At 34.9% G+C, this 288,358-nt stretch overlaps 10 protein-coding genes and 1 long non-coding RNA gene across 26 annotated transcripts; 4 read left to right on the top strand and 7 right to left on the bottom strand.

Moving 5' to 3' along the window:
* Positions 1 to 30,904: 30,904 nt before the first annotated feature.
* On the bottom strand, positions 30,905 to 71,647 carry LOC106059178 (alpha-2Da adrenergic receptor-like). 4 transcript variants are annotated; one of them, XM_056023003.1, is made up of 5 exons: positions 71,503 to 71,647; positions 70,468 to 70,693; positions 69,718 to 70,079; positions 41,745 to 43,309; positions 30,905 to 34,739 (listed from the first exon to the last, which is right to left on the bottom strand). In XM_056023003.1, the coding sequence occupies exon 4, from the start codon at positions 43,207 to 43,209 to the stop codon at positions 41,752 to 41,754; it is 1,458 nt and encodes a 485-aa protein (XP_055878978.1). In that variant the 5' UTR covers positions 43,210 to 43,309; positions 69,718 to 70,079; positions 70,468 to 70,693; positions 71,503 to 71,647; the 3' UTR covers positions 30,905 to 34,739; positions 41,745 to 41,751. The 4 variants fall into 4 exon arrangements, with proteins under 4 accessions (XP_055878978.1, XP_055878980.1, XP_013072193.2 ...); XM_056023005.1 differs by having other exon boundaries at positions 30,905 to 34,735; XM_013216739.2 differs by lacking the exons at positions 69,718 to 70,079; positions 70,468 to 70,693; positions 71,503 to 71,647 and adding an exon at positions 44,291 to 44,390.
* Positions 50,667 to 56,021, bottom strand: LOC129925026 (uncharacterized). The gene is made up of 2 exons (XM_056023001.1): positions 52,573 to 56,021; positions 50,667 to 52,524 (listed from the first exon to the last, which is right to left on the bottom strand). Exons 1-2 carry the CDS (start codon positions 55,048 to 55,050, stop codon positions 51,967 to 51,969), a joined length of 3,036 nt encoding a protein of 1,011 aa, XP_055878976.1. The 5' UTR covers positions 55,051 to 56,021; the 3' UTR covers positions 50,667 to 51,966.
* A 12,623-nt stretch (positions 71,648 to 84,270) lies between the features above and the next one.
* Positions 84,271 to 117,276, top strand: LOC106059194 (eIF-2-alpha kinase GCN2-like). 5 transcript variants are annotated; one of them, XM_056022988.1, is made up of 42 exons: positions 84,271 to 84,409; positions 86,505 to 86,775; positions 87,532 to 87,650; positions 88,225 to 88,327; positions 88,750 to 88,902; positions 90,526 to 90,612; positions 91,343 to 91,524; positions 92,179 to 92,315; positions 93,687 to 93,850; positions 93,955 to 94,065; positions 94,372 to 94,524; positions 95,187 to 95,251; positions 95,674 to 95,785; positions 96,847 to 96,947; positions 97,056 to 97,180; positions 97,830 to 97,990; positions 98,187 to 98,320; positions 98,629 to 98,888; positions 100,210 to 100,282; positions 101,626 to 101,698; positions 101,813 to 101,896; positions 102,044 to 102,166; positions 102,306 to 102,410; positions 103,518 to 103,679; positions 103,849 to 104,001; positions 104,143 to 104,379; positions 105,126 to 105,323; positions 106,428 to 106,588; positions 107,739 to 107,811; positions 108,148 to 108,264; positions 108,511 to 108,678; positions 109,086 to 109,166; positions 109,304 to 109,438; positions 109,569 to 109,673; positions 110,179 to 110,313; positions 111,015 to 111,107; positions 111,947 to 112,044; positions 113,009 to 113,198; positions 113,532 to 113,642; positions 113,759 to 113,808; positions 114,383 to 114,451; positions 114,710 to 117,276. In XM_056022988.1, exons 2-42 carry the CDS (start codon positions 86,629 to 86,631, stop codon positions 114,789 to 114,791), a joined length of 5,190 nt encoding a protein of 1,729 aa, XP_055878963.1. In that variant the 5' UTR covers positions 84,271 to 84,409; positions 86,505 to 86,628; the 3' UTR covers positions 114,792 to 117,276. The 5 variants fall into 5 exon arrangements, with proteins under 5 accessions (XP_055878963.1, XP_055878964.1, XP_055878962.1 ...); XM_056022989.1 differs by having other exon boundaries at positions 84,271 to 84,520; XM_056022987.1 differs by having other exon boundaries at positions 84,271 to 84,545.
* Positions 117,277 to 117,486: 210 nt separating this feature from the next.
* LOC106059200 (eIF-2-alpha kinase GCN2-like) lies at positions 117,487 to 136,486 on the bottom strand. 3 transcript variants are annotated; one of them, XM_056022991.1, is made up of 33 exons: positions 136,343 to 136,486; positions 135,527 to 135,707; positions 135,075 to 135,156; positions 133,902 to 134,047; positions 133,657 to 133,781; positions 132,716 to 132,826; positions 132,120 to 132,278; positions 131,463 to 131,527; positions 131,248 to 131,314; positions 131,044 to 131,144; positions 129,827 to 129,954; positions 129,562 to 129,704; positions 129,275 to 129,408; positions 128,050 to 128,291; positions 127,531 to 127,606; positions 127,396 to 127,429; positions 127,228 to 127,284; positions 126,344 to 126,466; positions 125,877 to 125,981; positions 125,501 to 125,656; positions 125,182 to 125,334; positions 124,358 to 124,594; positions 123,270 to 123,467; positions 122,554 to 122,702; positions 121,872 to 121,938; positions 121,639 to 121,752; positions 120,861 to 121,016; positions 120,582 to 120,662; positions 120,115 to 120,243; positions 119,446 to 119,559; positions 119,215 to 119,349; positions 118,568 to 118,654; positions 117,490 to 118,154 (listed from the first exon to the last, which is right to left on the bottom strand). In XM_056022991.1, exons 3-33 carry the CDS (start codon positions 135,125 to 135,127, stop codon positions 117,993 to 117,995), a joined length of 3,807 nt encoding a protein of 1,268 aa, XP_055878966.1. In that variant the 5' UTR covers positions 135,128 to 135,156; positions 135,527 to 135,707; positions 136,343 to 136,486; the 3' UTR covers positions 117,490 to 117,992. The 3 variants fall into 3 exon arrangements, with proteins under 3 accessions (XP_055878968.1, XP_055878966.1, XP_055878967.1); XM_056022992.1 differs by lacking the exons at positions 135,075 to 135,156; positions 135,527 to 135,707; positions 136,343 to 136,486 and having other exon boundaries at positions 133,906 to 134,043; XM_056022993.1 differs by lacking the exons at positions 131,248 to 131,314; positions 132,120 to 132,278; positions 132,716 to 132,826; ... (3 more) ...; positions 135,527 to 135,707; positions 136,343 to 136,486 and having other exon boundaries at positions 117,487 to 118,154; positions 131,463 to 131,530.
* An 8,420-nt stretch (positions 136,487 to 144,906) lies between these two features.
* LOC129925025 (uncharacterized) lies at positions 144,907 to 149,486 on the top strand. Its single transcript, XR_008776883.1, has 6 exons — positions 144,907 to 145,174; positions 145,845 to 145,927; positions 146,053 to 146,137; positions 146,277 to 146,466; positions 148,300 to 148,419; positions 149,253 to 149,486. It is a non-coding gene; the product is annotated as an uncharacterized LOC129925025 (long non-coding RNA).
* A 4,541-nt stretch (positions 149,487 to 154,027) lies between these two features.
* On the bottom strand, positions 154,028 to 190,601 carry LOC106059195 (circularly permutated Ras protein 1-like). 3 transcript variants are annotated; one of them, XM_056022994.1, is made up of 16 exons: positions 190,489 to 190,601; positions 177,795 to 177,958; positions 176,980 to 177,162; positions 175,862 to 176,044; positions 174,587 to 174,884; positions 173,275 to 173,515; positions 171,841 to 172,070; positions 169,555 to 169,639; positions 164,975 to 165,181; positions 164,258 to 164,444; positions 162,909 to 163,154; positions 162,688 to 162,804; positions 161,226 to 161,321; positions 160,458 to 160,549; positions 157,991 to 158,123; positions 154,028 to 156,359 (listed from the first exon to the last, which is right to left on the bottom strand). In XM_056022994.1, exons 2-16 carry the CDS (start codon positions 177,921 to 177,923, stop codon positions 156,198 to 156,200), a joined length of 2,589 nt encoding a protein of 862 aa, XP_055878969.1. In that variant the 5' UTR covers positions 177,924 to 177,958; positions 190,489 to 190,601; the 3' UTR covers positions 154,028 to 156,197. The 3 variants fall into 3 exon arrangements, with proteins under 3 accessions (XP_055878969.1, XP_013072214.2, XP_055878971.1); XM_013216760.2 differs by lacking the exon at positions 190,489 to 190,601 and adding an exon at positions 181,928 to 182,087; XM_056022996.1 differs by lacking the exon at positions 190,489 to 190,601 and adding an exon at positions 179,585 to 179,602.
* Positions 188,846 to 211,606, top strand: LOC106059179 (glutamate receptor ionotropic, kainate glr-3-like). 4 transcript variants are annotated; one of them, XM_056022998.1, is made up of 12 exons: positions 188,846 to 189,114; positions 193,625 to 193,888; positions 195,283 to 195,524; positions 196,635 to 196,817; positions 198,859 to 199,038; positions 200,590 to 200,681; positions 203,496 to 203,583; positions 204,547 to 204,708; positions 204,988 to 205,144; positions 205,985 to 206,202; positions 206,623 to 206,888; positions 207,583 to 211,606. In XM_056022998.1, the coding sequence occupies exons 1-12, from the start codon at positions 188,994 to 188,996 to the stop codon at positions 207,839 to 207,841; spliced, it is 2,232 nt and encodes a 743-aa protein (XP_055878973.1). In that variant the 5' UTR covers positions 188,846 to 188,993; the 3' UTR covers positions 207,842 to 211,606. The 4 variants fall into 4 exon arrangements, with proteins under 4 accessions (XP_055878973.1, XP_055878972.1, XP_055878975.1 ...); XM_056022997.1 differs by lacking the exon at positions 188,846 to 189,114 and adding an exon at positions 189,156 to 189,315; XM_056023000.1 differs by lacking the exons at positions 188,846 to 189,114; positions 196,635 to 196,817 and adding an exon at positions 189,156 to 189,315.
* Positions 209,100 to 222,674, bottom strand: LOC106059198 (DNA-directed RNA polymerase II subunit RPB7). The gene is made up of 8 exons (XM_013216762.2): positions 222,519 to 222,674; positions 214,491 to 214,600; positions 214,174 to 214,333; positions 212,390 to 212,440; positions 212,000 to 212,065; positions 211,407 to 211,478; positions 209,605 to 209,638; positions 209,100 to 209,253 (listed from the first exon to the last, which is right to left on the bottom strand). The coding sequence occupies exons 1-8, from the start codon at positions 222,528 to 222,530 to the stop codon at positions 209,243 to 209,245; spliced, it is 516 nt and encodes a 171-aa protein (XP_013072216.1). The 5' UTR covers positions 222,531 to 222,674; the 3' UTR covers positions 209,100 to 209,242.
* Positions 222,675 to 224,089: 1,415 nt separating this feature from the next.
* Positions 224,090 to 232,543, top strand: LOC106059203 (uncharacterized). Its single transcript, XM_013216767.2, has 13 exons — positions 224,090 to 224,242; positions 224,619 to 224,767; positions 225,084 to 225,168; positions 226,197 to 226,335; positions 226,471 to 226,508; positions 226,739 to 226,976; positions 227,460 to 227,521; positions 228,707 to 228,778; positions 229,076 to 229,397; positions 229,846 to 229,933; positions 230,598 to 230,744; positions 232,022 to 232,111; positions 232,348 to 232,543. Exons 1-13 carry the CDS (start codon positions 224,162 to 224,164, stop codon positions 232,409 to 232,411), a joined length of 1,575 nt encoding a protein of 524 aa, XP_013072221.2. The 5' UTR covers positions 224,090 to 224,161; the 3' UTR covers positions 232,412 to 232,543.
* Positions 232,544 to 236,874: 4,331 nt separating this feature from the next.
* LOC106059180 (zinc finger protein 830-like) lies at positions 236,875 to 246,013 on the bottom strand. Its single transcript, XM_056024058.1, has 9 exons — positions 245,877 to 246,013; positions 243,413 to 243,512; positions 242,321 to 242,429; positions 240,767 to 240,785; positions 240,014 to 240,204; positions 239,468 to 239,568; positions 238,903 to 238,980; positions 238,396 to 238,472; positions 236,875 to 238,025 (listed from the first exon to the last, which is right to left on the bottom strand). The coding sequence occupies exons 1-9, from the start codon at positions 245,987 to 245,989 to the stop codon at positions 237,869 to 237,871; spliced, it is 945 nt and encodes a 314-aa protein (XP_055880033.1). The 5' UTR covers positions 245,990 to 246,013; the 3' UTR covers positions 236,875 to 237,868.
* A 12,085-nt stretch (positions 246,014 to 258,098) lies between these two features.
* Positions 258,099 to 279,869, bottom strand: LOC106080112 (probable G-protein coupled receptor 75). 2 transcript variants are annotated; one of them, XM_056023556.1, is made up of 2 exons: positions 279,710 to 279,869; positions 258,099 to 262,544 (listed from the first exon to the last, which is right to left on the bottom strand). In XM_056023556.1, exon 2 carries the CDS (start codon positions 260,138 to 260,140, stop codon positions 258,623 to 258,625), a length of 1,518 nt encoding a protein of 505 aa, XP_055879531.1. In that variant the 5' UTR covers positions 260,141 to 262,544; positions 279,710 to 279,869; the 3' UTR covers positions 258,099 to 258,622. The 2 variants fall into 2 exon arrangements, with proteins under 2 accessions (XP_055879531.1, XP_013096881.2); XM_013241427.2 differs by lacking the exon at positions 279,710 to 279,869 and adding an exon at positions 264,267 to 264,367.
* Between the last annotated feature and the right edge of the window lie 8,489 nt (positions 279,870 to 288,358).

The following is a 288,358-nucleotide window of genomic DNA, read 5'->3' as shown; positions in this document are numbered from 1 at the left end:
ACTTTATTGTTTATAGCTCCCCGTGTAATTATCAAGATCCTATCTGTAAAGTACATTTGTCTGGATAATTATACGTGTACTTACAGAGGTGAAACAAAAAAAGGAATCCTGTTTTTAACGGAACACAATTTTCATTACTTTACTCAGAGTGGGGAGGGGTGGTCGCTTAGCAAGGTTAGCTGTCTTCTGAGCATTTTGAACATCTTTAGTACTCTGGTTGCCTGATTGTGTGGCATGCGCTTCGGACTGAAGTCACGAGCGTCGCGAGTTCAAACCCTGTTGTTGCCTTCCCCCTGCGGTCGTTTTGGAGGTTGCAAATTTTTGAAGAAAGGTGCGAATTTAAAAAAAACAACAGATAACTGGTGTTTATTTAGCAAATAAAAGCTGTGGGTCTTTGTGCTGACCACACGAGCCCATTGTCCAGCGACGGTCACAGCAAATAGTTACCCTTACATCACCGTGGACTGGATGGACTAGTGACGCAAGTAGAGGACACAGTTCATGACTCAATCAGCTACGCTTAGTAAAACATAAGACTCAAGACAAAAAAAAACATTTCTTGTTCTCTAAACTGGGTTAAAAACAAACAAGAGCCAATGTTTTCGACGAGCAATGAGAGCATGACAGGGCTCGTTCCATACAATAGTTTTCGTCAATGCAACGGAGCAAAAATAAATTGGCTGAAAAGTTTTCTAGTGATAGTATTGTATGTTCTTATATACAATCATTTTGTTTTTAGTTTTTATTGCATGTAGCATATCAATGTTTTTGTCATTGAATGAGGAATGGTGTACTGCAAAGATTAATAAGATAATTACAAAAATGATAAAGTTATTAAACTATAAGTACAACAATGTGGAAAAAAAATATTAAAAAATAAAATTTAATAAGCTCAACTTACGGTTATGGAAATCCATAAATATTAATCCCAAGAAGCTGATTTGTACACATTTTTTACCAAAATATGTTTGTAAGGCAATAGGAAAGTTTCATTGAAATAGAACAAGAAAAAAAAAAGTTATGAATTATCTTTTTGTCCACACACCTGGATTTTGTTTACACATTTTCTAAGGACAACTGAACGTTTCACACTATAGTAGTATACGGAATGAAAGAGAAAACGTTTAACAGCCAACTAAGTTATTGCCCTTCATAAAAGGATTTGAAGCCTCCTTTAGGAAGTCTAATATAACGACTTCTGTTTCATGCTTTTACATGGATTCTGATCTAAATCTAAAGCAGGTTCCTTCCTTTTTTGCTAGACTTAGACTGAGAGACACAGTCTCGAAGACTGTCAAGTTCTAGATCTAGATCTAAAATATCACTATTTTACTATCACTAAGACACTAGATCTATCACCATCCGATTCAGAATAAATAGAATCATCTGACTGGCTTCTTCAGCAGTTATAAATCTGTATATAATATCCTTACATCTAGAGCTAGCACTGAAAGAAGCCATTGAATCAGCTGTTTTTTTTGTTGTCACAAATTTGTGTGTCAAAAACTGTAACACAACGTGTTATGTGTCTATAACAAACTCAAAAACTGTGCTATAAATAAACCAAAACAACATAAAGGAAGTTGAACCTCTTCTGAATAGAAGTAATGAAAAATATTTAAAATAAAAGTACTTTAAAAAGTAGAAATACTCATTAAAAGAAACAATATACGCTTGGCGCAGCCTGCGGCAATACGTAGTCTTGCGAAATCGCCTTGGCGCACTGTGCGGCTATACGTATCGAATGAGATTAAAAGTCAACTTTTAAATCTATTTTGGTATAAATTGAAGACAGAGAAAGTGATGGTAAGACAACATAAAAGAATGGATGGGCCTGTCATTGAAAGAGATTCTATCCAAGGCAAAAGACAGAGAGGAACGGAGAAAGACGCTCGGCAGATTATGCATGGAGCCCGAATTGTTCAAGAGTTGGTTATTGTGGAAAAATTGTACAGAAATGCAGCTTTGTATAAGCCTACGTTATGAGAATCAATGTGTCACTTGGTTTGGTCTTTTCAGCAACTCCAGATTCTGCAAAGGGAGAACGAAAGTATTCTTGTAAAAATTGTTTTACATGTTTCGAATGTTACTTCAGAGTTGAAGATAATTTACTTTCTAATCCAAACCTCTCGCAGGACGACGGGGGACGGGAGTGAACAGGGTTTGAACCTGGGACCATCGATAAGTCCGAAAAACAGTCCAGCGCGCAAACCGCACGACCAGGCAGCCAGCCAATCTGAACCTGACCAATCGATACTAACAAATTTTACAAATCATTTTGGTTATTTAGATCTATGTAACACTAACGATACCACAGTAATATTTGTTTCTCTCTCTCTCTTTAAAGGTATGTAGAAATTTGGGTCTAATTTTTTATACATGTCTGTGTTGACCACAAAGTGTTTAAAAAGTTTTGATATTTAATCTAGAAGTTAGCTCTTTTAATGCAAAAGTGCACAGTGCCACAACAATATAAAATTGTTTGCAGTTACTATTAACATAAATGTCTAAGTAACTGAATCATTCGTTAGATCTAGTAAGCAGCACTACATTTTACCAAATAATGATGGAAGAGAGATTGAGTTCATTTCAATACCAGATAATTAAGTCTGCAGGACCGTGCCCTAGATTCACTGACATGGGACGTTTTGAATTGTGTTGAAAGTTCTAGAAGGGGAGGTAAGTAACACTGTTACTTCTGCTTGGCGCCAATAGGTCTACGCCAAAAGTTGGACATTGTGTTGTTCAAAAAAAGCTTCCGGGTCAAAGAGCTGTTGACACTATGTGGCGCGCAACCCAGATCTGGTGTTCTTAACTCTTTCTCTCCGTAATTATTATTCTACGCTTTGGAAGGAATTCTTCATTTTACTATTTCACTAGCTTGTTATTATTGGGCTTCAATAGCTTTGTTGTTTGTTATCAGAAAATGTTGTATTTGGTATAGTTTAAAGTCAAGTTTTAAAAACTAAACATTAATTTAATTTAATGAAGTTAAAATCAACGATGGTATCGTCGATTAGGAGAGAAAGAGTTAAATATTTACCGCGAGAATTGTGGGAAGTTAATGGTTGATGACGTACTAACAAAAAGTCTACGTAAACATAAATTCTCTTAGGACTCTTGCACACTTGACGGTTTTCGCAGTACGGCTAAAAACAAAAAAACTATCGGCATGGGAGCTTTAACATTACGTCCGTAAAATGACGCTTAGGGCGCTTTATCTGACTTGTTTTCTGCTACTTCTTATTCGATTCTTTTGCATTATGATTCCAATTAACACATTTCTACACTGTTCAAGATAATAATTATAATTAATGATGCAATTCGTACCGGCTACTTGAGATCTTGCGACAGCTCCACCAAACCAATTACAATTCGTGTGTCACTGGACATGTCATCTATAGAGCTTAGAACGTTGCTGGTCTATTTATAGATTCATTTGAATATATTCCCACTAACGTCGATCTCTATAAGAAATAATGGCCTTAACTTTCTTGTTTATAGTTTAATGTGTATAAGGCATTGACGTCTACTAGAAGCACTATATACGGATGTAGGGTATTTACGTCAATGCTTATGATTAGTATTAGACTTTAAAGTGGTAAAGTTGTTGTTTTCTAATCACGACGCTCAAAGTGTTGCATTTAAAGAGAATATTATAAAATCTTAAAACATTTCGATGGCATTCATGCGGCCCTTTCGGTGATCCAACAGGCCGGATTGGGTACAAGCACACCGGGCATTGCCCGAACGCCCATATAGCCATTCCCTACCTGGCCTCTAATGAAAAAGAAAATTATAAAATAAACAGAGGAAAACTAAATTACGAAATATATTGAAAACCTGATGTGCTTTTTACCAATAACATTGGACTCATGAATTCTTCTCCAAAAAGTTGTTCAAAGTCCTGTGTGAGGCCTCCAATTGGAGGCCCTAGGCTGCTGCCCTCGTGTAATAAGTTAATCTTGTAGTTGTAAATTGGCTGTCTGGCCTAGACAAGTTATTCAGAAAATATATGAGTTTTTTGTGTGGGTGTATCCGATGCGTTGAAGAACTATTAACTCTTTCTCTCCTAATTGACGATACCATCGTTGACTTGACCTCATTAAAGTAAATTAATGATTGATTCTATAAACTGTACTTTGTGTTATATAAAAAGAGCATGCATTCCCCTTTAATTCTATACCAAAAAAAAAACCCAACATTTTCTGATAACAAATGAAAATGTTATTTAAGTTTAATCATAACAAGGTAAAAAAAAACAACTACTGAGCAAAATGAAGAATTCCGTCGGAACGTGGAAAATAATTATAAAGAGTTAAGAACAGAGTTTACTGCAATAACATGAAAAGAACTAAATCCAGGCCGTTGAATAACTTGATTAAAGTTGAATACGAAAAGGCCACAGTCGAGTCTGTAATACAATGCTGTCCCCTTGAAGTCCTAACACCAACTGATCAATATTAACATCAACAAACTAAACCCCACTATCTGTGACGTGGCAACTAGCTCTCGGTCTAAACTGCCCACAGGTTGTGACGTTTCATGTCTGCGTTCAGGCCTTCTATAACGATTAGTCTCGCTCTATATCAGGGGTTCTCAACCTGTGGGTCGCTACCCCCTTGGGGGGTCGATTGACCATTTGCCAGGGGTCGCCTAAGACCATCGAAAATATGGATTGTTATTGTCTACCCTTCAATTCTGTATTTGTGTATGGGGGGGGGGGGGGTCGCGGCAGAGTGGGGGTTTTGTAAAAAAGGGTCGCCGAGCTTAAAAGGCTGAGAACCGCTGCTCTATATACTAAATGTCTAACATTAGTTTCCAGGTCCCGCTCGGTTTGGTTTGAACATTACTGGATTGAATGATCGGTCTTGAGAAGTGCAACGGGGAATTATTCATATATAATATATAACACCAAGAAATAGCTAATAGTGGATTAGTAATGGGGTAGGGTGTAATTCACTAATCTTTAACATAATTCTAGATATAACGTCTTAACCTTAACAAGAACAATAACTCTGAACTGCGTCGATTCTAATATGTCCTTGTAGCACTTGTTACTTCCCTTCTTAATTTTAAAAACAAGGGGGAGAGAAGCAACGATGTTTGAGACTTATTATGCGAATTGCGATCTTATCACGTGATCTCCAAAATATTACGTCAGGCGAAAGCGTTATTATTACAAAAGGCAACCTTGACCTTAACCTCCAATGTAAAAAGATATGTTTTATTTTTAAAGAAATGGAATGTCATAACTATCTGGGCAGTATTTAGCAATGACCTTTAAACCTCAAGAGAAATAAAAGGGAGGGGGAGGGGGAGGAAGATGGAGAAAAAGAATGAAACATAACAGGAATGTCACGGAACTGGGCCAAACAGCAAAAATATTGCACAGACAATATCTCTCTCTCTGTCTCTCTCTCTCTCTCCTTCTCTGTCTTTCTCTGTCTTTCTGTCTCTCTGTTTCTCTCTCTTTCTCTGTCTTTCTCTCTCTCTGCTTCTCTCTCTCTCTCTGTCTCTCTCTCTTTCTCTGTCTCTCTGTGTCTCTCCCTCTCTCGCTCCCTTTCTCTCTCTCTCTCTCTCTGTCTTTCTCTCACCGTCTCTCTCTCTTTTTCTGTCTCTCTGTCTCTGTCTGTTTCTCTTTATGTCTCTCACTCTATCTGTCTGTCTGTCTCTCTATCTCTGTCTGTCACTCTATATATCTTTCTATCTCTCTCTATCTCTCTGTCACTGTCTCTCTCTATCTCTCTGTCTCTTTATGTCTGTCTCACTTTGTCTCTCTCTCTCTCTCTCTCTCTCTCCCCCCTTCTATAATCTGACTGGATAGACATATTAATAGTTGTAGACTTTTTAATGCAAATCACACAAAAGCTGAATATGTATGAACGAAAAGGAAGAAAGAAAACAGGCCAATACAGAGGTGAAGGACGCTGAGAATCAAGGTCAGAAAGAGGAAACAGGTCAATGTTAAAGATAGGGGAAAAAAAACAGGTCAACTTCAAAGAAAACACAAAAAAGATGAAGGCCATTTGTTTATATACAGGAGGGGGGAAAAAAAAAAGAAAGATCACTCAAGTTTTGTTGCATATCAGAATTCAATTGCGACCTCCCAGACAATAAAATCCCCATTCAATATGGACGCCACTCTATCATCAAGGCGGAAAACGAAGAACATCAGACGAGACCATTGGCATGCGCGCGCCGATTGCGCAGTAGTGTTCGTTACTCTCGAACCCAAAACGTTTTCCAAAAACATCCCGTGACGCCACAGGGCTATTTATTTTCTGTTCGGTGTGAATCTATCTAAATAGACTCTTGGCTTCCTGTCTAGTTCCCTGGCACCTCATTGATCTGTGGTTTTGTGTTGCCTGCCTGTTTGTTTCTGTCTGTCATTTCATCCAACATCACTCAAACAGATATACAACAAGTAAAGCACCTTACGTCAGAGGCAGCTTAGCAACAAGATACAAAGGGAAGCAATCGGTTCCAAAAACATTAGTTAGAAAAAAAGGGAGTGTATCATTAAAAAGACAAATCGTCTTCTGAATTTAGACATAGTAAAACAGAGTAAAACCATAATTTGTTGCACTTTAAGAATATTTTTGATTTACATTGTTGCAATAACTCCTCGCATATTTAGCTCACATAAGACAAGCATGACCTAATTATTATTGGAAAGACGCAATATGAGAATTTCATTTTAGAAATTCATAAAAAGAGACCAATCTATAAATAACTAAATTTTTACAAAGCCGAGCTGTAGAGCGCTTGGTTTCCATACCAGGAGTTCGGGGTTCGAATCCTGGTAAAGACTGGATTTTTGATTTAGGGATCTTTAGACCCTCTGAGTCCATCCAGCTCCAATGGGTACCTGACATTAGTTGGGGAAAAGTAAAGGCGGTTGGTCGTTGTGCTTGCCACATGACACACCCCGTAAACCGTAGGCCAAAGAAACAGATGACCATAAGGTCTAAAAGGGGAACTATATATACCTCACTCTGTCTTTCTGTCTTTCTAGAAGTGTGTCCACGTTATTTCTCAAGCACCCAATCTCGGTTCACGCTGATATTAGGCACAATTTATTTTCTTTTTACCTGACAACATAAGAATCAATTTAAAAAAAAAATTAGCTAATTAGTAAATTAATTATTGGTAATTAATTATTTTGTTTGGTAACTGAAACGAGTAAACAATTAGTACTTGACTGAAGTGGTGGTATAAGCTGAATTAGTCCCCCTTATATTGGGCTGCCGTCTGAGGCTTAGTGAACCCAAACATGAAATAGAAACAATAGAGAACTTTACAATCTTCCATGTTCATGGTCTCTTCCCTAGTAAAGTGGTTACCAAGATGGCTTGAGAAGACTTCGAATTCAAGCCCTCCTCCCTTTTCTTTGCGTTCATTTTTTATAAATGCTGTTTATTGTTAGTCTAGATCAGGGGTCGGCAACCTGCGGCTCGCGAGCCACATGCGGCTCTTTGGATGTTAAGCTGCGGCTCTTTAGCTCCATACTCAAATTTTATTTATTTTATCGAAAAAAAAATTGAATCGATTAACTAAAATTAGGCACCGAATCAATCTCTCAGCCACTTATACTTGCTTTTCACCCCACCCCCTTCCTATGACTTTAAATGTAACATACTTGCAGGTGATATAGATATAGATACGTCTTGCGATATAAAAGACACAGCACAAGTTGGCTTTCTGTCAGGTATATGTCTTCCCAAGGATTGCTAGCGCTCTCGTGACAAACTAGGGAGTAGATTTAGCGAATGTCGTGCAAAAATGCCTTGAAGACAATAAGATCGATTTAAATAAACTCGTTTCAATAGCAACTGATGGAGTCAGAAGTATGACAAGAACAAATAAAGGAGAATCTGCGAGTCTCCACTCATTTCTTACGTATCAATGCAAGAAGTGCTGGTCGAAAGCACTCTACTATCGTCAGTTTAAAGAATTTGTAAACAAAATGGAGACAGTATTCCAACCTCCTTCTTCCCAATAAAGTGCGATGGCTTTCTACAGGTATGGTGTTGAAACTTCCAGATTTGTGCTTGAATGAAATAAATAAATGAATAAATAAATAAATGCTTCTAATAAATTAGAGCATGACAAATAGTTGCTAAAATGTTACTTTATGATTGATGTATCAGGAAAAGTAAATAAGATGAATCTAAATCTACAAGAAAATGAAAACCCAGCCGATGTTTTGGTAGAAGATAAGAGCGATGGCTGAGCAGTAAAGAGCTTGGCTTCCGAACCGGTGTCCCGAGTTAGAATCTTGTTGAAGACTGGGATTTTTAATCTCTGGATATTTTTAGCGCTTCTAAACCCACCCAGCTTTAATAATTACCTGACATTAGTAGGGGAAAGTAAATGTGGTAGGTCGTTGTGCTGACACCCTCGTTAACCGTGGTTCACAGAAAGAGATGACCTCTACATCATCTGCCCTAAAGATCGCAATGTCTGAAAGGGGAACTTACTTTACTTAATCAGAGCGATAAATGACTTCATTGTCAATTTCTTAAGCAATATCGCGATAAAACCAGTGCAACTGTTGACAGGAATTACTTTATCACAGTTATTTAAAAAAATTAAAGGTGAATTTGCTGAGAGATTTGAGCATTTCAAAACCATCAAAACCATTCTAGAATTCATAGTAAAAATCCTTAACAGAAATAGTAACGAAATCCATATTGAGCCATTTGGAATTGATACTTGACTTTAAAAAGTAAAGCTTTCTGGAGTGGATAATTTACAGATTTGAAAAGCAAGTTGGAAGAGTTGGAGGTCCAGAAGTGTAGGTACGTAAAGCAACAAAAGTGGACAGCTTTCAAAGAAATGCCGCGAGATGAGGCACTAATATTCGACGCATGGAATTGTCTTCCAGATTGCTAAAGTGAAGTGAAAAAGTTGGCAATTGGAGTACTAACCATATTCGGATCGACATGCACATGCCAGCAAGCGTTCTCTTGCATGAATAGCCAACTAACAATTGAAAATTTAGAGTCGTGTTTGAAACTAAAAACAACAAGTTATAAGCAAAAATGTATCCAAACTTTCTAAGACCAAAGCCATCGCCCCTATTGAATTTGTTGGTTCATTGTTTTGTTATTGAAGTACAAGTTAGTGTTGTATGTAAACGTTTAATTCTTTTAATTTATTTACATTCATAATGAGTAATTATCTAATAATCTCATATATATATATATATATATATTATATATATCTAATTTGTTAATTTGTTGTGAAAAATACTAGTCATATATAAATAAGTAGATTTTTTTCTTATGAATAAATAAATTCGTTTTTATTCATCAAAGAACTTTATTTATCCGAATACTATTTATAGTTGACAAGAAAAAACTTTGTGGCTCTTTAAAAACTTTGAAATTTAGTAAATTGTAATTTTTTGGCTCTTCCGACTCAAAAGGTTGCCGACCCCTGGTCTAGATCTATTACAAATTTAATTACAAGACTGATCCAAACTAATTGATACAAGTACGCTTAATATAAGTTTGTTTTTTTTTAAAGTATTTTTTAATATTATCCTTTTTTTTTTTGGAAGGGGGGGGGGTAGCTGCCGTCAATTCCTTTATGCGTAATTCTTCCCTCTTCCTCTATCAACCAGAATTGGTGAACTCTGTTGCACCAGGGTAGACAACTCTGCTGTTTTTTTAATCATGTATTACTTATTGAACGGTTCGCGGAGAAAAAAAAGGTATACACTAAAAAAAAAAAAAAACCAATTTATAATGAGTGAATTCTTATCCGTTATTTTGAATAATAATAGCTGTAATTTAAAAAGTAAATTACTTTCCTGCAATCTTGCACGTTGACATGAGTCCTATTCGCGCTTGGGCCTGGGGGAGAGAACCTTTCAATCGTTGCAATATCTCCTAATATTGCAAAACTTGTCTCCCCTTAGCTTAGTATATTTTCCATATAAAGCAAAATTAATTAACGACTATTTGATTAACTAATCGGCTAATTGTTTTAATTGATTCATGTCTTGTCATCCACAATGAAGAATTGCGCAAAGTGTGAACTTGATCCGAGAATTGGAAGCGGGAGAGATGAAGTGAACATGATTCGACTCAAAGTGAGTTGATAGAAGCGATGTTAAAGGGGAAGTAAGTATGTGCAACCAAAATGCAACGTAATTATCCTTTTTTTCTTCAGCTAGACAATCTAATTTTAGGATCCGTTGAGATTATTCAAAACATAATTGTTGAAAGGAAAGGTTTCATTAAAGGGACATAAGTTGTGCTTGTATAAAGATTTTTCTAGTATCTGTGTAGAAAACAAGTGTAGTCGCTCCTTTTTTTTTTTCAAGGCATCGAAGCCGATCTACGACTGGAAAATGAGCATACATTTACACACACATACACAGAATAGACACACACACAGTAAATCTAGTCGTTCAATTTCCTTCGACGATATTCACGCTAAGTTTTCATTGGTGGTCTTAAGTTTGTTCAAACAAGCCACTCCAATGCTCAGATAACTTTTGGCCTCGATTATCTCTCTTGACGTCTGTCTTGGTCTGTGAAATGGTCGAATTAAAAGCAGGTATCTATAGATTTTATCATTTTCAGGTAAATAATGTCGGAAAAATGGCGTCATATTCTGACGCTGGGAACTCAGACTGTTGAAGTGAATTGAGTTCTTTCAAAACCAGGATGTGAACAATTTTCGTTTCATCTGCGGCTGTTGTAACTCCGTGTCGCAATGCAATATTGTCTTTGTTGTTCTTTTTTTGTTGTTGTTGTTGATGGTGGTGTATTTTTGTCAATGGGGTAAGGCAGTGTTTCCCAAAGTGGGGGTGCGTGTAACCCCCATGGGTACGGGAAGACTTTGGAGTGGGTACGCGTTGCACCTCAGTAACTATGCTGGTTTTTTTTTTAAATACCCATTTATTATGTTCTGTAAATAAATTAATGAGGGGGGAGGGGAGCGAGGGGTACTCAGCATTACAAAAATTATAAAAGGGGAACACATAGGTCAAAGGTTTGAGAAACACTGTCTAAGGGTGTGGTATTCTCAGAATTGCAGATTGGTTCACAGAAGTAGACAGAATATAGAACAATCATACAATCTTAACATTTAACGTTATGCGCATTCTGGATCTTTATAAATTATTCGATGACACTATTAAAAATAGAAGTCTGACAAAGTGATTCTTATAATTTTATTTCGTATCAGATTTTGATAATTAAGTTATACGGTAATATGCTTTTATATTTCCATTTGGATTTTTTTGAATACTGGTTACATTCTTTAAGTCATGAAATATAATAAAGGTAAAAAAGAGAAAGCAATACAGAGAAATGTGGAGTTGTATAATAACACCTAAAAACCATTAGAAAAAAAGAAGAAAAGAGGGTGGGTATTGGAAGAGATTTTGAAATACATAGATAAACAAAACAATGTCATTGACGCTACAGTGAAAAGAAAAAGGCTGCCAACAAAATAGTATAGAAAATACGACAAACATGCATATATGTAACCCTGCCGGACCAAGTAAAACAAAAGACGTTTGGGCCACGAGGCCTTCATCGGCTACAAATCAAATAAAAAATAACAAACAATGAACACAAAATAGTCTTAAGTTGACTTATCTGTCCGATGTTGTTCTCTGTGGAGGCAGAAAAGAAATTACAGACGTTTACCCCTGCAGCAGTAAATCTTTGTGTTTTTTGTTGTTGTTGTTTCTTTTTTTTTGGAGTCTTTCAACAAAATAGTAATATATTTACGGAAAGGTTTAGATATTTGATGGTGAAAAAGGTTATAAACATAATTTTTCAAAAAAAAAAAAAAAGAATCTGAGCCCCAAAATTCAACTGTCTATGTTTTGTTCTAACATTGCTGGGACAAGGGCATACAAGTACTGTTAGAGTCACGTGATGGTGGAATGGCTAGCTCTGATAAACAAGCCAAGAAAATCAATTCTCAATTGTAAATTTGTTGAAATCTGCACGTGAAAACGAATGTTGAAGAGTGTTCACACTTTTCTGGGATGACGCAAAGTGTAGTGACTATTATATAAATCATTGAGTTCCTTACTGTACAATTTTAAAGTATGATACATTAACTTGGTAGCCTGGTCGTGTGTGATATGCGCTCGTCTTCGTGGTCTGGAGTTCGAAACCTGCCATTCCCAGCAGTCCATTGGAAGTTTTAGGCTAGGCTCTAATCCTCTTCCATTCAGAAGGAACATCGGAAATATGTAAAACAAAAACAAAGCAATACATTTGAAGAATCGACTGACAGTAGAAAAGTTTTAAGTGAGCTTATAATAACTCACTCCGTCTGTCTGTCTGGGTAATTCTTTTACACTTTTTTTTTTCTCCCACTTCCCATTGTCGAATCTAGTCGAAATTTTGCCACAATGATGTATAGTTCATGACAATAGATGAATCAATTTAAAAAAAAAATAAACAAGTTAGTTAACCAATTAGTGGTATATTATTTTATTTATATATAAAAGTGAATACTGGATATATTGCATTTAGCAATTTGGCAGCTATTAAACGATGTTCTCACATCACATATAAGCTTTGGGATTTTTTAATTTATATATTTTTTTTTAATTTTGTTTATTTTTAACTTGTATATCTACATAAATCTTTATCGAAGTTAAAAGCTGTGTATATTTCTAAATAAAAATAATATTTAAGTTTATTTAAAAAGAGACCTACTACTCAGGTATATTTTAAGTTCTCTACATAACTAATAGAACACGCCTACAGTGGTTTAGCAGATAGGAACTACAAACCAACAACAGAGTAACAACATTTGGGGAGGGGGCGCGATGGTGATAGGGTTAAAAGATGACGTTAGGATAATGACGTGGTACTGATAATTAACAATTAACGCTCCTGTATTTCAACAGAACGTGACGTATGACATCATGAGACATAGACCTGAAACTAAGCGACTGTTTGGAACTAACCTATATATTCCAACAAGAAGTGTTTGGGCTATATTTTGTCCTTGATCTATAAAAACATTTGCCCTAATCACACACACACACACACACGCACCAATACACACACACACACCACTTGTGAATGGAAAATTTCTCTCCTCAATAAGCTGCGATCACGAGCTATTTATTTATCGCCCTTACCTTGTCTCTTTGAGACGTTTCAAAGGGACACAATGCAGTTCTTTGCACCAGCTTAGACTCACGTGTTTACTCCCCTTTTTGCAATTTTTTTTTTTACTTTTCTCTTCCCACCCTCCCCCCTCCTAAAAAAAAGTCTGCTTATGTCTCAGATGTTTCCTCTCTGGCCTCATCTTCCATCATCCTCTTCCTAATCCTCATCGAGAGCTCACTCTGTTATCTCCTCTCCCCCCCCCCCCCTTTCCAACTCCCCCCCCCCCCCATGTTTGTTATTATTCTTGGTATGTATGTATTGTGTGCAGTATCATTGCCGACCTCATCCGTTATGTATGCGCGTGTGTGAGTGCGTGTGTGTCAGACTCCTAAACGTGACTCACCAAGCGTGCGTTCATCTTATGCAGCTCTCACCTTATAGCCATTAGGTCGGAAGAAAAGAGAGAGAGAGAGAGAGAACGAGAGAGAGAGAGAGAGAGAGAGAGGGGGGGGGAGAGGGAGAGGGAGAGAGAGAGAGAGAGAGAGAGAGAGGGAGAGAGAGAGAGAGAGAGAGAGAGTGAGTGTGTGTGTGTGTGTGTGTGTGTTTTTACAGGGAGTTGGGAGAGGAATGGTTTCTTAGACCCCCCTTTCCCTCTTGAGATCACATTTGAAATGACACTTATCTACAGCTATTGTCTCTTTGAATGGAAAGGGATCAAAACTTATTTGTGTGTGCTTTAAATTGAAACCTCTTCGTATCTATGTAAAAAGTTATCTATCCACCAGTGGAAAAATTTTTTACAAAGCTCACATTCTCTCTGTCAGTCTGTGTGTCTGTCTGTCTGGCCGAAAGCTTATATTAACTCTGACAAAAAGTTTGTACACGTTATTTCTCCGACACCCAATCTCGGATCAAGCTGAAATTTTGCACAATTATTTCTTTTACCTGACAACACAAGAAAAAAAGATTAACCAGTTTGATATCTCTAACAAGGGAAAGAAATAGTACTTGAATATGAAGTAATGGTATACGCTGGATTAGTCCCCTCTCCAAGGGAAAGAAATAGTACTTGACTGCAGGGGTGGTATAAGCTGAATTAGTCCCCATTATAGATTGAGGCTTATTACGAATTTAATTACATGATTAATCCAAATTAATTGATACACTTAATATGAGTTGTTGTTTTTTTTTTTTTGGGGGGGGAATGTAATTCTTTTTTTGTGTGTATTTTTATTTGATGTTCTAATGTCTGAGGACAATGAAAAAAAGGAAGAAAAAAAAGGGGGGGGGGGGGAGGCAGTGAACTTTGGCTTTTAAAAATGTATTATAATTTTTTAAGAAAGTAAAATAGTTAGTGATCTTTATTATTATTTTTTGTTATGGAAAGGGAACTAAGTCTGGCTACATTGACTATTTTCTGAAAGCTGAATTTGGAGTTGTCCCCTCGTCAGAGTGCACGCATTCCGGGACTACAAGGGTACATTTCCAGATCGCGATGACATTTCCGACCTTGACCTTGTTCTGGCTTCCATGTTGTGAATAAAATGCATGTACGAATGACAGACGTGGATGTACTTTCTAGTTTGTGTTTGTTTTTTACCAAGATAGCGGGACATGCAATGGTGGGAACAGATAAACTCCTGGGTTCAGCCTTGACCTTACCTAGTCAAGGTTTCAACTTCCACAACGACTTTCAGTTACCATGTGTCTTTTTTTTTTTATTTTTATTTTGAGCAATAATTTATAGTATTACGTCTGAAGACTCCACAGTATTTTCGAGCATATATCCCGCGGGTTATACAAATTCCCCATGCGGGTGGCAGCTCATCGGGGTATACAAAGGTGCGGGGTTTACAAAATGTGTTTTACTCATAAGCATAGTATAACGGAAACTACGGACATATCCGTGTGACTTTGGACCTCCGTCTAGATGGCGGTGTGGTTGTGAAATATACATTGGATAGCTTTCTGAACATCTTACTTAAACGTCAAGAAAACAAATACTACCAAGTCCGGCCCTACTATTTAGTGACGGGTGATTACTACTAGTTCTCCCCCCCCCCCTTTTTTTTTTCGTGGGGTAACTCTAGTCCGCAGAAATAAACGAGTGATCTTTCCTTTACTTCTTGTCTAAACTCTTGAGCCATGAAGAGAATTAGATATATGGATAGATGATAGTACTTTGTGTACCGGTAATATACTGCAGGTTAAGCTTTACACATGCGGGGCAAACTAGGGTGCGGATTTCGTTTTCTTTGCACGTACGCTTAAGATTGGTTGTTGTTACATACGGTATGGAATTGTTCCTTTCTTCAACGATAGGTACTTCTCTTGTTATAATTATTAAATATTGATTAAAAAGAACTTTCTAATATATACCTATTTAATGTATAGTTAGTTTAAGTAATTAATACTCACATAATAAAGAACAGATTTAACTTTTGATTTATTGTGAAAGCATCTACTCCAGAGTCTTGAATATGTTTGCCAACTAGGACAAATTGTCAATTATCTAGTTTTAATCTTTAGATATATGTGAGAAGCTGTGTAAGAAACTCACCACCCTGATGAAGAGCTGTTCGAGGGGAGATAATACATAAAATCAATGCACTCGTGTTGGGTTATCGTTACTTCACCTTTAAATGTGGTACACATGTTTCACATCAAGATGTTTGTCGAAGACACATTGCCCATCTCTAGATGGTACCAATGTTTCTAATTTGAATGGCCACATAGACGGTTAGTGGTTAAGCCAGAACTACAATGATACCGATCACAAATTCCCCAGTCGACCTCTGCAGTGCTGCAAGAAGTTCTAGCTAGGAACTCTTCAATTCAAAGAGAAGCGCTGAGGCTGTAAAAAAAACAGGGGAAGATAATTCCGAAAGTTCTCAGATGTTCACAGATTCATATTGTAAATGTCTGTCTGTCTCTGTGTGTTCAGTCATCGAGGCCCAATTTTATGGGGGCAGGTGTTGTAAAACTCACCTGTTAACGAGGGTGTCGTGTGCCCAGCACAACTATGATTCCCCAACGACACAGTAGAGTTGGGGGAACTCTGGGGCATTCTAAAATCCCAAAGTTCAAGCCTCCACTGAGACCCCTTTATTTGGAAGCCAAGCACTTTATCGCTCATCCACTTCGTCCTCATTTTTGGTGATTTATTGCCTTTTTTTATTTGCGTTTTGGTGTTAGCTGTAGACCTGTATGTTTATATTGTATGTATTTTTACAAAGCTTATATCAACTCTGTCTGTCTGTCTGTCTGGTAAAAAGGTGTGTACACGTTATTTCTCCGACTCCCGTTCTCAGATCAAGCTGAAACTTTGCCACAATTATTCATTGACATAGACAAGACACGAATACCAACAAGGGACATTAATCCTTCAGTATTCAGTATACACATATATGACTAAAGATGTCCCGGTATGTCCCCCAATACGTTCATGCCAGTGTGACATCAACAGTACATGTGAAGTTCTGGTCAGATACTGGGATTGTATTTAATGATTTGATTGCCATGGGAACAAAGGACTGCTTTTTCGAAATAATAGTTGGGGCTGCGTAGCCGCGGGAAATACTGCGTTCCACATTAATCTTCGGACTCGAAGACCAAGCCTTATTTGTATTAATATAAATTAAATTAGGGTCATTTTTATTGTTTCTAAAATTTGTAAAGATTTTTTTTCTCAAATTTAGTAACACTAAATCACATAGGAGTTGTCATCTAGTCACCGTGTACATTCAGACTGACAAGATATAACGGAATCGTTTCTGAAAACATTTGTAAAATTGTTCTATGTAAAAAATAAAATGTGGTCTCAGAGAAAAACTGTGGTCTAAGGGAAATAACAATTGTTATTTTTTTGTAAGTCTACAATGTGTTAATTATCTGCCCTTGGGAAATTGTTTTTGCTTGCACACATCTCTAATGGAGAACAGAACTGGTATGGGATTAATTAAGATGATTACTGATTGACGATCTAATATTCTAATTCATAAGGATTTTTTTTTAATTTGTAATCCCATTCATTCACATTCGATTAAAGTATTCTGTGGCATTTTACGTCTCGAGAGATAATATTTTCCCTTTGCAACTTCTTGTGTGACTAAAGAGGCCAATCCTTGATACACAGCTGCGATCACAGGTTGGGCATATGTAATCACCAGGCGCCGTTGCATTTTCACCCTTCTTTTTGCTTCTGTTGTGTATGACATCTGCAATCTGTGACCCTTCCTTTATGCTCTCTCTCCATGTGGATCTGTTCAGTGCCACCTCTTCCCAGTTGCCAGTGTCGATTTTGAAGAGCTTCATGTCGCGTTTGCATACATACGTATAACGTAAAAGTGGGCGACCAGCGGCTCTCCTGCCTTCTATTAGAACGCCATACAGGATGTCCTGTGGAAGTCGACCTACTGGCATTCTACGAACGTGGCCAAGTCAGCCAAGGCGTCTGCTGCTGATAACAGAGCGGATGTCCTGGCATCCTGCTCTATGTAGCACTTCCTCATTGGTTATCTTATATTGTCACCTTATTTTAAAGATCCGCCTTAGGCATCGGAGGTGGAAGACATTCAGCTTTTTTTTCCTGCCATGAGTAGGTTGACCATGTTTCACTTCCGTACAGCAAGGTGCTCAACACACAGGTCCGGTAGACTAGGGCTTTAGTACTGCTAGTCAGCAATATGTTGTCCCAGACTCTTTTCTGCAACCGTGACATGGTGGCCATTGCCTTGGCTATCCTGTTATTTATGTCTTTATCCAGTAGAGTGTTGTTGATTAGAGTAATGTCATTAGTAAAGTGACTAGGTTTAGATAAGCTGACCACAAGCTCAAAAAGATACAAAGATAAAGGCAAATGTCTTATTCCATAGACTAGGATGAATACATAGGAGTGCTTCGATTTCACTAGTGAATGTAGTGCATGGAACGAATTGTCTGAATCAATCAGGAAAACCAACGACTTAGCAGAGTTTTAGTCTCTAATTAACATGCATGACTAGATTTACATGTGGATATGCTTTGGACGTAATTATCTTCTCTCATGAAGGAACGTCTGTAGTTTATAAGATAATGAAATATATTTAATAATACTGATCACTCCTTATATCCCTAAGAGAACCCTGCGCTAAATAGACTCTATAGTGCTGGCACATGTTTTCTTACAAAAGTTACGGTTAGCGAGATTTTTCAGTGCATGGGTCAAAGGTTAGGAACTCGCTCTCCAATGAGCTCAGACAACATACTTCCCTACATTCCAGGCCAAAACTTATTTGGATCAGTTTGTCATTTTAACTCATGTGTCTCTGTCTGTTATGTTCTCATAACACCTTGAGCCTACATTATGTTTGTTAGCGCTATATAAATTAAATTGGTTCCGCAAGGTTGTTATTGTTGGAAGTGGTAATGAATATAAGCACCCCATCCATATCCATCCATCCATCCATCCATCCATTCACCCATCCATCCATCCATCCATCCATCCATTCATCCATCCATCCATCCATCCACCCATCCATCAATCCATCCATCCATCCATCCATCCATCCATCCATTCACCCATCTATCCATCCATCCATTCATCCATCCATCCACCCATCCATCCATCCATCCATCCATCCATCCATCCATCCACCCATCCATCCACCCACCCATCCATCCACCCATCCATCCACCCATCCATCCATCCATCCACCCATCCATCCACCCATTCATCCATCCATCCACCCACCCACCCATCCATCCATCCACCCACCCATCCATCCATCCATCCACCCATCCATCCATCCATCCACCCATCCATCCATCCACCCATCCACCCATTCATCCATCCATCCATCCATCCACCCATCCATACATCCATCCATCCATCCACCCATCCATCCATCCACCCATCCATCCATCCACCCATTCATCCATCCATCCATCCACCCATCCATCCATCCATCCATCCATCCCAGTGACGTAACAGTCCATGGAGGGCTCAGGCCTGCTTCAGTACATCCTTCAATTCAGATCTGTCTTGAGCTTGAAGTGGGGGCCCAATGGAATTTTCACATTTGGACCCCCCTCATCTCCCACACCGTAGCTACGCCACTGCCGTATCCAGGGGCGGACTGGCTATATGGGCATTTGGGCAAATGCCCGGTGGGCCGGTACCCAAATGGGCCGGTAGATCAACCGAAATGGCCGCATCGATGTCACTATGGCACGTAAGAAATTGTTAAAGGTTTTATACTATTCTCTTATAAAAAGGCCCTCTGAGCGTTGTGTTTAAAAGCAAATCTTTCACAGACTCTACAGTGTAATACCATTTTAATCTAACACATTTTCCGAAATAATGTAATAGCCTTCATACGTAGACAGTGCTACTAGTAGGCTTCATACTTTTAGGGCCTACACACTTAGCGATTAAAAAGTAGCATAATGCCTATATTTCTAATAAAGATGTAGAGCTCACTGTATACATGCATATTAATATATTATCAAACTTGACACAATGACTTTGAGGACAGGTAGACCTAGAAATGGATGCCCATCATATGATATAGAATTTGTGGGCCGAATTGCATAGAAATGCCCGGGCCGATTTTGACAGTCAGTCCACCCCTGGCCGTATTAAATATGAATCTTCTTTAGTCTTTTGTACGAAACTTTTAATATTATGCAAACGTTTGAATATAGTGTGCCAACGTAGTGAAACCTTGGTAACAATAACATAGCAATGTTTTAACTATTTTAAACAGGTTGAGGCGTGGTGGCTGAGCGGTAAAGCGCTTGGCTTCCGAACCGTTTATCGGAGTTCGAATCCTGATGAAGACTGGGATTTTTAATATCGGAATCTTCGGGTGCCTCTGAGTCCACCCAGCTCTAATGGGTACCTGACATTAGTTAGGGAAAAGTAAAGGCGGTTGGTCGTTGTGCTGGCCACATGGCACCCTTGTTAACCGTAGGCCACAAAAACAGATGACCTTTACATCATCTGCCCTATAGACCTCAAGGTCTGAAAGGGGAACTTTAACTCGCTATGAGAATATGAGTGTTTTTAGTGTAGCACCCATTCGTTCAAACATAAACTTGTGTAATGACCGGCAGGTCAGTATCAAGTCTCACGACAGTCCCGGTATCTTTCAATACAGAGGAAGTACTCCAGTGACTTATAGGCATCTAAAGATCGATTAAATTACATAGAATGATGATAGATCTGATTGGACTTCGTCAATGAAAAAAAATAGAAAGGGAAAAAAACTCAAGTTTGTTTCTCTTTTTTATTCAAAACATTTTCCAGAGTTATTTCCTTTCAAAGAGAACCCTATTATCCATTGAATAACATAGATCCGTGTGATTGTCAAAAGAGTTGAGCCGAAGGCTCTTCGAACTCTAGGAGTGTAAACCTGATTGAACCAACCATTCTGTCTGGAAGAAGTCAAAGCCCATGTGACATTGATATTTCCGACGTATCCGGCACTTCGGGCGCACCGGGAACCCCCGCCATTTTCCTATGTTGTACCAAGCTAACCGTGCAGGACACGCAATTAGTGTAACGGTCCCTTGAGGAACGGCGCATGGATTATCGACAGGGACGTGGAAGCTCTCTTTCAACTCCGCACCATGCAATGGGAAAGCTCTCGCATTCCTTTAGAGTCACTTTAGACACTCCCACGGGAGTTTTGTTTTGCTATTCATTTAGCCTAATCATTTCCTCAAGTAATCGTTTCCAGCCGAGAGCCACGTTGAGGCTGAATAGCGTACCCGGGAACACATAGATCTGATTATACTCTTGGACTCTTGAAAGGGAAAAAACTCAAGCTTCTCTTTTTATTCTAAACATTTTCCAGAATTATTTCCTTTCAAATAGAACTCTATTATTGTTTTTGTTAACCTACGATCAGCGTTTTGTAAAAATGTGTGGGGGTGTGCCTGGGTGAATAAGCCTCTTGGTTACTTATCAAGGAGGCTCAAGTTCGAATCCAGAGTTGGGCTTGCAGCCCTGAGACCTTCTCCCAAATACCCTCCACACACACACATACGTACACACATCTAGAAAAGAGATTGGACCATAAGTGCTTTGAGCAAGCTATAGCAAGAAAGATGCACTATGCAAGAGATTAGATTATTTCATTGTAAAATTAAAAGAGAATCAGTCTGTCACACACACTATAGATCTATATATAGACATCTACAATATATTTAGGAAATTTGCATATAGCAGAATTATATTTTTTTTTACGTTAATTAATAACATGGTGAACGTATTGACATGTATAGAAATATGCACTTCAATGTTAACTGCCTGTATTCTTGAAAATTTTAAGTTGATAGCCTAACTTATGTAGAACAAAATGTAATATGACATAGGTTTCACAAGAGACAAAAGTTTTTGAAAACACTAGTTCAGATCGTTGTTTGTCTTAAACGCTAGAAAGTTTATCTCGTGTTCAATAAAATTCTCTCTTTTGCTGAGCGGTAAAGCGCTTGGCTGAGCTGGGTCCCGGGTTCGAATCTTGGTGAAGACTTGGATTTTTAAGTACGGGATCTTTGGGCGCCTCTGACTCCACCCAGCTCTAATGGGTACCTGACATTAGTTAGGGAAAAGTAATAAAGGTTGGTCGTTGCGCTGGCCACATGACATCCTCTTTAACCGTGGGTCACAGAAACAAATGGTATCGTCTGCCCCATAGATCGCAAGGTCTGAAAGGAGAACTTTTTTTTTTATTATCTATTTTTGCTTCTTAGGATAATGTGCCTTTTGCAAGATTATCTAAAGAAAACCTTTTAATCATAAACAGGGGATAGTATCGAGCATTGGAATAAAAATTTACTGTATACTTGTAACTGTAATTACTGAATCTTAATTAGTGATTAAATAAATAGATATTCTTTGCAAAGTAAATAGAAATTAAATTTTAAACAAGATTACAAAGAGAGTTTGTGTTACACAAACTCAGAGGCGGCCCCCGTCGAAGTCGGATCCCTGTCGGATCTGCATATTCGCAAATAATATTCAAGAGGTGATTTAATTTTGATGTAAAATGTTTTACACGTTTCGGATGTTCCTTCAGAGTTGAAGATAATTACTTCCTAGTCCAAACCTCCCGCAGGACAACGGGGGATGGGAGCGGGCAGGGTTTGAACCCTGGGCCATCCATAAATCTGAACGACAGTCCAGCGCGCAAACCGCACGACCAGGCAGCCATCCGATGGTCAAAAGTAATAATGTTTCAAAGATTCATTTGCCGTAAATTTAAATTTACATTTAATAAAAAAAATAGTAGATTAGTTTTAGTATATTAAAACATTAAATATTGATCAAAACGTTTGGAAATGAAAATCTACACTTTTTTTTTACACTTTAAGTTTAGAAATTGAAATTCTACATCTTAATCTAGTCTATTTTAGTCTAAACTAGATCTAGAAATTCTAGATCTAGACTCTAAAATAATTTTAATTAGAATATAAATCCAGATCTAGATATACTGTAATAAAAATCTAGATCTAGTTTAAAAAATCTAGATTAGATCTAAATCAAGATATCATTCCTTTTTTAAACGCGAGTCACATAACGAGGCTTAATAAACATTACTATACCGAGTTCTTTTTTCATTTCATTTGAAGAATTAATTCCATATAACGTCAGAGGGAAAAAAAAACACTACGTCACACGGCCTAGCTAGACTAAAAATCGCCTTCATCTATAAGAGCCATTTATCGAGTGTTCATAGACTTTGGTGCACCGAGTGCGTTCTTTAAGCATTTCATTTAAAGAATTCATTCCATATGACGTCAAAGGAAAAAAAACACTACGTCACACGGCCTAGCTAGAATAAAAATCGCCTTCATCATTACGAGCCTTTTATCGAGTGTTCATAGACATTGGTGCACCGAGTGCGTTCTTTTAGCATTTCATTTAAAGAATTCATTCCATATGACGTCAAAGGAAAAAAAAACACTACGTCACAAGGCCTAGCTAGACTAAAAATCACCTTTATCAACACGAGCCATTTCTCGAGTGTTCATAGACATTGGTGCACCGAGTGCGTTCTTTTAGCATTTCATTTAAAGAATTCATTCCATGTGACGTCAAAGGAAAAAAAAAACACTACGTCACACGGCTTAGTTAGACTAAAATATGTTTTCATTAATACAAGCAATTTTTTCGAGGGTTAATAGACATTGGTGCACCGAGTGCGTTCTTTTAACATTACATTTAAAGAGTCCATTCATATGACGTCAAAGAAAAAAAATTCCATTACCTCACAATAGGCTAGTACCGGTACCATAAAAAAAAAATGTCTTTATTTACACGAGATATTTAACGAGGGTTCATAGACATTGGTGCACTGAGTTCTAATAGATATTATTTAAAAAGGATCAAAGCCACATTGTTTTTGCGTTTTGTCTGTCAGTCGGTCTGTCCGTTATCTTGATATAAAAAAAACAACTAAAAGTTATTAAAAATTGATTAACCTTTATTTTACGTTTCAAAACATCGCAATAATTTTTAGGTATGAACACAATTGAAAAGTTTATATAATAGATTGTTCCGGATGTTTGTATAAATAGTAAAAGAAAAAGAGAATTTCAGATAAATGTAATACCGTTAATTAAATTTTTTGGATGGTCTCGTATAAAAATTAGATGTACTACAGCCACGTGGAGAGATTTTCATACCTTACTTTTGGTGTTTGGATTCTGTTTTCCTTAAAAATCGGAACATAATATTAACGATAATTAGATTTTTTAATGTTTTAGGTAGAAAGTTAAATGTACTGTAAGAGAGTAGTGAGTTAAAATATTTTTCATAAAAACCCGTAAAAACATTATTTCGTAAATGAGAAGATTATTTGTTTATTAATTAGAAGAGGGAGTTCAAACAATTATTTGGCGTTAGTAGATTTTTAAATAAATTCGGAAATTTCTGGCGACTATTTGTAAGAAACAAAATCCGGAACTTTCTTTATCGATTACAAAACTTCTATGTTATGTTTTACAAGAAAATTAAATGTCTAAAAAGTAATTTTCAGTAATCAATTCTAGTAAATTACTTTTTTTAAAAGCCTTATGCGATTTCAAACAATCATTAGGCATAATTCATGTTTTATAAAACAATATCCGGAACATTTTTACACTTAATGAAATATAAGTCAGTATAGAGATTTTGATTTAGCATTAATATGCTATTTACATAAAAAACGGAACAACATATTATTTATAATGTGTTTTTGCAACGTTTAAGCATGGAAATTGAATTTAATATAAGTTAGAAGAGCAAACAAACATTTGTTGGCGTTGATTAGTTTTGCACACAAAAAATCCGGAACAATCAATTTTAGATACTTAAAACTATTGAGATGTTATGGGAGGAACATTAAAGGGTAAATCAGATTTTCAATAGCTTTTAGAGTTCTAGTTTTTTAAATCTAATCGTGACGGACAGACCGACCAACAGACAAAACGCACAAAAATAAGCTTCTTTTATTCGGATGGGGGCACTAAACAAAAAATAAATAAAATCTGATTTTTAAAAAAAGTTTAAGGAATTGGTTTAGCACCTGATCATGTTGCGACGTTACGCTACTGCACGAAAATCGCTGCATAAAAAGTCCATTTAAAAAAATGTGCGTGATATTTACATACAAAGTGCATTATTAGCCTTTATAAACAAACAGAAATGTTTTCTTTTAATTTTAGCAGCTAGTTGACCAGAAAAAACGTCTTTAACTATTATTTGTATTTGTTGTAAACATTTCCTGTACATTTTAAAAATATATTTGACTTAGTGATACTGAAAATACACAAAAATTGTCCAACTTTGTTAGCATATTGTAACATTGCCTCCCTTACATTTACGTAATTGTTTTAGAATTGGTGTATTTTTATGAAAAAATCGCTTGCATAATTAATTTTATAAATTAAACGGTTTGCTTTTAGAAAACCAAAAGTAGCCTTTGCACCTAAACTTTTCAATCCGGATTTAATGATGAAATAATATTTTTCATATCTCTTCTAGTTTTCGAGATCTGAGTGTGACAGACGGACAGACGGACAGACGGACATTTTGCACAAACCTAATAGCGGCTTTTTCCCCTTACGGGGGCCGCTAAAAATAATGTAGGCATACTGACAATTGCAAGAGTTACTTTTCTTAATTAGGTTTTTTACTATAATAATGAGTTTTATCTTATCTTATCTTTTATAATAAATAATATAAAGGCTAATAATATATAATATGTTATATAATAATATATAATATATGTATAAATTAACCAGAAATATAATGTAAAAAAAAATACTATGGTTTTAAGTAAAATTATGTAAAAATTTGAAACCTTTACATTCTTCACACATTTTCAAATCTTCAAACACGTCAACACATTTGTTCCCATATGGTCGTCTCCGGGAGCAATCTATCTCTTCAAGGCAAGTTCTAGCCATGTTGAAGTGTTTTATAACATTGATACTAATGTCTTTTTACTTGATATAGTTTCAAACATGAATTTATAACTACCGGTACGATTAAATACTTTTTTTTTCTTTTAATTGAAAAACAGCTTCTTGTTCCTCTTGTGGAGGGGGGTGGGAGCTTAGCTTTCTCAAAGTATGTCAGTTACCCAATAGAGGTGAGTCTTCACTGGTCCTCGGTTGCGAAGGGCTGTAACACTAAACCACGGAACTTAAACATTGAGCATTTAAATCAGTGATGGAAGAACTACGGCCCGCGGACCAATTCCGGCACTCGTTTTTGTAAAAATATTTATATAAACAATTTCATTCGCAATTATTATTTTTAAAAATTCAAGTCTTGAATAAGAGTTGAAACATGTAGTAATAGTTTGACCAACAAATGTGTATCATCTTATCTTATATGATACAGACGTTACTTCAAAAAAGAAGATACAAATGACCTACGCGTCATGCATTTAGTCATGCATATTAACCAATGATCTAAATTCTGCCAAGTCACTAGTTTTCCTGGCTAGCTCAGGCAACCCATTCCATGCTCTAATAGCACTAGGGAAGAAGGAGTATTTGTACAAATTTGTCCTAGCATATGGAACGAGGAATGTGCCTTTATCTTTGTATCTTTCAGAGTATTTTGTTAAATTTTGTTTTTGTATTTGAAGATTTTGGTTCAGTGTTTTATTTATAATTGCTACTTGACTTTTGAGTCTTCTGTCCTGAAGGCTTTCTAAATTTAGTGAATTTACTAAAGGTGTTACTCTAGTCAAATGTGAATATTCGTTTGTTATTAATCTCACTGCTCTATTTTGTGTCTGTTCCAGTTTCTTAATGTTTTCTTGAGTTGAGGGGCCCCAAACGGAGGATGCATATTCTATTATTGGCCTAACCAAGGTTAAATAACATTTTAGTTGTATGTTCTTATTTGATTTATAGAAATTTCTTTTAATAAACCCTAATGCTTTGTTTGATTTTTTTTTTATAGTTTCATCAATATGTGGATTTCATGACAGTTTTTCATTTATTATAACACCTAGGTATTTTGCGTTTTTAGTTTGTGTTACTGGTTTGCCATGAATAAGATAAGTGGAGTTAATTTGTTTTAGTTTTTTTGTTACTCTTAACAACTGACATTTTTTTAGGTGAGTTTGTACTTCCCAATTTGATTCCCATTTCTGTAATTCATTTAATTCTCTTTGTAACGGAACCATGGTCGTTCATAAGCACTAGAACAGGGGTTCTCAACCTGTAAGTCGCGACCCCCTTGGGGGTCGATTGACGATTTGCCAGGAGTCGCCTAAGACCATCGAAAATATGGATTGTTATTGTCTATTCTTAAAGTGCTGTGTGGGTGGGGGTCGCGACAGAGCGGGAGATTATAATAAGGGGTCGCCGAGCAAAAAAGGCTGAGAACCGCTGCACTAGAATATATTCCAACACTTCACTTTGAAACAAAATGTCAAGAGTTTCAATTCACTGACTGTTGTGAATAAAGACAGTCTGGTGTAGTATGAAGATTCCTGAACAACTTCAAGTGAAATTAGAAGATTTGAAGACTAATTCTTTCACAATATTACATTATTAGAGTTATATATGGCGATTGTTGAATTCCAGTTTTTCAAATTTAATATTTCAAGCTCAGAGACTTTGCACAACGTTTGAATCTTCATATATTTACGACGGATGAACGCCTTGTTCTAATCCAAGGAAAAAATACTTCATGATTTGAACCAAATTAGATTTCATATACTTGTGTTTGTGCATGGCCTCCAAAATCTCTCCTTTAAATGTATTTCTTTGGCCCGCTCCTAAAAAAAAAAGTTTGCCCTTTCACTGAACTAGATCTATTATTATTACTTCCATTTTAACAACTTTAAAAAAAGACAGTGTGATGTAGTATTTTTTTAAATAAAGGGGCAAAAGCCAGGAATGCATCAGCATCTTATTAAAAAAACTCGATAGTGTCCCTTTGAATGTCATTTGAGCAACTATAATTGTATGTCTTTTAATTCTATCAGCAAGCCCAGAATTTAGGCTGGCTGTTTGGTAGCAGGGCCGGACTTAGGCATAGGCAAAATAGGCAATCACTTAGGGCCTCCGTTTGGGGGGGGGGGGGGGAATCCCTCGCATAGTGAAAATACTCAATGATTACCCACTTCTGGTTAGTTTGACCTGAATAGTTTTTTTTCCTTTTGTATAAATGGGCGCAGTAGTAGTTGAGTAGTTGTTTTTTAAGAAAACAGTAAAGTATTTTAATAGTGACGGGGAGGGGTGAAATCCTGACTTTGCATTTATTTTTTATTTTTAAAGGGGTCAAACTAAACAAACCCCCTCCCCCACCCACGAATTTAATTATTGTTGTTTTCTTCTAATGCTGTTGTTTCAATTCTTCTGATACTTTATCAACAGATTCCAAAAAATCAGACATGGCTACAGTTCTTCTTGCATGGAAATGATGGATTAGCTGGACAAGACTTAAGTTAACTAAGTCTAGATCCTGGCCAGAATTTTTTATGAACCGTAAAACGGCTCTTGTGGGTTATGGTTTAGTATTCTTGTTAGATGATATGACACAAATGACAGCATTTGAATGCTACAGGTGTAAAAAACCGGTACATTAAGGAACTATTTTCTCAAACTTTTAGCTACTTAGAAAATGTATTCCAAGAATACAACTTCTGTGTCAACTACAGTTGTAAAGTACCCCTTTTAGACCTTGCGATGTATCGGAGAGATGATGTAAAGGTCATGTGTTTGTATGGCCGACCGTGAACGAGGGTGTCATGTGGCCAGCACAACGACCAATCGTCTTTACTTTCCTTAAAGAATGTCAGGTACCCATTAGAGTTTGGGTGGGTCTCAGGGGCGCCCTAAAAATCACGAAATTAAAAATCCCAGTCTTCCCCTAGATTCGAACCCAAAAGTTCAGTGTTCGGAAATTAGCACTTTACCACTCCGTGATCACACATACAGATCATCAACTATTTATTGGTAATGGAGCTCATGCATAGTAATTTATTAAATTAATTTTTAAAAATTAGAAAAGTAGCGAAAAGAATGTACTTAGTTGAGAGATGAAACACAAGTACCCACTTAGATCTCAGAAATATCTCCATTCAGCCTCTGCTAGAATTGTAAAACCTTTGAACTTGTGTGAACCTTGCCCGTTCACATTTAAATGTCACTTTCATTCATAAGTACAAGACAAGTGAATCGCTGTCATGTTTATGAATAGTTGGCATTTAGCCTAGCGAGCGGAGCTGAGTGCCCGCCCACTTGGTAAGAAGGACAACTCTATGCCGTTACGTGCCGTCAGTGCACGAGACTCAACCCGGGTCGTAACTATTTCCTCTAGTGTATTGTTACAAGGTCTGAACAGATCGTTAATTATCCTTCATCTCACTAACGGCTGTCGGGACATTGACAGGTCATTCCTTTTGATCAGCTGGCGGTGGACGGAAGCTTTCGTTCTTTCACAAGTTAGAAAGAAGAAACGGTACACAGGTCAACAAGTACAATTTTGATCTATATTTAGACACAATCGTTGACCTTTTCATATTCAAGGGTTAAGAAGAGAAAAAAAAATGGGGGGGGGGGGGGGAGAGGTTCACGTGGTTTCGGAATACCCGGTACATATAGGCTATTTGTTGATTGGCTAAAAAAAAAATCTTTTTAGCTTGACTGACCCAGTCAAGTGTTAGAAATAGTAGCCTAGATCTCTTGACTCTTGTGATATTTTATAACATCACTGAATTACCCAGAAGGCCTGCTTGTTTTGCTTAATCCTGTGCACTCCCAGGGGAGCATAGGGCCGCAACCACACCTCTCCACCGAACTCGGTTCTGAGCAGCTTTCTTCGTCTGCTCCCATGTCATTCCAGCACCCTCAGCTTCACTGATGACTGACCTCTTCCAGTAGGCCTACTAAGCTAATTCAGTCTCGTCAGTTTTTCAAATCCCACATTTTGACGACAATGTGAACTAGTTTAGTTGTATGTTGTTGTTTTTTTTACAAAGCTTATACTTTAAAAGGGTCATCAGAATCGGTGGAGAAAAGCTGGCAAGTGTCAGTAGTTTTACATACCTTGGAGCTAATGTCTCAGATGAAGGAACCAAACCTAAACTACTGGCCAGAGTTGCACAGTCTACAGCAGCACTTACAAAACTCAAAACAAACTGGAAAGACAGGCATAGCCCTCGACACTAGAATCATGATGCGCTCCCTTGTCACGGTCACATTCTTATATGCTTGCGAATCTTGAGCGCTGACTTAAGATCTCGCGAGAGCAGGATCCTCTAGCAACGCGATTGAGCTGCTACAGAAAGATCTTAATTTCTCACAAATACCATATGACAAATGAAGAGATTTGAAACAGGAACAGGACCCCACGATAGCCTGCTAATCACTTTGAAAAAGTGAAAACTAAAACTCTATGACCATATTACATGGTCTTCAGGGCTCACAAAGACATTCCTTCAGGGCACAGTACCAGGAAAAAGAAGCAGACAGAAAGCCATGGGAAGAAACATAAAATAATGGACAGGCCTATCATTGAATAAAATTCTATCCAAGGCAAAATGCGAGGAATGGAAAAAGACGGTCAACAGATCTTGTGTGGTGCACCAAAGGTTCAACAGACTAAGGGATAGATGAAGGTGATATTAACTCACTCCATCTGTCTGTCTGTTACAAGTTTTGTACACGCTTTTTCTCCCTTTCTCGGATCAAATTTTGTACAATCAATTAAAATCATTACCATTAGAAAAGGGAGTTAAGAATTACAGTATTAATATGTATGGCAGTTATTTTTGCGTTTGTTTCCCTTAGATACGCTTTGCTTTTAAACTAAGAAAATGAGTCCAGTATAATCAGGTCGCCAGCTGTGCAACAGCCCGGAAGGATATATATATATACCGGTATACAGTGTTGTTGTTGTTGTTTTTTTTTCTACGCTGTACCGGTGCGTACCGTCACAAAAAAAGCACTGCATATATATATATTGCTTATTCATTCTATTATTGTTTTGTGTATGTGTGTGTATTTAGACAAAATTAAAACATACACAATGAATACACACCATTGTGGGTTAAGTGCCATGGTAATAATCACAAAACCAACTTCATGACGTCAAACCTGAGATGGGGCAACGAGCTATTGGTCTCCACTGCCCACAGTTTGCGATGTCACGGGTAAGTGGAGGCCTGTAACTATTGGTCTCCGATGAGCTCAGCACACCCATTGTGAGACTTAACAAATCTCCCTGTGGGCCTACACACACACTTTAAATTTCCCATTTAGACCCTATCCCCTCTCCAGCTGAGGACAACAGTACAGACACCGAATAAGTTTGTTCAATCATTGTTTAATATGAAACTGGCGGAACAAATCTGTAATACAAAATATGTTAGTATCATTTTAAGTACAGGTTATGTCCAACATAACAAAACATTGACAGCCATCTTGTGTTTAACAGCAGACATGTTTATGTGAAAGAATGGAGAAGACTGGTTCAGTCTAAGACAGAACAGAGCAGTATATAAATAGATTATGAATAGATTCTTTGACAGAGACATGAGAATTTGTTCATTCTAGAACTGAGAAATATAAAATTTAAGAATTCTAAGTAAAAAAAAAAAAAAAAAAAGGCAAAGGATTTCATTTGCAGACAGGCTGAAAGAAATAAAAGAACAGAAGGATAGAAAATGTAAAGAACTCTCTAACAAACAGACAGCAAGGCAGTAAAGGACTTCATTTTAAAACAGCTTGACTGAAATTTCAAAGCAAAAAAAAAATGAAGAAAGAGTCTGCAGATCCAGCATATGTGTATTCAAGAGCAAAGAACTTGAGGTACTTTGCCCTAAAGAAATCATGGGACACATGCACAATTTTAACTTACTGGACCAGCTATGTGACTCTCTCTTCATGGACACTACCTGCTGGCACCAAGTATAAAAATACAGACAGACAAAACAGTATATAAATAATTTTTCTTAGAAAAGGCAAGCCCAACATATTTTCTGTTACAAACAGGCTGACAGTGGACTGAAGCAGCCCACATCAGTTTACATTCTTTATCAAGGCACTCGTGTCATTAGTTCAAAAGTCAAGTCAGCGGGGAATATAGCACATAATGAGATACAAAGCAAATCATTTGTTTATAACAGAACAGTGTATTTCAAATATAAGTTAATTATATACATCTATAATATATAGATAGACTCTTTGATTGTACAGCTTTTATCTCAATGGTCATTACTATCCAGTTCTGTCCACTTAGCCTATACAGGTTTTTAAGTGAACCTTACCTCAGGCTGGATGAAATGGTCTTTCAAATTTAGCCCAACCAGTTCAGCCAAGTAAAGCTTTTATAAAAAACAGACCACCTCAGGCTCGACATTGTTTCTAGAGTACTAGCATAAGAAAACAATGTGTTTGCATAATGATGAAGCTTTGATGCAACAGCAATGGATTTAATATACATTGTATCTCCCTATTCATCCATAAATCCAAATATGGTCCTTAGACTATGGTCCCTTGGTTAAGTACAAATAGTTTAACAGAAACATTTTGTCTTGTTCCAGGAGGAGAAACAAAATCCTACATTTTTAGATACAATGAAATATCTGCGCTCCATTCAATTTGGTTTTGTTGAAGATGCCCAATGAAGGGAGACAAACAAATGATACTGACAATAAAACTAATATTCCAATAAATTAAACTGCTGAAAAGAAATATACCAGCATCCATGTTCTAGATAGTGATAGCTCGAAAACATGAAAGTAAACACATTCTGACATGCCTCCTACAAATAAAAAAATAAAAGATATGTACATATATAAATACATGGCATATTGAACAATGGATTCAGTCACCAAGACCCACAATTCTTTTCCATACATTTACAAGCCTTCATGCAGACTACTAACATATTGCAATGGATATTTCTAGTGTGGGTACACTGAGAGCTTTGAAATCAATGGAAGAACACTTGTCAACAAGGACTCCACAAGTCTGGAAGCAAACTTATATGGTCATATCTGACAGTTATGTTAAAAGAGCATTGAGATATTACTTAAAATGATAGATTCCTAAGTTCAGTATTGAACCAATAAAATATAGATTTTAGTTAACACAAGAATTACTTAGTGTTACTATAACTTTCTTTTTTTCATTACTGACCAATATATCTTAAGGTCATAATGACTAATGCATCTTAAAATGTTGTTTTTTTTTTACTATTCCTCTATTCAGATTGAACATTTAATTTATGGGTGGAATTAGGAAGTAGGCACAATTCTTAAAAATGGCTCTAATGATTTTCCTAGAAATTGAAGTTGATGTATATCTTTGGGAAAAGAAATGCTAGCTAATTGGCCACACGCAGGGAAAACTCTAGCTAGACAATTATAATTTTTGAAAATAATATCTAGTAAAATTACATTTCATCTTGAAAATCTTGATCGTGAATAGACATGTCAGCCGGTTTTCCGCATTTAGACTCTGTTCATTATTTAAAAATTTAATGAATATTTAGACATTCAAGAAGTTCCATAACATTTTGTGCACCATCTTTTAGGTCTTGATCTATAGACTTATCATAAAAAAAATAGACTTATACATTCACTTAACCAGATTTTTTTCAGGGATAAAAAAGGTTGGGATTAAAAATGCTCAATTTTTCAAACTACCATTAATTAGTTATGAAGAGATAAACAGCTCTAACAAAGGTTGGCCAGCTGGAATTGTCCTTTTCAAAAAAGTATTTTTTTATTTTTGAAATGTTAATATATTTGAGTTTGAGATGAGAACTATATATATTACAGACTGGCAACACAAAGTACACAAAAAAACTGTCAGAATGTACCATAAGCAAAGCATTGAAGCACTACTTTATAAGTAGCAATGTCATGATAGATATGTTTATATTCTAGATCTATGATCCATCTTTTATAATTTGATTGTCAACAAAGAATGCTAACAAAATTAATTTTATTACATCTTATCTTAAAAAACAAAAAAGACAATTACATCCTATGAGTATCCATTGTCAATCTAGTCATACAAGTTTGTTTTGTTTTTACATGTTTCGGATGTTCCTTCAGAGTTGAAGATAGTTTACTTCCTAGTCCAAACCTCCCGCAGGACGACGGGGGATGGGAGCGGGCAGGGTTTGAACCCTCGACCGTCGATAAATCCGAACGACAGTCCAGCGCGCAAACCGCACGACCAGGCAGCCATTAGAAACTTAAAATCTGAAATGTCATTGTTTTGCCTGGCCAATTCAGGCGATATGCTCCATGCTCTGATGGTACGGGGGAAGAAGAAGCACTTATACAAATTAGTCCTAGCATATGGAACAAGAAATGAACCTCAATAACTGGCCAGCTTTATTGCTGCTGAGCTGTAAGCTCTTTTGAAGACTCTGCCAAGGAAAAATAGTGTGCAGTAACTGATGTACAATGGGACAGCCTAGACTAGTTGACAAACTTATGTAGTATAATAGAGAGTCCCTTAACTGAATGGCTGCTTTTAAAACAAAACAACCTTAATATTGAAGATTTAACAAAGACAGCATCATATATATACATATGCACAATGAATTAAAAAAAAATGGCCTTAAACCAGTGATTAGAAATGTACAAATAGTAGTTAATTTTCTCAAATGCTGTGACAATAGAGACTAAACAATTTGTTTTTTTAGCAAGAACTTTTAAAGTTATTTTACAAATGCTTAAAACTCAGGAACAATAACCTATCAGTGCTTTAGCTGCTTAAAGTTATACATACACAGAAAGTATGAGTAACAATACTATGACGTCTTAATAACATAATCTACGTTGGAAATAATTCAACTGAACAATAGGTATGAGGGGAAATGGTCAAATATTAACAATGTTAATAATGCTTATTTCAGTATTACATTTCAACACTCCTAACTCATTCATCATGCCTTATGTCTAAGAGGTAGTTGACTCATCTAATAACTTGAAGGCTAGTGTCTAATCACAACCAGGCAGTGGATAAATGCTGACCAAACAGTATGATCCCTTGAGCTGAATCCCTGCCATCTTTGTCCAGGCTCTCCAGTTAGGAATTTGGTGCTAAGATGTTTGTGCTTTTCGCAAAATTCATTTCATCACATGATATGATGATGGTCAGGGAGGAAGACACTTCTATCTGGGTGAAAAACATAAATAAATAAATGTAGACATTTTGCCAAACAAAACAAGTCACAAAACTTATTTACAATAAGGCTGTGGAGTTCTTCCTCTTTAAAGTTGTATCTTGATATTAACAGCACAAAAAATGTTATGATCAAAACTTTTTGACATGTTGGTGGCTGAGCGGCGAAGCGATTGGCTTCCGAACCGGGGACCGGGGTTCGAATCCTGGTGAAGACTGGGATTTTTATTTTTGGAATCTTCAGGCACCTCTGAGTCCACCCAGCACTAATGGGTACCTAACATTAGTTAGGGAAAAGTAAAGGCGGTTGGTTGTTGTGCTGGCCACATGACACCCATGTTAACCGTGGGCCACAGAAACAGATGACCTTTACATCATCTGCCCTATAGGCCACAAGGTCTGAAAGGGGAACTTTACTTTACTTTCATTAGATTTAGTATTCTTAATGCAGAAATAGATACAAATAAAAAGTAGTTTCATGTGCTTTGTATTGAAAAATATAAAATATGGAATGGTGCCCCATCGGTCCAACAGACTAAGGGATAAGTGAAGGGGCCCTTTGGTGAAAACAATATTTTTTGGATAGCACATGCTCTGCTTTAGTGAGGATTCAAACTTGAGCCCCCTTGTTAGCTGGCCAAGCAGTTGTCAAGTGGTTTTGGCTTCTCAGTCAAACATCTCACAGTTATTTAACTAGTCTACTTCTAGCCAGTGTTTTACTACTGAGCAAATGTGCAGTATTGAAAAAACTAAAATCAAAATAATCTCATTTAGATTTTCAGCTAATTTTGAATGGCTTGACAAAAAAATATGCTAAACAGCCAGAAAAACTGGACATGAAAAATGAAACCCCGCCCCTAATTACTCCACTATGATGGAGTCAAAACTACAGTATGTTCAGCTCTCATAATATAATTCTGGATGGCATGCTAATGCCAAGAATAAAACTCAAAAGAGATTCAAAATCAAAGAGCAGGTGTAGTCCAATGAAGTTAAAAGCACTATTCAATATCAAAATGCTGGATGAAAAATGCCTCCAGTACTAAAAACGGAGAATGATTTTACACAAGTGGGATTCACATTATAAATTACTAGCTTATTCCAATCTCAAGTTTGCAGTGCTAACAAATGTAGAACAGGTATCATTACATCCTGATTGGATGCTGCAGAAAGAAAAAGTAAAATATTTATTAGCGCTGGAAGCAACAGTTCTTGGGATAGCTCTGACACACACAAATGATTTATTGGTCAAGATTATCCTTAAGGTAGCTTGGTTGGAACGTGCAGAATGAGAATACAGAATAAAAAGCTGATTGGACAAAGTCCAGCATACTCTGGATACATTCACGTTTGTCTGAGACATTCGCTGCATATATCTTCACAGCATCCTGAACATGCAAGTTTTGGATTTAATTGATGAACCGAAGTGAAGCGTGCCCGAATATGGAATTAAAATCTTTGGTTGCTTTGAGCCTAATCCACTGCACATATAACATTTAAAAATTGAAAGCAATTAAGTGAATATAACTGACAGAATCACTAACTTGACAAACAAAACTGATCTTGTGTCATTTTTTTAAGCCTTCTAAAATTATATCCTTTTGAAAGTATATCAGATAAATTTGATAATCAGACCATTATAACCATTTTAAATTTAAAGAGTTCACATTGTCATATCTAATGTCAAGCCTGTTTCTTTTTTGAATAGACTTGTCAGTGAGTGTCAAAACAATCTCTTTAGATTGACTGACATCTAAACAGTATCTAAATGGGAATTAATGATATATCATTTCTACATAAAATATCAAGAGTTACGCGCTCTTGGCAAGATGGCTGCTCCCTGTTTACTGTAATCAGAGATGAGTTAAATTTTTCGTTTTGTTGTATTAAATCAAACCAAATTCATTAAAAAAGCTATTTAACTAATAAACTAATATCTTTAAATTATATATTTAACTTAATTCAGCATTTTTTCCACTAATTAATTCAAATTAACAATTCTTAGCTTAGGACTATTTTGTCTCACTAATCCTTATAATTTATTAGATCTAGTCTATGTCTATATTTATTATTATATCCTTAGATTTTAGATCTAGTCTGTCTAGTGTTAGACTTAGACTTTAATTAAGGCTTTAGATCTACTAATCATCTACTAATACTACTAATAATAACTAATAGTAATATTCTATGTAGTTAGTTATACACGTAAATATATTGATCTAGAATTAGATCTAGATCTAGTCTAGGTCCACATTTTGAATTTAATAAACCATTTGATTTGATTTAATTGTCATTGTAAACTAGCTTTCACTTTAGATTTAGACTTAACTTAGGCATTGTAAACCTTAAACTAGATTTAGACTAGACTCCTTTAAAAACTAAAATCAAGAACAGTCATCATGAAATTGCTCTGGCTATTTATCCTAATAATCACCAAATGCACACTAGCTGAACACAGAACTAGATCTACCTTTGTCAACACTAAACTTAAAAAGGAAACAACAGTCATAATCAATCATCACACTTTAGAACAATGCAACTTCAAAAAAAACGTAACATACACATCTATAACATTAAAGAAGATTACCCATCACAAATGGAAGTTCTCAATCAGACACAGCAGAAATAAATACCTATCACTGTTAATATTAATGGCAGGAGATGTAGAGTCAAATCCAGGGCCTAGATCTAAAGATAGATGCAACATCTGCAAAAAAATATGCACCCTGAAACAGAAAGCCATTCAATGTGACACCTGCGATGAATGGTACCATGCATCATGTCTCCATATGAATACACCTGTGTATTATGCCTAAGGCAACAAAGACGCATCATGGCACTGTGTACCGTGTGGGTTACCTCAGTTTACATCAGGACTGTTTGATTCCTTTGATGCAGACACTTCTAACCCATACAACATCCTAAACACCATCCCGAACCAAACTCACCAACCACTAGCCAGATCCACCCCTGTTAAACCTAAATCTACTAAAATTAATACAACAGCCTCACTAAACAAACCTACTAAAGAAGTAATACCAAAATACCTTAAAACCTTAGTTATAAATTTTCAAAGCATTAGGAACAAAACAGCAGACTTAGAAATTTTATTAGAATGTGAGAAACCAGACATAATTGCAGGAACAGAAACTTGGCTGCATCCTGAAATTTATAATGCAGAAATTTTCAATAGTGATTATGAAATTTTTAGAAAAGATAGGGCTGATAATCATGGAGGAGTTCTTTTAGCAATAAAAAACACTCTTATAGCAGAAGAAATTACCTTACCTAACTCAAAAAATGTAGAATCAACATTTTGTAAAATTAATACCACCTCAACATCCCTAATAATAGGCAGCATTTACAGACCACCAAATTCTAGTTTAGAATACATGCAGGAACTATGTAATCAGATTACTACACTTAAAGAGACAAATAAAAATGCAGTTTTTTGGATTATGGGTGATTTCAACCTACCTGATATAAATTGGAAAACACTAACCATAGATAAACACCAAAACCTTAAGGACATAAATGAGCTTTTCATAGAAACTTTACACAACCTAAGTTTAGATCAAATCATTAAAAAGCCAACTAGATTAAACAACACATTAGATCTCTTCTTAACCAACAGACCTGGATTAGTAGTTGATTATGAAATTATCCCTGGTCTATCAGACCATGAGATCATAAAAATACACAGTCAGATAAAAGCAGTAGCCAATACAAAACCCAAAAGAAAAATCTTACTCTGGAATAAATGTAACCTAACACAACTACACCAAGCTGCACTAAACTTTCAACAAACATTCTTATTAGAAAAAGACATTAACCAACCAGTCGATGACCTCTGGAATTTCATTAAAAACCATCTTAAAAGCATAATAGAAAATCATATACCAACTAAATACACATCAAACAAAATAAATAAATGCTGGTTTAATAATAGACTAAAGAAGCTTTGTAAACAGAAGGAAAACCTCTATAGAAAATTTAAAGAAACTAATGCAGAAAGAGTTTACAAAAAGTATATAAAAATTAAACACTTAACCCAAAAAGTAAGCAGACAGTTGCAGAGTGAATACATAAACAATGTAATATCTAAAGATAAAAACAAAAACCTATGGTCATACATTAAGTCTAAGAAAATGGAAACAACAGGCGTAGCGCCATTAAAAGATGAACATAACATAATACATAATGATAATGAAACTAAAGCAAACATTCTAAACAAATACTTTGCATCAGCATTCTCAACCCCAGGAGACAAAGACATATTACTGAATTTGAACCAAGTAGACAACATAGAAGATATAGTAGTACAAGAAAATGGAATTCAAAAACTATTAGCCAACACCAAACCAAATAAAGCTTCTGGACCTGATGGTATTCCAGCTAGATTACTCAAAGAACTAAGTAATGAGCTAGCCCCAGTGTTCAAAATACTCTTTCAGGCTTCACTTAACCAGGGCAGAGTACCAAAGGACTGGAAAGAAGCTAATGTCACCCCCCTATTTAAAAAAGGAGAAAAATCTGACCCAGGGAACTACAGACCAGTATCACTTACCAGCATCACATGTAAAATCCTAGAACACATAATATGTAGCAACATCATAAACCACTTAGACAAACATAATGTCCTCACACCATACCAACATGGCTTTAGGAAATATAGATCATGTGAAACACAACTAATAGGACTAATTGATGATTTTTCAAAAGGTTTAGATAATAGTGAACAAATAGATGCTATCTTACTAGATTTTTCTAAGGCTTTTGACAAAGTTCACCACCATAGTTTGCTTAAAAAATTAAAATATTTCGGCATTAATGGTCCACTGCATCAGTGGATTAAAGACTTTCTGATAGGGAGAGAACAAACTGTAATAATAAATGGCTCTAAATCAACACCGATAACAGTAAACTCAGGTGTACCTCAAGGTACAGTCTTGGGTCCACTACTATTTTTAATTTACATAAATGATTTACCAAATTGCATTAGTTCAGGAACAAAAGTCAGATTATTTGCAGACGATTGCATAATATATAGAACAATAAAAACAACACAAGACACAGATATTTTACAAAGAGAATTAGATGAATTACAGAAATGGGAATCAAATTGGAGCATGTCTTTCCACCCAGAAAAATGTCAGTTGTTAAGAGTAACAAAAAAACTAAAACAAATTAATTCCACTTATCTTATTCATGGCAAACCAGTATCACAGACTAAAAACGCAAAATACCTAGGTGTTATAATAAATGAAAAACTATCATGGAATCCACATATTGATGAAACTACAAAAAAATCAAACAAAGCATTAGGATTTATTAAAAGAAATTTCTATAAATCAAATAAGAACATAAAACTAAAATGTTACTTAACCTTGGTTAGGCCAATAATAGAATATGCATCCTCCGTTTGGGACCCCTCAACTCAAGAAAACATTAAGAAACTGGAACAGACACAAAATAGAGCAGTGAGATTCATAACAAACGAATATTCACATTTGACTAGAGTAACACCTTTAGTAAAATCACTAAATTTAGAAAGCCTTCAGGACAGAAGGCTCAAAAGTAAAGTAGCAATCATACATAAAACACTGAACCATAATCTTCAAATACAAAAACAAAATTTAATAAAATACTCTGAAAGACACAAAGATAAAGGCACATTCCTCGTCCCATATGCTAGGACAAATTTGTACAAATACTCCTTCTTCCCTAGTGCTATTAGAGCATGGAATGGGTTGCCTGAGCTAGCCAGGAAAACCAGTGACTTGGCAGAATTTAAGTCATTGGTTAATATGCATGACTAAATGCATGACGCGTAGGACGTAATCATCTTCTTTTTTGAAGTAACGTCTGTATTATATAAGATAAGAAGATAAGATAAAATGTGTGTTCACTATCAGTTCTTCAAAAACAAATATTTTTAAGGCAGTAAAATCTATTTAAATGTTCATCCTATGGCATCCATACTAAATTTTAATCCAATCTGCTACCGTATAAGAGACAGAAGTAGGTTAAATAAGAATAAAATATGTTTGTGAAATATGAAACCGTAGTTTTGCCATTTTACAAATGTTGCAACATTTCATAAAGAAAGCTTTAGTTTTGAGTGCCTGTTACACATTTGAACAGTGGAGCAGCATTCATTCTGAAGGAAAACAAAAGTCTCTTGTCCTATCAGTTCACTGATAGCATCCATCCTGTCTATTGATACAGACTCCTGCCTATCTGTTCTATGATAACAAGCTGACTGTCCATTGTCTTTTGATGTCTGCCTTTAAATTCTCATTTGAAAAAAAAAATGCTAGCTAGTGTGGAGTAATAAGTAGAAACTTGTATTTATTAGGCACTTAAGTTCCCCTTTCAGACCCTTGCGATCTATGGGGCAGATGATGTAAAGGTCATCTGTTTCTGTGGCCCATGGTTAATGAGGGTGTCATAAGGCCAGCACGATGACCAACCGCCTATACTTTTCCCCTACTAATGTCAGGTACCCATTAGAGCTGGGTGGACTCAGAGGCACCTAAAGATTTGGAAATTAAAAATCCCAGTCTTCTCCAGGATTTGAACCAGGGACCCTATGGTTCGGAGGCCAAGGGGTTTACTACTCTGCCTCCAATGGGGCACTTTTTTACTTTAAATTTTAGAACAATGTCAAGTGATCAATAACTGATTTCTTTAAAAAGAACTAACTAGTTAAACCATTGTCATCCACGCAATCATACTATCTTATCAAGATTGTGTTATTTAAAAACATCAAAAGTTAGAGTGAAACACTCTACTGTTTGTTTTAACAACATTGGTTTGCATTGACTTAATCTTGTTCTCTGGTAAAATCAAATTAACAGTGTAATTCCTGATAATGCAGCAAATAAGATGATACATTAGAATAGCCTTTTTAAAATTGATTTTTTTCTTAGTTTCAATGAGATTATAAAAATAATTACAAAATTGCCTAATCCTAAACTTAGAATGCTATAGACCAACCTGTATTTCAAGAAGAACTTCTTGGTGGTCTGTAAATGGGAGTCCTTGATGCAGACCTGCTAGTGCCATCAATAAATGACCTCCTTTGTGCATGAGAGCCTGAACTTCCTGTAGCTCCGGTACAGAGTGCCCAAATTTTGATAAACAAGTGTTTGACTTCCTTTCTGAAGTTCACATTAAATATAAAGTAAATCACTGGTTTGACAATGTAGTTTAACAGATATGAACGTACACACATGTTAAAGACTATTTCTGTGGCGTTGGATGAGAACTGGTTGAATACGGTTGTGGTGGCACACAGAACCATAACTACAATGAAGGGCAACATAAACACTACAAATATGATGGAAATCACCATAAATATATAGGTCTGTCTCGTGTTCTTTACATGGAGCGGCACAATAGCAAGGCTGGGTGGAGCACTGGATGCCTGAAGACTATTTGTCTTAACTATGCCACTGCTGTTATGTTTTAAAGGGACACGGGTAGAGTCTGTATAAGAGCCGTGTGAATGAGATAGAGTTCCCTGACTATGGAGTCGTGATACCTCTTCGCTGTAATTTGTGACAGAAGATGAGCTCACATCTTCTCTTACAAATCTGTGTTTTTTGGGGAATTTTTGTTTCGCTGGGCTGGGTTTTTCTCCCCTTTCCTCTGCTTGTCTCTGAAGGCAGCAGGCCACACCAATCAAACAATAGAGAGCAGAAATAGCACAAAGACACACAAGAAAAGTGCCCAGAACACACACATTGTATATGATCCTCAACCACTGCGGCTGAGTTTGATCCACAGAGCATGTCATTCCTTTAATATTGGGGTACGTTGTCTTTACTTCCTGGACACCAAACACCACAGCTGCTGGAATAGAGACCACGACTGCGACAAGAACAGAAACTATACAACAAATTCTAGCTTTCTTCACGCCAAAGTCATCCCCTGGCTTGCAAAACTTCCTGTAGCAGTCATAGGCGACGCAGATGAGGGTCAAGGAGAGGCTGCAAACAGACAAGCTCTCGATATAGCCTCGTATCTTGCATACAGCCACGACATCATAGGTGTAGGGCAGAGCCAGCACTGTCACTTCTAAAGGAATCCCGATGAAACAGCCGAACATGTCAAAGATGGCAAAGAAGATGACGAAAAAATTGGAGGTGGCCCTGCGGGAGCGGCACCTGTAGATGTAGCAGACGAGGAAGTTGGTGAGCACGCCCATCACGACAATGCACCCTATGATGACGTAGATAGGGACAAAGGACATCGCTTTCTGGTTGTTTAGCTCATAGATGGTCGGCACAGTCGGTACCCTCGGCCGGGTGGACATGAGGCTCAGCATGGTCATAGTGACCTTTTTGGCGTCGATGGGAAGTGGCTGCTGACGCTCACCAGTGTCAGTGTAGTAGACCACTTCGGATTTGTTGTTGGTTACTTCCACATCGACAACGTCAACAGTTCCTGGGTCATTCATGGAGTAGTTGTGGCTGTTCACACAAGGAATGTAAAACAATGTGTATCAGACTTGATTCATCTCATTTCTGTTAACAGGAAGACACTCAACTCTTGGTTCACTGTGGGAGGGGGAAAAAAAAGAGTATAACAATTAATACACTTGGTTAATTTAAGTTATAGTTACAATACTGTTGTAACCTTGCCTTGCACCAGTGCTTGAGATGAGCACTAGCGCACTGTTGAACGTAAACAGGAAGACACTAGAATGGAGAGAAGAACACTGCATCAGGGATTGTGAAGAGTCCGAATGTTTGGAAACTAAGAGGCCAACTTTTGTGCTGCCTGAAGGTTGTAGTAGGGACCTGGAGCGAAGAGGGGAAGGCTGTCGTTGGTCCACATTCGGGTTAAGTAGCAAAGGCCTGGTATACTTAGTAGTAAGACTCTGAGGAAGCTGAAGGATGTTTCGTGTTTGCCCTAGTGAATAAACACAACTATTTATTTCGTGTTAAACTGTGTTGAGTTGCCTGCCTTTTCGTTAAGTGCCTACCCTAGAGTTGCAACAACACTATAAAATAGGAAATAAGTATATTATCTGTTTTTGCTTTTAAGTACATTTTAAACATTTTATTTGTAAATATTTTATTATATACATAAAAGTCAAGCTGTTGATAGCTATTCGCTGCCAAACCAAAACATTAAAAATGGTGTGAAGTGGTCAGCACAATGACCAACCCACCTCAACTTACCCCACTTATCTCTGGTATATATATATTTATTTATTTATTAATATATAGATCACATGCTTACCAGAAATAAGTACTTACATATAAACATTCATCAACAATCTGGATTTTTGTGTAGTAGAGTATATGCAACTAGGTAACGGTATACATAAATTTAGCGCCTATTTAAATACTTTATAGACGTTTTAAATAGTGATACATCATAGAGAAGACCTTGAAATGCTAGATTACTATTTTTTTAAATATGTATAAGAAAACTATCAACGGATAACGAACTTTTGAAGAAAAAAAGATGCTCAAGATCTAATGGATTAATAGCTTAAAAAGCGGTAACAGTATTAACTTCTAGATACCAACCAAAGACAAATCAGAACTAATCAAAGAGACACAGTCGTTACACTACACCGTAAACACACCGAAGCAAACAGGGCCAGTAAATAAAAAAATGAAACGCCCTTTACGCCTGTGCTAGGGAATAAAATGGTCACATGATCCAGACTGATCATTCAAGATTATCGATTGGCAAAATGGCAACAGAAGATCTAAAAATAGCGCCCAGTCATTCATTGACAGACTCGACGATCTTCTACTCGTGTTATTATTGGCCCAAAGCGGGGAAGAGATCTTTGAGAGTGCAATGGAGCGGAAGACTTTGACAAAAACCAATCCATTCATATGCGCGGCCTAGACCAGCGTTTCTTGACCCACACTTTGCAGAAACTTGTCTGTGTGTGGTGACTCCGTATAAATAAATGTCAATCTGTAAGTTGTTGTGTCATTTCCAATGTAGGCCTAAATCTAAAAGTATCTCGCCTGATTTCGTGATCTTAGCTTCCTAAAGGAGAAAAGCCGCTATTATTTGTGTGTGGTCTGTCTGTTCGCCCGTCCGTTTAAATCACAGAAACTAGAAAAGATATTGAAAATTACGATATCATGATATTTTAGAACTTGCAAAGTTCGGCCTTTTTTTTTTATTCTGAAAGCGAACAGTTTAATTTTTAAAATTAAATATGCAAGCAATTTTCGTTTCGTAAAAATACTCCACTTTTTAAATACTTCTATTTCTTATTTTTATTCTTATTACTTTTTTATTCTCACGTACCACCGACTGTTGACTGTGTCGTATTTTTCACCCCTAAAAGAAATAGATTGGTTGGATGACGATAGTGTTAGTAGATCTAGTAAATATCGAGAAAGTGGAAATCGGGAAAAAAACGCCCAATGAATAATATCACGATTTAAGGCTGGTTAGGTTAGAGCAGTGATGCCCAAAATACGGCCCGCGGGCCAGATCCGGCCCGCGAAGTTGTTCCATCCGGCCCGCCGAAATGTCGGCGCAAAGTGTAGAAAATCCCCATCCTCCTTTTTTTTTTTAAATGTATCTAAATTAGGGCCCTCATTTTTTTATCGAATATAGGTACCATGATCCATAACATTTCTGAATGGAGACTCTACCAAGATAAGTGAACGGATCTTAACTTGTGGGACATGATGCTACCCAACATGTTGGTTTATAAGGGTAGCGTGGCTGTTTAGAAAAAACAAAAACAAGAACGTATAAACTGGCACTGCGAAACAAATATGGCGGCATTCTTGATTTGAGCCGGGAATCAAAAATTGTTTAACTACGGGTGCTAGATCCACGGGGCTCGAATCAAATAGTTTCATTTCTGTATCCTTTTGTTGATGTGGCCCGCGACACGAGTGTTGGAAATGAAAACGGCCAGAAGGATGAGTAAGGTTGGGCATCACTGGGTTAGAGAGTTTCTTGTGTGCTTGCGAATCTTGGACGCTAACTGCAGAATCAGATGGAGGATACTAGCAATGGAATCGAGATGCTTTAGAAGGATCCTAGGTATCACCTACAAACATTCGAAACGAGATCACAGGCGATTCATGGTCCCACGACGACCTGATGACCACAGTTAGAAAACGCTAACTTGGGCTGTATGAGAGGTCCTCAGGACTCGCAAAGACCTTCCTGCAGGGAGCAGTACCAGGGAAAAGAAGAGGCGGACATAGAAAGCGATGGTAAGACCAAATCAAAGAATAGGCGAGCTTATCATTAAAAGGGATTCTAATAAAGGCGAAAAGCATTGAGGAATGGAGAAAGACGGTCGAGACAGATCATTGGTGGTGCCTTAACTGTCCAAAAGACACCTTCACCACCACTTTTGTTTCCCTCACTCCCTTCCTCGTCCAGATCTGCTCTGCAAATTCTAACTTCATTTTCATGACCCACTCACGTTTGATTCTGGAGAACGATACTCCACATTCTATGAAATTCTAATGAACCATGACCAGCTTTTAATAGAGGATATAACAAAACACAAAAGGCTTCTTACGAGTTTAAAGTTACTATAACAATATAGACAAGAACAGTTTGTACATATAAACAAACAAAAAAATACATTAAAAATACTTTAAAAAAAAAAACAATACCGCCTTCATACAACTTACAACTTGTAGATAGAGCGATTATTTTTCTCTTTATAACGAATGAATGTTAAGATTTTAACTCTTTCTCTCCTAACTGACGATACCAACGTTGATTCCATCAGAATGTGGTAAATGATTACGGAAAGAAAGAGTAAAAAATAAAAAGCGAAATATTTTCTAGTTCTCTAAACAAATTTAAATGTAGCCTAATTATTTTTTTAAAAAAAAAGGTCAAACTTCAGTTGTCTCAATGTGGCCAAGGAGCTAGTAATTCTTCTCCCAACGATATTTATAAACTGTCCAATTTCTAAGAACCGTGTCCAGGTTCCATGAAAGTATGAGTTGAATAGAGCTATTTAAAAAAAAAAAAAAAAAAGGCGACGGGTTAAAATCCGCAGCACGTCATCTGAACTCCTACACACATCTTTGATTAGTGCCGTAACCAACTTTAGGAACTCAATGTTTCCACGAAATTTTCTTCGTCGTCTCTTGGAAGGAACTATCACTAGATTATGATTGAAACAATGATTGTGAGTTTATATATTCAATAACCTATACACCACATTTTGTACTCATACTCTTGACTTACTTCCAGCATAGTGTTTAGCAACGAAAACGACATGGCAGAAGAGAAAGATAAATCAGTTTTTCTACCTTTAATAAAAAATTAACGGTTGGTATTTTATACTTTAGAATCAGCATTGACTATATTGAGCGTGCTCCTCCCCCCCTTTTTTTTTCCCAATCCTTACGTTCAATCCCTAATCTTACGAGAGTTTCAGCGGTCAAGGCTCTTTACACTTACTTTTGGCCCAGTTCTACATCCGGTATTTGCGGGATCTGCTAGCTAGGCAATTCAAAACAAGAAAGACATTTCCGGTACGACGAGTTATTGACATTTCTTTCTACTGATGTGGGGGTTGGGCCAAAAAAAAAAAATTGAAGTTCATTTTTCCGAACGAGAAGTCTAGAATAGGGAGTGTTGCCTTCACACATGACGTCCTAGACTATGTGGGTTGTCTTTTGGTTTAATTGATAGATTAGTCATTGAAGATCCGTAGTCTAGCCATGGTCTATCCAAATTCTATTTAGTACTCTGGGTGTGTCTTTTAAAATACAGTTTGTCTGAATATTACTTCAAGGGATTTCAATTCGATATAGTCAAACATCTTTATATGAAACTTCCGGTTAGCCCGTTCGGAAGTTTATTTCTTAAGTCAAGTGTGTGAGTCGAACCTCGTTGCACGGTGGAGTGAGTCGAACCTCGTTGCAAACTACTGTGTGAGTGAGACTCGTCGAGGGCTGGTGTGAGGGTGAAACACGTCGAAGGCTGGTGTGAGGGTGAGACACGTCGCAGGCCGGATGTGTGGTTGAAACACGTCGCAGGCCGGATGTGTGGGTGAAACACGTCGCAGGCCGGGTGTGTGGTTGAAACACGTCGCAGGCCGTATGTGTGGGTGAAACACGTCGAAGGCCGTATGTGTGGGTGAAACACGTCGAAGGCTGGTGTGAGGGTGAAACACGTCGAAGGCCGGGTGTGAGGGTGAAACACGTCGCAGGCCGGATGTGTGGGTGAAACACGTCGCAGGCAGGATGTGTGGGTGAAACACGTCGCAGGCCGGATGTGTGGGTGAAACACGTCGCAGGCCGGATGTGTGGGTGAAACACGTCGCAGGCCGGATGTGTGGGTGAAACACGTCGCAGGCCGGATGTGTGGGTGAAACACGTCGCAGGCCGGATGTGTGGGTGAAACACGTCGCAGGCCGGATGTGTGGGTGAAACACGTCGCAGGCCGGATGTGTGGTTGAAACACGTCGCAGGCCGTATGTGTGGGTGAAACACGTCGCAGGCCGGATGTGTGGTTGAAACACGTCGCAGGCCGGATGTGTGGTTGAAACACGTCGCAGGCCGGATGTGTGGTTGAAACACGTCGCAGGCCGGATGTGTGGTTGAAACACTTCGCAGGCCGGATGTGTGGTTGAAACACGTCGCAGGCCGGATGTGTGGGTGAAACACGTCGCAGGCCGGATGTGTGGGTGAAACACGTCGCAGGCCGGATGTGTGGGTGAAACCGAGACCATTCGTTATAGAAGGCCAGAACGTCACAACCTGTGGGCAGTTTCGACCAATAGCTCGTCGCCACGTCGTACTTTGCAGGTCAGTGTTCAGGCCTTCGATAACAATTGTTCTTGGTGAAACTCGTTATGTGGAACTTCCGTACTACACTTCCGGTTATTTCCCAAGAGATTCTTCAATCTTCCTTCACTTCCAAAATGAAAAATCATTACGTTATTACATGTCAGAGCTGTGGAGAAAAGATTGATATAACATGGTAACAAATATAAGCTTGAAAGTTTGTCGCTTTGTCCCCATAAGCCCTCCGCCCACCCCCACCGAAAAAAAAACGCGCGCTTTTTTTATCGGCCCTGTTACAAACCAGGTGTTGTGTTTATGGTGTGCGTCAAGTTCAGTTTACACAAAAATTAAATGCACTATTCGAAGTCAGATGGAACAACTTGGCCTTTTGTGGGTTTTTTTTTAAATTAAATATATGATATTTTATGTAGAAATATTTTTAAAAAACATGTTTCAAACAAGTTTTATATGAATAAAAAGTACCGACAGCTCGTGTTTGATACGGTCCCATCTTGAAAACATGAACAAATGAACATTCAAACTATTCAATAATCGTCCTCATCATGTTCAAAATATGTTCATGTGTCCTATGGTATATGAGATCTCCAGAAGAAAAAAAAAAAGCTTTAAAATATGTTCATAGGTCATATAGGTAAATGTAATATTCTGGAAGCAGCTTCAAGATATGTTCATAGGTCCTATAGGTAAATGTAATATTCTGGAAGCAGCTTCAAGATATGTTCATAGGTCCTATAGGTAAATGTAATATTCTGGAAGCAGCTTCAAGATATGTTCATAGGTCCTATAGGTAAATGTAATATTCTGAAAGCAGCTTCAGGATATGTTCATAGGTCCTATAGGTAAATGTAATATTCTGAAAGAAGCTTCAGAATATGTTCATAGGTCCTATAGGTAAATGTAATATTCTGAAAGCAGCTTCAGGATACGTTCATAGGTCCTATAGGTAAATGTAATATTCTGAAAGCAGCTTCAGGATATGTTCATAGGTCCTATAGCTAAATGTAATATTCTGAAAGCAGCTTCAGGATATGTTCATAGGTCCTATAGGTAAATGTAATATTCTGAAAGCATCTTCAGGATACGTTCATAGGTCCTATAGGTAAATGTAATATTCTGAAAGCAGCTTCAGGATATGTTCATAGGTCCTATAGGTAAATGTAATATTCTGAAAGAAGCTTCAGGATATGTTCATAGGTCCTATAGGTAAATGTAATATTCTGAAAGCAGCTTCAGGATATGTTCATAGGTCCTATAGGTAAATGTAATATTCTGAAAAAAGCTTCAGGATATGTTCATAGGTCCTATAGGTAAATGTAATATTCTGAAAGCAGCTTCAGGATATGTTAATAGGTCCTATGACTGGATGTGATCTTGTTTAATTAACACTAAATCTCTTGTATTAGTTAAGATGGCAACAGGGAACTAACCAAAGAATAATTTTGGTTCACTTTAGTTTATCAGTGACTGACTAGTTCTCATAAAAATCGAAACTTGTTACTTTCGCTCTCAAGTTAAATTTGTTCCTTATGCAATTTGTATCTTCTGTATCACGAACTGTAAACAAAATGTTTTAAATTCTTTTTGTTTTCTTCAAAAAGACAGTTAATCTAATTAACTACGGAGAATTCCAACACATATTTTTAGCAACACTGTTTCCGGTGCTAAATCACCCTGAAGACCTACATCACCTGTTGTATTTGCGAGGTGAGATTTTTTTTAAAAAAAAGGGTGCGAGGGAGGGTGGAATAGAAATATAGCTAATTTTGGGTTACAGAAAAAATCGAAATATTAATTTCTTGGACTTTCATGGTTGGTTGAAATGTAATGAGAAGTTAGATTTAAAAAAAAAATAATTTCCGAAATTCCGGTACAGAGAGTATTTTCGCTCAAACAGTAAGTAATGACGTCATCGACCCATCGTTGAACAAATTGAACAAGTTAACATAGTCTCAGACATAGACCTAAATATATTATATCTAGACTGGAAACCGGAAACAAATTCTTATCCGCGATTGATTGATTCGCAGACCTATATATATATATATATATATATATATATATATATATATATATATATATATATATATATATATATATATATATGTCACAACATTCGGATGGTATGATGTCACGATGTGTTGTGATGCCGGGGATTTTACTTGAATTCAATAGTTAATAAAAAATGAAGATCTAGAATCACAATTGACAATTCTTTGATAAAACAAAACTCTGGAACTTTATTTAAATATAACGTAAGTACAGTTTATGTACAAATTACAAATCAATGAGCATGAAACATATTACAAAGGCTTTTCAAACAGAGCTCTTAGAAACGTGTCTATCTACAAGAACCTTATTTTTATCGACTCGCTTTTCTTTCTTACTACCGCCAATTCTCTGGCGCTAACTCTTTTAAAAAATGTCTTTGTTTAAATTCAAATCTACCAATATATTTCAAACATACTAATTACGTCCCTTGGGTAAATCCTGACTTGAATGACAAGTGTCTAAATTTGAGGATTAAATCCCGAGACTCATGTCGAGGGCTTATATTACTTTCAAAAATGAAATGTACAAACAATTCTATAATGTAATCTGTGACATATTACCCCTCCCCTCCATTTAGCATTTGTATGGTAATAGAAATGCTCATATGTATTAAAATTATTTAAATATACACAAAATACCATACATGAAATTATAGAAAAATTGTTGAGGTAACATATGACAAAATAAAGTCAACTTGGAGATAACAACAATAATAAAAAAATGTAAATGCAGAGAATAAAATTATTGATGACTTTGAATACCTGTCTCACTATTCAAGTGGTTATGAAAATGAGACAATGCTTGTCATGAACAATATCAAAAGTTGTACAAAGCATAATTCTTGGATAAATTGAATCTTGAATTGAATAAGTTATTTCTCTTCATGGTGCTTCATGATAATATTAAAATATGACATTATAACTCATTTGGTTAGTACTAATGTGAAAATGTGTACATGGAGAAATATATTGCATATGAAAAATTGACATAGAAAAAAAATGATGTATACATGACAATCTTCTGAAAAAATAATACTCAATGTGAAATAAATCTCAATATGTGTGAAGCAATGAAAAATTCCAATTATATGTCATGTATCTGTACTATTATAATAGGATATATGCAATAATATACGACCTGAAATAAAATACCTGAAATAAAATGCACATGATTTAAAAATTAAGATGTCTGATGCATGTCATATGCAAAGATGCTGAAACATAATAAACAAAGTATCTTGAATGAGTGACTTTCCTCAGTGGGTTGCTTGGTGCTGAAATAAATACAACATCTGATATAGAACTCCTGTGGAAAAAATGAGTAGACAAATTAATTGATTAAGTACAACTGAATACTGTTCTTCCTTGACGAGTATGAATGATAATGGATCAAGTGACACTAAATATGCTATAGTACATATGTAGAGTAGAAATGTAAAGTTCGGAACCCTTCTGAATTGCCGACATGGATGTGCATGTGCGTTTTCTAAACTTGAAGAAAAGGTCTTTCAGTTTATGAAGCTGTTGTCTCCATGTCATAATGATCTCACAGATAATGTCTGATTGAACCACGTTTGAGTTTGGTGAAAATAAGAACTGTCCGAAACCAAAACTCAATTTTCTGGTTGATGAACTTTGACGCTGTAGAACAATGGTATCAGAATGCCCTGCATTAGAATGTTCAATAGAGCAATGACTGAACATGTCTGAGTTCAATCGGTCGATACAGCAATGTTGAAGAAGTTCATTTGTTCCTTTCTGAAGAAAAGTTGCCCCTTGAGTGGACGGAGGATGAAACTTGGTGTTGTCAATGTTATTGCTTTCTGAGTTTCTTTCAAAATGCAGTACTGGAAATGTCTCAGAAACACTGGTAAAGAAATCTGCATGGTCTGTAAACACTTTAGTGTCCTTCACTTGCTGTAGTGCTATGTCATCCAGAGTGATGACCTTGGGAATGTCAAATTGATTTGATGACATATCATCCAAAGTGATGACCTTTGGAATGTCAATTTGATTTGATGCTGGTAATGAAACATCTATCTCAGGAATGGGTGTTGATGATGTTTCTTCTTCCTCAGGAATAGTTGCTAAGCTTGTAAAATGTTCAACTTCTGCTTTGATGTCTTCATTATCTGTTTCATGGTAATGTTCAAACATATGAACATGAAATACTTTGGTTGACTTGTTGACATTGATTTCATAAAGCAGGTTGGAAATCTTTCTGGTGATGGTAAATGGACCTTGCCATTTGTAAAACAGTTTGTTACTGAAATCTGGTAACAGTAAATTGACTTGATCTCCTTGAGCAAAATATCTTGATTTCATGTGTTCATGTAATATTCTTTGACTTCCAATGTTCTTGGTTGTAATGGCTTCTTTAGTTGACTCACATTCTTTCAAATGAGGAATACTTGTATGAGTGATAGAGTCAGATTGCATAGTTTTTCTTTTGTCTGGTATAGCCAAAGTTGATTGAATAAAAATTTCTTTGTTATCTGCTTCTGGTTCATGAGACTTGTCTTGATGGACTTCAGTTTGACCAGTTAGAGTTCTTGTATCATTGCTAGAGACTCTGGGCATGTCGTCTTGTTCTTCAAAGTTCAACAATGGACATTCGGGAATTGGAGGTGGACTTATGACCGGTAGGGATGGGTTTGATGTAACTGGGAGTGTCCATGTTGAGTGTTCTTGATTGTTGCTGGCTACTGGACTAGTAACTGGTTCTGTTGCATTCTGCATAACTTGAGTAACTGAGGTAGCCATGTGATTATTTTGGCTAACTTGTTCAGGTGCCAAATGTTCTTGTTGTCTGGACATGGATCTTGTCATTACTGCCAAACATTTTTGACCTTGCTCTATGGCATTTGTACATTCAGCAAGTTCTTGAGGAGTGCATTCTTTAACTCCTTCTATGTTTCCAATGATTAGGTCCACTGGTAGATTGGGTGTTACTAATGCTTTTGTTTGACCACTGAAGAATGGTGTAGTAACATAAATGATGGCCTCAGGTAACTTGCTGACAGTTCCGTTGAAGGCAGTGGCTTGGACGTGGTTGCCTGTGAAACGGTTTGCGTGTACGAAGCGTTCATGTACTAATGTGGACGTGCTTCCGGTGTCACGAAGAACTTCCACCTTCTTGTCTCCTACAAAGCCTGGATAAAATTTGAGACCATTGGACTTTGCAATGACTGTCATAGTTGAGTGCTCATTGTAATAGCTTCTGTTATATGAGCTTCTGTTTGGCATATATTGTGGTCTGGAGTCCTGTGAATGACTTCTGTAGCGAGGTTTGTTGTTATCTGGTTTATTGTTTCCAGGTGCTTTGTTGAGATTGTATTGCTCTCTATTGCTGTATCTTTCAGTTGGTGATGTGGGTCTATCAAAATTTTGATTTTTGGAGACTGCCTGTTTTTTCCAACATTCATGAGTTTGGTGACCCTTTTTATGGCAATATGAACATTCTGTGGTTCTGCTGCGGCATTGAGATGTGAAATGCCCTAGTTTATGACATTTGTTGCATTTGACTTTGTCATCTGACTTATATCTTGCATTTTTGTCTTGAGCAAAGCAGACAAAATTTTCTTCAACAGATGGTTTGACTGACTTGTTTGGATAGGCTGCTCTATATTGTCTGATGATCTTGGTTAATGTCTGGATATCAGTAGGATTTCTCTCTATAATGTAGGATTGAATATCTTCCGAGTGAGCATGGGTGATGTTGTCGATAATAATATGTTGACGAAGAGCTTGGTAACTTTCTTCTATTTTTGCCATGGATACCCATCTATCAAACCACATTGACATATTAGCTACAAAAATTTGAGGATCATCATTTTGCTGTGGCCTTTCATTATAGAATTTCTTTCTATAGTTGGCTGAAGTTGCTCCGTATTGGCGCAGTAGAGCTTCCTTGATATCAGAGTAAGTGCTGCGTTCATTTATGGACAGTTGTGAGCAAATGTTGACAGCTTTGCCAGTCAAGAGGGTAAGGAGTGAGCTCGACCAATGTGCTTCAGGTAGACCGGATGTTGTAGCTATTTCTTCAAATCTTATGAGATACGAGTCCATATTGTCAATGTTTTCGTTGAAAGCCGATATTTTGTTCATTAATCTGTATTTGTCAAACATACTTGAGTGACCTTGAATTGAAATGCTTTCTTTATTTTCTTTATTTTGTCTTTCGAATTCCATTTTTTCTTTTTCATGTTGCCTTTGTTTCTCGGCTTCTTGCCTTTGTTTCTCGGCGTCTTGCAATTTTTTTTCTTCTAATTGCATGCGTTTTTCAGAATCTTGCCTTTGTTTTTCAGCTTCTTGCCTTTGTTTTTCAGATTCTTGCCTTTGTTTTTCAGATTCTTGCTCTTGATATTCTTTTTCTTCTTGTTTCTCTGCCCACTGGTCTGGCTTTGAAATTTGCTTTTCTTTGGCAAATTCTATTAATTCGAAGAATCGTTTTGTTCTAGCACTGGAAGCCATATTTAATTTTTTGTTAGTTTCTTGTATTGGAGCAAAAAGTTCAATATCTGGATTTTGGCTTTATCTCAGATATAATAATAATATAGATCTAGTGACAAAGTTCTTGAAGCCTCAATTTGCTAATAAATTCTTGACAGTAGACTTGTAGTTACTGGAGTCGTATGATTGAATATATAGATCTATTGAGCCGATGTACTTTTTACTGGTTTAACAGTTGGTTAAATCTGGTCTTCTGTTTACTTTGTGCTGCTCAAATGATTATTTACTGGTCTTCTTTGTAATGCCAGTTATTTGCTTTACTGGTCTTTTTTTATAATGCCAGTTATTTGATTTACTGGTCTTTTATATTGCCAGTTATTTGCTTTACTGGTCTTTTTTATAATGCCAGTTATTTACTTTACTGGTCTTTTTTATAATGCCAGTTATTTACTTTACTGGTCTTTTTTATAATGCCAGTTATTATGTATATTGGTCTTATTCCTTTTGCCAATTACATATAATAATAGATTTCGTGAGTTAGACGTAACTCTAACGAAAATCTTTATAAAAGAATTATCGATAACCAACTGACCTGTTAAACACAGAAATTCTGTCCTCCGTTAAATAAGAATGAAGTTCCTTTGAAGAGTTTAGAAATTGGTCCTAGATCTTGAATAAATTTCGTTAAAAGTTGTCCATGAACTTTTGTTAGTCGGAGAGTGCCAAATGTAACAACACTAGTGCCAAATGTAACAACATGCACGATGTTACGATGTGTTGTGATGCCGGGGATTTTACTTGAATTCAATAGTTAATAAAAAATGAAGATCTAGAATCACAATTGACAATTCTTTGATAAAACAAAACTCTGGAACTTTATTTAAATATAACGTAAGTACAGTTTATGTACAAATTACAAATCAATGAGCATGAAACATATTACAAAGGCTTTTCAAACAGAGCTCTTAGAAACGTGTCTATCTACAAGAACCTTATTTTTATCGACTCGCTTTTCTTTCTTACTACCGCCAATTCTCTGGCGCTAACTCTTTTCAAAAATGTCTTTGTTTAAATTCAAATCAACCAATATATTTCAAACATACTAATTACGTCCCTTGGGTAAATCCTGACTTGAATGACAAGTGTCTAAATTTGAGGATTAAATCCCGAGACTCATGTCGAGGGCTTATATTACTTTCAAAAATGAAATGTACAAACAATTCTATAATGTAATCTGTGACAATATATATATATATATATATATATATATATATATATATATATATATATATATATATATATATATATATATATATATATATATATATATATATATATATCTATTTAGATTTTTATGTACGTAACTCTTTTTCAAGTTCTAAGGGAAGTCGCCCCAATCAATCTTTTCTTTATTAGATAAGGACATAGACATAAATAAATATATATGTCTATGGATAAGGAATGATCTTTAGTTTTCAAAGTTTAGAAATAATGCAAAATAATTTATCGTATTTTCTTTAGATTAATCACAGAACTATAAATTGACGCCAAAGGATACATCAGCTGCGTGGAGAGGGGGGAACTGATGTGTGGGCGACATCGTTCCGACCACAGCTAATGCCCAGGCATTCATCTCACCAAGATGATCCATAGTCGCTTCGCGACTGAAGGAGGCCATAGAGAGAGATAAATTGACGCAAATATATGAAACAAAGCCATTTCCTGTTAGTTTCCATTGAGATAATATTTCGAAAATCCTAGATTGAAATAATTCATGTCTGTTGATTTTAATCATCTTATGTACATTTAAATAGATTGATTTCCTATATCTTTCTACATTATGTAGGTCCTATCCAAAAATTGAAAAATAATAGATTCTAATTATGAGACGAGAGTACTCTTCTCTATTTTTGATGTTCAATTACTAGATCTAGATCTAAAAATTTAATTATATGTTACATAGGTTAGGGTTGAAAAAAAAGACTCTACTTCGTATAGCTACTTTACAAAACAACGCCCTGTTTCTATTTTTTTTTAAATTCATGATATTTGTTGTAATGTTAAAAGATCTCCATGTCCAGACTAGATATAATATATATATAAGTCTATATCCGCAGAGTAACCTGAAGTTCAGTTACTTCCCTTGTTTAGACATAAAACCTCATTATGTCTTATGAAGAATATGATTTGTAAAGTCCATAATCCAGTTTTCAACCAATCGAAACTTGCATTATATGAATCATAATATAAATGGATGTCATTGGCCTCCTCCTTCAGTCGTAGAACGACTGTGGTTCATCTCGAACACTTTTTCATATGGCTGTGAAGCCCTATTTTAGAGAGAGACACTCCCGTCCACATATATTGCAGGTCATTAAGCTTAAATAAATAAATATATAATCTTTAGCAGCTAAATAAAGAAAGCTGTGAGTCAAAAGTGTGGAAAGATATAAGAAACTACCACTAGCAGAGACTAAATCGCTCGTGTAAATATCCTTTTGTGTGAAATCTTAAGAAAAAAAATCATTGAATACGCATACCAGAAACATGGCTGCTTTCTACGGCAAAGTCTGCATATCATCGTTACATCAAGACAACGAACCAGCCCAGCTGTTCACGCTTCAATACATTCAAGGCCATCTACTATATAATGCGGGGGTTGAGATTTTTTTCCCCCCGTCACTCCATGTTCGTGCATTTGTTACCCAGTGTCCTAGTGCTAGCCTATATTTATTTATTGACGTGCTATTGCAATTCGCGCCACAGCTGGCGTGCGTGTCATAGATTGTCCATACCTGATCTAAGCGGCAGTATATTTAGTATACGCTGAGCATTGTAAAATGTATGCAAGTGATGTGTTGACTCTCTCTCTCCGTAACAATTTTCCTCCTTTTGATAGTATTGTTTATTTTGCTCATTTGTATGTCACCATCCACTTGTGATTAAACTTCAATCACTTTTTGGCTTGTTATCAGAAAATGTTATATTTGGTATTGAATTATAGGAGAATGCATGCTCTTTATTCACAGAACAAATTTAAGTTTATAAATCCAAAATCAATTCAGCTTAACTCTTTCTCTCCGTAATTATTTACCACATTCTGGTGGAATCAACGTTGGTATCGTCAGTTAGGAGAGAAAGAGTTAATGGGGATCAAATCAACGTTGGCATCGTCAATTCGGAGAGAAAGAGTTAACACTAAAGTCCTAAGGCTTGAACATTGTAGATTTGAAAACAGAGAATAGCGAAATAATAAGAATAAACTAAAAAACATATATTTAAAACAAAAAAAAAAAGACAGCTTGCATTTTCACACAGACTCATAGGCGGCTCCTATGGGTCGGCTTTTGGTAAAACAATTTAGGTCAAAGTGGAAGAATTCGATATTTTTTATCGAAACGAAGAGGGAGATAGATTGCACAGATTGCAGTACCTCTTCTGACCTGCTGTTGTAGTTTAGAACTAAATGTAATTTTGTGTTCGCCAAAAGTCCCAGGAGACCTTCATGTGTGGATCTCGGCAACCTTGAACAACAAAACTATCCTCCAATCTTCCCCCATACAAAATATATATCTCAAGCTTAACTGCCGGCGATAATCCCCATCCAATGTACAAGGTCCTTCATGTCGCCTGCCTGAATACGGCCCTAATGATTTTCTACACGTACACAGAACGGTTGGCGACGTTAAGCGGCCACTGCGCCTTAATACTTTTAAATAAATCAAAACAATATCTCATAACCCTCCTTTTATAAAAATGTACACAGCTTTTCAAAATAAAAATAACCATTAGTACCTAATAGTACATAATACATCCGGGAAAAAACAATGCATTATCTGTTAACAAATTCCGGCTTGATTTTGCTGACAAAGATTTACAGTTCCAACTGAACAGAAGCACTCTTTTGAAACCCACCCCCTTCAATTGCAGACGAGAAATGACTGACGAGCAGGCTTCTTTGACTACATGGGCCGTCAAAATCAAGACAGTAAGAGACTGAGCAAAGTCTGTAGATTGCAGTTTCCACTTAACATATGTCACTGTCAGACATTTTCATTATTATACAGACGTTAAGATATTGTAAAAATAGAATATGTATAAATAGTGCATACGGTACGTGCAAAGAGAAACTAGATGTGTCTGATTAGAGACAAAGAACTAACCGACTGTGTTGTTTACATTTTATTTAAAGAGAAACTAGATGTGTCTGATTAGAGACAAAGAACTAACCGACTGTGTTGTTTACATTTTATTTAAAGAGAAACTAGATGTGTCTGATTAGAGACAAAGAACTAACCGACTGTGTTGTTTACATTTTATTTAAAGAGAAACTAGATGTGTCTGATTAGAGACAAAGAACTAACCGACTGTGTTGTTTACATTTTATTTAAAGAAAAACTAGATGTGTCTGATTGGAGACAAAGAACTAACCGACTGTGTTGTTTACATTTTATTTTAGTGTTGATGTTAAAAGGATTACAATTTATTATAGGACCAGCGGTAAACTAAATTTTAGTTTGATAAATTCAAGAGTTATTTTTTAAAATGCAATCAGAAACCTTTAAAGAGATTAAGAAAATAGTGTGAGTAATGTAACATAGATTCCGAGGTGTCAAAGATGGATAGAAAGATGGATAACTCTTCCTACGTCTTCTGTTGTTAATTCCTTTAAACAAGTTCAAATACATTGTAATTCATTCAAACACTTAAGCTACATCACGCCAATTAAAATGGCTCTATCAGCTTCAGACGTCATCAGGTGGCTTCAAAGAGAGAAAAAAAACAACAAAAAAAAAACCTATTACCTAAAGGTAAAGACTTCAAACAAAACTGACTTAGGAGGCACAAGTCACTTGCACACACACACAAAAAAAAACATTTATAGTTTTATAGTTAACCACTTTCCCTTCGCACACCCCCCCCCCTCTTTATTCCCCACTATATTTGGGCGTGTCACCAGACCGAGGATAGAGCCCTTTCACTCTTTTAAGCATCCTGACTCCGTTTCTGTGGTTATAAACTCTTCTGCCCATCCCCATAAAGTAAACCAGCGCTTTGTGGTTAGAAAGTGTGTGTGTGGGGGGGGGGAGTCCTAAACCAGAAACCACAAAGGCGTGGTGACAGAGACGTTTAACGGAGCTGTACGGAGTGATGCAAGAGGAGGTTACCAGAACACGAGGGACAGAATGAACCACGGAGGAACAAATGAGGACCAAAGTTTACTTCACAGTTACTGGGTAGTAGGTGTTCCTAGTGGAGAAAACTTAGAGACACAATCAACATCTTGAAGTGTCTGTCATCCTGTTTGCAAACACTTTTTTTTTTTTTTTTACATAAGTTTAGGTTAAACAATTCAAAGTCAACCGTGGTGTATTCTCTCTGTGGCTAAGCAACCGTGGTGTTAATCTCTCGATGGCTGTGCGGTGACATGCATCCCTCATAAAAAGACATCGCAACACTTATCGAAACATCCACTGGGGTTACTGCATGTTCTAACTGGAATCTGTATCAGCGTAAGCTGTAGCCTGCGGGGCATATTTATAAGGAATGTTGATACAATCTGCAGGACAATGGAGAATTAATCCCCCCAAAACACTTTAGACACGCCCATGACTTGTCGCCACCCACACACAAATGTCTTCATGTGTTTATGCTCCGTATGTAAAATGCAATGCCAATGTGCATTGAAATATTAACCTAAGCTGTTTTATTTCTGTTTTTTTTTTAGAGTTGATGGAGAATGCCAGTTGAGGCAAAGATCTTGCATGCTTCTCAAGCTGCTTCTGTCAACCTAGTCAAGAAACTGGACTGCTGGTGTAGTTTACACCCGGACAAACTGCTTATTTTACTAAAAGGTGAAGGGGTGACAGCGGATACGTGGCGCCCTAAAAAAACAGATGAAACAAAAGTTGATCTATTGCATTTCTTTCAAAAAAGTTAACTATTTCAAAATGTGATTTTGTCTTACACCTTTTAGAGTTAGAGAATCGATAGTGTGGAACTCTTCACTGCGCCCAGTGAGCAACACCTGTACAAACCGGTGACGTGAGCGAGTTGTTTTCTAGACCCCAATGCCTTTTAAATGTCTCTTTACTCTTTGATCTGTAACGAAGACACATAATCACCAACTACAGGGTGATGTTTCACTATTGAGTTCACAGTAGAGAAGTAAGTAGCCAGTGGGTAGGTATTTATTTACTACAGTTAGTTCACTCGCCACAAAATTTGGTACTAGTGCGTCTGGGGTAACCGGACTAGTCTAAAAATGTGCACTGCAATCCTATCAAAATTTTCTATTTAAAAAAATCAAATAAAGCTTTTTTTTTTTTGTAACGATAAAGAAACCAATGTAAAATTGATACTATTTCAAATCGTACTAAACATCGAAGTTAAAACCTAGACAAATTTAAACTGGCATGATATAAGATTCTGAGCCGTTCTTCTTTTGATAAATTACAGGAGTTCCTTCAAAAGAGAAAATAACTGCGTCCAACACGTATATGTGTATTAATCTAGTCAGGCATGTTGATTAGAGACTCAACATGTGATAAGACATTGATTTTCCTGGCAGATTCTGACAAACCGTTTTTTTTTTGTTTGTTCTAATGGTCCTATAGAAAAAAGAAGCAATTGTACGAATCATCATATCATATAGAATAGGAAATGAGCTTTTAACTGTGTCTTTCAGAGTATTTTATTACAGGATGTGATGGTGGGTTTTTTTTTAATTTGTAAATTATGGTTCAATCTTTATGTATTATTGCTACTTTATTTTTAGTCTTTTAAAAAACTATTTGGTTAGTAGTTCTTGGAGATTTCTGAATCGATAGTACAGCAAGAAGTGTTACGTAATTCTATTATAACAGAAGGTCTTCAACAAGACAGTGCACTGAACTGAACCTCAAAGTAGAGTGCTATCCTTAGTTTTGTATATGCTCCTATAAACTAAATCACGCGCCAAACCTAAATTATGGAGCAATGCAAAACTAATTAGCAACTAATGGGTTAAGTTTTTATCTGATTATATATATATGTATGTATGTATGTATGTATGTATGTATGTATGTATGTATGTATGTATGTATGTATGTATGTATGTATGTATGTATGTATGTATGTATGTATGTATGTATGTATGTATGTATGTATGTATGTATGTATGTATGTGTGTATGTATATATATATATATATATATATATATATATATATATATATATATATATATATATATATATATATATATATATATATATATATATATATATATATATATATATATATATGTATGTATGTATGTATGTGTGTATGTGTGTGTGTGTGTGTGTGTGTGCGTGTGTGTGTGTGTGTGTGTGTGTGTGTATAGTGTTATCAATACGATGATCACCATTCATCAATAATACTAAAAAAAAAAAAAAAGCTCGATGCTATGCATACAACTCTATAGAGTATAGAGTAAGTCGAATTGTTGTTCTTTAGCTGTAAAAACCCAAACTTGTCATGTCATAAGCCCAATCATGTCATTTCACAAACCCAATCATGTCATGTCACAATCTCAATCACGTCATTTTACAAGCCCAACCATGTCATGTCATAATCCCAACCATGTCACAAGCCCAACCATGTCTCAAACCCACCTATGTCACAAGCCCAACCATGTCTCAAGCCCAACCATGTTACAAGCCCACCCATGTTACAACCCCAACCATGTCTCAAGCCCACCCATGTCTCAAGCCCAACCATGTCACAAGCCCAACCATGTCACAAGCCCAACCATGTCATTTTGTATTTCATTACCTAATTTGTGTTTATTTTTGAATGATCAACATTTTTCCTTTAGCATTAAAATAAAAACGACACTGCGGGGAGAGGGAGAGAGAGAGAGAGAGTTTGAAAGGTTACGCTGTTCTTGTTTTCCATATATACAAACAGGATGTGTGTGGCAGATACACGCGCAATTTTGTGTCGCGCTAGGTGCAGATTACGCAGCACGTGCAAGTAAATAAGCAGATACATCCAGGAGAATCTAAACAAATCCAAATACCGGCCTCACTTTGGATTAAGTATACAATGCTCGGTCCGGCCCGCCCTCGCACAATAAACACGCGTAGAGATGATGTTTTTTCAACAATAATGGCTTCAATACATAAGAACTAAACAAAATGTGGCCTGTGGCACTAGAATGACTAGATAGTCTAGAGAGATCTAGCCTTCTTCAGATATAAGAAAAAAGGTCGGGGCTAACTTAGGGACCTAACCAAATCAAGTGGGTTTCTCAAGCTATAGAACACGTTTTTTTTTTAACCAAAATTGTTTTTATTGGGGATTTTTTAGATTCTATTCTAAACAATGCCAGGAGGTGAATAGTAAAGCGCCTGGTGTCCAAACCGAGAGGTCCCAGGTTTCAATCCTGGCAAAGACTGTGATTTTTACTTTCGGCACCTTTAGGGCGCCTCTGAGTCTACCCAGCTCTTTTGGGTACCTGACATTAATGAGGTAAGGTTAAGACGGTTGGTAGTTATGCTAGCCACATATGAAAGCCTTTTTACCCGTGGGCCACAGAAACAGATGACATTTACTTCATCTGCCCCATAGGTGACAAGGTCTGAAAGGGAAATTTAAAAAACTACAAACAATACCAGGGGTGCTAAATTGAACTTCAAATGATGTCAACTAAAAATCAATGAGCCAGAAAATGAATCGCTTAGAAACACTGATTCTGCAGTGCTTTAGAATTAAAAAAAAAAAATAGCTTGTTGACAATTCCTTCATACCGTACACCGGATACACCAAACTAAGTTTATTTTTACCGCCAGAAATTAAAACCTCTAATATGCATATAGGGGAAACCATATTACCGGTAGATATAGTAGACTATACAAAGTTGAGAAAAGCAAGCGTGAATAGGATGTAACCGCATGATGGCCAGGATGAAACCCCATGGTAACTCAACAATAAAAAAACAAATTCCAATCCCCTATCACTAAGCATCTCCGCCGATAAATCAGGCATTAGTAAAGAGAGAGTAGAAATGAATACAGTACCGGTACCACGAAGATAACCAATAAAGCAAACCTCATTCAAACACTTTCGTGGTTACCAGGTTTAAAAAAAAATAGCAATATGATAGAACTACCATTTCAGGACATCTTACGCCAAAAACCCATATTTTTCACCAGTTAGATACTTATAATGATGGACATATTTTCACCACTTAAATACTTATAATGATGGAAATGTTTCTATAGTGGAAAGTACATAATTGCAAATGAAAGACTTTGTGTTAAATTGCAGGTGTAGGGTGTTAAAAAAAAGAAAGAAGGCATGAAACCCTTCTGGTGTTGACTGGTGAAATCATTGCAAGATAATATTTACTCTACAAGAAAATCTAATATTTTGATAGTATTCGTTTTGCGTGTGTTTTAAGTGTTCGTTGTGTGCAAGTGTTACAAGAAGAATCTGAACAGACTAATTGAGAACGGGCATCCTCAAAGCAAGTGTCTTTTCTAAGGCTTGTCCTTTTTTCTTCATTATAAAAGAAAAAATGATGCGGATATTTTTTTTAAATTTTTTTCCATCTCAAGCCTTTGATGGTTTACAAGGGTGTCCTCCAGCATGGAATTCTCTCCTCTGACTCATAGTTCATACCCAAAAACCTAAAGTCCTAAGAGTATGTCAGAATGCATCGCTAAAAGCCTGGGTTGAGGAAGGAACTAGGATTTTTTTTAATATTCGGCAGTTTCGAACATGTCATGGGCTACACAATTACTTGAAAACTCGAAATAAAGTTAGAATAATAATAATAAAAAGGTTGGGAATCTTCTGCCTAATTGAGGATGGTTGTGAATAATAAATTGCAACAACATCCGGGGTTAAAGCACCTCTTAGTCAAAGTTCAGAGCTGCTAGTGTCAAGATCCAGGATAGGGGAGGGAAGGGGGTGTCAGTCATCTCAAGAAGTAGCAGTGCCGGTGATCATTGGTACAAACTGTGAAATCAAAGGAAAGTCCAGTGGACGGGTCCAAAAATAAATATAAATAGTTGCCACATGGAATGATTCTAAAAAAAAAACGTAATGCGTTCTTAAACAACTGCCATCCATCCCTTTCCCGCCCCAAATCCAAATACGGTAACAATAATATTAAGCCCTTCAGTATTGACAGTAGCCAGGGTTTAGCGCATCTTCATACTACAGCATTCTCACTGCGCTCTGGTCCTATCTCTTTTGTGGACCTGTTTGGGGGGGGGGGCGGTAGCTTGGAGAATGTTTCCGTTCTACCTTCAGGCGTTCGCAAAACAATTCAGATTCGGGATTCGAACCCGAGCCTTCTTGATAAGCAGCCAGTTGCTTATGAGGCACATCCCACACAGTGTTGTAGTTTCGCTCCTCGGAGCTTCAAGCTTATAAACAACGTACAAGTTAGTGAAAAATATTACACCCTGATGATGATACAAAATTATTATGTCCGCCACTTGTAAGACTTATTACCACTATCAGGCTTTTCAACAATAACTACCCTAGCCACACAAATAAAAATGTCGATTTGAAGTGGGCTAGTTCTAAACATTCAATTAGTGATAATTAGTAATCTGTATTCGTTTCAATCCTCATTGAAGCAGGGGACATTTTGAGAGACTCGCCCAGAACCGAGACGCCTGGAAGAAGCTGGTTGGTGGCCTATGCCCCAGAAGGGACCACAGGCAGAGATGAGATGATGAAACGATATATGAATATCATCATTAAAGCATACAGCCCCTTTAGTCAAAAATTCAATTCTAATAATTTAGGGTTAAACTATTTAGCATAAAATATAAATTTTAAAAAATGTAAAACTGAGCCGTTACACTACAACTTGAATAACGTCGAAAAAAGAGAAGTACCTCTTAAAGACCTTGCGATCTATATGGCGGACGACGTTAGGGTTAACGGGGGTGTCAGTGTGGTCAGCACAACGATTCATCGATTTCACTTTTCCCCAACTACTTCCAGGTAACCATTTGACTTGGTGGACTCAGGGGGAAGTCCTAAAAATCCCGAAATTCAAAATCTTAAGAACTGTCAATGGTGCAGATGATGAAACAGCCCACAGTTAACGAGGGTGTCAGATGGCCAGCACAACGACCAACCGCCTTTATTTTTCCCCAAAATAATGTAAGGTTACATTAGAGTTGGGTGGACTCAGGGGCTTCCTAAAAATCTCGAAATTCAATATCCCAGTCTTCACCGAGATTCGAACCCGAAAACTCTCGGTTCGAAAACCAAGTGCTTGACCACTTAGCCACCACGGCCCCAAATGAACAGATGACTCAATAAAGCATGGGGCGGGGGGTGAAGTGCCTCGGGACAAAACTGACATGAGGAACAAGAAAGAAAAGCCGCGATAAACCCAAGTTCAAACCCTGCACGCCGTCATTCTCTGCCGTCTTGGGAAAGGCTTCTATAATATATTCTTCATTGCTGAAGATACGTCTGAAACGTCTAAGTCAACCTATGAAACTATTGCACATGTCCATCATCTAACTAATAATAGATTTAAAGGGGCAGGATACTGTCAGCTTAATAAGTAAACACACGCACATATATACACCGGAACATAGGCAAACAAAGGGAGTTAAGCCACTACAATAACTGTTGTATTAAATAGTGGCTGAATGAGATATAAGTACTGTTATTCTCTACCCCAAACCGCAAGAATAAATAATACTACACACACACTCTGATTATCTTTTGATGTCACAGTGTAACACAGCACAGTCTGACAGTGACACTAGCACAGTCTGACAGTGACACTGGCACAGCAAGTTACACCGTTGGCCTACCGGGTAATGCGTGGGAGTTCGTGTTATCGCAAACACACACGAGACTTGAGGCATTCCATTGAATCGATCTAAGCAGTTGAGCCACACTGGTTGTGTGATACTTTTATGCAAACAAGTAAAACCAAGCACACTTACACACTACAACAATATGAATTGTTTTAGTAGAAAAAACGCCTGAATAGACCTCCAAATGGCAACTTGATAAGCAGCAAGACCCAATAACCATTTCAGCATTCAATCAAAGAGTACTCACGCTACATGCGTGAGATGTAGGACTGATGTTGTAAGATACATAGAAAACAGTAGAAACCATTCGAAAAGATACATTTGCAAAGGAAGGAGTGTGGAGACCAGTAGTGTGTGTCCAAAAAAAGGAAGATTATAATTTAAAAATCACACGACTCCCTCTTCATTTAAAATAGTAACAAGCAAATAAAAAAAATACTTTAAAAAAAAAAGTTTATATTAAGTGTATCAATTAGTTTGGATTAGTCATGTAATTAAATTTTTAATAGATCTAGACTAACAATAATAAATCTTTGCGATTAGAAGTAATATTTTTACCAGTTGTTTTATTTTTGTTTAGCGCAATTTCATGCTTTTAGCTTTCTCAATACTCTATGATCCTATCAATGGTTCAGTGGTGTAGCTAGGGATCTGCCATCATTTGGGAGCCTGGGGGATCTTAACCTTTTTAGGGGCCTCTGCACTTTGATATTCGACATCATGACATGAGTTAATGATGTAATATTAAATATTTAATGTAAAAAAAAAAAAAATTCTAAAACTCATATGGGGCCCGTTTTTTTTTTCTTCGACCCCCCCCCCCCCAGCTACGCCACTGCACTTGTCTGGACCAGTTGGAAAGGGGTGGTGGAGAAAAAAACGGCTCATCTGGGTGATCGTTTTTTAAATGTATTTTTTTTTTTAAAGTGACCGACCTGAATTCAAACTTGTGGGCTAAAGCCTTCTCAGGCTTCTCAAGCCAACACGGTAACCACACTCTGCTAGCGAAGAGCATATGAACATAGAAGATTGTATAGTTATCTATTGTATCTATTTCATGTTTGTGTTCACTAAGCCTCAGACGACGACCTATAAAAGGGAATAACTCAGCTTATGCCTCCACTTCAGTCAAGTGCAATCTTTCCCTTGCTTGACATACCAAACAAATAATTTATTACCAATAGTTAATTAACTGATCGGTTAATTTTTTTTTTATTATTGATGTTTGTGTTATCTGGTAAAAGAAATAATTTGGCAAAATTTCAGCTTGATCTGAGATTGGGTGTAGGAGAAATAGTGCGTACAAACTTTTTACCAGACTGTAACCAGACGGACAGGCAGACAGAGTTTTGTAATAAAATATTAAATGTTAATGTTCAAACAGTGGCGTAGCTAGGGTGAGGGGGGAGGAGGATGAGAATTTGCAAATTCCCCCCGGACCCCAAATGAGTGGTTTTTTTACATTAAAAATTAAACATTACGCAAAATGCAGGGGCCCCAAAAAAAGGTGAAGCCCCCTGGGCCCCAAAACGATGAAAAATTCCTAGCTACACCCCTGTGTTCAAATCTATAGTGGTACCAGTCATTTCAACAAGTAAATGTCCACTGGAAAAGTTATGCCATGCACATCTGATTCTGTAGCTATTGGCTAACAAGAGGTCAACACTAATCAACCAGCCTTACTCTCCTAAAAAAAAATGTCTATACCTAGAGAACTGGTTGGCTTAGGTTGGTGTGCTTCCCGCATGACCAACTGACCAAAAAACAATCTCTGCTAGGTGCCCCAGTCAGCCCAGTGTCCAAACATCATATTTAGGGAAGATTGCAGGACACTAACAAAGATTCAAACTAGTAACTTTAGATTTGTAAACTTTATAGATCAAGATAAATTATAATAGATCTAGAATCAAGTGTTTACAAGTAAAAGTGATATATATGTCTTAGACAAGAATCCACATTCTTCTCTAAGTTCTTAGTCCATACTGCTCCATACTATACTTTTTACAGGGCCGGTCTTAGGCCACCGCAACCTATGTGGCCACTGTAGGCCCTGCATTTCCTTCTAAGGCCCTGTGCGAATTCCAGGTGTCAATTATTAAACTAAACCATTTTAACTTATTAAAGGGTTCCTGAAATTCTGAAATTGCAAAATAGGAAAAAGTCATGAAAATCTCCTGAAATTATTAAAATCTAAAAACTCATGCAAATCTTGATAAAAAAAAAACTGCATTGTTAGCGTTCATTTAATAAAAAAGTAATAATAAGCCGAATTTTAACCAAAACAAGAAGTTCAAATACTTGATTTACTTTAATAGTCACTGTTATATAAATACAAATATAAATCTATTTTGACCTCTTAAAAAACAATTTAAGCGATATTTTGCTAGTCAATAGTAAATCTAAAAGACATCTGAATGTTTATTGGCCTTTTGTTCGAAAAACTACCATCTACTGTAGATGGCTTGTAAAGTTAATTTGACAGTGATTTAGTACTTAGTAAAGTATGAATAAAATGCAAAGACAATTTTATTTTCTAATACAAAATCTTAATTTTCACTTATATTAAATTTTCCTTATCCCTACCCAGACTGGACCCCGTGCAATCCGTTTCGCATAGGGCCCTGCAATCTGTAGGACCGGCCCTGCTGTATACTTATAAAAGTTATAAAAGTACTAGACTCAAAATCTAGAATTTAGAGCACTACAGTTGCAGATAGACCAAGAGATCTAGATTAGATCTTAAGTTTAACACTCATACTCTTAGGCTCTATATGAACAAATTCCAATTACTTTATTTTATTAATTTTAATTTAAAAAAGATTATTATATAATTATAGTTACAGATTTAGCAGAATAATAAACTTACCTTTGCCATGAGCATGTAGACTTTAGAATGTAATAGTTAATAGTTTAATAATCCAAAATCTGATTAGACTGTAGATCTATAATATCTAATATATAGATCTATATAGATATAGTATTAGAGGCTAGATCTACTATCATCTAGAATTAGAATCCAGATTCTCACAATCCAGATCCAACAATTGAATGATTAATTTCAGAAATATCCTCTTCCATTTGCAGCATGTAAGACATGTGAAAAAAATCTTCTGTCACAACAAAGTAGCCTACTATACCACTATTGAAAGGGGTGTTGTAGGTTACTAGATCTAATCTATCTGTTGTACAATTACAGCACTGAATCATTTGTCGAATGTGTAGCTATATCTAATCATAGTGAAGGAAAAGAGAAAGGCTAAATTATATTTAGCTCTACACTACTATATTTAACTATATAATTACTAATAAATTAGTAATATAAACTACTTATTTATTAGATCTAGATCTAGCTGGCTAGTAAATAGTCTAGAAGTCTAGATCTAGACTAGATCAAGATACAATAACAATCTATCTTAGATTAATCATTTATAGTTTATTGACTAGAATCTCTAAAACTAAAACCTCTCTAAGTCCAAGACTCAAAGACTAGTGACTAGAGTCAGATTGGTATATCTAAATCTTCCTAGATATAATCTAGATCTAGAGTCTAGTCTATAATATATTTATAATTAAAAAAAAAAAAACAACGAAAAATCTTGACATGTCGAACTCTCACAAATCATCAAATGTAGTCAGTTTAATTCCTCAAGAAACTCTAATGATTAAATGAAGATCTGCTCGTGTTTCCTGTAAATAACAGGGCCGTGTTGGATGATCCCACGGTCCAAGGCAGAACGTACACACACAAAGGCCTAACTCCTCGTTTGTGGTTTTTGGGCTTGCCATCTGCTCCATTCAGCAACACAGGCCACCTGACGTCTGGCCTCATTCGGGTAGCTAGGCTTGGAAAAAAAAAATAGTAGGCTAGTCATGTTTGCTTACCTCAGCTGCGGAGGAGGGAGGATGTTGGTAGAGGGGGGGGGGAGTTGATGGTACCACAGATCAGAGGATGTACTGTTAAAATTAGCGAATTAATAATCTAGGTCAGTCTGATATTACAGGCAGACAATCATATGCAACAAAAGTTTCTTAGAGCTAGTCTAGTATTATTGGATTTAAAATAGGCCTACTTATACTACTTGTACAGTAGCAAATAGTAGTAGATTTATAATAATAGTAGTAGATTTATAATCTAGATCGAATCGAATGTATTTTAATATAATAATATATTAATATTATTGACCATTAATTACAATAACACATTAAAACGTAAGAACTAAGACTAAATATGCAAAAATGTCAGACTATGGCTAATCGAAATAATTGTACTGTACGTAGGCCTAGACCTAGATTATATAATATAATAGTAATGGAGACCAATGATTCTAAAGCTAATTTAATTTTAAGCTAAAACGGCTAATCGGGCCATCCATCGTGTAAGACACCGATAGCAAAGACAGACACAAAAACTCTTTTGTTCCCCTGGCATCATATATATAATATTATTAAATAGAAACTATCTGATAAAAACTTTTCGCATGTAAATTATGAGTATGAGTCTGGTGTGAATGTAGCCTATGTTTTGGTTTTCTATTATTATAATGTTTTGTTTGATGCAGTGCACAAGTTGTAAGATGAATTTCCTTATGGGAAATAAAGATTATTATTATTAAGCATCGCAATATCTATATAATTACATAATACAGGTTACCTCAAAAGAGAAGTCAATTAGATCAATGTCCTATGTGTATCCGTGTGTTAAACCTGGTCATTGCATGCTAAATAGAGATTTTAACTATACTATAATTAGTATAATTATAAGTCGTTGGTTTTCCTGGATGGTTCAGGCAACACATTACGCGCTTTAATGGCACTGGGATAGAGCACTTGTACAAAACAGTACTATGGAATAAGAAATGTGCCTTTCTGGGTACTTTATTAAGTTGTGTTTTTTTGTATTTGTAAGATAGGATTGTGTTTTATGGATTATTGCTACTTTATTATTTTTTTAGTCTTTTGTCCTGAAGTGTCTCCAAATAAGTGATAATCGTGTTACTCTAGTCCAGGGATGCTCAAAATACGGTTCGAGGGTCACATGGTAGTGGTGCTATCCTGTCTGCCGAAACATCGGAACAAAATGGTGAAAGTTGTCTTAAATTAGATCTTAAGGCTCTTGAACTCTTCTTTCATGGATTTCTTTTATATTGTATTCTTATATTCATATTAATTTTTTTTAATGATGATTTTGGCGACATGAATTGAGTTATTTTTAATTACTGGAAATTTCCGCTGCTGTCTTGAGCTATTCGTGTCCTTGACATCTTGCGTATGCAACATACAGCCTTACACTGGACGTTGCTTCTGCATCATTTTAGGGTCGTCTTCTTTTTGGTATCAACACGAATGGTACCGTACCATTAATTTTTTGTGCTTTAAAAAAAAGTGGGAGATATGAAGAAACGAAAAGTAGCGACTGCCTGTAGGCCTATAAACTACCAGGGAAAGTGGACAGATTTTTAGTGGAACACGATAATAAGCCAAAATGTTTGATTTGTAAAGCCGTTTGTGGCTGTTTTTAAAGAACATATAACGTTAAACAGTAGGCCTATTATGAAATCAGATTTGGTTTGAACCGCGAAGAAAAAGTCGCCTAGTTACGTCTAGACATTGGAGGATTGACGAGAATATTTACCAAGAAGGGACAAGAATTAAATTAGTCGGTGACAAGGGCAACTAAAATCCCAGAGTTGCTCACAAATAGTCAAGTGAGGCCATTTTTTCGGCGTTGAACATGTAAAAAAGTGGCGGAAGAGATTTGTCATGAAAATAAGAATGCAATTAAAGTCTTCACCCTTTCTCGCATGACAATTAGAAGGTGAAGAAAGATATGGGTAACAGTCTTCATTTCAAATTAAGACATGAGACAGAAGATTTCGAAAAGTTTTCTATTGCCTCATCCGATATATCTTATATAATCTGTATCATATACCTCTCAACTCTTGGTATCTTTTTTTTTATTATTGCATAGCAATATAGGAGTGTGGATGGGACCACTGCTGGCGAAAACCTGTTCAAAGAAGTTTCAACCATTTTGGAGGATCTTTCTCTTCTTTGAAACATATTAGGATGCGGACCAACTTACCAACGTGTACAGTAAATAGTTTGTTCACGTGGTCGTTTTTTATTTCATGACACAAGTATTTACAGTGAACTTAATATCGCATAGGTATGGGTGGCGAAAGGCCACCAGTTCTTTTTTTTTTTTTTTTTTTTTTAAATATTCTTTTGTAATAAAAAAAAAAAGTTTAAGCTACGAGTTTGAGCCTTATAGGATGGCAACTTGTTAAATCAGGACCTTGTAATGATCTTTCAGCATATCCAACTGCAAGCATTAAACCACACAACTTTCAAAGGTTTACTTACAGAATAAAGTCCGAAGTTAAACATTCAAATGTAAGAGAATGTTGACTCATTCAAATACCAAGAAATGGAGGATCGCTCGAAGAGATGAAAACCCGTTTGAACTAGTCATTCTTCGGCATGATAGATTGTGGAAAATCTGGAAGAGTTACATCAGCTTCCAAGTGAAATTAAAACAGTATTCTTCGTTAACGGTTTTTAGACTTGATTATGTAATTGAAAGAAGGGAGCTGACGTGGAGGCTGAAATAGGAATTCATCGCTTTGGCAGCAAATGCTACAGAAAACTGTTGTGTGTAACAATAAGATTTCAAGGAAAGAAAACAAATGCGTTTGTACATGAACACATTATGGCAAAAAGGAGGATCTCCACAATACTGTGAAGCGACAGAAGCTGAGATGGTTCGGTGATATTGTAAGTCATCATTGAAGGCTCTGTAGAATATTTGCATTACACAAATAACAAACTAGTGTTTAAGAGGGAAGACATATTAGGAACTCCATTTATTACGTAAACACAAGCGGTGTTGCACTGACGCGCTAGTGTGCAAATGTACATATAATACTATTATGTTACATCTCTCTTCTTTAATTCAGAAAATCTATTTATCAGAATAACTAACAAACTAGTCAACTAAAAAGTCAATTCACAAATCAAGTCTCTTGGGTTTGTTAACTATTCTGCCTGAGCGTGTTACGTAAGGTTCATGTGGTCTAGCGTTAGAAGAAGCAGTGTGTAGTGGCGGTTCACAATCTAGTGTAGTTTGTAATCTTGGACTCTCTAGATCTAGTGGTTCTGGTTGTTCTGAGATGTCATCTGGAAAGTCATAATTGTTGTCAAATCTGTTTGCTTTCTCAGAAGACTTTCTGATGTGTTTTCTGTTTCTTCTGTAGACCTTATTTCGACTTTTGACATTATATGATCTAGGCTTAGAATGCTTCGAAACTACTGTTCCTGGTTTCCACTTAGAATTAAGTTGCATTCTGACTGCCGTTCCGTCTTGTAGTGGATTATGACTCTTAACTCCTTTCCTCTTATCATAATAATGTTTCTGAGACTGTTTCTCGGAGTCAAAGTGTTTCTTCACCACCTTGAGATCTGGTGTCTTAGGTGTGAGTATTTCCTCGCTAGAAGGTAACAAATTTCTGGGTCGGCGTCCCATGAGTAATTGTGCTGGCGACAAATTAATATTACTCAGTGGAGTAGTTCTGTAGTCTAATAGCGACAGAAATTTGTCTTCGCTTTTCTTCCACAGTTTCTTCACAGTCTGAATAGCTCTTTCAGCCTCACCATTAGAACTCTGAAAATGAGGACTCGACATTTCATGCTCTATTCCGTATGATTTACAGAAGTTCAGGAATTCCCTTGAAGCCAACTGTGGCCCGCTATCTGACCTTAACCTTCTAGGTATTCCATGGCATGCGAATATACTCTTCATTGCTTCGATGATATCTGATGTGGTTTCCTGTGACAGTTCTTTGACATCAATAAACTTTGAGAAGTAGTCAACTAGAAGAACATACTTTTTACCCTCAAAGTTAAACAGATCACACCCAACCATGCTGTATGGAAGGTTTGGTGTCTTGGTAGGCATTAGCGGCTCTGACACATTTTGATTCTGATGTTCAGCACACCTGCTACAATCCCTAACTGTCACTTCAATGTCTGCATTCATGCCTGGCCAATACATGACTTCTCTGGCTCTCTGCTTACACTTGACTATTCCTAAGTGAGACTTGTGAATCAGATTTAGCATCTATTTACGTAAGCTTGGTGGCATGACTATTCTCAGACCTTTGTATATAATACCATCCGAAGTTGATAACTGGTCTCTTGAATCCCAATACGGCCTGACTTCAATTGGAGTCTCGCTTCTTGTGTCTGGCCAACCAGTCATAATTACTTCCAGAAGCATTGAAAGTTCCTTGCTTGTACAGTCTTTAATTTCACTGTATTTCGAATCACTTACAGAGATCATATGCACTGAATCATCTGTAAATTCACATGTCTGTGTATCAGTATTTGGTAGATGTGCACGAGAAAGTGTATCGGAGATAAACATTTCCTTGCCTTTTCTGTAACAGACTTTCAGATCATACCACTGCAGTCTTATTAGCATCTTCTGTATTCTCATTGGTGCTGACAATAGAGGTTTCTTGAAGATTTGCTCCAGAGGTTTGTGATCATTATAAACTGTTACTTCTTTACCAAATATGTAGCAGTGAAATTTGCTTGTACTATACACAATTGAGAGCATTTCCTTCTCAATCTGAGCATATCTTGTTTCTGTATCTGTGAGAGCTCTTGATGCGTATGCAATTATACGACGTTCCTGGAGTAATACTGCTCCCAGTCCATCTTTACTTGCATCACATTCTATCTCTACGTTCTTGTTGACATCATAATATGCTAAAACTGGAGGGTTTGTACAAAGATGTTTCAATTCTTTGAAACTCTTGTTTTGTTCATGATTCCATTGAAATTCTATATCATCTTTTAGAAGCTTTCGTATTGGAGCATCTGCTTGACTTAGATTAGGAATAAATTTTGCTAGGTACTGAATTAAACCTAGAAATCTTCTGATTCCATCTTTGTCTTGAGGAGCTGGCATGTCAATAATTGCCTTTATCTTTGCTGGATCTGGTTCTAAACCTTTCTCTGACAAGATGTGACCCATATAAGGTACTCTGTTTTGCCTTATCTTGCACTTGTCATAGTTCAGCTTTAGATTGTACTTCGTTGCTCTTTGCATGACTTGTTTCAAAATGTGATCATGATGCTCAACATCTCTACCAGCTACTAGAATGTCGTCTATGATGACATATGCTCCTTCAATACCTTGAAGCATTTCATCCATAATTCTTTGGTAAATTTCTGGCGCTGATTTGATACCAAAAGGTAATCGTAACCATCTATATCTTCCCAGAGGTGTGTTGAAAGTTGTGAGAAATGAAGATTCTCTTTCAAGCTTTATTTGCATAAACCCTGACTTGGCATCGAGAACTGAGAATATATTCGAATCTGGAATATTAGTGATCACATCTTCAATAGTTTTCATCGGGTGATGTTCCCTTCTGAGTGCTTTATTGAGATCTTTTGGATCAATACATATTCTAACTTTGTCATTCCTGAACGAAACAACCATGGAGCTAACCCATTCAGTAGGTTCATGTACTGCAGTAATAAATCCATCAGCTTGCATTTCTTTAAGTTTTTCTTCAACTTTATTGCGTAGAGATGCTGCTAAGCGACGTGGTGGATGAATAACTCCTTTAGCATTTTCCTGTAACTGAATCTTGTATTCTCCTGGCAGTGTTCCAGTTGTTTTCAGCATTTCAGGAAATTCTCTTTGTAACTCGTCTTCTGTCTTGGATTCTATGCTGTCTATCCGTTGTAGTAGTCCCAAACATTCTGCTGTGTCACCACTCAAAATGTTCTCTTGGCTTATGTCTACTACCTCAAACCTTGCTTTCACCTCTTGGATATTATTTTTCAAAGGTAGCACTACTGCTCCTAAAGTCTTAATAACATGATTAGAGTAAGACTTGAGCGACTTTGCTGAATAAGCAAGTTTTACTTTGTCTTTGAGCTTTTCAAACTCTGACTTGACAAGAATGTTACATCTTGCACCAGTGTCGATACGAAAAATTAATGTCTTGCCATGCACGACTAGTTTTACAGTCCACTTGTCTTCAACGACATTGATATTCTCAATATTACCCTTTTTATACTGGTTACTTGCAGTGCTAACAGGTATAATATTTTCATCACTGTGACTGTCATCTTCTACTAGATTGACGTTGCGTCTTTTTCTGCACATTTGAAACCAGTGGTTTTTCTTTTTGCAGAAATTGCATGTGGTTCCTATTGCTGGACATTTTCCCTTTTCGTGGTTCTTGCCGCATTTACTACATAATTTATCTGAGTTGTCTTTAGACTTCTGCTTTAGTACATTGTGTGACTGTCTCTTGATTGCTAGAACTTCTTGGCCCCTAAACATTTTCACTTGGCTTTGTGACAATTCATATTGTTGTCCAATTTCAATAGCCTTGCTAAGGGTCAACTTCTGTCCCTGATCAAGTAGTCTTAATTGTACCTTTTCGTGTATGACTCCACTAATAATCAAATCAATAAGCATATCGTCTGGGTTGTCATACTCACAGTCCATAATGAGAAGCTTTAGGTCTTTAACAAAGTTATCAAAACTTTCTCCTTCTACCTGCTTTCTCTGATGTGCTCTAAATCTAGACACTCTCTTATTTTGTCTTGGCCTTATGTAGTCTTCTATTTTCTTTAATAGCAATTGCGGATCTCCCTCTTCACTATCAGTAATATTTAGAGTTTTGTAAACCTCACGGCCTTGCTGGCCTATCCACATTCCCAGCCATCCGGCTTTTTGTTTACTATCGGCACCAGCTAACGGTCCTTTGAAACAAAAGCTCACCTGCTGTTGAAACCTTAAAAACTCTTGATACAGATCTTTAGCATTCCAATTCAAGATTGGTTGCTCAAAATAAAAAGAAGCCATTATTAGATTAATAAAAACCTTTGTCTGGACAGCTTTTTAAATCCCACTTCTGACACCATGTAGAATATTTGCATTACACAAATAACAAACTAGTGTTTAAGAGGGAAGACATATTAGGAACTCCATTTATTACGTAAACACAAGCGGTGTTGCACTGACGCGCTAGTGTGCAAATGTACATATAATACTATTATGTTACAGGCTCATTGGTGAGAGCCCGAGAAAATGTCCACAGAAAAGATGGACAACGTGAAAGAATATGGAACGGCCTCTTTCGCTCTGTCTCTCAGCTCTGTCTCTCAGCCACTTTAGCGGGAAGAGTGGGTGGATTTGATTATCCAAACCGTCAGAGCACCCCTTCCGTGCAAGTCAAGGTACTGATGTTAATGAGGAATCGAGGGAAAAAAATATATTTAAATATATATATATGAAGCTCTTTGTAAGCCATCCACCATGGACTGTTTAAACTAGATGAAGCTGGTACTTCTATTTGGACGATGGCCGGTGAGGCCGCACAAGAGAAACGTATTTTATGTAGACTCTAATCCTGTGCTTTATTGTTTAATCAGCGTGAAAAATTGTAAGTGAAAGCCCCTGTGAAAAATCGTTAGTAAAAGTATAACAATATTATTATAAAACCATCATATTAAGCTATTTTTTGTGTTTGTTTTGTAATCTGAGGAATGTCTTTTGTACACTAGAATAGGTTCTTTCTGGAGCTAGCGGAATGACAATATACCTTATATTGTTAGTTAGAGTTTCTGGGAAAACGATGTCAGCTTTCCCAACTGCGTCCGCCGACGCCCAGCGTTTATCCTGTATTCTGAGCTTCAGAAATGCATTTTCTGAGATGTCTACAGCGCCTTTTGAATTTTGGGACATTAGTTTTCTTTAGTTTTTGTTTTTGCTAATAAATCTTCGCAGATCTACTTTATTAATGGAGCTGGTAGATAAGCAAGTCAATATGTGAAGTATTTAAATTGCGGGGTAGGGTTTAAATCCCAGCACCACTACCTGGCTACGCCCATGCCTCCTACATACACGTTTTCTTATTTGAGGATATGCCTATAATCGTTTGGAAAAATATATATTATGTAACTGTACTTGTGTCTAGACAATGAGCGGAAGACCAATTCAGCAAATATTTTAAAAACAAAATGCATGCCAGGTGTCTCGGATCAACCAATGGAAGTATTTACATTGATTTCACATCTATCTGTATTTAAATTATTTATCTATTTCGTAATATCTATAATCGTAAATTTACATAAGCGACTCAGTGTCGTTTTGTTCTAAATTTATTAAAAATCTAGTTTAAATAAATGAAACCACTGACCAATTCATGAGCTGATAATTTTAAGTATGTGCGGATTTTTAGACATTTAATGGTGTACCAAAACCAGCATCAGTCTTTTAAAAGGAATGATCGGATGGAGTTCATTAGTCATGTAAGACTTTCTATTTTCGGAAGAAAACCCCAAGGAAAAATTGGTCTTGGAGAGGAGATGGGTGCCACCAAGACCTAGAGGAAATAATTGAAAACCATGCAACACAGATTCTCTTTTTATCACGAACTGCCAGGTTCCTTATGTTCATGTAGTGCAGTTTTCTTCGACTCAACACTATCTTTCGACCCACTCATAAGTTAGCTCTGCAAGGGTCTTTATCTGCAGCTGCGCAGATTAGGCCAGATCCGACCATATTTAGCAACGGAGTCAACAAAAACGTTAGCTGTGGCATTCATACTCTCCCGCCTTGACTACTGCAACGCCCTGCTAGCAGGTATACCCGATGACAAAATAACCTAGCTGCAACGTATTCAGAACAACGCCGCACGAATAGTCCTTAGAAAAACAAGACGAGATTCTGCTACTACGCTCTTGCGCACGCTCCATTGGCTTCCCGTGAAAACAAGAATCGACTACAAGGTGGCCACACTTTGTTATCAGTGTATATATAACAATGAGATGCCCTTGTACCTTAGCGAACTGATGACTCCATATGTCCCCCAGAGAGCCCTGCGCTCAATGGACTCAACGCTTTTAGTGGTGCCACGTTTCTCCCTCAGAAGCTACGGTCTGCGGGCTTTTTCTGTGCACGGACCAAAGATTTGGAACTCACTCCCCATTGATCTCAGACAGACAACATGCTACACCGCTTTTAAGAAGAACATTAAGACCTATCTGTTCAAAACTTTTTTAGATTAGTTTGTCATTTTAGCTGTCGTGTTTGTGTTTGTAATTTTATTACAGCCCCTTGAGCCTACATTTTTTTTTTGTTATCAGCGCTTTATAAATAAAATTATTATTATTATTAACTACCGCGCGCTTCTTTCTGATGTGTCGTAGGGTTTTGAAAGCTAAAAGTATACCACTGAGAAACAGCTTAAAACACGTTCTGGAAAAAAAGACGTATGAGATTGCACTTTTACACGTCAAAACTCTAGCTGGCATAAAGGAGGAACTCTTCAATACTGTAAAGAGAAGAAAGCTGAGCTGGTTTGGTCATATTGACTCCTTGTCAAAAGTCATCCTTCAAGGCACAGTAGAAGGAGCATGAAAAAAGATTCGTCAAAAAAAAAATGGCTGGACAACATAAAAGAATGCACAGATGATGATGATGATGAATGGAGTAGAGCCTCATTTAAATCCTTATATCCTAGTGTAGGATGTCCTATACACATAGAAACAGACGTAGAAACGATCTGAAGGTTTTAGTGACTGTCTGAGATAATTTGTTGTAATAACGGAAAACGAAAATTTAATAATCTATTCAAACAATGATTTGGAATGACTAGTAAGATCTGTCCAGTTTAATAATATGATAAAACACTCACATGTTTTGTCATTTTCCGTCAAAGTAAAAAATGAAAAGCAGCATATTATAATCTCTGATGTAAGCTTTATGAAGTATGAGGTTTAAACGTTACATGACGCCATGAGCATCTTTCGTGACGTTGATCCTCTAGTTTTATAACATCGGACAGAAAGTCATTCCAAATCATTGTTTTATTCAATTACAGCATTTACGTCCACCGATGGTCCACCAGAATTTCAAACCTTCAAGCACGTCTCGGGCGCACGATGAGGGCGAATTTCTTAATCATGATTTTCATTTGTTAAACTAGTAACTGAAAAAGAACACTATGATTATGTAAAATAGTCAGTAGAATAATTTCGAGACCTCATTTGTATTGTTAGATGCCGTAGCAAAGCAAAGAAATAAATCAGTGACTCTCAACATTTTTCCATATTAGTCTCCTACACACGCGTCACTAGTCGAATCTACGCAAACAAAAGAGAAAACGTCGAGTCCGATGGAGCTGATCCTCTGTCGCTTTCAATACGCACTATTGACAGACGTTTCGCGTGGCCTGATTTCACCTCGTCACTGGTTGGATATGACCCACGGTCCGTAGATGTTACGGTCATGATCATTTGTTCTATAGTTCAGTGACCTGTACAAACCGGCAAATAGTAAAGACAATCTGGCCATTTCGGCACGTAAACACTGTACAGGGCTCTATAAGTTTGGGTTTCCCCACCAAATCTAGGTTATTCCAATATCTCCTGACAAAACTTCTCAAGTCCCTTTGAAAAAACAAGTGATTGACTAAATTATTTTCTTCCCTTGCTTATTTTTTTTTGCCCTTGTCAGGGCCGGACTTAGCCACTGCAATATATGCGGTCGAGTTGACACCGCACTAATTCTAGGTGTAAATTATTAAATTAAAACAGAATAACTTAAATATAATAACAGGTTTACCGCGGCTTCCCGATCCCGGAAATCTCCTGTTATTGCAAAATATAATAAAATTTCCCGGAAATCTCCTGAAAAATTGACAAAATTGTCATTTTTGTCGGCTTTCCTTTAATAAAAATGTATTGCAGAGACGAATGTATTTTCTAATACAAAATCTAAATTTTGACATTATTCTTATCCCTACCCAGACTGGACCCCACGCAATCCGTTTCGCGCAGTGCTCCTTTCCTTTGCTTTGGCATCTAACGATACAAATGAGGAGCCCTTCTATATCAGTTGCTTGAAAAGCTTGTATGAAATTCTGACAATCAGCCGCTTGTCAGATCTTAGTCTCTTTTGAGACAAGCACAGCATACCAGAAAATAATATCCCATTATAACATTCTCAGATATCGACTGCTTTTTTGAAGCATAGCCATTGACTGGCCTAGGTGCGGAGAGAGATGGTGACAAAGAAAGCTACAAACAGTGAAAAAGCAATAATGGCCTCAGCTCTGGAAGAAAAACGAACCTAACGAAAAAATGCAAATGCCATCTTTTCCTACCTTTTATAAAGTGGACAGAAATGTCTCTCCAAAAGAGAATCAACGGTCACATGAAAATGTTTTACGGGATGAAGTTCAGATGAACCGTAGTCGTTCTACGACTGCAGGAGGCCAACAGATAGGCCTATATAGTTCCATTCAGGAAACCATTAGTAATAAGAAGTTGCCATTCTCTTTCAGATGCCAGTCTTCTATACAGCTATATATCTAGCTCGATCCTGCTGCTGGCATTATTAGTTGTTTTTCAAAATCAAACGTTACATCTTTATTACTTCATTAACAATGTCTCGGCCCTCTGTCATACTGTAAATAATATATCATGATCCACTCCTTAATACTATCCACTTATCGTCTTTTTTTGTCGTGGGGGCCTACTTGATTTATTCCACCTGTTCGCCTAAGTTGTGCTGGGTAGAGCTGTTTGCGAAAAGTCGCCTGATCATTGCTATCTAAATATAAGCTTTTTAAAATTTGTGTTCAAATTGCTAGACACACTGAAAGGACAAACGGTCACATGGCACTCTATCGGATATTTCATACATGGCGGAAAAGCTAGCTTTTTTGGTGTATCCGTTATGCAAAATAAAGGTGTAGATAAGCTATGTTTTTTAAAAGGTAGTCCAACACAGTGGCGTCACAAGGGTCGGTGTCACCCGGTGCGGTAAGCTCAGTGTGTCCCCCCCCCCCAAAGGAAAACGAAATCTCCCCCTAAAAAACAAATAACCTTTTTTTTTGTTTCTTTATGTTGAACAATAAAACTGTAAGCTAACTAATTGATTGGTTACACCCATAAATGGTTTTCGATTCTATTTTAAAATGTGTATTGTTTTGGACATTTTATCAAAGGTGATTACATTTTGATTTAAGAAACATTGAGTTGAACATTTTCATTATAGATTATTTAAGAGCTCCTTACGAAAAGATTCTAAATTATACTAGTGTTTTTCAGCTGCTTAGGAAAAATACAAATCAAGCACTGAACAGGTTTACGTCCTGGGAAACATTGTTGAGCAAAGCCTAGAATAACAACAAAGGATGTTGATCAGTTTTAGAGTCCATCGGAATCACTCAAGAAAGTAGCAAGAGAAAAAGGCATCTAGTAACAATTTGTCAAAATTCAGCAAATCAAGCTGTTGTGTCACAACAGCGATGGAATTCTTTTAACACCAAGACGGAATTTCTCTTTCTTGTAGCCATCGACGATGTCATAGAAGTTCTAAGGAATACATTAAACAGGCTGCATTCGGGTTCTCATGGCGTAAACCAAACCAAGTTGGATTTTGAAGATAACATAGCATTACTTTGAAATATAATTAAATGTATACGCGATATGACGGATAAAGACGCCCGCATATTGGGTGCATGTTACCCAGTAGACCTACCCCCATCAAGATTGGTCATCCAGATCTTGAACAAATAGAAATGTTAACCTATTTAGGAAGTGTTATCACAAGCAATGGAGTTGCATATCACGGTGTTCCAATGTCGGATTGGAAAGCAGGAGCCATCTTTCAAAAAGTACTTCCTTTCTGAACAAACAAATCATTTAGCTTGGAATCCACCTACACAATACCAACGGCCACCTACGCTTCGAGACGTGAAAAGTTAAACAAAGATTGAGCTGAGAAGGATCCTTCGAGTAACAAACCGAGATAGTGCTACCAACACAGAAATCTTTTCCTTCACAGGCATTCGCCGTCTACGGGAAGAGGCGACTGAATGTCGATAAACATTTGTGAGACATATCATTAGACAAGACGTTTTTCTACATTTCTAAGCTTCATAAACTCTTTCTCCTGGCGTCTACAACGTATTATTTTTCTCATAATAGGAAGATAACAAGTCAAATCGAATTAAATTAAGAAAGTTTAGGACATGCTGATACTAAACTATGAGAGACATTCGAGGTAGTAATTTGTATTTTTAAAAGTTGTTTTTTTTCTGGAAAGTGCATTTTTCCGACTTGGGTGTCACCCGGTGCGCCCTAGTGACGCCACTGGTCCTACATGTGATAATTTTTGTGCACTTTTTACCAAAAACTTATTAATTAGGCCTATGTTCAATTTAACGTCGTTGACATTGCTTAGAATTTCGTGAAAATCTCTAAACCGAGCAACACATTGCTATTACACTTCTCTTAGTTACATATAGGTTAGTGTTTAAATTCTGGAGATTTTCAAAGTATATTTTCTTGGGATTTATAATCTATAAAACAAAACAAACTTTTTCTGCAGTTCTCGAATAATAATCTAACAATGTAGACTAGATTAATAGATCTGTTTGTCTTCTTTTAAAAAGCTGAAATTACCAAAACTAAATCTCTTTAAAATAGCATAATCATGATGAAAAAGAGAAGGACTAAAAGTAATTTAGAAGTCATGCTGTAACTAAGTTCTACACTAGTAGATCTACTAGAATCTCTGAATCTGTATTACTCAATAACTGGACTGTCACTCAACTTCTCAAGTCACTCAAGTCACTGTCTCAATACTCAATAATAGTAGTACTAGTAGTCTGTATTATTATTATTATAATTATATAATAAGATAAGAATCAATTCATAAGAAGATCTAAATCTATAAATTATAAATAATAATATAAAATCATTTGTATAATATAATAATTATGAGTATAATTTTATTACTTATTAAAAGTTATTAGTCTTAGACTTAGTTATTTTTATTCAAATTTATTGCAGTCTACTACTCAACTACTGTGACTGTCACTACAGTAGGTAGACACTAACTAAGACGACTAAGTCACTAACGTAACAATTCACTAGATATCTAGATTTAGATCTAGATCTAGCTAGTTAAGCTAGATTATAGTTATAGATTCTAGATCAACTAGATGAGTAGTAGATCTAATCGTCTATGTAGCCACTCTACTAGTTTAGTAGTAGTTGTAGTACTAGTGACTACTACTACTCTATATTACTCTATCATATTTATCTAGTCTAGATAAAATAATTTATTAATTATAATACTACAAACGAATATTCACATTAGGGTTGAAGAGTTAAAAGTAAATAAGTTAATAAGCATTTAATTTATACATAAAACTGAATAGAGGGATGTCTTGAAGCAGGCCAAAGCCCTTCATATCCATGGCCATGGGCTGTAGCGCCACTGGCCTGGGATGGATGGATGGACATAAAACTATTATAATACTGAACCATTATTGTCAAAAATACAAAAGCAAAATCTAATTAAATACTCAGAAAGACACACAGATAAAGGCACATTTCTCGTTGCATATGCTTGGTTTTCAATTTGTGGTCCATAGACCACCATAGTCCGTGAGACGATCATGAGGATTCAGAAGAAAGATGAAAATTGTATGAAAATTAAAATAATTACTTCTCTAATAAAAAGCCATTTTATTCGATATAGTAATTTTAATATTAATCAACTCTCTTCCCTCACAAATTATTATATGATCCTCTAAATCAAAGACCCTTTTGCATGGCCACATGACACCCTGGTTATTAACCGTTGCCCAAAGAAACAGATGACCTTAATATCATCTGCCCTAAAGATAGCAAGGTCTGAAAAGGGAACTTTACGTTTTTGTGCTAGTCACATGACACCCTCATTAACACAGAATCAGATGACCTTTACATCATCTGCCTCATAGATGGCAAAGTCTAAACTCTTTTAGTGCAAATTATTTTGATCAATGGAGTTTTCCAAGGTTGAACAAAAATTTTCAAGGGGGGTAGAGTTACTAAAACTAACATAATTTTTTATTTTATTAAATAATCTAACATATGATTTTTTTTAAAGGAAAATGAATAGGCTACAAAAGTATTTAATAAATAAAATAAAATAAATTCAAGAAATTGATGTTTTTTTTGTATAATTTTTAAACTGAGCACAGAAAAAGGAAATATTTTAAAAAATCATTAAAAATTGATATCTAAAAGATTTAATCTTTTAATTAAACATTTAATCCATAAATATTTTAAAATGACAAAACTAAACACATTTTATCACTTCAAATTTCATAAAAGAAAAAGAAATTGTATTGTCCCGGGAAATAAATTAAAAAAGTGGAACCACTAACGCAATGTTGTCTTTTTTTTTTTTAAACCTGTTGGTACTGCATCCAATTTTCTACAATTACTCTCATATCTGGAAAATAAAAAAAAAGAGAGAAATAAAAAGTTTAACATAAAAAAAGATAGTGAAATAAATATTATATACCAAGTTACTCGCTGAGAGTAACACCGCACTGAAAGAGTTAAAGGGAAAGTTTATTTTACTTTACAAAAAGGTTAACAGAAAAAAAAAATTGTCAATAGCTTTTTGTAAAATATTAAAAGGAATAGTACAGGAATAATTTAACTAAAAGCGATAATAGAATTCATGAACCAAAATATAAATATTCACTTTTCACTGTGCATACTATAAAAATATTTATATATATATATATATATACATTTTTATTTTTAAAACAGACTTTTAAGGCTGCTAGTCTAGTACTAGATGATAAATCTAGATAAAACTGAGTTACTGAGAGTTGTACATTTTGTAGAGGAGAGCTATTAGCACTTCGTCTGTATAATCAGAAGTTTAAGACAAATGTTCAGCTCAACATCAGCTGCACAAGCCTCTCAGCCTCCTCTGTCAGATGCCTCGTACCTGGAAAGACAGACTGAAGAGTATCAAGTCTTAGAATCAATTTATGGTAAAGACTTGGAAGATCTACGAAAGAAAAATGCTTGGAAGGTAGCATTAGATAATAATCTAATTATTACTTAATGAAAAGAATAGTTCTATAACTTTTGATTAAGACTTACTTAATACTAATGACAGTTAGTGGAGCAAAGGTTCATAACAGTAGTTCACCTTTGTACTCTGTTCTGGGCAATTCCTATCAGTTGAGTCCATAAAATGTCCACCCTGCCATTGTTGTTTCTTGTTCTATTAATCTCCTCTCTAAAACTTCAATCTATTGGAAATTATTTATAATTTAAAGAAAATCATTGTTTTATCCTTAGTCGATTGAAAAATAGCCAGCACAATTAACACAACAATCTATTAAGGAAATAACTTTCACAGTGTAATTGTAATTTTTTTTTTAACCTAAGATAAAATAGGCCAGAATAATTAATCTAAAGTTAATTTATTTTGAATTCAAATGTATTAAAGACATTGTTGGCCTTATCTTTTTTATTATTTAGGTTTCAAAAAGAATTTACTTATCTATGGGGTTTATATGATTCATAATTAAAATTAAAAACCTTGTTGACATTTTTAGGAATATAGTAATAATTAGTTGCTTAATGAGTTAGATTTTCTAAATTGAATTACTGAGTGGTGAATATATTACAGCAAAGAAACACAATGAAAACAGTCTGTTACAATATTTGCTTGGCTTGCTCCTGACTTTAAAGTAAATAAATATATATTTTGATGCTATTGAAACTTTAAGAAGCTAGCATACAAATATTAATTTAAAATGTTTTGTTTTTTTCATTATAGATTGCTCCTTGTTTAGAAGTTAAGCTGACATTAAAACCTCAACAAAGTATGGGTGGTGAAAGTTGTAACTATGTTCAGCTAGATATGGTCATCAAATGCCCTCCAAGATATCCAGATTTGTAAGTAAAATAAAAAAGTAAACATATTTTGTGAACATTTATTGAGTTTAATATTTTTGGAAGCCAACCATTTACCACTCAGCCACCACTCCTCCATCCTCCGTGTACTGAATGTACAGCTTTAATTTCATGTGCATTACCAGGAATAAAGTTTAAAAGATAAAAAATTTGATATTTGCAAGGGAGAGCATTATTTAGTTGAGTGGAAACTGAAAGACTAGAGTTTGAATCCATTTTTTTTGTGTGTGTATTTTTTTTAATCTTAAATTTTCGTTGAAACCACCAATAAACAGTTGTGAAAATAGAGACAGTTGGTAATTGTTTGACTGATGACTGTAGAAACAGATGGATATCACCATTAACATGTCCTTCTTGGTCTTAATAAAACTTAACATTTGATTTTTTTATTGCCTATATACAAATTATATTTTAGTAGAGAAATGTACATTAAACTAAAAAAATGAGACTGTATTTGAAGGTAGTTAGTACAAAAATTCTATTTAAATTTTGTAATGTAATGGTAAATATTTGATTATAACTTTTTGTTAACATTTTTCAAATATGTTCTTTATAGAGCTCCAGAGATATCTCTAATAAACCCCAAAGGATTATCTCATCAACTAGTTGCTGAACTAAAATCTCAGTTAGATAAAGCAGCAGCAGAACTAATAGGAGAGGTATTATCTTTACTTATAACCAATAATATTTCATCCATTTGTATTCCATCTATATAAAATTGACAATCTTTAAACATTGTTATTGTGAGTTACTCTCAACTTTCATCTGCACAAAAACACCAATAAATTAGTGCCGTTTCAACTGAAATGAGGCTATGCCCTAAGCCTATTTAAAATGGGTTTTTTGTTGTTTTTTTTCTTAAGTTTTTTTTTACTTTCTCCCCTTTGCTTTCGAATGTAACCTCAAACTTATTTTGGTTTATGTATCTTTTTTTTATAAAACTCTCAGCTTAAAGTCCTTAATAGGTTAAAAGTTCTTTTGTGATTTATCACACTCATGGTTTTAAATTATGTTTGATGATTTTTTTATTTTTTTTTCGAAATACAATCATTAAGAGATTTTATGATTCCAATGGGGACAGGTGATGATCTGGCAGTTGGCCAATGACGTTGAAGTGTTTCTCCACAAACACAATAAGCCACCCCCACAATCTTTCTATGATCAAATGATAAGTAACAAAAGGCAACAGCAAGAAGAGAAAAAAGAAATGGAACGACTCAAAGAAGAGCTCAAAGTAAGACATGAATCATTGTAATTTCATAAAATCAAAGGTTTTGGACAATAATGTCAGCCTTTGTGGTGTTACAAAGTTTATTTTAACTTGGACGTTGCAGAGTGGTTGTAAAAGTAGGATACAAATGTCACATCATAGGAGTCAAAAAGATTTAGCCACCATTTCTCAACATATGGTATAGGTATCACTAGGTCTTACTTGTGGGTTAGTGAAAGAATGAAAATTTGGTTATGGTGATTAAACCTCCAAAAAAAAAAGAAAAATAGATTAGAGTTTTTTGATAAAATATAATTTTTATTATTTTGGAAAATAGTAGTACATAGATAAGCGTATATCAGAGCTGCCTACCGTTCCGAAAAATGACCATCAGTACGCAAATACGCATTTAACCCGTTGCGTTACGCATTTCGTATCCTTTTTTTTCCCTCTCTTGACTAGCTTACGAGCGGTCACGGAGGTCACGCTAAGCCATCCTGTTGGGGGAGGGGGGAACAGAAAAGGTGGGGGAACACATTGTGTCCAGATCTATACGTTGATTGGTTCTTAAAAGCAATTAGATTTAGTCTAGAAATGAAGAACGTGAGAGTGAGGGAGTGGCGGGTTGGTACCGTCAGTTAGCTGATACGCCAACGTGACTTTTTTTTTGTAAGTTCATTAGTAGAAATTAATTATGTTGAATCCCTGATTCCCGTATTCATTTGTATAGAAAAAAATATCAAAGTGCTATCGATTCAAAACACATTGAGTGACATTGTAGATATCTAGTCTAGATCTAGATCTAGAATCTAGATAACTTGTTATACAGGAATAGATCTAGCTAGTCATTACGTTATGTCATGATTCTCTACATTACTCTACAATCTAGATCCAATTAATAGTAGTATGATTTAGTCAATTTAGATTGACTAGATCTAGATCGATAACATCTACTACCATCTAGTCCAGATCTAGACTAGACATTCTTAGTCTTAGTATAGAATAGATCAAGGATGAAGGTAGGACTACGAAAGTTTGGAGTAGACCTACGTTTGTAGCGGATCCACGGCATCGGTAACACTCTTGAGCCCAGATCTAGAGTAGATTATATTCATTTAATTCATTATATAGACATCACATAGATCCAGATCTAGTCTAGATAACATCTCTATTGTCGTATTGATCTAGATTTAGATTTTAGATCACATAAGTGTTACTCATTCTGGTGCCAAAATACGCATTTTGACCATCAGCGTTACGCATTCGGACTTTTTTAGGTAGGCAGTTCTGGTATATGTAGTGAAGTGCCTTTAACTCAATAACATAAAAAGACCAGGTTAACAGGAATCTTACATTTTAAAAAAGTAACGATCCCTTTCAGACCTTTTGATCTATAGGGCTGATTATGTTAACGTCATCTGTTTCAATATTTATTTGTTTGTTATTACGTTTATAAACTCATTTATTTCCTGTATTTAAGTGACTATCGATCGATTAGAATAGTCAATGTGAAGTAGTCATTGCAGATTACAAAATTTATAAATATTTTTCACCTCTTTTACATATGATTATAAAGACTTGGAAAATAAAAACAGATGTAAAAATTAATTTTACTTTTTTTTTCTTTTCTTTTTGTTGGTTTTCTAGCGCCAGGAAATGGAGCAGGAAGTCTTAAAACGTCAAGAGTTTCTCAAAAGTGAGGAGAACAGGATGCGAAAAGGAAATCACAGAAGTGTAAGACATTTATTTGTGAATTTTACAGCGAACTATAACATTATAAGCTGTTGTAAATTAGATTGTCAGGTTCTCTTTTTTTCTTTATTTCTCTTGTTTACTGGCTAACTTTATTTTTAATGAATTGTTTTCTTTATGAGTGGTCATGTTTCGTCTTATTATAACTTAAAAATTACAGACATTCCTTCAGAAGAGAAGACAATTACATCCTATGCATTTCCATGTGTTAATCTAGTCATGCATGTTAATTAGAAATTTAAACTCTGCTAAGTCATTGGTTTTCCTTGCTGATTCAGTCAACACATGCCATGCTCTAATGGCACTAGGGAATAAGGAGTATCTTGTATGACTTTCTGAGTATTTTATTTGTTTTTCTTTCTGTATTTGTAAATTATGGTTCAGAGCTTTATTATTATCGCTACTTTATTTTTGATTCTTCTGTCCTGTTATTTTACTAATAGTGTTACTCTACTCAAATGTGAATGTTTGTTATGAACATCAAATTTCTTATTAATAGGGAATGATAAACACAGCAATAGTTGTACAGTAACAAAATAATAAATAAAGTGCTTTTAATGTAGTAGCACCTAAACTTTTCATTAAATTGTTGTCTTTATACTTAACAGCTGATAATTTTATAGTATAGTTCTGTCATAAGTGCAAGAATGTAATTATTTCAAAGAGTAAACTTAATTTGACATAACTGATTAGGTTCTTTGATACTCCACAGTTAGAGACTCCTCAGGGCATCTCTTTCCAAAACAATTCATCACTGCCTTCAACTGTACCTATTGCCATAGCTAAACAACAGCAGCATGCTACCCACCAATCATTCTCTCCTGAAACTCCTAAAATCATTTCCAGTTCACCAAACAACTCTGCTTTGACAGTTCCTCAGACTCAGAGACGCCGGTAAGATTAATTCAATACCATGATAAAACAGATGATTTAGACTTAAGGGCAGTATATCTACTAGGCTGTATTTGTTTTTGTGGAATAGTTATTCTGTTAGAAAAACTAAACACTGCACTTCATAGCTAGTAATGTTCTCCTGAAAATCTTGAGTAGGTGAAGTACAAATCTATTGTTAGTATTTTACTTTCCGAAATGTGTTGATTAATGATAAAAGAGATTAACCACCCCCTTCCTCCACCTCCCCCCAGTAATGTCAGGCTGTATGAAATCACCCCCCATTCCCCCCACATCGCCCCTAGTAATGTCAGGCTGTGTGTATTAAAAACAACAGCTTTTCAAGATTCAAACAGGTGACACTTGGTTTGGCAGTTAAGCAGTTAACTACTTAGCCACCTCACTGTTCATTGTGCTAGCCACTCACAGCCCTTGCGTTTTGTGTGACTCTAGCTTTAACAAAAAATTTACAAATATTTCTGATGAGAATTTTAATACAACAACAACAATTAATTACATTACACTTAAGTTCAGTCTTCATTGACTGGACAGACTGAAGTACTAATGTACTTAATGTCCATGTATTATGTACTTTTTTTGTTATTTTATTAGCATTATTTATTTTTATTCTGTTAAATTATCACTGCATGTTTTTAGAAAAACCAGCACACCAAAAAGAAATGAGGATGAGGATTCAGGGAAGACAGCTTTAAACAAACACCTAGATGTTGTGACCATGTTGACCTTCCCACTCAATAACACTGAGGTTAAAGTTCAAAGAGGAAAATGTTTAGGTGAGAATTTAAACATCTTTGAATGGGATCAAACCAAATATCAATGACTAATTAAACTAACGTTTTACTACCTTTTCTAAATCAAACATATATTAACTGCTGTTTCTGTACCTTTCTTACACCAAATATATGTAAAAGACCAGTTAGACCTGCAGTTTCACTGATTTATAAATAATGATAGTTAGTTTGTGTGAAACCCTTCAATTGTTTTTTTTTTTTACTTTTCCGATGGAATGGCTCTCATTTGATCTGGTGCTGGTACAGATGTAGATCGTGTCTTCATTTACTGTAACTGTACCAATGTCGTCTAAATCTAGATGATCATCGAGTCAATCTCCATTTCAGATCTAGTTCGTTTCTTAGAATCACGGCTTCATGCAAAGTTTATTTTTTTGGATTAGCCAATGATTACCTGATTCAATAGAGTGTCTTTTCATTTTGTAAATTAATTTACCATAAAAAAATTTTTACAAAACTCATGGGCGCGCTATTTTTGTCATTTACCATAAGTTGAAAAGTCCTACATAATATTTTTTTTTCTTTGCATTTTTAATTACGGACATTAGGTTTAAGGTAAGGTGCTCGAGAGCGATAAATTAGGCTGTCGGGTTTAAAAGGTTAAGGATGAAATACCAGTGCTGTGCTCCTCCTATGGACGTCTGATAAGTACACACCATTCCCCAGTTCAGCTCTTTTCTCTTTTACTCTTTTCTTAGGCACTTCATTTGTTAATGGCAATTTTTTAAAAATCTTTAAATCCTCTTAGAGCTACCACACATAAACACTCTCACAAACTCTCATTCAAGCAGCTAATCTGTGCGAATCTGTTTTTGAAAAAGAAAAAACTACGGTATATCAATATGCTTTTAAAAAGTGCTATTGTTCATTTCAACTTTGTAATAAAAAAAAAAAAAGAAAAGGAAATAAAAACAAAATGACGTGATTAAAAAATGTTAAACATTAAAATTTGGAATGAAAGAACAAAAAAAAAATCTTATTGGTTAAGTGGTTAAGTGTAAATTGTAAAATGCCATACTCTGCTCAAAAGTGAGCATTTTGATTTCTGAAATCAATAGAGAGCAGGTGGTTATTATTTCTGGAAGTGATCACATTAAACATATAACATTTTAGCACTGTATAAACGTCAAACTATATTATTTTATCATAATGGAATCAAAAGTTTAACAAAAAGTGGTTAAGTATTGGGCTGCTGATCTAAATATCTTATCTTTGTGAAAGCAATTAAATTTTTGAGCTCCTAGCAGCTGGGGGAATCAAAATTGGTTGTTAGTTGTCATGTTCTTCCACTTGAATAGGAGCTCACTTGAACATGCCAACCTTAATTATCTAAATCTCCTGCTTCTGCTGCAGGTCAGAATAGTAGTGGTAGCACAATGTTTGTTGGAATGGACATGGTTGGCGGAGATCTTGTGGCCATTGCAGAATGGATTTTGGAGTGGAGGAAATTTAGTAAAAAGGCAGCAAATTTTATTGACAAAGAAGATGATCCAGAGGCCGAAGGTTTTCTCAATCAGGTTAGTGTTTATACGAGAATTGATTAAAATTTATGTACTTAAGAAATAGTATTTGTTATGTTTTACTGTTCACAATTCTTATTTTGTTTTCTTCAAATTTTCAGGTTTTGAGCATTGAACAAGAACTGAGGGCATTAGTCAAACTCAATCATCCAAACCTTATTCATTATAGAAATTGGAAATACGATTGTTTACCTGGGAAAATTATTTTTCATGTGAGTATAACTTCATTTCATCATCGTTTAAAGTGTGTTATCATAGAAACTCTTGATGTTTGTATTAAAACATTGGCTTGTAAAAAAAATATAGTTATCACAGTGTTAGAGTATTTTTATTTTGTGCGTAGATATATTTTTCTAATGTAATGATTGACTCAAACCACAGCTACTTGGAGCATTATTGTGTTCTTATTACTTTATACCAACATTTTTGTTGAAAAAGCATGTTTTGATGATGCACATATATGGACATTTAGTGCAGCAATACTGATTATTTGTAACTTTTTCTAAATCCTTTTCTAGATTCTGATGGAATACTCAGGAGGCATCAATCTATCATTTTATACCCATCAAAACAATTCCCTTCCATTAGAAATGCTTCGACTGTACACACAGGAGATTTTATTGGCTTTACAGTACTTACATCGCAATTCTGTTGTTCACAAAAATCTCAGGGTAAGTGGTTTCTTATAATTCTATTGGTAGTTTCCCTTTCAGACCTTGCTATGTATAGGGCAGATGATGTAACGGTTAACTATTTCTTTGGCCCACTATTAGCGAGGGTGAAATGTGACCAGCACAACGACCAACCGCCTTTTCCCCCAACTAATCTCACATACCCATTAGCGATGGGTAGACTCTGAGGTTCCCTAAAGATCTCACAATTAAAAATCCTCAAACACGGGACCCGTTGGTTTGAAAGCCAAGGACTTTATCACTCGGCTACCGCACCTCCTATTCAATAAGTATCTGAAATTAATTCAAAGAAGCTCACTAATTCTTGTTCAAAAGTATTAAATTTAAAATGCTACTTAACCAGGTCATATTTTCAAATACCCTGTTCATTCATTATTCAGTTTGGAGCCAGGCTTTAGTTTCAAATACTACTTTAATGTAAACTCTAGTGAGAGATGGGTTACCTATTTCATAATATATACAACTATAATGTCCAAATAAAGCTGGCTATAAGATTGCTTTTTCTTTTCTACTACTATAGTGGATTTCAGAAGTTTATTACTTACACTTTTTTTCTGCCGAAGTAAAAACATTTTTCTTAGGTAAGAGTTGATAGAAGTTTAAAATTTATTTTTAATAAAAATATGCTTCTTTTTTTTCAGGCATCAAGTATTTTTATTGACAGAAGTGGTAAAGTAAGATTAGGGGACTACAGTATTGATAAGAGGTAGCTATATGATTTTTGTTATATTTGTAATATAATAAACAATGATTTGATTTAAGCTAGTCCTAAAAGGTACACAGATCTTGGGTAAAAGACCCATCAAAGAAAGTACTGTAAATGTGTAGTTTCACATGCCTTGTATCAGGTCTTTTCTTTTTATAGCCTGTATTGGGTTTGATCTCAGTTCTTCATATTTTTGGTGCAGAATTTTTTTTTTCTATCAGATACATTTAGATTCACACCTCAATAATGACAGTTTAATTTAAAAAGAGAACTGAAAAATACAAAAGATATATAAGGAAAAAAGCACTGCTGGCCCAATTTAGTTTGGAACAAAGAATCGGACCGCTTCTAACAATATCGACTATTGTTTCATCAGTTTCATAACCTCCCTACTCATTCACTATTATCTTTTCCTTTGCTAGACTTGGTGATCTTTATGATGCTGTTGATAAAACTCGACCAGGTGTGAAGTTCTCAGATACCAGACCTGTGGTCTTAGGACGAGGCGGACAGAAGGGGGACATCTACCAACTAGTAAATACTGCTGGCCATATTAATTTGTAATGTCAAGCTTAATTTTTTTTTTAAATTAAGAATAAAGGAGCTTCTTAGAAATGTGTTTTTTGCTTTATTTTACTTTATTAAATGCCATTGAGTAAAGTTTCCCTTTTCAACTAATCCTCCCTCCATAATTTAGTGATATAGACACACAAATCTTGAAGAGCTTTTCCAAGAAAGATGCCTTTCCAAATCACTCACGATTCTTAAAGACAACCTGCACCCGTTAAACCACTGTTACATCAGATCTGAACGAAGTGGTCATCTCCTTTCCATTAGGACTAAAACTGAAAAAAAATTTTAAAACTCCTTTATCCCACTGTCGGTCAGAGTGTTACAAGATCAGCTGGTCGTGAATGTGTATGTGTTTCGTGTGTGAATGTTGTTCGAAATTTTTAATCAATATTGTTTTTGTACAGAAGTTTTGCTGAGCTTGTCAATTGTAGTCAAGCTGAATTTCCATTAGATTGGATCAATAAAAGTTATCTTATCTTATCTTATCTTAAAAAATAATTGTTCATTCTTAAGGAGCAATGTCTGACCAGTACCTAATGTTTAACAAGTAGAAATATGTAGCTATTGATAAGTGTTATAGTAACGTTAAAAAATTAAAGTATCCCTTTTTAGACCTTGTGATCTTTGGGGCTAATGATGTTAATGTCATCTGTTTCTATGGCTAATAAGCGAGGTGTTATGTGACCAGCACATCGACCAACTACTTTTACTTTCACCAACTAATGTCAGGTACCCAGGGGCATCTTAAAAATCCCAAATTAAAAACGAAGATTTGAACCTGAGACCCCTCTGTTCAAAAGCCAAGTGCTTTACCACTCAGCCACCATGCCCCCAATAAATCCCTAAACTTGTGTTTAAATGCATCCACCACATTTACATCTAATATTGGTTTATTGAATTGCTCATCAGAGAAATAAAGTTTGTCTTTCAGGCTCTCTTTAAACTAGCATGAGTTAGACCAACTTAAAGATTTCATCTTCCCACTTCATTTATCATGACTCTGTGTGTCTCTATCTCCCTAGGGTTTGTTGTTGTTATCACTTATCATAGGCCAGCCATTGATGAAATCTTTGCCAGACATACCAAACTCCTTACCATCTGTTGTTCAAGACTTTTTAAATAAGTATGTTGGATGTACTTGTTTCTTGTGTTATTAATTCATGTAGTTTTATCTAAGTTAGACTTCCTAGAAGGCTTTAACTAACTTTGAATTTAAATAACCTGCTAACAGATGCTTATTAAGAGACGAAAGACTTCGATGGACAGCTGTACAATTATTAGAACATCATTTTATCAAGGAGAAGTTGCCTCTAACTCCCACTGCTAAGGGAATTCCTAGCTGCAACACATCTCCAGGTACAAAGTTGTTCCTCATCTAATTAATAGAAAAATGAAGAATGCTTCTAGTCATAATGCTGTCTTGTATAATTGGGAGTGTTTTTTTTTTTATCTTCACAGATAATCTCATAAACTATAAAACAGGGTTATAAAATTTAAAGATATCCAAACCAACTGTTACTATATAAATATCTATTTTTATGTGTTTAATATGTATAACCGTAATATAATGGTATATGATATGCTCTACAAAAAAAGATTATTTTCTTAGTAAATTTGGATATATCATTTTGAAAAGTAAGTTCTTTGTGCCTGGACTCCTTTTAGAAACAATATGTTCATGATGTTAAACAGAGATTAGCAATTAATACCAGACTTTCCTTTTTTCAAGTAATTGGAGCATTTCTTAAGAATTTCAAGAAATTACATTAACTGACAATTATTCAAAGATTTTAACTTTCACATACTTAATAATTACAAATGTAATTAAGAAAATTATCTTTTTAAAGCAATATTACTTATCTTACAATGACATAAATAGTTATAAATCCCGTTTAATTAAACAAAAATATCTTTAAAAAAATAATTTAAATATAGTTTTAAACATTTTCCTATCATGTACATTTTATTTTGATATTTCTTAAAATGTATTTGCTTTTATTCTAAGTCAAAGATGCTGATGAAACAGGTGAAGAGAATTCAGATATTAAAGAAGATGAAGGCTTTGAATACTTAAACAGTTTAGTAGCTAGTGGTCAGTCACGTTTGGCATCAGAATTCGAACTTTTGAGAATTTTAGGCAAAGGAGGTTTTGGAGATGTGATAAAGGTGATTGTTTAAATGTCATGAACTGTATATTATTGTCTAAGAATTGGTAATATACTTTTAGAACATAGATCTGTATGCTGTTGTCTTAGAATCGGTAATGTACTTATAGAATATAGTCAATATGTGCATACACTAAATGTGAAGCTACTTCTGTTTCTTACAAATCTCTTTATTTGTTGCATTTCTTAAAATTCAGGTGAAGAACAAATTAGATGGAAGGTTTTACGCCATCAAAAGAATTCCTTTGAACCCTCGTAGTAAATTATTCAATAAAAAAATGAAGAGAGAAGTGAAACTTTTGTCTCGATTAAACCATGAAAATGTTGTCAGGTTTGTACAGTTGACTTAGCAGAGTCAAGCTTTAGAACACAACTTATAGAAGTTATGGCTATACTACACAATTTAATATGTTTAACTTGACAGCACAAAGAAAAATTAAGCTAGCAATACAATTTAGGTTAACAAAATAAGTTTGACATAGATATGCAACAGAATTTAAAACCTCACAATGTAAAGGTTTGGTCAAACCAAACTTAGAATGTTTAGCCTTACCACACACCACTTAGAATGTTTAATCTTACCTCTTAAAAAGTTAATTTCACCAATGTACTTAGTCTGTGTCATTGTTCTGCTGTCAGATATTACTGTTCCTGGATAGAGATCAGCAATGATCCAGCCTTGTCAGAGTCTTCTTCCAGCTTCACTTCCTCATCATCTCAAGCTCTCAAGACTTCTGTCTCCCATAAGAAAGCTCCTCACATAGTGAAGGTCATACCTCTTACCAAAACACCCAACCTGAGGTCAGCTAGCTCCAGCTATGATCCAGTCAATGATATTGAAAATCTGGTTCCCAGAGCAGGAGATGAATCTGTGGAATGGACAACATCTTTTGATCCATGTAAGTATTTTACTTTCTCCCCACCTCCACCTCCTGTTTTTAAAACTTTAACTTTTAAAGTAATTGTTATGTCGTATTTGTATTAGCTATATTCTTTAGTTCTCATTAAACTTGTTCAATTTGCTCTGTTTGTATAAAATAGTTACTCAGTTTTCTGAATAATGGCTACACATTCTATAATATATTAAAATGAAAATTCAAAAAAATATTAGTTGAAATATGGATCATAAAATAGCTGCATGCTATCTTTTGTAAATATAATCTTCTTTTTAAATGCAAAAAAGAAGTTTATTTTATACAAGGTAATTAAATTGAGATAACTAGCTCCTTTTTTATGTGTGCTGTTTAATTTTAAACTCACTTGACATTGCACATGCACTTTTGCAGTGATGTTAATTTATCTAGAGGAATTCTAGCTTAGTGGACTCAACAATTTGCATGTGGTCTTATGAGAGGCAATAAGTGGAGTTCTCAGATTGTAGTTCATTCTTGACATTATTGAGATGTACACCCTAGTTTTTTTTGGTTGACTTATTGAAACTAAAAAAAAAACTGATAGATCAATGTAAAAAAAATATTTAATAATAATAATAATAATGTTAAAACTCTCAATGTCAATTTGAAGAAAAATAAATTGAAAATGAAGATTCTGGTCGAAAATTTTGACATACTACTTATTACAATTTAAGCAATTAAACCAATCTATGAAACTGACCAAAAAATTAAACTATCCTTAAAATATTGAACAAATATATTTGTGCCATAAGAATTTTTAGGAAAACTGGGATGTCGATACCACAGTGTAGTTAAGTTATTTGTATGAGTGTATAAAAAAAAGGTTTTACTATTGGTTAGAATTATTTACATAAAAGTAAAATATTGTAAAAATGAAAAATATATATACATTATAGTTATAAAGGTATTGCTAATTACTTTATTTGCATTTGCCAATGTGCATTAAAAGTCCTTATAGGCATTTAGTGATGGTTAGTTACCTGAACATAAAAAAAATAAGTCTCCTAATTCAAAAAAGTTTTAATTTTCACTATCAAATGTTTCTTTTAATTCGGCATTCTAGCCATTGATGCAGGAAATCTTCATCACCTGTTTTTATAAGTATGTCTTGGAGAAATAATGGATAACCTCCTTAACCCACACCTGGCAAGAATTCCAACTCAAACCCCTCAGTTTGGTAGTCAAGTGATTAACAACCCTGTCACAACTTTTTACCTGGCCACAGTTTACAAGAACATTGTTAGGATTGATCTATTTTATTGGTATTTAGAATCTATTACAAAATTATTATTATGTTTTTCTGTAGGTGCTATGACCACCATAGACTCGTCTTCTTCATCTTCTGAGGATGAGGCGGATGTTTTTGGCACATCATTTATGTACGTTCTCTACAAATGTATTTGTTATTAGTTTATAAGCAACACAATTTTGATTCTAAATTACTGGTTTGTTTGTAAAATGTTCTACATGTTTCGGATGTTCCTTCAGAGTTGAAGACAGTTTACTTCCTAGTCCAAACCTCCCGCAGGACGACGGGGGATGGGAGTGGGCAGGATTTGAACCCTCGACCATCGATAAATCCGAACGACAGTCCAGCGCGCAAACCTCATGACCAGGCAGCCATCCTGGTTTCATGGTTTCAGCACTGTCAACATAAATTGTAAAGTTTTCATTTTACAGCATCATTTAGTCAGCAATTCTCCATAGAGACTATGTTAACACTGAAATAAAATAGACTCAATACAAATATACAGCGATCCTAAAGTATTGAGATTGCTCTAATCAGTGATTGCGGTCTATGGTGTCAATTGTTTCGGTTACTGCTACCAAATAATAATTTCAGTCAAATAACACTGCTTAATGCTCATTGAGAATGTAGCAGACATAAAACTAAAAGGCAAGTGAATGTAAAAAAGGGTTGAACAGATAGGTCTTAAAAATGATTGAAACAGATAGGTCTTAAAAATGATTGAACAGATAGGTCTTAAAAATGATTGAAACAGATAGGTCTTAAAAATGATTGAACAGATAGGTCTTAAAAATGATTGAACAGATAGGTCTTAAAAATGATTGAACAGAAAGGTCTTAAAATGATTGAACAGATAGGTCTTAAAAATGATTGAACAGATAGGTCTTAAAAATGATTGAACAGATAGGTCTTAAAAATGATTGAACAGATAGGTCTTAAAAATGATTGAACAAATAGGTCTTAAAAATGATTGAACAGATAGGTCTTAAAAATGATTGAACAGATAGGTCTTAAAAATGATTGAACAGATAGGTCTTAAAAATGATTGAACAGATAGGTCTTAAAAATGATTGAACAGATAGGTCTTAAAAATGATTGAACAGATAGGTCTTAAAAATGATTGAACAGATAGGTCTTAAAAAATGATTGAACAGATAGGTCTTACTATGTTTCTTGATGGTAGTCATGCTTTTTATGTGTTTTCTCAGTACACATGGGAACATGTTCCAAACTTTGAATCTATGTATTAAAAAGACCTTTAGTTCATAGGTTTTGAGCAGAAAACACAGCACACCTAGAAGATATGTACCCATAGAGCAGAACATAAGGAGTTATCAGTTCAACGGCTTTTATGATAGATGACAAAGCATGGTCACTTTGCAATTAATTTTTCCAGCCAGTGGATTGTGTTTACTAAAGTTACTAAATCAAAAACAATGATAAAAGCAAATAATGTTGTTTTTTCATCTTCAGGCCAAAAATGGACAGATCAGAAGATAGCATTATATTTGATGATGTAGATGGGAAGAAAAAATCACAATCTGAGGTATTTACATAACATGAACAGTAAGATTACATACAGCAGTCATGACCCATAGTGTAAGATGTGTGCTTGTGTGTACATTATATATACACATTTTTGTGTTTCCCAATATTTTAGAGTGAGGAAGAGGCTTTAACTGAAGTGAATACACCTAACAAGAAAACAGAAGAAAACATGCTGTTAAAAATACTCTACATTCAGGTTTGTGAACTGAATAAAGCAAACAGAATTAGGAGAGTTTTAATTAGTTTGGTTTGACAATGGTCTCTAATGTATCTTCTTATTAGATGGAGAGTTATAACTATTTTGGTTTGACAGTGTTCTCTAATGTATTATCTGATTGTGTAGATGGAGTACTGTGAGAAAAGTACATTGAGGAACTGTATTGATGCTGGTCTGTGTAATGACATGGACAGGGTCTGGAGACTGTTTAGAGAAATTATTGAAGGATTAGTTCACATACATGGCAAGGTAAGTGTAATGTAATCATTACTTTCACATCCTTTATTCCCACAACCAAAACATTTACATTACTCAACCGATTTTTTTTTTTTTTAACCAATTCTTCGCCTGCTTATTGATTCTTCATTTTGTTTATTTTTTTTACCAGGGTATGATTCACAGAGATTTAAAACCAGTCAACATTTTCTTAGATTCTCATGACCATGTCAAAATCGGTGACTTTGGGCTTGCAACAACTGACATAATAGCTAGGGTAAGATACTTTTTGAGTGTTTTATGTTATTTGTCTGTCCCAAACATCACTTTGGCATCCCTCAAGCACTTCTCCAAATGTTGGAAATAAGGGTGGAATAATGTATTACTTACTAACTTAGACATGTGTCCTTCCATCTTTGCCCATAGGGCGGAAAGCTTCATCCACAGAGATGTAGGCAACTTCCACAGCTGGTGCCCATGTATTTTAGTTTTTTGTAACCCTTTATTTTAAGGCTAATACAAATACAAATATTTAAAAAAATGACCTAAATGTCTCTTTAAGGCTTTGTTATCATTTTTATCAAAATACTATTGCTCTCTAGTATCTGTTGCTAAGGAACTAATTGAATTAGTAGAGCTGTCATTTTTTCTACTTTGGATTTGAATTCCTATGTTCAGTCAGTACTAGATGTTGAGAACTGTGGATATGTTTGATCATTGTAATGTCCACAAAACATAATTAACCACAAGATCTGATGAACTGTATTTTCCCAGCTACATGTAACTGAAATTTTTGAAGAATCAGTCTTACTTTTAAATACCTTAAAGGAATCTTACATTTCTACAAAGCTAATATCAACTCACTCTGTCTGTCTGTCTGGTAAAAAGTTTGACAATATTTTTCTCCCATTTTTCACTCTCTGATGAAGTTAAAATTTGGCACATTTATTCATTCAACCTGGGAAGACATGAATTAATCAGACAAATTAACCAATTAATTAATTAATTGTTGGTTATTAATTATTTTGTTTGATATCGAAATAAGGGGAATAAATGCTACCTTATGAGATATGTGGATGTATATATGGATTTAGTCCCCTTATTACATTTTGACACATTTTTTCTCCCACTTCCCTATCAAGTTGAAATTTTGTACAATTATTCATAGTTGATAACAATATACAAATCAATAAAAAAATAAACCATTTAGTACTAATTAATTAATTTTTGTTTAAATAGCAGAAAGGGTGCTAAACCCTGTAATTTTCAGGAAATTGCAGTAATTAGCTGTTCTTTCCCTTTGATTTTAAAAGTATTCTTTTTTTCTATTGCTTGTTTTTAGTTGCTTTTAATCAAATTCAAATTCAAATCTGATATTCTTCAGCAAGGAACAGTGGTCGACTCAACATTGCCTTCTTCTCAAGACATGGGCTTGAATCTCTCAAGATCTGGCTGTAGCACTGGAGATCTGACTGGCCAGGTTGGCACAGCTCTTTATGTTAGCCCTGAGATCATGAAGGGTCTGGGCAAAGTTCACTATGATCAGGTAACTTTTCTCACTCCCAAATACTAACAAAAGACCTTTAGGATAATTTCTGTGGAGATATTATATAGCCTATGATTGTTTTAATATTTTGTAATTTAAGATACGTAGGATAAGTGTTTGTTATTTGTAATGCTGCTCTAATGTTGTTATCAAATGTTTAATGTTTCAGAAAGTAGATATTTATAGTCTGGGTATTATCTTCTTTGAAATGTGTTACAAGTCACTGTCTACTGGGATGGAGAGAGTTAGGATTATCAATGGTTTACGTCAACCTGAAATTATTTTACCTGAAGAATTTTATACAGAAGAACTTTGCAACCAAGTAATATTTTTTGGTCTCAACATTTTTACATTCAGTTTCTTATATTTGCAAAATAAAAAATATTAACATAGTATTTATTTGACAGTGTAACTTTGATAAAAAATAATATTATGAAATTAAATTTCTAAAATGTACTAACAGGCTAAAATTATTCGTTGGCTGCTAAACCATGAGCCTACATTGAGACCTTCCTCCAAGGAACTCCTGAGTTCTGACCTTCTGCCCCCTCCCCTGATGCAGGAGACAGAGCTGAGTGAGATTTTAAGATCTACAATCTGCAATCCCCAGTCCTCGTCCTACAGATACATGTTGAATGCTATATTTAAACAAGAGGTCTCTCCTCTCCATGACATCACTTATGATCAAAGAAATTTTGAAGTAAGTTCAATGACTAGCAGTTTTTAAAATATGTATAGGTCTGCCCAGAACTGAGATGTTACATTGTATTCAGGAGAGACAACCCAAGCGCTGTTAGTGATTTTGGAGATTTATATGATTAGTGCTACTCAGTTATTCACTCTTTGTTTACATTTTAATTTTTAAGAATCAGTTTACTTTGTATAAGCTAGAAATACAGTAATAAAGAAGACCTAAAGAAGAATGTAAGAAAGTGAAAAAAGGAAGATATAGATAAAATAAGCAATGTCAAGGATGCTAAATGGATTACTATTGTTGACTCAATATCTCAAGAGGAGCAGTTGTCCATTTTGACTTTTTTTTTCACTTGCACCTTTGTCATACCTAATGCTTCCTCCGTAGTGATATGATATAGTGTTACAATAGGAAGAGCTTACTAGTTTGATCCTGGAGTGCACATAATTAATCAGATACACAAAAAAAAAAACCCAACTATTCATAGTTATTCAACATAGATATAAACCTACAACAACCATTTTGAGAATTATAAAAAAAAATTATTTATACTAGTAACCAAGAAATGATGAGTAGGAATTTATTTATGATCTCTGGTTCATGAATAAATGAATGGTCCTTCTAGTGAAGGTTTTCTATGACATCATTATTTTTGTTGTTTTTTTGTGTGTTTTTTTTTAAATTATATTGTAAAAATTTCTTAGAAATGTATATATTTGCATGAAATAATGTACACCAATATATGTACACAGAATGTCATCTCCTGGAAGACTGCTCTAGTCAACCAACAGTTAGAGTCAGTGCTAACACAAGTCTTCACTAGTCATGGAGCACTTCACATCCCCCTTCCATTGTTGGTGCCAAAGTGTAGTGTCTATGAAGACAATGAGCAGATAGTAATGGTGATGGACCATAGAGGAGGTGTTGTCACTCTTCCATTTGACCATAGAGTAAGTTCACCTGTCATTATTATCCCTATGTTATTTTTATACCTTAGTGATTTTTGCATGTAGCAACTAATCACTGGTTCTGTATGTCTATAACTATTTGTTTTTATTATTAGCATTTCTGGTCCCAAGATATTATTGACAAATTCTTTTTTACTTATAAGCTCATAACGCATATTATTATTTTTATGATTCTAAATTTCATATTGAATTGAACTAAATGTAATCATTATATTCTCTGATTGTCCTTTGGAGCTTCGGATAAATTTGATGTTTCAGGCTGTTCAACCTACTATTAGTACATCTGCTGTTCTGTGAATATCTCCCAATAGTTAATGTTTCACTTTGCTCCCTCAAGAAGACTTAAGGAAAATAGTTGCTTAAAAGTTAAATCTTTGCATAATTTAGAGAAATAATGTGTTTCAATTTGTATGTTGAGGACAAAGCTTTGTATCTTTTTGTTGCATTGTCTATTTGAGAGTTTCTGTTTTTCAATGTTTATGTTGTTCTTCTCTCTCAGTACCACAGCATGCATCCAGATTTAATAAATTATACACTGAAGTAACACAGAATTAAGTTGCTTTGAGGTTTAATTCTTTTATAATCTATTCCCAGAATAATTTATAAAGCAAAGCATTAAAAGTATTCACAAATCATCGTAATAAATTTAAAATGAAGAGATTGGATACTAATACAATTAACTAACAATAATGTAAAAGTACAACTTACTGATAGAACTGAGCTGACCAACTTGTATATTATTTTAAAAAGACTTTCCAAGAAACCACAATAACTTTCAACCTTTTCTTTCAAATTCTTTCATGCTGTCCAGTTAGACCTACTTACAAAACAACTGGTCAAAGTCTCAACTTGAAAATTTGTATCTTCAGAACATTATTTTGTTTTTTAATTCCAACTTCTCTGTCGAAATCTGTCATGTTGACCAAAAGCGCAGTAATTTGCAAGTAATCCAGTTATTCCTTTGATTGCTGGAAAATTCTCTTAGTTTTATGGTGTTTTTTTTTGTTTTTTTTACATTAACTTTTTTAATTAAAGAATTAAATCTATGAATTGAAAGCTTGCACGAATTGTCATCTGTCCCTGCAGGTTTCCCTAGCACGCTATGTAATGAGAAACAATGTCCAGTCCATGAAGAGATACGCTCTAGGAAAAGTTTTTAGAGAAAAGAAATTTTTTAATGTCCTGTACAATGTCCACCCAAAAGAGTTGACTGAATGTTCCTTTGATATCATCACGCCATCCTCCAGGTGAGTACTTTTGGTTTGTTTTGTCTCATATCATCACGCCATCCCCCAGGTGAGTTATTTTGGTGTGTCTTGTCTCATCATCATCACCCCATCCTCCAGGTGAGTACTTTTGGTGTGTTTTGTCTCATATCATCACGCCACCCTCCAGGTGAGTACTTTTGGTGTGTTTTGTCCCATATCATCACCCCAACCTCGAGGTGAGTCCTTTTTGTGTGTTTTGTCTCATATCATCACCCCATCTTCCAGGTGAGTACTTTGAGTGTTGGTCTCATTTCTTCTCATTTCCTTAGGACATCTCCTTTTAGGGTGTTAGTCTGTAATCATCTTATAATTTCTTATTTTTTCATTTGCTGTGTCTTACAATTTATTTTCTTTTTTCACCTGTATCACACAATGTAACGACCACTTCTAATTTCCCCCACTCTAATGCCTTAAAAAATAGGATGGATAAGTTCACAAGCATTTGGCTTATAGCACATGAAGTTCTTCAGATTTTCTGAGATTTATAGTAAGCTCTTTAAGACATTCCTAAGACCAACGCACTTAAAAGTTTTCTTGGCATATGTGATTTTCACATAAACAGGTGAATTTTATGTCATCTAGACTTCTAATTCTTAACAAGAATTTTACAGTATTCATAGTAACATCTGACAGTTTCTGTTTTTTTACCTAGCTTTCTCATTGTTAGCGAATAATTCTTCACATTTCAGATTTTTATTGACCATTAGCCGATATCTTATAAACTGCAGATGTATAGACACAGAAGATTGAGATAGGGTGTCTCTACAGATGTATAGACACAGTACGATTGAGATAGTTTGGCTCTACAGATGTATAGACACAGTATGATTGAGATAGTTTGTCTCTGCAGATGTATAGATACAGTATAATTGAGATAGTTTGGCTCTACAGATGTATAGACAGTATGATTGAGATAGTTTGGCTCTACAGATGTATAGACACAGTATGATTGAGATAGTGTGTCTCTACAGATGTATAGACACAGTATGATTGAGATAGTGTGTCTCTACAGATGTATAGACACAGTATGATTGAGATAGTTTGTCTCTGCAGATGTATAGACACAGTATGATTGAGATAGTTTGGCTCATGTATGATATAAGCAAACTTTTTTTTTTCATTTTTTCAGTGCTAGTTTGATACCAGATGCTGAAGTGCTGACAGTGGTCCAAGAAATTATTAATAAGTATCCATCATTACAGGTCAGTCTTTGTAAAATAGTGCATACAATTAGAATGTAGAACTATGGAGTAAAATACAAGTAGTCACGATACATTAATTTTTTAGTTTTAAAGATACACATAATGTTGTCATTGCCATAATTCTTCATTAAATTAAAACCATTTAAATGTATCTTATAATTTACAATACAAATGTTATCACTACAGTTATGAGATGTAGTATAATATACAAAAGTAAGAGACAAAATATGAAATAAAAAAGATTATTACTATCCAATAGTAATCAATTGAAGAATGTTCCTTAATTAGTTGGAGCTCTTATTTACATTACATATGGATTAAAATAACAATTCACAGGCTCGGAATTACTATGTTAGGATGAACCATATGTCTCTATTGAAAGCTGTTTTATTACATTGTGGCATTGCAGAGAACTTGCACTCCACAACCTTGGCTCTCCTGACAGAGAAAATGGTAAGATTTTCTAGTACTCTTTCAGTTTGTATCTGGCACATCTGGGACTGGCATTTTTTAGGTTCAAGCAAATTTAATTGTAAGCCATTTAATTTGTTCATTTAATAATTTTCTTATGATTCATGATTTCTTTTTCTAAAAAAGTCTTATTCATAATCCTGGTTATTTGAACAATTTTAAACCATCATAAGCTTTCAAGTGATTATTAATTGTTTCTTGATTTAAAAACTCTCCTGAATGTTTCAGCCCAGCAAACCCAAGAGCAAAATCTCTGATCTAGTCAGCGACCATCTCAAAATAAAATTGTCAGAGCAAGCAGCCACCCAATTGAATGTTTTGTTGAATGTTGAGGGTCCCATTGACAAGGTTTCCAGGGAAGCTTGCATCAGAAGTATAACCAAAGGAACATCCTTGGTCAGTATACTAAACCTTTTGCTTAGGTCTTTTTTTCCCCATGGAATGAACAATGAAACTGGTTCATGGACTCACCACTTGAGAGTATTGATGCAAAATCAAAGCAAAATTGAAACATATCTTATAATTCATCTCAAAGCTTCATGGAACACAGATATTAAGTAAAATTAAACAAAAATGCAAAACTGTGAACCATAGTGAGTGACTACACCCATTAACAAAAACAAAATTGATGTGATGTATATAAAATATATATATAAAAAAAGATAAGTTTCACTTAATAAATCATATTTAGTAGTTAACTGATTTTGCTACCCAATAGTTGTCTAAGCATGTGGAATGTAGTAATTTAACTTTAATTGAGACAGATTTATTTTTTTTAAATATTTAATTGATCTACTCTCTAGGCTTGTTCATTAGCTAAAACTGGATTACATGACATTGAAAATATTATATCTCACACAGTCAGCCTGGGGCTAAAACTGAAGGTGAGAATTGTTGGATAGTTTGATAGCTTGGAGTTGATTAGGTTACTTTGGTTGTTGTTTTTTTATTTGTTTCATATTAAAATTACTGCAAAATGCTTTCATGGTAATTACTAACTAAATGTTCTCCTCTGTTTCAGATAATTGTGACTGTTGGTCTAATTTATAATCCAAATCAATATTCTGGTGTCATCTTTGAAGTCATGTGTGACAGCAAGAAAAAGAAAAAACTGCTGCCTGAAGTTCTGGCTGCAGGAGGTCGCTATGATAAACTGGTGATGTAACTTAAATATATTTGCTTTTATTTGTTAAATTATATATGGTTACATTGTATTTTTTTATTGTATTGATGTTTTGGTAGTTATTATTGTAATTGTTAAAATATATAATGCACTTCTAATTCAGATAGAGAAATTTAAAGTGTATGCAAGTGCTTCAGAGTATCCTCGTGGAGTTGGAATTAGCTTATCATTTGACAGACTAGCAGCTGTTGTAGCGGAGGATGAACAGGTGAGTCCAGGAAGATATAAAAAATTAAAAATCAACTTCTAACAGTAAGTAGACCTTCCAAACTGCATGTAGTTTTTATCTAAAACATATGGATCTCTTTTTGCAAAGAGGTCTTCAGCGAAAAATAAGGGAGAAAACTTCTTATAATATGGAGCATGCCAGAAATAAAAGCTTCATTTTCTTTTTAGTCCTGTTTCTGTGAATGAATTCCCAAGTGTTTGTCATTGACATCAATCTGCCTATAGATAATGACATTAAAGTATATTCAGTGTCACAGACTTCTAAAGTGGCAGGCTTATTTATCAGTTTGTAGCTACAAGTCCACAAGGTATGGTCAGAGTTTCCCAGATTGTATCAACATAATTGTTTCTCTCTGCAATCAGGGCTTTTTTTTTTCTCAACTATCCACAGAACCAGCACTTTTAACAAGCAAAGTACCAATTAGTTTCATATCAATTTTATTTGTCTTAATATTAAGACCTTTGCAATTCAATCTCATCTACAGAACAAAAACCTTTCCCCATGTGATGTACTAGTCTGCAGTCTGGGCTATCACTTGATGGTGAAGGAGAGGTTAGCAGTAGCCAGAGAACTGAGGTCAGCTGGCTTTAGAACTGAAGTCTTATTTGATAAGCCAGAGGTACAGTTTCAATTCAGTTCTTTTCACTATCTTATAGAATAGAGATGAGCTGAAACATATTAGACTTTTATTTGCTTAGATAAACTTTTTGAGGACAAATTGTCTTACATATTCTGTTCAGTATTGTTTGTGTTTACTTTGAATTGATAATAATAAGGTCAGATAGTAGAATTACAGACTTTCCTCTTTAAATTGTATTAAGTTGTTTGTTTTTTTCAGTAATTTTGCATTTTATTGTAGTGGTTGTTTGGAATCCTTTCCGTACTTAATGTTTTATTTTAAGAACATTTAAAACTTAACTAATTAGTTCCTAGGAGGCACGATGGCTGAGCGGTAAAGCACTTGGCTTCCATACCGGGGCGGAGGTTCGAATCCTGGTGAAGACTGGGATTTTTAATTATGGGATCTTCCTGCGCCTCTAAGTCTACCCAGCTCTAATGGGTACCTGGCATTTTTTTTGGGAAAAGTAAAGGTGGTTGGTCGTTGTGCTGGCCACATGACACCCTCATAAACCATAGGCCACAGAAACAGATGACCTTTACATCATCTGCCCTATAGATCGCAAGGGGAACTTTTACTTTTACTTTAATTAGTTCCTCTTACTTGTATGTCAGCTTAGGTTTGACAAATTTGACACTCCTTTAGCCTAGTCCACCTGCCTATATAAATAATAGAAACTTGTTTAAAAATGAATTATTCAGGACTTTGATGCTTTGCAAGAAAATTGTCGTAACAGAGGCATCTCTTACATTGTGATTATAAAAGAGAGTGAAATGATTTCATCTCAAGTCAAGGTTAGTCTTTTAGTTTGACATATTGTATTCTTTACTAGTTCTTTTCAGTTTTTGTGATTTTGTTTTTTCATAGAAAGTTAAAGAAAACAAAGAAAGAATTTTAGTCTATTAAAAGAAAATATAAATCAAATAAGATTCAAAATCCAAATCTTACACTAATTGTGGTGTTCTATTTTGAGAAATGATGAACTGAGATGCTCTAATGTAAGTATGTACATTAAATTTTTTCAGTTAAACAACAGCTCATAGGTTTCTAACCGTGACACACTAAAGTAAATGCAGTGATTAAATGTTTATCTTTTTAAGCTCAATTCACAGAATAAAAACAATAATGCAAATATTGAAACAAAGTAACATTACTAAATAATTCCAGTGTAGAATACCATTGAAACAAACTCTTGCTCTTGACCAAGTGTGCAGTCAAACGTGCACCAATACTAGATTCTGTTTAGGATTCTTCATTTCAAGAAAACATTAAGAAACTAGAATGTAACCGAAAATAGAACTGTCAGGTTTATCAGAAATGAGTACATACAATTGACTACGAGTAACAACGTTGCTACAGTCAAATAATAAAATAGTCCATGAAGATAATGACATATTTCTTATTTGTATAGGTCCTCTTTGTTTTCCTAGTGCTACTAGAGCATGGAATAAGTGACTGGAATAAGTCTACAAAACCATTTAGTTTAGTGCCTCATTAGTTTCTATGTGTTAACACATCAATATTGGTAGCTCATAGGAATCTTATTTTTTTTTTTAGAAGGAATGTCTGTTTGTAAACTGTTTGTTCTACATGTTTGGAAATTGTGAAGATAAGCTACTTCTTGTCTTCCTAGGTTCAGTGTTTAGACAAAATGACAGAGAAAATGTTGGACAGTAGAGCTTTAGTGGACTACTTGAATAGATTGAAACATTTGAGAGAAAGAGAGAGAAGGTTAGTGCTACAAAACTCATTTATATACAGTCAACCCTTGATAATCCGACACTTTTTAATCCAACTCAGCAGCGCATGTGTTATTTAACATACAAGTCTCGCCTCTTCACGTCTGCTTCATGCTGTGTGGGGATACATTCTTGATTGTCTTTCTTTGATTACTATTAGACCTGCATATTTATTGTCTTTCTATTACTATTAGTCCTGCCATATTTTTTACTGTTAAAGTTTTTGTTACATCTTGTATGATGGCAAACAATGCTGGCAGACATAATCATAAAACATGATGTCTTCTTGAAAAAATGGGAAATGATTAAGATTTAGGACCTGTTGGTGAAACTTTGACTTTAATGTCTTCAATTAGCTTTAATTAAATTCTATGAAGTACAGCTAACCTTTGGTCATCTGACATTTTCAATAATCCGACACCACTACCACCACAGTCCCTCTTGACTCATTAGTTATTTATTTGCAACCAGTCTTATATGCCTCATATTCTGTTTGACTGCCCCCAGACTTGCTGATCTCCATCTCGACAGGTCTGGGAAACCCAAAATTCTCGACCTGTATGGCGACATTTATGCACTACGCAAGACAGCAGGGTTTCTGTCCAGGGCGTTTTCAAGAGAGGATTTGAGCCTCTCAAGCCCTCACTCTAATGGAGTTTGATGATGATGATGAATAAATTACTATCATTATGATTGTAAGAAATATAACAGTTGCTGATGTAACTGTGTGAAATGAATGGGAAAGTTCTAACTTAATAACAGTTATATTAGTAATATGTTTTAGATCTGCATGCAACCTAACTGTATCAGTTTGTGCTATAAATAAGCTTTGTAATTTATCTTCTAAGCCTATTTTGAAAACATGGTGGTAATGGTAGATTGATCATGTGTTCTTATTGTTCGTAGGTGTCTGTGTGATTTTGTAATGTGACTTATTTACTTGCTCTTCTATTCAGTGTCTCATCAGAGACGGTCTCTAATGCCAGAGCGTTTTCAAAAGACAATCAAGGCTATGGTGACGGGAGTCACAGTCTTGGTACCAGTATGCAGTCAACTAACAGCAGTGGGCAGACATTTTACAACTTTGTCTTTCTGTCTCAGGACAGCAAAAAAAGTCAGGTCACTCGACGGAAACAAGAAGCAATAGTGAGTTTTGGACTTTTCAACCAACCTTTTGGTATTTATTAATAATTTATCATTAATGAAATGTGGAACTTAGAAGTAAAACTATTGACCACCAAACCTGCCATGTCCATTTTAAATCCTGGCAAATGTTATGTATTTAACTCAAATATTGTCTTGAATATATTTTTAAAATTTGAGGCATTTTTTTTGTAAAGGAAAGACTTTAATGTATTTGTGTATTTCTATTACAGACACATGATCATTTCATAAAAAGATGTTTATGTTATAGTCTTCTATATTGTTTTTTTTTGTTTAGTTTATATGCTAACTAGTTTTTCATTTTTAACCTTTTAGATTGCTAACAAAATAGCTTCTCAGTTTCCATGGATACCAGATAAAAATCTTGAGGTTCTTGCTTTGGACTTGACATCCTCCAACATTAAGATTATTCAAGCTCATCTAGAGGTGACTACATCTTCAAAATTTGTTGAACCTGATTCTTTGTTTTATTTGTAGACTTTAGTCTGTTTGACCTTTTTATATTTTTGTACTTTTAACTCATAATGATTTATTTGTTCTAGCTGAGCAATGAAGATGCCTTTGAAGACAGTATTAAAGCTATAATTGAGAAGTGAGTTTACTCTGTGAGATATTTGAAGTCATGTAGGGTTATACTTTTAATTTTTCCACTTTTAATTCTTCCACTATTATGGGGTAAGAAATTTGTTTCAAGTCTAATGGAAGTATTATGGTTTTCTTAAGTGGAAATAAAAAATAATCAGAATACAACCTAGAAGAGCTCTTTTGTTAGTGAAATATGTATTGCTTTTTTTTTTGTTCTGAAAATTGTTTAATAAAAGTAATTTTTTTCGTATTTTTAAAGCTTATAATTTTTTTAAAAATTATATCTACATTAATTTTTTTTCAAGAATTTTTATTTTTATTCAAAGCTACCCTCTTTGTTAAGATTTAGAGTGTAGCTTTTCAAACACAGAGGAACAATTGGGTTAGGAAATTCAAAAACTAAAAAAAAACAAATTAAATTTATCTACCACAGGCCATCTTGTATTCATTATTACACACTATTCAAATAAAAAAAAATTTCTATTCAAAGATAAAATGCTTTAACATTTATGAAAATCCAATATTCTTATTTCAAAATGTATATTTTTTGTTGTCATTAAATTTGTATCTTTCTCTCCCAGGCTTGGGAAATTCCGCAAATATCTAACTGAAGTTTTTGAAGCAATTTACAGCATAAAGTTCAGGAAAAGGTAAAAAAGGGCTTTTGTTTTAATGTTAGACTTTGACACACATGTAAAATACTTCATGGGAAGTGGAAGAAAGTTTTTTTTTTCCTTAACCAAGTTTTTATAGTAATAGTTTGAGTAGTTTTCCAATGCCATAAATACCATCTAGATGGTTGCCTGGTATGCTACACAGTGAGTGATGGGAACCTTTTTTTAAAACTTTTTTTGGAATTTTTATTTAAACTTCTTCTACTTAAACTTACACTATTTGTCTTTGTTCAGGTGCAGATTCATCTTTTTGTACAGCACCAAGGAAGAAACTTTACACCTATTGGTGATTCCAGAAGATGGTTCAACTTCATGATAGTCATTAGTCAGCTTTCATTATTGACACTTACAATTGTACAAGTACATAAAAGCTCTAGTTCAAGACAAAGAGGGCTGTAACTATTTGCCAAATAAATGTGAAAGCAACTTACACTTTCGCATGCCAAAGTTTTTGATGTTTGAGTTGAAACAAAGAATTCACAGTCTCCACAGTATTAATTTTGAGTTTCCCCAAGGATATACTCACTGTTATTCTTTTATTAGACGTTTTTTTTGTTGACATTCTCAGCTAATAATTATCTGATGTCATTATGTATTATTCAACTACAACATGCGGTACACAATGGGTTACTATATTTTTTCCTTTTGTCCATTAACCCTTTCACAATGTCATATCATGTTATTATTTTGTGTTCAACTACAACATGCGGTACACAATGGGTTAATATATTGTTTCCTTCTGTCCATTAACCCTTTCACGATGTCATATCATGTTATTATTTTGTGTTAATAGCTTCCAGTATTGTTGGTTTTGTTCAATATTTGCTTTTAATTAATTGTATAGACTATGGTAAGCTTTGGTAGCGTTGGATGACTGTGTTCTGTGATGAATGAGTTAAAGCTTAATAATTGCGTTGTATGTAGCTGAATGTCATATCATGTTATTATTTTGTGTTCAACTACAACATGCGGTACACAATGGGTTAATATATTGTTTCCTTCTGTCCATTAACCCTTTCACGATGTCATATCATGTTATTATTTTGTGTTAATAGCTTCCAGTATTGTTGGTTTTGTTCAATATTTGCTTTTAATTAATTGTATAGACTATGGTAAGCTTTGGTAGCGTTGGATGACTGTGTTCTGTGATGAATGAGTTAAAGCTTAATAATTGCGTTGTATGTAGCTCAGCTTTAACACTCTGAGGTAGTTGAAGGAGTGGTCTCTCTATTGATTTGAGGGGTTTGAAACCCTGTGTTACATTCTTATATTTATTGTTTGTAATGTTTAAACATATCAAGCTTAGTCAGTTCCAAGATTGTATCTAGCAGGCATTCACAACTGTGTTAGACATTATAGCATTCACCAAGTAAGTTCTTGTACATTGGTTTAGTTTAGTAGAGCATTGATACCTTGAAAGTTTGCTTTCTATTGCAAATACCAGCCATTGTGTGAGTCACCATATTTATTTAACTCTGGATCATTTTGTATTTATGTAACAAAAAAAAGTGAAGTTTAAAAGTAGCTCCCCCCCACCCCCCAATGTATAATAATTTGAGCCAGCAAATCAAGGGATCTGTGCTGGAAACAGATTCTAAATATTTAAAGGGTGACTTAAAATCTTATGTTCATTCATTGTTTGCCATTATGACTTGAGTTAGAACTTCTTTTTGAGTCTACAAATGTCCACTGACTTTTTTCCTTTTCACATCATCCTGTTTTCCTAGCTCTTTAAAAGCATTCTCTTTCCAGGCTTAGTGAACTGAACACATTAAATGGCTGGCTAGCTGCCTTGTCATGTGTTATGCTATCTGGATTGTCATCTCAATGGTTTTAAGGGTCGAACCCTGCCAGCCGCAATCCCCTCCCTCACAAATCCTGCGGGAGTTTGGTATAGAATGTCATCATCTTCAATTCTGAAGGAACATCCAGGTATATTAATAAGGTTTTTTAAAGAATGGCCTTAAAGGTGTCTGACAATTTTGTTTTTCCTTTTTGAGAATCTGCACCAAAAGGCAGTTCTTGTTCACTAGATTTGGCCAGCTAGATTGTGTATTTATAGGAGTTTATAAATATTTAGACAAGTGAAAAGACATGAAATGTAACATTCTAGAATTCAGATCTAAGTATCTCACTGACTAAGTTAGTTAACACTTTAAGCATTATTTTCACGTATAATATTTTTTCTTTATATCTGTGAAAACAACTTTCTAGCCAATTGATTATGTTTAATTTTTTTAAAGTAGGAAAAAAAATGCTAATTGTGGTTTTCTCTAAAATACTTAGATCCTTTCTTTGTGTTTAGTGCTGTGCTTAAAATAGGCTCTTGCAAGTTCACACATTTTATAAAGGCATTACATGGCTATTTCTGTAGTGTTGAAGAATACTTGTGATAAATATTATTATGATCAATACTATATTTGCTCAAAGTGCCTTGACTCAGTGGCCAACTTCACAAGCATTTTATTGTAAGCTTGTGTTGACAAAGGCTGATCAGGATGCTGTTGATTGCACATTCCCCCCCCCCCCTCTTTAATTGTAAAATATTTGCTAGTAATGTTGTTATTGACCAAGTATTACAAAAAATGAGGCCTTGAATTTCTGGGACCAAGACAGAAATCTAGACCACTTTTATGTAACTGTATAAAGTGTAAATAAAAATATATTTTAACAAATGTGTGAAAAGTATTACTGATTTGAATAGGACAGATTGTTTGGAGTGCAGTCCCTTGTTTAGTTCAGCTTATTGCATATTTTGTTTGATTGGATGATAGATATAGATAAAATATTTATGAATTAAATATTCTTTGATTTGTTCACTTTTTGTACTTAGACCAATTTATCTAACTTTTAGTACAATAACTTACATCTAACCTTTGGTAAAATAATTTACATACATTTTTTGTTTAATATAAAAAAACGAACTCCTAATGTTTTCAAATAAAAACACTACACTAATCAGCTTAACATGCTGAATTTATTAAATTGTTTAAAATCTCTTGCAAAAATCTTTTTATGGATCCCAAGTCAATTAATAACAAATTTTTTATTTTTTTTTTATTACAAACAGAAAAAATAATGAGCTAGATTAGATGGCTGATACAATTTCAATTAAAAATATAATTAACACTACAAAATAATCATTATTAATTTTTTTAAAAAATGTATATTATGCAAATATATGACATTTTCAGAATAATACTGCTCAAGATATACTAAGCTGAAACAAAAGTTACAACCAGAAATGCACAGAATTATGCAGACCATCATAGACAAGTTTTAAAACAGATTTGTAGTAGCTGTCTAAACACTTATTGTGACATTCCCAGAATGTAGAATTCGCAGAGTGCTAATTAACTGCTGATGGCTTGTAAGAACACTTAAGATTTACTAAAATCATTTAGCCCCATTAGGAGTTTCTGAGGGTAGTGTGTAAACTTTTTTTTGTCTGATATAATACTTAATTATCAAGATTCTAAATTGAATAATTCAAATTATTCAAAAATTATACAAACATTTAAATATCTGTCCATGAAGTGTCTAAAGAACAAATTTCATGCCAAGGGGTTTCAGCTTGAGGCCCTGTCAGGGTTTCCATTTGTTTCTTTTGAATATATCCAATTAATTCATCAATGACCATGGTCCTTGTCACTACTGGCTCCTGGTCTAGAGAGTATACCTTTAAACATGGGATACAACAACAATGCATTTTTATTAGTAAATTATGTAGTAAACATCCAAACCAAATAGTCAAACAATATTTTAAAGGTACTCCATTTGTACCTTAGATCTATGTAAAGCTCTTCTGTTTCTATGGCCGACTGTTAGTGAGGTGTCATGTGACCAGCACCATTAGCTGCCTTTACTTCCCCTGTGTAAGCCAGGTACCTGTTAGGGTTAAGCGGACTTAGGAATGCCCTAAAAAGTTCAAAATCCCAGTCTTCCCTTCAAGACCCCTTGATTCAGAAGCTAAGCGCTTTACCACTCAGCCAGCACAGCCATTGAACAAATATTGCGTTGTGCAAATAAGGTGTCAATAATGTACTTTACCAGGAAAAGAACAAGGTAAAACACAGAATGTCACAAACTAACCTGAACTGTTAGAGGTTTTGTCTTGATGACAGACACAATGTAAGAAACTTCTTTATAAAGACATTTGTTGATCACATCCGCCATCTCCTACAAAGTGAAAGGGGGAAAATAAAGAGCTACATTATGTATATTAAACCTGCATATATCATTTCTGTCACTTCATATGTAAATTACTATTGATCGGAAATATATATATATTGTATTTTATACATGGGTACAATACAGCAAGGAAGTGGTAATGGGCAGTAGCACTCCACTACCTATAAAATGCTTCCAATGGTGTGGCACGTGTTTCAGACAGCCTCTGACAACCAGTCCAAATCGTGACCCTCACGTTGGTTTAAATACGGGATCCCGCAAAACTGTTATCACTGACAGAAGGGGTAAAGGTGATAGGCTATGTTGTTGATCCTAAACTGCACGACACCTGCTATTCCTTTGGAAACGTCCACTACATGGAGAGAGCAGGTGGACAATTTATGTGACATCGTTCTGACCACAACTAATGCCCAGGCATTCATCTCATTTCTATGAGATGATCCATAGTCACTTCATGACTAAAGGAGGCCATAGAAAATACAGAAAAAATTAATAATTATAATAAATCTGACAAAAAGAAATTCTTTTCCCCAAAAAACCCAACTTACTTCAGATTTCTCTACTAACACATCTGACTTCAATCCTGCATCCCACAGTTTCTTGACTACAATTAGCTTTTCATTTGTCATATCACTATTGCCCAACGAACACACTAGGAAATCATATGGTGACAACTTCAGAAACTAAAGAGTCAAACAAAGATGATAAAAAAATTGTAAATCTCAACAAAGATTATTGGGAGAAATCTTAAAAGTAAATATTATGACATGTCAGTTGACCTGCTTATCTTCGGCAATCACAACAGCCAGATGCTCCAACATAAGACTGATTCCAACGCCATGCACTTGGCCACCGGAAATCTCTTTCTGAGCTGGTAACATAAAATTCTCAATCTAAATACAGAAAGCATTAATGTTTAGTTTAAGATAGATAAAACTGCATACAAAATTTAAAAGTTATCTGCCACAAACAACAATGTAATTTTTAAAAATCCCTTATTCAGAGTTGAATCTGCTAAATCAAACCACTGGTTAATCATTCAGACTGAATGACAACAATGTTTTTTTTAAATCCCCTATTCAGAGTTGTTTCTGCTTAATCAGACCTCTAGTTAATCAGATTGGATTTCAAAGTACCAGAACTATCTATCTAAATTCGACTGTATTTAAAAAAAAGGATTCCAAATATGTTTCTCTCGTTTTGTTTGTAAAATGTAAAATGTTTTACATGTTTCGGATGTTCCTTCAGAGTTGAAGATAGTTTACTTCCTAGTCCAAACCTCCCGCAGGACGACGGGGGATGGGAGCGGGCAGGGTTTGAACCCTCGACCGTCGATAAATCCGAACGACAGTCCAGCGCGAAAACCGCACAGCCAGGCAGCCATTTTTATTGTCCTAGATTAATTTGTTCTATTTAAATTGAAAGATTTTTAAGTCGATTTGGCTCACCAATTTGTCATAGCGACCTCCAACTGCAAGTGCTTCTGATTTTCCATTCTTGCTTTGATCACACACAACTTGATACATTACTCCAGAATACAAGCTAGGTTTGAAAATTAGATTCAAGGAAACTTTGATCTGGAATTAAAATTACTCATTAAAATTACTACTGACATTTTGTAATTTCCAGTTGAGAATAGTTCTATTTCATTTTTTAAACCTTCAAAAATTAATATGGTTGAGGAACACCACAAGAGTAACTCAATAGGTTGTGCCTTTTTTTTTTGTGTCACTCTATAAGATTAAGGTAATTTCTTCAGGAGATGGCAGTTCAAACTCTGACCTTTCTGATGACAGTTCAAAGCATATACCACACAATAGGGAAGCCATTTATAATGAGTGAGAACCACAGGGTAAAAGAACTAGAAATTGCAAAAATGAAAACAAAAATGATTTTAAAATAGACTAATTATTACCTGTAAATCAAAACCCATGTAGGTGGCAAAGGAAATAATAGTTTTGATGCTTTCTAATGCAGCTTTAGCCATCAAACCAACCTATAAAATATAGAGCATTAAACTTTAATACCAGTAGTTACATTCTACTTATAGCAGAAATATAGCATGAAACATTGCTTTAATGTGTAGACCTCTACCTTAAGTAATTTTAATTGTATTATAAATGAGATCAATGATTAAGACACACAAAGTAAGTATAACTAATAATTATAATATAAAACAAATGTTTCACATTACTTTAGACTGCAATGAAGTGACAGGTGTCAGACTGCAAGCCACACTGTGGAGACTTCCTTCAATATCTAGATAACTATTCAGTTTGGAGAATACAGTTTCTGACAGTTTTATGCCAGCTAGTTTCTCTAGTGACACAAATCTTAGTGCTCCAACTTTCTTTGGTATCCAAGTATTACAACATGTTCAGCATATGTAATAAATTATAAGAATGACAAAATCATGTCAAACAACTTTGTTAAGCTAATCATTAAGAACATTGCAATCTATTTTCATCATTTGGCTTTCAAACTGGGGATCCTGGGTTCAAATCTCAGTGAAAATTCGGATTTTAAATTTCAGGAACTTTACTTTGCTTCTGAGTCCACTCAGATTTAATAGGTACATGACATTAGTTGGGGAACAGTATAGATATGCTCAGCTCATCAATCGTGGGCCACAGACACTGATGACCTTTATATCATCTGCCCTATAGATCACAAGGTCTGAAAGTGAAACTTTATTTTATTTTCATTGACTAATTAAAAATGCTGAAATTCATCTTTTCAATAAATAGATGAGACTATTACTTTAAGAATCTAATTTACAAAATAATAAGAATGTAAATATTTTGTCAAGGCTAATTTATTCAAAAGTTAAAATTAATTTTTCACAAAAAACTAGTCGATGGTAATTAAAGATTTTTAGTATGTATTGTCCATTACTACAACATTTCTTGAGAAATTTAAAATTTATACAATGCATGTTTACTAGTACTAAATATCTTGAAAAAGAAGCTTACAGTTTCAGCTAATATATTGAGTATTTGATGATGCATGTTCTCTGATATCCCACAAAAAAGAAGTAGAGCTTTCAATAAGAACATGTGGTTTATTTTAACACATATTCTCCTTGCCTAGAGTAGTGGTAATAGAAAACAGCTATTAGATAATTGGATATTCTACAATACAAACAATTTTGAAACAATTTCAATCTTATATTTAATTATTTCAATAAAATAATTTTAAAATCTACCTGCAGACTGGGGTATTGGTTCAAAATTTCTTGGACTATAATGAGAACTTCAGAGTCTGCTATTAAACTAAAGATGAAAAATTAAACAATTCTACTATGAAACATTTGTTTGCATATAATTTTTAAAAACATAAGGTAACATTTTTTCTATAGTAAAATAAACAACAATCTAACTCTATTATTTCTATTTTTATATCAACCACTATCAGAAATAAATTGTCTCTTTAATTTAGATGAATAGAACAGGTATGAAATAGATTTACAAAGACTTACAAAGTGAAATCTTAAAATATTTTATTTGTAGAGCTAAAAAATATACATAAATTAAAAAAATGGGGGATCAGTCAAATAAATTAAGAAAAAAAAATTAATTTAAAAAACAACAGCACTTGTAGACAATTAGAACAGATGGGATTTTAATTATCTAAACATGAATGGCCAAGAAGAGGTAGCCAAATGTAAATTATAATAAGGTGTCCCTTCGAGTCCTACACATTTGCCAGTCCTCTGCAGTGGTCTCTCACACAAACAATGTCTCATTCCAAAATTAGAACTAACATGAAATTCCAACATTGACTCAATAATCAAACCCAAGCATTATGCAAGATCTTCATGTAGCCAGATTACAACTTTGGAATTTATAAACATATTTAATTGTAAAAGAAAGCAATCATTAGCTCACCTATCAGACGTATAGACAACATCAAAAGCACATTCTGTCAATTCTGCTGGATGAACATCATGGCATTTCTTTTCTCTGAACACTTTTTCAATGGAGAATCTTTTCAAAGAACAGATGTTTTTTCTTCCAACAAAGCGAGCAAAAGAAACCTTCAACCAAAAAGACAAGAATAAAATGTTTATATTTTTTGTTTTATTTATAATAAAATACAAACATTTTTTTTTTACATTAGTCTTATTGTGACAATTATATTGTTGTAACTCCAATGGCAGACTAATAGGTTTAATGTGTGCGACCTACTGACACACATGCTCCGGCAAATCACACAGGCTGTCAATCGAAAAGGGACGGTACTGTTAGTAGACACAAATATGATCTGTGTTATGGTCATGTGATCGAAATTTTTCATGGACTAGAGACAGTGTGTAAGAAAGGGCAGTTCAGTCCAGGACAGCAAGGACAGTGCAGTACAATGTGAGTCTTTGAGAATGTAGCTGTACTAGTCGAGGAGTAGACAGAGAGACTAGTAGTGTTTAGTAGGCATTTCAGTTAAGTACGACAAAGCCTTTGTAGTTAGTTTAGCCAAATGTGTATTTTTGGCTGTTGATGTAGTTAGTTATTAAACTACCACATTGTTATTTGGAGCTCTTGTTGTCAAGTTTTTGTGTTATATTGAGCAGTGTTTACAGAAAGTCTGGTAGAGAAAATCATATTACCCTCTGGTCCATTGGTATAGACACTATTCCTCCTTTGCTGTTCATTACTTTGACTAATGGAACATCCTCATCATAGACATTACATTTGGGCATGAACAAAGGCAGAGGTATATGAATAGCTCCATGATTAGTAAACACAGTCGTAATTGCTGACTTCATCTGCTGATACAACAGTGATGTGCGCCATGTAATCATATTCTGTTTAGAAAAACAAAAACAACAAGTTTTACTGAAAATATCAGTTTCAAGCTTTGGTCTTTAAAAACAATACATGTCCCCTCAGAATGGTTGACCTAAATATTGTAAGGTAAATGTGTATAAATATAAAAAGAAAAATAATTACATTTGGAGCAAAACAAATCTGAAAATTGATTGATGTCATTTTAAGTTATACTATTTTACATTAGTATTGGTGAATTTTTTTTCTGAGATTAATTGGATAGAAACTGTACCTAGTTAATATTACTTATTAATATCAGCTTACTAAGTAATTCCTAAAAATTATTATGGTGGTCAAAAGCAGCACTGTCCCTACAAAATAAAATCTGCATCTTTAATATAAATGTGAAATCAGTTCTTTTATATGATGCAGAGAAATAAAAAGTAGCAAATAGCAATACAGACAAGCTCCAGATACGTGATGGATGGCCAAACAATATCCCCAACTGGTTTGTCGGAAACAACCCAGCAAACACCAATACAGCAAGAAATCAAAAGATGTAAATGGGGCTGTTTGGACATGCAATGTGAAGAACAACAGATAATATCGCAAAACAGGCTTGGACTGGAACCTACAGGGCTTGGAGACCATAGTGAACATGGAGAGGACTAGCAGAGCAAGAAGCAAAGACAGAAGGATGGACATGGACTAAACAGAGAGGAATTGCCCAGAACAGAGTCTGACTGTGAAGTGCTGTTGCTGCCCTTTTCTCCACTAGGAGTCAAAAGGACTAAGTCAAAAAAGTCAAGTAATTTTGCTAATTTGTTTTAGATAAAAGTTAACACATTTTTTTTTTTTACTATGATTCACTGTCATAGTTCTCATTATTTTCCTAATTCATTTTTTTTTAAAGTTTTACTTTACTTACCTCATAAGCAGCAAAGTCATAGTCTCTTTCCTGTTCTTCTGATATCTTTTGATTAAAAATAGCTGTCAACATTTGATTATGGCAAATGGATTTCGGGTAATATATAGCTGAATGTAAAATTTGACTTAGCTCTGTTTCATGTTTAGCAGAGACTGGAATCAATGAAGAACTCAGTAGCTCTTTAGATGTTGGTCTCATCTTAGGATTATGAGCCAAAAGCCAACGAATAATTTTAATCTAAAAAGTAATAGAAGCCAAATATAATTTTATAGAAGCCAGATATAGTTTAGGTAACAAGTTATTAATTATATTATGATTACAATTTTTTCACAATGCTCCCTCCATCTTAATTAGATATTTAAATATTTAACATAAATGTTACAAAAATATACTATTAACATGTTTACATGTTTACCAGACATTGCCTAAAATTGTACATCTAGAAAAGATATTTTATAGGTTCAACCACTATAAAATAAGTTATGGTCATGCAGTTTGCGCTCTAGACTGTCGTTCAGATTTATCAATGGTCCAGGGTTCAAACCGTGCCCGCTCCCATCCCCCGTCATCCTGCGGGAGGTTTGGACTAAAAAGTAATTATCTTCAACTCTGAAGGAACATCCGAAACATGTAAAACAAACATTTTATTTATTTTGGACATAGTTTAGTTTAGCAAATTAAATATTAAAATTATTTTTTTAAAATGTGTATATTGCAGGCCTACTTAATTTCTTTCAATTTTAAATCAGCAAAAAAAATAATGAGATGAAAAGGGAGATAATTTTTCATTAAGGAAAAACAGAAGTGTAGAAAAAAATATTAACTTGCAATGCATTTTCAGTGGCATTGAAATCTTGAGGAAATATGATTGTAGGATGTCTCAGATTGTTGAGAATGATTGCTCTCTCATGTTCAGTTGGCAGACTTCTGTAGCACATTTCAAAGAAGATGACCCCTAGACTATACATATCTACTTTCTGAAATGCATAATTTAGATCACTAAGCATTAATATGCACAGGTGTTTGTTTTTAAAATATTTACTATCACAATGCTAACCAAAAAAATGTCAATAGATATCTCTAAAGGTATAACAGTTGCTTCAAAGACATCACTAACTGTAGAATAAAATAAATGTCAACTACCTGACCATAGTAAGATTTACTTGGGTGGGACATGACTTCTGGACTAACATAATACACAGTACCAACCGCACCAGTTAAACTTTTGTCACTGGCACTGTCTTCAGATAAACTGTTATCAAGATCTTGTCTTGTTACTCTGTCATACACTTCATAGTTCTGGACATGAAATAATTGAATATATTCAGTTTTAACATTTGGTCTAAAAAGAGAAAATATTCAGTTTAACGTTTGTATGATCTTGAAGCACTATTGCATTTGTAGAAGTTTACAAATGGAAGCAACAACTGTGCTTTTTATAAGTAAAGATATGTACAGATTTTAGTTTTCATAAAGAGGCTACAAAAAACAAAGTTATAAAAAAAGGAACATGATTAACCTTGAATGCAATATCTGTTCTGGCTAACCCAAAATCTCCAATCTTGACATGATCACAAGAATCCAAAAAAATGTTTACTGGCTTCAAATCTCTATGAATTATTTCCTAAAATAAAAAATTATATTGTATTTTATTATACAGTAGAAGGCATGGTGATTGAGCAGTAAAGTGATTGGTTTCCAAACTGGGTTACCAGGTTTAATCCTGGTGATGACTAGGATTTTTAATTTTGGAATCTTTGAGCACCTCTGAGTCCACCCAGCTCTAATGGGTACCTGATATAAGTTGAGGAAAGTAAAGGCAGTAGGTCATTTAGCTGGCCACATGACACCCTAATTAGTTGTTGGCCAGAGAAACAGATGACCTTTATATCATTTGCCCTATAGATCACAAGGTCTGAAAGGGGAACTATATCATACAGTGAATAATAATACTAGTGACACTTGAATGTTGTAAGTTGGTTGTACCTTTTCATGTATGTGTACTAGTCCTTCTATTATTTCTCGAAACAATCTCCAGATTCTTTCTTTGTTCTTACAAAGTCCATCATCTATGGTATCTCTTAAGGTTCTTTCATCGCAACACTCCATCTAATAAAAAAAACAACACCAAAATGAAAATAAGCAGTTTGCATTTTAAGAATTTTAAAGAATAAAATAGCTTTGGTTTTAATCCTGTAATTTGTTTTTATATTTTATGTTACTTTAAATGTATTAATGTCTTCTATTTGTAGCCTGCATTTTGTTTATTAGGGGCTCACTTATATTTGTACTTAAAAATTTAAATCAATTAATTGATATTATATTATATTATTTATATATATATATTTTTGTCAAATTAATTTTATTTTTATCTTCAATGGTAATTTCCTTAAATTTGTCCTGAATTTGCCTAAAATTCTTTTAAGAATAAAAGTTCAAAACTCTAAAACTCCATATCTTATTTATTACATGGAAAAAAGGTTAAAAGTGAATTTTGATTAATATTGAGGCTGCATGGTTGTGCAGTTTTGCACGCTGGACTGTCGTTCGGATTTATTGATGGTCTCAGGTTCAAACCCTGCCCATTCCCTTCCCCTGTCATCCTGCGGGAGGTTTGGACTAGAAAGTAAACTATCTTCAACTCTGAAGGAACATCCAAAACATGTAAAACATTTAAATCAAAAAGTACTAAAACAAAAACAACAATAATATTTAATACAAATGGAGCATAATATTAAAATTTAAATATTTAAATGGGTAAAATTGTTCTACATTGCAAATTTTTTTTAAATGTTAGAATTTTAGACATAGCTAGGAAATCTTTTAAAAGACTTTCAAAATATTTATCTTTCAAATCATCACTAACATACTTGAATAAATAAAATTTGTTCTGTCTGTTCCTTTATTGTAAGATCAGCATCACAAACCTGGGAAGATTAAACAGAAACATTATTATCAATTAGTATAAAAATATTTAATCAAACTAACCAATGGATGAAAAAAAAATCTTTTTTTAGCATTTAGACAAAATGACTTACAATTTTAGGTGCACTGTTTTTCAAGGGATTGTTTCTGTAAATAAGCATTCATTAATGAAACAAAAATTCATGAACATTTTTTGAATACAAGAAACAATATTTGATTTTTTAAAACTAATAAATATTATAACTTACTCAATAGATATTTCTTTTCTGTGTTTAAACTCTTCATTCACTTCATCTTCCAAATAATCTTTGCCAATAGTCTCCACTATAGAAATATTAAAGCCATTTTCTTTACATAAGTAGACTGTTTATATGCTTATTTCTATCATTAATTCTTGTTTTATTTATCAACTGGTTTAGGAATAATAAGGGAGGTATGGTGGCTGAGTGGTAAAGCACTTGATTCATGAACCGAGGGTCCTGTGTTCGAACCCTGATGAAGAATGAGATTTTTAATTTTGGGATCTTTGGGTGCCTCTGAGTCCACCCAGCTCTAATGGGTACCTGATATTAGTTGGGGAAGGCGGTAGGTCATTTTGCTGGCCACATGACACCCTCATTAACTGTAGGTCACAGAAACAGATTACCTTTACATCTTCTGCCCTATAAATCTCAAGGTCTGAATGAGGTACTTTACTTTTTTTACTTTTACTTAGGATTAACAACTATTGTTCTAATAATGAATGATTTAGAAGTTGTTCATGCTACCTTCTAAGATGTCAAAAGAAATCAGCCACTCCACTGGTTCATCTTGACTGTTTGGCAATAAATTGTTTACATCTCTGAAAAAATCAAAATTAGACAATAGGGATGCTTTTGTCTTGACAGAGTTATGGGGCATTGTAAGCTCCTCTTTCAGTGAAGTTGTTGGGTCAATGCTGAACGATTGATTAGATGAAGAACCAGACCATGCAGGGTTGCTGCTAACCTCTATCCATGAACAGTAATACCTGCAAGCAATGTATGACAATAATACATTTAATGGAAGTAATCATATTAATGTGACATACACTTATCCTTTATCTGTTGAACCATAGGGGCACCATACATGATCTGTTGACTGTCTTTCTCCAGTCCTGTCTTTTGTCTTGACTAGAATCTCTTTCAATGATGGGCTTTCCCATTTTTTAGTTTTGTCTTCCCATTGCTTTCTGTCTTTTTCCTGTTATTTTTCCCTCAAACAAATCTTTGCAGGCCATAAAGTTTTAGTTTGTGTTTTTTGACAGTGGTCAGCAAGTCATCGTGGGGCCCTGTTGCCTTTGTGATCCTGTTTTAAGTCTCATTTGCCACGCAGTCTTTTTAGGTGATACCTAGTATCCTTCTATAGCTTCTCAATTCCACAGCAAGAATCCTGCTCTCTAGATATGCAGTTAGTGTCCAAGATTCACAAGCATACAAGAATGTGACCATGATTAAGCTGCTCATCTGTCTGATTTTAGTGTCAAGGGCTATGCCTTCATCCTGCCAGATTGTTTTGAGCTTTGCAAGTGCTGCTGCTTGTTTGTTTGTAAAATGTTTTACTTATTTCAGATGTTCCTTCAAAGTTGAAGATAATTACTTCCTAGTCCAAACCTCCCGCAGGACGACAAGGGATGGGAGCAGGCAGGGTTTGAACCCGGGACCATCAATAAGTCCGAATGACAGTCCAGCGCACAAACCACACGATCAGGCAGCCAGCTGTAGACTGTGCAATTCTGACCAGTAGTTGGTGATGGACAATTTTTATTGCTACAATAGCCTTAAAGAAAACATAACATATTGAGATAAGAAAATATTTAAAGACTACAAGTTTGTGCTTATTTTAGTTTTTGAGTGACTGCATGTTAATTATCAATCTTATTTAAAATGATTAAATTTAAATAATAAGACAATGTTAATTATCAATCTTATTTAAAATGGTTAAAAGTAATTTAAAAAAAAATGTTATTTATACCTGACAACATGCTCATGTTTCATCTGTGACAACAGCTTGACTTCCCTCAACATTTTATCATTGAATTTTTTACTTTTAGGATTGAGAACAATTTTCTTGATTGCATAGAGTCCACCATCAATCTTGTTTCTTACCTGCAAGTTGGTTAAAAAAAAAAGTTGTACATTTTTTTCTTTTTTATTTTAAAATGAATAGAAAAAAAATAATTTTTCTTTGAATTCAAAGGTTCAATTAAAAAAAAAATATGTTAAATATTTTTATATTCTGAGTCACAATTTTAAACAAACCTTTAAGACATCTCCGAAACCTCCTTTCCCAAGGACTTTGATTATTTCAAATTCAGAATGTAATCTTGATGACCTATTTGTTGAGCATGGCACCAATGTAACATTTCTTTCTTTCTGATCTGCATATAAACTGCAACTCTGCTCTAAGAGAAAGACGTAACTCTTTTTTACTCCAAATTTATGTCTTTTCTTTAAAGTAGATATGAATTTATTTTCAAGGTAACTTTGCTTGAGGGTTCAATTAAAAAAATATTGTGCTACATACCTAAACTATTTTTTCTTCTCTCAGATTTGATTTTCAATGCTAATGTTTGTGGAAAATGCTTAGAAATAAACTCATGATGCAATAGTTCTTGAATTGTTAGATGTGGGAACTTGTGTATGTCTAAGCACCTAGAGATAATAATAACATAACCTAAGTTTAGATCAAATCATTAAAAAAAAAAAATTAAATAACACATTAGATTTCTATTTTTCTCTTCTTAACCAAAAGACCTGGATTAGTAGTAGATTTAAAGAAGATTATAATATTATCCCAGGTTTATCAGACCATGATATCATTAAAATACAGTCAGATAAAAGCAGTAGCCAATATAAAACCCAAAAGAAAAATCTTAATCTGGAACAAATGAAACCTAACACGACTGCATCAAGCTGCATTAAACTTTCAACAAACATTTTTATCAGAAAAAGACATTAACCAACCAGTCAAAGACCTCTGGAATTTCATTAAAAACAATATAGAAAATCATAAACCAACTAAATACATATGAAACAAAATAAATAAATGCTGGTTTAATAGAAGATTAAAGAAGCTTAGAAAACAGAAGGAAAACCTATATAGAAAATTTAAAGAAACAAAGGCAGAATTTAGGTCATTGGTTAATATGACTAAATGCATGACGCATATGACGTAATCATCTTCTTTTTGAAGTAGTAATATATAAGATAAGAAAATAAGATAAAACAAGCAAAATTTAAAAAAAAATACTTTAAAAAAAAAAAGAAGCTTATATTAAGTGTATCAATTAGTTTGAATATTATAATTAAATTTGTAATAAGCCTCAAACAACAATCCATAAAGGGGACTAATTCAGCTTATACCACCACTTCAGTCAAGTATTATTTCTTTCCCTTGGAAAGGGGACTAAGTCAGCTTATACCACTACTTCAGTAAAGTATTATTTCTTTCACTTGTTTGAGGTACCATACAAAGTAATTTATTACCAATAGTTAATTAACTAATTGGTTAATTTTTTTTTATTGATTCTTGTGTTGTCAGGTAAAAGAAATAATTGTTTACAATTTCAGCTTGATCCAAGATTGGGTGTCGGAGAAATAACGTATACAAACTTTTGACCAGACAGACAGACAACAGACAGAGTGAGTTGATATAAGCTTTGTACAAATGTATTCCTTTCAAAAAAATGTTTTTTTTTAAAGAGATAACACAAGAGTAATATTCTTCAAAAGTGTAATTACCTGGACAAGAAATCCTTCAAAACATCAGGAAAATGTTCTGGAACCACAGTTTTATTTTTTACCTGAGCCTCTTCAATGAGTAGAGATGAAATCATCAATCCCTTTATTGGTGTAAGTCAGAAATAGTTAGAAATGCACTTCAATATAAAGCTTGTGAATTTATTACCATAGTAGTCCTTAGTGCACTAAATAACAGAGACTTACTAGAGAATAAACATCTTCTCGTTTGTCAGTCATGTTAAATGAAAAATGTTTACACATGTCCCTGATTCTGTTAACAAACAAACAAAAATATTTTTTTATCCAAAATTTGATTCTAACTTGCAAAAAATATTTATTATATTATTTATTTATTTATTTGTTTGCTTTGACATATAAAGATTGTAAAAAAAAATTTTAAACAAACTTTGATCTGTTACCTTTTAGTTAGTCCATAGCCTGCTAATTTTAGTTTCCCATTTTGATTTAGAAAAACATTGGATACCTGGTGATAAATAAGCTGTATATAACCAATAGTAGTTATTTAAATTTACTGAATTGTGATTGACATGAATTCAAAAAAATTCATTCCATGTTTATATTGCAGTAGTATAAAAAATATTTTAAATATGTCTTGATGTAAATGAATTATTTATTTGTTGTTCTGCAGATGGCTGCCTGATCATGTGGTAGGTAACTGTCATCCATGCATGCTGGGCATCCCTTGCCACCCTATGTGAGGTTTGGGCTAGGAAGTATTAATCTTTATTTCTGAAGGCATGTCTTAAACTGACAAGTCAATAAATATAACACAATTCCTTCTTTATACGCAACACAAAGTATTTACCAAACAAAACCTGCAGCACAATATCTGGAAAGCTTATAAAGAATACTTTTTTAACAAACATTTATTTGCTGGTCCATAACATGTTTTTTTTAAACATTTTAATAGACAAGCATTTTTTGAGACTCAAAGTACATTCTATTTAATTTACATATTAAAAGATTACCAGAATATTCTCACAAGATTTCACACACTACACAACAGCTCTGTAATTTAAAAAATTGTTTTCAAAGATGATAAAGTATCAAATTACAGTCAAATTTCTGTGAGCCAGTGAATGATGGTGAAGATATTCTAATGCTATGAGCAACTCATGTGTGTACATTCTCACTAGTTCCAAGGGTAACTTGTGATCACAGTTTTTCTTGAAGACTGCAGACAGACTAGAGCCACCACAATATTCGACTAGGATCTAGTAAAGTACAAAATTAAGGATTGAAGGCAGAGACAACCAAAAAGAAATTGTAATTTTTAACACAGACACTCATTATTAGCAAAAATAATAATCTCATATATCTCTAAATATTAAATATAAGGTTGAAAAGGTCCAGGTGTGAATAGGCTTTTTTGGTATAATTGTTTTTATTTATTCAGTATAGTTTAACAAATAAGATTAATAAAATGTGATCTAGCAACTAATAATGGAAATCTTATTAATGAGATTGAAGATAAGGAGCATTGGAGATACAAAATTGATCTAGTCATTTCAATCATTCATGGGCATAAATAAAACAAATACATTTGTATTTTATAATTGTTTATAAATATACTGAATCTGCAAACTTATACAAAATTGTATATAATGAAACAATTCTAGATCTAATGAATTCTTTTATCTTTCATACTTACATAAACTCTCACTTTTTTGGAAGTAGAGGTGTAATGCCATCCTTTATACTGGCATAGCAAAGGGTGCTTGAGACTTAGCAATAGCTTTAAGTACCTTTTTAGCTTCACAATCTAGAACAGATACAAAGGCTACTGACAGTGAAGACAATTTGTATTACATATGACCTAGTCTTATTAAGTTCATTTTAAAATTATGTACTTTTCTATTAAATATTAACAGCATTAAAATCACTTAAGAAATCTAAAATCAATATTATTAAAACTATTTTATATTTCCTTTTATCATAAGCATTTTTCTCAAACAAATTGTTCTCTCACTGACTCATACTGACATACTAATACTGACTCAAGAAAAATGATGGTAATCTTAGTCAAAACTCCACAAGACTGATAAAATATTTCACAAAAGAGGTTGACATTTATAAATGAACTGGCCAATTAATTTATTACACTGGTGGTTGACGTAACAGAGGTGCCCCACAGAAATGCTTTAAATACCAGCTTAGGCTCCAACTTGCCTTAGCTGACATAGAAGAGAGCACATGGTTTTGCATGCGTCTTCAGAACGAGACAGCTGGAGGTTACTCACAAAGGCTGCAGGATACACATTTGAGACCAAAAGAAAATCTGCTGCCGAGGACAGGGACAGACTCAAAAAGAAAATCTTAATCGACCACTGGCAGACAATGGTTATGCTTTCCCTGGTTGTGGGAAAATATGTAGATCACAGCCGGGATGCGTAGCCAGAGAAAATTATACATTCATTCCTCATTAATCTTCAGACTTGAAGTCAAGCAAATGGCAAAGAACCACATAGAGGGTGACTGACCAGCAATTATGGCATTTCCTCCTCTCCCCCAAAAAAATTTCATTATTTTGCAGACGGATAAACACCATTAAATAATTCAGTTAGAATGTAATAAAATATAATGCAAATTTACCATATCAATTTTGTTTGCTTTTGTAATATCTAATGTTCTCCAGTTTGCCACCATGTTAAGTATTGCAATTAGTTCCCCTGAGCTTGCATCTTTTCCTAAGAAGACATCACTATGGCCAAACTTCCCTGCAAGAAAATTAGTGAAAAATACTTAATCAAAATCAAATTTAACAATTAAAGCAAACAGAGGAAATAATGTCTTCAAAGCTAAGCATCACAGCAAGAGACAATCAAAACAATACTTACCAACCTTCTTTCCTAAAATAATATTTTGTTTATGCCCATCTAATCCTCTGAATGTAATCAATGGCCTGCTAATGTTCTGTCTACAACCAAATGTATGTCTAGGGCAGTGGCAAGTTGCTTCCTTGCAGTTCATTTTTACTCCAGATCTGTTGGATGAAAAATCCCCATTTAAATAAAAGTTGTAAATTGACAGGTAAAGGCAAATGAGACCAGTGACACACTAATTAGTTCTAGGCCCCACCCCTTCACACAAAAAAAAATGATATTGGAATATTAATAGGATTTCAAACTAGAGCTCTGAAAGCATAGGGTTGTGTGGTATGCGCTCTGAATTGTCATCTCTATGGTACTGGGTTTGAATTCTGCACACCACCATCTTGCGAGAGATTTGGGCTGGGATGTAATAATCTTCCATTTTGAAGGGACAGCTAAAATATGTAAAGTAACACAAAACAAAAATTAATGAAACAAAAAGTGCATTTCAACTTGAGAAACTTTTTCACTATATGTAATCTGAAGCCTATCAACTAATTGCTAGCTCCACTTTTCACAAAACCTACCAGCTGTATGAGAAAGCATAACATAAAGACCACATAATAAAGTAGATGTTAACAGGGTTAATTTCTTGAGGCTCTGGTAGTGTTTCTCATTCTGCATTCTAAAACTAACATAGTGGACAGATCAAACTAACCAGAAACAAGTCAGAAATATTTAACATGCATAAAAAAATCTTAAATCTCTTAAAAATGAGCTATAATGGAGCCTAATATTAATTTAATTAGCACTCACAAGCAAGCTCTGTATTTGTAAACTTAACTGTAGAAAATAAAAAAGTCTACCAATGATATTGTAAATTCAGTGCATGTTAGGTCATTTTGTAGACATCTAAATGGTTAACTACAGTTCATTTCTTCAGCTTTATGCACATGTTACATATATATATAGGTTTAATGTGAAATGCTCTCACATCAGCTCCACAACAGCTCAGTAATTAATCAATCAGTCAACACAAAGATAACTATCAAACTGAATGACTGTATATAATTGAAAAGAATGATCGCTAAATCATTTTAAGGGTAGATTTGCAAATTGACTTTGGAAAAACAAAGCCCCTCATATAAAAAAAAATTATGCAATTTCTAAAAGGTGGTAACATAACTGTATCATAATTACCTGTTTGAACTTTTGCTTTTGGTTTTCCAAAAGTTATTCTTGGCATACATCATGTTTTTTTTTGAACACCAATTAGGCCTATCTTTAATAAGAAATAGAAATCTTGACATTTTAAAATATCCCTATAGAATCAAATCAAGATAAATCATTACATCATCCATTGAAAAGTTATATGTCAGAATAACTGGGTCGCAATCATTGATGTGATTGAGTTTATGGATCAGTGAATTTCTGTCTGACTGTGATATATAATATGCACTTAAGATAGTCAACACAATGGTACCGACCCAGCCCAATTCAATATTCTGGCACATACAGATAGAATGAGCTAAAGCTAAAGATGAACTGGGAACAGTATTCCTTGTGTAATTGCTTAAGCATCAAGAGCTCTCACAGATACATAAACAAGTTCAAATCAAGAAGGAACTTAATTATTATGCCTCCAAGCTTACCTTCAGATAGGCCTATGCTTCAAGCTTATAGGCCCTCCACAAGTGTAACTTAGGATAGTCAAGTGAAAGTAGATAACTAGGGAAGTTATGTGTGATGAACATAAAAAACTAAGTGTCAGAGCTGCTCTAGATCTAAGACGCCAGATCTTTCATACAGAATGATTGGATATGAAATGTTCACCTTTGAAAGAAAAAAAAGTATATTATAATAGATTGCGAAATTAGCGGGGGATGAAAGGGGACTGAACTCGATTGAATCGAGCTCGAAACCGGCCTGAAACGTAGAAGCTCGGCCAGTAAACCTCATTTAAAAAACAAAATTAGGTAGACCTAACCCAATGTTTTCAGCTTACAGACTTATCAATCCCTTCCCCCCCCCCCAATTTAAGCTAAAGGTATATCTATAGGCTTACTATTGTAGCCTCAGTTCATCATTTAAACGTAGATCTGCTCTGCTGAAATACGAGAATTCATAATTTGACTTTGTCTAATTCTCTCCCTTTTCACCTTTTCCCTTATAAATAAGATGAGAGAATGTCATTTTTTAAAAGTTTGCTGCTAGATGCATATTCGCGGCTTCTTATATCATAAGGAAAAAAAAAAGGCACGATTGCATGTTGGAATATTATTAACTTTAATTGCTTCACATTTTTTTAATAAATAAGATGACTCGAGGCAGAAATTTGTTTTACATTTATTTCTTACGTTTTACGGCCATTTATTGTCCGTAATACTAAAAAGATTCTAGCTTCTACATTATATACACACACACACACACAGAACACATCACAATTAATTAACAATATTTTGTCTTACCAATTTGTCTACATGGAATAGTCAAGATTCAGCCCTAACACACATACAAATGAAGCCTTTATGACTATGTAGACACCTATATATATTCAGGGCTGATTATAAATGTCACGTACTGTCAACATTGCTCACCAAATCAATAGATCTAGCTCAACAGATAGGCCCTTTTTTTTTTTTACCTGCCTGGTCGTATGGTAGGCCTTTTGTGGTCTGGATTCTCGTCTCAACGGTCACTGCCACAGTCTCTTAACAGTAAATATAAATTCTTATATACAATCTCACGATCCAACAAAAATAATAAAAAAAATGTTTTACATCAGGCATGTCAAACTCGTTAAGGTGTATGGGCCGCATAAAAACTAACTATTACCTGAGGGGCCACAGCCAAAAATCAGTTGCAAAACAGCCTACTAGTTTTATGTAAATTAGAAACAATACAATGGAATTCAATAATTAATGGCATACCTGTCCCTTAGATAGCTAAATGTGTAGTACTATTCGGTAATTAAAAATATGATTACGCATTATTTTCTATGTTCTGATGCTTGACATCTTTTATAGGATACAAGCTTATTAATGTCATGTTGAATTATTTTTTTTTACTGATGACAAATATTGATGAGATAATCTCAAACGGCGAGGTGCTTTTGTAGCTTTCATTATGGCAAAGAACTGCTCACAGAGATAAACAGCAAGAATTCTGGCTGCAAATTTCCGCAATTCAACGTACCGTTCAGGGTAAATAACTGTAAAATTTTGGCACAGTCAATTCTATATACTTTGATTTCAACAAAGAATCTAACTTCTATTCTATCAGCTCTAGTTGCACATTACCAGCAGCAATTTCAGAATCAAATGAAAATGGAGATACAAACAACGAAAATTCTTGCTCGTACGGAACGAAGTCACGAAAACGGTCATTGAAAGCATCTACTAACGATTACAGGTGTAAGACATATTTACCAAATGTTGTAGCTGTTTTTAGTTCCTGACACGTTGAGAAGTGAACATGATTTCCTCTTCATATTTGGTTTATCCACAGTCGTAATTTTGTTTGTAAGCACTTCACATGATTACACGCAGTTGTGACAATTTTGTCTTTAATTTGAAGTTTCAAATTCAAGTCTTGCACATGAACAGTGATATCAACTGCCAATGCCAAATCCCGAACCCATTCGTCAATTTGAAAATGTTCAACAGGTTCACCTTTCATGTTAAGAAACTATACAATTTCCTCACGCAGTGCAAAAAATCTCTTCAATACTTTATGACATGAGAGCCAGCGGACTTCTGTGTCGTAGGGAACACAATCAAATTCGTGTCCAATGCCATCCAGAAACATTGAAAATTGGTGATGATTTAAACTACAGGCATGAATAACATTGAGAATGACTGAAACCGGTCCTATGACATGTTGGAACTTTAATTTCTTTACGCAGAATGTTTCTTGGTGAATGATGCACTGAAAATGAGGAAATTTAAACTTTGCATCAATCTCTCATTTTTTTTTGCAAGTAACTTTGCATCAAAAACATTGCATTTCATGTTTGGTGCGCCATTCGTTGTTAGACTAGCTAGTTAGTAATTTGTACTGCCATTTCAATCCCTGTTATTTCTCAAAACATCCTCGCTTGTTGTGGTGTTATGCATCGAACAGAGCTTAAAGTATAACCTCATGTATCTCAAAATTCCTGTCTTATCTTATATAATACGAACGTTACTTCAAAAAAGAAGATGATTACGTCCTGCGCTGTCACAGGCCCTTATGAATATAGCCAAATGTGCTACACCCGTTACATCAGTTGACTCATGGAGAGCCAATGAAAATAATTCAAAATCTTTAATTGTTCACGCAACCTGACTGACATGTCATGTATTCTATCTGCCACAGTGTTCCTAGTTAACGCTATTTCTGTGAATGCTTTCACCTTTTCTAGACAAAGTACTTCGGCTGTAACGACACTCCTTCATAAAATCACATTCACTAAATGTTGTACTATGGCTTGCAATTAAATTTGACAAATTGTAGCTTAAATTGCTTTCACTGCAGACTCACTCTCGTTGTTCAGTTTAACAAATACTATTTTTCAATTCAAGTAGCTTGTCATCTCTTATTTTCCAGCGTAACAGTTTAATTTTATTTCGATAATTTTTAGGTGGCTAAGCGGGCCGCACGCAAAGTGGTCGCGGGCCGCATGCGGCCCCCGAACGCCGAGTTTGACATGCCTGTTTTACATGCTTCACAAGTTTCTTCAGAGTTAAAGATAACCTATTTCCGAGTCCAAACCTCCCGTCGCGGGGTGAAAGCGGACAGGGTATGAACCAAGGACCATCAAAACGACCGAACGGCGAGCCAACGCGCATACCGCACGACCAGATATAATGCAGCCATCAATCATATGTCCACCCTCTAACAGGACTTCAGGGTTAACTACCTAAAATCCTTCCCATCGACCCAAGACAGAAAATTCACGTGCCCTAGCACATTACAGACATTGACCAGATGTCGCAAAATGAGATTGTGACATCACGGGTTCGAACCCTGCAGGCCAGCATTCCTCCCTCCCTCATACCGACTTGTAGTCTGATATATATTAAGCCTCATTTCCCAGCACAGGTCTGGATTGTCTGACTCTAAACCAAAACCTTCACCTACTCAGCTGCTAAAAATATCAAAATTTTCACTAGTCACCCCCCCCCCCATATATATTGTTATAAACCTGGTGGTGGCACAGATGGGGGTAGTGGTGTGAGTGTAGTCAGCCGACGCAAATCGCCCCAGGTCAGCGCTAGACGAGCGGTCAACCGTGACGAGTTACGACGATCGGCCGAGACGAGTGTCAACAAGAGGGTTCGGGAAGATCGCCGTCGTGAACAGAGCTCAGTAGCGTCACGAGAGTTGTAGTCATCTAACCACCTAGAAACGTTGAGCGGCGTTCTGTCCGGTTCTAGAAGGCCAGTAGGGACCCTATATAATGAGCGGAGGTGTCGCAGTCAAGACGGTTGAGAAAGCGGGTTCACGACAGGAGTTCAGAACACGGTCGACTACAGCACAGTTCAACGGTGTGGCATTACGACGGTTTAGTGCGGAGTACTGTCAAGTACAGTTGAGACGAACGGCGTCTTGATCTGTGATCGAGTCCGACACAACGAGCCCAAGTGTGTGAAGTCAGTCCCGAACTGTTGAACCCAGTGTAAGCCCGGAATGAGACGGAGAGGCCAGTGCAAGACTTGATACGGCGGAACGGTGTTATCGGAGAGATATTTGTTATCGCAGAGCTATTTGTACTGTTCTACGTGCTGCCAATTGTACAGTATTGGCTGTTATTTATTCAGCTATTAAAGTGTTACGTTACTTTGGAGCCCTGAGTTGTCAAGTTCTTTAAGTTGGTGGTGTAAGGTGCAGTTTGCAGAGAGCCTGGATAGTGAGATTCGTAACAATATATATATATCCTTAACATGAAACAACAGACAAGTATAATAGCAGATGGATATGTGTATAGCAGTTGCACTTTTAATCTGAACTTAATAAACAACTAAATACTCAGAGTTAACACATTTTTATTTAGGGTAGGCCCTATAATCTGAGTCGTACATTTGATTAAATAGAGGGATGTTAAAATATAAACACATCATTGACATTTAAAAAAACTTTGCTGCTGGCAAATAATAAAGAAAGAAACCATAAAAAAAACTTTAAAAAAATAAAAATTGTACGAATTTGTACTAGTCTAGATTTAGATCTGTTTCATTACAGATATTGTTTTTGCTTAGCGCTATTTTATGCTTTTAGCTTTCTCAATATCCCAGCCAGCAAAGCTACCTGTTCAGGCCCGGGCTGAGTTAGGGGCCCGCACGGGGAACCGGATAGTCGTGCGGGGCAGTTTTTTCCTTTCCTACCCCGTCATGCGCCCATTCAAAACCCCCCTTAGATGAATGGGGCCCGTAAGTAGCAGGGGATGGAGAGATTCGCCCCATTGTTTCACTGCTGAGCGTCGGCTGGCGGTCTGAATTTTGCGTAATACAGTTACGGTCCCACCACCTTCCCCCTTCTCGTCCTACTGGCAAGGAGTGCCCTCCCCGCCTCGCTCTTATCTCGGACGAGACCGTCGGCCAGGAAACTCGTTGCGTAATGAAATTCAAGGGGAGACAAAAAAAAGAGCTCAATATAATTGGTTCGGATAGTCTCCCATTTCATTATAAACACAATAAACTCATTGAATGTTTTGTTATTTTTTTATATAAACTTTTTATTGCTTCGTTTTTTTTTTGTTTTTTTTTTACATTAACATATTTCGTTTTAATATATATGTATATAGCTATGAAATAAAAACAAGTGTTTTATTGTTATACAATATATAAGGACGATTCTTTTGATTTAATAATTTTATTTACATATTTAATGAAAACTATATTTTTTGATATTTGAAATTTATCAGAACATTTTTTACGAACAATATAAAAACTGATGTAAACGCTGCATACAATAACTGTATCCCTGATAGCAAAATGTTCGGGCCCGGTAAGGACCCCCAATTGGGCCTGCCCATACTAACCACATGGGCCCCAATTGGGGGAAGAACTCGGCCCTTAAGGTTGAGTCTGGGCTCAGTCAGTGGCCCCAGAAAATCCCCTTGTGAAATCTGTGTGGGACCAGTAAGGAAAAGGACTTGTGGGCCCCAATAAGGCTATAGATACTTGGCCCTTTGGGGAGAATTATTGAAAGCCCAAATGGGGCCCTTAGGGGTCGAGTCTGGGCGAAATCAGAAGGCCAAGATGACGCCGTGATGGAAACCTCATGGGGCCAGTACGGGGAAAACATTAATTGGCCTGAAAAGTCTTAACACATGGGTTCGATTTGGGGGATGAACGTTGGCCCAAACGGGTGCCCTTAGGGCTGAGTCTGGGTTCAGTTAGGGGGCCCAGATGAAGCCCTGATGGAAACCTCATGGGGCCAGTACGGGGAAAAATTGAGGGGCCTGAGAGGGCTAAACTCATGGGCCCCGTTTGGGGGATGAACGTTGGCCCAAACGGGTGCCCTTAGGGCTGGGTCTGGGCTCAGTTAGGGGGCCCAGTTGAAGCCCTGATGGAAACCTCATGGGGCCAGTACGGGGAAACATTGAGGGGCCAGAAAGGGCTAAACACATGGGCCCCATTTGGGGGATGAACGTTGGCCCAAACGGGGGCCCTTAGGGCTGAGTCTGGGCTCAGTTAGGGGGCCCAGATGAAGCCCTGATGGGGCCAGTACGGGGAAAACATTGAGGGGCCTGCTAGGGCTAAACACGTGGGCCCCATTTGGGGGATGAACGTTGGCCCAAACGGGGGCCCTTAGGGCTGGGTCTGGGCTCAGTTAGGGGGCCCAGTTGAAGCCCTGATGGAAACCTCATGGGGCCAGTACGGGGAAACATTGAGGGGCCAGAAAGGGCTAAACAAATGGGCCCCATTTGGGGGATGAACGTTGGCCCAAACGGGGGCCCTTAGGGCTGAGTCTGGGCTCAATTAGGGGGCCCAGATGAAGCCCTGATGGGGCCAGTACGGGGAAAACATTGAGGGGCCTGCTAGGGCTAAACACATGGGCCCCATTTGGGGGATGAACGTTGGCCCAAACGGGGTCCTTAGGGCTGGGTCTGGGCTCAGTTAGGAGGCCCAGTTGAAGCCCTGATGGAAACCTCATGGGGCCAGTACGGGTAAACATTGAGGGGCCAGAAAGGGCTAAACACATGGGCTCCATTAGGGGGGATGAACGTTGGCCCAAACGGGGGCCCTTAGGGCTGAGTCTGGGCTCAGTTAGGGGGCCCAGATGATGCCCTGATGGGGCCAGTACGGGGAAAACATTGAGGGGCCTGAAAGGGCTAAACACGATGGCCCCATTTGGGGGATGAACGTTGGCCCAAACGGGGGCCCTTAGGGCTGGGTCTGGGCTCAGTTAGGGGGCCCAGTTGAAGCCCTGATGTAAACCTCATGGGGGCCAGTACGAGGAAAACATTGATGGGCCTGATATGGCTAAACACATGGGCCCCATTTGGGGGATGAACGTTGGCCCAAACGGGTGCCCTTAGGGCTGAGTCTGGGCTCAGTTTGCCTCTAGTTTCTCTCTCTCTTTTCTCCCTACTGACAAGGAATGCTCTCCCGGTCTAGCGTTTATCTCAGACGAAACATAGAAAGTTATTACGTAACATAACTCGAGAAGAGGTAAAAGAAAAAAAAGAAAACCATGACTTTGATATGTTGGCTCGGATAGACTCACTTAGATTATTAATACAAACAATATTGCTGTTTTTTAATTATTTTATTTTCATAAAAATGTGTATAGGTTCCTATATGTTTTACTTCTTTTTTTTTTTTTTCGTTCTTTGCATTTAATTTAAAGTTATAGAATGCTGATTTCTAAACTGTGATAATTTTATCTTACATTATACTTTATTAAATAAATTGGATTGTAGGTCATTTTTAGGTATAACATTCAATGTCATTAAGTCAAAAAGTGATTTATATTATATATTTTATTTATTCTTCTCACAGTAGTTTGATCAAAACGTTTCTACTATAACGACATATAGGCTATATGGGATATTTGTGTGTGTGCATGTTTGTTAGCGCGCGTGTGTATGAACTATGCATGTTATATGCCAATTTAAAATTTCTAGATCTAATATAGTATGTGACAAGATTTTTCATGTGATGGCTAGATACAAATGTGCGATTAATATGATGTCGAGTGTTTTGATTTTTTCGAGTAAAAAAAAAAGCAACTTGTGACTTTACAACACTTGCTGTAAATGGACCTTCACTTAGGCATCATTTTGACTTTGCTCACGTAATGTAACACCCCTGTGACCATAGTCGCACTCCCTCTACGTCTATCTGACCCAGATGTTGAATTAACATCATGGTGATCTCTTTTATAGCCTTCCTTTAACTTAACTCCCCTTTCTTCTTTTTTTTTTTTTTACCCACTCTGCTGGATTTCTCGAGTTAACACCTAATGAAACGCTAGACAAAATGACGCCTCTCGAAGTAATAAAACTGAATCTGTCGTTCTTGTAGGTTTCTATCATTGCGGAAGGTACCGGTACCGGTATTTACTGACCAGTCATTGATATTTAGGGTTATGTATTTTCACGTCTACCTCAGGAAATAAATAAATAAATAAATATATATATATATATATATATATATATATATATATATATATATATATATATATATATATATATAGTTTTAGGTTAACATAGAAAATCAACAGATTCAGTTAAACAAGCACAGCATTGGTTTCTTTTTTTTTTTTAAAGTTTTATCTGTAACATGTATTAAATATATTTTAACCATTCATAATACAGATATCTGATTTACTGTAATTGTGTATAGTTGCACTGTTCAATTATAGATTTCAAATAAATAAATTATTTGCAATTCTTATTGCATCTTCTGGTAATAAGCCGATTTAAAAGTTTTAATGTAGCCTATAATGCTAGTTTCCAGTACCGGTAGATATTTTTAATGTAAACAAACTTTACACAAGCAAAGAATATTAACAATAGGGGTTTTACCCATCTTGTTTGAATTTATTTAGTCGTTTTGAAACATGACTAATAAGAATGCTTTTATATTGATTTAAATGTTTGTCTCAGTTATATTTAAATATAGATATCAATTTATAAAGATGAGTGCGTGTAAAATTCCTACAAATAAAGATCAGCTTAGGTTAACACGTGTTTGACGTTTTCCTTGCTCGTTGCATAGAACGCGTGCTATCAAGCAAGAAAGTACACGTGTGCACACTGATGGTCAGTAGGTCAAGGCTCACTGACTCTCACTGTAAATCTTTTTCGTATACCACCTCTTTACTCGATCTTTTCGTTGACGTAATAGACCTTGTGATCTCTTTCTTTTATGAGTTACACAAATGTTTAGGTCAATAACATTCAAATATAATGAAACACGTAACTAAAACTATCTTATGATTTAAATATAATTCAAGGAATTTTTATTTTAAAGTATAAGATATAACTGGCAAGATCATGATATAAACGACAGGATTTGCTATTCAGTTTCATACATTAAAAAAAAAAGTTATGACTCAAAATACATGCTACATGACAGATCTAATAAACTACATTATAGGCACAGTTCGTAAATATTATCGATGACTGATTCTACGAAGATAAAGAGCATAAAAAAAAAAATCAAGAGGCATGCAAATGTGTTGTAGCCATAGTTGTAGACTATGTAGGTGTCAGTGTTTTATCTAATATCTACTGTATACCCCATTCAAGAATATTTATGATTTAAAATAGATATAAAATTAATTAGATCCATATTTTAAATCGTGCAATCTAACTTTGTAAGAACCATCTTCGTTAATTATAATGTCTATAATGCGATTTGTGTAAGTACGATAGTCAAGTAGATGAGGTCACGAGATGAACCAACACATCCTCACATAATTTGTTCAAATGCTGCACTCTGCTTTATGGTATCGAAATACTAGAGTTAATAAAACAAACAATTTAAATATTCAACAAGAGACACTACTAATATACAGTATTAGAGAAGATTATAGTCCTGGGGGGGGGGGGGGGCGAAAGAAAGACTGTGCCGCTGGTCAATGTGTAGGCTACCCGGTCACGTGGCTTACTTACAATTGACCAACCAGAGACAGGTCTACATGATAGGCTACAGCCTATTGCATCATTAAGAAAAATAGCGCCAGAACCAAACACCATGACCATCCCATTCCAGTCATAGTACTCATAGATCTACTTCAAGATTGTGTTGATTTGTGATTAACTCGACTCTATTCTAACAACTTTGGAATGTGTGCGTCAAGCAAAGGTACTTTTTATTTTATTAGACAATTAGATCTACTTTATTATTTTATACTTATTTATAGAGATTAAGTCTGGATAAATTAAAGTAGATTAGATCTACACCTACATCTACATTTAATTTTAATGTCATTTTTGTTTGTGAATGTGCTTTTTTGGTTTAAGTTTAAGTCTAGTCAGACTAGGCCGTCACTAGGCACAAATAATTATTTTAAGTGACGCAAGGAAAGCCGTTTGAAATAATTAGTCTATAATCATTCGAATCCCGTGGCGTGTCTCACAGTTTATTATAACCTTAATTAACTTAATAGATTAGATTTAGAAAGTCAATTTAGAAAAGATAGTAAAACCAAATTCTTCAACCATTAAAATTAATATTTTAAAATACGTGAGTTCTTGAGATCTATTTTCAATTTAAATGCAAAATGTAGGCCTATAAATATATTTGTGTATACTTTTTTTGTAGAAGCAAATCTAACAATGTTATAGAAATATAGATCTACTATAGTCTATACTGAAACTAGTCAATAATCTTGTCATTCAATATGTTGTGCAGAATTTATAATTTATCTTTATATTGCTTATGCCTTATGTAGATCTAGATCTATGTATTTAATATTTCTCATGTGTGACTTTGATTTTAAAAAATTGAAATGTTAAAAAAAAATGATTTTCAGACTCTCGGAACCAAAGAGTGAAAGAATGATGGCATCACTATGATCACTTCTTGCTGGATCTGTCCAAGAGTCAATGAGTACAGGTATTTAATTTAAAATATAAAGTATTATTACTACTCAATTTTATTATAATTACCAATTGATTAAGTTTAAACAAATTATTACTATACTTAGGCTACTATATTAATATTTTTTCATATTCTTCAAGGTGGACCATGTTGGAAAATAACTTTCAGTCAAGACTCAAGTTGAGACAAGAGCTCCATTGATGTTAATTGTTATTGATCAAACTGGTAATTTTTTTTTACAATATTTTCAAGCCAAAAATGTTGTATACAAATCTGATGATCCAGATTTCCTGAATAATTTATATTAGCAGTCTAGATTTACTTGTAAAATTTATTTAATACTTATTTTATTTTCTGTCTGCAGAACATGTTCTAGAGATACTGGAGAAAAGATTTGAGTGCAGTACAGACTCATTTTCAATTGAAAGCAATTAAAAGAAGCAGAGATAAATACAATCAGGATTAGGTATGAAGCAAATTTCCCAATGGCAAATAATGTATCACTGTTGGAAATAGAAGTGAAACTGAAGGATGAAGATTCTCATGAAAATTTGGTAAGGCCATATTATATTGTAGGATTTAGGATGTAAAATATCATTGATGTGAATTGGTACTTCGATAAACTGACCTAGATCAATTTTTTTTCTCCCAAAAAATGGCTGAAAAGTGTGTCAGCACATTTTACCCTTTTTTTAGGGGTGGTCATTTCCATCAAAGTTTTAGCATATTGTATTTGATTTGAGGACTAATTATGATTACTTTTTGTAAACATAAGATATCAGAGATCATTTTTATTTGCTTTTGAAGCCAATCTGTTAAATTTTTCTTATCAAAAGTTTATGTGAAAGTTGACATTTTTACAACTTTTTTCCTATAAAAGTTACAACAATGCTGTTTGCTACAATAATTTATCATATTATGAAATGTGTATATTTCAAATTTCATTAAATTCTCTTGGCGCGCTTTAAAGATATTTGATATTAAAATTAACAAAGACAAAGAAGGGTAAAATTTTCTTTTTTAAATAAAATAAAAGTGTTTATGGTTACAACAATCTCACTACTTCTATTGAATTTAGCATGTTAATATATATCTGTGTGCTAAGTTTGAACTTTGTAGCTTGGCGCACTCTTTAGATATTAATTTTCAAAGTTGATGGTTAAAGTCTATTTCTAGTAACAACCAACACTGTGATTTACTGGAAATGGTCAATTTCTGTCTATCACAAGCTATTTTTAGAAGCACACATAGGAATCTTTCATTTAGATTAACTTTTATAGTGTTTGAATGCTAGATTATGGAGAGGGAATGTGTCTTTATTATAATGACTTTGTAATCTGCAAATTTTAAAGTAAAAGTTTAATTACTTTAAAAAATAATATTAAATATTAAATTTTTTTTTTTCATATTTTTAGCTCAGCGAACTAATAATTAATTTTTTTTTCTGTGTGTTGTTTTTTTCTATTAATATACATGTAAATTAATAGTTAATAAATAAGTACATTATATTTTTAAAATGATGAGCTATTATTGCACAAAAATTCAAGTAAAAAATCTTTTAATAACTTCTAAAAAAATCGCAAGGTTTCTTTTTTATTTTATTGTCCGAAGCAAGAAATTTTTCATTTACAATCTAATTTTTAAAGCATTTAAATTAAGGCATTTTAAAATGATTAATTGCCAGTGCTCTACAAAAAGGTTAAAACTGTTTTTTTATGAAGTTTATGAAACTTATAGTCATTAAATTTTAGGAAATATTTTTCTGCGCAGTGCTATTTTCATTTATAATTTATAAGAATTATCTATCTGATGCATATAAATAGCTATTTAAATACAGTAGAATTATAATTAAACAAAATAAAACACAATACAGATCTCTGATTTGTTTTATTTGTGATTTTTGGGCTCATATGATGACAAAATCACATATATTTTTATTTTTTGTCGAAGGCTTTTTTTTATATATTAACTTTTTTTCAAAGATTTTATTGCTTGGTCTTATTTTTTAAATTTATTTTAACAGAATACTGGTTAATGTAAAAGAGTGTGAAGTTTCAACCCCATATCTTTAAGACTTTTTATAATACAGTTAATTTAAGTTCAACTGTCAGTTGTTTCGGTCACAGATTTTTTATTTATTTACAAAGGCTAAAGAAGGCTAATTTTTGGCCACTAAAAATTTAATAACTTCCCCCACAATTAACTCAGCAATATAAAATTGGTATCATTGGAAAGCATTTCTCAAGCTCTATCTAACTAAATAGGTTCCATTGCATTGTGATCGTTTTGAAATTTTTATCGAGGTACCTAATGTGAAACAGTAATTCAGCTATTTATTTATTTTATGTGTCAGCAGAATCATACTTATCTCATCTTCTATATTACAGATCTATCCAGTGAAAACAGCATTAAGAGAACAATAGTATGGATTATAACTTGGCTGGACTGGACATGGCACAAACAGAAAATAAATGTATTGAATTTTCAATCCAAATTATGGATATTAGGTATGAATTTTTATTTCCATATTTTTAACTAACATAATCTTTATAATTTTTTTTTATGCCACAATGGACCTCATTCACCAATCGTAAACAAACAACATTTAGCCACGTGGTGCTTTATCTCTTCTATATAATTTACAGTTTTTTCATTGTTTTATCAATAAGATCACGTGACTAAATCTTGTTTGTTTACGATTGGTGAATGAGGTCCATTGCATTGTTACTTTTCTTTCAAATCATTTCTTGATCAAATGCTGTGTCAACCTAACCTAAGAGGCTCATAAGTATTTTAATTTTTTATGAACATAGTGTGTAAACTGTTAGGTCTTTATACCTCCTATAATTCGCTGTGTGGTTGTGAAATGTTTTCTCCACCATCACCAGATAACTATGTCAGTGACTTTCTATTGGAAAAACATACTACTTATACATATGATGGTAGGCTCATATTTCACAGAATTTTGAACTCTGTTATCACTTGTTGGAACAACTGAAGCTCAATTGCATCTTGAGGGACAGATAAACAACAATTAATGTACTGTTAGTTTACTACGTCAAGTCACGTTTGGTATATGATACGAGTTGTAAGATTAAAAAAAATATTTTTTAAAAAATTTTTTTTTTTTAACTTGTGCAGGATATGTACATGTGCGAAAATACAGTAGTTAATGAAGCCTGCTTACACAAATCATGAATAGATAATGTCAGCATTTTTTGGTTTGGAAAAAGTGAAAATCATTGTGTTTTTGTTTTTTGTATGTTTTATATGAACATTTCATTTTGAAATCATAGGAATATATTTAAAAAAAAATTATTTTTTTTTATGTTCTTCTTAGATTATTCAAGTGAGTTACCCAAGTCTGTCAAATAACTTAGAGAAAGTACTTGAACTTGGCACATGTGATGGCACAGAAATCGTAAAAAAAGAAGGATGATGGCTTCAACTCTGAAGGAACATCCCAATCATGTATAACATTTTACAAACAAACCTAATCAAAGTTTATAAATGTTTAAAAAAAGTAAGATGCACAAGCAAATTTATTTACATACTACAGATATTAGAACTAATGACTAATGGAAAAAAAACAACTACCTATCTAGACTTAACAACAAAGAAATAAGGAAATATAATATTTCAAACATGTGCTGGATCTTGTTAGTTTAATAACATACTATGTAGGTGCATTACATAAAACATGTAGTGGTTCTTGGTTGTTGATTACCGGTACTGTGCTTTTTTCAAATACACATTAGTTTTGTCATATATTAATTATAAATATTTATGTTCACCATTAATTATTTCGTTCAGCTATAGCAACATAAGGAAGGCATGGTGGCTAAGTGGTTAAGCATTTGGCTTCCAGACCCGAATTAGAATCTCAGTGATTTGGGATTTTTAAGACACCCTAACTCTGATGGATACTGGTACCTGATTTTAGCTGGGGAAAGTAAAGACAGTTGTTTAGCTAGCTACATGACACCCTGCTTGTTAACCATTAGCCAAAGAAACTGATGGCCTTAACATCATCTGCCCTATAGATGCTAAGTTTGAAAAGGGGAACTTTACTTTTATTACAACATAAGGTTATAAGTTGACAGTTACAGATGATGTACCATATGAGCATCATTGTTGTTTACTGGCTTTTGAACAGTAGCTTGAAACATTTGCTCTTTCTTTCATAGAATATTCACTGTTAAAAAATTATGAATATGATAGTGCAGCTAGTTACTCTGCTCAAAATTGAAAGAAATATTTTGTTGAAATTATAAACATGAGCTACCGGTATATATAAATGTATAGTTTTCATTGTTGAGCACACACTTTTTCTTTGGTACTGGGTAACGCACATGACCTATATTTTTTTGAAATATTATCATCTAAAATAAGGCGAGGTCTTGAGAATATTAACCTCGAACAGACTCAGCTTTGGGTTTTTCTCCATGTAGACCCTATTGATTAAAAAGCACCATTCTCTAATTATATTTTACTTGTTTAAATTTATATATTTATGGTTATTAATTATTCTTTGTACCGGGTATTTATTTTTTTAATATTTTTTTGTAAAGTAAGCACTGGTATTTTTCTAAAAGTATGTTTCACATTTATTTCATTTTAAACAAATTAAGTCATTTACTTAATGTTCAATTATGTTCTAAATGTATGTTTTTAAAATTTCAGTGTTTATATTGCTAACATTTCACAAACTTGTTACAGGTAGCTTATTTTTGTTTTGGTCATTTTTTCTTTAGAACTACCGGTACAACATAATCTAAAAAAAAATTTGTTTCATGATTGTCAAAACAGTTTGCTTTTCAATTTACATACAGCAGGCTCCTACTTTGTTTAGATAATTCTGAATTACATTCTATATATAATTTATAGGTTTCTGTATAGGCTATTCAAGCTTTTGTACATGTTAAAATTTCATAAATTTGGTAGCCATTATATTTTTTAAAAATTTTATGGTATAATAAGTACTTATTGTATTTTTAAAAATATAAGCATCCATATTTTAAAAACTTATATCTAATTTGCCATTTTAAGCAATTTGTTATTACAATTAATATTTAAATGAATATGCTTTTACTTATTTCAGTGTACATATTGCTTACATTCCACCAACTCAATACTTTTTTTGTTACTTTTATTTTTTTATATTTTTTTTACATAATTACAAAAGCTAAGTTGTTTTTTGTTGTTGTTTTTATGATTGTCAAAACTGTTTGCTTTAAACATAATTTTTATACAGCACTTATACTTTCTGTAGATGATCCTGAATTATGTTCTTTATAAATTTGTTATAGATTTTCATGTTATCATTCACAACTTTTTTGTTGACTCAATGCATTTTCCATAGTATACTAAAATATTATAGGATCAATTTTCACAGTTAAAATCTTTGCTACAGGTATTGCTTTTACTTTAAAAAAAAAGTTTTTTAGTGTATTCCTGTATTTTTAATTATTTTTAATAGTTGCTAACATTAACATTTTATAATGCAATAAACTATTAATTTTAACTAGTAAATTGTTTATGTAATTATTTATGTCATTTTATGCCATTTCAGCTAGAGCTCAGTGTCATTTCTTACTGGCCTCATCTGGGCCCCTAACTGAACCCAGACTCAGCCCTAAGGGCACCCGTTTGGGCCAACATTCATCCCCCAAATGGGGCCCATGTGGTTAGCCCTTTCTGGCCTCTCAATGTTTGCCCCATACTGGCCCCATAAGGGATCCATCAGGGCTTCATCTGGGCCCCCTAACTGAGCCCAGACTCAGCCCTAAGGGCACCCGTTTGGGCCAACGTTCATCCCCCAAATGGGGCCCATGTGTTTAGCCCTTTCTGGCCCCTCAATGTTTACCCCATACTGGCCCCATGAGGGTTCCATCAGGGCTTCATCTGGGCCCCCTAACTGAGCCCAGACTCAGCCCTAAGGGCACCCGTTTGGGCCAACGTTCATCCCCCAAATTGGGCCCATGTGGTTAGCCCTTTCTGGCCCCTCAATGTTTACCCCATACTGGCCCCATGAGGGTTCCATGAGGGCTTCATCTGGGCCCCCTAACTGAGCCCAGACTCAGCCCTAAGGGCACCCGTTTGGGCCAACGTTCATCCCCCAAATTGGGCCCATGTGGTTAGCCCTTTCTGGCCCCTCAATGTTTACCCCATACTGGCCCCATGAGGGTTCCATCAGGGCTTCATCTGGGCCCCCTAACTGAGCCCAGACTCAGCCCTAAGGGCACCCGTTTGGGCCAACGTTCATCCCCCAAATGGGGCCCATGTGTTTAGCCCTTTCTGGCCCCTCAATGTTTACCCCATACTGGCCCCATGAGGGTTCCATCAGGGCTTCATCTGGGCCCCCTAACTGAGCCCAGACTCAGCCCTAAGGGCACCCGTTTGGGCCAACGTTCATCCCCCAAATTGGGCCCATGTGGTTAGCCCTTTCTGGCCCCTCAATGTTTACCCCATACTGGCCCCATGAGGGTTCCATCAAGGGTTCATCTGGGCCCCCTAACTGAGCCCAGACTCAGCCCTAAGGGCACCCATTTGGGCCAACGTTCATCCCCCAAATGGGGCCCATGTGTTTAGCCCTTTCTGGCCCCTCAATGTTTACCCCATACTGGCCCCATGAGGGTTCCATCAAGGGTTCATCTGGGCCCCCTAACTGAGCCCAGACTCAGCCCTAAGGGCACCCGTTTGGGCCAACGTTCATCCCCCAAATTGGGCCCATGTGGTTAGCCCTTTCTGGCCCCTCAATGTTTGCCCCATACTGGCCCCATGAGGGTTCTGTCAGGGTTTTATCTGGGCCCCCTAACTGAGCCCAGACTTGACCCTTAAGGGCCCTAATTGGGCTTTCATTAATTGTCCCCAAAGGGCCAAGTATCTCTTACCCTGTTGGGGCCCACAAGTCCTTCCCCTTACTGGCCCCACAAGGGTTTAACACTGGGATTTTCTGGGCCCCCTGACTGAGCCCAGACTCAGCCCTAAGGGCACCCGTTTGGGCCAACGTTCATCCCCCACTTGGGGCCCATATGGTTAGCATGGGCTTGCCCAGTTGGGGCCCTTACTGGGCCCAAAATCTTTGCTATCAGGGATGCTATGATCCTATCACTTATCTGGACCAGTTGGGAAAGGGGGGGGCAAATAATAAAGAAAGAAACCATAAAAAAAACTTTAAAAAAATAAAAATTGTACGAATTTGTACTAGTCTAGATTTAGATCTAGCTGTTTCATTACAGATATTGTTTTTGCTTAGCGCTATTTTATGCTTTTAGCTTTCTCAATATGCTATGATCCTATCACTTATCTGGACCAGTTGGGAAAGGGGGGGGGGAGAGAAAGAAAGGGATATCTGAGTGAATTTTTCTGTAATTGGTTTTGAAAAAAAAAAAAAAAAAAAAAAAAAAAAAGAACGACCTGAATTGAACTAATGCTTCCCGCCTCCTCATGCGGACATACTAACCACTCTGCTGGTGAGGTGTTTATGACTGTAGAAGATAGATTAGTTATGTATTGTTTGTTTCAAATTTACTCTAAAGAGGCAACCTATAAACTCAGCTTATACCACCACTTCAGTCAAGTACAATTTCCAATTTCTTTCTCTTGTTCGAGATACCAAAAAAATAATTAATTATCAATAGTTAATTAACTAATTGGCTAACTTTTAAAAATTGATTCTTGTGTTGTCAGGTAAAAAAAAATAATTGTGCACAATTTCAGCTTGATCCCAGATTGGGTGTAGGAGAAATAATGTGTTTAAACGTTTTACCAGACAGAGTGAGTTGATAAAAGCTTTGTAAAATAATATCCTTAAATATACAAATATTTACATAAATGAAGCAATGCTATGAATTACAATAGTAATTTTAAAATAAAATTCAAGATTTAAAAAATGCACAAACCTTTTCAAGGCAACTTACACCAAGACAACTTAGTTATATTTACATATTGTTATATTGTTTACATTCATGTATTATTAAAAACATTATTATTAAGGACTTGTGTAATAGTGGATAATGGTTATATTTTTGGTAAGATACATTGAGTAAAATGAGTATTATTACTACATTGAAGACCTATCAAATAGACCTCATACAACACAATAAACAATAATGGCTTTACAATGTTTAATTATTCGTTTTTTATTAAATAGTTAAACAAAATAATATTTGAATAATTTCTAACAGACAATTGAATGTGATTGACAGTCAATTACAGTTTTCTTATAATTGGCAATGAAACAAACACATCCTATTGTATTTTCTCATTTTTAGATGACAGTTAAATAAGGCTTGATTTATGTACCAGGCCATCAGCTCCTTTCTGTAATATAATCCCCACTATAATCGTTTTTGAGGACCATTAAATTATTTTTTTATATAGTATTGATAATTACATTAACATGCTTTCAAACTACATGGGAATCAATAACTGCACAGCTTACTAAAACCACTAGTTATGAGAATCAATATCAAATATAACTCATTCAGCTAGTCACTATGGAGTCATTTGTTAGTATGTTGTATTTTTAAGAGGTACTAAACTGAAGATACACTTTATAAATTTTTGTAGACAATAAATGTTTGAGGATTTTAAGATAAAGATACATTTTTATGAGCTTTCTTTTTGTTTTGTTTAAATGCCTACTTCTTATGTTTATTACAAAATTCATAATTAGTTCTTTTTGCTAAGCAGATAAAATCATGCAATGACTGAAAGCTTCTATATAATGAAGTTTAATATTTTATATTTTTGTTTTATTGTACATTAAAGAAAAATACAAGTATTTATTTATTTATCTAATAAGTTGCATATTTAAATAGAAAGACCAAATAATCAATAAATATTACACATTTAATTTGTATTCATTAAGTTCTTCAAAAACATGAAAAAGTGATAAAAAATATAAAAGGATGAAAAATCATGTCTCTTTTAGTACATTTTTTATATAAAATAAAGGCATTTATACTAATTTCACAGTTTCATGTATATACTGGTTTGTATAAAATATTTCATTTATGCATCAAAAATGTAGATAAACAATGATAAACATTTGAACAATTCATTTTAAAAATAAGCAACTCAAAATCATTGTTTTTTTTTTAGTAAAACAATAAAATATTTACATAAAAGAAACAATTCCATGTATTTGAACACATATTTTTAATAAAAAAAAAATACACAGCTCGGTCGAAGGTTTCATCAGGGAAACTTTTATATACGGAACTTTGCAACATTAATATAAAAAAAAAAGATGAATAAAAAACAAATGTTAAAAGCAAATATCAAAACGGAGGTCAGCATACAAAAAAGAAAGCAACCAATAACATTTGAAATGTACTTCAGAGAAACAATGTGTTTATTGTATTTTTCCTCCTATTAGCTTACAAACTCTTCATTGGTTCAAAAAGTAAAAACTGGAAATAGGACACTAGTGGATATATAAAAAAGTAAAAGTAAAGTTCCCCTTTCAGACCTTGTGGTCTATAGGGCAGATGACGTAAATGTCATCTATTTCTGAGGCCTACCGTTAACGAGGGTGTTATGTGGCCAGCACAACGACCAACCGCTTTTACTTTTCCCCAACTAATGTCAGGTATTCATTAGAGCTGGGTGGACTCAGAGGCGCCCAAAGATCCTGAAATTAAAAATCCCAGTCTTCACCAGGATTTGATCCCAGGACCCCTGGTTCGGAAGAAAAGCGCTTTACCGCTAAGCCACCACACCTTTAGGTATTATGAAAATGGCTCTAATGATTTCCCTAGTAATTTGACAGTTTATATTATATCTTTGTGAAAATTATAGCTATCATATTAGCGAAACAATGAAAACTCTGGTTGATCATTTTAATTTTTCTTTGTAATGTTTCTTTGCATTCAGTAAATAAACAGACATACATTAACATTTTATGTAATGTCTCATTAGCTGAACAGTTAATAACAAAAGAACTTGACTATGTATAGCTAACTGTAAAGACGATTTACAATAATGAAGCAAATGTATTCTAAAAAATATATATAGAATAAAAAATTATAGACCACCCTCAAGTTCATCGATTTAAAAAAAAAAAATTATTTTTTTTTTCATGTTACTTGTTATGTTTATGTTTTCAACCCAAAAGGCAGGTTTAGTTTTAAATATATTCAAGGATATATGAAACCTTATGAGAACCTTCTACTTTGACGTCAGGTACAACTGGTAAGTACCTAGTTGAAAATAATTTTAAAAAGACACTTTTTGGCTGTACAAATAGCAAAGTAAATAATGAAAGGCACACAATTATTTATTCATCATCTTTATAGTCATAGTAGCTTAGCTTTTGAGCAGAAGACATGACTTTAAAATGACCTCTGGCCTTCACACTGTTAGAAGCAAATCTAGTGGTTCTGGTATTGTAGGCAGTTTGTAACATTTTAGTTTTCAAGTCACTCGTTGCAATAGTAGCCTGGAATTATGAAATAGATCTAGTTAGTAATTTCTATAGCAATGAAAAATTTTAATATATATTGAGACTTTTAGCAGCCAACATTACGGACCAAATGTTAACTTTTTCTTTCCTAACTGAAGATACCAATGCTGATTTGACCCCATTAAATTAAATTAATTTTTGATTTTATAAATTTTAATTTGAATTATATAAAAAGAGAGCACACATTCTCCTATTATTCTATACCTAGTATATTATTTCCTGATTGCATAAAAAAAAGTTATTGAAGTTTAATCATAACAGGGTAGTGAAACACAAATGAGAAAAATGAAAAATTACATCAGAACGTGGAAAATAAATGCAGAGAGAAAGAGTTAAACATAAGTTACTATTGTTTGAGAGTTGACTTAGTGAAAAGCCTACAATTTACCTTGCGATCTATAGGGCAGATGAAGTTAAAGTCATGTTTTTCTTTGACTGACAGTTAACGAGTAGGGCATCATGTGGCTAGCACAATGACCAACCGCCTTTACTTTTCCCCAACTTACGTTAGGTACCCATTAGAGTTGGGTGACTCAGGGGCACCCTAAAAATCCCAAAATTCAGAATCCCAGTCTTCACTGAGATTCAAACCCGGGACCCCAGGTTTGAAATCCAAGCGATTAACCATTCAACTACTGTGCCCCCAAATCAAGTTATATATATTGCTACAAAACTTTAAAATTTCATAAAGTGAAATACATTATTTGTGAGTGTTACTTTTTGGATAATCTAGACGCAGATGTTTCTATCAAGTAGTAAAAGTAGAAAGATACCACTCTTTCATACCTTTCTTTATATTGGAGAAATGATGAAAAGCTCATCTGCCTCTATAACTGATGGTAAAAGTGGGTGTCATGTGGCCAGCACAACCACTTGCATTTTTACTTCCCCCAATGTATGCAGGTATTCCCCATTAAGGTTAGGTGGACTCAGGGGCATTCTGAACATTCTGAAGTTCAAAATTCTAGTCTTCTTCAGGATTCAAACTTGAGACCAACTACTTTGAAAGCTCGCTAGTGCTTTAACACTCAGCCACCATGTCTATATGCCTTATGAAAATATCAAGAGGCTGATAAAACATAAAACAATACTTTTGATAGTGAGAATTTTAATCTTGCCAAAGTGTTTACTCCAAAGAGCAATTTGTAATGTTGTATTTTCACAATTCAATCTTTATTGCTTTATTTTTTTCACACTCCAAAAGATATCCACTCTACGGTGTTTGCTTAGAGTACGAAACTCTAAAAAAAAATCAACTTTTAAACTTAGAGAGTTAGGATCAGTAAATCAGTGTACACATCTGGGAACATATTACCCAAGATAGGATAGCTGCTTGGTCAAGTGGCATGCATGCACTCTGGACTGTCATTTGGTCATCTTAATGGTCCTGGGTTTAAACCTTGTCCACTTCCATTTCCCCTTGTCCTCCAGGAGGTTTGGGCAAAGATATAATTATATTCAAATTTGAAGAAATATTCAAAACATGTAAAAAAAAATACAATTTTTTGGAAGCAGGTTTTGGAAGCCCTGTAGTGAGAAAAATATTTGGCCAGCACAATAATGAACCAACCCCAAAGCTATAATGCATAGAAAAGAGATAAACTTACATTGTCTCCATTACAACTTAAATCTTCTAATAAGCCTTTCTCCAAAGTTGCAATCTCAGAGCGAAATGCTAATGTCTGCTCTTGCTTGTCAGCTGTTACTGCTCCACGATGAACTAAACGTTTCACATTTTTACTATAAAAATGAAATAAATTGATTGTTATTATCATAATAGTCCTATATATATGTAATGTAATTTTCAATATTCCTATTATGCTAAAAATGTGAAAGATATTAATAATTATGAAAGCCTAAAATATTCTATCAAGTCAAATTTAAGCTGTGTAATATTTTTGCCTTTTTGAAAGGCTTACATTCGCAGCCTGATATCAAAAACTTATAAATTGATGGATACACCATGTCAGGGAGAGGTATGGCGAGAATGAATGTTAGTTTGATATTTTGGTATGATTGTTATATCCCCTTGTTATGAATGCGAAGTGTTGCACGTGTTGAGAACTGAGTGATTAAGTCTTCGTTGAATGTGCGAGAGAATGTGTTAAGTCAGTAAGGTCTTGCTCCCGGTCCAGGAAGGTTGGACGTTTACTTCCTGGACTGGTATTTATGCATTTATATATTTATAAGTGTATGGATTGGTGTTTTGTGTATTTCATAAGAGTGATATAATTAAGTGCTTTATTAAGTATTAAAGTATTATCGATATTCGTGAATATAAGGAGTTAGAGTTGATGTATATTAAGTGTTCGTATTTGAGTTAAGCAAGTATTGAATTATAATTAAGTAACCAAGAAAGTACCAAGCAAGTATTATTTAATATTCAAGAAACCCCTAGTGAGCCACAGGAACAAAGTTAAGGAACACAATGAGACAAGAGACAAGCAGCAGTATATATATAATTAAGAACTCTGACACACCATAACATGTAACATATAAAAATGGCAGCACAAAGGTACCAAGGCTCTTTAGAGAAGAAGGGTAAGTAAATATGGCAAAAAATAGACAGGCCCAGATGAGGACTCATAGCAATTTTATATCCTGCATTATCAGTCATTGTAAAGAAGTTGTTGAATGCTTTACTGTCTTCTTATTTGGTACAACATAGATTCATTGCTGTAATGATCCTCATCACAAACAAAAGAAACCAACTAGAAATTCGTGCTCATTGAGATTTATGGTTTCTACTCAAAAACATTGATACGGACATGAGTACACTCAGCAACCTCATCCAAGTCAATAATTAAATTTAAAAAAAAACAAAAGTTATAATCGCACTAAACACTCCTTCAACAATTTTTTTTTATTATCTATAACTGATAACTTGTAGCTTATATACTATGTATTTATGTAGCTAAAACTTATTCACTTAGGGGTACATAGGCAAGTTCGACTATCTAAAGGGGTCTCCATGTCAAAAAAATTGAGAACCACTGACTTAGTACCATGAGGATGCCAAAAAAAAATAGGCTTTTGACACTCTAGAACAGAATAGCTGAGGCTTAGTAAGCTCAATGGTACCAACAGTTGCCTAGCCAGACACTGGAAGAAAACCAAGCAAAAACCCATAGACCAAAGCATTTAACCCTTTAAATGGGTGTGGTAGTTGTAATTCCATTTTGTATGCACTCACTGTAAAACAGCTCAGCACTTTAAGGGTTAAAAGTGAAAAATGGAACTGGACAGGATGCACACTGTGATAACTAACTAACTATGTGGCTAAGCACTTATTGGATTCTGCAGGCCTAAACAAATCTGGAAGAGGTCAGTCATCAGCAATGCTGGGGATACTGGAATGTCATGGAAGCAGATGAAGGTTAAGCTGCTCAGAACTGAGTTCGGTGGAGAGTTGTGGAAATACACAGGAATAAGTAAGTAAGCTGTGAGTTAGTCTAAAAATAATTTAGACACTGAACACCCCCCTCCCCCCGAAAAAAAAAGGTCAGGTTTGGATTTTGGTGCAGTGCAGCTTTGATAGAATGCTGTACATGCAGGTCCATAGTGCATAAATAGATGTATAGTTAGTATAAGTGGTCCTTTAACTCTTTCTATACATAATTATTTACCACATTCTTTTACTTGTATAATACAGACGTTACTTCAAAAAAATAAGATGATTACGTCCTACGCGTCAAGCATTTAGTCATGCATATTAACCAATGACTTAAATTCTGCCAAGTCACTGGTTTTCCAGGCTAACTCAGGCAACCCATTCCATGCTCTAAAAGCACTAGGGAAGAAGGAGCATTTGTACAAATTTGTCCTAGCATATGGGACGAGGAATGTGGAATCAACGCTGGTATCGTCAGTTAGGAGAGAAAGAGTTAGTAATAATATATAGATATATAAATACAATATAGCTAATGAGCAGGTTTATGAAGTTACTTTTAAAATCTATCACAAGTTCATCTAACACAAATCTGTACACACATTCACAAACTATAAAAAGCAACAGAAGAAGTCCTTACTATGGCTTTATTGTCAGGCAATAAGTTAATCCCTAGAAATACTTACAGGTGGTGTTGAGCATCAATATTTTTTCCTGCGTTGGCCAATTTAGCTGTAGTCTTCATAGCCGACACACCCATTACAGCAATGTTGATGTTCTGCACACAAAATATGACACTTATTTAAGACAAGATTAAGATAAAAGATACCGGTACATAATAAAACAGTAAAGCAAAAAAAAAAGTACTTTTAAGGGAAAAACTAGCAAACTATAAAAAAAATACTTTTAAAAAAAAAGCTTATCTAAAGTAAATGATTCCTCATTTACAACTATATCTTAATAATATAGAATTTATTTCCATTTTTCAATGGCAAACAAAAATTATGGATTACCAATAATTTATTGAATAATTGGTTGATTATTTAATTGATTCATGTTTTGTTTGGTACAATAAATAATTGTGGAAAGTTTCAAATTGGTCCAAGAATGGGTTTGTGAGAAAAATGTGTACAATTATCTTGAGCCTACATTTTGTTTGTTAACGGCGCTTTGTTGGCATTATTATTATTATAAGGTGACAAAACCTCACATATTCAGCCAAATCACTTAATACTGAAGAATTATTTCCTTTGTTGGCATTAAACAAAATAATTTATCAGTAATTATTTGAATAATTGGTTGATTTTTTTAATTGATTCATTTTTTATTAGGTACAATAAATAATTGTGTTAAGTTCCAACTTGATCCGAGAATGGGTGTGGGAGAAATAATATGTTCAAAATTTTTTACCAGACAGAATGAGTTGAAAAAAAATTAGTAAAAAACACTGAAACCTGTTCCATGGTTTGTCTATCACTAGTTGCTTCTGTCTGTTTACTCAAAACTCTCAAACAGCGCATTCCATCTTTACGTGTGTAACAAATTTGAGCCTGAAAATTGAACATAAAAATCAATCTTAGCCTCTTGATAGTAACAAAGCAGTGATCTTGTTAGAACAATGATGAGATAATCACTAAAGAAATTAAGGCTGCAAGTGAAATGTAATTAATACAATTGTACATTCATCAAACACATACAACACTAGGTCAAGGAAAAGTTTTTTTTTATCAATCTAACACTGAGCTTCACTGGTTTCATCTATCCAACAATATTATCACTTATTGTTTAATTGTCATCATTTGATTGGGACAGTTTTATCATAGCAACCATACCAGAACTACAGTGTTCCGTACTGTCCAAACATCATTTGATAGGGACAGTTTTATCATAGCAACCTTACCAGAACTACAGTGTTCCATACTGTCCAAACATCATTTGATTGGGACAGTTTTATCATAGCAACCTTACCAGAACTACAGTGTTCCATACTGTCCAAACACAATTAAACATCGAAGCAGGATGATTTTGGGCAGCAGTCATTTTCACATGACTGTTTTGGCACCATGGTTATTTTAGTACAGTGCAGCTAGATGAAAAAGTTTTCTAGCCACATTAACTATGTGTCAATTTAAAAAAGAATGATACATGTATATGTTTAGTATGTAAGTTTGTGTTCAAACATATTTTTAGTATAAAGAACGATGGTTATTTTTGTCCATTAGACTTGGGAATTAAGTTTGGTGTGGAATTATTATTGTGCAACTGACATTAGAATCTGTGTGTGGATTTTAATAGGCCTTTTGTTCAATAGAGAAAATGAAATCATGGTACATTCTCAGACAAGAGTCTGACCTTTCATATTTTGTATCTTTTACATGTTTCAGATGTTCCTCCATAATTGAAGAGTATTACATTCAATCCCAAATGTTCCATAGTTTGCGATATGCAGCAAAATGTTTATAAAAATTTTTGTCAATTTTTAATTAAAGTCAGAACGTCTCATGCCAAAATGGCCAACCCAAACAGCTGGGCCAAAAGTCAAAAGCCCATTTAAATGACAGTCAAACCAAGGTGATTATTATGACAGTCTGGATTTCAAACTTTAAGAACATACATGAATGTAATTAATAAGTTAAGATGCAATGTTTTTGACACAGTAAATGATTCTGCATCACAATGTATCTTCAACTCTATTATTATTACTTATAAAAGATTTTTTTTCTTTAAAAGTTTTGATATGCACTAAGAACTTTTAGGCAATTAACACCTACAATATTTATATGGAGATAAAAATAAACAGAATAAAGTCTTATACACAGTCTAATCACTCTGAAGAAAGAGGAACATGTCGAATACAATACACTCAAACAATATTCTTTTAACAGTCAACACTTAAACATCCTATTTTTTTTTTACCTGAAATGGCACGGAGTTCAAATTTTTGGCTTGTGTGGCATCCTTCAGTTTGAACCTGAACGTCAGATTGGCTTCTTTCCTGGCAGTACCCACCTCTTTTTCAAGTGTGTTCAAGTTCTGATGTAATAATTTTAAATGATTAAATACAACATAAATAGTTCAGCAAAATTTTAACAATGTATATTAAAATTATTGTATTAACTAACATGAGAAAAATTTACCTCTCCATAATCAGGCTCATCAAATACAAATTCTGGTTGCAAAAACAATCTTACAGTCACTGTGGTGGCCACAACCTCATTTTGTGCTATCAGCCTCAACTGGCGAATAATTTCTACAGGATTTAATTTATTAGTTGTTCCCCCTGTAAGTTCAGCCGCTGCGCTGACGTGATGCAGTCCTACTGAGTCTTCTCCAACTGCTAAAATATTAATAGTTATATCTTTTGATCTGGCGTAGTTACCAATCTGAAGATAAAAAACATTTGTTCAATGAAATCATTTATCAAAACTCTAAGAATAATTCACACAATTGCTAGTTTTGGTTCAATCAAGTTAAAGAAACTGGCAGAGCAATTTAGGATTAAGAAATTCGATATTTCTCAATATATACTGAAATACTGATGCCCAAACTACAACCAATGGGCCTCATTCAGCATCTTGAAATTTCTACCTATATATATGGCCTCCTTCAGTTGTGTCACGACTATGGATCATGTCATAGAAATAAGATGAATGCCTGGGGTTGAGCTATGGTCGGAACTATTCCCCCCACTGCAGCTCCCCCTATCTCTGTGTAGCTGATGTATTCAATGGAATGGCAAGTGTCGATACAGTCTGGGGTCAGAGTCATTGCAGGCTGCAGTGGTCGCTGGTTCCTGATTTTTCCTTAGATTTGACTCCCAAAGTCTTTCTCAGATTTGGGTATAGCTGCAAGGCAACAGAGGTTGGAATTCAGAGTTTTTCTTCTCCCATGAGCCCCTTCTGCCTGAAGCTTACTGGTTTAGATGCTAGCTACTTGCATTTACCAATTCTCATGTTAGTGAAAACAATATCTGAGCCACACAAGGCCAGAAGTTGGACTGGTTGTCATTAGGGATCGGTTCCACTGGATGTGCCGATTTCTTGAGGCGTGACCCATGTCAAAAGTGAGTTATCAAAGGTAGATGATGTAAGACTCATATGTCTCTAAGGCTAATGGTTAATGAGTGTTGTACTGTGGCCAGCACAAAGACCAACCACTTTTACTTTTTTTGTTTACCCAACTAATGTCAGATACCCACCAGAGTTAAGTGGATTCAATGACAACCTAAAAAAAAAAATGAATTCAAAATCCCTGTTTTCAAGATTTTGAAGTGCTTTATCACTTAGATATATAAGTTGGAAATTTAAATAGCCCCCAGGCACCACAAGACCTAAATGTTTTCAAAGTTTGTTAAAATTAATTTACAATCAAACATTTTAGACAATAAGGTTTATGTTGTTGTGCACTAACTAGGTACAAAGAAGAGTACAGATTCACTTTTAAGAAAAGTTTTTTTTTTAACAAGGCTGAATCTGAAGAAACTTACCATTCTATAAAAGTCACCATTTTGATTACCATTTAATGAACCAACACCAACATTGGGTTCACCATCAGTGCACAGCACAATTTCTGATCCCGGAATTTTACTCACAAATCCAGTGCATATGGACAGTGCTGGACCAAGTGCTGTGCATCCAGTAGTTACTAAACCTTTCACTGCTGCATCTATAAACCTGTACAAATGTCAGCATGGTTAAATGAACTATAGGCATTTACACCTGAATTGTTAAAGTATATATATTTTTTAAAGTCTATTTATTGGACAGTAAGGAGACAGACTGTGGATGCAGGTACAACCCTTGTAGAGGCTAAAGAACAGAGGTGGCCTTAGACAAGAGAAAGAGGTCAAAAGCTGCCCTGTGAAGAGAGATGCATTATTATGTATGACAGCGTAAAATGTGCTGCTCAAGAATTGGCATATTGAAAGGGGAAATTATATTTATGTTTAACTAATAAGTTATTTTAAAGAATCCTGGTTTAGTGTTAATTAGTCAATTTTTAGATTACAAGATTAAAATCAATAATTCAATGTTATTAACCTTTGTAAGCCAAAACAAAAACCCCACTAAAACTGTGAAATAAACTTAGCATTCTCTTCTTTTTTTTTTACTATTATACAACAATTGACTGAATCCTTTTTTATTAATATCACATTTTGATTTAAAAGAAAGGCATAACAAATTTAAATATCTGTATAACTTACTCATGGGAATGTTCGATGTCCAATAATGGATAACTAGCAGAGAGATTTAATCCCATTTGCAAAAGCTCATCAAATGTCTTATTTCCCAAAGCTTGACATTCAGGGAGATTTTCTGTAGCACCGCCTCCTTTGATGTAATAGTCAGAGCTGAACACTGAAAGTAATACATGCTTGTCTGGCTGCTCCAGTTTCAATTGCTCAGCAAGTCTATATTGGAAAAGATTGTACAGAAAACATTTTCTCATATCTCAATTATATTTTCAGCCAAGCAGTTGTGCTTTTGAAAGACATTTTAAATGAAATGCACAATTTTAAACTTCAAAGCCCAGAGAAGTTTGGAAGATTCAAAGTCAGATTTTGTATCAATAAAATTTGAAGCCTAAATAATATATTCAATTCACTTTCATACACTCAATAGCCTACTACAAACTGCCTCAAATATTTTGATATTAGTTAAGATAGCAAAAAGAAATTCCTAGGTGACCCAATAAAATAAACATACTTTATGATTATGATATTAAAATAGACCTTTAGCTAAATAATGTACAATATGATAAGGCATATCATTAGTACATAAATAACAAAGCTATAGATATATTGCACTAGTGTAATAAAAAAAATAATCTTAATTACAACACAAAACAATGTTATGTGCAACATATCTGTGAAGAAACAAGTCCTTTTACGTTTAAAGTGTCTTTTTAATTGTGCAACATTTTAACAAAACACATATACACAGCAACGTTATGTACAGATCTCCTGCTTCACTCGCCCACCTTTCTTTCTCTCTCTCGTGTTTACACACTAGTCACTTCCCCCAAGTCCCCTAACTCTCGATACTCAACACTTGACCGTGTGTCACGGTTGACCACACAGCAACCGTGTCACCACAGTCCTCCCAGGGCAGAGAAAAATTTTGATCGTATCAAAATTTCATGAAACCAATAGTTTGGGTGTACATTAATAATGTTTAACATCGACAAGAAAAAAATAATGACATGTAATACAATGGCATCTTCAATTATGAGAGAACTGATAATGCCTATGACGACAAATAAATTTTCAATAATATGTTATTGCAAGGAACATTTCCAATTGAACTATCATAGAAAGCTTTCCTGTTATATTATACAACTTATATACAAAAAAAAATACACGCATTTAGTTTTTTTCTATGTAACAATAATCTTTTGAATGCCAACATTGTCATGTGAAAAATGCACTATTAGTTAATACTTTATGTTACATCAAAACATCTTCCAAATTAAGGGAATTGTTTACTTTGTGTTTCTTTCATATTAGTTTCTAAAAGAACATTTATGACTACAATCAATGCAACAAACTTTAAAAAACTAAATAGTAGTACAACCTTCACATCTCTGAATGAAATTTTAAAAAAAATTCAGAAGCGTAATGTTCATTCAATTTTGACAAGACAAATTTTAAAGTTATCATACAAGTTATTTGTTAATTTTTCTCATCATCTGATTAATGAATGAACCTAAGTCCAGCGGTCCCTAGACACATCTTGTCAACACGTCAGCAATCACGTTGATTTGTCCCGGAATAGCTTGAACTGTAAAGCTGAAGTCTTGAAGTTTTAAAGCCCATCTAGTGATCCTCTGGTTGGCTAGCTTATTTGTATTGATATAAGCTAGTGGGGCGTGATCTGTTAACAAGATAAATGATTTCCCAAGCAAGTAACGGGATAGTTTCGTTATGCAGAACACAATAGCTAGAGCTTCACGCTCTATCGTGGAATATTTCTGTTCTGCTGCGTTCAGCTTTCTGCTAATGTAGTAAACTGGTCTTAGCGTTGCATCACATTTCTGCATTAAAGTGCCTCCCACTGCTGTGGAGGATGCATCTGTTGCCAAGTAGAAAGGGTTTCTGATGTCTGGAAGCTGGAGTACTATGTCGTCTGAGAAGACATTTTTAATGCTTTGCAGGCATTCCTGTAGTCTGGAGCTCCATGTGATCTTGTTTGGCATGCCTTTTTTGTCAGTTCAATTAGAGGTTGTGTAATACCTGTGAAATTTGCCAGGAACCGTCTATAGTAATTACATAAACCTAAGATGCTTCGGACTTGTCCCTTTGTTGTAGGTAATGTTAAGTTGAGTATCTTGCTTATATTGTCTTGTAGTGGTCTGATCGTATTTTGCTGTATTCTGTGCCCTAGAAATTCAATCTCTGTTCTGGCGATTTTAACCTTACTAGGTTTTACTGTAAGCCCGTTGTCTTGTAGTATCTGGAATACTTGTTGCAGACCAGCAACGTGTTCTTCTAATGTGTTGTGGAAGACGCAAATGTCATCAAGATAGAAAATGACATCAGGTCTTTTCCCTATTAGTTTTGCCATCATTCTGTTGAAGGTCGCAGGTGCGTTACTAAGCCCGAAACTCATGTAATTCCATTGGTAACAACCAAATGGAGTAGTGAATGCTGTAAGTGGCTTAGCATCTTCGTCTAGTGGAATTTGCCAGTAACCTCTGGCTAAGTCAAGAGTAGTAAAATATTTTGCACCTCTAAGTTTAGGTATAATGTTCTCTATGTTAGGCATTGGGTATGTATCTTTCACTGTGATGGCGTTTAGTTTCCGGTAGTCTACACATAGACGCATCTTCCCGGTTGTTTCCTTTTGTTTCACTAGGACTGCTGGAGCTGAGTATGGAGATGTGGATGCATCAATTATTCCCATTTTTAGAAGCGTTTCTATTTCCTTTTTCAGTATCTCTTCATGGTGTAAGGAAACTGGATATGGTTTGGATTTTGTGGGCTTCGTATCAGTCAGTTGGATAGTGTGTTTTATGGCAGTTGTTCTACCCGGTTTGTCTGTGAATATTGGCGCCCATCGAGCTAAGAGCTCAGAAGAAAGCAGAAGAAGTGCTAAATACAAACGATAACATACAAGTTCCTTATAACAATGAAAATGAAAATACAGAAACAGAAAATAGCGATATGAGAAGCCATAATCAAGTGAACAACCCAAATGAAATCTCCACAGAAAGTCAAGACCCACTACACATTAAAACAGAACAATTTGTCAGTGAACAGAAAAATGACCCAGATCTAATAAAACTCATAGAAAGTGAAGCTCCACCAAGACAAGGGTTAATTAAGATAGGCGAAGATGGTGCCTATGTGAGAGAAATTCATCTGAAAGCAGGCAAGACACAACAATTGCTAGTTCCAAAGAAGTATAGAGAAACAATTTTAAAGCTTGCACATGACACCCCGTTTGCCGGACATATGGGAGTAAAGAGAACATTGAATGGAATCTTGAATGAATTTTTTTGGCCTAGAATTACGCAAGAAGTCAAGGCCTACATAAAATCCTGCCATATTTGCCAAATACATGGAGCAAAGGGAACATATATGCAAGCTCCAATACAAACAACAGACTTAAGTGAAATGCCATTTGAAAAGATAGCTGGAGATATTATTGGACCAATGCCAGTAATATCCGGAAGAGGCCATCGTTACATATTGACTGTTGTAGACATGTGCACACGGTTTCCAGAAGCAATACCATTGAAAAGAATTTCTTCCGAAGATGTCGGAGACGCACTAACAGCAATATTTGCAAGAACAGGTTACCCTCGCATAATACTGAGTGATCAAGGCACCCAGTTTAAATCAAATGAATTCGCACAGTTTTGCAAAACTCTGAATATTAAACAACAATTTGCTGCCCGTTTTCACCCCCCAAGCAAATGGGATGTGCGAACGCCTGAATTCAACGCTGAAAACAATGCTGAACAAAGTAGCACAGGACAACCCAACAGACTGGGACAAGCTGATCAACCCCATATTGTTCGCCTACAGAGAAGTAACACACACAACAACGGGCTTCTCACCATTCGAGATGCTCTATGGCTCACCTGTTAGGGGACCCATGTCACTTTACAGAGACTTTCTAGTTAATAGGAACATAGAACATGACGTACACACAGGATACGATCTTGTCATCAAGACAAGACAAAATATAATCAAAGCATGCGAAACTGTCCAAAAGCAAACAAACAGAGAGAAACCAGAACTATTGAGAAAGCTAAATCAGGGGCGAAAGTTGAGAACACTACAAGTTGGTGATAATGTCATGGTTCTGCTGCCTGACAAAAATAACCAGCTATTTATAAAATGGCAGGGCCCATTCCAAGTCACAAAGGTGATTTCGAAGGTCGACTACAGTATAAACATCAGAGGTCGAGACAAAGTATTTCACATCAATATGCTGAAGCTGTACATGCCCAGACCATTTAATCTTTCAACAAAACACATATACACAGCAACGTTATGTACAGATCTCCTGCTTCACTCGCCCACCTTTCTTTCTCTCTCTCGTGTTTACACACTAGTCACTTCCCCCAAGTCCCCTAACTCTCGATACTCAACACTTGACCGTGTGTCACGGTTGACCACACAGCAACCGTGTCACCACAATATCCTAGTTGTATTTAAGAGGGAAATTGTATTTGTAGCTTAACTCATAAATTGTGGTTTTAAAAAATCCTGGTTTAGTGTTAATAAGGTCAATTTACAGATTCCTTAAAAAAAATCAATAATTAAATGTTTTTAACCTTTGTATGGCTCTTTTAATGCAGCTTATTCTGGTGACCCTGGTAACAGGCCCTGACCCCTGGGCTCTTTCTTCTCTCCAGGCAGCTAAAAAAATAAAAAAATAATGTAGGTCATAATGTCAGGGGCAGGTATGGTGAAAGTGAATGTTATTTCTTTGTTACTATTTTAGTATCAAAGAGTTATATCCCTTTGTTTATATCCCTAGGTATGAATGTGAACAGTCTACATGCAATGTTTTTGAATGTGAGTTTTCCTTGTATGATAGAGAGAAATTAGTAGTCAGTTTTTTCCTAGACTGATGTTAATGTACTTATAATTTTTTAGAGTGGCTGTCATAATTTGTGCTCTATCAGATATTAAAGTATTATTATATTTCCATGGATCTGGTGTTCAAGTTGAATTTAACCTAGTATTACTTTATTGTTATTCAAGTAACCTCCTAATGAGCCAAGTAATAAAAGGACCCCGACACATAACTCATTAAATATGTAGGCCTACTGGAATTATACAACTTTACCTAATAGTGGGAAGCGTGGTCGAGAGGCTAAGTATTCTTGAACTTGGCTTGGCCTTGGCTACCTATGAAGGGGGCTTGAGGTTCGACACCCAACTCAAGTTCCTATAGGCAGCATGGAAAAACCTTCTCCCAGATACCCCCCCCCCCCCCCACTGGCCCACAACTGAGATTGAACCATAGCTCTCTGAGCATGCTATAAGCATGCAAGCATCGCTATATAAAAGCATGCTCAGACTTTGGCCTTACCATTAACACAAAAAATACTGAAGTCTTATATTTGCCTGCTCCAGGGAAAGCCTACTCGGATCCAAGCATCAAGATAAATGGACATGATATAAATGCAGCACACTCTCCAGAAACAGAAAGACTAATTTTATCTGGTCCAGAAGCTTTTGTTATGTTTACTCTTTCACCAGAAAGATGAGGTGCCAAGAGATGATGAAATAAAAACTGTACACAGGTAACACAGCACCTGAGATGAACTTCGATTGGTGACAATGGTAGTGCCCTGGTAAGGAACTCTGCTGTGCGGCATAGTGCCTCATAGCCTCCATACAGATCAAGTTGACCACTGGATACATCTCCCTGCAGCTTGCGGAGCTGCTGACACTCTTGCAAGAAATGCACCACCATTTCCTCTAACTCCCAGCAGTGTCGGCAGTGGGCATCAAAATTTGGCAGGAACCGAGCAAAGTATGCACCAATGGGGGAGTGTCCCCATGCACCACTGCATGGTAACACAGCACCAGATAGTAACAGAAAGAGAGTGGCAGACAGTGAGTCAGATTTAGGAAGTAAGTGGAACTAAGTCTCTGGTATTAAAGAACCAGTTAGTGGGATGATGCTGCAAAGATTGATAGTCAAGGTACAGCTGAATATGGTTTGAGTACAAGCATCCTCAGGGGTTTGCAAAGGCCCTTTTGCAGGTCACAGTACCAGGAAAAAAAAGTGATGGGTAGTCAAAATCAAGGAATGGATAGGTTCTGTCCAATAACCCTAGCAAAAGACAGAAGAATGGAAAGAGAAGATTGACAGATCATGTTTGGTGACCAAATGGTCCAACAGACTAAGAGACAGGGGAAGGTGAAGATGATCATTAAAGTCTTGAAGTATGTGTTTGATACTGTAAGGGGGTGCTTAATCTAGGCTCTTTACTTCTCCAGGGGAAAAGCCACTTATAATACTGTGTCTTTAGACAAGCCAATTTTCCTCCATTGCCTTGTCAAAGCATATTATTTATTATCTTATCTTACATAATACAGACATGACTTCAAAACTGAGATAATTATGTCCTACGCGTCATGCATTCAGTCATGCATATTAACCAATGACCTAAATTCTGCCAAGTCACTGGTTTTCCTGGCTAGCTCGGGCAACCCATTCCATGCTCTAATAGCACAAGGGAAGAAGGAACATTTGTACAAATTTGTCCTTGCACATGGAACGAGGAATGTGCCTTTATCTTTGTGTCTTTCTGAGTATTTTATTAAATTTTGTATTTGAAGATTATGGTTCAGTGTTTTATGTATTATTGCTACTTTACTTTTGAGTCTTCTATCCTGAAGGCTTTCTAAATTTAGTGATTTAGCTATGAACCCTGCTTCTTAATGCATAATATTTATTACTATAATCAGCTATCACTCAACTTCTTTATTCTTAATTTCTATTTGCTATAAACTAGTAATGATCCTGCTTTTTTTAAAGACCAAAGCATAGTATTTCTATAAACCAAGCCATGATATTTCTATAAACCAAGCCACATTATTACCTTGAGATTCTGGTATATGACAAGTAGCTTCCATAGATGAACTTATATCCATACAATAAACAATAACACCTTCCGATGTTCCTTTCTTTAATGCCAACTCATCGCTTGCAGTATTTTCACTTTCTGCAGAGGTTTTGGTAGCAGGGGATAACATAAAGTCTATAACGTCTCCTTTCGGGATTTCTTCCTCAGAAATGTCAAGGTCAGTGTTTTTATGATGACAGAATTCACTAAAAAAAAACAACAATAAATTAAAAAAAAAAATTATTATTTTCTTTCACAAAAAAAGCATGCTAAGGCGTTCTGTAGTCAGTGACTGAAGTATTAGGAACAGTTTATAGTTTATGGTACATATATGTACTTTTAGGAAATGTTAGGATGATAGCATAAAGGATAGCCACATATCATTTTTTTAAATATTATATTAAGCCAAAAAAAAAAAGCAAAAAAAAAAAAATTGCCTTGAATTGAAACAAAGGAAAATGAATTGCAGTCAAGCATTTTACATTTTGGCCTATTTGTTTGCTGTTTTTTTTTTTTAATCTTCAGGTTAAAATTATGCACAACTTAATTTTAGTTTTTTTTAACATAAATAACATTAAATTTGAAAAGTAAACATACAATTTAAAACCCATAACAAATAAAATTTAAAAAAAAAATAATTTAAACAACTTTTTTTTAAATTTGAGATATGCAAAATGATTTTGTAAATGTTTATATTTCTTATTGTGCATGGGGAGGATACATTTTAATAGCAGGAATTTTATTTAATGAAATATTTTATACTTTAATTATTGATGATAATAAAGAAGAATTGTGAAATGAATGAGTTTTAATGTTTTAAAACACAGAACAACCTAATAGGGATAAGGGAAAGTTGTGAAAAAAAAGCTAAACTAAAACCATCCCTGTTAAAACATGTAAGTAATAGCTAGTCTAATTCATAAGTAACTGTCAAAATGTTATTACACAATTAAGTAAAGTAAAGTGAAATACCCATTTTAGACCTTGCGATCTATAGGTCAGATGATGTAAAGGTCATGTGTTTCTATGGCCAAGAGTTAATGAGGGTGTCATTTGGCCAGCGCAAGGACCAACCACCTTTACGTTCCCTAACTGATGTCAAAAGTTCCCATTACAGTAATCCTAAAAATATCCCAAAATTCAAAATTACCAGTTGTCACCAAGATTCAAACCTGAGACCTCTTGTACTTGTCACCAACATTCAAACCTGAGACCATTTGCAGTTGTCACCAAGATTCAAACCTGAGACCCCTTGCAGTTTTCACCAAGATTCAAACCTGAGACCCCTTGCAGTTGTCACCAACATTCAACCTGAGACCCCTTGGTTTGGAAGCCAAGCACTTTACCATTCAGCCCACATGCCCCCCACACAATGAATTATTCAAATAAAAAAATGAGATGTAAGCCTACCAATTCCAAATTGTGGCATCTCCTTCATGTTCAAGTCTGGCTGTGGATGTAAGTACAGCTTTGCACTGACCACACTTGACTGGGTCCCCTGTCACTAGTTGCAAGTCATCAGCCAGGTTTTTAAAAGGAATCAATATCACATTTCCATCAGTTTTTCTCTCTTTTATCTTTTTAACTCTGTCGGAATCCAGCAGACCGTTAGCAGTAGGCCTATTTGAAAACCTTGGTGGCAAATGGTCATCTGTCAAAAAAAGTAAGCTATGTTAAACTTTTTTTTGTTTTTGCAATCTTTATTTTTAATAATATTTTAACAACAAACTTAACTTACATAAACAAAAGAATAAACTAATAAATATTTTATACATATAGATAAAAAAAATCTATATTAAAACAATATGAGGGGAAAAAACTTAAGAACTTAACCTATCCAATAAGAAATAGTTTGCCAAACTGGCCAGGAATATTATTAAAATCTTTATTTTTTTATACTGTTCGGGGCTGTGAACTTCGGGTAGGAGGGGCTCATTAGTCATGGCTGGCTACCCACATAGGGGAACCTCTGCTGCCTTGCAGCTATACCCAATCATGGGAAAGGCTTCAAGAGTCAACCCTGAGGAAAAATCAGGAGCCAGTGACCCTTAACCAGTTGGCAGAGCCTGTGACGATGCTGACCCAAAACTGTATCTGCACTTGCTGTTTTTTTTTATTCATTTCTTCTTCTAGCCAGCTTTTTGCTTTTGAGCTGTCAGCTCTTTTGCAGACTGTGCCAAGGAAAAATAGTGTGCAGTTTTCTTCAGTTGTTCAGCACTGCCGTACAGGGTGTTGGTTATGTCGGGCTGGAGTGGTAGTAGGGTCTGCCCAAGGTCGTGCGGTTTGCGCACAGCATACCTTCGAATAATAACATCATAAAACATAGTCACAGTTGCATGTTTGATAAACTTCACAATGTACATATATTTTAAAAATATATCCATGTCCTTACTGTACAAGGACTGAGTAACTACTGCCGAGGTTTTCACTTCGTGGTCAGTATTAGACTGATAGATTTTCCATGCAAGAGGCACAAGATAACCAAGTGACTATGAAACCACTTCATGTCAAAGTGAGTCTCAAACAAGGCTGTGACACATAGAGAGGGGGAAACTGCTGTGTGGGGGACTATGTTCTGACAATAGCTAATGCCCAGGTATTTATCTCAATTTTAACAAGATGATCCATAGACCCTTCAAGACTGATAATATTATGATATCATATATAAATGCATTAGGAGGTAATACTTGGTAAAACTGAAAAATAACAGGTTTTTTCTTGCCTTTAAATCTTGGAGGAGGTTTTGAAGGAGGTCTAAACAATTTTTTTAAAGTTCTAAACGCTTCAATAGACTTTGAATTTCTAGACATGTTATTTTCAGTATCAGCGACAGAACTTTGTTTCTTTTTCATTTTCAACTTCTTTCTTTCATCTTTGCTCAGGGGCTTTAGTCCAGAAACAGTTATCATTTTGCGATATGAGTCTTCAATTGTTGGATCATATTCATCAACAAAAACATTACTGACAAATCTGACAGTAAGGCAAGACTTTCCCACAGCTCCTGCTCCAAGCATCACAATCTGACCAAAAAAAAAAACATTTTATAATGCAAAGAATAACTAAAAAAATATAAAGGTCAGATTAGAATTAAAATTTTACAATGTACACATATAAATACGAAAAAAAAAATATATATAATTTGTTTCTTATTATATTATATTATATTATATCCGAATTGGCATATTCTGATCTATTTCAAAAGAAACTTTTTCAGTGAAAAAAAAAAGATAAGTCTTGGTGTAAATTCAAAATATAAATAAAAAATATTGTAATATTGAATGAAAATATGCTAATAAATGTGAAGTAATACACAAATTGTAAGACAAATTTCCATATAGACAATAAAGATTATTATTATTATTATTATTATTAGAATAATTTTCAGTTCTTGTTTACACTAGAGCAGCGCATAAAGAGACTAACTTAATAGTGATAATTTCTTGTTTCCTCTGGAGAAGAACATATAGAAACTAACAACAAATGAGAATGTTCATAATTTCTAAAGATATAGTTGATACTATAATTTAAATGGATAACTAGTAAGGATACAGTAAGAAGTGTTAAAATTCTATTAACTTATATTTTATTAGTAAAGCTTGTTTTTTATTTATTCTAAAGAAATTTACTGTTATGAACATTTAGATATTATTATTATAGCTTTTATATAGCGCTACTTTCATGCTTATAGCATGCTCAGAGCGCTTTGGTCCAATCTCATTTGTGGACCAGTGGGGGGGGGGGGGGGGGGGTATCTAGGAGTTGGTTTTCTGTGCTGCCACTGAGGAATTTTCTGGTGATGTGCAGCAGATGATCAGTAGACTCGAAAACCTCTTGTGGTGAGTATTTGTAATAAGGAGTATTATTATTATTAAAGGGATTAATAAGACCCCCCCCCCCTTTCTTACCAGAACTTCAACCTGAATTAAGCTATTGGCATAAATATATGTATATAGTGAAAATGTTTAGAAGCCAACCCCACAAGTTCTATTCTACTAACCTTGTATTCAGAGCTAACTCTGGGGATAGTTCTAATAAGGCCAGAAAATGCTTCTGTAACATCAGTTCCAGTTTTGGCTGATGTCTCATAAAATGGAATGCCTAATCTAGTAGCAAGATCTTTCCCTTCTTGTGATGTCACTATAGCTTCGGATATCATATCTTGTTTATTAGCTACAAGGATCTGAAAATAAATGTTAAAAAATAAATTAGTTAAATATATATTTAATAAATAAAATACTTATTACATATATATATATATATATATATATATATATATATATATATATACACTCACAGGTGTCATAAAAAAATCACAGCCTTCACCAGGATTCAAGTCCAAGACACATCAGTTTGGAAGCTTTTCCACTCAGCCATAATGCACAATACAGAATTTTTTCCAATAATAATATTTATTAATTAAACCTTCAATTTGCATGCTTTATTTTAAAGCAATATTTTAAAGCAATATGTATACATACAAAGAAATATATTATAAAACAAAAGAATTTAAATTTTGTTGTTTGAATTTCTCAAAGATTATACTATTACATTCTCTTTATGTTATACAAAATGTTTCTTGTGCTTTTATTTTTTGTTGTAAATATGGTGGAACCCTATTTAAGTCGACTTAGGGTTACAATTTCATATTTTTTTCAAAATACAAATGATTCAATACATACAATATTATCAATTTCAAATTTTAAAAAAGTAAAGTTCCCCTTTCAGACCTTGTGATCTATAGGGCAGATGATGTAAAGGTCATCTGTTTCTGTTGCCCACTTTTAATGAGGTGTCATGTGGTCAAAGCAATAACCAACCGCCTTTAATTTTACCCAACTTATGTCAGGTAACTATTAGAGCTGGGTGGACTCATAGGTGCCCAAATATTCCGAAGCTAAAAATCCCAGTCTTCACCAAGATTTGAACCCAGGACCTCAGTTCTGAAGCCAAGTGCTTTACCGCTCAGCCAGTGTGCATTTAATTCAACCTCCATTTCAGTCAGTACTTTAATTAGACCTACAGAGCAAATATTTTATTTTACCCTCTATTTCAATCATTCAATTAAGTAGGCCCTACAGGTTTTACAAATGTGAATGAACTTGTTTATTAACTTACAGCATAAGGAGTGTCTGACTTCACTCTCTTTAGCCAGTTGTAAATAGTTTCAGCTTCTTTGAGACTCTCTCTGTCGGTAATGCTATATATAATGAGAAAACCATTTCCTGATTGCACATACTGGTCCCTAAGTGCTGAGTACTCTTCTTGTCCAGCTGTGTCCAGGATATCAAGGAGACATGTCTATAATAGATAATAAAACAATATAAATTTATTGAATTTATTCTCTTTAAACTTTTCTTTTAGTGTTGAATAATTAATCTTTTTATCTAATAAAATGGATTAGAATGATAATTCAATTAATAGTAAGAAAATGTCTAATTACAAAATGTTAACCCTGTCCTACAAAGGCTTTATGCTTTATTGATAGGCTTGAACAAGAAACAGGCCCGAAAAATACCCTAAAGAAGAAAAACTGTATGGAGTAGCTACCTGACCTGGAAACCACTTCACACTTTCTCAGATATCAAGCTAGTTATAATCTGAACTCTCAAACATGATAATGAAAATGAAGAAGCAAATGACTGAAAACCATTTTTTCAAACACAAGCGGGATGATGCAAAGTTCTCACAGTTTTTACATTTGTAGTTTTATAAGCATCAGAACTTTTTACTCCCTGAATCTCCTGGATAATGTCAAATGTCATTATGAGCTGAGCATACTCAAAAACATTATTACATCCTTAAGAAAGACAATTCTGAGCTTCCAGAACAGAAACAAGCAATCTCAATAAAATTTCATTTTATTCGTTTTTTTTTAAAACATGAAGCAAAATATAGTTTAAAAGTCAACAAGGTGAATAAGTTGATATTACCTGATTATCATCATCATTAGTATCTGAATCACTGTCAGAAATAGCAATGTTGTTTACTTCAGATATTTGGATCTCTTCTTCATCTTCGGCATCATTGCCGAGATAGACAAATGTACTACCAAGCTCCATTGAGATTGCAGATTATATTAGAGCTGTCTTTAATTCTAGAATTTAAATAGAAACAAATTAAGAAAAAATGAATTAACTTTTTAAATTAAAATATGTTAAATCTGTGTTCCACATCAAATAAACTCCTTAGTAGTTGAATGAGTAAAACCAAAAGATTTCTCTGCAATATTCATGTTCTGTGCTATAGACAAAGGGTTGCTTATACATCATAGTTCCCATCTTTATTTACCAGAATGAGCTAAATAAAAACAAGGTAGGTCCAATAACATTTGGTACCCTTAGTTGTAAGTAATTTAGTTGTTTCAATATTTAGTATTATTTTTATTAAATTAAAAAAAAAGCTGAGTTTAAATTTTACCCCAATAGTAACATGACTTTTATCTTTTTTGAAGGAAACATTTGCTCTCTATGACGAGGGTTCCCTGATGCATTTGAGATTATCTACACATTGATCTCTTCATAGCCAGTTGTAAATAGTTTGAGGGCTCCCTGATGCATTTGAGATTATTTACACATTGATCTCTTTATAGCCAGTTGTAAATAGTTTGAGGGCTCCCTGATGCATTTGAGATTATCTACACATTGATTTTTTTTAGCCAGTTGTAAATAGTTTATTAATAGTGATTATCTTCCCAGACTTGCTGATCTCCGTCTCGACAGGTCTGGGAAACCAAAAATTCTCGACCTGTATGCACTACGCAAGACAGCAGGGTTTCTGTCCAGGGCTTTTGCAAAAGTGGATTTGAGCCTCCCAAGCCCTCACTCAAATGGAGTTTTGATGAAGATGATTAACTTCACAACCCTGGACACTGCTATCCCTGCCATCATGCAGGAGGTTGTACAGTGTTTGACATGTTTCAGATGTTGCTTCAGAGTTTACGATATAATTTACTTCCTAGTTCTAACATACTGCTTGACAACCGGAGATGGGGGAAGCGGGCTGAGTATGAACCCGGAACCACCAGGAAGTCTGAACAACAGTCCTGTGCACATATCACACGACAAGGCTAAGCTGTAAAAATCATCTATGTTGGGACATCAAAGATGTATAAACAAAAAAAATCCTGAAAAAAAAAACTAAAGGGCCACCAGATTTATAAATAGACTACACACGCTATATCTAAGGCCCCCCCCTCCAAAGAAATATTTAGCATTGTCCGACAAATTATATAGTATCTAGATATAATATTATGGACTTATAAAGAGCTCCATATATATTCTCAAATAAGCTAGCTTGTTTACATAGCAGTTACATAGCCACATAGGATGTGCAAAGGAAAAAAATTGCTCTTGAATTTAAAATGCCACAGATATTAGTAATTATATTAGTAATACTAATCTATGTTCGATGGACTACTTCTATAAAATAATATATATATATATATATATATATATATAGTTAAGCTCTAGAGATATATTTCAGCTATCTGGATCTAGATCTATATAATCCAGGAATTTTTAAAGAAGTCTATTAAAGTGAGATAACTAAGTGTTATATGAAAACTTCACTTAAAAGTCTAGGTTGTTGCCCTTTAAACAGTTCCCATAGACATAAATGACAGTGCCTCTGCCATACAAACATAGACATAAAATAAATAGACTGGAAAAAGGAAATAATTTCATGTAACTTAAAAACAAATATATCTGAAGCATAGGCCTACGCATTAATAATTCTGGAAAGGCTAAAATCCTCAACAACTGCGAAAATTTCCTTCATGTTCTGAAATTTGCGAACAAGGCTTAGGGCCTAAATATTATTTAACGAGAGGAAGTTTTAAACAATAAAACGTTTTTAGTTGGAATAAGAAAACACAATCGGGTATATAGTCATATCCCAACTAGAATAATAGGCCTGCTAGTGTAATTAGATCTAGTCGTTATGCCTATATTCTCTGGATTAAATTTTACATTGATTTACAACAATCTAGATTCTAGATCTAGATATTGCTCTACAAAACCTATGGCTATGAGTTAAGTCTTTTGCAAAAGGAAATACAATTTTTCCGCTCTCGCTGTCCGGCGTTATTCTATTTAGCCTACTTTCATTTACGTTCTTGAAATTATGGGATAGGTTTATTTCTAGTCTATGTCTGCTTTAAAAATAAAAGATTTTTTTTTCACACTGATTCAGCAGTTTATTGTTTGAAGAAAGAAGACATTTCCCTACCCCTCCACTCATGGGCTCTTTTCAGAGGCGGACTGGGCAATTGCCCCGGTGGGCCGGTATCCAAATGGGCCGGTAAGACCACAGTAAGAATGTTCTTTTTTGAAATCACGTCTGTATTTAATAAGATAATGGCCGCATGGATCGTTACCTCCGTGACCGTGTCGAAGGCGCCGCATGGATGCCACTGTTAAATGTTTTATAGTATTCCTTTTTCAATGGAAGGGGCCTCTGAGCGAAGTATTTAAAAAAATAAATCTTTTACATAAATATAAATCTTTTAAGGCCTACTAATTTAATCTAACATATTTTCCGAAATAATGTAATAGCCTACAATGCCCTACATCCATAGAGCTTCATCCTTTTAGGGGCTATAGGCCTACACTTTGCGATTAAAAAGCAACATAAAGCCTTAATTCTTTATAAGGACTTAGTGTTACTGTTAGCATGTGTACCTGAGATGAACTCCTATTGAAAAATCAGAGCAGGAAGGAGTAGTCCTCCCGTAGTGCTCTGGCAAGAAACTTAGCCGTCCGGCGTAGTGCCTCATAGCTACCATACAAGTCGAGTGACTGCTCAAACAGGTCCCCCCTTAGCTCGCGGAGCTGGGGACACTCGTACAAGACGTGCGACACTGTTTCGACGCTCTCTCCACAGTGACGCATCGGGAGTCAAAGTTCGTGCGGAACCGGGCAAAGTATGCCCCAATAGGACAGTGTTCCATGGACACTGGCCTCGGGATTCGAACCATGCACACTGGCCTCGGGGTTTGAACCATGCACACTGGCCTCGGGATTCGAACCATGGACACTGGCCTCGGGGTTCGAACCATGCACACTGGCCTCGGGGTTTGAACCATGCACACTGGCCTCGGGATTCGAACCATGGACACAGGCCTCGGGGTTCGAACCATGGACACTGGCCTCGGGGTTCGAACCATTGACACTGGCCTCGGGGTTCGAACCATGGACACTGGCCTCGGGGTTCGAACCATGCACACTGGCCTCTGGGTTTCAACCATGCACACTTGCGTCGGGGTTCGAACCATGCACACTGGCCTCGGGGTTCAAACCATGGACACTGGCTTCGGGGTTCGAACCATGCACACTGGCCTCAGGGTTTGAACCATGCACACTGGCCTAGAACTTCCAATCCAAAAGGAACATGTAACACAAACTAAGCAAATCACCCGAACCACAAAGTTCTTATTATAGAGATAAGCTACCTTTGTGGAGATTGAGAGTAAGGTCCTTTGATATTGTGTATTGAATAATTTAATTCCATTTATGCTTTTTATAGTTCTACAGTTATTAAAATGTTTTGTTTGTAAAATGTTTTACGTGTTTCGGATGTTCCTTCAGAGTTGAAGATAATTACTTCCTAGTCCAAACCTCCCGCAGGACGACGGGGGATGGGAGCGGGCAGGGTTTGAACCCGGGACCATCGATAAATCTGAACGACAGTCAGCGTGCAAACCGCACGACCAGGCAGCCATGCACTTGACAATGTAAAACAATTTACTGCACTGCTATCTATTCTGTAGGCAATATGATACACCGTATAGTGTCAAATACCTAGTAATGTCTCTCTAATTAAGCTGCTTATATAGGCATATATTAAATGTACGATACAAATATTAAAAATTGTGGGTTGCAAAATGTCGTATAGACACTTTAAGTACCCTAATATGTGCGCCCAGTATAATATACATAGATTCACCAAGGCCTACCCCAGATGTTAATAGTATTAATACCTAGCCTATAGAACATATTCAGCGTTTGAAAGCGTATGTTTATATCAATTGTGTAAGAATAAAAATAAGCATTGTATTAATACTTACTATCTAGATAGGTTAGAAAATAGAAAATATCCGGACTTTGGAAGAGTATGTTTATATCAATTGTATATGAATTGAAATAGGCCTACAACGAGATAGGTTTAAATCATGATAGATATTGAGTCTAGCCAAACGGATTTGTTTATCTTATATATAGACTACGGTACAACCCCGTGAAGCAGATTCTATATTTAGAGAACATTACGATTGGCACACACAAAAATCGTTACATGGATACTATAATTAGAAGCTTAGCAAAGTGTTGTTGTGCTTGATAACAGTTCTTTCCCGGAACTCAAATGTTCAGTCTAGCCCTAGATAACGAACAAGGATATGGTATTGAAAATTCTCGAAGACAGACACACACTAATTGGCTATGTGGGTCTTCAAGATAGCTGTGGAGACCAAAAATCACTTTGAAAAATCTATTATGCCAACATTCGAAGCATTTGAGGCGGCCTTAGCACTGCGCGGGATCCTGGGCGAGTGTCATATCAGGGCTACAAATGTACAATGGGCTTTATGATCATTTATCGCGGGGTACCGTAAGGCGCCGGGCCGGACCGGTGGCCCCACATGCAACCCCTAGGGCCGCCAGTGATTGCAGCACAATTTAAAACAAAACAAGAAACTATGTTTGGCTGTTTTATCGAAATATTGTGATAAATTAAAGTCTTACCACCTTCTGTTTCCCACATACCAGGCTGCGTTATTTATACTTGTTTGAAAAGTGAACTTCGATATTTTAATGATAAATAAATAAAAAAGATTACAGCTCTTTGTTTATACTTTCATGCTTATGGCATGCTCAGAGCGCTATGGTCCAATCTCATTTGTGGACCAATGGGAGGAGGGCAGGGAGGGGGTATCTGGGAGAAGGTTTTAGGGAGTTGTTAGGGTGTCGAACCTCAAGCCCTTTCATAGGTAGCCAAGCCAAGTTAAGCGTACTTAGCCTCTCGACCACGTTTCCCACTGATACTTCCCGAGATACTTCAAAGTAAAGTCCCTGAGATGAACTCCTATTAAAAAAAAACAACAGAGCAGGAAGGACTCAATTCTCCCTTAGTGCGAAATTGCACTAGGCACAAATAATCCTCACAAGATGCACACGTCCGCTCTCTAGCCAGACCAACAACTCCCTAAAAATCTCTTTCACATTTTCCCCCCTGTGTTTTACAACAGATTTAGCCGTGACAGTGGCCCACAGTTGACGAGGTCATCCAACTAATGTCATGTTTATTATAGTTGGGTGGACGCCCATAGATCCCAACTTTAAAAATTCCTATCTTCACCAGGATTCGAACCCGGGATTCGTCTGTTCTGTAGCCTGGCGCTTAACCACTTAGTCACCGCACCTCCATTATAGGCTACTATGAAACATTTCTTCAACTTTTATTTCCCTATCACTTTGCATTAGTTATACTTTAAATTGTTCTTCCTATTAAAACTCAACCGATTAAAAAGTAATTATATTTGATGGTCGGTAAGTTTCTGTTGGGGACACTGTCACAGTGGATGAGGTTATAAGTAACAGTTGTGACTTTCGACCCCAATTAGATGAGCCCAGGGAAAACATTACTTTAGCGTTAATGTTAATTGTTAAAAGTACTCGTGAACAGAAACAAGGACAAGAAAAAGGCCATATCATTTAGCTGGGCCACATCATTTAGCTGGGCCACATCCTTTAGCTGGGCCACATCATTTAGCTGGGCCACATCATTTAGCTGGACCACATCATTTAGCTGGACCACATCATTTAGCTGGGCCACATCATTTAGCTGGGCCACATCATTTAGCTGTTGATGTGGTCATGACTCAAGGATTATTATTACGGAAGGTTGCCAGACAGAATATTGTCACTACAAAACTTTCAAGCAGAACAAAAAAACTAAAAATACATTAAAAGAGGACATGCAGGCCTTTTTCCCAACACCATGCAATGGGACTATTATCTTATCTTATCTTATATAATACAGACGTTACTTCAAAAAAGAAGTTGATTACGCCCTACGCGTCTTGCATTTAGTCATGCATATTAACCAATGATCTAAATTCTACCAAGTCACTGGTTTTCCTGGCTAGCTCAGGCAACCATGCTCTAATAGCACTAGGGAAGAAGGAGCATTTGTACAAATTTGTCCTAGCATATGGGACGAGGAATGTGCCTTTATCTTTGTGTCTTTCAGAGTATTTTATTAAATGGTGTTTTTGTATTTACATGAACAAAGTCAGGACTAAATTTTGATATTGATTTAAGCCAAATCAAAACCCTTGTGACGTTTGGTGAGGCTTCAGTGTACATATTTATACTATATATACTTTATATATTTATACTATATATATATTATATATTTATACTATATATAGGCCTACTTGTATATTTATAGCCTACTATATATACTTTATATATTTATACTATATATGCTTTATATATGTATACTATATACACTTTATATATTTATACTATATATGCTTTATATATTTATACTATATATACTTTATATATTTATACTATATACACTTTATATATTTATACTATATACACTTTATATATTTATACTATATACACTTTATATATTTATACTATATATGCTTTAGATATTTATACTATATACACTTTATATATTTATACTATATATGCTTTAGATATTTATACTATATACACTTTATATATTTATACTATATATGCTTTAGATATTTATACTATATACACTTTATATATTTATACTATATATACTTTATATATTTATACTAGCAGCGCGTACCGGCTACGCAAGTAGATTTGTTCCAAGGCTATTAATTCTTTATTATGTCTTTAATTTAACGATAAACCTAACATAATTTTTAAGCCCGTGAATTAGTGTAACTGTTACAATGAAATTCCACGGTCCGCAAAATCCCTTTTGGCTAGGCTCATGAAATTTAGAAATTATAGCTGTTTTTACTTTAGTTGGAAAAAAAAGGATGGGGTTAACCTCAAAATCCATCTTGGCTTCGATCATGGAATTTGGTGATTGTAGTTTGTTTTAGATTTTTTATCGAAAATTGGAGTTTTGAAGGTGGGAGTTATCAGGTGAACAAGATTCCACCCAGATAGAGTAAGTTGATACAAGCTTAGTTATACTATGCTGAACTTTGAGTCGACCACTTTACTTAGTGAGGTTGTGACAGAGCGTCACATGAGGTTTGAGGGACATGTTCTCCGATGACATAGAGGCCAATACGAGGGCGTCCTCGTAGAAGTTGGAGCCACACTTTTATGGAGAACCTCACCTCAGAGCAGTGGAAACCAGTGGGGAAGAGCCTTCATACATTGCAAGTGACAGATCTTTGCGGAGACAGCTTTCCGCCCAATGCGCTGAATGGTGGGGGGGGGGGGAGGATCTAAGTCTAAGTCTAGTAAAAACTCTAAATCTTCTCCTTGTATTTCTTTATCTGTTATAACCTGCTCTACCCGCAGATGTCTTTCATCATACGAGCCAATTCAACAACACAGCATAAGAATGGGTTTCAAAAATCAATAAGAGGCATACACTATATAAATAATAAATTATTAACACACATTATTTGATAACTCAAAAAAAAAAGTATGCTCTTATACTTTTTTTTTCTTCGTGGGGGGGGGGGGGGGCGCTTTTTTTTTCCACAACGTCCCATCATGACAACATTGTAGAGAGTCTCTATTTGCAGAATGATTGTTATTCTTGGCTGTCTATTACCACAATTTTTGTTTTAGTACCGAGTGATTTGGAAATCAATGAGCAACTAACGTCAAAGAAAAACCCAGCTTAATAAATTGCTCACAGTGGTCACACAGAAACCTGATGTTCAGTCAGAACCAATCGATAAACTGTCGCTATCCCAGTGTTTCTTAAACCGTTACTAGCGACACCTTCAAACCCCCTTCCCGCTTAGCTAGGGAGTCTGGGGGTCTTCAAGGAACTCCCTCCCCCCGCCCCTCCAGAGTTTTCTTGCAATCTGACCTTCATATCTACAACGCTCTATTTCAGCTAGTAAGAAGATCACAGGTCGAATAAAGTTGTATTGAGAAAAAAAAGTGGCACAAACCGATAAAAAAAAATGTGAAAGATGCTTGAGGCAGTAGAGCGAACCTCGAGTAGGTTGGTTTTTAGCAAAAGGCGTCAACAGAACGATAGTGCATCAGTCGGAAAAAAAGATCATTCTGCTGTGAAAAAAACAAAACAAGTAGGGCCTATCACGATTTGTTTTTTCCAAAGTTTATATCATCTCTGTCTGCCTGTCTCGTAAATTTGTTTTTTAATTTTACAAAGCTTATATCATCTCTGTCTGCCTGTCTCGTAAATTTGTTTTTTACAAAGTTTATATCATCTCTGTCTGCCTGTCTCGTAAATTTGTTTTTTACAAAGCTTATATCAACTCTGTCTGCCTGTCTCGTAATTTTTTTTTTTCCAAAGCTTATATCATCTCTGTCTGCCTGTCTCGTAAATTTGTTTTTTACAAAGCTTATATCATCTCTGTCTGCCTGTCTCGTAAATTTTCTGTTTACAAAGCTTATATCAACTCTGTCTGCCTGTCTCGTAAATTTTCGTTTACAAAGCTTATATCAACTCTGTCTGCCTGTCTCGTAAATTTGTTTTTAACAAAGCTTATATCAACTCTGTCTGCCTGTCTCGTAAATTTTTTTTTTTTACAAAGCTTATATCAACTCTGTCTTCCTGTCTCGTAAATTTGTTTTTTACAAAGTTTATATCATCTCTGTCTGCCTGTCTCGTAAATTTGTTTTTTACAAAGCTTATATCAACTCTGTCTTCCTGTCTCGTAAATTATTTTTTTTTACAAAGTTTATATCAACTCTGTCTGCCTGTCTCGTAAATTTGTTTTTTTACAAAGTTTATATCAACTCTGCCTGTCTCGTAAATTTGTTTTTTACAAAGTTTATATCAACTCTGTCTGCCTCTCTCGTAAATTTTTTTTTTTTTTACAAAGCTTATATCAACTCTGTCTGCCTGTCTCGTAAATTTTCTGTTTACAAAGTTTATATCAACTCTGTCTGCCTGTCTCGTAAATTTGTTTTTTACAAAGTTTATATCAACTCTGTCTGCCTCTCTCGTAAATTTGTTTTTTTTTACAAAGCTTATATCAACTCTGTCTGCCTGTCTCGTAAATTTTCTGTTTACAAAGCTTATATCAACTCTGTCTGCCTGTCTCGTAAATTTGTTTTTTACAAAGTTTATATCAACTCTGTCTGCCTCTCTCGTAAATTTGTTTTTTTTTACAAAGCTTATATCAACTCTGTCTGCCTGTCTCGTAAATTTGTTTTTTACAAAGTTTATATCAACTCTGCCTGTCTCGTAAATTTGTTTTTTACAAAGTTTATATCAACTCTGTCTGCCTCTCTCGTAAATTTGTTTTTTTTTTACAAAGCTTATATCAACTCTGTCTGCCTGTCTCGTAAATTTTCTGTTTACAAAGTTTATATCAACTCTGTCTGCCTGTCTCGTAAATTTGTTTTTTACAAAGTTTATATCAACTCTGTCTGCCTCTCTCGTAAATTTGTTCTTTTTTACAAAGCTTATATCAACTCTGTCTGCCTGTCTCGTAAATTTTCTGTTTACAAAGCTTATATCAACTCTGTCTGCCTGTCTCGTAAATTTGTTTTTTACACGTTATTTCTCCCACACCTATTCTCGATTAAAGTTGAAATTTCGCACAATTATTCACTGGCACGGACAAGACATGAATCAATAAAAAAAAAAGAACTAACCTATTATTTATTTACTGGTAATTAATTATTTTGATCGATACCAACGGGGGCATATACTCCTTCAGTATTCACATATATGGCTAAGTATGTCGGGTTTGGTTCCCTCAGATAGTTGTCCTCGTTATCTCCCCCACACCAATTCTCGGATCAAGTTGGAACTTCAAACAATTCATGATTGTACCTAACATCACGTGAATCAATAAAAATTTTTTTTAATCAATTAGTCAATTAATTATTGGTAATTAATTATTGTGTTTGATATCGAATAACAGAAATAACTTCTATATTATTGAGAAATATAGTTGTATAGCTTTGTTTTTTTTTTTTTACGTACTGTTTTATATTTTTCATGTTTCTTTTTGAATCGCCTTTCACGAAAACAATATTTAAGGTGCTGTCCCGACAACGACCCACAAAACAAACACAAGAACCTTTTCGTTTCCTTGACACTTTATCATTGGATAAAACCCGACATTTTGGTGTAAACTTCACGTGTAGTGTTGAAGCGACTGTTTTTTGAACGCCTATTTTGTGAGCTCTTCCTCTGCTCTTATATTTTATCTAAGTGTAGTGGCCCAAGGGCTCGACAGACTAAGGGATGGGTGAAGGTGAATGCAAACCTGTAATGTACATTTCTTTAAGGATATGAAACGTTATTCTTATAGAAATGAACTGATATTCATTCTCTGGCACTGCCCCAGTCGAGATTCCTTAGATGGAAACAGATTTTCTTGTAGCGCTCTTAACGGTGAGGAATTTTTTGGTCCTTTCTTAACCGCCAATCGGGATAGTGGCGGCTACGATTCCGTACTGGACTTGATCGAAGGTCCTTCTATCAGGGACAGCACCTTTCAGGTGTGTCAGGCGCGAGTCATCGGTTGGATTGACCTATGGTTATGAGGCTGTGTATTATTTTTATTTCTATAATGCTTTTTTTACACACTGGTGTTAATGCCATTTTTACTTAGTTCTCAAATATGTATTTGTATCAACATAATTTTTTTCATAAAAAAAAAAGAGAGACGGTCTTCATGTCCCCCACACCACTCTTCTCAGCATGTCGCGCGTCCTGCACCCGCTCGCCCCACAGTTTGAGAAACGCTAGCCATTAGACAACTGTTCCATTAAGTTAGACAGCGTGTCGCTTACGGTGAAAAACCACAAATTAAAAACAATCAACCTGGCACTATTCTTTTACTATCAAAATGTCTGAAAAAAAAAATTTCTTTTTTATCTGAGGACTGGTCATTACGTTTCTCTAGTTTTAATTGGAGCGCAAGCCAATGGCGATCTCGCTGTAAAGCAACTGGGGACGAAGACATAATGAAACCCACAAAGTATTGCAAACCAAAGAACATTCGATACGTGTGTGTGGCTCAAAACAGAGCGAGTGTCATGTTATTGTGGATCTCGGTGATAACGGCGGACTTCGTTCCTCCTTACGGTAGGCTTGCTTTTACGCCATTGATCGCTAGCATGCACAGCATATTTTACTCACATGTACATTTATTCTTGAGTTTGAAAATACTTTCCACAAACCATATTTCTTTGATTGTATTCGTATCAATTATCATGTACTTAAAGACCTCGACTGGTTCCTCTCTGGTTTTACAAGATGTCCGCCAAATTAACTGTGTATCACGTGGTAAGTAGGTAATAACCTTTCTCTCTCTCTCTCTCTTGGTCTTTATTTCTTCTTCTTCAACATACTAGACAATGAAATGATTATCGCAGCACCTTGTAGAACGGTGTGGTGGCCTATTTAGCTTCAACTGGGTTATAGGATCTTTGTTTAGTTCCCAACCCGGAAGTATCTTCGCATGAATGCGTTGGCTTCCTGGATCCAGGAGTAAACCGATGGGCACCATATTTTTACTCCCGTCATTAGCATATCTGCGTCCACATAACAGACGCCTCCACTGAGGCGCCACTATGAGGCCACAAGAGCTGGAAATCTTGGGAGGTAACACAGACCAGGCTCATCCTCTTCCCGGATTGTTGACCCTATGGCACCATAGTGTGGTCATTTCTTATCAAATCTCTGTGATGTTAAGACTAGAAACCATTTGGCATATTTATTACTTACTGTGAGATAGCATAAATGAGATCTAAATAGGATCGTAATGGCAATGGACCCCACGATGACCTGCTTACCACTGTAACACACACACACACACAAAGCAAACTAAAATTTTACGGTCACATCACAAAGTTCAAAGGTCTTGCGAAGACCTTCCTGAAGGGAACAGTACCAGGAAAAAGAAAAAGAGGCAGACAGAAAAAGCAACGAGAAGACATCAAAGAATGAACGGGCCTGTCATTTTATGATAAATAGACATAGGACTGGAGAAAGATGATTGACAGATCATGGGTGTGTGCAAACTGAATAACGTTTTCTTGAGATTAATTCAGAATGTTATCATTTCAATGTTTCATCCAAAGAATATTAAACCTTTCTTACGCAAGAATAGTCAAAGTTCTCCAGAAAACAGTATTTGTTAATAATGTAGAGTACCGTGGATGCTGGTACCTTAACTGTTAAATTGGCTGTGTGTGTTTGAAGACAATAGGCTCGGTGTGGGTAGAGACATGAGTCTGATAGTTGCTAGTTAAACATCCGGTAAGAGTGTTAAATCATTTACAAATGTAAACTACAGAAGAGGGTTGCTGAAACCTATTAAAAACACCCAAATGCCTAATGCACATATACTTCCTTAATAAAAATAATTTTTAAAAAATACCTGAGTAAAAACAACAACAACAACAACAAAAAAAAAAACAACAACAGACAATTCACAACAAATAAAGAAAAACGTACTCGCTAACACCCCGCTCCTAACACTAGTGTTACTACGTCGACCAAGTGGCTACATCTCCAGGAGAAGGCTACATGACATTGTGCTCTTCAAGCCTCGTTTAGCTCAACGACGGTCTGTCCATCTTTTGTGACAAACTGGCGAGGAAAATCAAGAATAATACAAACAATCATTTAAAAAGAAATTAGGCAAAGCTTATCCAAAGGGGAAAGAGTCACATTTACAGCATATATATCTCAATATTGAAAGATTTATTTCCCTTATTGATATAAAAAATATTAATTACCTAGATTTACTTTTTAACTAATTGGTTAATTTTTAAAAAATGTTTTTGTTAGGAGCAATTTGTCATCATCTGGAAGTACATAGAAGCCTAATTCATAAAGCGCTAGGTGTGGGTGTGTAATGTGTGTTTCGTGTGTGAATGTTGTTCGTATTTGCATCTATATTGTTATTGTACAGTAGTCATGCATATTAACCAATGGCATAAATTCTGTCAAGTCATTGGTTTTCCTGGCTAGCTCAGGCAACCCATTCCATGCTCTAATAGCACTAGGGAAGAAGAAGCATTTGTACAAATTTGTCTTAGCATATGGGACGAGGAATGTGCCTTTATCTTTGTGTCTTTCTGAGTATTTTATTAAATTTTGTTTTTGTATCTGAAGATTATGGTTCACTGTTTTATGTATAGTTGCTACTTTACTTTTGAGTCTTCTATCCTGAAGGCTTTCTAAATTTAGGGATTTTACTAGAGGTGCTACTCTAGTCAAATGTGAATATTCGTTTGTTATGAATCTCACAAATCTATTTTGTGTCTGTTCCAGTTTCTTAATGTTTTCTTGAGTTGAGGGATCCCAAACGGAGGATCCATATTCTATTATTGGCCTAACCAAGGTTAAATAACATTTTTATTTAGTTGGCAACTTTGATGTGTTTTTAGCGTCCTTGACATTGATTAGTTTCATCTTGAAAATCTCCAAGCTTTCATTTTCTTCTTCTTCTTGTTCGATCTAAGCTTGGTGAAAAGTGTAGCCTAAGATGAATTGTGATTGAATCTCGAGATCACGTGACGAACCCAAATATATAATTCACTTGTGATTGGAACTGTAGACAACAAAGGTGGAGAATAGAACTATCAATGTACAGTTTTGATGTGTGTTACCGACCGGGGGATGACAACATGGCCGCCGACGCTCTTTCTCGTGGATTCTGTGCAAGTACAACCACCCCTAGGTCTTTGAAAGAACTTCACAACACTCTTTGTCATCCTGGCATAGTGCGAATGCTCCATTTCGTCCGGTCAAAGAATCTTCCGTATGCAGTTGAAGAAATAAGAACTGTAGTAAACAATTGCCCCATCTGTGCAGAGATAAAACCTCGTTTTTATCAACCATCTGCCGGCAGCTTAGTAAAAGCCACATCACCATTTGGCTCCGAGAGGTGACTCATCTTCTGATACAGCTAGTTTTAATACGAATTTTTCAAATGTGTGAAGCCAGTGCTTCCAGATCCTTTGAGCGTCCGGATCATTAGGATCCACCACCAATCTTTCAGGTCTTAGAAAACGATCCATACTTAAGGTTCTTATCTGCACAATTAATCCACAGGATTCTTGTTCAATAAATTGTAGTGACCTAATAAAATACTACAGGAAGACATGTCTTGAAGCTAGGCTTTATCGAACAAGAATGACAAAACAGTTCACAATAACACAGTACACACACACACACACAAGCTGACCTGGACACCATGACATTTTGACACACTAGAACAGATCAGTTCACAACACACAACAGGAAGCATAAATACACAACAGTCTGTACGATACTACGTAACATAAAACTGACAAAACATCATGAAATGTAGAAGTTAGAGATTCCATTAGATTCATCCGAGTATGACAACACTAGCGCGATTTCTACAAAACTATAAGAAATACGTTTAGCCTTAGTGTGTACGGGATTGAAGCTCACCAGAGTAGTCTGTTATGTTATATTATTAAGGAAAATGCATTAGACTAACAGTACACTGTAAAGTCTGTACAAATCAGTCAGGACGCTCCGTGGGTACCTTTAAACAGAGAACATTATACATTTCGTTACGTGTTTCATAATCGTTGAAAGTGAACCCACCAATTTGCCCGATTGCCCATATAGCCAGTCCGCCCCTGTGTAGTGCAGTGGTCTAGTTTTTAGCTTAGAGATTATATTAGTTTGTTTATACCATAGTTTGCATTGTATTTAGTGACAGTAAAAAGTAGCGACAGACTAATGACGTTGCAGAATAAGAGCAAGCAAAAAGGCAATATGGTTTGGGCTTGAAGCAAGAAGCACGGTTAACTCTTTCTCTCCTAACTGACGATACCAGCGTTGATTCCACCAGAATGTGGTAAATAATTACGGAGAGAAAGAGTTAATGAACTGAGAGGAAACATCAACGAATTTACAAACATGAGGATCATCCCCATCATGTAAATAAAAATCGTTGAAGAATTCACATGTGTATGTATCATTGTTATCAAGTGTATCATTGTTACCTTATGATAGAGGCTTGGTGGTAATGCACATGGTTTACAATGGGTCACGAGATCAAATCCCTGTGAAGATTGGGGTTTTAAACTTCGGGATTTTTAAGACGCCATTTTGTCCACACAACTCTATTATTGAGTTCATGAATTAGTTGGAGAAAGTTAAGACGGTCATTGTACATTCCATTAGACACCCATGACCTTTACTTAATCTTTCAGAATAACGGTGAATGTCAAAAGATATTGTTTTGTGTAACCAAGATAGCTGTAACTGTCTAAAGATATTGTTACAGCTTTCTTTAGAAAACTACCTTAGTTTCTCACCAAGTTTATGTGTCTCTGGGTTCTGGGTTCAGCTGTAAGGACAAAGCACTAAATAACTCGGTCAAGACGAACACACAACGTTATTACTCTTGATATCGTATATCACACACTGACCTCTGATATCGTGAAAAAACTAACACACTTCCGGTCATTCGTGCATACATTCTGAACTATATATAAATAGATTATACACATATACACACATTCTTCCGTGACAGATACTGTTTTTGTGTTGCCAAAATAAAAGTCGAGATTAATTTCCCTTTAATATATTTTTTTGTCTGTAGATCAGTGGTTTCATGTCAACAAATGTTTTCCACCATCACAACAAGACAACATTCCTCAGTGGTCGATGCTAAATATAGAGCAAGGATATAATGACAACTCCGAGTGGCTGCTTGTGCATGATTCCTGTTTCAGGAGAGCGTACAATGATTCCTATTTTGGAGGTGAAAACTTAATTGACTATCCAAACGGCTTCCGTGTATTGTATGCAAGTCTTCAAGGCCTCAACTGGACCAGGGTCATTATAGTATATGAAGCCCGCTTCGGTGAGTAATTGAAAAAGTTTTACAATACACTGATTCAGAGTTTGTCAACCCACTGCACCATAGATTGCACAACACACTGCACCACAGATTGACAATACACTGCACCACAGATTGACAACACACTGCTCCACAGATTGTCAACACTGCACCACAGATTTACAATACACTGCACCACAGATTGACAACACACTGCTCCACAGATTGACAACACACTGCTCCACAGATTGCACAACACACTGCACCACAGATTGACAACACACTGCTCCACAGATTGACAACACACTGCACCACAGATTGACAACACTGCACCACAGATTGACAACACACTGCACCACAGATTGACAACACACTGCACCACAGATTGCACAACACACTGCACCAGAGATTGACAACACACTGCACCATAAATTGCACTACACACTGCACCACAGATTGAACAACACACTGCACCAGAGATTGACAACACACTGCACTATAGATTGCACAACACACTGCACCACAGATTGACAACACACTGCACCACAGATTGACAACACACTGCACCACAGATTGACAACACACTGCACCACAGATTGACAACACACTGCACCACAGATTGACAACACACTGCTCCACAGATTGACAACACACTGCATCATAGATTGCACAACACACTGCACCACAGATTGCACAACACACTGCACCAGAGATTGACAACACACTGCACTATAGATTGCACAACACACTGCACCACAGATTGACAACACACTGCACCACAGATTGACAACACACTGCACCACAGATTGCACAACACACTGCACCAGAGATTGACAACACACTGCACCATAGATTGCACTACACACTGCACCACAGATTGCACAACACACTGCACCAGAGATTGACAACACACTGCACTATAGATTGCACAACACACTGCACCACAGATTGACAACACACTGCACCACAGATTGACAACACACTGCACCACAGATTGACAACACACTGCACCACAGATTGACAAAATCTCGCACATATAGCATTACATACTAATAATCATTTAAGAACAACAAACAAACAAAAAATGACTGTTCATTGCAACAAGATAACGAACAATTGTTATAAAAACCTTGCATTCAGGTTTTAACCATGCATTTCATTGGTTTTTTAAACTTTATTTGAGTTGGCTGTTAACTCTTTCTCTCCGTAATTATTTACCACATTCTGGTGGAAACAACGCTGGTATCGTCAGGAGAGAAAGAGTTAAATCTCCAGTTTAAACTTTTTCTTCTTCCGCGTTCTCTTCAGTTTAAAACAAAATTAAACCTTAACAAGAAAAGAGTCAATAGTTTTTGTAACTTCACAGACACAAAACTTTCTCTCCTTTTCTGTATAACGATCATGAAATATATCTCCAGATCCTTACATTGATGCCATCTCATCGTCTAGACAAATATTAGTAACACTTTTTCGTATTGGAGACAAAGGTCTGAACACAACTTCTTCGCATCAAGGGGAAGAGCCTAATGTACCAACTTGGAGATCAAGTCTAACTATAGGTCTAATCGTAGACAGTCTATACCAGCTAGTGAAACAAGAGTCCAAGCTGAACATTTTAGTCATTTGTTCTGATGAATGTCTTGGACATGTTCTCATGGAGGTAAGATACATATGGCTCTCGACTCTCGACCTGCAGGCCAATTATATCAGGGGAGGACTGGATCTATAGATTTTTAGGCGATTGCTCTGCGGGGCGGCACTCCAAGGGCTAGTGGGGCTACGTCAAAAGGATCGCTTGGAGCTTAATTTTGCTCGTAATAGAAGGGGCCCATAAAAAGTCACACCTAGCCCTTGCATTGCCATTTATATAAAAAATTTTTTTTTACAGAAGTCTTTCTTTTATAAACTAAAGTGAGATTCCAAGTCAGGTCTTAGATCCTGGCAATGTTGAATTCTATCCACGCTCTTCCAATTATTCTTATTGCGCCTCATTGATAGCAAAAACTTGTTTAAGACAAATCGAGACAATATTCTTACATGCCCTGTGGTTGTCCTAGTTTTTTTTTTAAATTCGTTTGAATATCTTTACAAAAATTATGCATAAAGCACCTAATGCACTTTGATTAATTAATTAAATCTACTTAAAAAAATAAAAGTAAAAAATGTCTTGCTTTAGATGAAAGAATAATCAATAGAGAATGGTGTAATTATTATTTTTAATCTTATCACCGTGGCTTGCCCTTTAGTCTGTTTGGACTGTTGGGGGATTAAGCCTTTCGATTTCTCTACATTTGTACGCGATAGTTGTTGAAAGTCCTCAGTTTGTATTTGCATCTTTGAGAGAGTCTAAATATGTTGACCCAAATATTGGTTGCAGGATAAGATCGAAATAAACTTTATTGCTAATGATGATATAAAATTGTAAACGGCCTGTAGTTCTTCAAATACAAAAACAAAATTTAATAAAATACTCAGAAAGACACAAAGATAAAGGCACATTCCTCGTCCCATATGCTAGGACAAATGTGTACAGATACTCCTTCTTCCCTAGTGCTATTAGAGCATGGAATGGGTTGCCTGAGCTAGCCAGGAAAACCAGTGACTTGGCAGAATTTAAGTCATTGGTTAATATGCATGACTAAATGCATGACGCGTAGGACGTAATCATCTTCTTTTTTGAAGTAACGTCTGTATTATATAAGATAAGAAGAAGATAAGCCGGTATCTTTCTGCCAATTGGTATTGTAGGCTAATATTCTTTCACCTTTAGGCGAATAAAGAAGATCAAGCTCAAGAGGCGAGTAAAGAACTTCAGATGAGATCTCGCTGGCTTCTCTTTATGACTTCAAGCAATGACATAGAAAGAGTGACTTCTGTTGTACTCAACGTGACCCGTGTAGATAGTGTAGCTCTATTACAATCACTCAATGACAACTTGACATATTTTTACAGTGTAAGTTTGTTTGACCTCGTATTGAAACGTTTTAACCTAGATTCACCTTCATCTATCTCTTAGTCTTTGAACGTTTAGGGCCCCACACATTATCTGTAGATCTCTTTCAATGACAGGCCCGTACATTCTTTAATGTTGTCTTCGCATCGCTTTTTTCTGCCTGCCTCTTCTTCTTTTGCCTGGTACTGTTCCCTGAAGGCTTTGCGAGCCCTGAGGACGTTGGAAATGGAATTAAGATTCTAGAGAAAGATCCTAGGTATCACCTACAAAGAACGCATCAAAAACGAAGAGATTAGAATCAGGACCACAACGGCTAATGGGCCCTATGATGACCTGATAACCACTGTCAAAAAAAAACGCAATCTGAAACTTTACCATATTACAATGTCCTCACGGGTCGAAATGTGCTACATTATATTTAAACAAGATTACAAAGACAGTTTGTGTGGAAACACAAACTTAAAATCGGCCCCCGAAGTGGTCCACCTAGAGCAGGGGTTCTCAACCTGTGGGTCGCGACCCCCTTAGGGGTCGATTGACGATTTGCCAGGGGTCGCCTAAGACCATCGAAAATATGGATTGTTTTTGTCTATTCTTCTATTGCTGTGTGGATTGGGGTCGCCGGAGAGTGGGGATTTTAAAAAGGGGTCGCTGAGCTTAAAAGGTTGAGAACCGCTGACCTAGAGTCTTCACCAGGATTCGAACACGGGACTTCCGGTTCCAAGTGCTTTATCCCTCAGCCACAGCATCTCCATATATTCATTTAGCGTACACTTATATTTTTTAAAATAGTAATTATTAACCTTATCCATACATTAAAAATTAATAATATATGTTACATGTAATAAAGAGAAACTAAAAAAAGATTTATTCTTCTAACAAAATTAGATAAATTGGCAACACAAAAAAAATAATTCTTGACCTACAATTGTGTACAAATGACTTAACAAGACTTTCCCCTCGCAAATAAAAATTAATATCTCCATTGTCATTTGTCTTACAAACTAGACAAAAAAAATCTAGCTAGCTAGATCTAGAAGATAAGTTATTGCCTTAATAATTAAAATTTTGTTCAAATTATCAATACATTTATAATATATATATATATATATATATATATATATATATTATAGATATATCTAGATCTGGGCTCTGTTTAGTCTTATTAGACTGTCAAGTGTAGGTTCTATAATGAGGATATGTCAAAACTGCGCGCTATAAAAGTAGTTCGTTATTTTTTAAACTTATAACTAAAACGAAGTTCGTATCAAAATTATTTTTTTAAAACATTTGAATCAGTATTCTATTCAATGAATTAGTTAATAAAGAAAAATATATTTTAAAATGATCCATTGACACTTTTACCGTTGTGACCTTAGATTCAAGTTTTTTGAACCAATGCCCGAATCTATGAATGAAGTTTGAGTTATTAACGAAGAAATCCATGATCTTTTTTTTTTAAAGTTACCTCCCCTGAAGTTTTTCATTGAAAAGTGGTGTAATTTTTTGAAAAATCTGCTTGCATATATAATTTTAAAAATTAGATGGTTCACTTTCGGAAAAGAAAAAAGTAGCCCTTGCGTCAGAACTTTGAATAAACTAAAATATTATGATGTCCGATTTTCATTTTCTCTTCTAGTTTCTGAGATCTAAACGGGACGGACGGACGGACAGACAGGCCACACAAAACTAATAGCGTCTTTTCCCCTTTCGGGGGCCGCTAAAAATCAAAGTTAGTATAGACTAGTTTAACATTGATACGACTAGTTTAACATTGATACGCGTAGGACTTAATAATCTTCTTTTCTGAAGGAACATTCGTAGTATACAAGAAAACAATATGTAATAGAAATAATCAGTTATCAATTGCATGACTAAATGCATGACGCGTAGGACGTAATCATCTTCTTTTTTTTTAAAGTAACGTCTAAATTATATAAGATAAGAAGATAATCAAAAGCAACTATTGATAGTGATAGCCAGACCATTCCAAGTGTTGCCTATAATCTTGAATTTACTTTTTTTAGTTTTATTTTAACAGCTTCCTGAAAGTGCAATGGCCAAAATAACATCTCTTTACTACGGCAATGGAAGCCGCTATCTCGCTGATGTCGCTATAGTGACGTCACACTTGGATATTGTTCAGCTAGGGGAGGACACCGTGTTTCCAAATGTCAAATTTCACCTCAACCAAAGGCTGCTTAAAGTTGTTATTGCAGAGGTCAGCTACATTTTGTTTTTGTGTTCCAGAGTTCGACCACCTCACATAGCTGTAATAGTAGAGGTTAGCAATATTTTGACCATGAGATCTACACGTGGTCAGTATAGCTGTAATAGCAGAGGTCAGCAATAGTTTGTCTTTGTGTTCCGGAAGTGGTCAGTAAAAGGTTGCCTTACTCTTTCATTGGAATATAGGCCTACTTACAATTTGTAAAAATGTATGTTTCATTGTAGGAACTTTGAAACTTTTTAGGATTAATGTTTATGTTGGCAACCCATACTTGTAGGCCTATATATAGCTATATGCCTTCACAATAGCTGTATAGATAGCATAAATTCTATGAGTAAATTGTCTCTAATTTTCTATAATCTCAATGTGTTTAAAGAACTAAAGAATAGCTAGTCTAGAATCTAATGTGTAACTTATCTCCCATGAGTTTTAGAATGTAGTTAAATGACATTGTTTTCCCTTGTATGGATAATGGATCTATCTATTGCACTGGGGTTTCGGGCCTCCTCGTATGGCTGGTGAGACCGGCCAGGAATATTCGGCTATGTTTGTAAAGTGTTTCACGTGTTTCGGATGTTCCTTCAGAGTTGAAGATAGTTTACTTCCTAGTCCAAAAATCCCGCAGGACGACGGGGGATGGGAGCGGGCAGGATTTGAACCCTCGACCATCCGAACGACAGTCCAGCGCGCAAACCGCACGACCAGGCAGCCATCCAATTTTTATGTACCAATTCGCGAATCTTTGAATGAAGCTTGAGTTATTAATGAAGAAGTCCATGACCTTTAAACAAAAGTTACCTCCCCTGAAGTTTTTCATTGAAAACTGGGCAGGTTATTCCAGCTGTAGCCCGGTAATCTTTCTCTTACTCTAGTGTCCAGGACTTAATATGACCCACATATTAAATAGCTGAATCCCTTTTAAAGTTGGACCTAAGTAAAAAAAAAAAAAAAAGTAAAGTCCCCCTTTCAGATCTTGCGATCTATGATGGTGATGAGGAGTACAGATAATGTTTAGGTCATCTGTTTCTTTGGCCAACGGTTAACGAGCAGGGTGTCATGTGGCCAGCACAACCGCCTTTACTTTCCCAACAAAAGAAACGTACACATTAGAGTTGCGTGGATTTTCTTTTTGTCTCAAATGTGTCTGTTCAAACAGTTTATTTAACATAAATGTTTTTAAAAGACATGTGCGAAGGAATGCTGTCATTATCAACATATCATTATTTATAGTTTTAAGTTCATTGTAATTGTTTTTTAAAAAAAGCAAAACATTGGCTGATATTCAAAAGTTCATATTTTATTTATTCGGCGATAAACAGATGATTTTTAAATCTTAACAAATTCTCATCTGTTAAACGATCATGTATAGTGCTCTAATGCAGAGTAAGCTAAACCAAAAATAAACACTTAATTTAATATATATTCCAATTCTGTTAATGTTCTTAATCACAGCCACAGTACTCATAGGTTATAACTATACAATAAGATCGGATAATTAATGGATATGTTTTTTTCATTATTCACTTTACTGTTCTCATGCAGTGGCCTCCCTTTATAATAAAAGACAAAACAGGCAGCTATAGTGGATTTTGTATGGACATTCTGCGTTACCTTGAGACTCGCTTAAATTTCACGTAAGACTTGTCCTCCATAGCTGTTCCCTTGCACCATCATCATCCATAGCTGTTTCTTTGAATGCACTTTCATCATTCATAGCTGTTCCCTTGCACCATCTTCATCCATAGTCGTTCCCTTGCACCATCTTCATCCATAGTCGTTCCCTTGCATCATCTTCATCCATAGATGTTCCCTTGCACCATCTTCATCCATAGTCGTTCCCTTGCACCATCCTCATCCATAGCTGTTCCCTTGCACCATCTTCACCCATAGCTGTTCCCTTGCACAATCTTCACCCATAGCTGTTCCCTTGCACCATCCTCATCCATAGCCGTTCCCTTGCACCATCTTCACCCATAGCTGTTCCCTTGCACCATCCTCATCCATAGCCGTTCCCTTGCACCATCTTCATCCATAGCCGTTCCCTTGCATCATCTTCATCCATAGATGTTCCCTTGCACCATCTTCATCCATAGTCGTTCCCTTGCACCATCCTCATCCATAGCTGTTCCCTTACACCATCTTCATCCATAGCTGTTGCCTTGCACCATCTTCACCCATAGCTGTTGCCTTGCACCATCTTCACCCATAGCTGTTGCCTTGCACCATCTTCACCCATAGCTGTTCCCTTGCACCATCTTCACCCATAGCTGTTCCCTTGCACCATCTTCACCCATAGCTGTTCCCTTACACCATCTTCACCCATAGCTGTTGCCTTGCACCATCTTCACCCATAGCTGTTCCCTTGCACCATCTTCACCCAAAGCTGTTCCTTTGCACCATCTTCACCCATAGCTGTTCCCTTGCACCATCTTCATCCATAGCTGTTCCCTTGCACCATCTTCATCCAAAGCTGTTCCCTTGAACCATCTTCACCCATAGCTGTTCCCTTGCACCATCTTCATTCATTGTGTTAACGTAGACATGGTCTACATCACACAAATATTGTACATACTTATATATAAGTCATATTCATTGATGTATAGGGCCAGGCAAGTGCAAGATGATGCCCAGAGTCTAAAAGAGACCCATGTTGAAATTTTGTTAAAATACTTTAATAATTATAACGCTTAAATCAACACACTCTGTCTGTCTGGTAAAAAGTGTGCACATGTTATTTCTCCCATATCCAATCTCGGATCAAGATCAAACTTCGCTCAATTATTGATTGACATAGACAAGACATGAATCAATTTTTAAAAAGTCACCAATTAGACAATTAACTACTGGTAGTTCACTATTTTGTTTAATATCAACAAGGAAACTACTACTTCAGTATTCACAGATGTGGCTAAAGGTTGTTGGGTTTAGTCCCCGTAAATAATTGTTAACGCTATTTCTCCCTCACGCATTCTCCGATGAAGTTGATACTTTAAAGTTTCCTAACAAAACATGAATCAATAAACAAAAATACTCAATTAGTCAATTATTTATAGATAATCAATCATTTTGTTCAATATCAATAAGGGAAAAAACTTGTATATTATTGGTAGATATAGTTCAGGACGGAGTTCTTCCCTTTTAGATAAGCTCGTCTTTTTCCCAAAAAAAAAATGGATTTGTTTTATTGTTTAGGCCTAATACATTTTGTGCTCGATACGAGATAGGTAGCTCATCTAGTGAATACATACAATCTTTGAATCATCTATTGGATTAGAACTCAAGTAAAATAAATGAATGTAAACATTTTCTTGGCATCCTAACCATCAGTCCCTTAACTCTTTCCGTAATTATTTACCACATTCTGGTGGAATCAACGCTGGTATCGTCAGTTAGGAGAGAAAGAGGTAATGAGATTGGTCGTAGGGTTGCTGTGATAGTTCGCGTAACAAAATTCCTCCACTCTACGTGATCAGCAGCTGTCCTTTGCAGAAGATCAAGGAGCGGCCACTCTTTCTTTTTGTCCAAGAAGTGTTTCTTTGGAAGACCTTCGTGTTCCCTCCCCTGTACCTTGGGACATGACTTTGAGTGATTCATGTCTTTACAACATGACCAAACCACATTAGCTTTATTCTCTTCACAATATTGAGGAATTCATTCTTTTTGCCTGCCAGCGTATTGACATGAAAAAGTATGAAATCATTTGTTTTCTTGTTCTGATGTTTGATAACCAACGGTTTTTCTGAAGCATTCATTTTCTTTCAGTTTTAGCGTTCATATGGTGGTCAAGCGATGGGTAGCGAAGAATAATGTTTTGATTTTATTTGGAAATTCATTTTCCACACTATAATTATGATAGAATATCTCATATAAGACGGGGTTTTCTCTTTTAAACATACCACATTTCTTGTGATATTTGACCATAGTTATTGAAATGAGTCTTCTAATAGTTAGCCATGTATGCAAAAACTTTTAATTCCACCTCAAGCTAGCATGTAGGCTATCTTTATTACTTGTGTTATTATTGAGTAAATTAAGTTTACTTAACTTTAAACATACACAAACCTGCATATAAAACAAGTTTATACTTAAGCCCAGTGTTTCCCCAAAAAATGTTCCGCGGAGCTCAAGTGTTCCGCGAGGGCTGAATAGATGTTCCACGAACCTACTGGAATAATCAACTAGTAGACCACCACGTGAATTAATCTAAAAAAATAAGCAAAGTGTTCCGTTAAATACTCAGAATGTGCAAAGTGTTCCGCTAAATACTCAGAATGTGCAAAGTGTTCCGCTAAATACTCAGAATGTGCAAAGTGTTCCGCTAAATACTCAGAATGTGCAAAGTGTTCCAATAATGAAAAAGTTAGAGAAACATTGCTTTAGACTATAGGCCTACATAATTTTACATTTATAAGTAATAAATGAATACAACTATATTTACTGTGCTGTAGGTCTATTTTGGTAGATTCTACAAGTCAAGGATGGGGGCGTGAAGTGAATGGTTCATTCAGTGGTATGATTGGACAACTCCAACAAAAGGTTAGTTTGTTACGTTCATTTATAATAGCGATTAGCTTTCTTTCTGTAGCGTGATCCTTTAAAATTGACTTTAAAATTTACACTAACAGTTTTACATGAATCAGAAGTTGTTACAAAAAGTGAATCACTGGAAGAAAGTTTTTGACGGACTTCTTTTGAGATGCTATTGAAGCATAAACGACATAATACATTTCATTATTGGTTGGAGCGGGCTGGATAATAGATTGTTGGTTAGCTATAATAGTAGCCTATTTTTGTACTCTATAGTTCGAAAAATTTGAATAGGCTTACAGTCTCAAACGTATTTTGTATGCACATATACGGCAGTGTAATTTTTTTTTTTTTTTCGGGCTGACACAGATTATTATTTGATTGAATTTAAGCTGATTTTTAACCACTTCCATGCAGAGCGTTTTAAAGAATGTCCTTTTGTAATACTACTGCTATGTAGGCCTAGGTCTATATTGTATCTTCTTATCTTATATAATACAGACGTTACTTCAAAAAAGATGATTACGTCCTACGCGTCATGCATTTAGTGGGATCTAGTGGGAAGCGTGGTCGTGAGGCTAAGTGCGCTTGAACTTGGCTTGCCTTGGCTACCTAGAAGGGGGCTTGAGGTTCGACACGGGCAGAGTTGCGTTTACTGAGCGTCTAAAGGCAGCACGGAAAACCAACTCCTAGATACCCCCTCCCCACAAATGAGATTGGACCAAAGCGCTCTTCATGCATGCTATAAGCATGAAAGTAGCGCTATATAAAAGCTATAATAATATAATAATAATGCATTTTAACCAATGACCTAAATTCTGCTAGGTCACTGGTTTTCCTGGCTAGCTCAGGCAACCCATTCCATGTTCTAATAGCACTAGGGAAGAAGGAGCATTTGTATAAATTTGTCCTAGCATATGGAACGAGGAATGTGCCTTTATCTTTGTGTTTTATTGTTGTTTCTCTGCTCAGCAAGTGGACATCATGATGGCACCCGTTACCATAGACGCAGAAAGAGCGCACGTCATGGATTTTACTTTTCCCTTTTTCATTGACTACACGACAGTGGTTCTCAAAAAGGCAGATCCTTACGATACGAAATGGTTAACACTTATAGAACCTTTCACTTGGCAGGTAGATTTAAATAGATTTAGATCTAGATTATGGATAAATCATTGAAAAAAAAAAAAAAAGAAATACAGTTACTTTTAAACAGCAAAATAGCGTTTTGAAAGACAATACTAGAATAGATCTAGCCTAGATGAGTTGATAGTAGCATAGTGCCCTAGTCTATCAATGTTATAGATCTACTTATTAATTTTTTCTGTGTTTTTTTTAAAGTTACAAAACAAAAGAATTAAATTAGAGCAAGTAACTTGAGTCTAAAATAAATTTGTATTTTCTTTTGCTCAGGTGCATGTAACGATTTTTATTTCATTGTTGTGCTTCACTGCCTTAGTTACACTGCTGGAGAGACTCAACCCATACTATAAATACAGACAATGCCCAAGTCCTTTTCGTGGCTATATTGATTGCCTTTGGTATACTTATGGTGCTTTAATCAATCAAGGTACCGATAGTTTATACATTAAAATTTAATATAAACCTATATTAACACATTTAACTACTTTACAGTTTTTACTCTTAATAAAAAGAATTTTCGAAACACTGGTCAAAGAGTTCTTTAACGTATTTGTTTATTTTAAAAGTCCTTGTGTTTTCCTGCTTTTTGAAAAAAATACCTCATAAAAAAACATTTTTTCTCATCTCTAACTTCCATATCATGCCGGCACCATAGATCCAACAAGGTAGCACTTCTGCTGGCTCTTTATTTCTTAAATTTATGCAAGATAATTTTTTTTTTTAAGCAAGAATAGCACTTAATTGCTTATGTCTAATGTTTATTTTTTAAAAAAGTTCCCCTTTCAGACCTTGTGGTCTATAGGGCAGATGACGTAAAGGTCATCTGATTCTGTGGCCTACAGTTAACAAGGGTGTCATGTGGCCAGCACAACGACCAACCGCCTTTTCTTTTCCCCAACTAACGTCAGGTACCCATTAGAGCTGGGTGAACTCTGAGGCACCAAAAGATCCTGAAATTAAAAATCCCAGTCTTCACCAAGATTTGAACCCCGTACCCCAGCTCAGAAGCCAAGCGCTTTACCGCTCAGCCACTGCGCCTCCTGGTTATTAGTCCAGCATAACTTCTTTGGCTAATATATATGTTATCTCTTGTGGACTTTTTAATAGTGATAATCGTTATGGTCACACCACACCATTGGAACCTAAACTTCTGGCAAAAGAGAGCTGATTTTAGCATGACCTATGTAATTTTATTATTTGATGAAAAATAGGTTTACTCTACAGTAAATACAGAATTCTGTGCATTAAATATTTTGTTTTTCAATAGGTGGTGAGTATTTGCCTAAATCTCTGACTGCAAGAACACTTCTGAGTTGCTGGTGGCTATTCACATTAGTGATTTCCTCCACCTACAGTGGCAATCTCTTTGCTTTTCTGACAGTCTCCAAGGAAACTCCTCCGTTTGATACCCTCCGGGCCATGTTGGAGCACAAGGATTTCAAATGGGGCTTAGTTGGTGAAACTATACTGGAAAGGTTGTTCATGGTAAGTATCAGTATAGACAGATCAAACAGATTTATTCTTTGTCCTAGTATGGCAGCATACTTATAATCCATCGCCAGTAAACTTAAGCATAGTATTTCCTTAATTAAACCAAACAAATCCATTCCTTAACCAAGGCTAATTTTTATTTGTTAAATTTACTCTCATTTGTACTGGAAATGAAATGTAGCTGTGTTTTTGATGTAAATAGTAACAATATTTTCCTGGTTATGAAATTTCTTTTAGTGAAGTTTATTCATAAATAATAAAATGAATCAATATTCAGAATTTTTGGGATTTATATCTCAGTTCACATAATGTTTACTGATATTCATGAAGATTTATTCAAATTTACATTATAAACTATTGCCGACTTTTCACCCAAAAAATCTAGACAGGTACTTTCCTTATATTTTATTTCAGAATTCAAATGATTCCATCCAGCGAGCTGTTTGGGAAAAAGTACAACAATTTAATCAGTCAGACTCAACAGTTCTATCATTAGACATGAATGACCACCTGTCTAAAGTCCAACGAGGTCACTATGCTTACATTAGTGATAAATCTGTTGCAGACTTCTTGGTGGACAAGCAATGTAATCTGGTCAAAATCAAAGAAAATTTTTTCCGTGTGCAGTATGCTATTGGTCTGGTCAACCAATCAGCTTACACTCAGCTATTTTCTGCTGAGTAAGTAGCCAACTAAATTCCTTTTTTTAACCCTTAAAACGCGTGTGGTAGTTTAGCCTCTAAACATCAGAATTGTAATTCCATTTTGTATGCACTCATTCTAAAACAGCTCAGCACTTTAAGGGTTAAGCTAATTGGTTACACGTGTGTTGCTGTTGACATATACATACATGTAGATTCTATTTTTTTGTAATCATATAAATCTTTAACTATTATACAAACATGAATTTCCGTACTATTATTTAATAAAATGGTGGGTGCTGCAGTAGTTACTCAAAGGCTGTGGTATGTGCTCTGTCTACTTGATGTCCTGCCCACTGTATCCTGTCATCTGGCGGGAGGTTAGGGCTAGGATGTAATAATCTTCATTTCTGAAGTAACATCCAAAACATGTAAAACAAAACAATATACGTTTCCTGATATGTATGTTTGTGATTGATAGTTACATCAAACTAGGCTTGCATTAGCCAAGACTTAGTTTAATTTCAGTAAAAATAAAGATTAGATTACCACATCAATAAGCTTGGGATGTTAAAAAAAATCTAACATGTAGATTATAACATATATTTCTTGTGGCAAATCTTTAAAGTTTTGAAGATGATAATCTACATCAAACATGGGGATTTCAGCTTTGGTTAACACTTGACTTCCTTAATGTTTTTGTTTTTTGTTTACAATGTTTATACTTCCACAGAATTCTTCTACTGTCAGAATTTGGTCTGTTAAATATATGGATCAAGAAATGGTGGCCAGAACAAAGTGTCTGCAAAGGTCAAATTGTAACAGAAGCGGCAGCTATCTCCATATTGGATATTCAAAGTGTTTTTTATTTATTATTGGTTGGAATCTGTATATCCGGTTGTGTCTTGTGTTTTGAGCACTGGATGACATTACACTGTAACTCTATTGCTGAAATTTTATTTGTCAATGATAATCAAAACAAAGCAACATGAACATCAATGAAAAATCCCTCTCATTGCCTATATCATTTCCAATCGTATACTTCATTCATGAACATTTTTAATTTCTTAAAAAAATATTTTCACTGTACTACTTTTGATGAGGCAGTCAGACCAAAGAACTAAATATGCTGTTGACAATATAAAAGAATTTTTAGTTTTTTTTGGAAAAGAAAATGATTGTACCCTTGATGAGCCTCAAGCAAGATGTCCGCAGTGTTTAGCCGGTTCTTTAAAATAAGGTGGCAAGATAAAATAACCAATAAGGAAGAGCTACAAAGAGCAGGGTGCTAGGACATCTGCTGTGTTATCAGCAGCAGATGCCTGGGCTGGCTTGGCCATGGCCATATTCATAGAATGCCAGAAGGTCAACTTCCACAAGTCATTCTGAATGGTGATCTAGCAGAAGGAAGGAGAGCTGCTGGGAAAAAGTGGCAATGGATAGATCCACATGGAGAGCGAGCATAAAAGAAGGATCCCGGATTGCAGATGCCACACATAACAGTAATAGAAAGAAGGGTGAAAATGCAACAGCGCCTGGTGATTACATATGCCCAACCAGTGACCGCAGCTGTGTATCAAGGATTGGCCTCTTTAGTCACACAAGAAGTTGCAAAGGAAAAATATTATCTTTCAAGACATAAAATGCCACAGATGTTGTAGTTATTATCTATAGTTATTGTTTCATAGTCAACACCATCAGAAAGTTACACAGAATATTTAAATTTAGTCAATAGTTTGGCTGCTTGATCATGTGATATGCACTTTGGACTGTCATCTTGATGGTCCTGACCTCAAACAATGCTCCCCTGATGCTCTGACAGAATTTTCAATTCTGAAGGAACATCCGAAAGATGGAAAACAAATGAACAAGTTTGTTTAACATGAGATATGATTACTAGAATTTTTTAAATAACTTGCTAACAGTGATAAAAGCACATTTTTGTAAACATGTATTCTATTTAGGGTTAATAAATTTAATAATAGGAAGAAAGAAATAAAATTTCTGTTGATCCAAAAAAAAAAAAAGCTAACTTATTGCCAGTAAAGCAAACATTGCAAGTCAATCAGTGTTCTTTTCCTAGAACAACTTTATGGGAGACAAGAAAGTAGGTCATAAAGAATTAACAACAACTGCACATCACAGAGAAATTATTGACACAGATTTTTACAGAACTTAAATAATAACTATAAAAAGAATGATCAATGCATAGAAAATTGTGCAATATAAAATCAAGTAGACTCAAAATAGTTATTTTACAAAAAAATTTAATAATAAATGTTTTTAAAACAAAACAAATAGAATGTTGAAAAATACATTCAATATCACCTGACACACAACACGCAGCTCTGCATTCAAGACATTTCCTTTCACAACAGTGAGATTCATCCATTTTAAAAAAGACCTGCAAGGAAAACAAAATAGTTTCATAGGTTGTACCTGCAACTATTAATAATAACACACAGAAAATTAAAAATGTTGGCAAGTTATCTAAACAATTTCCAATATTTATTCTTGATTATTTTCATGAAACTTTGAATTTTGTTCATGACTTAGGTTCAGATATGTTATCAAAACATAACCTAGAAATCTACACTTGATAATAGTGGCAGGAAACCAACTGTTCCATACTAGGACACATATTTAAATGAGGACTAAATGTACACTTTAAGATTATTGACATATATCTGTTTAAAAATGAAATTTTGAAAAGAAATATCAACACACATTGTACTGTATACCTTTATCAACTTACCCAAGAAATCATCCATCAATGTTCCTATAGCAAACTGTGGGAATATAAATCAAAATAACAAAATTAAACTATTTCTGTCAGGATTTGATCCAGCTTCATAACTTAACTATAGTGAAAACAAGAAAAATACTACAAAATACTTTTTTTAAAACAAAGATCTAGATCTTGAGAGATCTAAATCAGAAGTCTAGGTCTACTATAAGATCTAGATGTCCATACATCAATAAATAATCACTAAAAGAACAAAGTCCTGGTGGCTCAATTGTTAAATGCACAATTTCACACATTTGACAATGTCAAAATCATGGGTTTAATACCCAGTTTGAACAATTTTTTTTGTTATTATTTTTTTTTTAATTTGATTTAAGTTGTATATCGGAAGTATTGTCTTTTTTAAAAAAATGTATTTTTAAAATGTTTTTCTAGCTAATAATAATAATCTTTTTTATCCTTGACAAACATTACACATAACAATAAATTATGAGCCCACAAAATATATAATGTTCCTGAAAAACTCATGTTTTGAGGATGAACAATTTTTTTTTTTAAATTCAACACTTGAAGAATGCAAAACTTTCTACATATTTGCCTATAGCAGACCTGCCTACCAAAAAAAGTCCAAATGCGTAACGCTGATGGTCAAAATGCGTATTTTGGCACCAGAATGCGTAACACGCGATACACTATTTTGTCATATATATATATATATTATATATATATATATAATATTAGATCTAGATGTCATGATTAGATCTACATCTAAATCTAGATCAATACGACAATAGAGATGATATCTAGACTAGATCTGGATCTATGTCTATATAATGAATATAATCTACTCTCTAGATCTGGGCTCGGGCTCAAGAGTGTATGTGGATCCGCTACAAACGTAGGTCTACTCCAAACTTTCGTAGGCCTACCTTCATCCTCGATCTATTCTATACTAAGAATCTAGTCAAGATCTAGACTAGATGGTAGTAGATCATAGATGTTATCGATCTAGATCTAGTCAATCTAAATCATACTACAACTAAATTGTATATAGAGTCCAGATTGTAGAGTAATGTAGAGAATCATGACATAACGTAATGACTAGCTAGACTCTAGCTAGATCTATTCCTGTATAACAAGTTATCTAGATCTAGAATCCAGATCTAGATCTTGACTAGATATCTAGGCCTACAATGTCACTCAATGTGTTTTGAATCGATAGCACTTCGATATTTTTGAATACGGGACTCAGGGATTCAACAAAATTAATTTCTACTAATGAACTTACAAAAAAAAAAAAAAAAGTCACGTTGGTGTATCAGCTAACTGACAGTACCAACCTGGTACCAACCCGCCACTCCATCACTCTCGCATTCTTCATTTCTAGACTAAATCTAATTGCTTTTAAGAACCAATCAACGTATAGATCTGAACACAATGTGTTCCCCCCACCCCCAAACAGGACGGCTTAGCGTGACCTCAGTGACCGCTCGTAAGCTAGTCAAGGAGGGGGAAAAAAAAGGATACGAAATTCGTAATGCGACGGGTTAAATGCGTATTTGCGTACTGACGGTCATTTTTTGGGAGATTTTGCGTAACGAATACGCATTTTGCGTAACGGTAGGCAGGTCTGCTATAGCCATAGTCTTAGTCTTAGTCTTAGATTCATGACCTCTATCCAGGTAAATGTGAAAATAAACTACGTAACTGTTGAAAACAAAAAATCAGTTTTGGGTCTCTACTTGTTAATAAATGAAACCAATAACTCTAGCTCAGAAACAGAAATATATTAAGAAGAGATTAAAACTTACAATGTCTTTAGCATCCACTCTTGTTCCCACAATCTTTAATCTGATTTCATCCTCTTCTTGAATAACAACATCCTAAGTGAACATCAAACAAGAAGTTAAAATAACAACATCCTAAGGGAGCATCATACAAGAAGTTAAAATAACAACATCCTAAGTGAACATCAAACAAGAAGTTAAAATAACAACATCCTAAGTGATCAAGTGAACATCATACAAGAAGTTAAAATAACAACATCCTAAGTGATCAAGTGAAAGAAGTTAAAGTCATTTTAAAAACTACTAGCTGGATATGACCTGCGGGCCTTAGTTTAGGTATTACTAATCTTCTTGATTGAATTTAGATCATTGTCAAACATGGAGGATGTTCTCTTCACATTTTTCAAAATTTTGCCATGTAAATAAAAGTGGAGTGTGAAAAAGGCTTTATCAAATATAAAACTGTACCAATTGTGGTAAATATTTATACAGCAATAAAATAATATTCATAAAATTGAGAACTAGACACAGAGGCTGGGTTTTTACTTAAGAAATGGAAAACTATTTATTTGTAAATCTTCTTGCTATTGATTAATAAAAATGTAAAAATAAATTACCTCATCTTTAGTTTTGTAGCAAGGAGGATTTGAGCTGGGATCAAACTCCATATCTGCTGGAATAGACTACAAAAAAAAATATTTTTTTAATTAAAACCTTATTTTATGTGATAGAATTCTCAAGAAAGTGACATCATAAAAACAAACTAATTCATCTCTTGATCACATTGTACATAAGCTACCACAGACAATGTAAAAATAGGAAGTGTAAAATATGATTTGTTTCTGATAAAAAAAAAAATGAATAAAAAAGGTGTTGTTTTTAAAAGAAGAAGCGAATTTTCAAATTACATAAATGTTTTTGTAATGTACAGAAAGCAGACAAAAAAGATAAAAAAAAATTTCAAACCTTCATCTAGTAGTTAGTACTTTTGGTATTACAATACTTACATGTCTGGAAATAAAACAAGACAAAGGTCCTATCTCTGTAAACAGTCCAACCTGAATAAATAAGAGATATGTTTATAATATAATGGTCAACAAAAGTATTCTAGTTATCAGCAGAAGTAAATGCCAAACATTTTCTTTGTAGTTTTTGAAGGATTTATTATGTTGAATTACTTAATTTATATATTTAAATCTAAAAAAATAAATGTTTATAACAAAAAAAAAAAAAATTTTTGTGTTGTCATTTCTAAAGATATTCTTCAAACATTATACTTTCTTAATCTTCTAACTTGAGTGGTTAAGCAATCGGCTTCTTAACCTAGATCCTGGGTTTGAATCTCAGTGAAGACTGGGAATTTGAATTTCAGTTTTTTTTTTAGGGCGCCCCTGATTCCACCCAACTCTAATGGGGACCTGACTTTAGTTGGGGAAAGTAAAGACAGTTGATCGTTGTGCTGGCCACAAGACACCCTGCTCATTAACCGTTGGCCACAGAAACAGAAGACCTTAACATCATTTGCCCCAAGGATTGCAAAGTCTAAAAGGGAAAATTTACTTTTTTTCTTTTCTATCAAGAAATACTCTCTAATTAAAGCTAATTAATTTTAATAATTATTTTAGCTTAGATAAGCTTTGAAATTGTTTAACTGTATTTTCTAAGTCCTAGGCTAGATAAGCTTTGAAATTTTATAGGTAAATGACAGACTGTTTGTACATTCTATGTCCTGAAGCGGTCGATTTATTATCCAACTACAACTATATAGCAATAGTTTACTGATATATTCAAATAATAATGCTTGTAGAATCTAAAGAATTAATACATTAGGAAACTGCAAATGAAATGACTGCTCCACTAACTTAGCATTATCATTTATGAAAGTAACTGCACCACAAGAAAAATATGACCATCTAAAGCCAACCAGGCCTTTGTGGCAATGCAGAAAACCTGCAGATCTAACACAAAAAAAAAAGCTTGTCAAAAGCAATGTTATAGCACTTTGCCATATGGCAGAGATTGCGAAGAAGCAACCAATACTATTATTCAATCAATTTGTTTTTTTTTTTCAAAAATTAATGCCTTCAAATATAAATTCATTTCTTATATTATTTTTTAACATTGAAGCATTTTTTTAAAAATGTAACTGAAAAAAAAAAAGGCCCTACTGGGAGGATAAAGTAAGATAAGATTCCAGCAACAGCATTAGACTGGACACCCAAGGAAAAAGGCAGATGTGGAGATCTATAGCTGAAGAACCTTAAAGTAAAAAAAGATCATCAGGAAGTAAGTGCCACGAACCTCATGTAAACTAGCAAAAACTGAGACGATGGACTGTGTTCTTTAAATGACTTTGTGTGTTATAGATATTGACAAGAAACAAGAGAACGAAAGAGTACAAAAGAATGTATTAATTGTAACAATTGATGGATAGAATATTTCTTAGTACATTAAAATGAATTTGCTACATATTTCCAACCTTTATATTTTCCAAAATGCTTATTGAGATCAACGTCGACAAAAACCACATAATACAACTAGTGTTAATTCTGCTATGTCTGGCGTAATTTCATTTACATTATACGATAAAGCCCATGCAGATTGAGAACCATTAAGAAGCATAAAATAATAATTGTTGCTAATTATTGGTGATAGAAAACTGAAACAGATATTAAAGAAAAACAATATATGAATTTGAAAGGCTAGAGTCATGGGGTAAATCATCTGCAAAAGTATGAAGTGATGCTGTCAAACTTAAGTATTTTAGATTCTATATAGAATTAGTGATTACTTTATTGACTTGTGTTACAACTGCATCCAAAACTTCTCCTTTGAAAGGCCTAAACACAATTGCTTTGTACTTAACAGGATACACAACAAATCCACGGCCAGGTTGAATCAGTCCAGCACCAATATTGTCAATAGTTGTAACTGCTATCACAAAACCATATCTGTTAGAAATTTGAAACAAAAAATGACGTTAAAGTAATTTTGCAACTTTTTTTACCAGCTAATTGAGATAGTGTCATTTTGATAAATTATTTGTTGAAATCATAAATGTATATAAAACAATTTTTAAAACATGAATTATTTTAATTTTCCACTTACTTTCCAGTACAAGTTCCTTCTACTTCAGTAAATAATTTCTGTTTCACTGTGTTCAAAAGGTTTGGACCAAAGTAACGCGGATGTAACAAGATATCATGCTCTAAAGACACCTGTAACATTTCAAAGATATGAACTGTCAGCAATATATAAAACTTTTCTTAAAATTTTGGGGTACCCCTTACAGTCACTCGATGAGCCAGATGACGTAACAGTCATCTGTTTCTATAGCAGATGTTTAACAAGAGTGCCATGTGGCTAGCACATCAACTAACAGCTATTACTTTTCAACATTAGTCAAGTATCCATTAAAGTTGTGTGTACTCTGGGTATCCCAAAAATCCTGAAGAATCAATTTCCCTAATCCCAGTCTCCACCAAGATTCAAAGCTAAAGACCCCTCAGTTCAGAAGCTAAGCACTTTACCACTCAGCCACCATGCCTTCCACATGAGAATATATATATATATATATATATATATATGCTACCTTTTATCTTTGGACACAAATATGCTCAACCACACATTGCACGAAATAAGTGTGTACATGTGTAAAGCTTTAATCAAATACAGGTCAAAATATTTTTTTTATTAGTTAGACCAAAACTTCAGAAAGTCCTTGAAAAGATATTTATGTAATCAATTAAGTTGGTCACTGAAATAAAATTCTAGAACTAAAAGTGAAGAATGCCATGTTCTATAAATATACATTCATCCAGAAAAGTCTTTCTGGTAGATGTAAAGTATGAAGACTACAAAAGGAAAACAAGTCAAGGTAATGGGTTGTTGGTCATCAGTCTTTTGATCTGCAATTATTCATTGTTCACTGCCCTTTATTTAACATTAGTCATTCAAGTTATTTAACTACTTATAATATGATTTTACAAGTGTAAGTATAAATGGTTCATGTAACTTGTATTCATTACTGGAGTAAATATTTTATTGAATTGAGCTGGAAGGAAATTTGTATTCAACACTATTATTTTCTGCATATTACTCTAGAGGCACCTCAGAACCTGCAAATATTATGTTACTTTGAGAGACAAAAATATAAGGCTTTTTATATAATTGATTGTTTGAACACAACTCTCAAACAAACTGGTGACAACAAATACTACTATTATTATTTCCTATACTTTTAAATATATTGGCTATAAGTTATAGAACCTATTATATTTAGTGATTAGTCTATAATAGATGTATCTTATATATTATATGTTAGAAATTACAGACGTTACTTCAAAAGAGAAGTAGTAAATGTAATCTAAAGCTTTTAAGCTAAGTGACAAAAAGCTTGGACTATAATACAAGACACACAAGTCAGATTTAGAATAATTTCTAAAAATAAAGTCAATTTAGAATTGGATCTACTTGTAGAGCTGACATTTGAGGGTTTCCTTCATCTAATAAAACTTCTTGTTCAACATTCAGAATCAGAGTCAACTATCTTATAAATGTTGTTCAGCCTTACGTCTGTGGTTTTGGATTTTGTTGAGTATTACCAGTTTATCTTAATTAGCCACAGTACAGAAGCCCCTAACAATAACAATACAATGTAGATCTAGATTTCTAGACATAATCTAGATTTTATTTCAATGTCAAGTAAGCATGGACTGTATAAGCAGAATTTACGTTATAGTGTGAGATCTAGCTGAATCTAGCTAGTAATTTAAGTAGTATTTAGATTGATTGTAGATTATCTGTGATGATCATGTCAATATTCTGAATATCTAACATACATATCAACTAGAGTTTAGATTTATAGATCTACTACTCTTATTACTGTCTACTAGACTCTAGATCTAGAATTAGAGAAAACTAAAAAAAAGTAAAAGTAGAGAGTAGATTCTAAGAAGTTGTTAACTATTGAGTTGACTCTTATTGATTTGAATATTCAATATGCCTTATATAGGTACTTCGATAAACTGACCAAGATCCATTTTTTTTTCTCCCAAAAAATGGCTGAAAAGTGTGTCAGCACATTTTACCCTTTTTTTAGGGGTGGTCATTTCCATCAAAGTTTTAGCATATTGTATTTGATTTGAGGACTAATTATGATTACTTTTTGTAAACATAAGATATCAGAGATCATTTTTATTTGCTTTTGAAGCCAATCTGTTAAATTTTTCTTACCAAAAGTTTATGTGAAAGTTGACATTTTTTCCTATAAAAGTTACAACAATGCTGTTTGCTACAATAATTTATCATATTATGAAATGTGTATATTTCAAATTTCATTAAATTCTCTTGGCGCACTTTAAAGATATTTGATATTAAAATTAACAAAGACAAAGAAGGGTAAAATTTTCTTTTTTAAATAAAATAAAAGTGTTTATGGTTACAACAATCTCACTAATTCTATTGAATTTAGCATGTTAATATATATATGTGTGCTAAGTTTGAACTTTGTAGCTTGGTGCACTCTTTAGATATTAATTTTCAAAGTTGATGGTTAAAATCTATTTTTAGTAACAACCAACACTGTGATTTACTGGAAATGGTCAATTTCTGTCTATCACGAGCTATTTTTAGAAGCACACATAGGAATTTTTCATTTAAATTAACTTTTATAGTGTTTGAATGCTAGATTATGGAGAGGGAATGTGTCTTTATTATAATGACTTTGTAATCTGCAAATTTTAAAGTAAAAGTTTAATTACTTTAAAAAATAATATTAACTATTACAATTTTTTTTTTCACATTTTTAGCTCAGCGAACTAATAATTAATTTTTTTTTCTGTGTGTTGTTTTTTTCTATTAATATACATGTAAATTAATAGTTAATAAATGAGTACATTATATTTTTAAAATGATGAGCTATTATTGCAAAAATATTCAAGTAAAAAATCTTTTAATAACTTCTATAAAATCGCAAGGTTTCTTTTTTATTTTATTGTCCGAAGCAAGAAATTTTTCATTTACAATCTAATTTTTAAAGCATTTAAATTAAGGCATTTTAAAATGATTAATTGCCAGTGCTCTACAAAAAGGTTAAAACTGTTTTTTTATGAAGTTTATGAAACTTATAGTCATTAAATTATAGGAAATATTTTTCTGCGCAGTGCTATTTTCATTTATAATTTATAAGAATTATCTATCTGATGCATATAAATAGCTATTTAAATACAGTAGAATTATAATTAAACAAAATAAAACACAATACAGATCTCTGATTATTTTTATTTGTGATTTTTGGGCTCATATGATGACAAAATCACATATATTTTTATTTTTTGTCGAAGGCTTTTTTTATATATTAATTAACTTTTTTTCAAAGATTTTATTGCTTGGTCTTATTTTTTAAATTTATTTTAACAGAATACTGGTTAATGTAAAAGAGTGTGAAGTTTCAACCCCATATCTTTAAGACTTTTTATAATACAGTTAATTTAAGTTCAACTGTCAGTTGTTTCGGTCACAGATTTTTTTTTTATTTACAAAGGCTAAAGAAGGCTAATTTTTGGCCACTAAAAATTTAATAACTTCCCTCACAATTAACTCAGCAATATAAAATTGGTATCATTGGAAAGCATTTCTCAAGCTCTATCTAACTACATAGGTTTCATTGCATTGTGATCATTTTGAAATTTTTATCGAAGTACCTACCTTAATAAATAGGCCTTAAAATGCTTATATATCTAGTTAGATCTATTCTAATACTTATACTATATATATATATATATATATATATATATATATATATATATATATATATATATATATATATATATATATATATATATATATATATATTAGGTACTTTGATAAAAAATTCAACTTTAATGAATCTAAATGAAACTAGTATAGTTAGATAGATCTTTTTGAATGGAGTTCATTGATACCTCATTTATGCTTCTAGGTTAATTAGAACATAAGTTATGACCATTTTAGTATCGGAAAATTAGCCTATTAAAATACCCAAAAAATTGTGACCGACAGGAGGAGCTTATACATTTAAATTGCTATAACTTTTTAACGCTTAAAGATAATGTAATAAAATTTTCCATAGAAATGCGCAATTATGTTCTGATAATTATGACAATTTTAAATCTGGGATATCTATTAACACTTTTTTGTGTTAAGCCCTTGATGTAGGGGTAGGTGTTGAAAAACGACAGAAACGGAATACATATTCACACATAAATGGTCATAACTTTTAAACCAATAGAGATAATTGAATGAAATTTTCAACAGAAATGCATGTTTATGTGTTATTTATTTCTTCTTTATAATTCTGAGATAGAAGTTGAAACTTTTTTTTTAATTTCTTAAATGTGGGTCGACATTTCGAAAACGATAAAAAAAAAATAAATGTTGACACTTACATGGTTATAACTTTTTAACCAATAGAGATATGCAAATGAAATTTTCAACAGAAATGCATGAATATGTGTTATTTATTTATTCTATTATAGTGCTGAGAAAGACGTTTAAGAAAAAAAAATTTTCTTTGTTAACGTGGAACGACAATTTAAAAAACGACCAAAATTTATGTTGGTCATAGCTCTTTAACCAATTGAGATATTTAAATGAAATTTTAAACAGAAATGCATGATTATGTGTTTTCCATTTTAACACTGAGATAAGAATTTTTTTGAAAATTTTGATTTTTGATAAATGTGGAATGACAAGTTTGAGTTTTTTTCGACAAAATATTATGTTGACACTTATGGTTATAACAACCAAAATTTATGTTGGTTATAAATTTTTAATTAATTGAGAAATTTAAATGAAGTTTTCTACAGGAATGCATGCATGATTATGTGTTATTTGTTTATTTTATTATAATCTGAGACAGAAGTTTTCATTATGTTGACACTTAAAATGTTGCAACTTTTTTAGCCATAAATTACTTTTTAGGCTTTTAACTGAAATGAACAACTTTTTGCTGATACTTATAATAAACTTTGGATGAATAGCATGTTGGAAAAACAACACAAAAATAAAAACAAAAATTTCTATTTCATACTTTGAGAGCTGTAACATTTTAATCTAGACTTTTGAGATAATTATACAAGATTTACAAAATTAAAACAAATTTAAAAAAAAAAAGAGTATTTAAATTTACATAAAATGTAAATAACAAAAATAGATTTCTTGATGTCATCAGTCTGAGTGCGTTTGCAAATGTACGTCAGTATCCAAAGCTTGCGAGGATCATGCATGATTGTTTGAAGATGAACATTGTTTGGGTGTACCCTATCTGTTTTGCTGAAATAGAATAAATACTTTTAATGCATACCAATGTAGGCTTGCTGAAAAGGTAAAATTATCAAGACTTAATATAAATGGTTCATAGCACAATTATCATCTGTATTGTGAAATTATATTTTTCACATTAAATAAATAACATCCCAGATATGCAACATGTTCCATTAAAATAAAATATATCTAACTATTTGATGGGTAAGCACATAATGGATTTGTTTGTTGTTGGAAATTATCAATTGAAGTACTGTCTCTGTAGCACCTTACAAAAACCTTCAGCGCAAGTTCTTTAGTGATCTTGATAAATACTTCATCAACAGTCACATTTCTCAGGGTTTTCAGAACGAGATCTTCAGTATCCAGAGTCTGGCCAAAGCAATCAGTTAGTATTGAAAGGAGATTCTCTGGAGAATCCACAATGGCCTTTAGTGGCTTTAGTTTGTCAATGCAGACCTTCACATGAGAGATCTAGAAAACAAGAGAATAAATATAATAGCTGCATAAATGGTATCTTTAAAATGTTTCATCTTTCATTTTGTAGATTAGTGTCATCCACGGTCCAGTCAACATCTTGCCAAAAAGCCCTGTTAATAAATATAATAAATGTCAAAAGGGTTGAGACACCTAAAAAGGAATTGTTTTGAAACTATAAAAATGAATGAAACAAAAGAAAATGTAAAAGTTATTACCTTAAAAGACTGACCGCTTTTCTGCAACAACAAGCTCAGTGTTGTTCTGTGTTACCTGGCCTTTCAGTAGCCTCAACATCACCTTCAGGTCGCAACTTCTTCACCATACTAGGTCGTTCAGTGCTGTCTTAGGACTTGGATAGGTGTCTTTTTGCCAGCAGCATCGATAGAAATTTTTTTATCCAAGTAGGGTGCAACTAGGTGCCAGCTGCGGGTAATCTTCCTGCAAAAGTTTTTCACATCAGTCATATGCCTTGTAAAATGTTTTACTTATTTCGGATGTTCCTTCAGAGTTGAAGATAATTACTTCCTAGTCCAAACCTCCCGCAGGACGACGGGGGATGGGAGCGGGCAGGGTTTGAACCCGGGACCATCGATAAGTCCGAACGACAGTCCAGCGTACAAACCGCACGACCAGGCAGCCAGCCTTCGAAATTTATTGTCAACAACATCGACATCAAGGCCTGCCACGCCCACATTATCTGGGGAAAATGTAACAAAAAAAAGTTAGTTTTATTTCATTGTGAAAAAAAAAATGTTTCAAACAAAATTACACATATGTACAATTTTAATAAAATGCAGTTTAATAAGACATTTAATGTAAAATAGAAGGCTCAACTTCATAAGTCCAAGTCCAGCCAAGCCTTTACTTTAAAATAAATTTCTACAATTATCCTAAATCATATAGAGAATATAGTAGATTTAAGTAGATCTATAGATTAATATCTGAAAATTTATTTTCATTGAAATAAAATGATATTTCAATTGATTTGTGTTTTATTTTGTTTATAACTTGTTTATAACATAATTAGTAGTGATTATTATGGTAACTATCACTTAAAATTGTGTATAAAAATTGTTTTATAATTATCGCAATTATATTACCAGCTATTGCAAGAATTATCACTTAAATTTAACTAAAAACGAAAAATATCAATTGAACTAGGTTGAAATCATTCTAAAAGTTTAAAAAATAACATTCAAAATAACGGATGATTAAATAAATCTGTTCTAGATGATGGATTTAAAAAAAATCGATCTAACAAAAAAGCTATGCAGCCATTGATAACCATTGAATCTATCATTTCCGGTTAGTAATGGCGGCTAGTTTCGTTTTCTAGCCAAGATACTTGATGCACTGGGTCACTTTTTACTAAAAAAGTGTAACACTTATTGCGATAATATGAACAAAAATAGTTAGATTAGATATTAAGGTACATGGATTGACTTAAATAACTATGCTTTTCAGAATAATAAAAAAACTATGGATGGTCAACTTACCCCTATGCTCAACACGCTGGAACTCCATGAAGACGATAGAAAAGCACTGATATAAATCCAAAGAATTAACTGATATCCGATCCTTGAACAAACAAAGGGCTCCGATTATCCTTTTGTGTCTGATTTTGAAGACAAAACCAGACTGGAACGAAATCACCACTGCTTTCGGCTTAAATAATGCCGCACGAATACTACCGGTTCCGGTAACCAAAAAAAATCTTGCGCGACCGGAAAATCGAAGTATCTAATATATATATATATATATATATATAATAGCCTGACATTACACACGCCTGCGGGTCCTAGTTTGTGTTTACTAATCTAGTGGATTAGATTTAGATTATGTTAAACTTAGCTAATGATACTTTCAAGTTTTTCTCTTTCGCCACGAAAATAAAATTAGTTTTGTGAAAATGGGTTTACCCGAAGCCGATACATTCATATCTATTAAAAACGAAAGGAGAGAGAGATGAATAGGATATAAAGTAAGAAAATATATTTCAATGAAACACTAGATCACTGTAGATCTAAATTCTAAATAATTAATAAAAAAACATAACATATATGTTACTATTATTGTTACTATTGACACTATTACTATTGTTACATGAGTTCAGAATAAGATGATAATCATGATTATTATGATCATGATGATATCATGATCCTTCCTACTGATTTTTAGCAGAGGCAGTGCAGTGTAATTACTAAGTCTAAGTAAATTATTACTTATTAATTAGATTAGGAATATTACTATTAGGCTTAGGCTACTTTGCAGCAGTACTTTGCTAAGTAATTTGCTATATACTATATCTTGATGTTAAAAATATGTTACTTGAATTAACAGTTGACTACTTACGTGATAAAACATTTTCAAGTTTCTAATCTAAATTCTATGTTTAGATATGCTAGGTCTATGAATTTATTTTTATTTGCAATGTAGAATTTTCAATTTAGACACTATGTTGACTATACTAGTGCTCTTTTCTCTAAAATGTTACGAAAAAATAAAATTTAGAGTAGTCTCCCTTATTCCACTTTATTTGCCATTTTGTCATTTTCCACAATAGCTAATATAAATTACTAAAAGAAAACTTTATATAATTTAATACATCAATATCTATTTGGCAGTTAACAAACAATTTCTATATTTTTAAATAAAGAATTTTTAGCCCACAGCAAGTCTATAATTAGTTTAAATGTAGGTTGTATCATTTAATCTCTAGATCTATAACTAGTCTAGAATAGAAATGGCATTTATACTTTACCATTATTTGGCGCATCCTCTAAACGTATGAGTTCATTGAATTTCGTTTTTTTAAAAGCAGCTGTTATCAAATAATTAGAATTAGATCTAATTAAATCTAAAATAAATCCAAATGAAATTTTATCATTTTGTTAAAATAATAATCTTATTTTCACTATTCTAAAAGCAAGTCATTTATGATATAGATCTATCAATAAGCAATGATATTTAAATCTAGAACTAGATCTAGGTTTAATTTTGTTTTCTACTGAATGAAAATGAAGATTAGAAAAATACTAAAATAGTCAATTGACAATACTCACTTTTACACTTGTAGTGACAATAAATAAATAATACTAGAATCTAATATTAGAGTTAGACTTAGAAGTTGTAGATATATCTAGAAATCGAGCCTTGGTCTCTTCTCTAAGAGTATAGAATTGAATAGATCTATAGATGAGATCTAGAGTTCTAGACTAGATTTTACTAATTTTACTAATTTTAGATCTACTAGATTTGCTCTTAAAAGTGACAAGTCCTAGTACTATATTCTATACTAGAATATATTAGATCTAAATTCTAGATTAAAGGATAGTAATTAATCTAAATCTAGATAAATCTAGAATATCTAGTTTAGGAATTTGGGACTACGTTCTACAATCCTGACTCAGTACAATGGACTGCATTTTCTTTGCCACACAAATCTGTCACAAGCACACATGTGCAGTAGTCTAGAAATAGGCCTACATATATTTGTATATCTAGATTCTATGTGGCATGGGCTACATAGTTTGTAACTCTTCAGTATTTTATCAGTAATGTAGTAATAACAGATCTAATCTATAGTCTAGATCTATTTCTATTTCACCTTCTATCCCTTAGTCTGTTGACCTGTTAGGGCAGCACACATGATCTGTCGACCATATTTCTCTCTGTCTCTGTCTTTAGTTTTGAGCAGACAGGCCTGTCCACTGATGTTTTCTTCCCATCGCTCTCTCTGCTTGAGTTCCATTGCATACAATTAGCCTTTTAAAGATAAACTTGGATACTAGATCTATCATCTGTATCAAATAATTTCTTTGAGCTCACATTTATAAATCCACTTTGACATCACAACTTTCAAGAATTTTCTTTTTATTGCTTCATCTTTATGTGTGTGTGTGTTTTTTTGTACCTAGATGGCTACGAATTTTAAAAAAGTTTTGTTAAAAGTGAAGATATCTCAAGGTCAGAAATCTGAAGTATCAACTTTACCAATGTTTGATGATAAAGAAGATGTGTATACCCAGACTGACAGTATCTCATTGTCTCGTAGTAGGCGAGGATCAGCACAAGAGGTTTAACTTGTTTTTTCCACGCATTTTTATGAATTCTATTTTATAGTATTGAGTTTAGACAGGTTTTACTTTGGATTTTAATAGTGGGTTCATGAAATCTGTTAAGAAAGTATATGATATGTTTTAATTAACGAACTTGCCAATGTTAAACCTTCTTAATTTTTTTATATGGAGAATAGGTACACTCTACTCCCTCATAAACCTGAAGGTCTTCAACAGATTGCTTTAATATTTGTAAAAATGTTTTATTAAAATTGAAGGGTTCCCAATAAACATTAACCATGTCAAGAGAATTTTATAAGGTTTTTATACATTTATAATTAGTTTTTTTTTAATTTGAATTTTAAAAATATTTTTTACTTTTTAAAAACAACAGTTCAATGATTCTGTGATGCGGTCAGTGATGTATTGCAAAACAGATTTTGTGAATCCTGTTCAGTATCAGAGACGAGCAAACTACTTCAATAAAAATAGGACTTTAACTACCATGAAGTTACTTAGAGAGAAACATAGAGAAAACGAACGGTAAATTTTTTTTTTTCAAATATATTGCATTTATAAAATATATCAGAAAGCTAGTAAAAAATTGATCACAAGGTTTGAAAGGGAAATATTACTTTGCTTTTAGTGAAAATAAAGTTAAAAGATTTGTTTTCTATAGTCTTCTGAGTTAGTATGATTACTAAGCACATTAAATAACAATTTGTTTTATCTTTTTTGATACCAATATACTTTCAAGGTAAAAGCTGTTGGTATGAAAGTACCATTTGAATGTTAGGCTTACTTGTAATAGTTACTATCTTTTAGTGTACTTTATATTTTATTTTACATTTCCATTCAGTCTGCGTCACCATTCGCTTAACCAACATCTCCGTTTGATTTGCAAGAAAGTTCCTGGATCTGCAAAAGATGGAAAGGAAACAAAAGTAATGATTATATCCTTGAATTATATTAGATATTGGTCTCTTTTATATTCTGAATGTTCGCTTCTCAATAGGTTTAGGTCTGAATATCCTTTTTTAAATACATAGAAGTCTCTTGTATATCCTAAATGTTTACGTCTCAATAAGTATAGGTCTAGTTGTTTTATTTTATCTACATAGAAGAAGTCTCTTGTATATTCTAAATGTTTGCGTCTCCATAGTATGGGTCTAAATGTTTTAATTTAACTACATAGAAGGAGTCTTTTATATATTCTGAATGTTTGCTTTTTAATAATATCACTGTACTTATGATTTTTTAAAGCATAACACAGAAGTTAATCATTTTTGTCATACAATATTTTAAAAAATATTTAAATAGCCCTTATGTTTAATTGGAAATCATTTAGAATTATTTTTTTTAAACAAATATATAATACTTGTTATTTATTATTATGTTATCTTATCTTCTTATCTTATATAATACAGACGTTACTTCAAAAAAGAAGATGATTACGTCCTACGCGTCATGCATTTAGTCATGCATATTAACCAATGACTTAAATTCTGCCAAGTCACTGGTTTTCCTGGCTAGCTCAGGCAACCCATTCCATGCTCTAATAGCACTAGGGAAGAAGGAGTATTTGTACAAATTTGTCCTAGCATATGGGACGAGGAATGTGCCTTTATCTTTGTGTCTTTCAGAGTATTTTATTAAATTTTGTTTTTGTATTTGAAGATTATGGTTCAGTGTTTTATGTATGATTGCTACTTTACTTTTGAGCCTTCTGTCCTGAAGGCTTTCTAAATTTAGTGATTTTAATAAAGGTGTTACTCTAGTCAAATGTGAATATTCGTTTGTTATGAATCTCACTGCTCTATTTTGTGTCTGTTCCAGTTTCTTAATGTTTTCTTGAGTTGAGGGGTCCCAAACGGAGGATGCATATTCTATTATTGGCCTAACCAAGGTTAAGTAACATTTTAGTTTATGTAAAGCATTGACATGAATTTTTAATGTCTTAATTTTTTACTAGGTTGTTATGATGCAGAGAATTATCAGCTATATTGCCTATTTGGAAAACACTATTAAATCTCTTAGTTCTCAATTAAATATTCCATCTGATCCTTCTTGGTCCCTTTTGACATCAAGTGTTAAAGAGATTGAAAAATCTGGTATGTAGTCAATAAAAAGCTTTTTTTTTTTCCACAATAATTTTATTAAAGTTTAGGAACAATTATAAGTTCTTTTATTTATAAACTGACGTCAAATTAAGCAGATTTTAAACTATTCGATACTTTAATCTTCAGGGTTGTGGGAGTTTTCTATCATGAGCTCAGATGATAGTGTAAGTATTGCGTCTAAACCAACATCAGAATAGATGAAATTATGTTATCATAGTTATAAGTTTCGTGTTTATTGAATAATTAAGGCACATTTCAATTGAATCATATTGTATAGATACACAAGTGATTTGCTGCAGTAGTTAATACATGGTAGGATTCTTATATTTAATAATCTTTTCATTTTTGTTTTTTTTTTAATTTCAAGAAATATCCAGATTACTTTTTATTTTAGGAAGATAGTGACAGATTTTCAATTCAACCTTCTCATGGGCTGAACCTATCATCATCAACAATGAATTCAACAGCTGTGTCAACATACTGTCAGTCGACACCTGACTCCAGAAACAGTGCTGAAGATAATTCTCAAGACTCTATTGTACCAACAGCATCTTTTATTACAGATATTGAAGGCGATAGCACATCAGGGTTCTATGAAGATTGGGTTGTTCCAGGGAATGACCACAAACCTGGTAAATTGTGTATTTTCATGATGCCATTAGTTTCATAAGAATCAGTTAAGTCATGTAAAGCTAAGTAAATCTACATTTAGAATAGGATAATTAAAAAAAATTATGCATTCATTTGTTATATGATTGTCACAAAATTCATAAGAGAAGGTAAACTATGAATCCCAACCTCTGCTGCCTTGCACCCTGGCAAAATCTGCGATGCTGTTGATCTTAAACACTATCGGCACATTTCAACTGTGTGGTGAAGGGGGAACTACTCTGTGTTGACATCATTCTGTCCATAGCTAATGCCCAGGCTTTTTATCTCACTTGTATGAGATGATGGACCATCACTTTGTGACTGAAGAAAGCCATAGATAGTCTAAAGTCATCCCTAATTCTCAATAATTTTGTAAAAAATATCTTTTCAATATTTAGATTTATTTTGTCTAAATAGGCTTAGATTATTTTATTTCATTCTTAAAATATTCAATGCATTTTCAGAGAATCTAAGTCAATCAGATAATGATCAAGTAATCCTTGAGTTTCCAATTCATTGTATAGAGGTAGTTTCATTTCATTTCTCATTTGACATTTTATAGAGTATGCTAAAGCTGTAGGGCTTTATTGAGAGTAACTCTCATGCCATACACATTGTCTTTAACTGTTCTCTTTCATGATATCCTTTAACTGTTTACTTTCATGATATACACATTGTCTTTAACTGTTCACTTTCATGATATACACATTGTCTTTAACTGTTTACTTTCATGATATACACATTGTCTTTAACTGTTCTCTTTCATGATATCCTTTAACTGTTTACTTTCATGATATACACATTGTCTTTAACTGTTCACTTTCATGATATACACATTGTCTTTAACTGTTTACTTTCATGATATACACATTGTCTTTAACTGTTTACTTTCATGATATATACATTGTTTTTAATTGTTCACGTTCATAATATACACATTGTCTTTAACTGTTTATTTCATGCCATACACATTGTCTTTAACTGTTTACTTTCATGATATACACATTGTCTTTAACTGTTTACTTTCATGATATATACATTGTTTTTAATTGTTCACGTTCATAATATACACATTGTTTTTAATTGTTGAACAAGCATAACCAAGGTGTCTCTCTCTGGATAAGAAATTAAAAACATTTTTTACACATGAATCTAAATGTGAGCTGTAAGAACTGAACATATCTGTATTCAGTGGGCAACTGTTTAAAAGTGGGTTGCTATTTTACATATTTCTTTTTTGCTTATCTCATAAGTTACTTGCATCTATGAAATTCTTTTAAATCTGATGATGCATTTAATGAATACAAGAAATCTCATTTATGGAAAGTCTTAAATTTAAAAAAAATTTTTAGTTGTAAAGACTTGGGCAATATGATATCATTTTGAAATTAAAATTTTGATTACTACAATAACACCACTGATAAATTATCTTGCACAAATTTTAAGGTGTTGACTTCATTTTATTCTTAACTGGACTTCATTTTATTCTTAACTGAAGGAATCTTTTTTTTTTTTTAAGTCAGTTATTTGAGGTTTTGATATCTAATGAATATAAATATACATAATTTCTAAAATGCCATTTACATTCATCTGAATACTCTTGTTAGAAAATAAGTTACTCCCATTAATAAAGTGGTTCTGGTGACCACATTTAAACAATTTTGCTATATTCATTAATGAATGGACTTGAAATTATTGTTTGATTCCACAGAGAACATTGATGGACACACCCGAAAAATTGGAATGGCTTGGAAGTCCTGACAGAAGCAGTGTTTCAAATCAGGTAGCATAAACTTTAAGAAGTTGAACTATCAGTTTTGGATTGGCATAAACTACTAGCAGTAATCTTGATGCAAAAAAAAAAATGAATGAAAATACTTGCTAATTAAAAAAAAAAAACTTCTTTTAATTTCATATTCACCACCAAATACTATGTAAAAAAGAATATTATGTACTAATGTAGTAACCTTTAAAAAAAACAACTCTATGCTTACTACATAAATAAATATATATGTACATATACTGGTATTATAATAAAAGGATGACACGTATGTAAAAGTTTAGTTCAAATTTTTTTCAGGGTATGTCTGAAAATCATTTTGGTATTAGGTGTGACCTTGCAGGAGTTGATGACCAACCGTACGACTTGTCACATTCTATCATTGTGTCACCCAATCAAGTCTTGCCACAGATCACAGTCAAGAAACCCTTGGTACTCGGTGACAACAAAAGCAGCACACTTGAGAGAGCGCCTCATTCGGAGGGTGACACAATGACACTCTGCCGCAACAGTAAACGCAAACAGCTCAGTCCTAAGAGAGCTCCCCTGTACAATATTGGTAATTGGTTAGAGCTACCAAGTGACTGTCAGAGTCATTTAGATGAGCTGGGAATAAGCTTAGGTAAGTCTGATAGCCAGTAAGGATTGAAGATCTGTATACTGTACACATACAAAAGAGCATTAATTAGTAAGTACCCTAGACCTACTCAGAAACTGTGTTTTCATCTGAACTACGTTCAAAGGTATAAATCTTAAATACATAATGGGATCATCTGTAATCAATAAAAGTTAAATCCCTTTAAGAAAATTCAAACTTTTGCCTGATAACACATTATAAGGTAAACATTGTGCCTAATTTAGTGTGAAATTAGTTGTTGAACAGGGTAAACTGTAAAAATGTTACACTAGTGTTATAATTAGCAGGGATATGACTATATATAAATTTGTGTACTAATAATAAATTGGAACTGTACCTTGCATTATTGTTGTATTGAAATCAGATTTGTTAATGGTGTTGTGCTTATGTTTTATGCATTTCAGATTTTTATTTCTGTTTTTTTTTTGTTCAGGAAACAGTTTGTCTATGGTTGAAGAGAAAACTTCTAAAGTGGGTGATGTCATTAAGAAAGTAATAGAAGAGAAGGATAACTCTGAAGTGTATGTAGAAGAGTGTTTTATAGATGTATATTTATAATTAAATAAATATATATATACTTTTATCTGTATATCTATATATTTTGTAATCATTGATGGGAGGCAACTCAATGAGGCAACACGAAATCACACATACATAAAACAACATCTGCCTTGAGCACATCATCTTCATCAACTTTAGACTTGAGTGGAAATGGCAAGGTTCTAACAATATATTAAAGTAGACTCCTGAAAAACTCTGCCTAGTTGTCCCTTTGTCCACCCAGCTCTAATGGATACCTGACATTAGTTGGTGAAAATAAAGGCAATGGGTTATTGTAAATGCTACAATGCTCTTGTTTTAACCATTGGCCTTAGAATCAGATGAGCTTTACATCATCATCACAAGTTTTGTTTTTCCATTCTAAAGTTAATATAACATTGGGCAATACAATAGTTAATTGATATGCGTGGTCAAGTTCAATGTGCTTATTAATTGCTAAGCCATAAGAACAGCTCAACTCACCAGAAAAGATTTTTTTCTAGTGCTTTTTCTTACAGTCTTTTTTTTTTTTTTTTTTAAATTACTGTTGTAATAACCAACAGTGGAAAGTTGACTATGAATAACCTATGACATATGAAACTATTCTTTTATTTTTTAATCTTTTGTTCATCTTTCTAAAATTAGACCAGAAATTGAACTAGCAACAGAGTCTGCTAAAGTTGTTCGAGATGCTAATGTTGAGCTGTTCAGTACAAAGCTGGATCTCCGCAAGTCATCCTGGATGAATGGATTCATGATGTATAGTAGAATCAACAGGAAGCGCTTTATCAAGTAGGAGCTATTCAATAGTCTTAACTTATAAGGTGCAGGAATTCCTTCTTTAAAGAACATGATAACATCCTATGCATATCCATTGTGTTAACATAGTTGTGAATGTTAATGAGAAACTTAAACTCTACTAAGTCGTTAGTTTTCCAGTCTGATTCAGGCAACTGGTTCCATGCTCTACTGGCCCTTGAAAACAAATGAGCACTTATACCAATTCTATCCAAGCATGTGGAACAAGCAATGTCCCTTAATTATTATTAAAATTATTGCTACTTGACTTTTTAGTATTCTGATCGGGAGTGCCTCTAAGTTTAATGATTTTATTACTGATATTATTCTAGTCAAATGTGAATAATCTCATATTATAAACCTCTCAGCTTTAAATTGTGCCTATTCTAATTTCTTTGTTTTCTTCTTGAGCTGAGGGGTCCCAAAAACTTTTCTTATAATATTGTACTAATAAAGGTTTTAGTTTATGTTCTTGTTTGATTTGAATATATATTTATATATGCCTCCTACTTATATACAAGATGAGCACATTTCTCATTTCCTATGAACTCGAAGATGGCTGTAGTCCAATCCTCACTTTAAAAAAGTCAGCCACATACAATGCATGGGTAGGTTGGGTGCACTGCAGTTTTTCCTGCTTATTTTTCTCAGCCTTTTTTTAGATTTAGGTTCTTTCTTGATGGCCGATCTCATTGCCTCATATCTTGAGACTCAAGACATTGACTGCTTGAGGAGCGATTGAGAGATGGCATTGCCCAGCAGTGAATGTCCATCTCACACTCCTTGAGGAGCGATTGAGAGCTAGCATTGCCCAGCAGTGAATGTCCATCTCACACTCCTTGAGGAGCGATTGAGAGCTAGCATTGCCCAGCAGTGAATGTCCATCTCACACTCCTTGAGGAGCGATTGAGAGCTAGCATTGCCCAGCAGTGAATGTCCATCTCACACTCCTTGAGGAGCGATTGAGAGCTAGCATTGCCCAGCAGTGAATGTCCATCTCACACTCCTTGAGGGAGCTCTCAAGGGTGTCTTTGTATGCTTTTATCTGTATATCTATATATATCTTGTAATAACTGAAGGGAGGCAACGATGTTTATTTACATCCTTAATGAACCACTGTATTGTTTTATAGATATAGCAATAAATGGCCTCAGTGGTCTTCATTCATCAAGCAACTGATAACAAATTGAAAATATTAGGATGTTAACTTATATTGGACAATGTATTATAGAGACTAGAGCTTATCTTAGATACCTTCATAATCTGTTTAGAGATAATCCAGGCCTACAAGCAGCAAGTATAAGTAAACTGATGGGACAAAGATGGCGTGCAATGACAGCAGAACAACAGAAACCATATAGGTCCGTTTTTCTTTTGTTTTCAATAGTTTTAAGCAACAGTTTTACATTAGAATTTCATGTATATAATACAGGTTAAGATGAATAGGCTTGAGTTTGAAGCAGTCATAAACACATTTAGATTGGACTTGTTTTCACCTCTTGTTCTACCCACATCTAGAAATCAGCTTTATTTGTTTCAGATCTGAATATTTGAGTTTGAATATTTTATTCCGTTTGGATCCTTACATTTGTTTCAGAGAACAAGCCAGAATTTGTTCCCAGGAGCTTCAAAGAATGCTGGATGAAAGTTACCACTGCTAAAACTTCTTGTTAGCCTGACATATCAGCTTAAGAAATGAGCTCACCTTAAACAAAAGATGTACACATGTAGATAACACGACTTTAAAAGAATTTCATTATTAAACTTATAACACTTTATAAAAAAAAAAAAAACTAATATCTTGATTGATGTTGCCAAGATAGAATATTTGTATGAGTAGAATTCTATTATATCTATAAAGACACAAGACAGTGTTAGACTAATGATTTTAGTTGATGTTGAATTTGTATTTCCTATCTAGTCAACATGGTTGGTATGGTTGCTCTCTTTTCTTGTATCCCTACTTTGTATTTTTTTATTGTTTCTAAAAAAAATCTTTTTTTTTTCAATTGTATATCATTTACTCAAATTTGATAAAAATTCAACCAGTTTACTTCAAGTTTCTATAATTATATTTGTACTGTAGCCTCATTCACCAAACTCTAACCTTGGGTATCACATGAATATTTGTATTCCTTTAGACTTATACTAGTAAAGTACTAGTTTTATACTAGTAAAGTATTGGTTTTACATAAGTAAGTAAAACTTAATTTTATGGAATTCATATATATCAGAAAGTTGTTTTTTTTAAATTTATGCAGTAAATTGGTTTAAAAATATGTTAAATTGCATATGCCTTATTATACCCATTGGTTCAAGAAAGTTTTTTTAGAACAAAAACTGCATTTGTTTCACTTTTCAATTTTTTGGGGGAAAACTGAAATTTTGTGTCAAAAATTCATTTTTAATTCATTGTAAAATTTTAAAAATTTTCACTTGTATTTTGTCAGCAGCAATAGATGATTTTATTCATTTATTTATTTTTTAAATGGACAATTATCTATTTTTGTAATCAGAGAATGAGATTTATGTTTACATTAGGTCACATTGAAATAGAAATCGAGTGGTCACAACATAAGTAAAGCTATCCTTTCAGACCTAGTGCAGATGATGTAAAGGTCATCTGTTTCTGTGTACCACTGTTAATGAGGGTGTTATTTGTCCAGCACAACAACCAACCACCTTTACTTTTCCGTAACTAATGTCAGGTTGAGTTGGGTGGACTCAGGGGTGCCCTAAAAATCCTGAAATTTAAAATCCCTGTTTTTACCAGGATTTGAACCTGGGATTCTCGGTTTGGAAGCCAAGCGCTTTACCACTTAGCAACCATGTCCCCCTGTTCATAATAAAAATGTTTACAATTTTACTATGTGGACAAATTATGAAGTATTTCTTTTTAAAAATAGCCTTTTTTTTAGGACAGCTTAAACCCCCAAATAGAAATTACATGTTTTAATAATAAAAAATGCTTTTTTATTATGTGTAGGCATGCAAATAAGAAGAAAATAAATAATTTTTTAAGGCTATTTTTAGCTAAAATGATGAAAAAATGGTCAATTTTCATGTTAAAATTTCTTGAAAACTACTAAAGCTTGTTCAATAAAACTTCAGCTGTTGATTATTCAATACTAGTAGAAGATTGTGAAGCAGAATTAACTATATTCATTGAATAGAAAAAAAGTAACAGCTCTAAACTTGTTTGTGGCCCATTATTTCAAGTTTTTATAGGGGGGTAGGCATAGAAAAAAACTAATTACTCTAAAAGTTTTCAACCTTTTGTAATTATTCTGCTTCACTTTCATATTTGTATATACAACTTTGTTTGTGCCGAATTTCAAGGCAAAATATTCATAAATAAATTTTTTATCATGCCATCTCTAAACAAAAAAATATGAAAATGGTTAATAGGAGAAAACAGCAAAAAAACTACAACCTCTGTGGTAAAAACTAAGTTAGCATCCAAAATATAAAAAAAAAATTTAAAATACTTCCACTTTGAATTAGGACATGTTGTATACACAAAATTGTTCAGAAATAAAAGCTGTATAATATTCAGATATAAAAAAAAATCTATAATTTTGAACCATAGGGGGGTTTAAGCTGGCCCTAAAAAAAAGACTAATTTAAATAAATAAATATAATAGTAATAACTATTTTATATTGCACACATACTGTTGTGACAAGTCATTGATCTAATAATGATACAGTGGTTTGCTTTATTAATACACCTATTTTTTTTTTGTCTAAATTTGCCAGGAAATGTCTTCTTTGGTATTGAATGCATAATGTGTAGTTTTTATCTTTAGGGGAGAAAAATTGCCAGTCACCTTCCCTCTGTTGCTCAGCTTCTACAGATTTGGAAAAGGCTGAGACGAAAATTGAATAAATAATTTGGGGACAATTCACTTTTAAGATCAATAAATAGTACAGGATCATTATTAGAAGTTAAAGCAAGTATTTCTATCTTTAAAGGGAGAGGGGATAACTCTGTTACATGCATAGGGAGTTGTAGAAGCTTTGGTAGATCAGAAAGGCCGATAACTGGCATAGGTGATTTTGATAACGCTAGCTTAATGCTAACCTAACAACTTTTGCAACCAATCTAAGAGAGAGAACAATGTTATCTGATTGTCCAGAAATAATGAAAGATCTCAATGATAACAATATTAGAAATGAATTTAAAGTTATAACATTATATTAGAACTTTGTTACTTTAATATAAAGATAAATTTCAATGATACAAAATAATATGAAACTATTCAGTTGTACATGTTTTCCCTTCAAAGATAAAGCTATAAGGTCCTATCGCTGTGTCCTTTTCCCACAAACTTTAAAGCTCATATAGATTTATGCTTTCCTTCAGGACGTACCGGCATTTGTTTCAAGTCATACTTTTATTCAAGTATCACTACATTTGTACTTATTATACATAGATAATGATTATAATTTTTCTTTCACTTATTTTTTTTGTCACAAGTGATGACATAATAATTTTTAGTTTGTTGAATTTATAATTGATTACAGATATTGACCAGAGGTGTAGTGAGCTTATCTGAAGCCAGGGGCATGATGCCCTCCTGCCCCAATAAGCCTATGTTAGTGACTTATTCTGGCAGGGTTTTTGTCAGAATATTCTCTGTATCATATTGTCTTTAATGTTATTGTCATATTACCTTAAGACTAAATGTGTTGTCAGTGTTCTATAACTTCTTGATCTGATCTATATTTGTAACATGGTTTTAATATCATAGAGCTTTTGATAAAGCATGGTATGTAAAGGGACAGATATTTCATTTTTGCATGTTATATAAAGAGTTATTTAAAAAAACTGCATTCTCATTAATCTTCTGACTCAAAGACAAGCTTTATTATTGTTGTTATTAAAAAAAAATTTTGAAGATAATTTCTGAATTACAAACAAAATAGACTATACTTGCTTTATTCTTGTTTCCTGATAGTAATATCAGTTATTTTCCTATCTCCCAATTGCAACAATGATGTCCCTGATCATATTGTCTACAGACCACTACTGCCTGATCATAATGTCTACAGACCACTATTCCCTGATCATAATGTCTACAGACCACTACTGCCTGATCATAATGTCTATAGACCACTACTCCCTGATCATTATGTCTATAGACCACTACTCCCTGATCATAATGTCTATAGGCCACTAGTGCTACAGTTTAATACATTATTTGACCTATTTTTCTTATGCTGTGTGACTTTCATGTTACTAAAACCATTCCAGAGTACTGAATGTGAATGTGCAGACAATTTAGTTTGAAATCATTGGTGTACACAACACTGTTGATACATTATTGATATTGAACTGGTAGATCTTGATTTCTGATGTCTACTGTCTGTAGCTTCTAAAATTTGTGTTGAATAAATTTTTTAAATAACTTGAGTGTATTCAGTTTATTATATAAATTTGTATAAACTAGAAAAATATGGATTTCTTTAAGCATATAGTGATGTTTTTAATTCCAAAATCCAGTTATAACAAATGTTGAAGTCAATTGTAGTCAAGTTAATTAATTAGATACTAGCAATTACAACTTGACATTAACGTTTAATCAGATACTATTTCACAGTGGACTTAGAATATAAAATGTCTCATTATTTATCTGCAAAAATGCAGGAAAGTAATTCTTTGAAAAAAAAAACACTTTTTTTTTAACACTTTGCAGAAATGCTTGACAATGAACTGGTGAGGTATATAACCTAGTTGTTACTTTTTTGTTGTTGCCCACAGAAACAGATCAGCTTTACCTAAACTCTGCTACTGACTGCAAATTCAACTGTTTCTCATTAATATCTGACATCCATAACTTAAACACAATAATTTCATTTTTTTAAAATTCTCTTAGAGAATCCATCCATGTTAAAAAACAGCATTCAAAGTGTTGGGGATTGAACTTCAGTTATAAAAGTTGAACATATATGAGAGCTTTGCTACTTAGAATTTGTGATGGGGGCTTGAAGTCTGAACAAATTATTTTGTCAACTGTCATACTGGTACAAGTCTACTTAAGAGCCTTGACCTGCACTTATTATTAACACAAATTGTAATATGCTCATTCAATTCATTAAAAATACAAATGTTCAACAATGAAAAAAAAATTGAATTAAATTTTTATTTGCAAAAACAATGTTGATGTGTGATGGGTGTAACAAAATCAATGAACAAGAACTGATGTCTTTTTAAACTAGTTCATATGTAAGAATATTATAATGAGGTCAGATTTAACTTGGAAATTATATACAAAAGCTAACTCAGGCCCAACCTAAACAAACTTCATTGTAATAAAGTTTTCAAGGCAAAGGTTGGCTTCACAAATATCTTTGTCTACATAGCAAATGTAACTCGTCATTTTCAATAAGGAATGAAAAGTTTCTTAAGTATGAATACAATAATAGATACATTTTACAATACATTACAAATACAACCTGTTTGTTTTTTACAACTCATTGTGTCAGAGAGTTGTGGGAAGCGTGGGCGAGAGGCCAAGTGCGCTTGAACTTGGCTACATAGAAGGGGGCTCGAGGTTCGACACCCGACTCGGGCAGAGTTGCGTTTACTGAGCGCCTAAAGGCAGCACGGAAAACCAACTCCTAGATACCCCCCCCCCCCCAGGTCCACAAATGAGCTTGGACCAAAAGCGCTCTGAGCATGCTATAAGCATGAAAGTAGTGCTATATAAAAGCTATAATAATAATAATCCCCCCCAGGCCTGTATTTTGAAAATAAAACCAATGCAGAATGCACAAGCAAACATTTAAAACCTACTTGGTTTCCATGGGATAAGAAAACAACAGGTTAAATATCTACATGCTTTTCACTAGTGTTGATGAGTTGGTAATTTGTGAATTCAAATCATTTTCAAAGTTTATCAGGGTCTAATCAATATACCATCTGGTATGAAAGGGAAACCTATTAAATAAAAAACCTATTTTCAACAGGCAAAAAGTCTTTGCCTGGTTATATCAACAAGACATAGTATGATTCAATATTTTGAACAGAAGATAAAAGCCGACATAAATGGCTCTTTGCAGCATCCTTCAAACATTATTTACATCATGGGGAAAAAAAACATTCCATCCATCAAGAACTAGTTCAAAGATTTTTTCGCTCTCCAATTTAACAAGGAATCAAGCTCTTCATCATCCACCTCATCATCAACATTGTCTTTGGAACCATCAGGTTTACAACTTTTTGCAATGGTTTCTTTTTTCACATGCAGATTCTCAACTTCCTGCCAACGATGACTGAAACAAAAGAACATTTATGATCAATATTTTTTTTTTGATTTATAAAGTTGTTCTTTTTAAAGTAAAATATGCCGCTGGTCAACAAACACAAAATGTTTTCACATTTCTTTTTCATTTAAACAAGAAAAAAATAACACAAAAAAACCTGGCTCAAATTATTCAGTTGTATCTCAGAGTTAATGGAGAATGTTTTAATGTTTCTAAATAGAATATGCAGTTTATCATTCAATTACTAACATCCTACTATAAAATATTATGGAATTTGTTGAGATTTTGATTGGACCTTCAAACCCTTACAAAACAAATACCAGGTATTCCAACAACTATAGATGAAATCCATTTATTATACTACTGACTCTGAACTTACATCTGATCATCTATCTCATCAATGTTTCTATCAATATTGACTTGTTCATCTTCCTCTTCCATGATCACTTCAGATACCTGTCATATGGAAGAAACAGATATGGTAGACCACAGTAGTATAAAGCTATTTGCATAATGTATGGACAAAACAAAATTTCTAACCCAAGACCCAAGCAGAATATTCAAGAATATTCTTTGGCTAGGAAAACATTTTTAGGTAGGGGAATAAACATAGCGTGGAGAAAATACATACTTAGATAAGAGACCAGAAATATTTAGCAAGAATGATCTGGCTAGAAAAAACATTCCTATTTAGCTAAGAGAACATATTTAGTGAGGAGAGCATGTTTAGCTAGAAGGTCATACATATCAAGCTAGATCATACATGTTTAGCTAGTAGAACATGTTTAGCTAGAAGTAGAGGCAAGGCAAAAAATTCAAAGGAAAAAACAAAAATAAGAAAGTAGAATATAGACTATGAAAAGATGGATTAAACATTTCAATGTACCTGCGCCTCTTCTTTGATTGCCTTCTGAAACAGGTCCCATTGTTCTTCATCTTTGTCTTTGTACTCAACATTTCTCACCTACATTCAAATAGAAATAAGGGAAACAACATTTTTTTTTTTAACAAGTGGTGTAACCCCCCCCCCCCTTTTTTTTAACCAATAAGGGAACTAACAAAATGTGCAGACAATTTAGTTTGAAATCATTGGTGTACAAAACACTGTTAATACATTATTGATATTGAACTGGTAGATCTTGATTTCTGATGGTCTACTGTCTGTAGCTTCTTAAATTTGTGTTGTATAAATTTTTAAAATGACTGTAAGAGCATTAAGGTCACAGACCTTCTATCAAATCTTCAGTATGCAGTGGTTCTATGAGCAAAAAGGTTACTGTTAAACTCTTCATATTGATCACTGTTTCAGTTTACCCATTTTTGTCCACTTAATTTATTTTCTCCAGGAGTCACCTTTAAGAGGTACCGGTAGGGGAAAAATATCTAGCACCTGCTGTACAACATCTATTAACAGACCAAGGGCAGGCACTATTCATTAGATAGTTATCTACCTTTGCATCTAGTTTTGGGTCGTCAAAGAATCCTTCAGGAAGTACTTCTGACATCTTCTTACTGTGGGCCTGTTCAGTCTCAGCATCGTGGTCAAAGAAATCTGAAATATATATAAAAAAAACAATGAATGGCAGAAAGTTAATTTTCATTAATGACTGCACAATCAAGAATGCAAATTTTGTTTCAGCACTATTTAAGACTAGCATTGAAAATCTTGACCATATCAAACTACGTAAACAACTATGACTGATTAGCATCTTCTTTTGGGAGGTTCCAATGTCACTGTGACTTCTAGAAAAGTCTATTTAGTTAGTACACAAAGTAGATAAGTGATAGTAACAGGGTCAGATAAGATCAGCATATTGATGTAATAATCTAACATTAACTTCAGCAAGTAGAATATTTGGATTTACTATTTCTGTGAATTGAAATTCAAAGAATTCAACATTTACTATCAAGTTGTCACTGGGTATAGTTCAGTGTTTAACATTTACTAATCTGTTCAAACAGAATTCTAAAGTATATGCAAATATAGTATGCTTTACCATCAGGAAGGTCAGTCTTAGCTGTTGATAGTCGAGATGATTTTGTTGGTGAATCTGTAGAGTTTTGTGTAGTTTCCTTATCATCATTAGTGTCACTCTCATCTGAAGATGATGATGATGATGAATAGCCTGCCAACAATGCTGCTTTTGCCCGTTCTTTTGTATCACTTTGAACAGCTTTGTTGGAAACACTGAACAAAAAATTCATACTAATTAAAACCTTATCTACAAACCAAACTTTTGATTTTTCTTAGATATAAAAAGAATGTAGTATTCTGTAACCTTTGAAATTATTAGTTTAAAACAAACTAACACAATGTATGGAATACAAAATAAAAAAAGCAAATTATTTTTTAATGAAGCAAAGAGATGAAAACAAAAGCTAACTCAATGGTGCAAATATAGAAATAAGCATTCACTAACATCTTCAGCCTCAACAAGTCTAATTCAAAGATAAAATTTTTTCTTCAAAATTTTAAATCATTTTAACTGAAATAGCTATGAAACTAGTAAATACACATTATTAACCCCAGAAGTACTAGATAAAGATTTCCATTCCTGCTTAATGGTATGTTTCACAATCATAAAATGTTTGATAAATGTTAAACACTTTTTACAAAACAACTCTTAGAGCTCTATTTAAGAAATACTGCTGATGTTATTCCATCTTCTCCTTGTAATAACTATGGAGACTGTGAAATGACATGCAGACAAAAATTAATTAAAGCAAATAATTGAAAGAGACCTACTTACATTTCCACTTCAGCAGAGCCTGAAAACAAAAACAAAAATTGTTTAAATTCCTGAAAAAGTTCTATGACAAAAATAATTTCATTATTTGCATATTGTGATTCAGAAAAATGTTCATGTATACTGAGAATATAGTAAGAAAAGATTTCCTTGAACTATTGCTACTATGTCATTATACAACTCAATCACTCAACATTCATTCCATTGGCCTCTGTCAAGACTCTTTTTCTCGCTCATATACGTATGTGTAATACTAAATGTACCCAAGTCCTGGGCAATACCATAACGACACATACAACGACAAAATAAGATTCAGAATACCAATTCACAGATGTGTAATATGTTTATTACATTATCTGCACTATAATACAGAAAAATAATTTGAGTCTACACTTAGACTATAGCTATTTCCAAAAGTCCAACTGTCCTGGACTAGGAACAAAACCACACTGCCCTATTATGAGTTACATTATATTTAACAAAAAACATCTCACCAAGTAAAAACAACCCAAAACAGTTTTGAAGTCAACAACCTGAATTGCCCCCCTTCTCCTCTACAGTAAACAGGAGACCCAGGCTGACCAGAACTCAGTCCTGACAGCCTCCTTCAGTCGTAGAACGACTATGGTTCATCTCAGAGCACACTTCCTCATGTGGCTGTGGAGCCCTATTTTGGAGAGATACTCCCGTCCACAGATAGCGCAGGTTAAGGTGGCTTTTGCTTCGGTGGTAGAGGAGCTGGCAGTTTTTCGGATTGTAGGTTTTTCTTCCTGAGCTGAGACCCATGTATTTTTACTGTCCATAGCTTTTTTGGTCACTGTCTCTCTCCATCTGTTGCGTTCTAGAGTTATGTCTTCCCAATTGTCAGTATTGATGTTCACTGATTTGAGGTCACGTTTTATTACATCTATGTAACAGAGGTGGGGGCGACCAGTTTTTCTTGTGCCAGTCACCAGTTGACCATAGAGGATGACTTTTGGGATGCGCTTGTCCTCCATCCGGCGAATATGTCCAAGCGATCGCAAACGGCGTTGTCTGGGGCTGTAAAGATGCTGGGAATACCTGATCGCGCAAGGATCTCAGTATTGCACACTTTTTCTTTCCATTTGACATTCAAGATCCTACGGAGACATCTCAAATGGAATGAGTTCAGTTTTCTCTCTTGCTTTGCGTAGGTGGTCCATGATTCACTGCCATGTCTAATGGCTATGTCATTATACAACTCAATCACTCAACATTCATTAACACTCTATAAACGCTGTAATTCAATTTAAGTAAATCCCATTTGTAAATGCATGCCCTGGTTAGAAGCAAACAAAATTCCTTTTTTTTTTTGTATTTATATTATATTTATGCTGAGATTACAATTATTACACTCGCTAAATATTTAAATATTTCACTTGAATGTTTTTTTACCTGATGTTTATTGAAATAAGGTTTGTGTTGCACAAGCTTAGAGCTATTCAAATATAAGCTCCTTGAACAAAATTAATTCTTCAAAAATACAGGTTACAACATAACAACATATAGAAAATGCTAAGCAAGACAAATACTTGCCAGTTTTCAGTTTCTTGGTGCTTGTCTGTAGGTCATCATCACCTTTCCGCTTAGCTTTCACTGAAGTATCTGGTTTGGCTGGACCCTGTGTTTTCAGCTCAGAGACACGCTAAGAAATAGCAAGTTTGGATTAGAACTTTGCTGTTACTTAAGTTTGAAAAGGTTTTATGTTTTACTTTTTCTGTAAAAGGCTTTCCCAATTACATTTCACCCGAGAAAGATATTTGCCCAATTATGAAGTGAACCCATGGAACCAATTGCCCACACTCCAGTAAGGGGAAAGAAGCTTTGGTAGTCGAACTCTAAACTGTAATTTCAACTGCCTGAAGTTCAAGCCCTTTTATTGTCAAAACATCACCAAACTAGTTCCAAACACTTTCTACAATATTATTTTAACATATGTCTAAAGGACAACGGCTTTGTCTGCATCATGTGGAAAAATATGCAGTCGCACCTGGGCTTGCGTTGTCTTGTGAAACACTGCACCCAATCATCAGAATTGAAGACAATGCCATTATTGTTAGTTTAAAGTGAAATGTATTAATATAATTTATGTGAATGATTAGCATCACAATTGAAATTTGAGATGAGCAGCTTTCTACAGATTTAACTCTTTCTCTCTGTAATTATTTTTCCATGTTTCAAAGGAATTCTCCATTTTGCTTATTACTATTTCACTACCCTGTTAAGATTAAGCTTCAATAGCTATGTTGTTTGAAATCAGAAAATGTTGTATTTGATATAGAATTAAAGGGAAATGCATGCTCTTTTTATATAACACAAAGTCAAGTATATAAAATTAAACATTAATAAAATTCAATGAGGTCAAATCAATGATGGTACCGTTGATTAGGACAGAAAGAGTTAATAAATACTTAAGTAATTACTGTCACAAGATGAGATAAAACTACACTAAAACCTTTTCAGTAGAAAATAAAATTTTTTCAAGGTTAATTGTTTTTCAAAAACATCAGAGGTCATATATAGCAAAAGTGAATCAATTGAAAAAACTAAAATATTTAGAACTGATGAATTGACAATATTATATAGTTTTGATTTCATATTAATAGATTCACATTTTTAAAAAAATACCTCTTTATGTTGCTTGCTCAAAATATGAGCAGACCAAAGGAGATCATTTTTAACAATGCTGTTACAAAGTACACACATAAGTTGATTGAGACTGTTATACCTGGAGAAATATAAAAAAAAAAAAACAGTTACAGGGCACCAGTGTAGTATTGTCACCTGAAACAGCAGAAATTGCAAACTGCAATAATATAAATAAAATCGACACAAACAGTGACACGTTAGTATTGACCCCTCCTCAAATCTCTTCCCTAACAAAATTAGTTGAAATTAATTAACTAATAAATTAATCTTATATTCTTTAAGTCAATTATTCAGAAGTTTAAACTTTGAAATTAAATGGACAACAAGCAATTTTTAGAATGTATTATATATCCATTACCACTTCTGGCAATAACCTTATGGTAGAACCATCATAACTGACAGAATGGGCAATAGTTAGCAGCTGGTACCTATCCCAGAGTAAGCTTTAAATAGGCTACCCACTTAGCCAGTGAAGGAAAACTCTGAATCCAAAACTCTGATGGATTGCAATTATACCCAAAAACGGGAATAAACACTGAGGAAAAATCAGGGGACCTTTATTCAGCTTGCAGCACATGGTGCCTACACCCATGCCAGAACCTGTATTGTTGCTGATCCCAAACTATATCAGACATCTTTCATTCCTTTGGACACATCATCTGTTTGGAGAGGGGGCAACTGCTGTGTGAGCAACAGCATTCAAACCACAACTAAAGCCCAGGCTTTCATCTAATTTCTATGCGCAACTGAAGGAAGTCCAGGCTTTTATAATTTATCTAATTTCTATGCGCAACTGAAGGAAGCCTACAAAAACTAGTAGTCTTCTATTAGTAATAGTGGTAATAGATGGTAGATCTATACTAGTCAATTGGTCAAGATTTTATTAAGGCAATGTGATGCCACAATCAAGAAACCTTCCTTTTTTTTTTTCAGTTAAGAATTTGACATCTATTTAATTAAAGATAATTTTTTTTTAAGAAAAGTGGTAATTTATTTAAAAAATAGACGTGTAGTTATTATTTCTCTGAAGCACTATTTTACTGAACTATCATCATCGGCCGTCACATGACTTTCGTCATAAGGGCTGTGACAGTTTGTGCAACCAAATCTCTCCAATTTTTACAGTCAGCAGCTGTTCTTAGCGGGATATCAAGAAAGTCCAGTCTTTAATTTTATATTGTCCAGCCAGCTTTTCTTTGGATGACTCTTTCTTCACGTTCCCTCAACTGTATCTTCTTTATGGATGACTTTTGACAGTGAGTCATGCCTTACAATATGCAAGACTAAATGCATGATGTGCAGGAGCTAATCATCTTCTTTTTTAAAGTAATGTCTGTATTTTATAAGATAAGATGACCGAACCATATAATCAAAATCATCCAAATGTAGATCTAGATCTAGCTCTAGATATTTAATCAGTAATTAATGAAATCTTAAGTATTGTTAAGTTAAAAGATATAACAGTATATCACTGATCTATGAATATATGTTTGTTCGTGTTTCAGAGGTTCATTTAAAATTCACGATTTATATAGTTGAAATATCACAACCTAGACCTAGCCCACCCGAAGAAGTGTGCAAGACTGAGATCTTTGCGTGAACAGGTATTCGCAGTATCTTTACAGTCCCCAGACAATGCTGCCTGCACTGGCTTACACTTGGACACATTCGCCGGATGAAGGACCATCGCATACTGAAAGTCATTCTCTACCTATGGGCAACTCGAGTCTGGCTCAAGAAAAACTGGTCACCATCACCTTCATTACATGGATGTAATAAAAAGGGACCCCAAACAATGAACATTGATACTGACCATTGGGAGGACATAGCCCTACTAGACCACACTAGTTGGAGAGAGACACTCTCAGTCTCAGTGACTAAGAAAGAAAGCTATGGACAGTGGAAAACATGGGCCTCAGGCTCAGCTCTGAAAGAAAAGCGTGTCATACGAAAAATGGCCAGCTCCTCTACCACCAAAGTCCAAGACCAAAGCCAAAGCAAAGCCGGCAAAGGCCACATTAAAAGTTAAAAGTATGATTAACCTGCGATATTTGTGTCTCTCCGAAATAGGGCTCCACAGTCACATGAAAAAATGTTCGAGATGAACCATAGTCGGCATAGTCGCCATAGGCATAGACGTCAGTCGTCATAGACATAGTCTGGACATAGTCAACGATAGAGTTGATCTAATACCTGTATTTTAGTTAGTCTATTCTACTGAGACACACTCACTGTGACTGAGTACTGAGTAGTACTAGACTAGACACTAGTAATGACTAGTAGACCAGGGCCAGTAGTAGACTGAGTAGTGAGTGTGACTGACTGAGACTGAGTTGAGTCACGAGTCGAGTGTGAGTGAAGCCAGGCCAACACAACAGGTTTCAACAACTAGGCCTTTACTAGGGTCTAGATTTCTAGATCTAGATTATTTTTAAAAACTCACTTAGCCAATGGATGCTCAATCTTTTTAACAGTTCCTTTTACGACAGTCTGTTTTTCCTTCATAAATCGTCGCAAATCATCTTTTGTAACTACTTTCTTTTTGACGGCTGCCATTTTTCTAAGTTGTTGTTGCCAACTTGTAGAGCTATCATAAACAAATCAATTTAGAAAAATGTAAAGCTGCCACTTTAATTGATTTTTATTTGGTAAATAAAGAAGACTCAAAAAGGGATATAAAGCAGACTTTAATTACAAAATAATAATAATAATAATGGAGAAGTAGTGTTACCTTATTCCTTATTAATTATTAGATCTACATATGATATCTTCATCAGATTAATATAAATCAAGTAGGCCTAATACGGCCTCTTTAGAAATATAAAATTTATTCCAACAATATGGACACAGTCCACTGTCGTTAGATCTAGAAAAAAAAAGACCTCCTTTCCTAAGATGTCTCCTTAGTCCATTATTCCATAGTTCCCTGGTTAGTCTCTAAGCTAGTTCCATTCTGAGTTTTTAATGTACCGTCGCGTCACCCCTAACCCCTACCCGATTAGTCCCAACTTCTACGTAGGCCTATTACTATCTAACTATTTCGTCATTACGTTATAAAAAAATAAACAATGGATTTGTAGAAAAATTAGGAGATAAAAAGCAAAATTTGTGAAGAAATGCAGTAAAACTACCCAGGGCCGGCCATAAAAATTACGGGGCTTAATTTAATAAATGCTTTATAGGCCCCTATTCTAATTTTTTTTTTTACAATAACAACCATTACTATTAATTATATCATTATATCAAAATTTATTTTAATTATACAACATGCATAGGAAGCAACTCAAACATAATAGGCGCCAGTGGCTTAATTAAAGTAAAAGTTAAATATTTTAACCATTTAAATTAGCCTGTGACAAGAGCCATTATGACTGAAAGTGATATGCTAAATAGCGGGGCCTAATTTGGAGCAATCTGTCAAATCGGACTAAGGCCGGCCCTGAAATTACTGACTTGTTGCATTATCAGTTTGGCACAAAAGATTTAAAAACCATTGTTGAACGTCCAGATAATAATGTTGAGGAAAGAACAGATACGACGCAACATATAGGCCTATCCCTTCCTTGGATATATATTTACGAAGATGATCTGATGAAGGTATAACTATAAACCCTCAAATTTCATATGTAGGACCTACATGTGCGCCGATGTATCACAACACGTAAAAAGCTCTCCATTCTCTCACGAAACAGTAGTATCTTGTGGCAGTTTTGAAGTTAACTTTGCCTTACCCGATTCGGCACGAACTATTTAGGTAACGAATTTCCAGAGGAATCTAGCTGGACAATATGAATCTAGAGGGACAAGGTGAATCAAGTGGGACGAGATGAAACTAAAGGGACAAGATGAATCTAGAGGGACAAGATGAATATAACGGGACAAGATGAATCTAGCGGGAAAAAGATGAGAATAATTGGGAAAAGATGAATCAAAGTGTGGGAACTTTTTAGTTCAGTCCTAGCCCAAGCCTCATACAGGAGGGAATGGAATTTCTACCGAAAGGATTCGAACATGTGACCATCGAGACGACAGTCCGGAGCGCAAACCACACGACCAAGCAGCCATACAAACAAAGAATATGATAAGGACGGTGACTGTGGCGGTGATGGTGATTTGGCGGTGAAAGCAAAGAGTCGTGTAATAACTGTCCAATTTACTGTTCTAGAATGTTTAAAAGTTACACTTATTTTCAAGGGATTGTATTCCAATTAGACTATAAAGTTCGTATTTTTTACGTTGCCATGTACGCAAGTAGCTAGTGAGCACATTTCCTGCATGTTGAAATGTGTAAAGAATAGGTCGAGAAACATCACGTGACACAAAGACACTATGAAGAATTCCTGTTGATGTTCTACAAGATGCGGTCTTTAAATGTGATCCATAGGATACTTCTGTGGCATCACATAAAGACCGCAAAACATAACGAAGAGACTAGAGACAGTGTTATATAGAGTGATTGGCCCTCCCGATGACCTGCTAACTATTGTAAAAAAAAACAACACTAAAACTCTCTGGCCATATTACGGGGCTCGCAAAGACCTTCCTTCGTGGAACAGTACCAGGAAAAAGAAGAAGAGAAAGAGATGGGAAGACAGCATAAAAGAATGGACGGGCCTGCCATTGAAAGAGGCAAGAGATAGAGAAAAAGGGAGAGAGAGAGAGAGAGAAAGAGACAGAGAGAGAGAGAGAGAGAGAGAGAGAGAGTGGAATAGAGAAAGACGGTCAACAAATCTTGTCTGGTGCCCCAACGATCCAACAGACTAAGGGCTATCTGAAGGTGAAGGTTCTAGAAGAAACTGATTTGGACAAAATGATAAACGATGTGGCAGCGAGAATTGCGTTGATGAAACATCTTCTTGAATGTGGATATTTTAATGCATTAGGTAGCAAGAACTTTTACATTAAGTAGTTCATTTATATATTTTTTTTTTTACTTTACTATTTAAATATAATCAATAATTTGAAATTCAAATAATAAGTATTCAATTTTAATTAGTTTGATTGCGCATGTACTGTACTGTTGTTGTTTTTTTTAAACACATTTAGATTTCATATAGGTTAGTTGCGTGTAAAATACGGAAACCCATGCACTATTATAATGAGCTTAAACTTATTTATAATATCACTTACTATATGGAACGCAATTTGTGGACAAGAAACTATATTAATGCCAGGGGCGATCTGGATACCCGGCCCGCCGCTGGGTTCAACAGCTCCACTGACTGGATTTTGGTGACACGTCGCACACATTAGGACTCCAACCTTTGCTTTCGTGCATGCATTGTTTCAACACGAGGGACTTGAACCAAGGGTTTAACAGTCTTGCTTTAATGTACAGACGAGAAATGTGTAAGCCCTCAAAACTGCTGTTTATGGATTCAAGAAATGTAGGCTACTCTGTTTTTACAAAGCTTATATCAGCTCACTCTGTCGGTCTCTCTGGTAAAAAGTTTGTACACGTTATTTCTCCGACACCCAATCTCGGATCAAGATGAAATTTTGCACAATTATTTCTACTCGCACATATTTATTGTTGTTGGTCTACATCTTTTAGGCCTACAAATTAAATTACATAACTGATCCAAACTAATGGATACAAGTACACTATTATGGATTAACCCAAATTGAACAAAAAAAAATTAATAATTTTATTATATTTGCAGTTTAATAATGGAGGTATTGTATTTATTTTTAAATAAATTTTATATTTTTTTTTCTTGTTTTTAAGTATTTGTTATGCTTTTGTTGTTACTCATGTGTCGATGTCCTTAGTCTTCAGCAATGTCGTCAGATCCAGTGGCGTAGAGAGGTACCACACCCTTGGGCTCAAGATTATATTTATTTATTTATTGATCTATTGTTGGTTTATTTTTATTTGTATTTGTTTCTTTCCACGATGTTGCTACAGCCTCACTTAGGGGTAAATCAAGATCTGATTATCAACTATCCCAAAGCTGGCTTAACCTCTTTAGGGAGAGTTCATTTTTCATTTGTACGTAATATCTCTGTGTTCAGCGTGTCCTCAGCACACAGAGATGAGAATGTTTGTGGAAGGATCAATCAATGTCTTATCTTCAAGCCAAGGCTAACGTTACGCTGAAATAACACTGCACCATTATTGTCTTTGTAATTCTAGGCTTTTTCAGTGCTCCGACTTTTTCAGTGCTCCGACTTTTCCATTTCTTTCCTATTTGCACCCTTCATCCTTTTCTCTATCTGAAAAAAAAAAAATAGAATTTCACAGCATGCGGATAGTATATTGGTTTCTACTTATGAATTACAACATCGCGAGCATTTAATTACGTTTGTCATTTAAAAAGTTGCCTTTTATTTGTTTACATTCCTATTTTTTTAAGCTACCTAACTGGATTTTAACATTGTTTCAATCAAACAACATTTAGTCACGTGATAATATTGATAAAACAACGGGGAGAAAAACCTGTCACGTGATAGCCATTGTGTATTAAAAATTAGATCGTAATTTGTATAGCGGAGATAGAGAATCACGTGGCTAAATGTTGTTTGTTTACGATTGGTGAATGAGGTCCATTGTTTACTCGATACTATTTCACTAGGCATGGGAAGTGAAAAAAAAAAAAAAGAAACAATTTCTTTTCTTTTAATACTTCTGATATCAACAATTTCTTTTCTTTTAATACTTCTGATATCAACAATTTCTTTTCTTTTAATACTTCTGATATCAACAATTTCTTTTCTTTTAATACTTCTGATATCAACAATTTCTTTTCTTTTAATACTTCTGATATCAACAATTTCTTTTCTTTTAATACTTCTGACATCAACAATTTCCTTTCTTTTAATACTTCTGATATCAACAATTTCTTTTCTTTTAATACTTCTGATATCAACAATTTCTTTTCTTTTAATACTTCTGATATCAACAATTTCTTTTCTTTTAATACTTCTGATATCAACAATTTCTTTTCTTTTAATACTTCTAACATTGAAAAAAAAAGTTTTTTCTTATCCATGTAACTTACAGGAAATTTAGTGGGTTTTGAAATAACTCTTCTCGATAAGAAATACTTTTATTTCAGTAAAAAGTGAAAGCTCTCGATATTCAACGAACCTTGATATACAGATCTGCATACTCACTCACTACCTCCATTAGTAATTCTTTACATTGGCGATGGAAAAGCGTCTTAGCCACAATGGAGTGGATAATCTTATCATTGGCACCTATTAGCCTACTTGTTAAATTTCTTCAGGACATGTGTACTTAATACTTTCTGATGAATAAATAGATCCACAATGTTGGTTAGTATCTTGTGATTAATTTTGTTTTAATATCGACAACCATTTTCTTTTTTTGCACCCGACATACTTTTCATTTGGTCTGTTGAAATCGATATTTTTTTCTTAATATTTTTCCAAACCCTAAATTACAGCATTTGCTGCATGTGCGTTTGTCATTTGAGTGGCAATGATCCCAAATGTTCTTTTGGGCCTTTAGTGGAGTTAAATCACACAAGAATCGTTAGAGCAACCCCCCCCCATTCGGACGTTTTCCTTGTGACTCGACCAACCGAATTAAAGTGAAACAATATATTTATTTTAAAAAAGTGTACCTAATGTACACTTTGGTTGTCGATTTGATAACCAAAGAGTAGCCGTGTTATTGTTTCCTGTCTAGAAATGTTGCCTCTTTTCTTTTTTTCTCGCTTCTTATCAGGCAAGTTAATCAATAATATTCCGTGCTTGCGCCAAAATTTAGTGGAAGAGCAACACATGTACCGGAAGCTCAAAATTGGAACCAGTGAAATCTGCCCATGTGGAGTATCACCAGAGAATGCCGACCACGTCCTCCAAAACTGCTCTCTCTACCAAGAGGCCCGAACAAGACACTGGTCCCAAAGCACCCCAAATAGAAAGAAAACTATATGGAGAGCTCCCAGATTTGGAAACCACTGCGCAGTTCATCTCATGTATTGGTCAAAGCATCTGAACACTCCAACATAACAATGAGAACGAAGAAGAAGTGGAAGGGCTTCAGCGATATTATAGCAGAACTTCATGCGGCTCGAAATCTGCATTGTGCAACATCTGTTTCTGTTTTAATTAAGCTTACAACGCTAGTGTGTTTTTTTTTGTTGTTTTAATGTGGTTTATTCAGATAATACTTTCATTTACACTAACACACAAGACAAGCAGGTTAACGCATCCACGCGCCCAGACCATATCATACTATTGAGCAGTCAAGGTTATTAAGTAGCTCTAAATAGTGATCAAATACACTGTTCATTACAATGTACTTTCTAGAGTTCATCATTTGCTTTAGTTTTTTTTTTTTTAAAAGGAAACCTCAGAATTTGCGCTATTCAGTTTTAGCTTTATCATCATAGGAATACTTGGGCCTTAGGCCTCTTTTCTTTGCCTCTTTTTTGGGCTTTATGTGCCTCTTTTATGGGCCATCTTGCCTCTTTTGTGGGCTTTTTTTTTATCTATGTTTTTATTTGTAAGTTAGCATAATTCACAAGTATTAAATCATAAACAATTGAAAAGTGATTAACCTAAAAATATCATAATAGTAATAGAAATATTATTTAATATCAAAGACATACTACCTAACCATTGAACCCACTAAAGACAGAAAAATGATAAAAGTATCCTCTACTTCTGATCAATCAACACAATATCAGATATCCCTGACCCCCAACACCCTATTTCTGGAAAACTACCTGAGCATTGTACAGGTATATGAAAATCCATTATTTTTCCAAATGTCAAGTGTAAGTGATTAGAATCAATTTTTTTTTTTTTTAGTAAAGGTTTTTGTTTGTTAGAATCTGACACATTATTATTTCGGATTTCAATTTTCTTATTAAGGAGAAAAAATTTTACTGTCTACTCATACTATAATTTCATGTATTTCAACTAGTAAATACGTACCGTAATATTACAGAAAGAAATAACAATGAAAGAAAAGCAAACATTATTTTATCTAATAGAGCACTTTCACATTGTTTACAAATTATTATTATTTTTATCATTATTTTAAAATAATCTAACACGTTAGAATGTAATCTCTGTAATTACAATTTAAGAGTTGTCTCCCTTTAATATATTTTATGCTAGATTAATAGGATTTACCTCGCTCAACAGAAACATAATTTAAGAACAATGAATCTTCATTAATCTACAATGATTTAAAGTCAAATAATGTACTAATCAGAAACATAAAACATCTTATAGTGATCACATATTTATTCAACTTTTTTGTTCCAACATCTACAGCTCATTATTCATCCTATTAAAAAAAAAGGACCTCTTGAATAATGTTTTACTTGACAATATTCTATATGAATTTACAGGTCCTTACTGCATTGCAAATACAACCGATTTATTCCTTGAATAGATAAGATACCCCACATATTTAGATTAATGCTTTCATCGCGCCGAAAATAAAATATTCGAAAAATAATATTAAAAAAAAAAGCTCATTTGAAAGTGATACATTTTGTTCAATAGGCATGTTTGTAACTTTGTTTTGTTACAAAACTATAATTCAAAGCTCTAAACAAAAAATTCGGAAGTGGGAGGAGAAATTAAGTGGGCCAATTAGATTCTACTCTATTTTTTTTTTGTGTGCATTTTTAGGATTCAATAATAGGCTATATTGTGAGTAACAGTCTCAAAATTTTTTATACAATAGAAAAATATCAGTTTGAAAAAAGATTGGAAAAGGTGACTAGGAAAATAATATTTAAGTTCAGAACTCATCTCAATTGTTACTCTTATAAAGAAAAATTTCGTATGAATTCTAAATTTTCCAAAACAAAGTCTTTCTTAAAATAACTAAGATAAATTCTTGTGCAATTACATAAACTCTATCGCCATATTTTACTATTCTGTTTTAAAACGTTATGTTTTCGTCTGGAAAGGGGAGAGGGCGGTAGAGTGAAAACGTTAATCCTCGCTCCTTTTTTAAATTTCTGCTAATGATTGCATTTGGCATTAAAGAATAGTGGGTGGGGCGACTCGATATAAGAATTTAATTTATATCATATATAAATTAATATTAGTCACATATTTTTTTTTAAATTTTGTAATTTCATAACTAAAATACAAAAAGAAAAACATATTGGTTAGTCCGATGGTCGGAAGGCGATTACAACCTTTTTTCATTTTATATTTACTAATGATAAAATTTTGATGAGTCTGTGTGCGACATAATATACAAATGGGCTAAAAGATCAATATGTAACTTATATTATATAGATATTCAACTAATTTTGTTTACAAACTATGATTTCTCCATAAAAACAGGACCGCCCCCACCCACCCACTCAGAGGGCTAGAGTGGAGAGGACAGTAGAAGCAATCGCCCCCCCCCCTCCCACACCGAATCGGCCAAGATACCAGAAGTGTAGCGACATAATATAAAAATGATAAAAAGTAATTCAACTCATTTTGTTTACAAACTATGATTTCTAAATAAAAGTAGGACCGCCTCCGCCACTCAAAGGGCTTAGGTGGGAAGGGCAGTAGATGTAATCTAAAAATAGGTTGAAATATAAATAATTAGTATATATCATTAACATAACTACTAAATTCGTATACAAATTGTGTGATTTCTTCACTAAAATTTGTCCACCCCCTCCCTTTGGGGGGTGGGGTGGGTGGGGGTGGGGGGGGGTCGGCCGAGTGGGGGGGGGTCGATCGCTCCTACCGCCCCCCACCCTTGGATCCGTCAGTGTCTCCACCCAAAATTAGTTAGCACCCATTTTTTTTTTCTTTCAGAAAATCCTATCGGCCAAAGTGTTTATGTTAAACAAACAGCAGTGCATTAAGTCAATACTGCTATGTTTCTGGATCCTTCTTTCTCTAAGCTTAAAGCATTGACTTCTTGACAATTATTAAAACACAGCCCACTCTTGCAACGTCCTGCTGATGGATAGGGCTTGGCGCGATCTACCCAGCAACACCAACAGAAGACAAAGTGCCAAGGGAAGATAATTTAACCTAAATTTTACGTTTGCGAGCATGGACTATTTCCCTTGGCCAGTTATTTCATTTGCTTGATTAAAAAATAAAGAAACGTACCAATTATTTAAAAAAAAAAAAAAACACAATTGAATAAAAAAACTAAAAGAAGGCCGAAATCAAGAAACAAATAAAAAAGAACAAAAACATATGATATCTACAGTGATTGATCAGCGTTGAAAGGCAAAGATAATCGAAAAAACACATTGTCTCATTCACTGTTTTCTCTGTAGTTACTTCTGTACGTGGATGGATTGTTTCGTCCTGTTATTTGTCATGACTAGACTGCTGTGGCATCACAAGACTGATGAGAAAGCGCGTTCTTTTCTTCACCTCATCAGCTTCACATTTGAACTCCCCTCCCTCCCTCTGGTTATGTATAAATGCACCGAGAAGCACTCCCTGGCATATTACACGCACTCATATACATACACATATACACACTCCCCCACCCCCATCTCGCAGTCTCTATAGTGTCTCAGCCAAGGTAGCTCATGTGTAGCGTATCGCACAATTTAGCGTTCCAATCGACGCTAGGAAATAAGCGACATTCTTGGGTGGTGGTGTTATCCCTTTGACGGGATAGAAACGTTTCAAGGGCAGTAATTCTAGTCCTGGAGATTACAGTCAAAAGCTACAGACAAAATTATATATCATTAAGTTCGACATTAAGCTTTTGTGAGAGTTTTGCCTAGCGAGACGGGTCGTCTCCCCTTACTTTTCCCCTTGTCGGAGCATGTACTAATTTTATTTCCATTTTTAGGAAGCTTAAATAAAGGAATTTTTTTAAAAAAAACTTTCTCTTGGCTTTGAATAAGAGATTGACCCTTTACAAAACAGTTAGATCACACAAGTTAGGCCAGAACCCCAGGTTCACATTTAACTTCACATTCACATATCCCTTTACCTGCAGGACCGTTGGGGCACCACACAAGATCTGTCAACCTTCTTTCTCCATTCTTCTGTCATTTGCCTTTGATAGAATTTCCTACTGATGTTTTGTCTGAAAATATTGAAACCTGCCTTTTTACCTGCCTGGGTGGACCACTTCAGGGGCCGATTTTGAGTTTGTGTGTTCCACACAAACTGTCTTTGTAACCGTGTTGGATTATAATTTAATAAGTATCCATTGAGCATATTTGTCTCATTAGATTATATTACCAAACACGCATTTTTGAAAAAAAAAATATTATTTAGCTTTAAAATAAAGGGTAAAAAAAAAAAGTGAAATAAATAGTTTTATGTTACAGACATTTTCTAATCCTGACAGAACTAGGGAGGGTTCTAATCCTGCTTGGAAGGGGAGGGGAAAAAGACGGGGGAAGGGGGAGGTGTGAAGAAATAGGAGACGGGACGGAAAGCAAGAGAAAGAAATATTATGTCCCCTGCTGTAGCAGGGAGTCGACCATTATATCCCCTGCTGTAGGCTGGGAGTCGACCATTATTACCTGTCTACCTGGAGAGCTCTCGAGTCTATCAGTTCGTTCTATTACGTTTCTTTAGAATCATTGTTCAATATCCATTGCGGGGGCTCCTTTTATTGAGTCCACTGGTTAGTTGAATGTTATTCAAACGTGATTTTTTTTTTGTTAAAGCAGTCATCTTTTTTTTTTTTTTAAATCTTTCTACAAATTCTAAAGCAACCTTTGCGAACCTGTACACTAACTGAATGGAAGGACCCACCCAAATTGAACAGTGACTAGTCATTAAGTCAAGATTACAACTCAATTAAAGGGACACACTTTGTCTACTACAATCACAGGCTATTAAAAGCAAAACGTCAATTTTATTTATTGTCTCCCTTTTCTGTAGTCCCGGTCGACAGAAACTTGAATTTAAAACTGTGGTATACCGGCACCTGGATTAGAAATATTTACGGAAATAAAAGTAACAAGTATTACAAGTTTATATATATCCTGGAGATACACACACATTGTTAGGAGTTGAAGAATACTTTTTTTGTTTAGTTGGTTAATTTTTGTATGTCACCGACACTGATTAATTATGCAAAATTTCAACTTGATCCGAGAAGTGGATGAAAAAAAGTGTAAAAGAATCCACCCAGACAGACAGAAACAGAGTGCAAAAACAAAAATAATAAAAAAAAATAACAATAATACCCTAAAAGAGTTATGTTTCCTACTCCTTAGACTCGTCTCAGTGTTGTTATTTCATTCATTATTTAAGACACTAGTTGGACAGATTTTGAAAACGGGTCTAAAGCTTTTCCTAGAAATTTTACAGTTTATGTACATCTGTATGGAAAAAATTAATAACATTTCGGACATAGAATGAACACTCTGGTTGGATCCTTTTAATTTTTCTAAATATAAACATCTTAAAAATTAAATTAGGCTATTTTGAAAACTCTTTCACCGGGTATCCCCGCACTCGACTCAAACGTTACTTTGCAAGTATTCAGAAACCATGATCACAGACCTATATACATATATATATATATATATATATATATATATATATATATATCTACATTATATATTTTATAGTTCGTCTATCGTGGTTCGATGATGACCACTTTGTCATCCAGGGGGCTGAGGGTACATTACATCTAGACTGAGGGGAAGATCTCTAAACACTACACGTAAATGTCCTGAAACAGGGTGTTGATTTGTAAAGTAGTTTTCAGAAGTACAGATTTTTTTCAAACTTGAACTTTATAACATAATATGATAATAATGATATAAATTATGTTGAAACTATAATATTGTACAACTTTTAGATGGAAAGGCAATGCATTTTAATATGAATCTTCTTTTTCGCAAACTAGATAGAGTAAGATCTATTTAAATGTACAATCTAAAACGGTTTATATCAGTGTTTCCCAGACTGTGTTCCGCGGATTCCGCGGAACACTAGTGTTCCGCGAGGCTTGGATAGATGTTCCACAAACTACTGAAATAGGCCTAAGTAGCTATTAGGCCAACACGTGAATTAATCTGTCTAAAAATAAGCAAAGTATTCCGCTAAATACTCAGAATGTACAAAGTGTTCCGCTAAATACTCAGAATGTACAAAGTGTTCTGCTAAATACTCAGAATGTACGAAGTGTTCCGTCAAGGAAAATGTTTGGGAACCACTGGTCTATATTGATATGAATAGTTTGTTAATGGAGGTGTTTGTAGAAGTAATGGTTCCAACAATGGAAACAATGTGATAAGTATTTCCAGTGCTTTAACACTTTCTCTCCTAACTGACGATACCATCATTGAATTTGACCTGATTATAATAGTTTTTGATTTTATATAGATTAATTTGTGTCTCTACAAAAATAGCATGCCTTTGCCCTTTAAATCTATACCAAAATAAATAAAACATTTTCTGATAACAAACAAAAACGTGATTGAAGTTCAATCATAAAAGGCAAATGAACAATGTCATGAACTGAACAAAATGAGTAATTCCGTGTAAAATAATTACGGAGAGAAAGAGTTAAGAGTGACAAAGTGAATGAGTTTTGAGTTTTTGGCACATCGGCACAATTTAGGCCATATCGTGCCCGTAATCCTTCAAGGATTACTCTCCTTTACACGAGCTAAATTCCATACAGTTAAATCATTAAAAACAAGGTCTATTCACAATTAAAATAGTAAAGGTAGTAATCAAATATTCAATTCAAACTAGAGCACAAAAAAGGCCACACTATTAAGTTGATCTGTTTTATTTACAAATAAGCGATCACATTGTGAAAACTCTCATTCAGCAGACGTCAACACAATGTTGTAGAAATTAAGTTGCAACTATTTCAAGCATGTCCATAGAAAACGTGACAACATTTACACAAACTCTCTCCTCCTCTCAAAACAAACATAATGTTAACTGCGACAGGATGCCACAATTCATAATTATTTCGTCTAAATGCATGTATTTATCTTTCTAGACTTAAGACTATGTGCTATATGTGTAATTGTCAACAAACACTTAAGCAATTCATAAATGTATATCTTTTCTAAGAAAAATTAACAGAAGCTAATCAGTATGAAAATATTTTGATTTGATTTCAGCTGTCTAAAAATCTGGCATATAAAATTTAGGTGGCAATGTTGCCAAATATATATATATATACATAAGTTGATTGATGAATAAAATCGAATGCTTTCAATTGTGTATTTAAAACTCAATGGCATACGTTGTAATAACAATAAATAATACAATGTGGATGTCGTGTCAAGAGTCGATTAAACTTTGATCGTCAGGGGCGTGCCTATGACAACAACTTTTATGCACCAATGTTTTCACATCACTGATGATGATCGTTTGGGCCAACGTCTTTTTGGTTTGGCGCCAATCTTCTTTCGTTCTGACAGGAATCGATGAGTGGACATCTCCGTAGAGCAATATGTTATTGGTATAAGTCGTCTTTAATAATTTATTGCATTTCTCTTTGGTGTGGGCCGGGGGAAGGGTTTTATCTGGACATTTTTGTGAAACGATAGAGTTTTGGTGTTTCCTGGAGATTTGTACAGTTCTAAGATCCGCTGTTTTTGCGTTCAGGGTTATGAATCGTCGAGTTTTGGGTATTCGACAGTCGCAACGGACCATGTCCCAAAGAAATCTACCGTACCGTTGCTTACTTCGCCCGTTTCCCTGGGCGTACATGTACGGGTTGAGGGCGCTGTTCAGAAAGATGAGAGCAATGCCGCACAGCTTGACCTGGTAGACTATAATGGACTGACCGGAGATCAGTTCAATAAAATGCGAGACAACAAGGGGTGTCCAGCACAGAGAGATGATTAATATAACAAGCAGGCACATTGTCACGGCTTTATTTTCTTTGTCCAGCGCCGCCATGCAGTTGCAGCAGGAACAGTGTCTAAGGGAGGACAATTTTTTACCGGAAGTGTTCTCTAAGATAGACTGCTGTACTTCCGGCGCAGATGTCAAGGTGTCTGCATTGGACGGACTCTGGATGGGCTTGTAGAAGGCAGGCTTAAGTAGCGGTTGAAGGGATTTGACCCGCAGGTAGGTTTGAACCCTAACCGCCTTGGCCACGGCTGAATAAGATGTGACGATGATGATGATGCTGACAATGACGACAGGGCTGATGAAGAAGAGGACAACGTTGTTGGTTTTGACGTCGTTGCTGTTCATGACGTAACGACAGTCGGTGTAGGTGTCGCTCCACGCGACAGTCACGTGCAGCGTGCCACCAACAGCGGTGCCCACTCCCACGGTGTATACAGCCCCAATGATGAACGCAGTCTTCAGCGTACTCAGGCTTCCTTTGACTCTGCCCTTGAGCCAAGACTGCCGGTGAGCGGCGATAGCCACCAGCGTCAACAACGAGAGCAGACCACACGTGGTTGTGGCGAAGAGATACCCGCCGCAGAACTCACGGGGCGAAGGCGGATCTGAAAACAATAAAAACAAGAAGGTGGGCGAAAGACAGAGGCAGATGATGAGATCCGCCCCGGCTAGATTAAAGACCAGCACCTCAAAGTTAGACCTCAGTTTTCGACACTGCAGTGCAGACAAAATGACCAAACCGTTACCGAACGTCCCCAGGATGACAACAAAAATGACTAGAACAGTGCAGACGGCCAGAGTTGCAGTGTGGACAGTGCCATGGAATTGAACGGATGGATCCCAGTCCAGTATAACGTTAATACTGCCATTGGTCAATCCACGCTGGACAAGACTTGAGGGTTCTCTATTTTCTTGACCAGACATGATCCTAAGGTGCATGTACACAGCCTTTCTGACTCATTGGACTTAAGTACATCAGTCAGCATTTATGGAATGGAAATGCATAGGTTAGTGAGTTTATAATAATCCAGATAACCATCCGACATGCCAAAGAGGTTACTGTATCACTTTAATAATAACACGTATTGATCGAATATTGTTGTTACTCATCTTAGCAGAAAACGAAGTTGCAGCCCTTGTGTTGAAAAAACTCCTGGCATTTACCAATGCTTTGTAGAGCCAGGCTGGTGTAGTGTTACCAGCTTAATGCTCTACACATCCGACAAGAAAAAACTTTCAGACAACCTGGCACTTCCTGCTGCCAGAGTTTTCTCGCTTTGTTCTTCGCCTCTCTCCTTTTCAGAGTCCCCGAAATAAAACGTGGCCAAAAGGTACCGTGTACCCGGTACTTTTACAAGTTCTAGGAGTCAAATTTACCATCACCCGAGTTCTGAAGGAACCAATGCACGTCATACAAAGGTATTGAACTCGCAGTTTGTGTGTCACGGGGCTAAATAAAAAGCATGTGTTGGATTAGTACTACTGTCTAGAGGTGAATGTCAGAACAATCAAATTAATAAAATCACTCATTAATCCTATCCATCAACATACGACCTACCAAAAAAAAAAGCATTTAGTATATACGGTCCCAATAGATGTAGGTGTAATATTGTCAGCTTAGCATTTGATTTAAGATGTATATATATTCTCCTGTCTATCAACACGACATAATGATTTTCAACATTCAACTTGATATCCTTATAAATAGAAGCGTGCTCTTAGATGGACTTCAATGAATCAACGCACGAAAGTATTGTATCTGTTTCAGTGTATAAATATACGATGCAGATGTATTCGTATTCTTCAGTACATAAACAAAGATCGACAGATGACTCCTTAACCTCCCGTGTTGGCAGACGAGAAACAATTCGCACCACGGCCCCAACGTAACGTCAGCATATGATCGAAGGGAGACAATGATTTCTTTTCATTGAGTTGTTCCCCTTTATTTCCACGAGCCCGCTGCCGGGAACAAACCTGGCTTTATAGGCGCAGCCGAGTTCAGGCTAAGAAGAGTAGATTCTATAACATGTATAATGAAGGCATTCGCGTAATAGTTTTTACTTATGGTAGATATGCTTTTATTATCTGCTGGATTAACTCCCGAGCATATAGAGCACTTGTATAAGTTTGATCCTGTTGAGAGAAATGCTGAAAGACTTCAACTCCCTGTGCTGTCACATTAATTAATGATATTTCTATTTGTTTATAGACCATTTAGACGAGGAATGTTCATTGGTTTCATTTGTTGAGAATGGTGTCAGAAGATTTGTATCTTCTCCACACAATGTAAGTCTTTAACGTTGGTTCTTTGCCTGATCACGTAAAGCAGCTGCTAAATAAAACATGGTCTCCCTTATTTCCCACATTTTCATTGATCCTATCTTTATGGGAGGAAAAAAAAACTTCTCTGAAAACCAGAGCAGTAATATCACGTGTTATAATCAGTAATTATATTCAGATAGGTATGACTCCCGACACTCACTAAGAAACGAACATTGCCAAGGGAAATAATTCTGCGCATAGCATAACTATTGTGGTCCACGGAGTAACTTGTGATGAGAATCAGCAGGGGTTAATTCCCCTCTTTTGTCACTCACATTTTTTTTTTTAATGTGTGTAACTATACACTATATCCAACTTAAGAAATCTTATGTGAGAACGAGAGAGAGAGAGAGAGAGAAAGAGAGATTATATAAAGGAAGACGCACACCTGTTAAGCTCAATTATTGAGCCGTGAAAGGCTCGCCTGTGGATTCAATTTACTTCCTTTGAAAGACGTTGGATTTGAAATGGCCTTCATGAATATTCATAAGATTGTAGCGTGGAGACCAAGCACAGAACAACACGAGGCGAGAACCATAAATGTAGTGATAACGCCAGCGCTTTTCTTCAGATCAAATCGAGTCTTGTATGATGCCTCCCAATCGCTTGAACACCGCCAAAAGATGTGTACGATACCATTCTAAGGTGTTCAGATGTATCGCCCCCGCATTCGTGTTTACATCACAACGTGCAGCCAGGGCAGGTCATAGCCGTGACACCGTGTCAATGTCATTGTGTCCTGTCTGTCATGTATCCAAACAGCTCTCCATCTACCCACTGTGCGGTGGTATAACATACAAGTAATATGAGTCTATATTACAGATGAATCCAGCAAGGTCAAGGATGATGATATTGACTCTATGTTGAACTGCAATGCGATGAACTGAGAAGAAGAGCTTAATCTCAGGACACTGTAGCCCAAGTATAATCAGCGTGTGGATTAAAACTTGATTCTTGAGTTTAAAAACATCAAAAATGTTGATTCAAGAAGCGACTTGATGTTTTCTTGAAGAACGGTCTGAAAAAAAAAAAAAAAAAACAAGGGGGGATAATTAAAAGGCAAGATAACTTCTGGCACAAAACAACTAAGAAACAGCATTTGTTTCAATCAAATCACAACTACTTATACTATTCGTACTCTACTGCTAGATAAATGTTTCAACAGTAACAAAAAATTACATTCGCATTATATATATATATAGGTATTATACATTAAGCTGTAAAACTATATATGAGCGTGGGGGCCTTGAGATAAAATACTTAGCTTCCGAACCGAAGGGTCTTAGCTCTGAAAGACACCCTAGAGACCCACCCACCTCCAACGTATGTCCTGACATACGTTGGGAAAGTAAGGGCGGCTGGTCATTGGGCTTTCCACATGACACCCTCGTTAAACCGTGGTAAAAAAAAAAAGCAACAGATGAGCTTTGCATCATCTGCACCATAAATATAAGTAGATGTAATTAACACATTCATTAAATAGAATATTAGAAATACAGTATATTACTGGACACCGTTAAGAAAACAATACATTGTTTTTCTTCTTCGAATGTTATAGCAGTTGTGCAGTTTAAGTTTGTATGTTATAGAAGATGTGATGGTTTTAAGTTATATTGTTATAGATGTAATGTTATATTAGTTGTAGTATTATTGCTGTCATAATGTTACACGAGGTGCTCTGTTATAACGATGCAATGTTATAGAATCTGTAGTGCTATCGTAGTTACGATGTTTTTGGTGCTGTAATATGCCTGCAAAGAAATCTTATTTATCAACACTACGCTATTTTCTTGAATAAAGCAGGTCATATCTAGATCTGCACAGCACACCAGTCGCGACAGGTGAATGAACACGGATGATACGTATGCCAAAAATATAATGTGCTATTAACTTCAAGCACTCTTTAAATATTTCTTTACACGACTTGATTTTGAAATGTACAGAAACGAACAGAATGTTTTTCAAAGTTGCATTTACTCTCTACTCTCAACTATTGTAATGGTGTCGGAAGAGGGTCACATATTGCTGTCCTATTTGTCGGTTAATATATCTAAAGACCCACTGAAATGGATGGTAGAAGATGCTACATCAAACTTTTGTGTCATGGCATACAGTGTAAGGGCGATTGCACATATCAAAATAAAGCAAGAAGTCAGGAGGACACACACGACCTGCCTCTTCCACCCCACCCCCACTTTTTTTTTCTTCCATCGCCGACTGCCCTTGTAACACACCAACACAACGTGGAAGAAACACACACACACACACACATTGCAAGCTACACACTTCAACTTTCGCAATGAAAAAAAATATATATGTGTAATGAGAAACAAGGGAAAATACTCGCAAAAAAAAAATACTCTAAACACCTTCTTCCCCTTTTCAAATAAATAAAGTATCCAGCAGGGCTCCTTGGGGGAAGTAACCCGATCTGCATTCTGACGGGTTAAAGCCCTTGAAATTGATTTTTTTTTTTTTTTTTAAATCCTGTAGGATGTAGAGCCAATACAGAAGCGAAGAACTGGAATTTTTAAAATGATTTGTATTGAAGTAGAAGACACTGGATAGAGGCTACGAAAAGATATACATGGCAGATGTCTATGCGTTCTCATTCGACAGTTGAATACACATCTCTATATTTTGAGACATTCCATTATATGTTTAGCCATCAAAGATACAAATATGTAATATTTATTATATACAGAAGTTCATTGAAAAAGATCAACCGCCCTACGCTTACCCTGTTATCCTTGTGTTAATCTAGTCCTTCGTGCTAATTAGAATAATTAAAGTCCACTAATTCCCTGGTTTACCTGGCAAATTCCAGCATCTCGTTTCTTCCTCAAAACATATTGGAAAGAAAAAAAATATAAGGAATGTAGCAGCTTTAAGGCATAGGATTTACTTTATTTCGGGTCATTCTGGGTATATTTTTAAAAATTAGGTTACGTTTTTTGAATTTATGAGATCTGAAGTATTTCTAAATTTACTATTGGCGTTTCTAACAGTGAATAAGTACCTTGAAGTAATATGTATTGTTAATAATGTAATGATTTTTAAAACCCTATCCAATGTTTTAATTGCTTTATATAGAGTATCTTTCATGCTTATAGCATGCTCAGTGACTTATGGTCCAATCTCTCTTATGGACCAGTAATGTATGTATCTAGGTCATTCTAGGAGAAGGTTTCTGTGCTGCTTTTATGCGCTCAGCAAACACAACTCTGCCCGTGACTGGATTCGAGCTCAAGCCCTATGTTGAGTAGCCAAGCGGTTTTGGCCTCTCAGCCACACACCCCACGCCCGTCATGACTTCGGTAAGAGACGCCATGAGAAGAATTCAAACGTTACTTAACAACAGGGAAAATAAGAACATTGAACTGAACTCTTTTTTTTTTTTTACAAACATTTTTTTTTAACTAACTCCGTTTGTTTGTCTGTCTGGGTGGATTCTTTTACACGTTTTGTCTCCCACTTTCCTTTCTCGGATCAAGTTGAAATTGTGCACAAATAATTATTGTCAAAGAGAAAACACAATTTAATAATAATAATTTTTTTATACAGGAAAAAGGGGAGATCTTGCAATAATGATATAAATTGCAATGATTGTTCGGTGCTTTCCCGTTTATTAGTTCTGTTTTTTTTTTTAAGTATCTATCTATAAATATAATTCTCTTCGTCGCCCAACCGTGCGGGACACCATGCACGCACGCCGACTATCTAACCATCGATGAAAAAGTCTTGGAAAGAAAACTCTTTTATTCCTGCAAGTCGGACTAGAGTTACCCCAAGTAACTTTTGCGGAGTCAGAGTGCGCGGCTCAGACAAAAAAAAAGGGGGAGGGGGGAGAACAAGTAATATTCTCACTAAATAGTGTCGTATGCTACGCCGCGGGTCGGCTCGTATTTTTCATATTTTGCTCTTTTGGAGTGTCCTTTGGCTAAGAAAGTAAACCTGTAAAAAGATCTGGAATTTTTTTTTAAATACTAGTAGCCAAATTTAATTTCCACACATTCTATGCATTTAGACTTACAAAAGAAGAATGTTATAGACTCGCAACAGCGTGCATCAAATGTCAATTAACCGAATTATTTTTTTTATACATTGAAATCGTTGGTTTATGTTTTGTTTTTGTTTTTTTCGCAAGTATGCATGAAAGTATTACTTGACTTTGGCTTGTTCTCTACTACACAAAACTTATACTCACACAAAAGCTGGGCGTTGTAAAACTATTAGCTAGTGCCAGCTGCGACATAGCTGGTATTTTAATCACATGTTTTGGGTATTAGATCTAGTGTGTAAATGCTAATTTTATGCATGGGGGGGGGGGGGATTCGTTTTACTAAGTATCTTATATCACATCCAATGCAAATTGTTTTTGGGACACGTTTTAGAATTTCGCAGGTAAACATAACCACTTGTTGAAATGTGATCAGTTTGGGACTGTGATTGCTTTCTTTTCGGAATATTTTCCTCTCCTCTATTTTTTAAATCTCTCCCCACCGACCTCGCCAATGTTCGACTTATGCACCCACGCGCCGTCTAGTGTAGAAAAAAAACAACAACACTGCCAGCGAGATGAACGACTTCCAATATTTCTAACTGACCAAACGCACTTCGGCTGGGACGTGAATGCACCGCAAAGGGGAGGTAAACATTACAAGAAATCTTCGTGACGACGCTACCGATCTCTTGTATTCAAATATTGTTCCGAATCATGTCCCTTTGACATACCCCAGCCAGGATGCCTTCCCTTTAGAGCAGCACGGCTAATGGCACTTCCGCCCCCCGTCCTATGTGAGCTTGTCCACGCCAACAGATTTCATTGAGAGAGGCAGAAAGATGATACCTTTATTTATTCACAGAGGCGTGAGGACCACAATGTACAAGTTGTGGTCTCCCGTGTTTGTACACATCCCGGGGCCTCAGTCAGGTTACTGTCCTTTAACATTCACCCTAGACACTAAGTTAACATGGCTTTCATCCCGTCGTCTCTTTCATCTCCTTCCTGAAGTTTAAACCTTTGCAAATGTCGAAACTCGGGAGACTTTCCCCCCACCCAACCTTTTTATTTTTTACGAAACTAAAAAAAAAAAATGGAGATACGAAACTGTGGAAGAATAGGGCGAGGACTGTTTTGGAGAAGAAGCGAGAAGAGGGGGCTGGGGGAGGGGGGGGGGAAGTCTACATCACCAATAAAAAAAAAGTCTTGGGAGAAAGGTGAAATCATTCAATGACCTTGACCTTTAACCTAATGTACATTAAGGTTAGTCAAAGCAAAAGTCTATGTTCCCCATTGTTTGAGAGACCTAATGCATTTCCTTCTGCCGTTTGATGTTCGTAGATAGGAGAGAAGCAAAAACCAAAGAGCAACAGTTTCCCCCCCCCACGCCCCCCCCCCTTTTCTCTCTCTTCATCTGTATAGAAGGTCAGCACAAAATATCAGGAAAGGATAAATCTGATAAATCTCGATGTTGTTTTACCCCATGTGGTAAAATTAAACCTTAGACAATGTTTTGACAATATAGGTCTTGATCAGGTCTTTAAGTAGCGCCATTCCCACCCCGCAACCCTACATTTCGTCATGTTGATAGTAGCATGCATGCATAAAGACAGACAGATAGATAATGATAGATAGATAGATAGATAGATAGACAGATAGATAGATAGATAGATAGATAGATAGATAGATAGATAGATAGATAGATAGATAGATAGATAGATAGATAGATAGATAGATAGATAGATAGATAGACAGACAGATAGACGGGCGGACGGACAGACAGACTGACAGATAGATAGATAGATAGATAGATAGATAGATAGATAGATAGATAGATAGACGGACAGACAGACAGACAGACAGACAGACAGACATACAGACAGACAGACAGATAGATAGATAGATAGATAGATAGATAGATAGATAGATAGATAGATAGATAGATAGATAGATAGATAGGCTCAGAAAGGACTTTTTTTTTTCTCCTTATGTTTTTAGGTTCCTATGTTATATTTTTCTTTTGTAAAGGGCTAATAATCTTTTTAAATAGTCAACGCGAAGAAGGAAGGGAGTTGAGAAGTTCACTAAATCTATATCAAAGTAAAACTGACTAAACATAGTCAGCTAGAATGACAAAGTGCACTAAACACAGTACCACCACACAGCCTGCCAGGATGACAGAATACACTAAAATCTCATTCACCAATCCTAAATAAACACATTTAGCCACGTCATAATATTGATAAAACAATGAAAAATACGTATCACGTGACAGCTTTTATGGATTACAAAGAAGATATAGAGAATCACGTAGCTTAATGTTGTTTGCTTACGATTGGTGAATGAGGTCCATTGTTTTTGTTTATCGATATTTCATGCTTTTTAGCTTTCTCAATGCGCTACGATCCTGTCACTAGTTTTGGACCAGTTGGGAAAAATGGGGAGCGGGACGAAGAAGGAGTTATCTACGTGGATGTTGCCCTGATCGCTTTTTTAAAGGCGTTAACAAAATGTTAAATCAAGGCTCAAGCCTCCACCACATCTGTCAAGCACGATTTCTTTCCCTTGTTCGACGCCGAACAAAAGAATAAATTACTAATAGTAAATTAACTTATTAGTATTTTTAGCGGCTCCCGAAAGGGGAGAAGACGCTATTAGTTTTGTGTGGCCTGTTAATACGTACAGCATACAATCACTAAACATATTGAGAACTTTTTTTGTTTTAAAGGTTTGCAAGCTCACCATCCGTCGCTACGGAGATTATTTTTCAAATAGGGATTTGTTGTTTTATGAAGTAGTTCTTCAAAACATTAAATATTAATGTGCATTAAGTATCATAGGAAAAAGTTTTCACAAAGAACAATTTCTCGTAGATTTCTTGAGCCATAATAATTTGAATAAACAAATACATCATTACCAGCCAGCTGTATAGAGAAATATGTTGTTTGCAGAAATAGGTCGTTTGCAAAGACTTAGAAGAAAGAAATATTTGACTATATTCCAACAGAGCTCAGGACTTTAGTGAACTCTTCTACAAATCCATTGCCCTAACAAATAAGAGGTCAGAGTTTGCATGGATGGTTCTCAGAAAGCCACCAAAAAAGAAGCTGGAATACTCATTAAATGGCTCAATGGAGAAAAAAATAATTTAAAAATAAAGTTCATTGTAACGAATGAGCTCTATGACAACCACAGAGACTAGACCCAGATTTAGATCTTGAATCTAGATTTAGATCTAAAACTATGTCTAGATCTAGCTAGATCTATGTCTAGTTTGTATGACAAATGATAATGGAGATATTAATTTTTCTTTGCGAGGGGAAAGTCTTGTAGTCATTTCTTTTTTTTTTTTTCGTGTTGCCAATTTATCTAATTTTCTTAGAAGAATAAATCTTTTTTAGTTTCAGTTTATTACAATGTAACATGTTATTAATTTTGAATGTATGGATAAGTGAAAAGGTTAATAATTATTATTTTAAAAAATATAAGTGTACGCTAAATGAATATATGAAGATGCTGTGGCTGAGAGGTAAAGCACTTGGAACCGGAAGTCCCGTGTTCGAATCCTGGTAAAGACTCTAGGTGGACCACGTCGGGGGGCCGATTTTGAGTTTGTGTTTCCACACAAACGGTCTTTGTAACCTTGTTTTTTGTTTTTAAATTCTTGTTTTGACAGGTACAAGAAATAATTATTCAAATATTTAATTTGATTGGGTGTGTGAGAAATAACGTGTACAAATTTCTTACCAGACAAATTGACAGACAGACAGAGTGAATTAATATAATTTGTAAAAGCAAATCGAAAAGGCAAAGTATCAAAGTGTTCATTTAATGAACCAGGAATACTAAAAACTTAATTAAAAAAAAAAAAAATTATTTAAAAAAAAACGAAATATGAAAAAAAAATATTGTTAAAAAAATCTGCTCTTACCAATAATTAATTGACTAATTGGCTATCTTTTTAAATTGATTAATGTCTATGCATGTTTTATTAAGAACAATAAATAATTGTTAAAATGTTTCAACTTGAATGGGTGTAGGAGAAATGCATGCTCGATTATGTAAGGGGACGAAACCCTACATATTTAACCGTATCTGTGAATACAGAAGGATTTGATTTCCACTGATGGTATCAAAGAAAATTAGTAATTGCCAGTAAATAACTGACTAATCGGTTAATTGACTCATGTCTTGTCTATGTCAAAGAATAACTGTGTAAAGTTTGAACTTGATCCGAGAATTGGTGTGGGAGAAATAACGTGTACACACTTTTTACCAGACAGAGTAAAAAAAAAAACCCAACAAATTCTATGCTTAAAGACGCAAAGATTGGAAAGCGTTGAATAAATATTAGAGTATCAAAAATTTCATGTCATACTGCTCGAGAGCTTTTAATTTCCTAAACTAAAATGTTTTTGAGTGTTTATATTTCTAAGGCCCCGCCCCCCCCCCCTTCTTTTAAGCCTAGATAGAGAGTGCCATTAAAAAAAAAAAGGAACATATAATATTAGTTGACACTGGGCAAACAGAAGTAATATCAGAAGAAAGTTCATAACATTGAGAATGTGGGTAAGGCCTCATGGCGGAACATAGGACATGTTAGTTCAATTCGAACCGAATGCTGGAATTACAGATAAACACGTGACATTTAGACAAAGATTGTCCCCCCCAATGACATTCGATGTTTGCATAGGTAAAACACAGACACACACACACACATACACACACGAGTGCATACAAAGCCTTCAGTGCGGTACCACTTTTTTTTTCTCCCCTCCCCCCCCCCCCCCATTCGGTTTAATTTCAATCAGTCTCGAGGTCTACCATTGCCAGGGCTACCGATAACGCTGATAATAAGTCCTCACCAAATGATATTTTAATGAAGATTTAATCCTCCAGATTGTGTTTGGCTTGTTTGTCGGAGTGACACAAAAGTTGGAGCGATAGTGAACAGGGGAAAGTGGTACACGGTATACCGTCTGCCTAACTGGATCTCGTGTTGTGAAACGAAAGATACGAACCCCGGGAAAAATGTAGAGCCTAGGCTCTTACTCTACACTACCCCAACATTTTGTGCATGAATTAACGGTTTGGGTTCACAATGTAGTTTGTGGAACACAAAAGTTAACGTATCATACACATCGTGGTAATGGAAAATAAAAACTTTTAAACCCAACATGGCATCTTTTTATATACCGAAACCAATTTTTACCCCCCCCCCCAAAAAAAAAATTATACATATTTAATTTGAGGAACAAAAGCCTAGATACATATTTAGTTTGATCATGGTTTGATTAACAAAAGTTTAGACCCAACATACACATTTGGTTTGAGGAACAAAAGTTTAGCCCCAAAATACACATTTAGTTTGAGGAATAAAAGTTTAGACCCAACATACACATTTAGTTTTAGGAACAAAAGTTTAGAACCAACATACACATTTGGTTTGAGTAACAAAAGTTTGGACCCAACATACACATTTAGTTTAAGGAACAAAAGTTTAGACCCAACATACACATCTAGTTTGAGGAACAAAAGTTTAGACCCAACATACACATTTAGTTTGAGGAACAAAAGTTTAGAACCAACATACACATTTGGTTTGAGTAACGAAAGTTTAGACCCAACATACACATTTAGTTTGAGGAACAAAAGTTTAGACCCAACATACACATTTTAGTTTTAGGAAAGAAAAGTTTTTACCCAATATACACATTTAGTTGAGGAACAAAAGTTTAGATCCAACATACACTTTTAGTTTGAGGAACAAAAGTTTAGACCCAACATACACATTTTAGTTTTAGGAAAGAAAAGTTTTTACCCAATATACACATTTAGTTGAGGAACAAAAGTTTAGATCCAACATACACATTTAGCTGATAAAACCAAGAGTTAAGCGTATTTATTTAGAAAGAAAAGTGCGTGAGTGTGAGGCTCCGTCTGTCCCAGATCAATCACTGGTTTTGGTTGTTCCTTGAATCAGGGTAGAACCGGTTGTGACTAAACAAGCCGTTTGCCACAGTTCGTGCATGAGAAGGAAACCTGTCTTTCTGATTGGGCAGCTTTCTTACTAATTCTTTTGCTCTCGGAGAAGTTCGTATCAGAACACACAGTCTGCTGTCCGGGGACACGACAATTCGTTCACTGACATTTCGTTCACCGACAAATCGTTCACGACTTTTCGTTCACGCGACTATTCGTTCACCAGACATTTCGTTCACCAGACATTTCGTTCACGCGACTATTCGCTCACGGACTATTCGCTCACAGACAACTTGTTCACCGACCACTTGTTCACCGACAGTTGGTTCACGACAAATCGTTCACGCGACAAATCGTTCACTATCAATTCGTTCACAGACAAATTGTTCACAGACAAATCGTTCACTGGATATTTCCAAAAACAAAAAATTGCTAGAGATCGTTTGTTTGTTGTTAATATTTTGTTAACGAGGACAGTATGTGATAAAAAATTATACTGAAAAGAAAAAAGAGATCTTACAAGCAAGCTGAAACATTTAAATGGGACCTCACTTTACTCTAGGTAACATTTTTACTTTCAACTTGTAGGCCTTCTTTGACACTCATGTCCATCATGTAGTCTTGTTCGACCTACCCATATTTCCTTATCTTCTTAATAGCGGTCCAGATGTTTAATTAACATACCCATTTTATTGATATCTTTATAACAAAAACAAATCTTATCTTATATAATACAGACGTTTCTTCAAAAAGAAGATGATTACGTCCTACGCGTCATGCATTCTGCCAAGTCGCTGGTTTTCCTGACTAGCTCAGAGAGATAATTTAGCTTTTTAACAATGGTACTAGATTTGGTACAATATATGGTTTCACTGTTCAACTCTGAACGTCACGTACTAGATACAGATCTAAGGTTAATACTTATCAATTAAGACATCTCAGAAAAAAAAAAAACTAATTACATGTACAACACTAGGAAATATTTTGGTTCCCTATCAAAAATTTATAATTTATCGCAATACAACTAAATAAAATTGTTTCAATAAAATTGTTATTGAAGTCCAAGCAATCAAATTAGTCTACCAATGGGTGGTCACATATAGAAACAAGTTAACTAAAATAAAAATAAAATAAAACTTCTTTTAAACTTGATGGAAAGTACTATACTATAGTGTCTAGTAGATATTTTCAATGTTAACAGATTGAACATGTGTATAGGCAATGTCCAATAAAGTTTTATTACTTCCAGAGGAGCTAGTCTGTCTAGCACTCCACTAGGTGTTAACTAGAGTATCCAGATGAATGGGTAGATTCCAGGTAGATGAAAAAAAAAAAGAGGGGGGTGTAAAGGTATATTAAAGGTGAAAGTAAAAATGTTACCTATAGTAAAGTGAGGGCATTTGTTAGCTAGCTTGTAAGATCTCTTTTTTATTTTTTTTATTTTAAGTATAATTTTTATCACATACTGTCCTCATTAACAAAATATTAGCAACAACAACAACAACGAAATTTAATAAACTCGGATTAGACCTGATCTCTAGAATTTTTTTGCATTTGGAAATAATAGCTACAAAAGTTTTAATGTAGGCTAAATAAATTAAACACGCAACGAAAATATATAAAATTAACGCTGTTACTATCCAGTGAACGATTTGTCTGTGAACAATTTGTCCGTGTCGTGAACGAATAGTCGCGTGAACGATTTGTCGCGTGAACGATTTGTCGTGAACCAACTGTCGGTGAACAAGTTGTCGGTGAACAAGTTGTCTGTGAGCGAATAGTCCGTGAGCGATATGTCGCGTGAACGAATTGTCTGGTGAACGAAATGTCTGGTGAACGAATAGTCACGTGAACGAAAAGTCGTGAACGATTTGTCGGTGAACGAAATGTCAGTGAACGAATTGTCGTGGAACCCTGCTGTCCGATGTTGCGTGATTTCCTCCCGCGTACTTTCATTGACATGGAGGCGCGGTGGCTGAGCGGTAAAGCGCTTGGCTTCCGAACCGGGGAACGGGGTTCGAATCCTAGTGAAGATTTTTAATTTTGGGATCCTCGGACGCCTCTGAGTCCACCCAGCTCTAATGGGTACCTGACATTAGTTGGGGAAAAGTAAAGGCGGTTGTTCGTTGTGCTGGCCACATGACACCCCCGTTAACCGTAGGCCACAGAAACAGATGACTTTTACATCATCTGTCCTATAGACCACAAGGTCTGAAAGGGGAACTTTACTTAACTTTTTACTTTCATTGATATAGAACTGACCTCTTGCGCAATGCCTTGATAGTGACCACTCTTTTTTTTTATGGTAGTGAGAGCTGGTCAACATACATGCATTAAAGCATAGAATAAACAGTTTTCCCTTGCATAATGTGCATATCCTGGATAGATTGTGTCTCCAATCAGGACGCACAGTATCTATGCTCATATGACAAAGAGAATACTAAGCTGGCTCGGCATGTCGCCTGCATGCCAGATGTGAGAATTCCAATGGACATTCTCTATGCCGAGATTACGAAGAGAGATCAGAGACGCCAAAGACTAACCTTCAGATATGTCTACAAGCGAGATCTAAGGACTGTGGGAGGAAACCAAGATCGGACAGCATGGAAACATACTTTTTAACTCTTTCTCTTCGTAATTATTTTTTCCAAGTTTCAACTGAATTCTTCATTTTGCTGATTACTATTTCACTCCCTGTTATGATTAAGCTTCAATAACTTTGTCGTTTTGTTATCAGAAAGTGTATTGTTTGGTATAGAATTAAAGGGGCAAGCTGCTCTTTTTATGTAACACAAAATACAATTTAAAAAATTAAACATTAACGAGGTCAAATCAATGTTGGTATCGTCAATTAAGAGAGAAAGAGTTAAGTATGTAAAAAATTAGATTAAAATGAGAGAAGGGGAGAATGCAAATCTGTACACGGTCTTACTTATCATGCAAGTCTGTACAAGGTCTTACTTATCATGCAAGTCTGTACAAGGTCTTACTTATCATGCAAGTCTGTACACGGTCTTACTTATCATGCAAGTCTGTACAAGGTCTTACTTATCATGCAAGTCTGTACAAGGTCTTACTTATCATGCAAGTCTGTACAAGGTCTTACTTATCATACAAATCTGTACAAGGTCTTACTTATCATGCAAGTCTATACAAGGTCTTATTTATCATGCTAATCTGTACAAGGTCTTACTTATCATGCTAATCTGTACAAGGTCTTACTTATCATGCAAATCTGTACAAGGTCTTACTTATCATGCAAGTCTGTACAAGGTCTTACTTATCATGCAAGTCTGTACAAGGTCTTACTAATCATGCAAGTCTGTACAAGGTCTTACTTATCATGCTAATCTGTACAAGGTCTTACTTATCATGCAAGTCTATACAAGGTCTTATTTATCATGCTAATCTGTACAAGGTCTTACTTATCATGCAAATCTGTACAAGGTCTTACTTATCATGCAAGTCTGTACAAGGTCTTACTTATCAAGCAAAATTGGTCCAGAAATGTGATTGGACCATAGCGCTCTGAGCATGCTATGAGCATAAACGTAGCGCTATATAAAAGCTATAAATGTATTCATTTATCTATTTTATCTTGTTGTGCAGCTGCTCTTATGATGGTTTGGATTTGTACTGTTGACATGGCGTCGTGATACAGATATAATGGAATGTCTCAAACTATACAGATTGTATTCAACTAGCAATACGTTTGCATATGGACCTACTATATATCTTCGCCTAGCTTCTATACGGTGACTTTAATGTTCAACTTTATATCATACGGCCCCTTCATATTGTAAAGTATTTTATCTAATAGAGGGCCCACCGTTACGCCCTATATCAGCGTTTCCCAAACTTTCTCCTTAACGGAACACTTTGCACATTCTGAGTATTAAGCGGAACACTTTGCTTAGTTTTTAGTGAGATTAATTCACGTGGGGGGGGGGGGGGGGGGTTAACTAGTTAAATTATTCAAGTTCTTCGTGGAGCACCCATTCAGGCAGCGCGGAACATTAGGGTTACGCGGAACACAGTTTGGGAACCACTGCCCTTTATCATACCAAAACAAAGTATTTCCGCGATATTAAAAAAAAAAAAAACGCCGATCGTTCTTTTTGGTCTGAATTCTTTCCCCTTTAAAGTGAAGGTTATCTTGTACATTGTAAATTTTAACAATACAGGCGACTTGTATCGGCGGCCACCCAAATGCCGTCTTAAAAGCGCAGACGATACAGGTGCTTATCTTCCCCTGCCATATACAGTATTTTACTTTGTAGTTCGAACGAGAACTCTTTTTTTTTTCCCCCCTCAGTATTTATTTGCGTCACCAAACGGCAGAGAAGAAAAATATTGAATTAAACAGACATTTGGTGGAGACGAGCTCGATTTCGTAGGTACGAATACCAATATTTTTTTTTTAACTTTTTTTTTCTGATGACCACTGAAATCTTCAGGTCGAGCTAAATATAGTAATAAAAAAAAATAAAGAGATCAAAGGTCAAAAACAAAATAAAATATTCGAAGATTTTTATCAGCATGTTAAAATCTTATGCATAATTATTTTCTGTATCGCCGATTTAATTTTAATTTTTCTAGCATACAATGGACCTCGTTCACCAATCGTAAACAAACAACATTTACCCACGTGATAATACTGATAAAACAATGGGAAAAAAAAAACGTATCACGTGACAGCCTTTATGGATTACGTAATTTGTATAGAAGAGATAGAGGATCACGTGGCTAAATGTTGTTTGTTTACGATTGGTGAATGAGGTCCATTACGGAGAATGAAACTTTTAACCAAGACCTAGAGCTATGTGAAGTAAATCAAGACCAAAATATAGTGGCGGTATAAAAACAAATACTAGGAATTTATGAAGACACAGAAGACTGAATGGAAAGATGTCGCGATACTAACTAGGAATGGGATTTAGAACTACGTTGGTGTAAAACAAAACAAAAACAGTTCAGTCCACAAGGCAGTGCTCGGCATCTCTAGGCTTTTGTTTTGGACGTCGAAATGTTTTTGGTAATTGTTTCACTATGTCTTTTGCTGCATCAATTTTAGTTCTAATGAACTTTTTTTTTCTGTGCTACTATGTTTAAATTGCGTCATTATTTCTTGTGGATGTTTTTGTGAGAAAGTACTCAAAAGGATGTGACGTAATAATATGATAGTCTTCCATGTCTACTTTTATCAACAGGAAGTCTCTGCTCATTAATTGTTATATTTAATTGTCGAGAGGCCAAGTGCGCTTGAACTTGGCTTGGCTACCTAGAAGGGGGCTCGAGGTTCGACACCCGACTCGGGCAGAGTTGTGTCTACTGAGCGCCTAAAGGCAGCACGGAAAACCAACTCCTAGATACCCCCTCCCCCCCCCCACTGGTCCAGAAATGAGATTGGACCAAAAGCGCTCTGAGCATGCTATAAGCATGAAAGTAGCGCTATATAAAAGCTATAATAATAATTTATTCTCTGTGAAAACAGAACAGTTTCAATGACTTTTGGTTCATCAAAACTTCTCTTATCTGATATGATACAGACGTTACTTCAAAAAAGAAGATGATTACGTCCTACGCGTCATGCATTTAGTCATGCATATTAACCAATGACTTAAATTCTGCCAAGTCACTGGTTTTCCTGGCTAGCTCAGGCAACCCATTCCATGCTCTAATAGCACTAGGGAAGAAGGAGTATTTGTACAAATTTGTCCTAGCATATGGAACGAGGAATGTGCCTTTATCTTTGTGTCTGAGTATTTTATTAAATTTTGTTTTTGTATTTGAAGATTATGGTTCAAGTGTTTTATGTATAATTGCTACTTTACTTTGAAGTCTTCTGTCCACATTTAAAATAGAAAACAAAACCAAAGTTTCTGTTGTAATACTCTCTTAAATCTCTTTTGGTCAGTTAGAGCAGTAAATCAATTGTATCGGCCTACGGTTTGAGTCTTTTTCTAAACAAACATGTTATTTTGTTTTTTATAAGTTTGGGGAAAAACCAACAACTACATACTCGTAAGAAGGGGACAGAACTAGACCTACATCTATTTTCAAACCACTAATAAAAACGAAACGGTTAGATCGCTCTTTGCAATATTTTTTTTTTTGAAAGAATATAACATATAACACTTTTTTTTTGAAAGAATATAACATATAACACTTTTTTTTTGAAAGAATATAACATATAACATTTTTTTTTGAAAGAATATAACATATAACACTTTTTTTTTGAAAGAATATAACATATAACTTTTTTTTTGAAAGAATATAACATATAACATTTTTTTTTTGAAAGAATATAACATATAACATTTTTTTTTTGAAAGAATATAACATATAACATTTTTTTTTGAAAGAATATAACATATAACAGTTTTTTTTTTGAAAGAATATAACATATAACTTTTTTTTTTTTTGAAAGAATATAACATATAACTTTTTTTTTTGAAAGAATATAACATATAACACTTTTTTTTTGAAAGAATATAACATATAACACTTTTTTTTTGAAAGAATATAACATATAACACTTTTTTTTTGAAAGAATATAACATATAACACTTTTTTTTTGAAAGAATATAACATATAACACTTTTTTTTTGAAAGAATATAACATATAACACTTTTTTTTGGAAAGAATATAACATATAACACTTTTTTTTTGGAAAGAATATAACATATAACACTTTTTTTTTTTTTGGAAAGAATATAACATATAACACTTTTTTTTGGAAAGAATATAACATATAACACTTTTTTTTTTTTGGAAAGAATATAACATATAACACTTTTTTTTTTTACCGGTATGCCTTCTAGATGATATAGTAAAAAGTTATTTTTGTCTGTTTTTTTTTTTAAACTAACTTTATTAGCCAGGATTTGTGATACAATGTGCTTGGCTAAAAAGAAATGTTTTCTAATTAGGAAATTGATTGTACCAGTAACAATATATATAGAGATTACCACACAGGCTGAATTAAATGTTTTATTTTTTACTGTTATCAGACATATTGAAATTTACATGCTGAAGGTAAGAATAGTTTTTTTTTTCTATTAAACCTAGAGGTCGATTGGATACATAATTTAGGCCCTAAAGTGCATCTTTACAAACTTATATTTGCCAGGTACAAATTGTGTACACGTTATTTCTCCCACTTCCCATTCTCGGATCAAGTTGAAACTTTGCACAAATATTGTTTCTAACAAAACATGAATCAATCAAAAAAATTAACCAATTAATTAATTGAATAGTGGTGATTAATTCATTTTGTTTAATATCGAAAAGGGGAAATAAATCGTCCCATATTGTGAGATATGGATAGAAATGTGGACTTCCCCTTACATAAAACAAAAAGTAATTTTTATATATTTTTTTTTTTTTTTGCGTTTTTTTATTGACAAGATCTGTTTTTACATATAAGGCTTTTTATAACACATCCAGACAGACAGAAAGAACTTAGGAGAACTAACAACCCGATCCTAAAGTGTAATGTACTGAGAAAAGTTTATAGTCAATACAATAACTTCAATTCTCACCTAACATTAGTGTAAGGAAACTGCCCCGTCTGTATAGGCCCAGGCCCGGCATATAAAGAGTAACTTAAATAATACATCAATAAAAATTCATGAATAATTGGATGTCTAGATCTTGTTATCTATTGTCTGTGAAGTGAATTTATTGGGATCGTGTGGTAACATTTAGATTCTAAGTCTAAATGTATTTTCTCGGAAACCGTAGTTTAAAAAAAAACAACACACACTTACATACAGGTTGCAAAGATTACTTGGAACACATCAAAAGTCATACAATAACAAGCAAAAATATAAAATCACACACACACACTGATAAACCAACAATACTAAACTAACACACAATTAGATTAAGATCTACATCCGAGACACACAATTTGATCTACAAACACCTCTCACACACACACACAAATTTGACATACACACACACGCACCAAACACAATAACACACAATTGACACAAATAAACAAAACAAACCAGCCAGAACATAAAAAAAATTTACAAAACTGTCTCAAACTTACAGCAATATATTAAATGAATAACATACTCTTAATGATAGACGAAAGGTCTAAATGACACAATAGATTCCTATAGAATACAGAAATAAAATGACACATTTCATTTATTATGATTGTTTAAAATTACTCAAAGACACTTACCGACACGGGGTTTGTTTTTGTTTCCTAAATGAAGAATTCCAACTTCTTCAGACGATCACGAACACACAAGCTCTTGAGCCCAACAAAAACCCAGTGCCAACTCATGAACCCAACAAAACAACCTTCCTCTTACAAGCCAAACTGTTGTGTGGGAACTTTGTTGGCCAGATTTCCTGCATTGTAGCAGTTCGCTTGTCGCTGGCAGACAACGCAGGGGCGGGAAGGGAAGGGAGGGAAGATAAGGGAGAGAGAGAAAAAGAAGGAGGGGGGGGGGAGGGGGAAGGGGCAGCCGAGCATTGTCGGACTAGTTAGATAAACAAGGAAACGGTGGCGATATTTTTTTTTCTCTTGGTGCTGTCACTTTTCTTTAGGTCGATTTTTTGTCTGAGTGATTTTCAGACTCCAACTGCTAGAGATGAGAATTGATGAGATGTAGCTTATATATATATATATATATATATATAAATATATATATATATATATATATATATATATATATATATATATATATATATATAATATATATTTATATAAATATATATATACAATATCTTAAATCTTTGGCTTTGACCCTATCTTTGAGTAGATATTGAAAAAAGTAAAAAATGATGTAGGCCTTTGAAGACATTTAAACTAATTGCAAGATGCAGAAATTTTACAAAGAGAATTAGATAATAAATGAAAAACTGTCATGGAATCCTCAAATTGATGAAACTATCAAAAAATCAAACTAAGCATTAGGGTTTATTAAAAGAAATTTCTATAAATCAAGGAAGAACATTAAAATAAAATGTTATTTAACCTTGGTTTGGCCAATAATAGAATATGCATCCTCTGTTTGGGATCCCTCAACTCAGGGGCGTAGCTAGGAATTTGCCATCATTAAAGGCCGGGGCCTGATCTTTTTGGGGACCCTTCATTTTGCGTAATATTCAATATTTAATATAAAAAACACTCATTTGGGGCCCCCTCAAAAGGGGCCCGGGGGATTTTCAAATCCCCCCTCCTACCCCCACCATAGCTACGCCACTGCCTCAACTCAAGAAAATATTAAGAAACTGGAACAGACACAAATTAGAGCAATGAGATTCATAACTAACGAATATTCACATTTGAATAGAGTAACACCTTTAGTAAAATCACTAAATTTAGAAAGCCTCCAGGATAGAAGACTCAAAAAGTAAAGTAGCAATCATACATAGAACACTGAACCATAATCTTCAAATACAAAAACAAAATCTAATAAAATGCTCTGAAGGAACACAAAGATAAAGACACATTTTTCGTACCATATGCTAGGACAAATTTGTACAAATGCTCCTTCTTTCCTATTAGAGCATGGAATGGGTTGCCTGAGCCAGCCATGAAAACCAGTGACTTTGAATAATTTAAGTCTTTGGTTAACCTGCATAACAAAAATGCCTGACGCGTAGGACGTATTTATCTTCTTTTTTGAAGTATCGTCTTTATTATATAAGATATTCAGTGCCAGATTCTAGTATGTGAAAGCCCTGAGCAGAATTTTTGTGAAAGCCCCAATCCTCTTTATAATAATTATAATACAACTAAAAGCAAGCTCTTATTTGTGAAGAAAAAAAATAAGGCACTTGTGAATGTAAGCTCATTTTGTTCTTTTTCATACTTTTCTTTCATTAAATAATTTTTTTTTCTAATGCTAGGCCATCTCGCGCCATCTTAAATCCGGTCCTAAATGCATTGTATTTAATGTAGGCCCATTTCTTTTGAAATGCCATTTCATGTACTATTTATTTTATATATTTAGGCCACATCTATCTATCTATCTATCTATCTATCTATCTATCTATCTATCTATCTATCTATCTATCTATCTATCTATCTATCTGTCTATCTATCTATCTATCTATCTATCTATCTATCTATCTATCTGTCTGTCTGGCTATCTATCTATCTATCTGTCTATCTGTCTGTCTGTCTGTCTGTCTTTCTGTCTATCTATCTATCTATCTATCTATCTATCTATCTATCTATCTATCTATCTATCTATCTATCTATCTATCTGTCTGTCTGTCTGTCTGTCTATCTATCTATCTATCTATCTATCTATCTATCTATCTATCTGTCTATCTGTCTATCTATCTATCTGTCTGTCTGTCTATCTGTCTGTCTGTCTGTCTGTCTGTCTGTCTGTCTATCTATCTATCTATCTATCTATCTATCTATTAAATTGTATAAAATATACAAAGGAGAAAAAATAATTATTCACTTTATAAAAAGCCTTATTATTTTTATGTTGTATTCTTTAAATTTATGATTTTTAAAATAAAAATGTTCCCAAGAAGTCAAAACCTTTTTTTTTTTCCCCCAAACAGGCAAGATCACAACTTGGGACTGCCACGGCTTCTGGTCCGTGAATGACATATGAAATGGAGGTAACTCGATAGGGTGGAAGGAATCAAGTCTGACAAGACTCGGGGCTTGAATGTTTATTGAGTGTTAAGAAAGGAGGCGGGGTTAGCCGATGTTTGGTCGTGGCCAGACCGGTGGCGGCAAAATCGGACTAATGATGTTTGTTAGTAGCCCAGGTCTTTATAGCCATGAAATTCATTTCAAAACATTGAATGGTGTCACATTATAATAATTAAAATTATACTTTGAAATATGATAATTAAGAGCTCTACAAACAAGCAAAATATGAAAAATACTTTAAAAAAATTTATGAAATATACAACTATAGATTATAGGCCTACTGGTACAAGTACGAAAGCTATTTGAATCAATCATGTAATTTGTTTTAATGTATGGCTGCGGTATGCGCGCTGGGCCCAGTGGTGCGAAGGAACCCGGGCCTACGACTATAAGGGGCTCAAAGCCTGTGACGTACTAACCGTGGCAAGTGTGGGTTTCATTGCGTTTGGCCTCGTGACCAATCGAGGCTCTCCTGAGCCGATTAAAACTACCTGCATTTGAATGTCATTTTTTTTTTTTGGAAAATATACAGACTACTCGGGTTTATTCGCTACACACTAAATTTGTCTTATTTGAGGGGGGGGGAGGGTCCACCAACATTCTTGAACCCGGGCCCACTAGAACTTTGCTACGCCACTGGCTGGACCTGTTCAATCGTCTCAGATAGTTCAGACAAAACAGGAATGGCACTAAAGCTTTGTTTGACAGGATGAATTAAAAACTTCCTGTGCTTTCAACGATCATCACAAAAAAACTTGTTATCCATCCATCCATCCATCCATCCCAGTGGCGTTACAGCCCATGGAGGGCTCTGGCCTGCTTCAACACATCCTTCCATTCAGATCTCTCCTGGGCCTTTCGTCTCCACGCCCTGACCCCAAGCTGCTTCAGATCTGCTTCTACATCATCAATCCATCGCATTCGGGGTCTGCCTTTGGGTCGCCTGCCTTTTGGTTTTTGCCTGTATACGATTTTCGCTCCTCTGTTGTCTGACATTCTTTCAAGGTGACCTGCCCAACGTAGTCTGTTCTTTTTTATTTCCGTCACTATTGGTGGGTCTTCATACAATTGATATATCTCATGGTTAGTGTCTTCCACCCTGTTTCATCATGTATGGCACCATAGATTTTCCTAAGAATTTTTCTTTCCCAAGTGTTAAGTAAATTTTCAGATGTCTCAGTCAGTGTCCAGGTCTCACTTCCATACATTGCTGCTGGTCTTATTATGGTTTTGTATATTATTTTCTTGGTTTTCCTTGAAATTTTTTTGCTCTTAAGTAAATGAAAAAAATTGTATTATCAGTTTTATCAATATCTAGTCAAGTGGTTCCTTCTTAGTAGTCGTACTTGCCCTGATTGTAAAATCTTGTAGAATGTTTTCCATGTTTCGGATGTTCCTTCAGAGTTGAAGATAATTTACTTCTTAGTCCAAACCTCCCGAAGGACGACGGGGGATAGGAGCGGACAGGGTTTGAACCCGGGACCATCGATAAGTTCGATCGACAGGCCAGAGCGCAAACTGCTCGACGAGGCAGCCATCCAATTACTTAATAGACCTATTTTCTTTCACCTTTCATACAACACAGGATCCAAGCTATGTTTAGTCAGTCACCACGCTCCCTTAGGATAAATGTATTAGCAGTGATGCCCAACCTAATTCGACCTACGGGCCATTTTCATTTCCAACACGCGTGTCGCGGGCCACATGACCGAAAAGGTTCCAAAACGAAATTTTAATCGGCCTGAAACTATTTGATTAGAAACTTACATTAATTAATGAGACATTGGAAGTTTATTTATTTTTTTTTTTTTACGCGTCGGAAAGTGGTTTCAGTTCTCTATTTAAAATGTGAGAAACATTGTAGCTAGCTTTACCGCCGACTTTTTTCTTTCTTTTTTGTAAATATTTTCATCAATCCTCCAATCTCTAGGCGTAGTTCAACAATCTTTTATTCGCGAATCAAATCAAGAATGCCGTCTTATTTACTTTCTAAGGCCTTTATATATGTTGTTGTTTTTTAAACCACACTTTCTTTACAAATTAAATATGTTGGCTAATTATCATGTTCCACAAAAAAGTAAAGATTCATTCACTTCTCTTGGTAGATTCTACATTCAGAGTCCCATTACAGAAACGCACAAGTGTTAAAGGTTAATAGTGATGGCTCTAAAAAAAGGAAAAGATGCATTTTCAACCTCTTTTTTTTATGAAAAGGGAGGGGGTTCTATACTTTGTTCTATCGTTTTGGCGGGCCGGATAGAACCACGTTGCTGGTCGAATGTTGCCCGCGGGCTGTAATTTGGGCATCATTCTATTAATGTAATGACCCTTTTAAAAAAGTCACCTGTCGCGACGGTTCAAAGAGAACAAATTATCAACAAAATGGATCAGAATAAAAACCTCCATTACTAAAGACCAGGCTTACTTAGCGCTATGCGGGTGGTACAGGAGCATCAGACTTCCTTCCAGTATTAACATTTTGAGCTCGATTTCTCGATGCACTGGTCTGCGTGTGATAAGTCCATGCCTTGTCAGCCCAACGTATCGGTCTTGGGCACCATAGACAGTGGGTAGTTTGAGCACCCAGTACACCGTTGGCGTTGCGGGGGAACAAGACTGTGAATGACACATTGATGACAGTACTATCTAATGAGGCGCGATGGCTGGGTGGTTAAGTGCTCGGCTTCCAAACCGGGTGTCCTGGGTTCGAATCTCGGTGAAGACTGGGATTTAGAATTTTGGGATTTTTAGGGCGCCCCTGAGTCCACCTAATGTGTACCTGGGAAAGTAAAGGCCGCTGGTCGTTGTGCTGGCCACATGACACCCACAGTTGGATGATGACAGTGTGACATACAGGAACATTAGAAGAACTTAAGTTTCTTCGAACTACATCTATAAAGAACTTAAACTCCTGCTGGTTTTGGTTTGGTCTGTGAAAAATCCATAAATACTGAAAAGATTTGTGTCCCCTGCGAAGTTGTCTCCTACTTACAATCTCGGACCCCGATATTATGTTCCTAAATGCGCACAACTGATGAAGGGGTCAATCTGTGATAAACAACAAACAAATTGAACACAGATACAATATGAGAAACTTCTGTGATATTGACTCCTATTTACAAGGAGCCAGCCAGGAAAACCATTCACTTGGCAGAATTTAAGTTAAAATGGTTAAAATGAATGACTACATTGACTTAGGAACACGCGTAGGACGTAATAACCCTCTTTTTTTTAAAGTAACGTCTCTATTTTATAAGATAAGATAGGAGTATCTAATTCATTAACTTCCCCAAATAGCGAACTAAGCCCAGCGTCCGCCGTGTAGCCAAATCCATACATTATTTATTGAATCAGACATTAACTTCCCCAAATAGTGAACTAAGCCCAGCTTCCGCCGAGTAGCCAAATCCATACATTATTTATTGAATCGTTTGTTGTTTCTTTATTTCATGATTTTTAGTGCATCGTGTATGTAAAATTGAAAGCTTTTGGCATGCAAGGATAAGACAGAGTGGCCCACGTGTAGGCCTACCCAGATGTCTGGAGCCCAAAATTATCTGTCCATCATCACTGACATGGGATCATGGAAGGGGAGGGGGGTGAAAATAGAGCACTTAAAATGGATGCTCAGATGGCATATTCGCTACAATATCTATCACTGAGTGTTTCGAAACTGATGCTTTTTTATGCTAAACCTTATTAAAAGTACGCTGATAAAATTCAAAACAAACCAAACGCTTGTGAAATTTCAGTATGACATTTTATTGAAAAGACAAGAACATTCAATTATATAGGTTAGGTTAAATAAAAACAACGACTCACAAGGTGAACATAACAATCGGGAACGAAACAAATGCATCACGACGAAACTATTAAGCACATGCATATAGGAATAGTCAATGTTATCACAGTGGGTACGGGTTGGTCAGTCACTGGGCCCTCACCAACATATGGACAGTAGAAGATTGTCAGACACTGGGCCTTCACCAACATATGGACAGTAGAAGATGATAGGTCAATAAGCCCACACCATCATACGGACAGCAGAAGATGGTCAGTCACTGGGTCCTCACCAACATATGGACAGTAGAGGATGATCAGTCAATGAGCCCTCACCAACATATGGACAGTAGAGGATGGTCAGTCAATGAGCCCTCACCAACATATGGACAGTAGAAGATGGTCAGTCACTGGGCCTTTACCAACATATGGACAGTAGAAGATGGTCAGTTACTGGGTCATCACCAACATATGGGCAATAGAAGATGGTCAGTCACTGGGCCCTCACCAATATATGGACAGTCTCTCTAGAAGATGGTCAGTCACTGGGCCCTCACCAACATATGGACAGTCTCTCTAGAAGCTGGTCAGTCACTGGGCCCTCACCAATATATGGACAGTCTCTCTAGAAGATGGTCAGTCACTGGGCCCTCGCCAACATATGGACAGTCTCTCAGGAAGATGGTCAGTCAATGGGCTCTCGCCAACATATGGACAGTCTCTCTGGAAGATGGTCAGTCACTGGCCCTCACCAACATATGGACACTCAATCTAGAAGATGGTCAGTCACTGGGCCCTCACCAACATATGGACAATCTATCTATCGTAGCTTAGTTTTGATGGAGAGATGTGACAAAGAGTAAAGGTCGAACTATGTACAGACTTATTAATAAACTTTAGAGATGTCTGATAACGAAGGTGTTTAAAACAGACTTTCACCTGATTATTGTGAAACCCAAGGAGATTGACCTTATAGAAATATCTGTTCACTAGTTTCTATTTGTGATCTATTAAACATTCAAATATATATATATAATCTCTAAGTTAACACACAATGTATGTAGTGTTTTGTTTATGCTTATAGATTCCACTGTTTTTTTTTTCCTTTGGCTTTTTTAAAAAGACCCCCACCCACATTTTTAAAAAAATCTGATATGGGAACAAACTTCTTGAAATTTTATTTATTTTGGGAAAGGTTGCTTTGGTATTGGGGTGTCATCGTCAGCTAAACTTGCACAGGATGAAACTAGGCCTAGTGACGCTTCTGGAATAGACGATATAGACTATGATATGATATATATATATATGATATGTTTCATGTATATCCTACTAAAATGTATATGTATAGATCACGATATATAGTTGTTATAGAGGATGTATGCGTGTTTGTATTGGCTGATGTGTTCTGATGTAATCTTTGAATCCGATTGATGCCGACGAGTGCACAAAGTACTGAACGGCTGATGTAAGGGGAGTACTACGTGTGTTGATTGAGTTGAACTATAGTTTAAATCGTTCATTATCTTGTTATTTCATTATTGTTCCTTCATATATCTAAATTCAAAGTGAAATCTGGGTATATTTGTCAATAAAATTTAAGTTTATATCATTTAAAAAAAAAAAGGGTTTTTCTGAGTTTCATTGAAGAGTTCTGTATCACGTGATCAGAGAATCATGCGCAACATTTTTGGAACAGCCCAGTAACGGTCACTGCCACTGTGGAGCCTTCAGACAGGACCTGGGGTGATGATCTACCGGTCCGTTAAGAGAAATCGTTCCCAACGATCACGGCGATAATGAGGACGTCTTTGGCTCTCTGATTCCCTAATGAAAATGTTGGAAAGTGTCAAGTAAGTTATACGCCTACAAAAGTTTAGTTAAACTACAACCCAACGAAGACTTGTATTATCAAAAAGTAAATTAGAGAACCCATTTCAGACCTTGCGATCTATAGGGCAGATCTATAGGGCTGATGATGTAAATGCCTTTTGTTTCTGCAGTCGACGGTTAACGAGCGTGTCAACGTGGCCAGCACAAAGACCAACCGCTTTACTTTCCCAAACCAATGTCAGGTACCCATTAGGGTTTGGTAGACTCAGGGGCGTCCAATTAAAATCCCGACATTAAAAATCCCAGTCTTCACCGAGACTCAAACCACCAGAGACGTAGTGAGCGAGGGGGCACGATGCCCCGGGTGCCACTCTCAGGGGGGGGCCGCCACACGAAGAGAGGCGCCAAAATAATAAAAACTATTGTAGATATTTTAGTTACGTAATACATTCTATGGTTATTTGTATTATATTATTATTAAATACTTTTTTTTTTTATTTATAAGCCTATATTTCTATGTGATGTTAATAGAAAATGATTTTTTTTTTTGCCCCGGGCGCACATTTCGCCTCTGCCCGGGACACCTCGGTT

The sequence above is a fragment of the Biomphalaria glabrata genome, chromosome 3 (assembly GCF_947242115.1).
Source record: "Biomphalaria glabrata chromosome 3, xgBioGlab47.1, whole genome shotgun sequence".
Lineage (NCBI taxonomy): Eukaryota > Metazoa > Mollusca > Gastropoda > Planorbidae > Biomphalaria > Biomphalaria glabrata.
Note: the sequence above shows the minus strand (reverse complement) of the source record. Positions and strands in the feature narration are given on the sequence as shown.

Excerpts from the sequence above, each read along its gene's own strand:
- LOC106059178 (XM_056023003.1), bottom strand. The coding sequence starts at position 43,209 with ATGAATGACCCAGGAACTGTTGACGTTGTCGATGTGGAAGTAACCAAC.
- LOC129925026 (XM_056023001.1), bottom strand. The coding sequence starts at position 55,050 with ATGGCTTCCAGTGCTAGAACAAAACGATTCTTCGAATTAATAGAATTT. Across the intron at positions 52,525-52,572 it reads ATCAAATTGACATTCCAAAG|GTCATCACTCTGGATGACAT; the intron begins GTCATCACTTTG and ends GACATTCCCAAG.
- LOC106059194 (XM_056022988.1), top strand. The coding sequence starts at position 86,629 with ATGTTCAGCTCAACATCAGCTGCACAAGCCTCTCAGCCTCCTCTGTCA. Across the intron at positions 112,045-113,008 it reads TTGAGAGAAAGAGAGAGAAG|TGTCTCATCAGAGACGGTCT; the intron begins GTTAGTGCTACA and ends TCTTCTATTCAG. Across the intron at positions 113,199-113,531 it reads GACGGAAACAAGAAGCAATA|ATTGCTAACAAAATAGCTTC; the intron begins GTGAGTTTTGGA and ends TTAACCTTTTAG.
- LOC106059200 (XM_056022991.1), bottom strand. The coding sequence starts at position 135,127 with ATGATGTATGCCAAGAATAACTTTTGGAAAACCAAAAGCAAAAGTTCA. Across the intron at positions 132,279-132,715 it reads CCAAAAAAGTGAGAGTTTAT|ATCCTAGTCGAATATTGTGG; the intron begins GTAAGTATGAAA and ends GTACTTTACTAG. Across the intron at positions 121,939-122,553 it reads GTTGTCTATACGTCTGATAG|TTTAATAGCAGACTCTGAAG; the intron begins GTGAGCTAATGA and ends TTTCATCTTTAG.
- LOC106059195 (XM_056022994.1), bottom strand. The coding sequence starts at position 177,923 with ATGGAGCTTGGTAGTACATTTGTCTATCTCGGCAATGATGCCGAAGAT. Across the intron at positions 176,045-176,979 it reads AGTCAGACACTCCTTATGCT|ATCCTTGTAGCTAATAAACA; the intron begins GTAAGTTAATAA and ends ATTTATTTTCAG. Across the intron at positions 173,516-174,586 it reads ACCTCCTCCAAGATTTAAAG|ATGACCATTTGCCACCAAGG; the intron begins GCAAGAAAAAAC and ends TTTTTTTGACAG.
- LOC106059179 (XM_056022998.1), top strand. The coding sequence starts at position 188,994 with ATGAAACCCACAAAGTATTGCAAACCAAAGAACATTCGATACGTGTGT. Across the intron at positions 193,889-195,282 it reads AGTATATGAAGCCCGCTTCG|ATCCTTACATTGATGCCATC; the intron begins GTGAGTAATTGA and ends ATATATCTCCAG. Across the intron at positions 206,889-207,582 it reads ACTCAGCTATTTTCTGCTGA|AATTCTTCTACTGTCAGAAT; the intron begins GTAAGTAGCCAA and ends ATACTTCCACAG.
- LOC106059198 (XM_013216762.2), bottom strand. Across the intron at positions 211,479-211,999 it reads GCTACAAAACTAAAGATGAG|GATGTTGTTATTCAAGAAGA; the intron begins GTAATTTATTTT and ends ATGTTCACTTAG. Across the intron at positions 209,639-211,406 it reads GAGTGGATGCTAAAGACATT|TTTGCTATAGGAACATTGAT; the intron begins GTAAGTTTTAAT and ends ATATTCCCACAG.
- LOC106059203 (XM_013216767.2), top strand. The coding sequence starts at position 224,162 with ATGTTTGATGATAAAGAAGATGTGTATACCCAGACTGACAGTATCTCA. Across the intron at positions 225,169-226,196 it reads AAGATGGAAAGGAAACAAAA|GTTGTTATGATGCAGAGAAT; the intron begins GTAATGATTATA and ends ATTTTTTACTAG. Across the intron at positions 226,977-227,459 it reads AGGGAATGACCACAAACCTG|AGAATCTAAGTCAATCAGAT; the intron begins GTAAATTGTGTA and ends ATGCATTTTCAG.
- LOC106059180 (XM_056024058.1), bottom strand. The coding sequence starts at position 245,989 with ATGGCAGCCGTCAAAAAGAAAGTAGTTACAAAAGATGATTTGCGACGA. Across the intron at positions 239,569-240,013 it reads TAAGACTGACCTTCCTGATG|ATTTCTTTGACCACGATGCT; the intron begins GTAAAGCATACT and ends TATATATTTCAG. Across the intron at positions 238,026-238,395 it reads GATGAGATAGATGATCAGAT|TCATCGTTGGCAGGAAGTTG; the intron begins GTAAGTTCAGAG and ends CTTTTGTTTCAG.
- LOC106080112 (XM_056023556.1), bottom strand. The coding sequence starts at position 260,140 with ATGCACCTTAGGATCATGTCTGGTCAAGAAAATAGAGAACCCTCAAGT.